The sequence below is a fragment of the Psittacula echo genome (genome assembly GCF_963264785.1).
Source record: "Psittacula echo genome assembly, chromosome: 7".
Classification (NCBI taxonomy): Eukaryota; Metazoa; Chordata; class Aves; order Psittaciformes; family Psittacidae; genus Psittacula; species Psittacula echo.
Genome location: NC_137740.1, coordinates 56859469 through 57147826, shown reverse-complemented (window position 1 = coordinate 57147826; position 288358 = coordinate 56859469). Strand labels below are relative to the sequence as shown.

The 288358-nt window shown below is 39.4% G+C and overlaps 4 protein-coding genes across 9 annotated transcripts; 1 reads left to right on the top strand and 3 right to left on the bottom strand.

Moving 5' to 3' along the window:
• Positions 1 to 64050: 64050 nt before the first annotated feature.
• Positions 64051 to 97118, bottom strand: SLC25A36 (solute carrier family 25 member 36). 3 transcript variants are annotated; one of them, XM_080624388.1, is made up of 8 exons: positions 96991 to 97093; positions 88855 to 88943; positions 86460 to 86630; positions 83480 to 83557; positions 80688 to 80788; positions 73054 to 73120; positions 70252 to 70541; positions 64051 to 69553 (listed from the first exon to the last, which is right to left on the bottom strand). In XM_080624388.1, the coding sequence occupies exons 2-8, from the start codon at positions 88938 to 88940 to the stop codon at positions 69360 to 69362; spliced, it is 987 nt and encodes a 328-aa protein (XP_080480514.1). In that variant the 5' UTR covers positions 88941 to 88943; positions 96991 to 97093; the 3' UTR covers positions 64051 to 69359. The 3 variants fall into 3 exon arrangements, with proteins under 3 accessions (XP_080480514.1, XP_080480515.1, XP_080480516.1); XM_080624389.1 differs by lacking the exon at positions 96991 to 97093 and adding an exon at positions 95296 to 95360; XM_080624390.1 differs by lacking the exon at positions 88855 to 88943 and having other exon boundaries at positions 96991 to 97118.
• Positions 97119 to 109730: 12612 nt separating this feature from the next.
• LOC308224332 (protein NYNRIN-like) lies at positions 109731 to 117138 on the bottom strand. Of its 2 annotated transcripts, XR_013957463.1 has the most exons (3): positions 112976 to 117138; positions 110644 to 112617; positions 109731 to 110484 (listed from the first exon to the last, which is right to left on the bottom strand). XR_013957463.1 is itself a non-coding variant. In XM_080624127.1 (2 exons), the coding sequence occupies exons 1-2, from the start codon at positions 113042 to 113044 to the stop codon at positions 111298 to 111300; spliced, it is 1389 nt and encodes a 462-aa protein (XP_080480253.1). In that variant the 5' UTR covers positions 113045 to 117138; the 3' UTR covers positions 109731 to 111297. The 2 variants fall into 2 exon arrangements, 1 of the variants encoding a protein (XP_080480253.1); XM_080624127.1 differs by having other exon boundaries at positions 109731 to 112617.
• Positions 117139 to 144917: 27779 nt separating this feature from the next.
• On the top strand, positions 144918 to 218280 carry BCAR3 (BCAR3 adaptor protein, NSP family member; the record flags this gene model as incomplete). The annotated part of the gene is made up of 13 exons (XM_080622596.1): positions 144918 to 145004; positions 148320 to 148434; positions 166444 to 166771; positions 182498 to 182537; positions 206728 to 206856; positions 207976 to 208418; positions 208979 to 209079; positions 210866 to 211506; positions 214406 to 214521; positions 215346 to 215517; positions 215700 to 215815; positions 216687 to 216889; positions 218093 to 218280. 13 exons carry the CDS (start codon positions 144918 to 144920, stop codon positions 218278 to 218280), a joined length of 2679 nt encoding a protein of 892 aa, XP_080478722.1.
• Positions 218281 to 221594: 3314 nt separating this feature from the next.
• FNBP1L (formin binding protein 1 like) lies at positions 221595 to 279574 on the bottom strand. Of its 3 annotated transcripts, XM_080622567.1 has the most exons (17): positions 279498 to 279574; positions 247685 to 247800; positions 241067 to 241120; positions 238499 to 238646; positions 238055 to 238117; positions 236453 to 236557; positions 235790 to 235918; positions 233582 to 233728; positions 232565 to 232768; positions 230007 to 230165; positions 226887 to 226901; positions 225153 to 225271; positions 224440 to 224572; positions 223881 to 223975; positions 223273 to 223421; positions 222729 to 222887; positions 221595 to 221652 (listed from the first exon to the last, which is right to left on the bottom strand). In XM_080622567.1, the coding sequence occupies exons 1-17, from the start codon at positions 279519 to 279521 to the stop codon at positions 221645 to 221647; spliced, it is 1827 nt and encodes a 608-aa protein (XP_080478693.1). In that variant the 5' UTR covers positions 279522 to 279574; the 3' UTR covers positions 221595 to 221644. The 3 variants fall into 3 exon arrangements, with proteins under 3 accessions (XP_080478693.1, XP_080478692.1, XP_080478694.1); XM_080622566.1 differs by lacking the exon at positions 221595 to 221652 and having other exon boundaries at positions 222620 to 222887; XM_080622568.1 differs by lacking the exons at positions 221595 to 221652; positions 226887 to 226901; positions 230007 to 230165 and having other exon boundaries at positions 222620 to 222887.
• Positions 279575 to 288358: the final 8784 nt, after the last annotated feature.

Sequence of the window (288358 nt, the reverse complement as noted above, 5' to 3'; positions counted from 1 at the left end):
CAGCATGGATTTGTTATTAATCATATTCGTAAGTGACTGCCTTTTCTCTAGACAGGCAAGTTCCCACATGGTTCAGAGCACACCATTTCACTCCTCAGCAGGGTAGCAAAACCAAATAGTACTTGGTAGGTGTTAGTTATAGGTGCTAGGGAGACTCCAAAAAATGTCTTCTAGTCAGAACACACTCATTTGGGAGGTGGAGTGAGGAGAAAGGGGAAAAAGAACCATTTTCTTGGAACATACCCACTGCAAGGAGGTTTTGTGGAGGAGACTTGTCATGACCAGGCTCTATTTTCCTATCATAGTAGCCCATAGGCGAGTGGTTGGAGATTGCAGATGTGAATCAATCAGAAAACCCTAACCAGTGGTTACCATCTATTTTGGACCATGCAATTTCTTTGCTGGCGAGTTGGTTTTCAAGTGCCTGAAAGGTCTGTTTCACTTCTGTGGCAGAAAACGCAACATCACATGTGGCAGGAGAGAATCTGGATTTCTAATTAGGCTGTAATTGCATTCTTTCCTTTCCTACCTCACTCAGGCTCTTAGTGGGCTGTTTCACAGACCACCCAACTATGGAACCTCGCAGACTCCAGAGTTCTTCCAACACCTCTCCACAGGCTTTCTGTCAAATAGCTGAGTTAATGCTCAAAGTATCAAAGTGCTCATAGCCTCAGCTCTCTCTCATTTTAAAAGAAGGTAAATACGTTCAGCTCTTCCCTATAGTGAACCAGCTGAAGCACAAGCTGGAAGACAGAAAATTAGTTTGGCTAAAACAGCAACAGGCAACCCAAACATTCTGAGAGTACTAAGGAATCATGAGCTAACCAGAAAAAGATTCATTTTTGTGTGTATCACCTGTAGATCTATAGTGGAAACTAGGTGCCACATGAGTGGTAACAGGGAAGTTACTTAGCAACTTTTTTTCAGTCAGTATAACCCCAAAACTTGCTCTGTGTTATTTATAAAGATAGATAAAGCAATCTCAGCAGAACCAAAGCAGCCACACTGAAGAGCAGGAACAATCCTCAGGGAGAAGCAGACAGACAGAGAACAAGAACTACGAAGATACCAGAAGAAGGTAGAGGGAGCATATTTATGTGTTTTTTCAGAGGAACACAGTGTTTCTTTAATAAAACCAGAACTATAAAGACACAAAAACTATTTCAGCCATGACAAGCACACAGGTAAATGTACAGATAGGCAGAAGTGAAACACAAAGACAGCACTAACCTTCAGGTGATCACTTTACCACAACATGTCTAGACTGCCCAAAATTACTTGAAACATCTGTCATAAAAACTACAGGTTGGTTGGGGGTTTTTGTGAGGTTTTTGTTTGGTTTATTTTTTGTTTTGGTTTGTTTTGGGGTGGTTTTTGTTTCCTTGTTTGTTTTAATTTTTAAATACCAATTTTGCATACAAATTGTCCATGTAAATATTATATTTTTCCTCTGGGCAAAGCAGTCTGTGAAGGATTTATTGCTATCCTAGTAATGAACTCTCCAAGCACAATGATTCTGAAGAACCAAATTCAATCTCCTCTTTAAAAAGCTCTCATCCACACTGCAAAAAAATGAAGTATGATGCTGCAATAAATGAAGGCAGGAAGATGAAAAGAACTTGTCAGCAGTGAGTGAAGTGATTCTTCACAGTTACTAATGCTCCTGCACTCTTGCTGCATTTCCACCCTTGGCAGCTTCCTGCTACAGGGGCACACAGACAGGAGACTGCAATGCAACAGTTGCTCAAATCATTACAACAAAACTACTGATACTACTAACAAGTAACGTTTTCCTACCAGGTACTAACAACAGGCATCATGCCCAAAGAGGTAAATGCCTTCATAAGCCAACACTCCAATTAAATCACTCTCAATCAATAATTTGCCTGCTTCCAGTGACTGCATCTGAGAGGAAAACCTTAACTACCACAGAAAGCAGAACGTGGAATCAATGAGCAACAAACATTCCTGTGAAGATCTACAACAAAGACATTAAGATTGGTCTGAATGCAGCATGAATAGAAATATCTGTGTGTTAAATCACAAGAAACAACAGGATTCAGAATAGTGACACATGGTGATGACCTGATTGACAGCAATCAAACTGGTAAGCATCAGAACATGTTGTTTCCATCAAGATCAGGTGTAATATGTAAGTTTTCTTCATCTCACCCCAACAGAGGGCTATACTGCAGCCATAAAGTTACCACAAACCAGAGAAGCAAGGAAAATGGGCAGCTTAAGATGCATGCAGGAAAAGCAAGCAAGACAGGCAAGTCTCATACTGTAACTGCTGACGCTGAAAGGACATAAGAGACCTGGCCAAAACTCAGCTCATCACCACAATCCAAGTGAAACTCAGAAGATACAGTGAGGATTCACTACCCAGCACCCTTGTCCTGTGGGCTGCCCACAGGGATCATGGCCAGTTCTCTTGGGCTCACATGGTTTGGTGCTGGGGTTCTCTCAATATCCTACAAAGGCTGCAAAAGGACCGGTTTTCCCACACACCATGAGAAGTGCTGTGTGGTTGTTTCCTGAGCTCATGAACTAGCTTCTCTCTGCGTATATTTCACCACAGGAGCTGAACTTCCTCTGCCCGCCCTTTCCTTAGAAAATCCCTCTAAAAGTACTAGCAGGTCACCACAAAGCAGTATTTGGTTTCCTGAAGGGTGTTTACTGTCTCCAGGTTCAAGCCCTATGCTTGATCCCCAGCACACATCAGTGGGTTTTATGAAGGAAGTGAATGCTGCTTATTTTGTTCTGTAGCTATATTTCTGCATGCTTTCCAACAGGTAGGAATAAAGAGCTTTTTATCTCCTAGCAGTTCAGATCACAAATACAAATTCATGTCAGTCATACACACCAGTTTGGTGTTTCCTTGTCAGCAGTTAAAATCCAAATAGAACAAACCAAAACCCCCTTCTTGATAGAGGAAGAAAATGAAGGAAAATACGAGAATTAACACTCACACCGTAAAATAAAAATGCCCCTAAACACTCAGTTAATAGTTCTGTACTCTTCTGACTCAGTCACAGTTACTGGGTCACCATTCTCATTAAAGAGAACCAGTAAGTGACGACCCGATGCAAGTTAAAGACAACTTATCCTTCACTTCTCTGGAGCCAAAGCAAAACTATTCGTCTCCTCTCTGTTAATACTGGGGGTTTATTCTATAGCAATTGAAGAAGTTTTGGGACATTTTCTCTAAATTATTCACCAAAACCAGTCTTTTATATTCCAGCCAGGATCCTTCATATTTTAACCAGGATTAACCAGAGAATAATGCACTTTTATCCCTTTCCTCAAAAAACACTTGTGCCCCAGGAAATTTAACTGCCTCTATCTAATCCCATGAAAGTCCTTCCTGAATCACTTGGGGATTGACCTCATGAATTTTTCATTGTTGTTTCTTGGTGGGACTGTCAATCAGAGATGAAAAAGAGGAAAACAAAACACAGAGTAAAGTGGTTCGCTAGAAACATCACCTCAACTAGCACTAAAATTACATCAGATGGCATAAAGAGGAATCACTTTGAAGAAGCTGCATGGAAAAAAAGGATCTGTTTTGTGTCCTTCCTCCCCATTTTCCAGATTTAATAGTTTATTTCCTGTCTCTGGGGGTTTTTTCACACACACTCAGTGTTGCATTCTGTTTGCTGAAAAGCATCACGGGCACTTCACAGAAGTTAACAACAAAACCCCAGCATCAGTTGTGTTTTAATCAGTTTTCATGAAGTCATCCTCAAAATCAACCACCACAAGATTGTATCTTTTTCCCTTCACACTTCCATGTAGTTACATTCACAGTAGTGACAGCAGAATGGAAGGCATGGCTCAGATCCCACAAGACGTATGATCACTTCTGACAAGTTAAACGTGAGCACAAAGAATGTTCTCCTACAAGCAGTCAAAGCACACACATTGTACATCAATCCCCCGGCTAGGCACAGAAGCTTGCTATACGCAGCCTAAACCCAGCATTATTTAGGAGACCCAGCCACACACTGAGACCCCACGGGTGCTTTGCAATGCTGATTTCTTCCTAAAGGCTAAACTGTAATCATGTATAAAAAAAGGCAAATGTGATGCAGCAGTCGTATGACTTTTGTAGATCTTTCCAGCTGGCCTTAAAATAACTTATTCTCTATGAAGGACACTCTTTTAAGATAAAGGCTTTAAAAAAAAAAAAAAAGAAAGCTTTTAGGAAAGAAAGGCAAAAAAGAAGGGTCACAAAAGAAAAGAATCAAGAGAAGTGCTCACAACTGAGAAACAGAAGGCACAGCACAATTCTCACCGCGGAAAGCTACAACCAAGCAAAGGATCTGACATGCTCAGGTAAACACAGGCAACAACATTACTTTGAACAACTGGATCTATTCTTTCAGAGATAGTTTAGATTCAGCTGCTTTCTGTATTTCTATTACTACAATTCTGTACTAGTGAGGCCTTCATGTCTTTGCAGTACAAGAATCAACCCTATCCAAGATGCAAAGATGTCAAATACAGCTATATCTGAGTAATAACTTGTGTATTTTTAAATATACAGGGATCTGAACTCTCTTTTATCCAATGTATACATTCCCTTTCCATACTTTTTTGATATTGCATTATTTCAAATTCATTTAAGGTGTGTTAGGTTAATGTTTTCCATAGAGCTCCAAGACCTTTGAATACCTGCTTTCTTCAAAGCTAATTCCCTAAACTCACAGGTTGGAGCTCTTTATGTACAGTGTTAGTAATCTGCTGTAGCTGCATGGACTTGGGGGCTGCTACAGAACCAGCATACAGAAAGGACCTATGTATGCTGGTGATTGCCTCTTCCAATATAGTTCAGCAGACAGGGGACAGCCTCCATCCCCAAAACATTCTTGTGAGCACTTTGTTTTGGGGAAAGGCACTTTATTCTGGGAAAAAAAGGAAATTTTCATTTGGGAATAATTACACTACTGCGAGAGCGGAGAGATCAACTAGTGCAGAATAAAGGGTCAACATGGAAATCATAGAATGGTTCAGGTCGGAAGGGACCTTAGATTATCTAGTCTCAACCCCCTGCTACAGTCAGGGACACCTTCCACTAGACCAGGGTGCTCTAAGCCCCTGTGTCCAACCTGGCCTTGAACACTGCCAGGGACGGGGCAGCCACAGCTTCTCTGGGCACCCTGTGCCAGCGCCTCACCACCCTTACAGGGAAGAACTTCTTACATCTAACCTAAATCTCCCCTGTTCAATAGGGGAATGGGCCAAAACATTTTGTGTCACACCAGTTGTGCTGGTCTGCCCCCCTAAGAAAAGAAAAAAAAAAAAAGAAAAGAAAAAAAGCCAATCCAAAACACTTTAATGCAACTGCATTTCCTTTTGCTGGCTAACAAGGTTTTTGTATACTGATTCTGAGCAACATGACTGACACTGAACCATGTGGGTCTAAGTATGCTCAGCCATTACAGAGAATTCACAATATTCTTACACGTGCATGAGAGGAGGATTTTCTTAAATCAATCTAAATCAAAGATTTATTTCATATACAAATAAATAACACAAAGCATATATAGCTCACACAAAGGGGGTCCGCCTGGGAATCCCAACACTGTTTGGGGTTACTCATGGAGCAACATGAAATTCGATTTCTTTTGGGGGGGATGAACTTTGAGTTTGAGATTACGTATCTCTAAATAAGTAACTCTAGCATGAAGTTAAACAAGATATTTCTGAGATGGAAAGCAGGACTGGCTTCCTCCAATATTACTCCCTGTGCAGCATGACATCCACGCAAGTCAGAGGCTAATCCTTCCCAGAGCCCTCCCATTACTACTGCAGCTGCCCGGGGTCAAACGAGCACTAAGAAATGTGGGTTTGTTCTCAACTGGTCATTTTTTGTTCGGATACTGTCCCTTTTCTACTACCAAATGCACTGGTTTTCCCTACAGGAAAGTTTAAACTAGGATTTCTCAACTCTCCTCAGCTTAACTCTCCCAGTAGCAGCAGAATCAAGGCAACTAAACAAAAGGTGAGTAGAAACTTCATGTTAAATAATGGTCAGACACATGTTATGCCTAAAATAACACCAGCCAACTGAAGCTCTTCAAACAAACCTTACTGATAAGTAAACTGCAATTTATTTTAGTTCTTCCCTTTGATAAGTGAAAGCAATAACAATAAGGTAAAGAAGTTAAAGTTAAAAGCTCAGTGAAATCTCTCTGAACTTTCTTTGTGCAACTTAATCACATGGCAGACTTCAAAATGAAGTAATCCAGCAATTACACTAAAAAGCAAAATAATTAGGGGAAGGAAAAATAATCGGCCTAACAGGTGAAGGATTGAATGGCACTCTAGTTAAGAGGGGGGAAAAAAGCCTGTGTGAATAAAGCAGGATTCTTTCTCAAGCGAGCCAAGAAGTTCTAAGCTTTGAGAGCTAGACCTACACCTTTCTCTACTAGTAAGACCACATCCTTCCTAGTGAAGAAGCTCTTTCTTCAGTTTCTCTTTGCTTTCTTTCCTGTTCTGTAATCACCCTATCAGGCAATTCTGTCCTTCACCTTTCTCTTTGGGATTGGAAATTCTTTCCTTACTGGTTGCACAGTTCACTACTGGAGTCAGAACAGGGCACTGGTTTGCTATCAGCTGGCCTATACAGAAAGTAAAATGTGTCCAAAGGATAAAAACTTGGAATGCTGTCTCCATGTGCATTTAAACTGACAAGAGATTACATGCAGCTAGGAAAATAATAAGACATTTTACCAGGAATAGTTCCTGTTTCCCCCCCTTTTAACATTTTGGTGCATATAAATGTATGCCATGCCTCCATCCATAAATGGCGCAGTGCATTCTACAAACAGCTGTCAAATCCCCTTCTATTAAAATTCTGAGTTCTTGTTTACCTTGAACAGGCCTCTACAGACATTCACAGACAAGAAATAGAAACAGCTTCAATGCCAAAATGTAATTTCTCAGGCATAGCTCAGTATATTTTAACATATTCATACAGTGACAAAAGGAGCCTCAAGCTGCAGTGTGCTGTCAAATAGCAACTGATTCTGAGACAGGTGCTTCCACATCTGATTGAGCAAGCAAAAGCGGATGAAGACAACTGCTCTTGAAGGCAGGAAGAAGCAGAAAAGATCCCAAGAATGGACAGAAGTAGAGGGAAGAAAGTGCCTGTTAGATGTATATTTAAAATAGGTACAGTTTTAGCTGCTCATTTTACTGAAGTGTCTCAGGCACAGCCTAGTTTCAAGAGATTTTGATTGTCCGACTAAGTGTTTCACACCTAACATATTCCTTGCCTATAAAAAGGCTGGGTTTGCATGTTTGTCAGAGCAAATGGGTAACTTGACAAAATAACCACTTTGAAAGAGACTGGAAGGACCTCAGGAAGTCTCTAGTCCAAACTCCTACCCAAAGGAGGGTCAGCTCCAAGGTCAGATCAGGTTGCTCAAGGTTTATATAGTCACATCTCAAAAGCCAATCTGAACTTGTTCTGTTTCAATTTATGTCTGCTGTCTCTCATCCTTCCACAGTGAAAAGCCTGGTGCCTCACACAGGAAAACCAGTATGCCATTCCTTAAGTTTGTGACTGCTTAGTAAAACACATGAGAGATTTCCAGGAAAGTTCTTCAAATGAGAAGATGAACCTACACCATTTCTAAAAATATCTCAAAGACTTCAATGCAAACTACATTTGCTTTACAGAAGGGCCAATTCCTCAGTACTTCATGGTAAGTACAAACATTTTGGAAGAGTGGAACATATTAATTAGCAGAGTAAAGAGGTTTCAATTTCCAGGACAAAACAAAGCAGAGTATGTTGATCATGGAAATTTCAAGATCAAAATTAGGCAGCCTAGCTGGTTGGTTGTGACATAAACCACAATTTTCCAATCACTGCCTAAGGCAAAAATGTCAGAGCTGAAGTAAATTGCCTAGATTAGGATGTTTAACTTGACATGTTTATTCTAGCTGAAAGCCAAACAGATCTTTCCAACTTCCTACAGCATTCCTCATCCATTTTTGTTTTTAAAAAAGCTAATCAACTATTTCTCTAGCAAGTCTACAATAAGAAGCAAAACCAAAAATGCACACATGTAAATATACTCATATACATGTACATAAAATACAATGATTATATACTACTTTTTACATATACAAAACCTATCAGGTTTCATAGAATCACAGAGTAGTTTGGGTTGGAAGGGACCTTAAAGCTCACCCAGTTCCAACCCCCTGCCACGGGCATGGACACCTTCCATTAGACCAGGTTGCTCCAAGCCCCGTCCAACCTGGCCTTGAACACTGCCAGGGATGGGGCAGCCACAGCTTCTCTGGGCAACCTGTGCCAGGGCCTCACCACTCTCACAGGAAAGACTTACTTCCCAATGTCTTATCTAAATCTCCCCTCTGTCAGCTGAAAGCCATTCCCTGTGTCCTGTCACTACATGCCCTGTCAGAATTTGCTCTCCAGATTTCTTGTAAGTGCCCTTTAGGTACTGGCCTGAGTTAGCAAAAGGTTTCATATTTATATGTAGATAATTTATACTAGTCACTTTAATAGTCATAGATAAAGATACTTTGGATAATTAGAGATGTTCCTGAATTCCTCATACAGCTTAGCTTAAGTCAGTCCACCATGGTGTCAATGAATTTAGCTTCTGGGGATCAGCAGCCCTTTGTGCTGCTGTCACAGCTAGAAAAGGATCAGACTAGTGGGAGAAGAAACCAGAGAGAAATGCGCTTTCAGAAGGCTGAACCTGGCACAGTGAATAAATGCTGGGTATGTCACCCTTTCAACCCAAGGACATGTGGCCACAGTACAGTGTACAAATGCCTCGTTAGAGGAGGAAGAGCAAATACCTGTGCAAATGCAATTAAGCTCCATCCAGTACCTATGTAGGCAGCTTAGGACTATTGTGATCACCCCTGATTTACACTGCAACACCGATACATCTGAAAACCAGTCTGTATCTTACCTCATACTCAGGGCAGAAGAAACTGGTTTTGCCTTCAAAATTTGCCTCATTTCAGTATAAGGAAAGAGTCAGCAGGTACCTGGAAGGAAACTGAGGAAAAATAAAAAATTAGAAAAGGAGCCATTATAAAAAATCCCATGTGCATTACACAACCACATGATGCATTCTAATACATATACATGGGTGAAATCAAAGTGAGGCGGCTTCTGAGAGAAAAGATACTAAAGTCTTCTCAGGCAACTTGGGCACTACTGCAAACTTTTCTCTCCAGTTCATCCACAGCAGGCGTGCAGCGCAGTGGAGGCTCCATTACTGGGGCTCAATTTTTGTGGCTGTCTAGCAGTAAAATGCCCCATCCAGGATATAAGAATGCACCTCTGTGAGGAGGACAGAAGGGGAATTGAATGAGAAGAGCTGTCTTCATGTGTGAATGAGCAAAACAATGAGTATTCTCCATCTCTTCTCACATGTTTGATTGATTGAGAGTAACTGGATCCAGGCACTATGTTCTCTACTGTCTCCTCTACAATGAGATCCCTTAAGTGCAGGTGCTGCTGAGAAAACAGCTAAGAATGGAGCAGAGCAGCCAGAATCTGATGAAGGCCTAGAGGAGTCACACACAGATGCTTTGCTTTAGAAAAACACGTCCCACCATGCCACTAGGATTTACTATTTGGGGATTAGAAAGTGGTTTGGCAATAAGTACAATCAGAAACCAGGATTCTGCTTCCCTCATCTCATCCTAAAGACATTTTTACTCAAAGGGACAACTTGTTTCCACCAAAGTCTTTGGACCACCCCCCCCCCCCAAATATATAGATTCCTTTCCATATTTAGCAAGCAGAGCTTTGCATTATTTATCCTCTGTATCAAACTGTATCCTTTACATTAAACAATGAATTCAGTCATGAAACTCCTCTTTCTATTAATATTTGAAATCCTAACCAACAAATGTCCATTGCTCAGTGTCCTAGACCTGCTACAGTAAGGAAGACTAAGTGCATCAAATTGGACAGTAAATTATGTGAGTTCTATTTTGAGCTTGACATCATTCATCCTGTTGTTTCAATTTAATTATACTCAGCCTTCAATCCATCCACAGAAGCCCTAATATATCACATTTTGTTAGTTTGTCAGCTTCGCCCTGATTAGTGACTTGCAAAAACAGCTACACTTCAAAACACAGCCTCAGAAAATGAAGCCTAAAGTGGCATTCACAGCCCATCAACACTTCTGCACATAAGTGAAAATATCAGCAGTAACAGTAGTTGCTGAAAGCAATAACGGGGGAAAAAAGTGAAAACTCAGAGAAACACAGATTTCTGTTCTGAGCTGTGTAATAGCCTAGAATATGAATTTGACAGAAAATACTGTAGTTACTTTATTATAAGCGTAAAGCTTTCTACAAAAAAAACTCTTTTCAGCTAATATTTCCTCTGCCAGATTTTAGGTAAAAGATGATGCTTTTCCTTCAGTAGTTTCAGCAAAATCAGTTCGCAAAATCAGGAAGTAAATGAATTTTACAGATATTTTTATTGTCAAGAAAATGTTTTAAAGACATTAAAAGGCATTATATTATCCTCACTGAATTATAATCTTTTCTCACTTCTTTAGACTTTAAGAGTTAAATTATAAAACCTCCCCAAATTAATTTGCAATCTGAAGGGAGAAACTTAAAATCTAAAGTTTAAATTCTAAAATTGCACTGATTCCCCTCGGATCATGGAAAAATGCATTAAGCTTATGTGTTTTGTGCAGGTAGCTTAAAGATGATTGCGTCTCTGCCTCAAACAATCTGTTTCATATCTGTACTTCCGCAAAATCTAGTTTCTGCAAGCATTCACTAACCTAACTTATTTTCTATGTAGAAATACAACTTTTCATTGGATACACCTAGCTCTTCTAAGCACTAATGCCTAAAAAGTTTAATACTAACAATTTATATACAAGCAATTGTGCCAGGAGTGGACACCATACCCTCAGAAGACTCTAGCAATTATAAACATCTCCAAAATCTCCTTTTGCAACTGACCAGTCTTGGCTCTACTTCACAAGCCTTGGCAGAACTTCCCTTCCCTAAAGCAAGGCTGAGTCCCAATTGCACCACACCTCTTAGGACAGGAATTGTAATTCCTGTTGGGAAAAAATGATGCTTCAACATTCCTTACTGGAATGCAGTATTTATTTGGCAAATAGGGATCCTACAGCTCAGGAGAGAGTCTGGATATGCATTCTTTCCTGGATTCAAATGATCAGCCCAAACATAAAGTATAAAGTTCAATACTCCAACCAGCAAAAATCACTGATGCTTTTTTACTGTTGCTTTCAAACAAGCCAGAAAACTCTTATTCCTTCCCAAACCTACCAACAAATACAAAAGGATGCCACTATACATTGTAAAGGACTCGACATAACACTAGTGGAAGTGACATTTCTGTTTTGTTTTCCCAGTCTAACATGAAAATCCTTTTCATCCACCTCCTCTAACGTGATGCTTAGCAGCATTAGGATCATAGGATGGAAAGTCTCACTTCGAGTCCTACTTTCACATAAGACCTAGTGTCTTATGGTCACTGTTTCTTCTAAATATTTATTTGAGAGAGACACAGCTGGTTTTGATGACTGATCAGAATCATCTTTCACACAAAAGCTAGTCCAGCTTAAAGCACCAACAGAAAAGACTTCATGTGAATAAACATATTTCAAAGGTAAACAGTAGAAAACAGCATCTGAAGATTATATTTTGGAGGTGTAAAAAATGAAACTTAACAAATTAAGAGTGCAGCCGAGATCCAACCTGCTATATTTCACAAATCTTGATTTATCATTGTCTCCTGTTGCTGATTTTGGCTCAGCATCAGTGTTGAATGGCACCCTCAGGGTCCTGCTGGAAAAGAATAAAAGCTTTTTCTCTCAGCTATCCAATAAAGAACAAGTCAACAGCACTCCAGGTACACCTACTAAAGCCTACCAGAGCCTAATAAAAACAGTTACTTAAATATGAAAGCCATTTCAGAGCTAGTGCTGGAACATGAGAAAGCAGCATTTCCACTGGTTCAAGCCCTTACCAAAAGTGTAAAGAGAAAACTTGTGCTATTTATAGGCACAAGCATAGAAGCACTGTGTTTCCCAGCCTATTTTATTACTGATGTCTGAGAAAAATCATCTTTAAACCAACTATGTCTTAAATCCTGCAACGGGAACTAGCGTCTCAGCCCCCCTGCATCAGTGTCACTGTAACCAGGCACTCAAAAGACAGGCAGCTAGAAACAAACCACGGTGAGTTAGAACCATTAGTATCAACTATGGGGCCAGAGTTTATAAATTCTTCCAGGGTGTTAAAAACATCAGAAATACCATTTGTGTTCAGACAGAAGTGAAGGCACACCAGATTATGAATTTACAAGGCTTATCGGAAACAAAGCATGCAAAGGGAAGCAAAGGGAAATGGGTAAAAATAAGTGACCTCAAAACTTTTCACAACTGAATTCAAGATGAGAATAAAACCATTCTTAAAATAAATCTGTCCTAAGTCCATAATTACACCAAAACGCTGTTTACTTTCCTTTAACCTGAATTCTAACATTGAGCACTAAAGTCAAGGTTCATTTAATCCTGTCCTCCCCTCCTGCTGATCACCATTTCCATCCTAAAAACAAGGAGCAGGTATTGTTTCAGTTCAGAGGCAGTTTTTGTTGTGAAAGGCTCAGCTTCACTGTAACAGCCCTGGGCTGGAGAAGAAAAAATCCTCATTATTCTGGGAATTTTGGCAGCTCTGAGGTAGAAACCTGCCGCATAGAACGTCATTTTGGACTGTCTGTGGATGTCCTCACTACCTGATCTCTTCCCTTTCTCTGCCCACCTGTCTCACAAGCATTCCACACTTGATCAAGGACTGCAAGTTGATCTTCACGTTTCGATGAAGTGTGTAGTCAAAACCATTCAAGTACAGGTTCTGGTTTATTTCACTCCAGTCTGGGAGATTATTGCTTTTTATTTCAAAGAAGATTACATCTTACATTTACACTTGCTCATCTAGTTCCTTAAGCCATTTGTGGATGTGCCGAATTATACTCTTGCCAAGCAAGTCACTTAAAAGTGGGGTTTTTTTAGCTGCTAGGAAGCAGTGCTGCTTAACAGTCTTAATCTCCTTCAATGAAATCTTTTCCATAATATCACATTAAAGGGAATTATTAATACCCATGAGTATTTTCAAATGTAACTTAACAGGTCTATGATTGAGCATCATAATCCTGCAGTAATCTCTTGACTCCCCCAAATAACATTCTCCTACAGCCATATCACATCAACATTTAGGTTCAACACACTTCCATGGCCAATTCATCCTTTTCTGTTCAATATACAGTGGGTTTATAGCATAACACTATACAGGACAAGTACATTGGTAGCACTGCAGTGCTACCTCTTAAGAGGCAGATGCTGGCATTGATGCTACTGGGAGAAATTCAGTATGAGTATGTTCACACAGATGGGAATGCTCCATCCTCTTTCCAATAACCAGGTTAAGGCATGCATAACTGAGAAGCAAGGGTTACTAGGATGTAGTGCCTGTTAAAAGACAGGGTCTGAGTACAACCCCAGGAGTGGCTAACCTCATTTAAAAAACAGCTAAGTGTTGACCAAATGGTAAAAATTTTCAGTATAGCTTTAAAATGGTTTGATACATCACAAACAATTGAGACTCGCAGTATTCTAAGAATCTTACTTTGCAAACACAGACAAGTAAGAAACATGCAAACGAAAGCCCACCAGTATGACAGCAATGCCCATCTGTCAAAGGCACAGCACACATCATGGATCATCCAGTTCTCTTCTGCAGGCAAACCACAATGAGGAGGCCAAAGAAAGAGAACAGAACAAAAGGAGTTATGACACAGTACTGAGAAACAGCAGCTTTTCCCTTTCAGCATCCTGCATGGTAATTCACTGTAGCTCAGCTAAGGAATCCCAAAATACAGCCATTCATCTCATTTACTGTCTTATACCAAACTGAGATCAACTACATAATTTCTCTTACATTTTCCTCTTGATGATTTTTAGGAACACTTCTGAAATACTGCAGTAAGCTAATAATAAACTGTAGGGTTTTACTATGAAATAAAAGATGGTAGAATATTTCTCCTAAAAAGCAAAAAGATCACCTTGGTAGCGTAACTGGATTCCATGCAGAGTTTAAGCTCTCACCATTAGTTTATCTTTCTCCTTAAAGAATTCTCCCTGATAAATTTATTTTGAAGAACTTATCTTAAAAGTGTATTACCATCCAAAACTCTCAATAAATGTAGCCTTACTGCTTCTTCCAAACTGGTTTAGCCTCTTTGGTTTCCTAATTAGGACCAGTCAAGAAGTAATTATGACTAAAATAAACACTTGTGTGTGATTTTGCCATCCTTAAACCTTAAAAAAAACCTGTAAGAACAAACAGTATATTTCACTAAGGAACAAAAAGGAAATTTGGCCCATTACTTCTTGATATTACACAAGTAGAGTGATTTTGGGAATAAAGCTACCAAGCTCATCATCTTGACCTATTCCTTCTGCTGGAGGAAGAAGGTAGCCTACTTCTAGAGCAGTCTGAAGTTTTTCTAAGACTGCTTCACACTGCATCATCATGGATTTAGAGCACAGCTCCTGTCAGCACTATCTGTTAACAGATACACAGCACAGTGCCTTGATCACGCTACCAATCTGCCTGCTCACCATATATGGGTTGGGTTCTACAGCTACATTAAAGCTGTAGAACTGTGTAGAGAAAGAAATTATTCTTTAGCTTGTGGGGTACAGCCTTTAAGAGTTCAAAGTAGGCATCAGTTTCTTCATCTCCTTCTAAGCAGGTACCAAAAAGCAGGTACCCACAGGAAGTTTAGCCCAGACTTTTCCTCTCCACCTGGAAAAAAGTGTTGCCAACACATTGCAAGCTCCCAGTAACCAGAGGGGTCTCAGAAGATTAGGTGCCTTTCTTGATGGGTGTGCTGCAGAGTGAAGCCATTTACATGACAATCCCAGCCTTTAAAGTAGGGCCTTTGCCTCTCCTGACTGCCAACATACGCTTTAAAAGTCATAATGGCTAGCAAAATAGAGGACAACTAAAAATAAGTTTCTCATCTCATGATTTTTAAGTGAGTTTCATATTCTTTGGGTACTTGGTGATTTCAGTAGTCACAGTGTCAAGTTTATCAGACTCCAAGTGTGCAAATCACCTTCCTCTGCATATCTAGTCTATAAATGCTTTAAGATACTTGTAATTCTTTTAATGGTAGGATACACAGAGCACAAAGAATCACTTCAGAATTACTACTTTGCAGCAGAGCTGGAAGAAAAATAGATCTGAGCATGCCGTCCACTCAAAATATGCCGTTCACAGCTCAACCTGCCAGCTGCTTTCTCCTGAGTCAGCAGGGAACTGCAGGAGACAAAACAGCTTCCCCCTAAAACACGTCAAGAGGTTAATTCGATATCCTACCAGTTCATAAGAATTGAGCAGAGAAAGTAGAGGGCTGGCAGGAGACCAACACTTTGAAATCTCAATGCTAACATTGCCAGGCCTTTTCACCCTCATTTTACCAAGCCAATGGATTTGTTTGTTCCTTTTCACTCTGTAGGTGGATCCTTTTGAGAGCGATCCCATTTGATGCTGGGCTAAAGGTGAGCAGCTTGAACGTGTTGCTTAAGAAACAGAAAACCAAACCCAAAACAACTCAAGAAAGATCTAGAAAAGAAACTTAGGAAAAAAAGCATGTGGTGTATCTTAAGACAAGTGCTTTGCTGTAAAGGGGAATGCCGTATTTGAACTGTACAAAGAAAGGTCTGTTTTGTACAGTACTTATTTTTATACAGAGAAAAAAAAGCTCCAGAAAAATAAATCCACATTTTATGAACTGCCATGCTTTTCTGATCATGTAAAAGGTTACATGCAAATAGGTCTACTCATTAACTGTTAATCTAGAACAGATCTGAATGTGATAAACCATTAGATTTAGTTACTAATTACAAGGGGCCATCACATAGTTTTCGCACTAAAGGTATTCACATAAACATTTAATTCATTTAAGACACCAACGGCAAAAAGCTTTAAAAGTGTTTCATTTGCATGAGAAAAGCCAGTTAACTACCTATCCAGTTTAGACTGGGTGCTTTTCATTCTATTAACCATTATTTTGCCATTTGTTTCCTAATAGCCTTTCCTTAAATTCACTCAAAGTGACTGGAAGTTTCAACAAGCAAAGGAACCAGAATGGAACAAGCTTGGATGACAGCCAGATGAAGAAACACTGCTGCCGTATGTTAAATGCATAGGAACGTGTCACTTCAGAATTGACTTCAGACTTCTTCAATGTCTGCAATTTCACTTTAAAAAGTGAGAGATGACACAAAAAGACATTTTAATATCAGTTTCAGGAATTTTATAATATTATCCAAACTGTAATTTTACAGCAAACAAATGACTCCAGTTACAACTGGCTTATATAAAAGAGCAAGATCATCAGAAGCTTGTCATAGAATCATAGAATCATAGAATAGTTAGGGTTGGAAAGGACCTTAAGATCATCTAGTTCCAACCCCCCTGCCATGGGCAGGGACACCCCACACTAAACCATGCCACCCAAGGCCTCATCCGACCTGGCCTTGAACACTGCCAAGGATGGAGCATTCACAACCTCCCTGGGCAACCCATTCCAGTGCCTCACCACCCTCTCAGTAAAGAATTTCTTCCTTATATCCAATCTAAACTTCCCCTGTTTCAGTTTGAACCCGTTACCCCTTGTCCTGTCACTACAGTCCCTGATGAAGAGTCCATCCCCAGCATTCTTGTAGGCCCCCTTCAGATACTGGAAGACTGCTATGAGGTCTCCACGCAGCCTTCTCTTCTCCAGGCTGAACAGCCCCAACTTTCTCAGCCTGTCTTCATAGGGGAGGTGCTCCAGTCCCCTGATCATCCACATGGCCCTCCTCTGGACTTGTTCCAACAGTTCCATGTCCTTTTTATGTTGAGGACACCAGAATTGCACACAATGCTCCAAGGGAGGTCTCACGAGAGCAGAGTAGAGGGGCAGGATCACCTCCTTCGACCTGCTGGTCACGCTCCTCTTGATGCAGCCCAGGATACGGTTGGCTTTCTGGGCTGCGAGCACACACTGAAGCCGGCTCGTGTTCATTTTTTCATCGACCAACACCCCCAAGTTCTTCTCTGCAGGGCTGCTCTGAATCTCTTCTCTGCCCAACCTGTAGCCGTGTCTGGGATTGCTCCGACGCAGGTGTAGGACCTTGCACTTGGCATGGTGAAACTTCATCAGGTTGGCATCAGCCCACCTCACAAGCCTGTCGAGGTCCCTCTGGATGGCATCCCTTCCCTCCTGTGCATCAACCGAACCACACAGCTTGGTGTCATCGGCAAACTTGCTGAGGGCGCACTCAATCCCACTGTCCGTGTCACCGACAAAGATGTTGAACAAGACCGGTCCCAACACCGATCCCTGAGGGACACCACTTGTTACCGGTCTCCAGCCGGACATCAAGCTATTGACCACAACTCTTTGCGTGCGGCCATCCAGCCAGTTCTTGTCAATATATGCTCAAACATAAAAACAACATTCTGCTATAGGATAAAAAAAGGAGGGGAGGAAAGCACAGAGAACAAACAAGAGGAAAGCAAAACAAAAGGGTGTTAAATTAAAAGTCACTGCAGGAGTCAGCAAAAAACACCAAGTCTCCAGACGTCAGGAAGAAAAAGGCAAGAGTGCGAGAAGCTTCACATGATATTCTGAAACCCTTTGATGACAATTTACAGAAGGAACTTCAAAGGGTTAAATCATGGTTTATCAATGGGAAAAAGAGGTGTGGGAGTGTACTGGTCTGGTAACTGACATAAAAGATCTCTAGCTATTCCGTGGCTATTTGGACAGCATATAATCATGCCACTTTCCATCAACCTGGAAGGGGAAAAAGCCATGTCAGGGAAAACAAAAAAAACCCCAAACATATGCTTGCTAGCTACTGTGCTAAACTCCAAATAATGCCACTCTAATCCTTTCCCTAAAAGCAAATTAAGAAGTACAGTAGGCACTTGGTTACTTAAGAAAGTACCTGTTCCAGTAACTGTTGAATAAGGGCTTAGTTCCTCCCACTCAAAGAAAAGCCCAATGAAAAAGAAATCCTGAAGATTTAATGAGGACATACATTATTGTTCATCTCCTGTTCTGCTGCCATACAAATCCTTTACAAAGTCTCATATCATTAACAAATAGGAAAGCAAATGACAAGAAGTTCGCTCAAAGGCCAGCTGTCTGCACACAGCCAAAGATGCAGAGCCAGTAAGAAAGCCTTCAGTGGAACTATGTTCTGTGAAAGGATGCTGGCTGGCTCAGTACAGACACAGGAAGAGCACACCAGGTATAAAACCCAAAGGACAAAACTTGTGAGAACATTAAAATATTTCAGCCTTCCATGATGGAGATGTGTCAATGTTTCATTTTAAGTAATCCACTATTAAGTTTCTATTCTATTATGGCAGCAATCTAACTTGACAGAAGAATGTGGATATGCCTTATTATGGAATAACAAAGATCTTACTTCTCCACAGCAAGACTCTGACCTGAATGTTTCTTACTTCAATCATGCCTCTCCATCACCTTTTTTTCCTCTATTCAACTTACTTGTCCTAGCTTTTTCCAACCATTACTCATCTCCCCCTTTCTCATGCTGTTCTTAAATAGTCCACTTATTTCACACAGTCCCACAGAAGAAAAAGTTCAGTATGAAACAAGAATAGACTTGCAGACAACTAATGGAGAATGCTGATGGGAAGAGAACTGAATTACTGTCATTTTCAGAGATCCTCAAGACGGGCAGTATTCCTAGGAGGAGTAGTGTGTCCATATAGTCTAGGTAATTTCCTAATATACCAAAATCCCCTGTCCTAGAGGAAGGAAAAGGATCCCATCTGTGTTTGACATCACTTCTCATAGCAGACTATCATAGCTATTCTCTGGATTAGCAAATACAATGTAGTGCTTTGCAGCTATATACATCACCCCTTCTTGTGCGTCAGACTTTCCACTGCAAAAGTAAAGCAGAAACCCCTTCATGGAGACTTAGACAGAGCAATGATGGTGTCAACATAACTAGAAAGCAGTTTTCACATTCCGTTTTCATTGGTTATAGCCTCTTACTGTATCTCTGCCCAGCTGCCCAACAAAAGTCATCTTTATAGAGCAATGGTATAATCAGGGTTTACATTGCAGCATGAAGGCATAAAAGAATGTGGAATGCCATATTTTGTAGTATCTATGGAATAAAGAGGTACTTTATTTATTTGTAAGACTATATTCTACTGAGCCATTTTCTGCATCCTAACTCTCCCAGAGTGGTACTTCACCATTAGTTAGAATTAATTCAACAGCAAAGCTTACTAAAGGAGAAGTTGCATGACAGCATGCTAGCCCTTGCAGCCATCACTTCAATTGTTCATTTTGTTACCTAGCAGAACACACCTGGCATGTATGAGTAGGAGCAATGTACTGCCGTTGCAAATAGGCTCCTACTAGTGACCAAACACTGTGACTTTCTATGCAGTTTGCAAATGGAAAGAAGAACATTCATGTTATCCAAGACTTTGCAATACCTGAAACCATAAAGGTTCATCTGCAAGAAAAAAAAAAAAAGACAAAATCGTAAATGATGCATCAAATACTCAACTACAAGTTCTCTTACTAGTGACCAGCAATCAGAATCCCAAAAAAATCAACTCCATGCAGCACTGGAGCACCTTACACCAAGAAAAACAATATGAAACACCAGAAGTTATAGAAATTCCATTGACTGGGACACAAGAGTTTTGTTCCATATCAGATTCAGTTCTATCAGCCTCTGAACTATCTTTTTTAGGTGTAAAGATCAGAACTGAAAGTTGTTTTCAGTTAATTTTGTACAGCTGCTCATAGACAAGTACATGAATTCTGGAATTGCTGGGAAAGAAACCTGATTGGCTGCTTTGTGCCTCTGGTGAGAGCACTACAATGTGACTCAAGACTGAAAACAGAAGGAAGTGGTGTTTTGTTTCCTAGAATGAATCACTGTAGATTGCCTGACAAAATTCCCTGGCACTGGAACAGAAGCCAATAAAACAGACCTATTAAAAAGCCTGGGAAGCACAGCTGGGGTACAGCATTTTCTTCATGGAGGGAAAAGCTCTCCAAATCTTTTCCCTATAAGGTGTGAGAGGTTCTCAGCACATCACAGAGCTTAAAAAAATAGTAAGAAAGCAAGCAAACAGAATACAGAAAAAAAAAAGACTCTGAGAACTGCTGTCAATTTGTAGGAAGGGAAAAATAAAGACCTCATATGCTGAACTGCCAACAGAAACAGACAAAACCAATACACTTGAAATAATGATATTATAGCTTTTGTGGTGAATTACAAAGCTTTTCTTTCATTTAGGTAACATGTCAGTAAAAAAGGGAGTTTAAATTGTAATAGAAGAAACAGCTGCAAAGATGCACCTGGACCAGCCAGGAGACAGAGGACAGAAGCACCTCTAGTTGTGCTAGTGTGGTCTAGTGGATCTTTCCCATTCATCTCCATAAGAAGCAACATGAGAGCACAGCAGGCACTCACAATGCTGTTCTCTCGTTCTCTCTGTTGCAGGCAATGTACCCTGAGCTACATGCTACAGGAATGCTGTCTGGGCTGCTATTCCCCACCAGCTTGGGGTGAGCACACTTTGCAAGGCTACCTAAATGAATCAGTAAGAGATGGAAGTTAGAGCTACCTTTCCCAGAGAAGGCTGATGTGGAAAGTAAAGTCAAGTGGAATTTTCTGAGCTTAATGTTCAGCTAGCAACAAAATTCAGCTGAATAAATTTCCCACTTTATCTGTTGCCTCCTGGTTATTTAACTGCAAGACTGAGTTCTGCACTGAAGAGAGAAAAGAAGTTCATTGTGCATAATTAAGACTGTCTTCTGAAAAGAAGATGGGAGAATAAAACACCTTCAAGAACCTGACAAGAGTATGGGAAAAGTCTCAGAAAGTGATTCACTAGGTAGGTATAAGAAAACATTAAAAGTCAGCTGAAATGGTAAGCAGATGACCCATTTACCACTCCTTAATAGGTTATCAAGCACCACTGACTGCACAGACATTCTTAGCTCATGGGAAATGTAAAATAAAAACACATTGGCTTCAATACCATGAGAAAAGCATTGCCTCATGTTTTCCTCTGTCAGCTCTGCTGCTTCCCAAATGACTATGCCCTTTCATTATCAACCTCTTAACCAAAAGGCCCTATGGACTGTTTGCCATTGAAGACCATTTACCACTCTGGTAAACCAAAATTTCTTAACTCTGGGCCTAGAAACAGCATGAAATGAGTGAAATCAGCTCAAGTAATTTCAAAAAGCCACACGGTGAAAACCAACATCAAAACATTAAATCCCTTCTAGCTGAAAACTTAAAGTATCTTAAAAAACTGATCACCTAGTTAAGAGTTAATATAGAATCATAGAATAGTTTGGGTTGGAAAGGACCTTAAGATCATCCAGCTCCAACACTCCTGCCATGGGCAGGGATGCCTCAAACTAGACCATGTCACCAAAGGCACTGTCCAGCCTGGCCTTGAACACTGCCAGGGATGGGGCAGCCACAGCTTCTCTGGGCAACCTGTGCCAGTGCCTCATCACCTTCACAGTAAAGAACTTCTTCCTTATATCTAACCTGAACTTCCTCTGTTTTAGTTTAAACCCATTACCCCTTAGGATCTAACGCTTTGGAAAACTCCATTGAAACCTGAATTTCCCCTGTTTTAGTTTAAACCCATTACCCCTTAGATCTACTGCTTTGGAAAACTTCATTGAAAACTACAAAACTAGACTGAGGCGAGATACATAAAGAACAGAAAAAGGAGTTACCTATAAAAGAATCTTTACTAACACACATTGACAGCATTCAAAATTAGTGGCAAACCTGTGATGTTAAGCCAGTTTCTTTTTCGAAGATATTGAAGACTTACAAATTAGAGACATGTACAAATGTGCAGACACACAAAATACTACATAAAGGCATAAAATTATTGTTAACCAGCTAGGAAGGTGTGCATTACATTAAACGTTTATCGTCCTGTATGCATTCACTAGGTTCCCATTATCCTGTAGGCACTGAAATGCACAATTACATAAATCTTCAATGGTGTAATTATTCCTGGTTGTCATTAGTAACAGCTGTAGCATTCAGACGGGAGATCTATCAGCAATAAACTCGCAGAGTTTAATAAGCAAAGGTTTTTTGTAGTTTTTATGTTGTGTTCCTGAAACTCCTAAGGAAACTTCGCGTTAGAATATAATCTCCATCTTCTTTCTATAAAATTAAGGCCCCAGTACCTCTGTTTACAGAATGTTTTATGACTGCTCTTTCTGTGCAGTTTCAGTTTTCTCCCTCTTACTAAAGTAAGCTTCTCTATAGCTGCGGTGAGCAGCCTGGAAGTAGTAAATCACAAAATCCAAGTCTGCTCTCACAGCCCTGAAACTATATAGGTAGTTATACAAAATATAACTATAAATATCCATAAAGAAACCATTTATTTAAATTCAAGTGTTGGTTTTGAAGCTCAGATAACAATTGTTTGAATGCAACATGAGTGATTTTGTAATTATATAGCATAAGCAAAACCATTCAATTTAACTAGACTATTCCAGAGTCCCAACTATCTTTTGTGTGACAACAGATCCACTGAACTCTATTCTACTGCCAAAACACCTTTTCTTCCCATTCCCATTCTTTTTCAGTATCTAGATGCAGCTAATTTGTGAAGTAAAGTGCCAGTAATAACCAGATAATGCTACTTATGCTTCATGATACATTCATCTACCAGTAAGTTTGTACCGATAACAAAAATACACACTGAGCTCTCATGGTGGTTGGGAAGAAGAGCATGAGCTTAGTAAATGCAAGTTTAAAAAAGAAAAAAGAATGTCAAAACTCATTGTTTAAGATAATGTGATTTTCAGGCTAATATTACAATGGTTAAAATACTTGGATTTGAAGATACTGATGCTGAAAAGTCAATTGCCACTGCAATAAGTGGCAAAACAGAAATTACACATCATGTTACTGATGACATAGCTTAACATCACAGAACATTAGATGCCCTGGGTTCAGATTCTTCTTTTTATTTAATGTTCTTTCCGTGCTTGCACAGCCAAAGAACTTGTTGAAAACTGCTTTAATATGATTACCCAGATACAGACTCAGCCTGTACCATAAATCTCTGAAAACAAAAAGCAATAATGGGAACACTGGCAGAAACTGAACTGTCTGTCTTAACCAGTGGTGTAATTACTCTGTATACGTAGCAGAAATGCATTTAACTGACTTGCATGCTGCAGATCCACATAATTGCAATTAACACTTTGGGATACACATTTCACACCCCAGTATCACTTCCTTAGCTCTTTGCCCTCCACTGCTTTTCCCATCTTTCCTTTTTACCCGACAAAAGACAAACACCACGGCAAAACCAACATCACCAAGCAAATAAACTCCACACAGCACTCAAGCCACAGATCTGCAGTCTATTTGCAAGGATGTATTTATCCATCAAAAAGCAGATCCAAACCAGAGACACTCAATTTACATGACCACCTCAGAGCTTGGATAAACTAAATACAGATTCCCTTCTCTTTCCCTTCTGCTCCAAAAACCCCACAGTCCACTGAACTCTGGTAGCTCTGAATGCATCCGTGATCAGACCCTCGATAACTCTAACACAAAGGAAGACAGAAAAATCACAAACTTTTCATTTGATACATTTTTCTAGGTATTTACAAATTATTTTAGAGCTGACAGGTGGGAAAATTAATTCTGGTTTTACGCCTCTGTGCCAAAACCTTTTTGAAGATAATACAAGCACATTCAGAAGTCTGCATTCCAGATGTTACAAGTGCCATTTTATCAAGTAACCTCAGTACTTTACCCCTAAGTCCTCCTGATTTTCAGAAGCCTTTTGAGGTATTTTTGCAAGCACTTCAAATTAACCACAGATAATTACTGCTGCAGTTACTGCCTCTTCACTTTTCCTCCTTGTTCGAAAGAAGACCTTGAGCAAGGAACTGGCTCTTGGACTGGACTGTGCAATCAATACTACAAGATGTGAACAGAAGAATTTTTAAGTATATTCATTTGAACATTAGCTGTACTGCAATTTCCTTTGGAGTAGTTAAATAAATGTTTCTTAGACCATTTCTGTTTCAGTATAGTTTTGCCAATCTAGATTATATGTGAGGCAAAAAAAATGACATCACTAAACAACCATGCTTCCCCACCTGAAGTGATACAACATTCTAGGCTACCATACACTGAATTGAATTTCGAAGAAGTGGAGATAAGACAGCTCTGATATGAATCAACCTCATCTCTAAAATGAAATAGGTTTCTGCAGCAGTAAGAAGAGGTCAGGAACTCTGTTGAGAGCAGGTGCAAACATGCCCCTCTATTCCACACAACTAAGAAGCATTTTCTTTGACACTGACAACCTGTAATTGAGCTGACAGAGAAAGGAAGTCAGGTAAGACTAACGGCTCTATTTAACAGCAGTCTAGAGTAGCAGTTAAATCTTAAGTTGGGCACTCTTTCCAGACTAAAAATAAAGACAACTATTTGTTTTTTAAACATGAGAATTAATCTTATTAAAAGGTTTTAAAGAGTGCTGGTAAGAAACAGAGTCAAACTCAGGGCAGGACAGCAAGCATTTTCAGAGTATTTAAAGTAGCAAATGTTTCTTGTGATGAAAATATCTGTAAAAGAAATGAAATGGTAACGTGCTTTTCCAACTCTCATTCCAGGCTACCAGCCTAGGGTCTCACCAGAGACCACACAGGACACCGGCAGGACATCCTCATCTTTGATGAAAAGGTTATTTCAGTCAAAACCTTACAGATCTGCTATCCCAAAGAATGATGTCATCTGATTATGTCAGGTAATTACATTCCAAAGTTAATCAGCAGACATCAAGCTGCAAAGTCTGCAACAAAATATTTTATTCCTCTCCTCAAACTATATCCTATCTGTAGAACCATGAATATTTAATGATGTAGTTTTCAGAAGTGAATGTTTTATTTTCATTAACTTTTTCTATATTCTAGTTTCCAAATACCTTTTAAATCTGAATGCTCAGGTATTCCTGGAGTAAATAAATGCATTGTAAACAACTAAATGCACCAGTAGGTAATCTGTTTGAACCCCAAAACCTTCATATATTTTGATCTGTGAAAATTAACTCATAATTCTTTCATCTCTTGCACTTAACAGACAAGATTTCAGTAGCATTATTCACATAGACTAATACCTTGGTGTACAAATAACTTATGGTGCAGGAAGTCCCCCTGACATTAATGGATACACTATGTTACTACTGTCTTCATTACTACAAAATTTATACGTGCTTAACTCCATATCCGCATGCTGTGAGCAATTACTTCTGGATAAAGACACCAGAGCCAGTAAGGCCATCTCAATGTGCGTAACTACAAGCACAGATAGTTTTTGAGGAATCTAACTTTTAAGAGGAGTGAGGGTATTGGAATGGCCCAAGAAATGACCCTATTTCACAAAAGCACATGCTTTGCAGACATACCCTAGAAGGACAACAGACAAATTTTGAAAGCTTCTATAACTAACATGACATACATGTTCTATGTACACACCAAAAATGTCTGCATCTAAATAAAGGATACACAGATGGATATTTTCAGGTCTAATTAAAATGCCCAATCACAGAACACTGTGGTAACAAAGTATAGCATCAATATTGAAGTTACAGGTTGAAAGTTGCACATGTAGTGCACTTGACAGCACAATTAGCCATGGAGGGAAATGACACTTCCTCACATAATCATCAACAGCCAGCACTGTATGGGAGAAAAGCACCTGGAGGCTCAACAGTTCCCAGGCAGGTTGTTTCCTTCCAGTTTTTATCTAAACAGAGAAACCTGCATCAAGGACTTGATATTAAAAAAGCTAGTACACTTACATGCATAAAATGTCAGTATGGTATTGCTCTGTGTTGAGAGCCAATTTTCTTCCACAAGTATCACCTCTGCTTTGAATGGAACAAATAACTAGATAAAGTGTCAAATCTGTTTCAGCTGTCCGGGTGAGATATGGGGAAGGAATTAAAAACTGTGAAATTACCCAGGAAGAGTCAATACCGTGTTATTTGACTTTATAGGCAGAAGGTAAACATAATTCAAGCTGTAATTGAATTAATGCAGCATTTTGGATAAACCAAATTTGCACAGGATTTGCTGTCACGGGAGCCTCCACCCCACAATGTTAAACCCAGTCTCCCTTGACTGTATGTTTGAACTGGTGAGCAATCTCCCTGCATGAACAGACAACAGACCCATTCCTTATCCCACCAACTTCCGTCACATTCTCTGGGCACGAAGCAAACACATAGGTATGCACACAACAAAAATAGCTCTTAAAGGAAGAAATGTTATCCATGCTATTTACGCAAAAGAGAGAAGAAACAAGCATTGACTAAACTAAGCTGAGTTAAGTAGCAGAAAGACTTGTTAACAGTCATCAGAACTCTGCAGTCATCAGGAAGCATTCAGATATTTCTAAAATGGATATTAATCTCAATTAACAAAAGGAAAGGTATTCATTAAGCATTGCTCTAGTCCACCTTCAGGCTGCAAGTTATCATCTTTCTGCAGGGCCTCAATCCCTTGGGAATGCTTTACAGCCTCTTGGCTACCCAAGGATCATCACTTTAGCATCTAATTATCATTGTAAGAAGCCACTGTAAACATCAGCAAACTCCAACAGAGCTTCTAAAGTGCAATACGCAACACAGCACAGTCAGTTTATATTAAGGTTAACTGGTCTTCCAGGAACTCATATTATTTGCCAAGATAAAATGCAACTGTAGTCCAATAAGGCATCTGAAACAGGCATTCAAAACTATATGCAAAGTTTGCCTGTTGAGATTAAGAAACTGTATCGGTCTGTAGTCAGGGATTATGTATCTCTAAGGCTGAAAAAGTCCCAAAGGTAGACAGATGTAGCACTGGTATTGTAGAGTTGATAACTCAAGAATGTTCAAAGCCAGAATAAAATACTTCATTCTGATGGAAATTTGAAATACTTTGCTTTACACTGGTTTAATGTGTCAGTTTAATTTATTTTAACAGGAGTTGGTAAACTCCTACAATGAACCAAGCCTATATAATAAACCTAACCTTGTAAACCAAAGCAAAGGTCACAGCACAAGCAAAACCAAAATGGTAACTGAAATAAAGAGAGCTTTATGGTCTGATGCCATCTAACCTGCCGCTTTGATCAGTTGGCTCAAATTCTTCTAGGACCAGTAAACAGTTAGAAAACATCTGTCCCAGGCTTGTATCTGGAAAATAAGTTAGCCTTGGTTCCAGAGATTCACTACCTACCCTTATGAAACTAAGGCAGCAAGAAAGTAGAATCTGCAGCCTCACATGCTGAAAAGAGCTAGAAACTAGAGCTGCAAAACCAGCACTGTTCAGGGCTTTTTAATGTACTGCACAACAACAAACCCCTCACATTGAAACCACTGTGAAATAACAGCACAGCAACAGAACTCCTGTCTGCTTCTCTATTGCCTTTTTTCTTTTCAAACAATAATCACTGTGTAAATAATCACTGTGTCATAATGGATATAGGTCATAATCAATAAGAACATCCTTGTAAAGCACATGGTAAGTCCAGCTCTCTCCTCTTTAGGTTCATTCCTGCTCCCGTATAAAGCCTGATAAAACTCACTTTTCATTTGACAAACTCAGAATCAAAACACAAGTGTGACCTAAACACTGAGCTTCTCTACAAGTTCTTCTATGACAGCACTTTACTTCTAAAGCCTTCGAGAATTAAGTAAGGATTGAACACTACTAATGTCAAATGCAGATGTAAGTCTTCAGTGACACCAGCCTCTTGGTCTTAATTGGCACAAAGGCATCTAAACTACTACAAGGCATCATTTAAGGAAGACCCTAATTGTGATTTTTCAAAAGAGGTCCTTACTGAAATACACATTTTTCACTCTTCCACAGGGTAGTTAATTGTATGCAGGTTTTAATACACTCACTTTAAAATACACATTAGAATCTCTCCACACAGGACCCAATTTTGACACACCTGGTGTCACCGTTAACCATTCACTGCAACAGGCATATGGACCTTTACCCATGGGGAAGCAGAAAGGCAGAAAACTAAAGGATTTCTTTCTTTGTACCACAAAAACCTTTTCCAGAGAGGGGAAAGGGTTCAACAGTTCAAGAGTCGTCTGGGCTCTAAGGGTAATTAACCTAAGATCAGGCAACTCCACATGGAGGTCTCTGCTTCTTCCAGATCCTCTGAGATCTCTTAGGTATCATATTTGTGACAAAAGGAATATGAAAACCAGGATCATTCATTAAGATGCATCTGCAACACACTGGGAACAAACATTTACTTTTATCCCCAGAACTCTCTCTAAAGCCCTTTGTGTTCTGTTTCTTGAATAACAACATAGAAGCACAAAATTTGAGATACCTTAATATCCTTGTCCAGCACTCAGGGAAAGCTGAGGAGATGACAGATTGAAGAGAATTATGACTTGTAAATCTCTCCAGCTTGCTAAAGGAAGTGCCAAGCTGCACTGCATGACAACAGTGGGTACACCTAATGCTATGTGAGGACTGGGGTGGCAGAAGCACCCTTCACAAGCCACAAGTGTGAACGAACTTTAAAACAGCATGCCAGAGAGATGCTGTCGCTGACAGCATTTTAAAGGTCACCTGTGGCACCCTAAGGTAATTGCCACACAACTCCTCATTAGTGTTAATGAGACCATTCACTGCAGCAGTTATTACTTCCTCGGGCAATCCTGTGCTTGCTGAAGGATGCTTCCACATTACTCCAGCTTTACCACTTCCAGACCTGATAACCATCAGGACATAAAACTAGTGACCCTCCACAGCCGCTATGGATATTGTAGACGTTGCAATTTAGTATGTGAAAGATAACAAATACCAGCAATAACAGCAGGGCAGAAAAAAACAGATCAGATAATGTCGACAAAGTGCAGTTTAAAAACAAAGGCAGTTAAACAGGCAGCATCAGATGTGTTAACCCCCGATTTTGAAGGCACTTCGCACACAATCGTCAAGGCTCCAGAACACACACACATTTCTATTGTGACAGAAGGGCGAAAGCCGCAGTCCCAGCCCGAGGAACGAGTAACTCCGGGGCATTACCTCTGGTAAAGCAGTCGGAGAACTGCTTAACTCCCGCCCCTTCCCTCACGGCGCGGAGGGGCCGCGGCAGAGGAAGCCCCCGAGGCACAGCGACCCTGCGGGGGGCCGCCCGTGAGGGGCGGCTGGAGGCGGGAAACGCGCTGAGGGGCGGACGGGCCCTTCCCCTTCAGCGGTACGGACCAACCCGACCGCCGCCGCCGCCTGAAGCGAGGGAGACGCGGAGCCCTCGCCCCGCCGCCGCAGCCTCCCGGGACGGGAACGCCCGCAGGCCGCGGCAAGGGCCCGCCGGCGGTCCCCGCGGTTTACGCCCCTTGCAGACGGGGAGGAGTTCCTGACAGGCCGCGGCCGCATGGCTCGAGGCCCGGCTCCCCTCAGGTGCCGCTGCCCCGGGTCCTACCGCCGCCCGCAGAGCCAGGGGAGCCACCGGGGCACGGCCCAGCCCGAGGAAACAGGGGCGCCTGCTGGTGAGGGCGGCTGCTGTGGAGCTTAAGGCACAGAGACAGAAACCGTTTAATCCCAAATAATCATTGTTCTCTGTGACAATGAATATTTATTTCAGCGTCTCTGAATTTCCCCTTCCTGCTAAAGTTTCCAGTTTTATGAAACAGGGAATAGCATAAGGTGGCATTTAAAACTTTCACAAACTTCTTTAAAAGCCTTGTGAAGTTCTTCATTATGAGAGAGTTTTACTGAATAAGCTGTTGTAGATGAAGATAAACAGGCGTTCCTTCCATACATAGAAGCAGAAAAGGCACAGGAGCCGTGCCATGCTATCTCAGAGTATGATATGACGTGATATCTAGGAGTATAGAATAGCTCAGCCTCTTGTAGGAAGTGTTTCAGCTTGTAAATCTGAGCTATGAACATCTGCCTGCCTCATAACTTACCCCTCAGGTGTAAGGAAAAACAATCAAGTAATATACAAATCAAAAAGTTACCCAAACTTTATCAAGGAAATGCAGTACACCCTGAAGGGAAGAAGATGTGGTTTACAGGCTTTTTATTTGCTCCTGTTATGAACCTGTCTAAGATATTCCTTGAAATTAATCCATTGTCTATGCGCTGAAGCATGGAGATACACAGGTAACACATCAGAACCACTTCATGCCAGCTCTGTAGTGACATCTGATCCTTGAGGTTTGGGTTTTGATTTCACTTCTGCACAATGAATTGTGTGAAGACGCAAGTGGCCATTGTGCATTCCAAATTAGGCACAATAAAACTGCTGCATATTTACCATGGAAGTTATCTGGTTTACACATAAACTGCTTTGTTGATTTACAATTTTTGAGATTTTTAGTGTTTCTGTATCATACCACAGTAAATCCTAGCCCATTTGTCATTATAATCCAACAATACTGTACTGGACAGTGGGAATGAGTTATATCAAATCAGTTTTATTAGAACATTATAAAAATAACCTCAGGTAGCTTTTATATGTTCACATAAGGATGTGCTTTTAATTTTGAAAATACTGTGATACTTTATGCCAGGACTAAAGGGGGGAGGAAGGGGATATTTGGTGTTTGGGAAATGGGAATAAATCTCTTTCTTCAAATGGTAATCAATTATCCTAATGTGAATGTGTCAGAATACCAGAACCCAAGACCCTCACTAATCAAAGGCTGAATATTCACGTCCTGAACTTCCACCACCTAAAGAAGAAACTCTGTGTTTGAAATACAAAAAAGAAAATTAAAAAATTTAGTTTTTTTAAACACCACGTTGGCTATAAACCTTCATTAGTTTGAAATGCTAATGAAGTGCATGAGATGAGCGCTATAAGTGCACTTGAAAATGAGCACTGTAAGTGGTCCAGAGGGCAGTAAATTGCATAAGTGGCAAAGTATTCGCAACAAAAGGCAAATAATATTGACCTTTTGCCATTATTAATTTTTTAAAATATCTTCTTAGCATTAAAAAGAACCAAATATTCTGAGTCTTGATGAATTTTGCACAGTTCAATTTAGCAAACAAGATACGTCTGTTAAGACGAAATTGCTCATTTCATGTTAAGAAATATCGTGGTGATGGCATGAATGTAAAGCCAAGCACTGCATATCCAAATCAGATTAGTGCACAATACATGTGTGATTACAGAATTCAAAAGGTTACAGTTCTATATTAAAGTCGATCACTTTTAAGATGCGTTTTAGTTGCCACTCATGACATGATAATGTATTTCAAACAGAATTCAGCTTTGTTAGCAGAGCCTTGTCTAGCCTAGAGATTCATTTAAAGAGCTAACTCACAGGTAATAGCTATTAAAATTCCCTTTCATTAGCAGCTGTAGAGAAGTATCCTCTCAAAAATTAGTTTCATAGTGTTATGAAATCCACACCAAATCAGCACTCCTCCAGGCTGATTTATTACATGGTTCACAGTGGCAGAAATCAGCAGAACACCTGTGATCCCCTGTCCCAAAACCTGGCACTGGGGAATCTCCCACTGTAACATGTATTATGGTACTAATGGGTAAGTTACACACAGAGAACAATCTGAAAGCCCTATGTACATATCTGTGTGTATGTATACACATTTGCACTTCATGTGAGCCTACAGAGTAAGGTCTGTAGAACTGTTCATAAGCACAGTTGCAGGTTGCTCAATGTGGCCTATGTGCTCAGAAGGAGATAGACACACATGGTGTATGAACAAAGCCACACAAGGCACTGCATGCAGGCAGAGCTCTATTTACTGGCTAGATTTGATAAATAATAGAGGAAAACAATGGGAAGAGAGTCTACTTGGCTTACCAGTTCTAGTCTCTGCATTCAGCAGCAGCCACGGAGCAGAGGTGGAGTCAGAGGGAACTCCAAAACTGTTCTGGAGGGACATGCACTATGCCTCCTAACTCTGTGTAACAGCTAATCGTTCATAAGAAATACTGTGTGTAAACACCAGCCCAAAAAGATGAAAAGCCTCCAAATGCAACAACCAAGAGCAGCTCACTGGTTAAAGGAAAATAGCCAGGTGATCTTAGGACAACAGAGAACAGAAATGAAACCAGTAATAATTGGTTTATTTTATATTTTTTTTCATTTATAATTTTTAAATGAAACCCCATTATCAAGGATGCATGCCAGTTTATTTGCCATGTGTTATTGGAGTAAATTAGCATTCTTTGTTCTTCAGCACAGAATTGCAGAATAGCGATAAGCAGAGGAGGCTTACCTGCAGGGAAGTCTTGTTACAGCTGGGCCTTTTTGCCTATCATTTAATAATATGATGCCATTCATTGACAAAAATAGAAGTTTATAAAAATATTATAAAAACCAACCATGTATACCTGTGTTAGGAAACAGAAGCCTTCAAATATAATGAATAAACGTATGCAAAGAATAATTAGGTATAATAGCATAAAAGTAATTACCAAAAAGAATACAGTTAGCACATCAGAAAGGTAATAAAGGCTCTTTGTAATTAACAGCATAATCCATATGCTTTGTTAAGAACATTTATTTTTGACAATAAAAAGAGAACTGTGAATTTTGTACATAGGCAAAATGCATTTGGCCCTTCATTAACCTTACCTTAGCAGAGACACAAAAGATTTGAGGGTGGGGAAGATGAGTAACAAAACCTTGAAAAAACAATTTGTTGCACTGAAAATGAATAGAAATAATAGCCTTGCCATCACCATAACAATTGTCTCCAGAGACAGTAATAACCTGTTTAACTTCTCAGTTCTAGAAAACGTTCATGTTGTAATCTCTACATATCATGAAAAAACACAGTTGTAAGTTTAGCTTACAGTATTATGTTGCCACATTAAAGACACAATTGTTACTGATTTTGCATAGTAAATCTATAACAGTTTCTCCATTACTCACATAAACAGGAAAGATATTAGGAGACCAGATAATCCCCAGTAGCAGATGCTTTTTGTCCAAGTCATTAAAAGCTATAGAAAGCCTTCTGAAGTCAACTTTGATGTTATTACTGATCAATTTGTCATGATCTATATTTACATGATCATCAGCAAAAATCAAGTTTATGCATACAACTAATGTAAGAGATAAGAACCTGAGATCTGCTTCCAACCAAAGTAACGTTACTGCAAAGGACATTGCAATATTTTAATGTATCATTCTTAGAAAAGCTCAATATTTATTTCGCAGCACTGGGAACTACTTTTGGCAACATTTCTTCGAAGTGTTTTAACAAAATCAGAGATGTGTCAAGAAAGCAGGAAAAAAGCCTCTGAGGAAACGCTGGAGTTTTACAAATCTCCGGCAGTTTAAGTTTTTGCACATTTTAGCTGAGGAAGGAAATATTTCACATTCCTACAGCTTTCATCTGTGCTTTCGAGCTTGGCCATATATATTTACAGTCAGTAAATCCCACTGGAAGAAGCTGCGTGCAGTTTTTCCACAATAAGCCTGTCTTCTGCTTATGACTTGTAAACGTACAATGACACATTTCTACTGGCATCTATTTTATTACTACTATTAAGAGCAGAACAGGTAGAGCTGTTTTTTTTATTTAAAGTTTTCAAATACTTCTGTTATAACATACTATTTTTTCATTGGAGTATAACTTACCGAATTTCTCAGACATGGGGGCAGAGATGTAAATCCTATGGGGACTTAGGAACCCGGTGAATTTACAGGAATAACTCCTTTAATTTTCAACTGCATACTCCAACCTCATTCTCTGTGTCCCATCTAAACTTGAAGAGGTAAGTTCTGTTTAGTGCCAATTTTCATGCTGCCAAACAAATTCTAATTTACTGCAAAATCATATGAAAAGCAATTGGCTTTTTCACAGCATGTGTGTCAAGCTGAAATGAGAAAATTAACAATAGTCAATGAACATTTGAGTGAGCAAATGAGGTCTTTTGATTTAGCAACTACCTTGTGATTACACAAATCTCACCTTGCAGTGCTTGACTTGCACACAATCCATGTGTATTTCTACATAACATCCAATAAAAGGCAGTCTTTCACATAGTTTGCCAAACCTAATGAACTTTTAGTGTTAGTTCTATAGTGGGGAGAATCTATGCTTTGTTGTTTGAATGGATTCATCTTCCAGCTATCACAGATGTCCTTCAAAATCCAGGATTGTGTAATATAATCCAGTGTATTCAAGAGGGATATGTTTTATAAAATGCTGACTTCAGCAGTTGGGTTTAAGTCAAATTTTGAAGAGACAGGCAATCAACCAGTTTCTATTCTTGTTATTATTTGACTTTATTTTGTACAAATTACCTACTCAAGCAGTCTTTAAATACAAATACAACATAAACCATAATGTCCAAACCATGAATGCATACCAGAATATGAAATGCGAGGACCTCTAAGTGTTCCTATTACGCTTGTATGCTTGTGGAGATAGTTTTTGTTCTGCTGACCACGCAAATACTGTAAAGAAATTTGAAAATGAGGGAGACAAATAGCAATGGGAAACTGCCTATTAAAATTCAGCCTCTGACACTGCTCCATTTTACCAATGAGTAGGAATGATTGTGCCACTTCAAGTCAGCCATGGCTCAGCTTTGCCAATTCAGATGGCCATGAGATACGTACATTCTGAGTTGTCAGTGAGCAAACGTTAAAACCACTGTGAAATAATTTAATGAACTGTTTAATGAATATGCAAATGTCAGCCAGGAAGAAAACTTGTATTTTCATTTAAGTAAAAGAATAAATTACTGAAAATAGAGACAGGAGTCAGCCACCTGTAAATTCACTTAGAAAGGAGAGAGGAAATGAAGATGTTCTGTTTGCTACCTCATTATAGGACATAATGTCCAGGGTACCTTTATCTACAAGATGAGACAACCTTTATAAGTTAGCTGTGCATGGAAAACACTACAGCTCTTTCTGTGTTCAGAGAGAACATTTTGCAGGTTCATAGATCTCCCAGGAGTGAAGCTGTAAGATATGTAGGCTAGGGAGTGGGGAGGCTGAGGGCTCAACAAAGGCATGCCTTAAACCGACTCTGCAGGACTATTTCAGGGTTGGCTGCATTTCTGTCAAGAAAGAGGTTTCTAACGAGAGTTTGAATGTCCTTAAACCACAGCACAAGTGAAGTGACAGTGAGCATCAGTAAAGCCATGCTGAGCTTAACTACACTGGCCTAGCACAAACTACAGCGCTATGCACACCTATGAATGCCATCTCAGATGACAATGCACTGAAGCCTGGACCACTGTTGGCTAACTTAATTAAACCCTTCACTGGCTTATTTGCTGTATGGATTCTTCCTCTATCTGTCTGAGGGCCGAGGTGACTTTGGGGCTGTTGACAGAGATAGGACCAGTGAGTTCACCCACTCCAACCCTCAGAGAAATAAGAGAACGCAAGATGAGTAATTTGTTCCTTTTCACATTATGTGGTCTTCAATAGGCAGAGGGCTCATGTTAACGTGTTTCACAAGGAAATTTGAAACAGATCCTGTCATGAGGAGTCATTTACTGACCTTGATGTCAATATGTGACACAATCATAAATGAAGCCAAATCTGAAAATAGCAAAGTAATATTATTGCAGCCATTCAGTACTTAGAGAGGGCCTGTAAGAAAGACGGGGAATGATTTTTGTTATGGCCTGTTACAATAGGAGGAGGGGTGATGATTTTAAAGTAAAAAAGGGAAGAATCAGGCTGGATGTGAAGAAAATATTCCATACACTGAGGGTGGTAAAACACTGGCACAGGTTGCCCAGAGAGGTGGTGGATGGACTATCCCTGTAGACATTCAAGGCGAGGCTGGATGTGCTTCTGGGCAACCTGATCAAGTTGAAGATGTCCCAGCTCATTGCAGGAGTTTGGACTGGATGAGCTTTGAAGGTCCCTTCCAACCCAAGCTATTTTGTGATTCTATGAATATGATTCAAATATGAACAATCAGATATAAATTGAAGATTAGTTTCCAAACAGCTTGTAAACTAGATTATCTGAGTGGAAAGTAAAGTCTGTGTGATAACCATCACTAGATTATGATAAAATGGCCTAAATCCTGAGAATATATTTCACCTGTTAATAGCTTTTCCCACTGAGTGGTTCATGTCTCATTGGAGTAAACTGGACATTAATATTGATGGATAGCACTTAGGTGACTATCTAACACCTCACAACTTTTCCATTCACCTTGGAAACAACTGAGTCCTCTAATTCAACAGGTATGTTTTCTTCTTTCTCTCATTTCTTGACCTATACTTCTTTTTGCCCTCCCATATAAATAGTCAGAGGTAAATATGACAACATGAATTTTAGAGCAGCCTGAATGAGGCTAATAGCTGTAGTTGGCATTAGATAGGCTTCAACCGCTGAGGAAGAGATGGATTATTGCCATGAAAAAACAAACTCCCAACACAACATCCCACTATTAATGTAATAAGCAGGAATTTAGCTTGTCACACTCTTATTGGTTATACTCTCCATTTCTATAGTAGTAAGCCCAGCTTTCAAGGAAAAAGCAAACCCAGCTGAAATTTATTAGCTGTCTTTTGTACAACTAAGAAAAGCAGAACTACTCATTAAAGCTGAAACATGTAACTTTGAACTGGCTTTGTGTCATGAAATAATACTGGCAATCAGAACCCACAAATAAGTTATTGAACAAATGTTCCTTCAAATTATGAAAATATATTGTTTGTAAGGGATGGAAGTCATGGAAAGAATAATAGATAGCATAATTAGAAAAAACAGTGGAGCAGAACAGAATGGCCTACTGGCAAATCTGTAGTACACACCAGAGAAACATTTGGATTATAGAGCAATAACACCAGTGCTGCTGGATTTCTGCAGCACAATTGCCCATTTGCAAGAAAGAAGATTAGGAATATTAATTTGCCCAAGTGGATAGTTAATAAAATACCTGATGCCTCCAGTGAAATATTCCTGGTCTATTCTTCACAGAGTAACATAATCTGATAACTTCTGTTTGCCTCTGGTGAGGAGAATCATTCAGATAATAAACATTAACTTGCAGTTCAGCTAAAATAAGTAAGGTAACAAACCATATTTTGGATAGCTTGTAAATGACTCAGTGTTTAGCATGAATATTAAAACCATCCTACACAATTTTAACAGCTTGGACCAGTACAGGTAGCTACGTGCAACAGGGAGCACACATGATCAGTGCTTCACGGTGAGATGTCACATTCAAATTAAGTTTATTTGTAGAAGATTCGATTCCAGTTATAAAATCTCATCTGAAGCTTGGCTTGTGAAGTCTTGTAACAGAGGTGAAATATTGTAATAGTTCTAAAAAACACCTCCTGTGAAAAGTGCCAGATTTTAAACACAATGGAGGGGATTTACTGGACTCCAACGCCTCCCAAAACTTTTTACTTCAGTTATTGCAAAATACGGTTTAAATATCCAGTTATTTTTCAAGTGAAATCCATTCCTGGATCATTGCCAATATAGCAAGCTAAATCCACAAAAAAAGATGAGGATGTAAGGAATATCTTAACTCTTAACTAAACATATTAACATTAGCAATTTGTGGCAAACTTTTGAAAAGAGCATAGATGTTCATGGCGGAGGGACAGGCAGTCCAAGTGTATTGATGAATCAGTATACATCACACCCTCCTCTCTGACCTGAAAAGAATTTTCCCTTTTTTCTCTTTTTTTTTTTTCCTATTTTTTTCCTTTTTCAATGGAGAGAACAGAAAAGCTCAGAATTAATCATTTCTCTCCTACTGTGTAGAGTGCTAAGTTAGGAAGTACACAGCATCCTGAGGAGCAGAGGAGCAGAATTTAATGATGATTCCTAGAAAAAAAGTTTAATGAGGAAGTGAGCACAGAAACTGAGCTGCTGCTCAAATTATAAATGAAATTATAGAAAAATAAAGTCTAGTATTTAATTCACATCACTTTATATCATCTTAAGCAATGGGTATCGACAATCAGGTGCTGACTTCAACTTCTAATCTCATCACAGCAGGAGAACGTAATCACAAACTAACCCTTTTTTATTCAGCAGTCATGGAAAAAAAAGTCATTCAGTCTCTTCAGTGAAGCTAACAAAATAGACATTTCTCCTTTCTCAGGCAGTATAGATGATCAGAAAGGGACCAACAATAGAGAAGGTGCCCTCAGCAAAATGGGGGTGGAGAAATTCTATTCCCAATTGCTAACAAACTACACAAAATTTGTCATTCCATTCCAAAACCCCCCAGTCAAAGTATTTTTCAGTACTTTATTTGAAAACTGTTTAAAAAGAAAAAAGGTTAAATGGACAAAGCATATGGAATGATATAGAATTCACGCTGATTTTTAAATAAGGTTCCATTAATCTCAAATTTTTCTGAATGACTGGAATTTATTCCATTTTGTGGGCTTTTTTCTGGATTTTTTTTTATCCCTAAGCTGATCTTTTGCAAGCAACCAAATGTGAGATGTTACCAGTGACACTTGGTTGCTCTCACAGCTTTCAGCACAGTGCAAGCTTAATGCACTGTAGGTTCCACATTACTAGATAGTCTAACAATTCTCCTTTTGCAAGTCTTCCCCTCTTGAGTTCTGGGGCCAGTCCAGGCTGAACTTCCCAACAGGCACAGGCCACAAAGCAACTGACTCACCTCATTAAATTCCATAAGTTAGCTGATGTCAGTCTGAAAAAGAAGCTACCTGTGAAAGCAGGCAGCCACACTAAACATATTATTTCTTCGATTCTGCAGCCTACCAAGCACCTCTGGGGATCAGATCCTTCACAAGGGATTTGACCACATATTACAGTGGATAACAAACACTCAATACAGGTAATTATGTCTGCTGTGCTTTCAGAGGGTAACAACAGGTTCTTCAGCAGTGCTTTCCCAAGTTATTAATATGAGCAAGATAAATATGATTATATCTCTCTTTTCATGCTGAACTCCCTGATTCATCTGTTTTGTTGAATACAGCATTTGATTGCAGAGAAAAGTAATTATCAAAAGTGTCACAGGCATGCTAAAGATAATTTCTCAGCACACAATAGATGGGTAGGTGGGTTAATTCACCTAGTCAAGATCTCACCTGCTTTTCATCTCAAGTGCAGAGCTACTTAATGTGAAGTGCATGTTTCCTTCCCTTCTAGTGTGGGTTTCACCTGAAGGATTGTCACAGTGGCATTGATAATAAAGGCAGGCAAAAAATTTTGTGCATCTTTAATTAGCTCTGCTTCCAAATTCAGTTGGTTAAAGAGCACGTGGAAAACCTGAGCATGTCCCAGTGTGACTTTGGCTGAGCAGTATCAGGGCTTTTAGAGAGACAGAACTTCCAGCCCTCTGAGAGTGGCAGCTCAGCTAAGCTCATACAATCACACTTTGTACATCTATAATGATTCCCACTAATGCTCTGCAAACAGCCAGATGAAGCACAGCATTTCTTTTGCTGTTTTCCAATACAAACACTCACTGCTAACTTCATGGTGCATTTCAGACATTCACCAACCAGGAAAATGACAGAAGTTCATTAAATCCCTACATTACCACAACTGCATGATGTGTTTACTTGAGCTCCAATAAACCAAAGCAAGCAACATAGAGCATGTCCAACTACAATTCCTGGCAAAAATATCTGGGGTGCAGGGATATAATGCTGTTAATTCAGTTGAGAGACAAGGACAAAACATGACTGTGCAGGGCTGGAAAATGAGAATCACAAAGACCTTTGTTTCTGGCTTTGTTTGAGAAAAAGAGGTTAAGAAGACATATTTGCTCTACTAGATTGCCAAGGTAATTTCCTTTATCCAATCCCATGCTAGAAATTTATGCAAAAATTTAAGAGTTACTAATTATAAACCCCAGAATAGATTGAAGAAAATTAAATGAGTGATGCTTCACTAGGTTTAACAGGTGGAGTGGACATTCTGAATCATTTGGCTGATTAACAATGCATCCGAAAAAGAATAAACCTCAGCTCTAAATTCTCAGTGAGCTACAATCAAATTGATGGCCTGGTTTATGGTGGAGGACACAGGCTAAACTAACAGCAGCATGGTTAGCCAAATACAGTTATGGGGCTTTTTTTTCTTCTACTTCCTATAATTTCTTTACCCTGTTGTGAGCCAGCTGTAATATTGTAGAACTTGGACCAAGAAACCCCAACATTGAGCTACATATAGTAATGACATGGAAGTCTTGTGCAGAAGGGATAAATACATAGTGCCAAGACAAGATGGCAAAGGTTGCAGAGACACAGTACACATCTAAGGGAGCAGAAAACCATATAGGTAGGTTTAATTATCTCAAGAAGTAACTGTTGTTTCAGAATAACTCCAAATTTACTATCATATTTGCAAATAAGTCACAAAGCTTATGGCAGACTTCAGGCCCTTACATTTTCCTAAGTGCATGGCACACTGCCATGTTCAAACCTATCTGTCTAAACATGGTTTCTACATGTAAAACACCTAAATGTGTGTAACGTTGGTGACAAAGTGCTTTGAAAATGTCATCCTTGGTGAATCCCGTAGTGAATACTAAGTGTCTTTATAGTTATTTTAGTAGTTACAAATTTTCTATACATCATTAAAAAAAAAATCTTCACAGAAGCCAAAGAAACATGGTTTTCTTAAGAAATTAATAAAAGAGAAACTAAGGCTATACCTCTGTAGTATCCACCTGACACTCAGACCTGAGATGAAGCAATTGCCGGAAGTATTCCCTGCCTACAAGTTGTGAGCAATCACTTCACTAGGAATCTCTCCTTTGGCTAACTACATATCCTAGCATTACCTACAGACAAGCCTGTCCCAGGAGAGGCTCAGTGCCACCTTCGCAGACCTCAGCAGCAATGTGATGCCACTAGAAGACACTGCAAGTTATACAATGGACTTAAATGGGCAGCAAGGCTGTGGTTTACCCAATCTACTCACAAAGGAGATTAACAGAAAGAATAGCACGCACACGTAATATCTATTTTACAAGTACCAAACCTAAGCTACCATGTGTGTCTGTGTCAGCATCTAAACCACATGGATGTGAAGCAAGCTGGGAAAAGGCATACACTGTCTTTAGAGATAGGGACATATTAAATGCACTTGATCTTCCAGCTTTAAGTACCATTTCAAACAACTGGGCAGTGTTCTGAGGGTGTCACAAAGGAAAGCCCGTAGAGTGAAGTAGCTGCTGCGGAAGAGCTTCCAGAACAAGAATGATTCGCTGCTGGCTTTGTGTGATTCTCAGCACGCAGCACACTGCTGTAGTTCTTAAATGTCAACAAGAGGAAACCCACAATTATTATATAAAAGCCTGCAGAGCAGACACACAGGATCATTAAAGTGTTGAGTTTTTCCAAAGTGGCACTTTTTAAAGATGCCAGTTTAAGAAACTGAATTCTGTAACCTGTTATATAGAGCACTAAAACAGAACAGGGAGAAACCAGGGCATGAAAAGGGAGGCAGCTGATGGTGACCTTAAGGAAAACTGGAAAGGACTGAATTGCTAGGCAGGAAACCCCGTTAAGAGTGCATTTCTCTATGCTGCACAAGGTGTATTTTCAACAGCCTACTGAATGAACAGGACCACCACAGAAAATTATGGTAGAGAAACACAATTAACTGGGAAATAACAACATTTTCTAAGTAATAACATGCCAGTGGCAATACCATGAAAGTAGCTGGCTCCTTCCAGCCTGCTGCAAGCAACTGAGCTATTTATTGCTTAAAGGGAAATAAGAAATGGAAACACCTTGGTTTGATGCAGAGGCAAAGTCACTTTCTAAAACAAGGGGAAAAGTAACAGCAACATCATGTAACAGAATTATTTTCTATGTTAGTTCTGCTTTTCGATCTGTCAACTGACAGCACTCATGCAAGGCAGAACTCCCAAAAATGAAACACGAATTCTGAGGTGCATCAGACCAGTTTGTGGATGTTACATTGGTTGCCAAACATCTCTCTGATATCTGCAATATACCCCAGATTTCAGCTTCTAATTTATTCCATCACTAACACTGGAACTTTTAAAAGAGCAAGCACTTCTCTTGCTGTACACTTGCAGTTTTTTTCTCTAGTTGGGATTCTCACATGCAACAGTGATACTGTAAAGGACTGTGAAGATATAAAGATGCCTTTCAGTTCAAAGATGTCAATTTAGATTTCCTTTTCTATCATAAAAAAGGAATAAAGTCAGTCAGTGTTAATATTTCCCACATTAAGAACATGTTTCATCTGTGCGACAAAGTCTCTCGTTACCATTTGACAAACTTTAAAAACTATTTAAAGGAGGCAGTGGGAAGAGGGTTTCAAAGCCCCAGAAAGGAGGTCTGCAAGAGACAGGCTTTCTGTTTATTCATTCAGTGACCAACTAAATGGGATCACAAACACTGCCCCAGTACAAATTATAACACAAGTTGAGAAAGATCATATAGTACTTATTCCCTGATTTGAGTCCTATCTTACTACATATTGTTAGAAATGCCTGTTCACTAGGGATGTTTTAATATTTACTTTTTCCTCCTGTCATCTCAATATAAAACTAGAGAGCTGAGCCCACATCTCATATGACGGGTGTATATAAACTTACTCTGACTTGTACATGTATGGAATACATTCTTACCTTTGTTTTAGCATAATTCCCGTAAGGTTATAAGAACCTGCACACAAGCTGCATCAGGAATCAGAGAGGAGAAATCAGGACCCCTCTTATTAGAACAATAGCCATGATGGACTTGTTCTTGCAATACTGTTTGTATGTTCATTATGTGCTACTGATCTCCATTAATATGTACCTTTCTGTGGTATAAAAGGACTAACAGGAGACTATATTGAAAGTTTGCCTAATGCTTTGATCAATCTGGCTGGAAACCTTGATACCTAATTAAGCCATCCATAATGTGCTGTCATTAAGGAAATCAGAGAGCAAATTTGTCTGTCCCTCATGCAACTGAGAGGAGAATTCTTGGAGATTAACTAGTCAACCAGACTCAAAAGAACCACAGTAAAAAGGATTGCCGTGGTACTTTCTATACACTGTGATTTTCTTAATAGCAAGCCTGATTCTTCAAATGCATAAAAACATGCAGAGAAATGCATCTGAACGCCTCTCAAATGACAGTGTAGCTGCCTTTCAGAAAGTAAGGGGGACCATTTTTGGTGGAACATTAGCTCATCGGTGAGTCTTAAGGAAAGAGGTGCAGAAGTGCTAAATATGTACTCATAGACTGACACATGACAGATTCATTCATTCACAGGCATCAGGTTACTTTTTCTCTCCTTTTCTCCTTGAAAACAGATGCAGGGCTGCTGTTTTCAGATGAGCGCAGCTATTTTGTTTCCATGACTTTGCAAAAGCTTTCTCATTTTCAACTGTGGGAACCCAAGCAGAGAGCTTTATTAGCCATTTGTTTGCAGATTTTTGCATAACAAGTGCTTTCTGCATTATTTCAGCTGTTATTTGAGATGAATCATTGTTAATCCTGAATAAACGTTAACGAAAACGGGCAGAAATATGCGATGGGGGGGTGAGATAAGCAAAATTATAGCAACTCCTTAACAGTCTCAAGAGTCTCAATGCACTGCTTTTCTGACTAAGTGCTCAAAAAGCACTTAGGGAATCAAGATACTATTAAAGCCAGTAAACTACAAACTTGGAAAACAGTTTTTCCTGGTGAAAGAGATTTGTTATCATGCCAATAGCACCAAGTTACTTCTGCATTTAATTACTCTAACATTCAGCTCCTTGGGATAGCTACTGGAGAAGTAAGATTTACAGCTCTAAGTAACATATAGAGACATCTAAACATCCAGTGTTATCTGACTGCAATTCACACTGATGCAAATTTTCTTAGTGGGCAGCAGAGCTAATGAAGTTTGCTATCCTATACATGCATCTGCCATGACTGAGAGCTTTAAGTGAAGCTTTGGCTGAGATCTTGCTCCCTGGTGGATTCACTGATGCCTGGTGGATTCACTGAACTCCAACTCAAGATGCAGCATTCCCGTTTATAAGGGCACCTAACTGGTATTCTTTATCTAAATACTATCTCTTTTGGAGAAACTTGTTTGACCATAATTGCTACTGTTCCTGCAGACAACTTGGACTGAAATAAGCCAACAGGGAGAGAAACAGATTGGTAGAGGTAATTTGAGAGATGCAGGACAGTTTCTGTCAAGGATAATGGGAATTCATTAGTCTCTTTTTCCCTCAGAAGCCAGGCTAAAGCCAGCCGAAAGCAGGGCAATTTCTCTGGCATAATGGACAAGAGCCAACATGCACCATTTCATTATCTCTTGATATGCTCTCAGCAAAACACCATCACAGCTCAACTGCTGACGTCAGCAGGGAGAGCTCAAAGGCAGCGGACTTAAGCTTATTTATGGAATAGAGGGGTTGGCTTGAAGGCTGCACGGAGACCTCAGAGCAGCCTTCCAGTATCTGAAGGGGGTCTGCAAGGATACCAGAGGGACTCTTCATCAAGGACTGTAGTGATAGGACAAGGGGCAATGGGTTCAAACTGAAACTGGGGAGATTTAGGTTAGATTTAAAGAAGAAATTCTTCCCTGTGAGAGGGTGGTGAGGCACTGCCACAAGTTGCCCAGAGAAGCTGTGGCTGCCCCATCCTAGTGCAGAACTCTATACACATCTAGCCAGAACTGTGCCATGTGTCTCCTTGCTGTGAAACTGCAACCATGACAATAAAAAGCCAGCTAATACCAGCAGTAAAGTTAAATGTAAGTTATAGGTGCACCCTGGGACAGACAAGGTAAAAAATATTTTTGAGATACACAGAGTACAACACAAACTACACATTTTCAGTCCTTTTCTCAAAGTCCATTCTAATCTCCAGCTTTAAGCCTAAGCAAAAATATTATCCAAGATACATTTACACAAAAGAATGCACACAGAAATGAAACATTCTGACATCTTCCCTGCAAAAATGCTCTATGTGATGCACCGCCATTCCAAAGACAAAACTCCCATTCAGTTCAGAAGGAGTTCTCAATCTGTACAAATGTGTTTTTCTTGGCTAAGACAATGCACAAGCTTCCTATGTGAAAATGAATGTGGACGATTCTGAAGAATAAGATAGCTACGGTTAATTTAACATAAAAAGAACTTGAAAATGGTGCCAAGCTCCTCAATCACTGGAAATCCAGAGAATAAAATATATATGTATTATGTTAATTAGATAACATATGCCCTTGGTTTTAGCATAATCCTCTTTCATCACCATCCACTGCAGTACCGTCAAACACAATAGTTTTAAAGTAGCACCATCTGTGTTATCAGCAGGGAAAATGCCATTTCCAAGTTTTCACAGCCCCTTAATGACCCACTCTGATCTGACCTTGACAGTTCAGTCTATGTCACCAACCTAAAGCTGGCAAAACTGACATCCTAAATGTCAGTTTTGGATTATACTTCAGATTACATAAAGTTAAATAAAACCTCAAGTGTGTTATGTTTCAATTTTAAGTGATTGTGCTTCAGTGCATCAATGTATGTCAAATCTTCCACAAAAACCTCTGCTTGGCACAAGCAAACACTTCCCAGAAAGGAAAGCTGCCTGAAGAAGGTACTAATTAAGAGTAGTATTTTCACACACTTCTCAAGTGTGAGAAAACAAACTATTTCCAGTGGCCAAAAGAGTCTGAGCCTTACCTGGAAGATGGATTTGTGCTGTACATGTCCAAATTTGATGTTGGCTGTCTTTAACGGTGTGACTTTTTGCACTTAAGAATTAGCATGCATGGAAACATTTTAGGGACTGTGCTGGCCTTGCAGTTGGGAAGCAGGAAGATCGAACACAGTTCTGTAGTTAAATGAATGGAAGACAGTCATTCTTCATTACAGATTTAGGTGCCTCTGTCAGTTTAAATCACAGCTCAATGGCGAGTATGTTCATAGCAGCTTATCAGGGTTACAGTTACATGAGCACTACTCACACTGATGGAAAATGCCTTATTATATTCATAGCTACTTTTGAAGAGTCACTGACCCAGATGATGGGTTGCAGCACAAAGGCAGCATCACTGAGCCTTAATGGTGATTCTGTTTACAGTTTCATTAATCACTACACAGGAATGAGCACCAGCTAAGGGAAACAGATGCTACAAGCTGGAGTAGCAGTGAGAAAACAATGCCAGGCACTGTGTAGGTCACGAGAAGTCACATTATCTCATAGGTACATTTCTGCATCTTTATCTTGGCTCCTTGACTGTCCTCACTCTTATTTCTTCCTAGAGCAAGTAGAGTACCTGAGCTGCAGCAGGAGAACCCCGGGACAACAAACAGAATAGTTCTGACTTGGGAAAGATTTTCCTGCAGCTCTTGTAAAAATGATTTTTAGACTGAAGAGTGATTAAGGCAGCAGTTACCACCCGGTGCATAGACTGTATAGTATCTGCTATACAGAGACACTTTGATTCATTCACCAGCTTGTTAGATAGTGACAGGACCTCTGCAAGGGAAAGGTTGTCATGGAGATACAGACAGCTTCTGCTTTCAGATCCTTTAAACTACACTGAAAACCCAAACTCTCCCTTCTCCAAGTTACATTTTCCAAGATGGCTTTCAAGGTATTTATTGCCATAGCCTTTCTTCTTTTGCAGTTCCATGCACCCAGACTGTCAGAATCACTATGGAGACACAAGCAAGAGCTCTGTCAACAATCTGACAGATTGATTATTTGCACATTTTTAGATACATGTCGTTATGAAGCCTCAGCTTGAAGATAGCAAACCTCAACTCTTAAGCCCGAAGGGGCCTCCTGCTGGCTTTACTTCTCCCCAGAGTAAATACAAATGCTTTGTATGTGTGGAAACAACTCTATTTCAATGAATTCAGGTTTGTTTTAGCTGAGCTGCAGCATTACTTTGAAATGGTAATTGCAACTGTCTCTGCACTAAGCATATATAAGAGATCACTCCCTGTTTTGATGAGAATTGAAATTGCTCCTCTCTTCCCCCAGGTGATCTGCCCTTGGTTACAACCATTGCACTGTTGTGCCCTGTTGCCACTTCAATACCCCACAAGAAGCCTGTAAACACATATGCCTTACAGATGTACTCTTCTCACCTGTGATCTCCAGAGAACCCATAAGCTAACACAGGCTACTCAGCAGAGGACAAATCCAGTGTGCAACGATAATTAAAACTGAGAATTTGGTCAGCAAAGATTTCTTGAACTCTTGCACTGAACAGCTTGGCTGGCAAGCTTCACTACAGTGCCTCATGGGGTACCTGTCATTCACGCACCCCATCAAGATCTCAGCACAAGTGGTTGCAAGGGAATACACACCATCAGGAAACCAAGTTTCTAATGGTGTTTAGTGCAATAAATATTCTGTCCATTTTGAGGGAAGCATAGCTTAACACCATTCACTAAATCAAAACACTGACATGCTGGGGTTTCCTTCTCAGCCTCTGAACCAGACTGGAATATGCTTTGTGTACAAGAGCTGATGACATTGCAGCTCCAAATGGGTTAGTTACAAGCTGCTCTGTCTGAAATAGAAACTTGTACCAAAAAAAAAAAAAAAAAAAGCTAATTTTTTAATAATGCACGAAGGAGACAAATCTTTTGTGATTTTACATTACGATCAAACCAAAGAATTACCCAGGCATCTTACCTACACTCACATCAACAGCAAGTTTCACACTGTCTGAAATGGACAGGATAATAGAATCACAGAATGGTTTGGGTTGGAAAGGACCTTAAGATCACCCAACTCCAATCCCCTGCCATGGGCAGGGTCACCTAACCCTAAACCATGTCACCCCAGGGCTCTGTCCAACCTGGCCTTGAACACTGCCAGGGATGTAAATCTTCATTTGGAAATAGTACACAGGAACACAGCACTGAGTTGGGGGTAGGTTTGTGGGGTGCTCTCTGCTAGGTTTTCAAACTACCTGCTTTACCCTGATACCTGAACACCTTTGAACTGCACTTGAATTCCAGTGTGTCTGTTCTATTGACACTCAAGTTAAGAAAAGCCTTCTCACAGATGCTGGTCAAAGGTAAAACTACCTGCCAACAATCCTACAGGACCTGTAATGGTTTACAACAGTGAACTGAGAGCAACTCAAATCTTTGGCAAGCAACCTTAGCATCTTATTTGGTACCACTATATTCAGAGCCTTGCAGAGACAAGGACTCACACATTCATTTTGGTTTCTAGATTCTCATATATTAATTTAATATCTTCTGTTTGAAAATTGTGATAAAACCCAATTAAAAGTCTATTTACCTCTAGATGCTGTAAAGAGATGAGGGGCTATTTTTCCAAACTTGCTGATGTAAAGAGGGAACAGACATTGTTTCACAAAAGAAAACTGAAGTGCAAAGCAGCCAACTCGAGCAGAAAAAGAATTTATCAGCTTATCCTCTTAATAAGAAAAGAGACGTGGGAGCGCACATTTTTGGTAGCATAACCACATTAGCTAGAAACAAATGACAATTGATAGAAATAAACTGCCAAATGAGTAGTTGGCAGTGGTGTGTGGAGCAGTGGTTAGCCGAACGTGGACATGAGGAATATCAGAGACTGAACAATATAGGCCTTGTGTCTTATGAAGGGCTGCACAACCCAGGACTGGAGATGGCTGAACGACCGTGAACTATCCCTGATGCAGCATAAAATGAGGAACTTTGCAACAAAAAGCGTGAAGTAGAAGAAACTGCTTACCACAAGGAATGTGCCCTGCTAATGCAGAGACTTGCCAGAAGATACTAGCTTAGCCAATGGTAGTGTATAGATAGGCGTGTGAACAGATCTATGTAACCAATGAAGACAGCTAAGTGCACGTGGACCGTAGCTATCTATATAAATATAGGTGCTTCGAGCAATAAAGCAAGCAAGATATGTAACTCATATTGAGTGTTTTCTTGACTTCGGCTGATCTTCTTCAACAGTGGTGAGCCTTTGATTCAACTTCTTCGCTATGAACGAGCATCGCACTGAATGGCAGGTTTGTAAAACTTAAGGGTGTTGTCACACCACAGATTTTTTCCTGATGTTAAGCATCTGAAAAGTAGCTGGGCTTTAATGCTGTTACACACTGGCAAAATAAAAGGGGAGATTTTTCAAAGACACAAATGGAAGTTAAACATCCCTTTTCTGAATTTCAGAATGATTTTCAATGAGAACCAAGTATTTAACTACTAGGAAAATGTATCATGTACAGTAAAGCAGAGCTAAAAGCTACCCTCCTGCAGGTGTGGTTCCTCTTGCTACACCTCAGGAGGTGAGCAGACTGTTCTGTCTGGACCACCAAAACACATTATTACTCTAAATCCCTTCTCAGCTGCTTGCCCCATCCCTTGCTTTTGCTACAGCACAACACTACGTATAACCATACTGAAATACTTTATCACATTTTCCTGACAAAACAAATCCCACTATACTAAAAACATGGTTCATATAAATCTGAAAGATTTGCGTTCAGAAACAGCTTCACCTAGATGCATACGCTAGCATATCTAAGAGAAGAATTGCCTCCAACAGGGAACGGTAACAAGCAGATGGACCAGGCTGGAAAATAATCTCTTCAAGCTGGCCCAAGAACCAGCACACACAAATACAGCTTAATGTCTGTGCAGCTGCTTCCAGGCCAGGGGAACAAACAGCTCCAGAAACATCTCTTCCAGTACAGAGCTGTGTGAAGAATGATCAAACACAGCCTCCAAGTCTGAAAACAAGAGAGCTGAGGAAGTCGAGACACTCGTGCAAGGAAAAAAAAAACAAAATCACTGTTCCCTTCACTCTACAGTTCAGGCCCCTTTATTACTGTGAAGGACATGACAACTCCTATGGCAAGTCGATATTCAAAGCTGAAATCACAACTCCCCTTTTCAGAAGAGCATGCTTTGATGCAACAAAACTTATGCTTTCTTTGTACTTTTTATCTGAGTCTACTTCTATTTTCATTTCAGATTTGAGATTTGATTTTCCTGTGGCGATTTTAAAGCCTGCTTTTAATTTCACATTGTGGTGACTGTTATTTATGTTTTGACACAACAAACCCAAAAGTCTTTCCAAAAGCTCCATTAATAAAACCCCTTACAAGTAATACACATGGTCAGATAGCTTTGCTAAGATTTAGGCAGAAAGCCACCCTTCCAACTGAGATTTGGAAGCAAGCCTAGAAATGGTCTAAACACTAATAAACTCAGCTATCCCCCCTATCCCTGGAAGTCCATCCCATGAAGCTGCCAAGTTGTCCTATCTCAAGACCAGGCATGATGTCTTTCAAACATTACTGATAGCTTCTCGCTCTCAAATTCCTCAATCGCATGCCAATTCATCTTCCTGCACAGCACATGTCCCTAAAACAGTGCCTGACCTAGAGAAACAATGGAGAAGCGTGCTGAGAGCTGATGACATGCATTGCCTGAGACAAAAGCCAGTCCTATTCTGAAATGTACTAGATTAAAAAACAAAGATTATGATGCATTTCCATTGTACTCACTTATCACAGACCCTGAAGCAATTCTTGGTTATATCAAAATGTCTTTGTCTCAGAATAGGAGCAGAAATGCAGCAGGTTTTCATCTGCAAAACCTCAACTGAATTCTAAGAAAGAAAAATCCTTAGTGAAAGTAGTCCAGAACCTGTCGTTTGGGTTTAGTACTCTTGCAATGATAAAGTAACTTCATATCATGAACATAAAACCATGGAGTATGGCAATTAGATTTCACAATGAAAGTGTTCACAAACTGTTAAACATCAAATGATTTACCTCAGTTTCATGGGGTTCCCCAAATCCCAAAGATAAGCTGAACAAAATTATAATAGTAAAAAGGAAAATTAACTATGATTTGGCTCATTTAGGTCTATAATTGGACTCCTCTGCATCTGTAATATTTTTCCTATTGGATCATGTTAGTTTAATGGTTTTACTTACACAAGATAGAAGAGATGCAAGTTAGTTTGCACACAACACTTGGAGATTTCAGAGGTCATACACTGGGTTTCTGCATCCTTTACGCCTATTCTGTTTTGTCAAGGCAGCATGTCGTCCCTAATAAAATGTTAAAAACTAGCATGAAAAGTACTGGAATAAGCAGCTTATCCTGAAAAGGCTTAAGAGTGTCTAAAACGGTTCTACAAAGTCAAGTGTGTGATGAAAAGAGAGGAAGAGATCTGTTCTGTCATAGCATAATAGCCTGAGGGAGAGAGGAAGCTGGCATAAATTAAGTTATACTTTTAACTTAAGTTATTCTACAATTTAAAGTCTTTGTGAGCCCAAGACATAAAATCCCTTTTGAGCGTAACAGATTCCCATCTAGGTGAACCCAGTAAACCAGCCTAAGTTTAGAAACAGAAGTATGGTGTCTTCAGAATGTTCTTCTGAAATTAGTGGAAAGCTATTCCTGTCAAAGGGAAAAGAGGCAGTTTTCACATAGTTCACTGAAAGATCTATAAATCTATTTCTCTTCAGCATCACAGGTAGAGCAAAGACAGACAGGTGGTGCATCTATTAAAAGAAATCAGTAACTTAACTCCACAGGATATGCTTTATCTTTCCCTCCTCCAAGAGTCTTTTTCTACTGGCATTAATCTCAATCAATACAGTGCAGTCACCCGCTTTATGAATCATGTAGTTTCCCACAGCAAATAATGGGAAAAGGAAAACTTCCTCAGAAAAAAAAAATGGGAGGATAAAAGCTAGTTTTTACAGTAGTAGTGATGAGATTTGTAATAAAGACTGTCAGCTACTGAACTCTTTCATTATCAGATAGATAGGTTGAATCCACCTTACATTACACATGTATTGTTATTGACCTCTGCTGCCTGTTGGGATATGGCTAATTTCTACAGAGATGGCACTGTGATTTACTGGGCATGCTGATGTGTGTGCCACAGCTGCTCAGGCAGCAGCAAAAGTGCTGACTCATACTGAAGTACTTCACAGTACTGAAGGTCAGACAGACACTATGCAATAACATTAGGACAACAGTTTTCCTCACCATTACAGGAGCAGTTGCAAGCAATTTTCTTACGCAAGTTGGGATAGAAGGATCACAAGGATGCAAGTAAAATTATTATAAGGTTGTATTTCAATGGTATTATGATTTCCTGTATAACCAAAAAGAAAATGTAGTGTCTGTATAGTAATAGACAAACTTCCTGTTGCAAACCAGCAATTTAGGCAGAAGATACAACAAAACCAATCCAAGACAGCCAGTGCGAACTAATTGCTGTGGATGCATAAAAGCTGAGCCAGCTGTGCTATTTGGTAACTGCAATAGCTAACTGATTATTCAGAGTGTTTGTAGAAATATGGACTATTTTAAAACAATAATAAAACAAAACAGCATTATTACTGTTCAGATCAAAGAACAAGGCAACCTAAGTCACTTTTTCCATATATAAGAGACTTCTCAACACCAAAATGAATCCCAGTAAAAAAGGGAAATGAAGGAAACTGTCTCAAATATAAACAACATATGACAACACTGACTCTTCAGAGGGCTGTTTGCTCTCACCGGTTACATCAATTTCTATGGACTGTTACTAGCACAGTAGATGTGCACACAGTTTCAGCACTAAGGTTGAGGCAACATCGCAGTAGAACAAGAAAGCTAATTAGTTTCAAGACTAAGCACAGTAGATTTATAAATGGTATAGGCCATAAGTTCCCATAACAACGACCTGGATTTAATCACACAAGAATTCCCTCTTGGTCTTGAACTGCTAAGCATAGGGTAACTAATTTCTTCTTACGTGCCTGTGAAGTGCCATGACTGCTACTCAGCCCTTCCACAAGTCACAGAAACAGTACTAATGCAGCCTCACACCAGGCTAGCAGAGCAGCAAGTCCCTCCTGGAGAGCAGGGGAAGGATATTTCTGGACTGCACAAGTTATTTACCTTTTCAATGTTCTTCTCTCAGTAGTTTGCTCTTACCACTCCCAGGCCGCTTTTAAACCACAGAGAAACTGCAAATCACAGTGTTTCTTGGTACTAATACTACACCTATAAGGTCCCATTTCTGAAAGTTTTATAAATCCTTGAGAGATACATTACCTATATAAACAGCAGTGCCATAGGACAGTGTGACATGGTGGTAGATGGTTTCACCTGATAAGCAGCTTACTGACTTTCTGGAACCTACTAGGTTTACCTACAGAAACAATTCTCCTTAATATCAACCTGTAGCAGAATATCAACAATGAAACTTTAGTAAAGTGAGACAAGGAATGCAAATTCTTCTCTTACACACCTATATCAAAGTTCCTACTAGGGAATTTCTCTTTCAACTCACAGATACACTTACAAATGTTTATCAGTCATAGGAAAAAAAGCACCAACATCTTTACACACTGATGTATTCAAGCCAGTGCATAACACTGTACTGTGTTGATACCTCAGCTCTACTGGCCCCTGGGTCTTGGCTTTATTGCCCTTTGTTAGAATTCGTAGTCTGATTCATGCTCACATATTGAACATCTATATTAAAGAACTTCACCCCTTTCTAGAGTCTTATGCCCCCATCTCTGGAGAGGGGGCACATTTCAGGCAGCTCTGCAAACTGATTCATCAGAGAGTAGATAGCTCACTTGATTTTGTTCATTCTAACACTGTGGGTTTAGTGCTAAATACCTACAACGTTTTTTTGCTTTCTAAAGCAGCGTGGGTCAAGCTTTTTTTAAAATATATCAACGTAATTAGCAATCAAAAACTATGAACACAGAGTGAACCCTCTATCATAAAAGGTCACTTAAAATCCAAAGCTGAGAACTTGGAACTTAGCAACGTACATCTCTTGACACTCAGTCACCGTAAATAAGTAACTCCCATAATGTTTCATATACTGAGTGAAAAGATGAGAAAGCTCAAGTCTACTTCTTTCAGTTCTGTGGGACAGGAAAGATGGTATTTATGAAAGATAGCGTTTATGTGGTACTTCTCTTGTACTGTCTTGTGACACATTCATGATTTACTGTTCGGTGACCCTTCCTGTGCTGCACATAATTTTGACTGTAGGATGATATTACCATTTGTCTTTCACCTTCAAAATGCTTTCTTAGACAGTCTTGGGCTTTTCATCCTGTTACATACCTTATATTCATGTTAGCACGTATTTATTGATAGGATATATTAATGCTCAGAGATTATTTGATTCTAGTGGAAGGTGTCCCTACCCATGGTAGGAGGTTGGAACTAGGTCATCTTTAAGGTCCCTTCCAACCCCAACTATTCCATATAAAGAAATAATCAAACTAAATTATTCTTTTAGGCATTCATGCAATTTTGCCTCCATTAATTCCACCTTACTGGCTTACTAACCTGGAAAAGTTTAAGTGGAAGTGCATGGAGGGGTGGAAATATTGCTTAGAGAACAATGACTGGAATTGCTTTAGCTGGTATGCAATTCCCATAAGATCATACCACTGTTTCTGTGCAGAAATGTCTAATGACTAGAAAAACAGTGGGAAAACCATGTTTCTGTATAAAAAGCTGCTTTTGATAGAAGGGGGATAAAATTTCATCATGGAAAGACATTTTTGCGCCTGAACAAATTCACCATTTTGCCCAGAGGGAGAAGTTAAGTCATTTACACCATGAATGGGAATGTTGGCTGGCAGAAAAAACAAACAGTACACTGGATCAAATATCCAGATACTTGCAAAGCTATCAGTTTTCATATTAACTGAAAATTGGTAGTTTTCTATAGCCGTTTTCAGTATTGTCAATCACATCAGTCCAGGGACCAGCAATACCAAGGTCAAGAACAAGACCCCACTTTCAGAGTTCAAGGTTCAGAATAACCTTCTAAAGAAAATAGTCATTTTTCACTAGACTCTTTAGGTCTCTGGAGTTACACTGCTTTTTCACAGTGAAGCACTTTGTAACACCTCAAATTAACAGGCTAAATAACAGCTCTGTTAAACAAAACCAAATATTACAGGTGGAAATGCTTTCATTCCCCCTACGACTCCTAAAATTTTGCAAACTAAGAGGAAGCTAAATCAAGAATTAGTTAGACTATGCCATTTACCTGACAGTTTGCAGAAAATCAATTTGCATCTATTAGTAATAACCTAACATAGCCTGCATTAATTTGGGCCTGCTTAGAAGGCAATTGACACTCCTTTCAAAAGGTGTGCATCTTGCTTACACGAAGAGGTCCCAGTCCATGACTAACACACCTCAATGTTAGGTTAATAGTATCCATCATAATCCAAATTCCCTCAACACAATTCAGTGAGAGACTTTACCTGACATAGTGAGTTTTTAAATTGCCTCACACGATGGTCACCTCTTGAACCCTTTTGTACTATGGGGCTGAAGCCCCAGTGCTGACTCCAGCAGGCCTCCTCAGTAAGGCTCTCATGGATTGCCAAACACCTCAGTGGGTTGGACTGTATTCTGGGGTTTTTAAATTGGATTTGCACTCATCTCAAAGGGTTAACTATTAGATTAATAGTTGTGTTCTTTGACTACAGCAATAACAGTGTTTTTTGACCAGAGGCAGTTCGGGGCTTTTCAGTTTTGGGATAGCAAGTAATTATTTCTTCATAGAGGCTAATAGAGATGCACCCTTGCATGCTGCAGCAACTTTTACCTACAGATTCAATCAATAATGCAAGGAAGAAAGTAAATGAAAGTTTGTAGAAGGTAAAAAACATATGTAGCTTTCCTACCATATCATCCCTGCCCTTACTTGCTTCCTTCTGCTGTTTACTAGCTTTAAGACCTTCAGCACAATCTTAATGTACGCTGACAGAGCACTCTGGCAGAATAGAGCTGAAGTAGGCGCTGGTCATCTCCCACTGCAATATAGTATTTTCTGTATGTGGAGTTCCCTTTCAACACTAGTTGAAGTTTATCACATCCTACACCTGCAAAAGTAATTAAGACCACAGTATAAGAAATTAGACAAAACCTAACAGCATCTAAAACTGAGATCTTGAACTATGTTTGACAGAAAACTGAAATTGGCCAAAGTTAACAGAAGGACAAACTACTTGTATCAAGCACGGTAAAGGACTTGAGTGCCCATAAGTTAGTTTGCTGCTTTCCTGGTTTTCCGTCCTGAGAAATGACTGTATTCAAAGTGAAGTTCCTGAGGGCCCATGTAGTCAGTGCACAGGTGTAGACAGTGCAAGATCTCACAATCCAAATGCAGACTAAAGCCATCAAATTTCTGATTATTCATATCTATCTGTACAGAGCAAAGGAAGAGTAAATACTGAGGCAAGGCCTTAGCCTCCAAACCTTGGGACACCATTGATACAGACAGCACTATCTGTCAAGACAAAAAGCCAAGAACTCACCTGGGAGATTTGCAGAGTTTTTGTCACTAACTTGAGAAAAAGAGACCAGAATCAGGTAGCAAAAGACCTGTCTCACATATCTTTTCTCCAAGTTTCCAGAATTCTTTATGGTTGTGATGCCAACTGCAAAGAGAAGCAGTAAAGGTTCCTCTCAACCAGGAACAGCCTGTCACACTTTTGAAAGGCAGCAATCTTCTGGCCAGGGAAGGAATTTGAGCCTGAGCCTCCTCTGTCCTTCCTCAGCACAAAAAAAAAACCAAACCCAATCAAGTAGAACAACAGCAGCCATACCAGTAAGGAAAGCAGCAGTCATTCCTCGCATTTTATTTCATGCTTATTTCCAGGCCAAGCTCCTTGCGGAACTTGAGAAAAGGAATGCTAAGTTTCAGGATCTCAGCTGAGCTTGGGGCTGAGCTGCAATGCTCCTGTCCCACTGAGGTAGCTGTGGATTCGAGCAGAGAATAACTTCCAGATGTTTGGCAAAATAAAATGGTTGAGAATTTCTGCAGTTCACCTACCTCCAAGATGAAGCAGCAAGGGGTCTTTGGCAAGCAAAACAGAAGCGCTCAAGTCGCATTTTATACACTCAATTACTTTTTAGTCTACAGCATCACACAACCAGATAGGTCCTCTGCAATCCCCAAGTTTCAAGATTAAGTAGGAGAGGTTTACTGTAGATTTTACCTCTCTGCATCAGAAGGAATTATCCCTAGTTTTGTGCAACTACCCTGTTATGGTGCTTTCTACTCACACTGAATGATGTGCTCATAGCAACAACTCGTGAAGTTTCAGCTTTGGTTACAGCACTGGGCATTTAGCCTTCTAAAATCCATCACTGGCAAAGGCTTATGCTTTTGTATAACTGTCTTATCTTTGGTCACTAACATCTGGAAATATCTCAGCTTCAATGCTTATGCTACAAAGGAAGTTCCGCAGCTTCCAAGTGACTTAGGGTCAAATTGCTCCTTTGAAAACAAGCTCTTTACAAAGCTATCAGAATAACAAAGTTAATCTCTTCCATCTTCTGCACCTTGCTCCATCAAGTACAAGTGAATCTGGGCATGTACATTACAAAAAATTAACCAAACTCTTCATTTTTATATCAAATGAAAAAAGCTAGGGATTCTTCTTAAACCAACCATCAGAAGCTGCACTTTAAACTAGCATTTTGATATACTGCAGGCAGCTTCAGACATGGGGAGAAGAAGAGTGTGAGTGAAGTTTCTCATTTGCAGTCTTCCAGGAAAGAGATGCTCTCTCATGAGGACTTAATGCTGTATCATCAAGTTATGCTACAGTATCACCAAGTCAGTAACATAACTGCAAGTCTGGTACATGGGGAAGCCTGAATGCAATCTTCCATCACAGCTCCAGAAAACGTGTAACATTAATCCATCTATTCAGGGGTGCCTTTATCCAAACACTCTAGCAGACTGCCAATATTGACATACTGCAGGTGAAAAAGCTGCTCTACATGCTAGCATCTTCTGCATGTAGCAATATTCTCATTTCAGTGCAAATTTGCTCTTTGACTTCCAAATATACAACACACAATAAGCCTAAACTTTTTTAGGCATAAGAAGCCATTTTGAGGACATTAGTGTTAAACTATTCCCTGCTCTGGTGTGAGCCAAGAGATAGCTCATTATTCCTTAGGCTAGACCTCACTAATAACCTCAAATGGTTTTCCTTTTGCCTTGACCTTAATTCAAGGGAGCAATTTAGCCAGGTTCAGTCTGAAAGTCATTCATACCTCTTTTTTCAGGGTGACTCTGCTGACATTCCACTCTTACTCTGCCTTTAGCAGTGACTACCAGGCTTTTTGCTCTGTCACAAGAATGCTGTTTACTCTGTCAACTCAGGACGGCTGTAGGTCTTATTGTTCAAAGCTTTTTTCACAATACTGATTTCAGTGGTCTTGTAGAAAGCCTGACGTAGTAGGTAATCTTGCTTTCTCCATCCATTACCACCTCTAACACCAGAAGTCTGCAGCTGAAAGAAAAACTGTACAACCACACATGAGGAAATAAGCATCTAGTAAATAGATGCAGAGTCAAATCAGTAGGAGAGCTAGGCGCTGTCTTCGTTCCTTTTTAACAGTTTAAGCCCACCCCCTTCTCCAACTTACTTTTATACCTAGCTTGAGCAAAGAGGAGCAACAGTGAGTGCACAAACAGGCCTAGGAGTTGCAGCAGCTTTATTACATCTCCCTTCAAAGTTGCATTTGGAGACAAAGCTGAGGAGAAACCAGAAACTCGGAAAGTTCCTCTACTCATTCCCCAGAACATACAAACTAGAAAGACAGGATATAATGAAGATGCATACAGTTTGTGACTCTGAACAGATTTCAGTTCAGAGCATCATTCATCCCATGGTCTCAAATAAGCAGTTCCAAACCATAGCAACTCCCTGCTTTCTGCAGATTCTGTTTCTTCGCCTATATCCTTCTTTAGGAAGGGATTTACAGCCACGAAGCACAGTATTATTTCATCTTTAGGAAGAAACATGATCATGATGAATACCACAACATGTTGCCAACTCTTTACTTGAATAATGAGAAGTATTTTTTCATACCTAGGGAAGAATAAAGCTCTAAGCTTCTTGAAGATTTGCTTTTCTTAAGATCCTTGGGAAGGGTGGGTGGTTGTGTCTTTTGGTCTTTTCCAATAAACCAAACCTCTCATAGTTTAACTTTTAGTGTCTTGACATGTCTGCCATGTATAAAAACCCCATCCCTCCCAAATTAATTCTGCACCCCTTTTCAGGGAGGGTGGAAAGGGTGAGCAAAGCCCACGTAAAATCTCAGACCCTGAGATTTATCAGAATGCTGTCCCACAGAAATACCCCATCATGCCCTAGGACCACTCCAGAGTCCCTGCCCTGCCACAAGGAAACAATCTTGTACCCTGAGAAAGATGGTGGGAAGGAAGTATAGCTCTGGCTCAAATGAGCTACAGGGAACTGCAAGCTCAAACTGGCTCACCCCTGTGTGGTTAAGGCATTTCAGTGTGTGTGGTTTTAACAGCCCTAAGCTGCTGTTGCTCAAGAGGTAATATTCCATTTATATCCAACCTATAAAGTTTTGGCAACATTCCTCTTGGTTTATAACAGTTAGGGACTAGGGCAGATATTCCTCTAACAGGGAAAGGTCAATATTTCTTATACTGGTTTTGCAATTTTATTTTCTTTTTAGTATTGCAAATAAAGCACTTAAAATCTCCATCTATTGCCTGAAAGAATTAGGGAGTAATATTGGACCACCCTATAAGCGTAGCTGGATGCTTGTCATTTTTCAGTGTTTTCCCTCAACTAGTCTCTAAGGAAAAAGCTTGAATGATAATAGATCATTCTTGTTTCACGTAATTCAAACCAGATTCCCAAGTCTCTAAACATACTCAGCACAAACTCAGTTGGAGCACCCCAAAGCAACTTACAAAGCAATTTGTAAGTCATTCAATTGCTGCAAAGGCCAGGAAAGATTTGAAGTGGCAGAGCAAGATAATGCAAACTGCAAGCTGTTACCAATAGCTGCATTTCAGATGAGGGAAAAACAAATAACCTCAAAGTATGACAGAATGAAAGCACCTGAAAACTACTTTGAGAACTTAACAGCTTAGATACAAATTCTGCCTTTAGCAGCCAGAGGGAAAAAGTTACTTGCACATCAATAAGAATTTTCTGCACAAGACAGTACTTGTGGACAGTGAAAGGAGTAACAGAAAGTATGTCTGCAGCTGTTTGCAGAGGATGAGGAATGAAACCCCAATTTCTTCCCCAGAAGACCTTGCTCATGGATAAGATTTGGCTGAAAACAGGGGATGCCTAGGGAAATCCATTGTGAATTCCCAGAGTTCCTTTTAGAATGTCCCACCTCTGGGAAAAGATTCACACTCACTGAGTTTCCTGGCTAAGAATGGAATTATTTATTCAATATATAATTCCTTTTTCTATCCAAAGGATAAACTATAGAAACTGGAAAGATTTCTCTCTCCCTTCAGTATCTGTGTCCAGAAGGCTCTCACTGATACTAATTTCAGCCCAAGTCTACCCTGAGTGAACACTCGCAGTAACAGAAAACTGGTCTTCTCTTTAGAGGGGGGTAAACTGATCCCACAGAGATGTTTCTATTGGATGGTCTCCTGGAGATGTTGCGGAGCTGGAGACAGCACAAACTTAGATGTGTCCCTGAAAAGTATTTATACTATTGCCTTCTCAATGGGACAGTCTGAGATAGCTAAATTGGGATGAAAACTCTGCAAAACTGCACTTGGAGAGCTTTAATCATTTAAGTGGGAATTGCTGGCCAAGGGGACTGCTTTTTCCACCATTTAAAATAAAAAACCCTGTTATGCATCTAACCCCAGATCATGAAAACAATAAAAATAAAACCAATCACAATACCTTCTCATTCCTTACAGCCTGTTTTCACGTGCTGCTGCTTGTTACTGCAAGGACACTACTTACTCTCATTCTAACTCAGATGTGTCAAAGTAACTCCCAGGTTTGTATGCTTTCCAGAGAAATTCTTAACCTGTAACTTGAAAAGGACAGCTTCTCACCATCAAGTACCCTCAAAACCCTTGTAACACCCCCACTCACACCCACCCCCCCCCGCTTCAAGATTCCCTAATTCTTGGTTAATGAAGAAACTCACCCTCACTACCTATGCAAGTTGCATGCAGGCTGAATTAGAGGTCACCTTAAAAGTGCTGGATTTGCCTTCTGCACCTGCACTGGAACACTCCCCCGCTTCATCTTTAGCCAAAACCTGACCTGAGTGAACACAGAATGATTACACAGACCTCATGGACGTGGGATGGCTGTTTCTAAAGAGGACACAGCATCTTGATTGTTGCAATCCATTTTAGGCCTAAACAATCCTTTCCCTGGGAAATCAAAGAAAACCAACTATATGCAACAGGAATGCACTATGTTAACCATTCATCCTAGAGTTAAAACAGTAATCAACAATATTAAGAAAAATGAGAGTTAGCATACTGAGAGGTGATTTATATTTGACTGATTAGTTTGGAATCTACTGTATGAACTCAAACTGCAGAATGGACCAGGAACCAATAAAACTAGACATAGTAGGAAAAAAGTAACAAACAAGGATGAAATTATTCATAATTTCATAATATTCATAATTTTTCTTTCATGCAAAGAGTCGTGGTCAATGGCTCGATGTCCAGCTGGAGACCGGTAACGAGTGGTGTCCCTCAGGGATCGGTGTTGGGACCGGTCTTGTTCAACATCTTTGTCGGTGACATGAACAGTGGGATTGAGTGCGCCCTCAGCAAGTTTGCCGATGACACCAAGCTGTGTGGTTCGGTTGATACCCTGGAGGGAAGGGATGCCATCCAGAGGGACCTCGACACGCTTGTGAGGTGGGCTGATGCCAACCTGATGAAGTTTAACCATGCCACGTACAAGGTCCTACATCTGGGTCGGAGCAATCCCAGACACGGCTACAGGTTGGGCAGAGAAGAGATTCAGAGCAGCCCTGCAGAGAAGGACTTGGGGGTGTTGGTCAATGAGAAAATGAACACGAGCCGGCTTCAGTGTGTGCTCGCAGCCCAGAAAGCCAACCGTATCCTGGGCTGCACCAAAAGGAGCGTGACCAGCAGGTCAAAGGAGGTGATCCTGCCCCTCTACTCTGCTCTCGTGAGACCTCCCTTGGAGCATTGTGTGCAATTCTGGTGTCCTCAACATAAAAAGGACATGGAACTGTTGGAACAAGTCCAGAGGAGGGCCACGAGGATGATCAGGGGACTGGAGCACCTCCCGTATGGAGACAGGCTGAGAAAGTTGGGGCTGTTCAGCCTGGAGAAGAGAAGGCTGTGTGGAGACCTCATAGCAGTCTTCCAGTATCTGAAGGGGGCCTACAAGGATGCTGGGGAGGGACTCTTCATCAGGGACTGTAGTGACAGGACAAGGGGTAACGGGTTCAAACTGAAACAGGGGAAGTTTAGATTGGATATAAGGAAGAAATTCTTTACTGTGAGGGTGGTGAGGCACTGGAATGGGTTGCCCAGGGAGGTTGTGAATGCTCCATCCTTGGTGGTGTTCAAGGCCAGGTCGGATGAGGCCTTGGGTGGCATGGTTTAGTGTGGGGTGTCCCTGCCCATGGCAGGGGGGTTGGAACTAGATGATCTCAAGGTCCTTTCCAACCCTAACTATTCTATGATTCTATAATAGTAGAAGAATTGACATATTTCATTCCCAGTTTAAGTCAACTGAAGTAGACAAACACCAGGAACCTTTACTCCTTGCATACTCTGTGAGAAAGCAACAACTCTTTTGTAGCAGCATCTTGGCACTCAATTGAGTCATTCCTTAGTGACCGACAAAAACATAACACTGACAGAAAAGCAACATGTGGCATAAGACCAGGAAAAAATCAGATCAGCAACAAAATACATTATATTGTTCAGTTGTGATAAACTACTTAAAGATAGATGTATGAAAGGGGATGTTGGGAAGTTCTTGGGGTTGGCTGATTCTAAGGGAGAAGCTGAACTTCATCTTTTCTGTAAATCCCCCTGAAACAAGCCACATGCACCTCAAGCTCAGGGTTAACTCTGTCCTAAACAGAGTGCCTAATTCCTATTAAACACACAGCAGAGATCATTTAGGCCTGTGCTATCACAGGTCACCCTTTTACACACTATTCAGGCACCTTTAAGTCCCTTCTTTCCTGCTTTCTCTACCTAAAACTCTTTTGCATTATCATTAAAATCTTTCTTATATTCAAGCCAGATATGGCAACAGCCAGCAAACATGTCTCCATTTTGCAGCATCAGGTCTTGTACTTCAAGTACTTGTGCTCTTCACCACCAATACAACAGCTCCTGTTACTAAACACTTGCTCTTTAGCCAAGATTTCACCCATGCTGGAATAATCAAGAGACTTCTTTTGTGGCTCCACATGTAGTTCCACAAAAGAAAACCCATACGGATTCATTCTCCTGCACTTACTTCATCTGAAATACAGAGGATCACAAGTAATCATCAGCTTACTTGAACATAAATTCTTGCGTATCATAGCTACTTTTATGTCTATAGCATACTTTGCAGAAGCAATGTACTTAGAACTCTGCCTGCTACAGACACATAACCCTGCAGTTTCCTCATTGAATTTTTTTCCCTTTTAAGCACTGGATCTCTATTATCTAGTCTCTAATTATAGTAAGTCCTAACTTAACAGAATGCAAAATACTGTGTCACACTTGCACACTGCATACTTGTTTTCAGAATTCTAAATGGATTATCAAGTGTCAGGACAAACTGCTTCGAATTCCTTTTACACTCCAGATGATTTGAGCATTTACATCCTCAGGCCCATCACAAGTGTCTGCTGCAGGAGCAGGATTAGGAAACGAAACCAGTTTCTAAATAGTCACTACTGAGGGAGGCACCACTCCCTCATGCAGAAATCTATCCAGGAAGTTTCACCACTTGGAGCTTGTCTTTGAAAGCATGTAGTTACTTTCACACAACTTGATCATTAACAAGTATCTCTGCATTAGTGAAACCAGTCTTAAGAGCACATCCCTTGAAATATTCTATCTACAAAACCAGAAGCTCCTCCTCTCCAATATAGGTTATACACTTCAATACACAATTTTGTTTGCATCGATTTGCTCTAGAGAGCTGGACTCCTATCCTGATATTTCCTGCCTTTGACAGAAGCTTGTGCAGGAAGATTATGATGTTCAGAGTCAGCACAAAGCACGCTGGCTGGCAACAGCACACAGAAGACGAGAGGAGCATTTGTCTCCTGAAGTGCTTTTTTATTTTAGTGTTAAGTGCATTATCAAAATCAAGGGCTTTGTTTTGTCAAAGAGATAATAGTTAAGCCTCACATGCTTTGAGGTTGCATCTATGCCAGGCTACACTGCTGCATTAATGTCAAGCCATAACTCAATTAGAACTTGAAACATACCTTCATTTTATACACATGCTTTTTATCCAGGGCAAGTTTAATACAAGCCCTCCAGCAGAAGGGGTTGCAAGGCAGCATGAATGCCAAAACATCAAAATGCTCAAAACTTACCCTGAGCTCTGCCTTGCCAACCTGACTCTTTCAGAGGGTTAAAGTGAAAGATCAATTACAGGCAATTACAATTACACCAGCTAGAGACAGTTTCAGATATGTCAGGGATAAGCACGCTTGTTGCCTGCACTGATTGCAGAAGACTGATCACCTCTAAGTCTGGCAGACCTGGAAGCTAGAAGGCCTCAGAAGCACAGCAAGGCAGGTTAATTCACACTTATACTTCCTGAAAGAGAAGAAACATTTAATCATAGATGTGTTGGTTTAATGAAAGTTTTGGAGTAGTTCTGCACAGCTGAAATAATCAAATCAGAGACCTCAAGCCTGGCTCCATATTCAAGGCTGCAAAGGATCCAGTTCCAGGACACACACCAAGGGGAAAAAAAACCAGCATTCCATCACCAAATAAATCCTATGAATGCATTTGCAGAATGATTTCTGAGGAAGTTCTGAGGACAGACTTCAAATCAAACACTCTTAAAAGAAACAATACCCTAAAATGTTACAGGTTCAAGGACTTTGTTATAACTGCACACACAGTTAAGTAAATACTTCCCTTCATTTCTGTCAGCACTGGTTGGTACTAGCTGGCACTTTAAATGGACACAAGTTTGCTGATCACGTTACTGAATTTCAGATGACAGACAGTAAGTAACACTTCATTCTGCAGAGGTAACAGTGTTCAAATCCAACTGCAAGAACACATCCAGTTTAAGCCATCAATGAACCTCTCCAAAAAGAGCACATTACAGGTATAATACAGACACATTTTCAGCTACTATAAAATGGCAGAAGGTAAGATGATTTATTCCATCTCCCAATGAATTGCTCATTTTTAATCACAACTGTTCAGGCACTGATGATAGATGAATAATAGGAAAAACAAAAGGTTAAAAATAGTGTACAGTTTAGCACAGAAGGCAACATTTGAACAGAAACACATCATTTTAATTTGCTTTGAGTTTTAAAGCAATCTGAACAAACAAAAAGTTAACCATATAAATACAGAGTAAATGCACATAATTTACAGCCAACTACATGGATAGAGTAATAGCAAACCTCACATGAGCACTGAAGTACTCAAAACTGTAATTTGTGAGAGTTTAGCTATGACTCTAAGGGCATAGTTATGTTCACATATGCAGGGTAGGCAGACTTAAATAAAGGAGCTGAAAACTCACGTTAACTGAATTTTAACAGACAAGGTTGGAAGAAGCAACACATTTACCTAAGCACGCTTAAGCATTCAGCTCGGTTTCCAAACTTAAACAGTTTAAACAGGAAGCAACACTTAAAAAGGCTCTCCAATCTTTTGTCTCTGGAAGCATCCTTTTATAATGCTACATTCTGAGGAATGTTGCAAATGTCATTATGAGAACAAAAACAGAATAGCAGAAACTGTCATTAACAAACACCACAATCAGAAAGGAAATATATGGAGTGCATTATGTAAACAGGGAACAACATAGGTGCAATGTCAATATACAAGCTCACAGCTTGACATTTCAGTTACAATTAAAACAACCTAAAAACTCCCTAAACCCCAAGTGTAAAACAATATAGGCTAGCAGATCAGGAGCTCAGACAGAAACAGCAGACCTGTTAGTTTAAAGGCTGGGCTCAGCCTCTGCAACACAATCCATTTTCACCCAGCTCTACAGGGACCAAATAGATAATAGTGGGGCTGAGAAGTGTGTCTGCATTCACTGAAATGTCTTGGGTTTTTTTGATGGCTTTCCAAATTCGGGCCACGTTGCCATGTCCCCCCGATATGGCACTATGGGAGACAACCAAGGCACTGTAACCAAGCCCAGGTAGACAAATGCATGCTCTAGTGCCATCTTCTGGCTGAAACGGGAAACTGCAATCGCAGTTGTGCAGCCGAGTCAAAATTAACAGCCTGCATTAATATTTACATTTCATCTAGGCAAGGGAAATAGGAGGAAACTAATTCAATTACTGAGATTTTCCATAAATCCAAGACCTCTGCTGCTAGCACAGCAAAGTGTGACATAAATACACTACATTCAAATATAAATCAAGATGGCCATCTAAGTGACAAGGAAGTTTTAAATGCACTCCTTTAGTTCTGTAGTTAAAAGGTTATGTGGCATCATCTTATTCCCTTTCAGTTTTTAATATAAAGAAAAACTATATAAACACTTAAAATCTTTGGGAAATATTTCAGGGATAACTTTGCCTGTACTGGTACTTTAAAACTACCAAAACACATCCTGTGAATCTTTAAGTTTTGTTATGTAAAGCAAGCCTAAAAGATCACTCCAGAAGTTTAAAACTGCTTAAACACCCATTAAAAAGGCAGAAGAAGCAGCTGATTGTCTGTTTTTAGCTGTCACCTCCCATATTCAATTGTCTTTGTTAACATTTTCTATTTACCAACTCCAGAGGGTCTTCCTCACCCAGGCAAGGCACATACAGAGTACCCAGTGAATAAACGGGAGACAAACATGTAACCAAGGGACAAGGTATTCAATAAAACAGGAGAGTAACTCCATGAAGCGTAGGCTAATCCGAGTGTTAACTGTATTCATGACCTCCAAAGTTGTCTTTGCCAATTTAGATTTTGGCTATGACTGAGTAGTCTGGACTGCCTGAAGAGTAATTCACTTCCTACAAAACAAGAATTATCTGAACAATGGCATCACAGCAAGACTTGGGGCAAGTCATGAATACTCCGGATTTATCCTAGAAAGCTCACTGGAAAAAACCCACTTCAGAACACATTTAAGCACTCCCCTCACTTTGAAATAATCAAGTTCATCTTTGGTCTCATGACAGACCACACTATCTGCTTTTAAAAAGGTTAGGGAACATTTTTTAAGGAGAAGGAAGTCAATATAGCTAAGCCTCCACTGTAATACTTTAGGTGGCTTTCAGAAGAAAAAACAATTAGTACAGAGAATTACCTTAACTACTCAAACATTTTGACACTGTGGAGAACATGACAAGGGTCAAAATAAACAAAAGCAAATTACAAAGACCCAGACAAACTATTCTGTAAGCTTTGAGCTTTTACGTACAGCCTACAGAACTACTGCAACAGAGATGATATGCATCTACAGTATAACATGTTTTATCCTGCACAGCTTACACAGAAATCTAACTATATACTTTGTTTAAAGCCAAACTGTGTATTTTGAACACAGTTTGACTACAGGTATCCCAAAAGAGGAAGAAAAGTCATAATCCATAAGAAGGCCACAAAGTGCATAAGGAGTCATTCATAAAATAAAGCCATTGCACACAACGCACAGTTTAGATGTACTGAAGTACCACACTGGAAGAGCTGATAGCACAGTTCTGTCCACACGAGTATAGCAGCATTTATATGCAGAAAGCTATTGCCCCCAATGTATAATGATAACCCTTCCTTATAAGGATCATGGATGCGGACTGAGAAGGTGCAGATAAAAGGTATCTATTTGAAACACTGTAGAAGTTCTTGTAACATTAAATTTCTGATTTTGTCACTCCAGCTGTACGGTTTTGGAAAACCCTGGAAGTTATGACAGAAATAACTAGCTAAGCATCACTGCTGAATGTGACATTGTTCTGCAACTGTCTTCCTGAGCAAGACCAATGCCTTTATATTCAGACAATTTGGAGGACAAGGTTATACTGCTGTTCAGTATATAGGCTCAAGTTGGAAGAAGTGATATAGCAGTTATCTAGCAGAATACTTCCAAGAATCTTAATTACAATTTTCTCCATTGCTCTGCACAGAGGATGCACTGAAAAAGATCTATCCCACCTTCAACTGTTTTCTGCTTTCTGGTCACCTTAGCCAAAGTGATATGTGTTCTGCCCCAGTACTCCCATATAAATACTGGTAATGCAAGTCAGGATTTGCCAAACATTTTAGGGTAATATCACTTGTTCTTACGTAGCATGAAACTATCTGGGTGAATCCTGTCTTCAGAAATGGTAGGCTGGACTGCCTGAGATTCCTCATCACATCACAAATCCTTAAAAAGGCTCTAAAGTAGCATTCAGCAAGTTCCTACTTAGCCATGTGAGTGACCTGACAGGTTGGCAAGGAAAACACTTCATATGTCTCTCTTATTTAAGGAAGGCAAGTTACAGAAGAGAAAGGGTGATGTAGTAGAACTAGGAACCTACAAACACCAGTATCAACAGCTTGATAACCTGAGGAGATAAATGATAGAATCCTCTCTCAGTAACTTACAACACTGCTCAAACTTAAAACACACCAAAAATTAAAACCCCTGAAAAACAAAAACCAAGACCAAACAAAAAGCCAAACCCCAAACAAACCACTGAGTACCACTTCTAATAGTGAAGAAATGACTGTTCTGTGTCCCTGCGCAATATTTTGTCTTGAGATAGCAACATGGAAAACTTACACTCACTACTATCTCACTCTACAAATCTTCAGAGCAACTGAATAGCAGTTGTGGGTACAGAAAGGTATGAAAGCACTGTCTTGCCCATTCTTCCCACAGGTTACTGTGCAGTAAAACAGAATAAAAAGGGCAGTTGAAAGCAATCACTAAGGGAAGTGAATAAGGCTGCCCAATATCATATTTTACACTCCCTCCCTCACCCATTAGGTGTCTGAAGATGACTTTACAGCCTTGCCTGGATTAACAGGTGAAAACAAAGTAACAACGTTGAATTAGCAATGCATAAAGGTATTCCCTAAGGAGCAGCTCCCATTTATCACACTGTCAAGAGGCCATACAATAAGGCAGCAAGATTATTCAGATTTGCCCACAACCAGCCTTCTGTTTTGTCCATAGCTGCATGTTCCTGATACATCTTCACTTAGCCCACCACATCGGCATTGACATTCAGTGGTCCACTCCAGCCTTTCCATCTTCCACCTTCTTCTAGGAAGCCTTGTCACATTGCTATCCATCGAGCAAGTAGACTACCACTTCATAGGTTGACATCATGATAGCCGTGTTTGGAATCTGTCTGATCAGATGTGTAGTTAAGCCTCTGTAGAGGGAGCCATACCCTTCTTCTCGCACAAGCAAAGATAGTGTCTGGAAGAAAGATCTATATTTTGTTCCCTCTTCTCTTAGTCTTGTTCGTACAACCTCTGCACAAAGAAAACCACATGTCATTATCACTCAACACTGTTAATTATCTTCCCCCTAAACCAATTAGTGATTTTCACTTTAAAATCCCCCTCCTTGAGTTCAGACTTAGAAGAACTCTTTAAAAATGGAGGAGGAAGACAGAAGCAAGCCCAGCATGTGTAAGAGGAAAACAAGTTAAAGTTTTGGCAGTATTATAAAATTAAGCAAGGAAAATTCATTTGCTTAGTTAAAATCCAGAAGAGGACTTCTGTTTGGGCTTATGTTTCAGCTTAAAAGCCACCACTAATTATGTACTCAATCCATAGACAACTACTTTGCAGGAAAACTAAGTGCAACTGGAAACCCAACTAGACAACCTATTTTCCTAGAAGGAGGACAAGAACTTGCTGGCAAATTTTGTGAAATTGCTGAGTATACAGAGAGATTCCAAGCGCAAAACGACCTTCTCCTTAAGCACTTTAGGGTATACCCTAGCAAACCCTTCGGAAAAGATAAACATAGCCTAAGTAGAGACCATGCTAGATATCCACTTAAAAATACTTCAATTTCCACACACTATGCTCATGCTGACTCAATCTGACATGACAAGCTTTGTACTAAGAAATAGCTCTTGAACAAGTGATCCAAAGTCTGCTACAAATACCACTGAAGAGACTTCTTTTGACCCATTTGACTCATCTGTACATGCCCAACTTACCATGAGGATATGCTATTGATGTTGCACAAGTTTTGGAAGTGGCAGCAGCCATCATCATGCCAACAAAGTCCGAAGCCTCTTTTGCTGATTCATCCTCACTGTCCATGGCAGAGGCAGTCTTATACTCCAGTAGTTTTCTCTTAATACTCTCATAAATAACAAAATGAATAACAGTCTCAGATATGCCTGCGTAGGACGCTGACATTCCTCTATAAAAGCCTTTAATACCATCTGAGCGATAAACTTTTTGGACACATTCAAAAGCATTCATTCGCTTTTCTCCACGATTCCTAAAAAGGAGAGAACAAGAGAGACATCAAGCTGCAGCAACTTGAGGAAGGAAAACAAACAGTTTTGCTAGAGTGACAAGAGGACTTTGGAAATATCTCACACTGATGATGGGGGGGGGCTCCAATTCAGATACATTTAAGAACACACAGAACTTGAAGTGAAAGCCTAAGGCCTTTAGCACGAAACACAGGTGAAACACTATACTGAATCCAAGCCAAATTTCACATGGTGACTAAGTGTCACATAAAGTTGAACAGCTCTAGGCCTCCACAAGTCTTACAGAATAAAGGACTAAATTGCTTGAAGAAGACTCCCAAATGGACTTTCACTGGGAGTGACTCGTGGAAAAAATGACCATTTTATTCTGTGTAATGAAAAAGAATTTCCCCTAAATTCTGCCTTAAAAAAGCAGCTCCATAGCATGGCAATTACAGTGGCTCAGAGTTCAAACAGCAGGCCTCACAGCATCAATAACAAGCATATCAGCAATAACAAGCATATCTAGAAGGAGCATAGCAACTGATACAACACAGGTAACTATTATTTGAATCAACTAAGCTACTGCTGATATAAAGAAGAATACTCATTAGGCATGACTGTATCAAGAAATATTTGGTAAATAAAATCTTATTCTCATTTTAAGCTTGCTTAGTGAACTGAGTTCTGCCTACTGAAACACTCAGCATACTGTACACAGCAAAACCCTTACAAGACTTCAGAAGGTATGCTTCATTATAGCCACAAGTGACAGAACCAGCAGAGGTGAGTCACAGAATAAAACTGTGACTTGCTTTAAATTCTTATAAAGCAAGTAAGCTTTATAAGAACTTAGGTAGCTCTTACAGATACTGACAAAACCAGACAGACAGTGGCAGCAGCTATAGTGTAAGGCACATGAGGCACCACTTGATGGCAGAATTAGGCCAAAAGGTCTGAACCTGCAGCGTCAGACAGCAGTCAAACAAGGTAGAGCGGGCACACATAGCTGCAGACAGATCTTGTATAAACTAGGTGGCAGATGCTGCAGAGAACTGGGGGACTGGCACTGATTTTCTGACAGACAAGAGAAAAGAGTCAGAGAACAACAGGTAAGAAGAGAGGCTGTACCTACAGCTACAGCCCCAGGGGCACCTCCATCCCCATGTGTCCCTGGTAAGGACAGAGTGCTATAAGAACTTTTTCTTCTGATGTGCAAGATGCACAGCACTGTTTTGAAGGCCACAGCAATTTCAGTTTGTAAACAAGAGACATGGCTTCTTAAGCACTTACTGAGATCAGAGGGGTTTTTAAGAACTTTAACAGAAACAAGGATCAGGCCAGTGTAATCCCACTTTTACTCCTGCAGTAACAACTGAGTTAGAAGACCTGAGAACACAGTTTGTGCTAGATTAGCCCACATAATTGCAGTGTCCTACACAAACTTAGACCTTTTTGTCAGGTCTCCCACATGAGCCGTGTGCTTGATATAATGCACAGAAATAACACGCACAAAATAAACATCATTTTCCCTAATTGCCTTGAAGCCCTATAGTTCAAGCAATTTAACTGATAAATCGGTGAAAAACAAGCAGAGGCACAAGATGCCATCAGGATGCATACAGCATCAAAACTTCCTTGTAATTAGTCTTGCAAATATCACCCCCAATCATACAATGGCATCACAAACAACCTCAAAGTAAAATTAGTTCTGGGATATATTTACTATGGTCAACTTGAAGCTGACACCATGACTGCTAGGAGGAAAAACACTAGTATGTGCTTAATACAGGAAGCCCAGCAGACCTCCAAAATAGCAATATATGGCTAAATATATTTAGAATGGCTGAAAATTTTTATATTGCATACTAAGTTTCCAGTCAGAAAAATCTGTACAATGAACAAGACAGCTGCATTGAGACACTTGCACCATACCAGTGTCTCTCTACAGTTTTACATAGATAGGAATAAATATAAAGGTCTTTCTTCCCCCCTATTTGCATAAAATTCTACTTCAATACAAATTTCATTATAAAATATTTCCTGAAAGCGATGATGTAATAAGTTCAAACAACTTCTATAGTCTATCCTGCATTAGAACAATGCCTGTGTTTTGATCCATGAAAGCAGTCTTTTTATGGACTAGAGCTTATTGCATATAAAAAAAAAAATGAAAACAAGTCACTTCAGGCATTTCCCTAAACTTTTGCTAAAACACTTAAAATCCTTATATGAAGGAGTGCTTAGCTCAAAGCTAAAAACAAACACAATGTATTACTGTAGGAAAATGAATGCAGAGACTTCATAATCAATTTCAAGTTGGTCTACCAGTCTACTCTAGTGCCTCTGGCATGCTGCAGGAGAGAGATTACAATAGAGAAAAATGACAATGAACTTGTAGATAGATCAGCATCAACTTATGGAATTCCAAATGTTGGATATTTAACAAATCACTCCATTTGGGGATGCTGAACAGATTCACAACAGTTAAGCGAAATCTTATCACAGCAGTGAGAGTTCCCATTGTCACTATACCTTGCATCAAGCTGTAATCGTGTCTTTACTAGCCAAATGGGATTAGTTGTTGTGATCGCAGTAAAACCTAAAATATTTGAAAAGAAAAGTTAGATGTGATAGTATCACAACAGCAACTGCATCTAAGTTTGAAACGCACACAGTAAGGTACAGTGGATGCAAAAACTCGGACTATACTGAGTTTTAGGAAGTACTCATAGTAGCCCTTTACTGGTATCTTATGAATCCATACAGCCAATAAACATTAAGGTTACTTTTTAATTTTACATTACTATTAAGTAAGTTTGATTCTTAGCAAGAGATGCCCCATGTAAATTAAGCCCAATTGTGTACATTTCTCTGCCTTTTTAATCATATCATCCCTGTTCTGACACCAGAGAACAGCACAGCTAGCTAGACTAATACTAGCCAATTCAGCAAACATGTCAATAAGAATGCGTTGCAGATACAGCTCTAGCAATTTGAGATGGTATAAAGCATTGTGTCAACTTAATTTGCTACCTGAAATACAATCCGAGTTTAAAAGCATGCAGACTGAATAACTACTACTTTTGGTGCAGTTAAAAGGCATGTATTACTGTAACTTAAGAGACCTTTTAATACTGAACAAAAAAGAGCAGTTAAATTTAAGTGCTAATGGTTTATTTAGTTTTTAAAGCAGAGATTGTTGGTTGGCCTAGGACTACTTTTGCAAGCACATGAGTGTTTAAATTGTTCAAGTAAATAGTATAACTTCTAACTATCCAGACAGACAGCAACTATTCAGGCTTGCATAAGGGCAAAGGGTTAAAGCTTTGATTTTCAGTCCATTAAAGAAAAAGGAAAGGAAGAAAAAGAGAAAAGGCAACAAATTAAAAACAAAAAAAGAGAGAAGTAAGAATCATTCTTACTTCTGCAGAACCGTGGAGAGAAAAAAGAGCAGAGTGAAAGGCAGCTCTGAAAAAACAGAAGTAAAACAAAAAACCATCTAGAGTTGTAATACCATACATGCACCATTCATGAGGTGTCATGTCTGCAGGAGAGAAGAGGAAAAGGGAAGAGCTGGAACATGGCCAGGCAAGAGATGATCAATTTAGACACTTGCTTTCTTGCGTGACACACATCACTTGCAGATCACTACAAAGACATGCTGCCCTCCTGCAAGGGAATAGACTGGGGCTGGGGGAAAGCAACAACAGGTTACCGTGTTCAGTGCATATCTGGTGCACAACATTTACACAACAAACAGGCTATTGATAAGCTTGTTTATGGAGATAATTAATAGCTTATATATATTTAGCAGAACTGCTTGCATACAGGTTACTTTCTGTTCAATCACAATCTAGGTTTACATAGCACACAAATGACTGCAATACTCAAGAGAAATGCCAGGGGATCTTAACTGTTTTGAGGTTTCTTCTACCCCATCCCAAGTCTTAAGTTATTATGATTTTCAGGTAGAGTTCTAAAGACAAACTACAAGATTTAGCAGCTACTAAGATTTAGCTCTTTTTCTGTGCCAAAACAGCAAAAACACGTTAGAGATTTCAGTTTAATCTTTTGTTTAGGCAGATTTTTTTTTTTTTTTAAACTGGCTCAAAACTCCTAACTAAATAACTTTCTGTGGTAGATAAAAAACTTCTGGGGTTGGTTTGGGGTATTTTTGATACACTGCTCTTTAATATGTTTAAGAAAATATGGAGCCCTTCATATAATTGTATGAAAATGTGTTTCATATCTGCATTTCATATAGGTAAGTAACTACCTAAAACCTCAATGCATCAGGTAACTACTCTTCCATAAGAAGGCATGGGATGCTTCTAAAACATACCACATCTGCAAAAAAGGTTCTGTAGTTCAACTAGCCAGAGACTTAATGCCACAGAAACTTCCCTGCTTCCTACAGCACTTGACCCTGGGGTGAACCAAGCTTAAAGGAAACACTGGGTTTGCATTTTTTTATTGGTTTTATACTAGCACTAAGAATAAAGCTTTAGCTTTCTTTTAGTTCAAATGAGACTCTTTCCATACCTATAGTGGAGTGAAGGGCACTAGAAATACACAGGACTGCAACAATGGCTTTGAATAAGGTGAGAGGAAATTACTAGTTTTCTAATAGGAATTAGTAATTCCTTTCCCTACCAACACATTTTCAAGGAAAGATTTCCCTCTTAAAAAAAACCAAACAAACAAACAAAAAAAAAAAACCAAAAAAACCCAACTTAGTTCTTAAGTCTCCCCTAGATCTGAATTATAAATCAGGAAGACCAAAACATCTTTGGCATTCCTATTTAAGTTGCATGCTTTAGAATATTGTTACTGCTAAACTGTATGTTATAGCACTACTTGCTCAGCCCTTTCTCCTTCCTGTTTATCCCAAGGTGTTCTCCGTAAATCCTAAGTCTGGAACAGGGAATGCACAGGTGAGATCAGAGGCAGTATCTGAGTGGCAGCAGTGACTGCATTCACCCACAGCACCAGGCTGATACTCCTAGACAAGGAGGAGGAATTCCTGATATAGTCCTAGAAGAGTATATTGGGAATTGCCAGTAAGGAGTGGTTGGCACAGGACACAGCCTACTCTGTGTTGTGCTGAGCATAATTGAAGCATAGCACCTCTAACAGTAGGATCAGACACTTACCTACATACCCAATTTTTTTCCCTCGGGATATCATAAGCCTAAATTAACAGGTCAAACCAAAGCTTTCAAATCAAAGAGCCTTCAGTAACTCAGGTTTCAAGAGGAAACAACTACAGCTCAATTCTTACAGGTAATGTAGTAAATACAGTTATTGGAAGAGGAAATATAAATTAAGAGTTGAGTCATGCTGACGCCAAGGAAAGCACTCAAAAACATGCAAGATACTATGTGGGATCTCTGATAAGATAAGCTATTCTTTCTAAATATAGCAAATATGTAGCAGAAGTACTTGTTAAAAAAGTACAAGGGGGGGAGGGGAGAGGAAGCTTTCAACAACTGCTATGAAGGTCTATCAATTGCTTCCTTTCTCTTTTTAGAAGTCTGAGTGAACTTTATAAGGCTTTACAATGCTTATCAACATGTTGTATCCTCAAGACATTCTAGACTCATTAGAAGTGTAGATCAATTCATTAATACCAGAAAATCCTGTACTCTGCTATGTTTTATTTTCTTCTACATAATCGTATCCCTGTTTCAGATGGAAAGAATTATCTCAGTCTACTTTTACAGCTATAGCTCAATCTACTCAATTATACAGCTACTGACAGGTAAGATCCCAGGTATTCCTATTATGCATCAGATTTCAAAGGTTAGGGTTATTCTTTCTTTTAATCTACAAGCCAACGTAATACAGACACATGTGAATATGGAATGTTTAATAAAAATCCAAAGTAGTAAAATAAAAACAAACCAAAAGAGAGCACAGAGAAAGACAGAAAGGAGATTGTATACATATTAAAAAAGAAAAGGAAAAGAGGTCTTTGAAATAATGTAACAACACAGAGTATCAGCTGCAGCATTTTAAAGGCAGCTCTGGGACACTAAGGAAAAAAGAAAACCAAAAGGCCTTTTTTAACCCAGCAGGGACTTTCAATTAGCCAGATGTAAGTAAAGTAGCAGCTATCAGTGAAAGGCATTTTCTACCTTCCCCTGAACTGCACAGAAAAAAACCCTCCAGCTCCGAAAAGAGTTAAGGAGGAGTGATGTCTTTGCACAATGCACATCATCCAAGTTCAAGATAATCAAAGTGAATTCCCCTTATTTTGTTTATTCAATAGATATGACAAACCCAATGTGTGGTTCTTACACTAGAGGCTGCAAGAGATGCTCAGTTCAGTACTCACGAGATTTAAGTTAGTCCATATTGCTGCAGGAAGTGACCTGCGGATGGGGAGCATGAGATGACACGATCTCACTCTTTTCACGGGAGAAATGTACAGTAATTGCCTAAAATAGACACAGGCTTTTCTGTATCATAACAACAAGCAGTGACCTCATCAGACACATGTGTACAAATTGAATCCCATTGGAAGGATATGTGAATTATTGTGAGATCTAACTGTTTTCAGGTAAAAGTTTAGGAAAAAAACAAAAAGAAAGAAAAATAATCAGAACAGGCCACAGATATTGAAATAAATAATGCAAAATGCACTGAGTACTGAAATTCCTGCTCATTTGCAGCAGTTCCATTTTATATCTCCAAATACTTACCTATGTAACAAATTTGTGTGAACTCTTCCTTTCCCTCTCCCTCCCAAATAAAATTAAAAAAAACCCTAGTTTTGTGACTGAAAAAGCAAGACAGATGCCTTATGAAATCAACCTTTCTATTACCAGTTACCAATGAACTAAATATGCATTTTATTTGGTATTAAGTAACTGTGTACAACTAAAAAGTTACAAGTGTATATAACAACTGGTCCCATTTTTTTAATACATAAAAATAAAACCCCCTACATTTTGGTTGGTTTGCCAGTAGAGTTCTAGAAAGAACAGCAATAGCATACAAGGCAAACTACTTTTGCAGCAGATTTGCAATCATGTTGTCTGAATGAGGCTATGAATCATCAAAAGGGCAAACAAGAAAGCCATACAGGAATCGAGTATCTCATTCAGTTCCCCACAGTTTTTATTCTGTGTGGCAAAAAAGGTTGAATAAGTGCATTGAAAAGGCGGAGTTGATAATGAATCTAAGAATTTAGACTATCTTTGAAGTGTACTGAGATTACACTTTCCTCACACAAGGAAATGCTCTCATTCTTGTAGTATACTTCAGATATACTCACTGTTCAAGTTACCAAAAAGAGAACCATGTGATATTCCAAGTAATAAGCAAAAAAGATTGCTTCATGTTAAAACACAGATACTTTAGGTATGAAGGTGATATGAAATGTATCCTGGAAGCTAGCACACAGCAAGAGAAAAGCATTTCTAATTGCATAAGGCATCAGTTACTAATGTGCAGCACAACTCATCCTCCTTGGGATAAAACAAACTTACTAAAAAAATATCAATAAACCCAATAATATGTTTCATCTTGAGAAGGAAAAATCAAGCCTAAACCCAGACAAAAATGGTTGAAATACCATACCTCAGCTTTTCACTCCCAAAACTGCCATGTGCATAAAATTATCCTTATTTACCAAGGACATGAGTCCAGCCTGAGATACTTAAGTATTAACATATAATACAAATAGTATCTAAAGTTTACTAAAGTTCACTACTTATAGTAGTTACTGGTTTATGCAAGTTACAGATTTTTACTTGTATTTTTGCATCATGATTGTATTTTGCAACCTACAGGAAAAGCTTTTTAAGTGCAAACCCCACCTGATGATCAATGGGTATTAGAAGCCTGTATGTAATAGAAAGGTCATATGTAAACCAAAAAAACCCACCACCCTCATTTAAGACTGAATTACTCAACTCCTTACTGAAACCAATGGCAGCTGCAAAAGGAAACCAGTACTGATTATTTTCACCTCATTATTAGAGTTGTTTATCCACCTTGCCACTTTTGAAATCTGAAGTTCCAAAGCAAATATTGCAGTGATATTCATCTTAACCTGTTTAAGTCAACCAGTTCAGAGATAACATACAACCTTGTCCCTGTTATTTTGCCATTTCCTTAAGCTGATTTGCATCGTATAGAAATACAAACCTTGCAGGTAAAACTGTTAAAAGCTGGTTTAAGGGCATTTTCTGAAATACATCAGAATTACAAAAACAAAGTTAGCATGTTCTCAATGAAAGTACTGTTAATTTTATCTACAGTCACTTTTCACATAAATAGTAATACTGCCAACACTGAGTACTGAGAAATTATTTGTCAAATAATTTGATCTAAAGGTCTTCCAGAGAACGTCTGTAGCACACAGTGCCTGGACGTCACAAGATCAAAAATAGTGACTTGTTGCGTGAACCCGCACTGGGCATTCAGTTTCACCGCTGATGCGGTTTGAAATACAACTGCAGAACTAGGTAAGTTTGAGAAAGATAACAGCCACAGAAGTTATTCACTATTAAAACTTGTTTCCAAATGGAAAAAAGGCAAAAACCAGCAACTAAGGCTGAAATACATTCACCCCATATTCACACCATAGTCATAACTACAAGTGTGCAATACCAACCTTAACCTTCTGGAAGGAAAACAAGTTAAAAAGATACAGAACTCCTTGATAAACTAGAGTCTGCATCTCCAAGAACTTAGGAGAAGTCACTACAGCACATCTCCATACATGTTCTTTTAATTACAGAAAAAGCTTCGAAAGATAATGAATACTCTGAACATTCATCTGAAGCACTGCATGAGTTACTACACAACTTGTCTCCAACTGAGGATAGACCTGTTTTTCTTACCCATACTTCCCCTCACCCCCCTGAATGTTTTATCCCCTTGAGGAACTGAAGACAATTCAGTTTTCTTGGCACAACTGACTGATTAGGATGAACTTTTCATTAAATACCCTTCCATCCCATTTCCCATGTTGTTCACCTACAAAAAAAAAAGGACATATTTCCAGGTGACAAGAAAAACACTGCCATCATCTGGGCACTTCATTTTCCATTTAAGACAAAACTGCTCTCTTCATCTTTAAGAAGAATCAAAACTGCCACTTCATTTGTCATGTGCTATAGATCAGCTTTATAATTAAACAACACACTAATGCTCATGTCACTTGATTTTTCTACCTATGTAACTTTTTCTTGTACTAGATTATTAGCAATTATTAAATAGAAATCCAACCCTATTAATTATTCTGACATCACCTTTGGCAGTCCATTCCAGATTGCTAATACTCATTGGTTGTAAAATTTGACAGCCATTAGAAACTTGAACAGGCTACCATAAAACTGTCAGAATTCATCTGTGAAGTGTCTATGGCCTATTCAGAATAAAACCACTTCTGAACATTTGGTTTTGGGTAGGAAAGACCCAGGCAACAATAGGTAAAGTGTTGCCAGTCCAAGTTTCCATTACCCCTGCACAAGTCTGATCACAGCTCAGCTCAGTTGCCTTTAACTCCCCTTCTAATGACCTCAAAGCACAGAACATACAAATCGAACAACAAATATTGGTAGCTGCTAAAATATACCAAAGTTACATTGTGGATATAAAATTTCATTTCCAGAGATGAAAATATATGAAAACTACACAAATCTGCTCTTATATGTCACTTCAGTGGCAGAGCAAACTTCACACAGACTTGTATTTGAACAAAGGCTGAGGGGGCAAAGAGTTACACATCATTTATACAAATACCTGCTGGCACATTTCAGAAGAGCAAAAATAAGTCAGATATACATAGCTGTAACCAAGTGGTGGTAAAAGAAACAGATCACGAAGCATTAAACTCAAGTTCACTGCAATGTTTTCAGCTTGCAGAGCAAAAAGTTACTGTTTAGAAAACTCATTTTACATGTCAGAAAGTTATTACTGAAAAAGCAGGCATGCAGGCTTTCCTACGAAAGACCATTCACACAGTTAAAGATCTGCATTAGCACTAACGGCTAACTTCCATGCACATACTCCTCAGAGGCCAAAGAAAGTATCCACTACACAAACAGATCATTCCCTCACTGATCATTTTTGGTTGTTTTTTCCACTTTCATTACCATCTGTAATTTGTAGATATGGCTCTAAAATGAAGCTAAAAAATTACAGATCCTTACCTGCCACACCAGCTGAAATCATGTGTACCTGGGTAGAATCTGGATTGAAAACACTGTTCAACTTTTCCTTGCAGTTTGAGTAGGCAGCAAAATATATAGCTCTGAAATCAGAACAAAATCCAAGTTAAGTTCATTTTATGCATCAATGCCCTTACAAGCAGCACCATTAACTTCACCAACTCAAGATGATGGTTGTCCAAGTCTCAATTCCTCAGTAAAAAGCTACTCAAGAAACAGATGTTGCAGAGCAGTGGGACTATTCTAGGAAAGGGCAAAAACAAACCCAAACATCATACTTGAGAACTGTTTCTTCCACAACAGCTCCATTTAACAGTTAGTGAGGGGAAGGCTACATGATCAGAAATGTGGCTATGATGGTTGTGGCACTAGGAAGTTCAGCTACACAGGCAAAACACTGCTGAACTGAGAACTGAAGTTCCATTATTCTGCATTTCTTTAGTAACAGATAACATTTGTTCTAATGCACCTAAGCTCATTTCAATAGCATTACAATTCCACAAGAATTACCATGCAGCTATTTTTTTTATAAACCAAAAAGCACACTTAAATATTTATAATATTATTCTAGCATGTAAGATGTAAATATGGATAAATTTGTGGTTATACTTTATAACTTAGGGTTATAAATATTTATATTTTAAATGCTCCTTAGTTCTGTACTTAGAATAGACAATTTTTTTCTGATTACACTACAAAATATCTGCAAGCTTGTACTTTGTTCAAGTGTCAAGTGGTATCAAAGCAAAGCTACACATCCGAGTCAGCACGCTAATGCAATGTATTACGAAAAAAGCCTATTTTCATTCATTAAAGCTAAAAAAAACCAAACCAAACCAAACCAAAAAAACCAACCTTACTTTAAGCACATTTAAACCTCATATTTAAACTTGTTTTAACTTAAACACCCTTCTACAAGAAAAGAAAAACATGCCAGTTTTCAGGAACAGAACATTAACCTCATTAGCTGTGTAAACATGTTTTTCTTCATTATAAAAAAAGATGAAGTGCTTACTTCATGGGTGTAATTTCCAAAATGGAATCTGAACTCAGTTAAGCATACTGGATGTGTTATGAAACATGGTTCTCTGTGGCTTATTTAAACAAAGAGCTGCTGTTAAATCCATTTAGCTTATGCTTAATTGAAATGAAGTACTGGATGAAGACTGAGTCAGCCAGAGGGGCATGAGGATCTGCTTATTTATAAGACATCACATAGTAAATCAAGTTGACATTTTTAGTATGGCAGGGGGGATGGAATAGGACAGGATCAACAAGTTAAGTATTTCACCTGGGGGAAGAAGGAAAGGGAAATAGAAGATTTAACATAAAGTACAGTAAAAAGAAACAGGTTTTTTTTCCAATTGAGGATATTTTTCACTGAGGACAGTTACTTATAACATTGAATCTATTGCTGTATTGAAGTAGCTTGTAAAGTCATATCAAAGCTGAACATTCTGACCAAATTGGACTACCAAACAAGAGTACAGGCTTTTCAGATTAGGAACTGCTGATACCCCACAGGTGTCAGTGTCATGGTTTAAACCCAGCCACACAGCTTGTTCACTCACTCTCCCCCTTCCTCCCCCCCCTCCCGGAGAGACGGGGAGGAGAATAAAAAGAATATAACTCCAACGGTTTGAGATAAGAACAGTTTAGTAACTAAAGTATAACACAAAACACTACTGCTACCACCAATAATAATAATGATGAAGGAAATAACAAGGGAAGAGAATACAACACCTCACAACCCATCAACTGACACCTCACCCCCACCCAGCAGTGAACCAACCCTTCTGGGTAACTCCCAGTTACATCCCCAGGCATGACGTGCTGTGGTATGGAATACCTCTTCGGCTAGTTTGGGCCAGGTGTCCTGTCCCTGCTTCCTTCCAGCTTCCCCTCCTCCCTGACAGAGCATGAGGTTCAGAAAGTCCTTGGTCAGACTAAACATTTGAGCAGTAACTAAAAACCATCAGTGTTACCAGCGCTGTCCCCAGGCTGAAAGTCAAAAACACAGCACTGCACCAGCTACTAAGAAGGAGAAAAAATGACTGCTACTGCTGAACCCAGAACAGTCGGGAACAAAGAAAGCTCCTGGAATTACTTCATCAACTCCAAATAGCAGTGTTAAATTAATGACTGAAAAATACCCTAGGTATTCCTAATTCCTTAAAAAAAAAAAAAATATATATATATGCTGAAAGTATTCCAGTTCCTGATTTATGTTTTCCTCTTACTCATGTGTAGGATCTACAGAACAACACCTCATTTCTCAGATTCAAGTAGAAGAGAGATCAATGCTGAATGCTCAGTCCACTTAAATGAAGTTTTCCAGAAGCATCCAAAGACCTTAAACCAGAAAGGTTAAGATACTCTGTGTGTGCACAAGACAGGAAAGTCTTCTGTTCAGACAAAAAAAGCAGGTCACTAAGTCAACTGAAGAACAAAACCTTGTGCAACTCCTTAAGCACTCCCTTCCTTAACTGGACAAAGCTCTACATATGGGGTAGTACGCAACAGTAAATATTATACTAGCACATAGGATAGTAAATGCAGAGACAGTTGGAGCATGCATGTGGGACTGGAGCTGCAGAATATAAGTGGCTCCATTTCTCAGACAACAAAAACACTCCAGCAACCAAAGGTTATTTGCTCTTCATTTTTTACAACTGCAGATGCAAAACTTGCTTCAAATTAACCTTAAATCCCTTAATATACAGCAACCTAAATTTCATCAATGTTATTTTATTACTCTACACATTTGCACTTACCTGGAAGGAGCAACGCCTACTAGATTAGGACCCAGCCCTCTGAACAGGGAACGAGGACCTTCCTTTTGCAAGATCATCCTGGAAAACAAAAGAGTGACAATATCATTCACATCAAAATTAAGGGATGCACTGACCACCAGAACTACCATCATTTGAGCTCTACTCTGTATAAAGATTCCACAATAGCTGACAGTGCAGTGCTGGCCACAAAAATTAGTCATTTCCTACAACTGCCATAAAATAAAATTCCTTTATTGCTTGATATACCATAGAAATCAAGGAACCAAATGCAGAAGTACAGCCTTATGTTAATACCTCAAAAACAGGAACACAAAAGTACATGGTTAGCTTATCTGTTACTAGGAAGCTAAAGAAAGTGTCCTTTTATCAGGGAAAAATCCTAAGCACAGCAATGTGCACATTCCTGTAGGTTGTAGATAGCTCAGGAGAAAAATATTTGATTCTACCTACATTGCCTGCATCACCTCTTAGCTCCCAACACTTACGAACTTTTTTGGGAGGGATGGGGTAAACAGCAAGATAGGAGGAGAGAACAACTTAAGAAGGTTAAGTTACAGCAAGTCAACATGCCTTCTGAGAGCAGCTCAGGAAGATGTCAGCTCTATGCTTACCATGCAAAAGATGACACTGGCTAGGCAACCTATTCTCTACTTTTCTCAGTAAGACAGAAACCTCAACATGGCTTTGCATGTGCTACCCTGATTTGATTCTACAAGACTCCTAACACTAAGTTACATGTCAGAGGAAAGCAGTCTTTCAGATACGAAGTCCTGTGTTCCCTATCCCCATGAATGATTTAAATCCACTAAGCATTCAACTACGAGCTCATTCCTAGCTTTGTTTCTGTAAGTTACAGTGATTATTTTGACTACAGTAAAAGGAAACAGGAAGCTCCCATGCGAGAAGTAACCCTTCCTTAAGGCTTGCAGAGTTTTCCTCCCTATCAGTTCTGAACCACCGCTGCCTGTGAGCTCCTACTCAAGCACTGTTGCTGGGCTGTGCAGCCTGTGGATTTTCCTTTGACTCATTCCAGGAAAAACAATCCTCACCTCCTCAGGCAAGGCAGCTCACTTAAGTTTGAGAGTAACAGAAAAAGGACCTGTAACCCATGTGAAGACTTGGGGCTACACTGTGGCTGTGACATCTCATGGTACCAGGTCCACTATAAACACAGCTCTGGAAAGACTGGAAAGCATCTACAGAGAAACAGGGTTATGAGCAGTGAATTGAGACCTCAAATGAGGCATTACTAGTACTTACGTGTTTGGAATATCCTCCCCATATAACTGGTTTTTAAAGTTGAAAACCATTATACAGGTAGGTAAACTGGCACTATAAGAGGATAACCATTAATAGCCAGTTTTAGTGAAACCAATCTATCCAACAATCTAGATGCTAACCAGATAGGGTATTTTAAGAAGAATGGCAGGATATTGGAGGAGAAACAAGGACTATCTGCATCCCATTATTGCTATAGCAATTGCTTAAGAACCAGATTTAAAGTTAATTCGTAACTACTTCTGTAGATGTTGCCAAACAGAACTCCATGCTTATTTAGAAACAGAGGCTAATACACACAAATAATGATCCCGTATATTTCTTCTTCAAAATGACATGCCAGTTAACTGCAAGTCAATAACTCTATGAAGCAAACTGCATTTGTGTACATGGCTATTTTGTTTGGAATTTACTATGAGAACAAACAGGTGAAAGCCATCTATAGCACTGAAGGAGATACCAAACCTATTCCCATTTCCAACAACTGGACCACCACAGCTTTACTGCTAAATTCAACTGAAATTTTACATTTGTTTTCAGTAAGCAAAAATAAAGTGGTGGCTGTGTAAAGTTACCATCACTACTTAGGAATGCTAGCACGTAATGTGTCCAACAACATCTTATATTTGTATCCTTAACAATCAGATACAATTTGTCACACCTAATTGTTGGTGGCATTGCTCTGCAACCATAATTGGAACACTGAACACATCCTCAAAAGCACTTTGTAATGACAAATTTGACATGCCCATCATCTTGAAAGCATTTATAACACTTACAGAAGGAACTGTTATAAGAAATCTTAACATATACCAGAGATCAGCAAGGGCACAGCACCAGATTATATCAAATTCCACTTAAACACACTACTTAAAAATCACTACCACCACGATATCATGTGTTACACTTACGTATATATGCACATACAACACATGCATGTGCACAAAACAGCTAGAACCTCAGTTTCTTAAGAGAAACTCAGGAGTACAGTGTACCACTGTTTCTTCTGGATCTACAGTGTCCTGGACAGGTACCAGACACCTGCCTGTGGCCTGTACAAGCAGTTTAACTGTAGCCATACAACTTGCCTTCTGGCTACTGAACATCAGAAGCATTGGTGAGAGGAAGGGCAGTCCCATTCAGTGAGCTGCTATGCGAACAAAGCATTCCAGATCATGGCAAAAATCTGGCCTAACTCTTACTAGCCACATATCCACCAGAAGGTACTGAAAGGAAGGAACAGTGTGGAGTGGTGAAAGCTGAGGGAGATTAAGAAGCTCAGTTAATTTCCATAGGACTTCTTGCCCCCATATTCAGCAATATCTACAATTTGGACACAAGACAGTTTTAAAAGTCTTATGCTAACATTTTTTCAGGATGAAAACAGTCTGGCACTTAAATATAACAGTATTGCCAGTGAGTTTTAGAGACATAGTTTGGAGCTGTGATTTGTACAGGGTACACATGCTTTGGCTAATTCCAAGTACAAACTCAAGCATGAAGGACATTCTGAAGAGCAGAATGTGGAACTTAATTGCAGTTAAAAAGTAAATAAAGGAAAGTCATCTCAGTAGCATCACGATAGATGCAAGAGTCTGAATCTTCCATAGGGATTTGCCCAACACACCTCTTTACTCCTCACTCCCCAATGTAACCAAAACCTAGTAACAGGTACACTCACTTCAAGCAATGGAGAGGCCCAGGAGAAACTCTCGTTACTCGATTGACAGTAGCACCATTCACAGTGTTGAGATGGACTTCAGAGACATAGAGAGTCACAGAGGAGGACTGCAATCGTGTTTTCACAACTTCCAGTGGACATGTCAGAATTGCACCAACAGTACCTCCACATCTGCAGAGCAAATAAGATCATCACATTAACTGCAAAGACACTGAAGGATACATTCACATATAATTAACATTATACCCAACACAGTCAAATTCCAAGAAGTGAAGTAACAATGGATCATGCATGACAAAGCTGCAGTTATTTACCCTTGAAGGCAAATAAACTGTTCAGTCAGTTTGTCAACTCCACAACTTGGAGTGGAAATTTAAACAGACAAAGATACTTCAGAGTAGTTCAGATGCATAGTCTTCAGTACATACTGTTCAAATCAGTTCTGGAAAGAAGCTCAGCATCTGAAATGTTTAACTCCTTATGGTAATTTTTAACTCTTTTTTTTTGACTGTTTAGTGTGCTCCTGACTACCAAAATAAGGTGCCAAAAATCCTTAAGGCTAGGAAAAAAAAAAAGTATTATCTGCACTATGCACACAGGACTCCATGTAAAACCTAGTAAAAACTGGCAATTTTACAAAATTAAGACACTTATGAAAACACCTTCAAAACGCCATTTGTACTTCGGCCATTCTACTGTGAAAGCAATGATTCCGAGTGTTTCCTGAGTTCTGCTCATTACAGCAAAACAGACTAGATAGAGTAGAACCTAGAAAGGCAGAAGAGCTTTAGTGGCTGAGCACGTCAAGACTTGCAGATCTTGTTTCAGTTCACCACTCACTCCTGTGAGCAAGCCAAGGCAAACCACGCATGACTTGTGCTGTCACTGGAGTTACTCCTGTTGTGCTGGAGCAGAACACAGCCAGGAACCTGCTGCCTCAGCAGCTCTGCTCAGAGGATTCTTCTGGTGCTTGTTCATAACTGACTTAATATCTGTATTCTTATCTCCTTACCTACAATCACATACAGAGGGAAAAACATCAAAATTATGAATTGTGTTTCCAAACGACAATCCCAAACCCCTTCACTTTAGCATTACAAAAAAAAAAAAGGGCTCCCTCCAAATATTTTTATGTATTCTTAACTTTGCCAAATACCTTCTTAAAACCATGACCAGAACACTATAAGCATCCTTAAAAGAAAAAAGGTTGAACGAAAACAACAAAAAATAACCAAGAAAGAGCCCCACCAAACCCAGGCTTACATTCAGGTATTAATGCTACTAACAGCTCAGCCTGAAATCCACTAACACAAAAATACAGTTTGTACTAGATTCAAAGGGCCCAACTTTCACTTCTCTGATGCAGTAACAAGAGCTGATGTTTGATTCTGACATGATAGTTATCAGCTATTTTGCTGTAACATGAAAGGCTCAAGCACCCACCCACACTGCACCCTAACAAATCTATTTGTATGAACTCAACTGACAATGCCAAACAGCTGCAATGTAGGATAATGGCTGATGTTCACTTAATGCTCTATTTAAATCCAGTGACCTAGACGTACCCTATTACTGAGCCTAAAGGCATCATGTCCCACCCCTAACTCCAACATTAAACTGAACATTATACTCCTTTCCAAGTTTGAATTGATGAAAGAAATTAAGTTTGTCAGTCTGGAAAAAGGTGTTTTCACAGGACGATGGAGGACAGTGTTCCAGTGTGTGCTACTGACACAGCTTTTAGAGGAGCATGTTTAAATACCTCTGAATGAACCATCTGTCTGTTTACTCTACTGATGCTCAGCCACAAATAGACTTCTTAAAATAACAGTTGCAGGAAGAGACATCTACACATGCTAATATTTATTTAGCAAGCGTAGGAAGCAGTAGGAGCCTGTAACATGTTGTGGTTCATTACATTAACACTACCATGAGAAGCACAGGTAGGTCAGCCCTCAAAAACACCTGACATGGAGCTTTAGAGCTTGAGCATCTTCAACACAGACAGCAAGATATTGCATCTCCTGCAGTTCAAAGCAGACACTTCTGTACGGTAACATGCCTGGACAGGCCACATAGGAAGCTGGCTTTAGAGTTCACTTCCTTTCTTGTAACCCTCTGTTTCTGATCCTCAAGTCTATTTAAAGATCTTTCTACATTTGATTTTGGACAGGTTACATGAGGACTTGTTTTCAAGCAAAGTAACAGCAGGAGAAAGCACACGGTATGGTTAATATGAATGAGATAAACATTATAGAAGGGAGAACAACGAAGGAGAAAAAAAAACTTGGCCTACATTATTCAAGAGGGCTTGGAATTTGGAGCCTTTATTGCTACTGGCTCCACAGCTACGTCACACTGTAAAAACTTTCCAGAGTTGAAGATTAACACTGACCTTGAGCTTGTATCCTGCATGTTCTTCTGCATCATATCCGAGCGACCACAAGGGATGCCCGACTGTAACAGCACTCTGTCAGACATTCACTGTGGAGGGGTTAAACACTGCATTCAGCTCAATTACTGGGGAAGAGGGCAGACACACAGCCACTCAGTGCTTGCTGTTTTTAAACAAGCCTACAGCAAGTAGTTGTTCAGTGTTAACCAGCCGATGTAGCAGCTGCCAGCACTATTTTTATATGCATCAGAAGGAAGCAGCAGATCACCTGCCTCCCTTTGAGACTTGTGCACCCTTCACCTGCACCACAATCTGTCAGTCAAGTAACTTCTAATAATCAGCACCCTTGGCAGTTTACCTGTAGTGTTGTTGAGTGGTTTGTTTGGCTGTTTTTCTTTTTTAATTTAAGCAGTTTAAGATGTCTCACCTGAACCCAAGAATACTTCGAATGTTTTCCACTAAGTAGTGATAGATAGGATTAAAATTCTCCCCTATCTTCAACGCATAACATTGCTATTTAAAAATCGAGAGAAGTTTCATAGCGCTATATGGTTCTAAGCTGCCCACAAGTCTTTGCAAAATTGCCCATTTCTGTCAAAATGTAATACCCCATTCTCCCAGCCCTCAAAAAGCCCCATATAATAGAGAAAGCACAGAATCATTTAGGTTGGTAAACACCTTTAGGACCATTGAGTCCAACTGTAAACCCAAGCACCGCCAAGTCCACCACTAAACCATGTCCTTAAGTGCCACATCTAAGCATCTCTTAAATACCTCCAGGGGTGGTGACTCCACCACTTCCCTGGGCAGCCTGTTCCAATGCTTGGCAACCCTTTCCATGAATAAATTTATCCTAAGATGCAACCGACTCCTCCCCTGGTGCAACTTGAGGCCCCTTCCTCTTGTCCTTGTGAGAAGAGGCTGACACTCACCTTGCTCCACCCTCTTGTCAGGCAGCTGTAGAGAGCAATAAGGTTCCCTGAGCCTTCTCTTCTCCAGACTAAACCCCCCCAGGTCCCTCAGCCATTCCCCATCACACTTGTGCTCCAGACCCTGCACCAGCTCCATTGCCCTTCGCTTGACCTGGTCCAGCACCCCTATAGCTTTCTTGTAAGAAGGAGCTCAAAACTGAACACAGTATTGGAAGTGTGCCCTCACCAGACCAAAACAAGTTCCATAGTGTGGAGGAACCAGACCTTGCTCAGCAGTCACAACATCCACTGAGTGTGAGCTCTATCACTGAGTGAAAGCATAATCGAGGAACTACACTGATTTATCTAGTTCACTTGAACTTTAAAATAAACACTGCAAGGCTCAACAAAAATCTGTTTATGAGAAACTGTCAATAAACATAGCTTGTAGGAAAACAAAGAAGAGGGAGCATTCAATAACTATGCACCCTGAACAAATAAGCAACTTCTAAGCAGCATGCCCACAGCTCTGTCACCAGCATCAATGACAGTGTATTTTACTTAGAAATACATTTCCGGCCCTGCTTATTTAAGAGACTACTAGAAATACTGAGAGAGATAGACGGCTGCTACTTTGTGCTCAGAGTCCTGGCTGGCCACTTACACCCACCCACCAGCTCGAGTTTAGAAAGTGTTCTATAGCTTGCCAGCAGACTACTGCCACCACTCGTGCCATCCTCCTCACCAGCTCAAATTAAGGGGTTTATCTTATAAATTGTGGTTTAATGCAAATTAGGAAGTAACACAGTTCAGAAAAACATCTCCAATGAATTATAAAACTGTTACATTTCTTCTCAATAACACAAGTGGGATTTTTGTTAATTGCTCACAAAACTCTTACTACCTAAACCACTCTGGGCTTCAGCATCTCCAGTCATGTGCTAGGCCCCAACAAACTGGGACTTGGGAGAGCACTTGGTAATGCGCAACTTTTTCTCCAGGATTGGCAAGTTTCACCTGTTAGAATAAGTAGGTAAGGAATACACTGTTGCTGACAGAGTATGAACTGAAGAAGGGCAAAACCTAAGGCAGTCCTGTGTCTGAATGCTTACACCAGTTTCCACTGAATGCTATTCAAATGATGACTTGCTCTTCTTACCTATCCTAAATGGCACATTTGGCTCTAAACAATGTTTACTACAAGCCTTCTTCAGCTTTGCCAAGTGTATAAAAACCTTACAAGGATGACTTTCATCAGAAACACCTCATCATAGAGGGGCACAAGAACCCACTTCTAAGTCCCAAGTAATTTGAAGGGCAGAAGAGCACAGATCAATAGGTAAATCCACAAAAATAAGCACACTGGTAAAAAGATTAAAAACCCACTATTGCCACAGTCAAGTTAGAGATCTCAATCTGCATCTTAACCTGTAAGAGAAGGCAAAAGACACATTGTGGTCAGAGAAACAAATACAAAAACATGTATCATCTGAATCATCTAATCTGCAGGACTGCAACAAATTTAACACTAAAACTAGGCAGAGATGTCTACTTGACACCTCTGGGACAGAAGAACCTGGGGAAAAAAAAGCCAACAAACGAAATATAAAACCCCAATCAAGCAAAACCATTGATTTGATATCTGATGTGCATTTAGTAGTCCATCACCTCACTGGATTAACAAAACCAAACTTGGAACTATTTGGGCTTTAAACGCCTTAGCAATGCAACACAGATGCAGCACTGACAACCATTTTCTCCCAGATAATCATGTATTATTTGTGAGACACTGCAAAGAAATAAAGACATGCTTAAAAACCTAATCCAGTTCGGTATTCTAATCCCAGGCTCTATTTCCAAAGATGACTGCACAAGAACGCTTTTCATTCTAACAAGTGTAGGGTATCTACCAAGGAATCCCTGCCTCTGTCCCGAATAGTTGAGTACCTTCTACTATTACCTTACACCCTGCAATTAACAACAGAGGCACCTCTAACACAGATGAGGGTCTCAACTTCAGCCACTGGACTGTCTATGAATGCTCCAAAGCAGATGAATATTCCCTGTAGCAGCTGAGCTAGAACTGAAACTGTCACTGCCAAGACCTTGATTCCTTCAAAACAATATGTATTACATAAAAATTAAAAGACAAAGCTGCATAGTACTAGCCTCAGACTCACCTTTCACAGGATTTGCAACCAGTCTTAAAGACTCAAAGATAACCCTTGACCCTGTTATCTTTGGTCTACATTCATTCGTGTATTTTACCAGCTGTTTCTCTTTCCTGTATGAAAAAGAAAGTCCCATGCAAATACTGGCTGCCAAAAAAACCAGCAAGAGAACTGAGCTCAAAACTCTGTCAAAAGGAACAAAACGCAAACAGAAGTCCTTCCAATCTCTTCACCACTTAACTCCAAACTCAGGTCCCAAATCTATCAGCAACTTCATAGAGTTGTCTCAAAACACGAGTTAACTTTCACATCAACAGATACAGCATCATTCTTCTGAGAGATTTTAAGGGCTTTAGCTAGTACATTCTTACTGTTTCTGGAAGTTGTATCTCTTTAATCCTGAATTTTCAGGGGATTCCTGTTATTATACTGTCAAACTTGTATATTATACACCTTTCCATCTTTAATATTAATATAACTACTAGAAGTACTGGCAGAAACTCCTAACCCCCTTATTCACCATTATGTTTCTTCCCTGAAACTCAGTAAGTTTAAGTTAAGCTTAATCCTTAAACTAAAAATACTAATTAAACTTGCTATTTCTACTTATCAGTGTGAAAATAAAATTCCCCTGATGTGCTGACATGTGTTTTTCCTCTTTTTACATCTGGGTTTCTACAAGGGGAACAAGCATCACTGGGTTCCATTATCCAAAACAAACATCAACATGTGCAGCAGCTTCTATTAGGAACTAGGGTAAATAAACTTTTACTATGACATTTGTATCAGGTAAAAACAGCTGAAAGCATCAGTCGTCTAGCAGGAAAGACAAGAAATGCCAACTTCACAGTTTCCTGAGTATCAACAACAATTTCTTCACAATTGGGTAACTTCATGGAGCAAACCCCAAGCTGCCCAGCACCTGAAACAAACACTGGCTTATTCCACACAGAAAAGTATCTGAACACAAAAATAACCTGAAGCTTCTACAGGAAGGTAGTAACCTCATTATGCCTTGTAACAGGAAGAACGCATTCTGAAAGACATCCATGCTTGTGCCAGGAACCTATTTTAGGGTCAAGGGTTTTCTAAGGTCCAAGTGTTTGGCAAATCAGCTATAGACCAACTGGCTGTTTTCTGAAAGGGAGTAAAAAAAGTCCATATCATCACACTACCTGCCACATTCTTAACTAGTATCACCTTAGATCTAAAAAACACCAAACAACCCCAAGGGTTCACTTGATACATTTCAACCATGTCTGATCTTTCTGAAGAACTCAAACATTTACTTTAAATCTATTTTTAGAGCCTTTGCTATTTTAGCCACTAGACAGATTTGCTAAGAACCTCTGTCAGAAAAATCAGTGTTTGGCATTACAGATCAATTTTAGACAGTTCTATAATCAGGATAATTAATAATTAATAATTCCCTATACTCTCTCACTTATTAAAATACTAAACAGCCAAATTTCTGCAAGAAACACCAGAAGTAAAGAAAGAATTAGGAAGTAAACCTGAGACTGTCCAACCCTGAACTCAGAAAAGCAGCTGGCCGCTTCCTAACCCAAACCAATCCCTCCTTCTGCTGAGGAAACAGGTAAGTTCTCATGCCCTGGTGGAAGTTTGTATGATACAAACTTACTGTCATAAGCTTTCTGAAAATGAAGAACAAATCATGAAAACCTGGAAATTATTTCTGTAGCCAACACACAAATTTTTATTTGATGGACCAATTACAATTGCAAGTAGATTAATCCAAAACACATTAATCTTCTCTATAAGAGAAAACATTAAGGTCTTCCTGCTCCTTTTTTTGTTGCTTAAGTAGTCTAATAACAAAAAAACCCAACTAATATACTTGAACTAAAATGTTGATCTAAAGCCTATATTTCAGTCACAAGACTTTGTAATTTTAAGGATGCAGCACATTCAATGTATTGTTTGGTTTGGAATAACAGCACCTGAGTTTATATGACTAACATGCTGCCTGCAGTGACAAGAGTTGCTATTTGACTAGGAGATGGAAAACCAGATAATAGGCCAAAAATTCTGCAGTTCAACTCATGAAATGAGTTCTGTGCAATGCAAACAAGTAGTTTAGAAGGAATAAAAGTAAAATCAAGAGTTTCACCTGAAGTATCATTTTCTATCATGATCCAGCTAGTAACAGTTCCCACAACAGCAAGATACTATTAGCAAATGCAAATGTGGTAACTATGTAGTTTGTGGAAACAGATCCTGACAAATAGGGCTACCACAACAAAACATGACTCAAATGATTTCAAACATGTCACAGCACGAGCCTGAACTGCAGGTACACTATTGATCCAGTCAGGTATGTTGTACTCTTCAGTACAGACTGCACCATGGCAGTTTTGCACAGTCTAGAAAACTATGCATTAAGATGACAGCAAAGTTATTCCAGGGAACCAACTGCTTACACATTCTATCAGTTAAAATTGCCTTAACAAATGTGTTCTTAAAAGTCAGTAACCATTTTTTTATTAAAATTATTGTTTTTTCCTATCTTCTTTCCTGCACATGTGATGCTCTTCTCATGCTACGCATTTTCTAGTTCTAAATGTAATGGCTGTTATTTTTACATATAGAATATCTTATTTTCACAAAGCCAGGAAGGTCTAAGTAGTGCATGGGAGAAGGGTTACATGTAAATGAAGTAGTACTTCCTTGTTGCAGTGGCTAATGCATGAACTAGTCCAGCAAAACCTTTCAGATGAGTTTTCCCCTCTACTAAAAAACAAGGGGAAAGCACCAGTTCACTGATGGTGCTAGAAACTATATTTAAACCATTTCAAAAATCAATGCTTATTTTTTTCTTTTTAAACTTCATAGTTAGTATTTCTACCACAAAATACTGGTTGTACTCACAATTAATAGGCAGTTATGAAACAGAGATGGGATTCTTAAAAATGAAGCTACCTGAGTATGAATTACTTTAAAAAACAAAGCACTTAGTGCTGAGTAACTCCCTCACCATCACTGCCCCCACAGCCAGCACTGGTAAAAGAGTCTGTCAGACCTGTCGGAAAGGGGTAAGGACACAGAGATAGGAAAAAAGGAATCAGGAGAAAAAAATTATTAGGCATATGACACTAACTCCCAACATAAGCTTGTAATGGCCCAAAGTATTGCAGGCTGTCAGTTGTTGAATGGGTCATAAAACAACCTAGGCAGCTTTAGAAAAACCCCATAGTGGCCCACCCCACCTGCATTACTAAAACAGCAGTGTCATTAGTTACAGCCTCATTACAGAAAGCAGGAACTGAAGTCTGAACTTAGACATTATAAAAAACAAACAAACAAACCAGCAGATTGAGATAATAATGTTGTTCCCATACCGTCTCCAGCAAAACCTAAAGGAAAACAAAGCGTCCTTCCTTTCCCTTAGATGCACTGAAGACTCAAGATCACTCAGGTGACCTGTACTCCACCATGCCTGTGAAGAAATCATGAGATGACCCTGAGTAACTTTTCTACTGCTAAACTCAACTAAATACACACAGATAGCCTTGCTGAACTAAGGGCACAGGAAACATGTGGTTGGCACAGCAGGACACGGCTTTCAGCCTTTTCCTCACAGCATAACCCTTTACCCAACTGGACAGCAGCTAAGCACAGACCAGACTCCTATGCAAAAAAGAGCTATAAATGAGTTGCGCTGAGCAATCTTCATCAGGACTTAAGTTTCAGGTTTATAAACCTATCTCTATCATTACATATGATTCTGCCTAGTTATCTCTGCTGTGCAGAGCTATCAAGTTCAAGTGCTACAATAAATAAGGCAGCACTCCAGTTTTTCTGATTGTTTACAGGGATGTGAAGGCTGAAGATAAAACACGCACTAGTTCATCTCGGGCTTCCTGATGCACAATCCCTCCCCTCTTAAACAGAGTGTCAGAAGTTCAGGGGGTGGAAAAAGCACCTACATAAACCTGCATCAGGCGTAACACTGGAAACCTGCAAACGTGCTGGAAGCTAAGGAACTGTTAATCTGTATCCAACTCACCCAGACGTGCTCAGAGTAAAACACTGTGTGATCCTTCCCTGCGAAACACTCCAGCCCAGAGGGAGTCAGTTCACTTTGTCAAGGAGGAGCACAAATGGAAATCCAAACTCTCATTGGATGCAGTCTTGTCCCTTTTCCCACTTCCCCACAGCCACGCTCATTACCCAAATACACTTCTATAATTAAGCCAAACAGGATCCCCAGCTTTCTCTTTTAAGCTAAATGCCTCTGCAGGGACCACATGCTGTGTGACTGCACACATCCCAAGCATTACAAAGCCTAATGAGATGAAGACAGACTAACATCTGCAAAAATACCAGTTACCTCGAACTTGACCAAAGCTACAAAGGCCACATATTCTAACTAGATTCTTCTCTCCGATTTCTTCCTCCTTCATAGGCAGAAAGCTCCATGACCGCACCAAGCCCCACACCTACAAGCAACAGGCACCAGAGACGATCCGCATTCAAGTAACACAGCGGCCCTTTGATACCAGCTCTACCCTCTTGTCACTCCTGGGCTGTTGAGGGGACTGGCGCCCTTCGGCAGCCTCCCCGATGGGTTTGAGAAGGGCTCAATATGTTTCTCCACAGAAACGCCAGATAACGGTGGAATTCCTGGCGTGGTATCAAAGAAAACAAGCTATTTATAAGTGAAACCTCCACTCCCTTTCCTCAAGGACCCACGTTCCCCTTGCGTGGTGCCCGTAACAGAAAGCCACACACGGGGCCGGGCCTGGCAGGCACCGCCTCAGGCTCGCAGCGAGGCCCAGGGCAGCCGAAGCACCCCCGGGCCTGGGCCGCAAGGCGCACAACCAGCCTGGAAGGGCTGATCCAGGCCGCGGCCGCCACCAGCAGCGGGCAGGACCCGCACAACCCAGGGAAGTGGGTAAAACCCACCGGCGCCGCTTCCGTGTATAGCGGTAAGGCCGTGGGGGAGCTGCAGGACGGCACGCACCGCGCGTCCCGCTCCGCGAAGCCCGTGAGGGAAGAAGAAGGGCGGGAGGGCCGAGGCCGGTGTCACCTACCCGCCAGCGAAGAGGTGCACCAGGGTGTCTCTCTGGCTCATCCTCGCCGCCTGCACCCGGCGGGAGGAAGGGCTCAGCCGGCTTGCAGCTACCGGCGCTCAGCATTAATGCGCCCAGCGGCGGCGGCTGCGGGGGAAGGCGGAGGGGTAGAGGGCGGGGCTTACCCTGGCTCCGCCCCCCGCTCGGAGCCGCTGCGGCAGGCGTGGGGCCCCCCTCATGAATATGCAATGAGTCCCCGGTAAACAGAGGACGCCATTGGCTGGAGGGTGTGACGTCACCGCCTGAGGCGCGGGCTGCCCCTGAGGGAAGGTCGTAAGCCCCGCCAAAACCATGGGGAAAGGGGTAATGGGGTAACGCTGTTGTGCCTTCAGCGTCCCAAACTGCGTGGTTAGCACGGCGTGCGGTGGGCTGAGGGGTTTTGGGGGTTGGTTGGTTGCATTATAGATCATATCTATGATGTAAATATCTAATTGCTTCAATAGCAATTCGTGGAAACCTCATAGCAGCCTTCCAGTGTCTGAAGGGGGCCTACAAGGATATTGGAGAGAGGCTCTTCACCAGGGAGTGTAGTGTAGCAGTAGGGCAAGGGGGAATGGCTTTAAACTGACAGAGGGGAGATTTATGTTAGATGTTAGGAAGAAATTCCTCCCCGTGAGGGTGCTGAGGCACTGGCACAGGTTGCCCAGAGAAGCTGTGGCTGCCCCATCCCTGGCAGTGTTCAAGGCCAGGTTGGACAGGGCTTGGACCAACCTGGGTTAGTGGAAGGTGTCCCTGCCTGTGGCAGGGGTAGGAACTGAGTGAGCTTTAAGGTCCCTTCCAACCCAAACCACTCTGTCTCCCCTAAAAGGCACCTCTGCTCTCCAATGACTGTTTCTGAAGTGAGCATCACAACTCATTGGATGACTTTTGTCTTTGTTTGTCTTCAAAAAATATATGGGTAATGTAAAATGAATAATGCTGCACAGGAAAACTCCCAGGATTGTGTATAAAGTTGTCTGAGTCAATGCTTTGAAACTCCAAGCCCCCAAAAGCAAATAGATGATTGGCTACAGTCTTTGTGAATATCCATGAAATAAATGCAGAATTATTTCAAAAATATAAGGAACTATTTCGTAATAGCACAAGAACCTTGAATCTCTACATTAATAAAACAAGCACACACTTTGAAGCAGTCCTTTCCTATAAAATACCTCTAGAAAAGCGAGGTGCGTGGAAGACACAAGCTACAAATGTAATGTGGAATTGTGCAAGTGTGATGGGAGTTGAGGAGGAGGTTGGATGGGTGGCAGAAAGCTTGGAGAAATGTGGGATGTGGAGATGGTGGAGTAAAGAGAAGTTACATCGAACTGAGTCAAGTAAAAGTAGGATGTATATTACGATTGTATATTCCAATATATGGAATATATTCCAATTTTGCAGTTGGAATTCTGCATTCCTGCTATATACAACACATTGAAACTAGTGAAAAACTGAGTGAGAATTGTTCCAAAATAAAATAAGAAAGACTTGCAGAAGCCTATAGTATATATACATGAGACATGTTAAACTCAGCTTTCAGAAACTGAGAAGGGATCGTGCAGCTTGGCACAGGATGTCACACAGAAAAGAGTAAATATATTCAGGTTAATTACAACAGACACATTGTTTTGAGAGTACTGGAAAACTATACCAGTGATTTAATTAAACACTGCATGAAAGATGAAGGGTTGTATGCCACCTACTTAGTTTTAGGTCATGAGTCCAATTTCTTTCCCATTTCCCTCAGTTGCTCAAGACAGAACAAAGGATTGCTTTTCTGTAGGCCGTGTGATGCCACCCAGTGAGCACATGTCCTTGTAAACTCAAAAGAAGATTAAATAACAGACAAAGACTGGTTTATTCTTTCTCTGTATAGGTGAACTCCTACCCTGGGAGCTATTAACTTCATTTGGCACTTATGTCTTGCACTGTGACAAATGTAATGGGATTATTTTTATGAATGCATATTGAATAGTAAGAATAAGTACAACTGTTGAACCATTTTGTTTACATAGAATCACAGAGTGGGTTGAGTTGGAAGATACCTTAACGCTCATCTGGTTCCAATCCCCTGCCACAGGCAGGAACACCTTCCACTAGACCAGGTTGCTCAAAGCCTGTTCTGTTGGGTTTTGGACTTACTCTTCCTATTAGCTTGGTGTAACTAAGGCATGTAATGGGATTTTCCTAAGTTGCAATAAAGAGAAAAATGTGTGACTAAAAGTGAAGCCCCTGTTTGTACAATTTCTAGCTCTCAATTCTTCTCAGGATACCACCCCCATAGCATGTGCTGCACTTTTCCTTGTGCAGTCTTTGAACAGAAAACATTCCCTCTTAAATTTCATCAATGGCTTTCCATGTAAAAAGGAGCAACAGAAAAACTTAACCACCCTTCCTGATACAACTGCTTTTTCCTGCTCTTTTATGGCAGATTAAGGTGGGATGGTATAATTTCTGCTGCTATTTTTCAGTCAGGCTTATAAAAATTACATTTGTCTTTCCATGTGGAACTACTGCATTGGATTCTTGCTCTTATTATTATGGTTGTAGTGACCCTCTCTTTTTCAAATATTTATATGACGACATTACACAAGTTTTCGATATACAGGCAATGAGACCATAACTCCACATTGGAAACACAGATGTAGGTTTCATGGCTTGGTTTACCCTATAGTGTTCTTTAAACAAGCAGTTGCTATCTTTTGCTAGTGCCAAGGTTAGCCCTTATAAAACAATAGCAAACAATTCGCCTGTGAAATAACATTTGTACTAACCAACCTATTATGAAATAGTTACCATTCTCAGATGCTCTGTTTATCTCAGTGATACATTATTCCCTTTCCCAGACAAGCTTACAGAAATGTATTTTATCCCATCAAGCAACATGAAAACAAGGCTTCTTCAGTTGGGAACTCTGATTCTGAACCATTTTAATCCACTTCTTTCTCCTTCTATGAAATTCTCCTGCTGTGGGGTAAAATTATTAACTGATAACTTGCTGTGATGGATGGACGTATTACATGCTCATGGGGAGAGAGGGACATTTGTATCCTTGGAAGACTCAAAAAGTAGCAGGTAGGATCCTTCAGTCTGACAAATTCCTCAAGTTGTGTGAATGGAAAAAAAAACAAACCCCAAATAAAAAAAACACCCACACAAAACAAACAAACAAACCAATCCATAAAAATAAAAAAAAAGAAAAAGTAAAGTTAAAAAAAAACTAAAAAACCCAAACCATAACAAAAAAAAAAAACCACACACAAAACCCCAAACAACCCCCAAACAAATACGCCCCCCAAAACAACCCGCCCTTCATGTTGTTGAATGGAGAACTGAGATTGAGAAACAGAAGACAGTGGCACAGAGCTCACCTAAGGCCCTGGCTCAGGGAATACCACGTGAATAAAGCATGCTGTGTATGCCCTGTGGTGCTGCTGAGAGCTGGATGCAGAGGCCAGCCTCACGTTCAAGGACTCATGAAGCACAACGTGTTATCAGCTGGCTGTCTCTGAGATGCTGAATAGTGAGACAGAAGGAATCAAGATCCCTTGATCAAGGCCATCTACAGAAGTTGCTCAAAACACATTAAGAAACACAATTGCAGTATGCTGCTTTGCTTCTTTCTACAAACTACTCTTCCTCATAATCTCTTTTATGCATTCTTCAAATGACTGTCTCATCACCGTGCTCTGTTTCTCTCCAACCAACATGAAAAGTTAGAGGGGCTGTCTTAAGGTATTTCATAAATTCTACACATCTTATCATTCCTAAAAACCTTGTATAGGCCTTCTTTTTCTTGATAATGGAGCAGGCTTTGCTCCTTGAGAATACATACATTTGTATGTCTGTTGCTCAAAGGCTTATCAGAAGTTTGTAGCTTACAGAATCTCTTGGGAAATATCCAAGATAAAGCAGAAGAGGACAGGGAAAAGGGATAATAAGTAGGGAAAGAAGAAGAGAGGAGCAGCTGATTTCCTTTAAAAAAAAAAAAAAAGGTGGGAAGAGCAAAAGCACGAAATCGAGGTTTGGGAGAGCGGTGTATATGTAAGACTGAGAAAGAGCAGAAAGCAGGATGATCTGCAAACAAAGAGTGAAGACAGGACAGGTCATATCAATACCTGGAGGTTCTTGTTAGGAAGGATATAAGCCCTGTGTTGAAAACTGGATTTCAGATTTGCAAACATCCACATACGTACTGGAGAGACAACAAAGCAGTTAATTCTGTTGTGCTTCGTCCTTGTGAAAGCTGTGGAGAACACTTTGCGTGACTTAATCCTGTCAGTTTTCAAGGCAAGTGTATTCAAATTGAATCAGGTGTACAGAAGAAACATTCCAGTCATCTGGAAAATGGATGGCTTATCATATCAGAGAACACTTAAAAGATTTGGTTTGTTTAGATTAGATAAATGAAGGCTGAGACAAGATACGATTACTGCCTTTAATTATGTCATGGGATTAAGCTACAGGAACCAGAAAAGAGAAATAGCACATAAGCTAAAGGTCAATATTAGCAGCGTTATCAGAGCTCATGAATAAATTCAGGTTGAGAAAAAGAAGATGCTGTGATGTGGTTTTTTACAGCACCTGTAGTCTCAAATGGGAGATTTAAGGTACTGTATGCACCTTACGCTCATATGAGTCTCAAACTGAGAAGGTAGATAGGCTACCCTGCCTTCTGAAAGATGCAACTCCAATATGCAATTCTGTTTAAGCTCATCCGTAAAAACATGGGCTTCTGTCCTTAGCTTACTTTCAGAGTGGTGGGCAAACAGTGTCACACGGATCCAAAATCAGTTTTCGCATGTGAAATTCTTCACATCATTTTGAGAAATTTACTCCTAAATAGAATGAAGCAGAACTTCTACAGTTTTGCAGAGTGACCCATTTAGAATGGGTGAATGTGTGACCGCGTATGTTTTACATAGCTGGAGTGAGCAAATCAGGGAGCTTAGTAGTCATGTGGTTAGAAGAGCAACTGACTGTTGTTTATTGGAAGAGGCTGAGTGTAAGTGTGGAGGAGGGATCACAGCAGTGCGTGTTGGTCTCCGTGGTGTGTTGGCCTTTAGGGTTTAATGTAAGCAGCCCAATTTAGACAACTGAGCAAATCCAACCATCTTAACTGTGCATGAAAGCTATAGAAGTGTTTTCAGGCCACTAGCACTAGCAGTTGCCACAGGAGTCAGCCACCTTGCTGCTCTCACTTGATAAATGTGGCTTAATGATTAATTTCCATCTGGAGGAGATGTTACTTCTCTAGCTTACTTAAGCCTGCAGAAGGAATCTGCTGACTCAGGTGTACATTAGGGAGCTAGGCTTCATTACTGCTAAAAAACCGATTGAGGAAGCATTGCCAGGAGGCTTTGCTTGTTTCAAGCGATAATGCATGTGAAGTCTTGGTATGTAGCTGTAGAGTATAGTATTTGTTTCCTGGATTGTACCCTGGATATTATGCATATAACACAAAGCTTAGTTAGAGCCTCAATTTTTAAGGTAAAGACCGTAACTAAAAGGAAAACTCTTAAATCCTCGCTACAAAGGGAGGATCTTGAGCATCGTTCATAGGTTGTTTATCCTGACAAGGCAAATGTTGTTTCAGATTTTATTTTCAGTAATCAAACACAATTCAAACACAACACAATTCACACACAAATCAAACACAACACAATTCAAACACAATTCTAGTGCTTTGAAAATACTCTGGAAAATCTTCTGCTCATTTTCTGTGCAAGTTTAGACACAAGGAACCTCAAGTAGTTGCATTCATATCATGCTGTAAGTACCTTGGCCTTGCTGCAATTACAGCTTGGATGAACTTAGTCTTACCACTCTTGTGGAAACAGGAGTGGTTTTTGTGATGTGATACCAGTGAGAGCTGATGGAGATGGTTTTGACACATTAATTTTCCAACTCTTGACTGGATTTGGAGTTAGGTTGTTAGTAACTATAGTGAGAAGAACAACATTTCATTTTATCGATGATAAAGTGATGACAAAATTTCATTGATTAGGTTGATTTCATGAAGAAACAGATGTTTAATAGGATGTGTTTCTCCCCAAAAATGAAACAGAAATTCTGTATAACCCAACATGATTGCTGATCTATATTTCAAACACCCTATTTTTAATCATGCTATTAATTTGTCCATCTCTCCTTCTAAAAAGAATCTTTTCAATTTCCATCTCTCAAAAGACAAGAATTTCTGGCTAAGAATAAACTCCTTACTCCTTCCCACAATGTTCTTCCAGTTACATTGGAATCTTATCTTAATTTTAGTTTGCCATGTGAGCAAAGCAGTCTACTATGTGCTCACAAAGCCAAGTCTGTGTGTGATTATCTAACACACATGTGCTTCAAGTATATCCGAGCAGAATTCAAATGTTCCTAAATCCAGCTTAGTACAGTATCAACTTTGTTTCCTGTTGTCCTTCAGGTTCTGCGGATAGATTAGTTACAGATAAGGAATCAAACAGAAGTTTGTCTGATACTGTTTTATCCAGACTACAGCACAAGGTTCATATTTTGAGATATTTAGCCACATTTTTTCATTAGTGGAATCTGCTGTGGGTAGCTTGAGGCTTATGTCTTTCAAATGGATATGACCCGTTCTGATATGTAAAGAAGGATGGAGGGGGAAAGCATGCAACTTGCTCAAGTAACTGTTAAATTTATATGTAGACCCTCCATCTGTTGGTTCATGGTGGACGTATTAACAGTGGATTCTCATTTCGACTTTGTTCTGACATAAATATGAATAATAAAATGGCAGTTAATATTTAACAATGTGTAATGATCTTTCTTCGAATGGCTTTACCTTCCAATGTTTTTGTTTTTAAGGAGCAAGCACTGAATGACAGTACTCGAGTACTGGCTTTCTTCTTACATAACCAAATTCATAATGTTCAGAGGAGAAGTTATTATCCATTCTGCAACAGTTATTTCCAGAATGGGAAGCTAATAGTGAATTTGACCTAAGATTATGACATCTGCTACTTCGTTAAGGTGAACATACACTTAATTTAAGAATGTGTCCTTCTCAGAGCTTGGAAAGTAATTAACAAGCTTTGTCACAGTCAGACCAAGGATTGCCTGTTGTTGAACAATGAAACTAGCCCTCTAGGTTATAATCCAACCCACCCGTGAGTATCAGACTGAGACCTTATAAAAGAGTTACTGATGTAACCCTCATAAAGAGTATGTTGAAACCACATTTGAAATATGCGTGAAAACCAGTTCAAAATGTACTGCATTACAAGAAAAAGGGTATGTGGCATTTACAGGAAACCATCATTCCGTATTATGCAAGAGAAACCAATTCCAGTGATATATTTAAATTGTTTGGGGGAGTGGAGGGTGGGAATCCTAGGATCTGAACATATGCTAAATGTTAGAAGAGAGAGTTTGGATTTCATCTAACATATTTAGTGGGACAGATGGGATTTTTGTTTCCCAGTTCTGGGAGTTGCCTTTAAGAATTCCATCCTGGAGTGAGTCCAGGATACTTTCTTTTCTGCTACTTAGTCACATATTAGAAAGGACTCGAGATGTGAGGATATGCCAATACTTTTCCTTTAAGAGTTTCATAGAACAGCAAATAGAGTGTGCTATGTCTGTGCAACTTTCCCCTATAAACATGACAAGCTGTAGAAAATAAATCATGAAAACTGCTGGATTGCCAGTGAATGAAGATGACAGATGTGACTTTTTATGTTTCTTTTAGAAGACAGCATAAAAAGGAACTAACAAAGGGTTATTGATACATCATGGCATATGCTAACATATACTCACTGTTCTCTCTGCCCTTTTTGCATTCTCCTGCTTGTAGTTATTAGCAAGACTTTCTAAAAGAAGGAACTGGGTTTTCAGAATCACATGGCAAATATGGATATATGAAGCCTTTATATATGAAGAATTTTTCCAGCGCTGCCAGCTGCTGATGTAATTTCAGAAACACAGCTAATTTTGCTTGTGATATCAGAATCTGTGGATTGCTGTGGAAGTTAATTTTCAGCTGGCTAGTTCTGGGAACAAATATGTAGAAGAATAACTTGGAAATACAGATCCAATGTTTTCTTCATGTTTACAACTGCTTAGAGGAAGAAAAATTATTGCTTAAGCAGTATGCTGCTTATATATATTTCAACAACACACTGGTGTATAATGCTGCAAAGGAACATCATATTATGCACCACAATGTCAACATTATGCGATTAGGCAGCAGTCTGTAGAAAAAACCTGTTAGGTGATCAGAAGACAGACTTGTTTCACCAGGCCAGAGAAGCGTACATGCTATTTTTACTTCAGTTTCTGAGAACTTCAATAGCTGGAATTTGGGTTGCAATGTCAATAGAAGCACTGAACGCCACAGTTTGGCTATACTAAGTGATTTCTCACACTGGAGTGGTGCATGCGCGTGTGTGTGTAGGAAACACTTCAGTTTGAATAAAACTGAGCAGTCCTCAAACAATGTGACAGTTTGAGTTCCTCAGACTCTAAACTGAACCTAATTCACACTGAATGTAATTGGTTATAGTTCAGCATTGATTAATCTTCAACTGAAATAAATACCTCGGTCTGCACAAGGGGAGATTAGGCTAGTCAAAAGCGTACTGTGATGTTTGCTTTTGTATTCTATTTGAGAGGTCAGATAATGGAGACGTCAATTAAAAGCAGGATAAACATCAGGCTTCTTCCAGTGGAATAGCCTTTTCCTTTCTCAAATGGGAGTGTGAATTTATCTTCAGAGCAAGCTGCCAAATCACTGGTTATGTTTATATTCAGTATATCCCAAACATGACCAGTGAAAATTTCAGGGTTCAAACTCGTTTTGTAGAAAGCAGACACCAGATTTTTGAGTGAAAACATCAGTGTTAAAACTTGGTTTTCAGAAAGCAGTGGGATTTTTAACCTCATTCACTTTTCAGTGTTTGTTCCAATTATATCAGCATGACTTCAACATGCAGAATGAAGTTGGCTGTAATGCATGTATGTTTGAAGAAAATACTTCAATTTGAATGAAACTGGGTAAACGTCAAACAGTGTGCCACTTCCAGTTCTTCAGGCTCCAAATGGAACCTAACCATGCTATCTCCTGTGTGTCTTTATTGGCAATGTTTCATCTGTGGGATAAAACTATAGTACTTATCCATTGACCTTTACCATCAGGCTGTAAATATCCTGTTTTCCTCCAACAGACTTGGTAAATACCATGGTTTCATCCTCCTCAGATGTGGTTTTGTTCTATGCATCTTTTTTTCAGGGAAAAGGGGAGAGTTTGGCTCCCAGCCTTGTTTTACAGGCCCCAAGTAACGATGCCTCCAGTAGTCGGAGGTGCTATCACCGAGGCTGTTGTTTAATGTGTAGTCTTAACCACTGAATCAGAACATCTGTTGAGAAGTAGTTTGTCCTCACAACTAGGAAGTATGTTGACTGGTCTGATTCTAAGGGCCTCTGGCCTTGGACTTATAGAGGAAAGAGAAGTATGTGAGGGGCTTTATGGGGTTGTATTCTGCTCCACAACAGATGTGGTCATTTGGCTATATATTTACAGGTATCTTCTATTAGAAAAGTAAGCCAAAGTGCAAGCCTCTCTAGTGTTCATGGTGAGTTCTTACATTTGTTTTCTGATTCTGCACAATTATTATGCAAGAAGGCACAGCCAGCTGTGAGACAGATGGAGCCGCGTATGTTTCCACACCCAAGAGGGAGGTTTGTGTACAGAGCTACATTCAGAAATAAGGCCAAATGAATGATACCAAAGGTTATTCACAGAGACATGCCTGGATTTGTAGATAGATTCACTTGGATTGTATGGGTGATTGGTTGGTTTTGTGTTAACTTTCTGGCTGTAATAGAATTCTTCTTGCACTGAAGTCTATAAAGCAGTAAATAGTGAAGCAGTACTTGGAGAGTATTCCAGTCAGTAATCTAAATTCAAGATTATTGCATAACTTGTGCATGTGGTCTCTTTCCCAAACTAGGGGTGGTTGTGCACCTTCCTCTTCCACAAAAATCATGGCACCTTGCCACCACCACCTAGGAAAGTCTAGTGTGAAAAGAGATGCCACATTCTTTTCCTCTCTCATTTGCTGCAGCACTGAAAAGCTCTGCAAAACGAGATAAAAGCTGCTGCCTACTGAGCCTTCAGGACTGGCTCAATGTGAGGATGATTTCACTGTTTATCTGTAGGGCTGCCTTTTCTCACCTAGATCAGTCAGAGCACAGAAGAGTTGCAGTCAGGAAAATAGAGAACAGTCACCAGATAGGCTCCTGTTTACTTACCACAGCTTCAAGCAGAGGGAAGAAAGCTTATTCAACAGTGCTCTGATTCCAGTCAGCAGTACCATGGGCATTGGTGAGGGCTATAAGCAGGCAGATCAAGGAGTGCCAGTATCATGCAGGACAGGTAGAGTACGTGCCATCTCATAGCCAACACATATAAGAAGAGAGCTGCCTTTAGTGTGAGTTAGATAAAGTAGATTTTCTTTAGGTAAGCGTAAGATTATTATTCTCTGTTATAGCTTTTTTCTTTAATCTTTTGCCTTTTTGGAGATGATGGGACTAAAAAGATTTGTCCATATTTCCGCCTTATTTACAGCTACCCTTATGCCAACCTGAAAACAGAACAGTGCTGTGGAGAACTGAGCTCCCAGAGTGCATACAGCTAACCATTGTAGAGGGTCAAGTGAATGCACCAAAGGTGATTTACAGATGGATATATGGATTTTCCTAACAAACCCCCTTCCCCTGTTACAGTCTCACATACCAGACTAATGTTTCTTCCTTTTGTAAGAAAAAAGTCACTGCTGGGATTAAGGCAGGCACGGAGCATTTCAGATGAGGGAGAAGACAGTAAAGTTTACAAAGCCAAATGTTGTCTGTAATCGTAATTGTAAAGCTTCCATTTCCAGGCTATGCAGTCATTTCCAAAGTGACTTTTAAAGAATACAGCATTTGAGGACAGATGTTTTATATAATTTCTAATCTACCCTAGAACAAATCACACACATATGATCTGTAATTTGGTTTCATTTCTCTATTATGTGGCAAACACACTTCCTTGAAGAGATGTGAGTCTGTAGAAATGGCAAACACATCCTCAGTTCAAGCTGAAATGGAAAAGCTGCAGGTAACTGGCACTGCTGAAATGCAGGCCATATTGTCTTGGCTAACACTAGTCTGCAAGCGATAGATATTAAGGCTACCAACAAAACAAGTTATTGAAGGTGGGGATCCTATAGGCTAAGGGACTCTGCTTGTATAGTAAAACATCTTCAATAAAGCCTACTGACTAGGGAAGCGCTAGAAAATGCCTTGAGGTGGGCTATAAGTATCAGCATACCCAGCCTATTACTGAGTGACTGTTGTGAAGTAGAGGCACAATTCAGGAAGAGGAGTTAGGTAATGGTGTCCCAGTGCAGCTGAGCACTTCCTCCCAGCCACAGCCCAAGTAGAAACAACCCCCAATGAACAAATAGGAGACTACAGATCCTGCTTGCTCATACTACGTTCCTTGTGTTAGCTGATTTGAGATATGGAGGGGTCCTTCCTTCTATTGCAGTGTCTTGCAGAAGCAGGCCGCTAGAGGGCGTCTTGGTTCGGTCTCTGCATAAAGCCACCGCCCTCGTTCAGCGATCTCGGTCTGTGCCCGGAGCCCCGGCAGAACAGCTCCGGCCCGGCGCAAGCAGCGGCCACGGGCAGCGCGGAACTTGGACACCGCTACCCGTTACCGGCCGTGCCCCGGGAACAGCTCCGCCGCGAAGCCCCCGGGAAGCGCAGGACGCCGGCACAGCCGCTGCACAGCTAGGTCCGCGGGGAGCGGCGAACACTGACACTAAACACTCCAGCCCGGCCCGGGGCGACTATAGGGCCGAGGGGCGGGGCTCCGCGAGCATCCGCGGGGCGGAGGAGATTTGAGCCCCGGCGGCTGCCGTTGGCTCCCATTCACCTATCTCGCTCCGCACCGGGGCCGCAGCTGCGGGTCCGGGCCCCCCCAGCAGGGTGCAGGGGAGGCGCAGGGGGTTCAGGACCCGACTGGGAACGCACGGAGGACCGGCGGGGCTCAGGGAATAAAGCCCTGAGGTCAAGAGCCGGTGACCCCCGTCCTCGCTCGAGGCGTTTGCGACCACCCGGGCAGGGCTCGCCCCGCGGGTCCCCCCAGCCAGTTCCCAAGCACCGCCCCGCCAGGCCAGGGATCTCGGGGCCGTTCCACGGCACATGGGGTTTCGGGGCTCAACTAGGGCCGGTCTGCGGCTCAGTCAGGGTCAGTTCGGGTCTCAGGAGGGTGTTCTGGTGCTCGCGATCCGGGGCCGGGGCCGTACCCAGCCAGGCATTTCCCGGCCTTAGAACAGATCCCCGGTCCCGTGCCTGGGCCAGAGCCCAAGTCCTGCACCTCTGGGGGCTCAGAAGCGAACCGCCATTAGGTGTTTCTGGGGTCAGGACTGGGAAGGGGGATGTCGGGCTGTGGGAGAGGGGTGGAGGGGTGCAGTCACGTTGGTACCCAAATGATGGGATGCCGGGATGCACCAGGCTGCATTAAACATCTGAGATAGGCGAAAGGTGTTTTTCACACTTTGTTTGGGCTTCAACTTTTTATTTACTCAAACCACAGGAGTCCTGGGCGCTCGTTAGCCCAGAGCTGGACCGTGAGCAATTATGACAGGTGACATTCATCTACATGTCGTGACAGTGATTGATTTATGACCTGGCCATGATACGCGGAGAGACTCCACAACTCGTAAAAGTTGTAAAGTAGGTATGCTTTTATTCAGCGCTGAGGTGCATCGGGATCGCTCCTTCAAAGTATGCACACCTCAGTGTCGTTTTCCCGCTACATTTATCCTCCAAAGTTACACGCCTATACATATTCATGATCTATCCCCGCTTCGTATTATAATGAGCTAAAAGGTCCTTTGCACATGCGCAGTGCCTCCCCGAGGTCATGGGTGAGGGTCTCAGGATGAAGTAAATGAGTCTTCCTCTTGTGGGCAGGGGTCTTCAAGACGAAGTAAACGAGTCTTCCTCTTCTTAAACTTTTCACCTTTGTCACATCTGGATGCCCCAGTGATTACACAAGTAGCTGAAACCAGCCATATCTGTCTGTCTTTGGATTAACTGATAAGTAGAGAAGAATGAGAAGGAACAGTAGAATGGGCCAACTGATATGTAGATGTGGTGAGGAGAAGGAGAAGAATGGTAAGGAGGATGGGTCAACTGATAAGGAGGATGGGCAGAAGAATGGTATGTAGAAGGCAATTTATGTTTAGTGGGGCCCCTAAATTCCACAGCCTTCCAGGCGCTAGCGTTTCTTATATCAAGCCCCCTTGTATCAGTCCCCCCTTTTCTATAAAGTGAGTAAATTCTTTTACTATTTTATGATTATTATTTACGACAGAGCTATCCATGTTCCTTCTATTGATTTATGGAATAGCTTCAATATATATTGTATTACACACGGTACAATCATTAAAATGAATAATACTATCACTAAGATTAGAAGACCTTGTTTAAGTATGTCCTTGAACCATCCAGTAATTCCTAGGCTATTTAGCCATTTATCCAGTCCGCCTCCAACAATTCTAAGCTTCTACGGAGGCTGCTTCTTGGACTAAATGTCTTTTGGAGGCTGCAAACAGGGACAATTTACCTAGATAACATGGTCCCCCAAAAGGTTTGGAAGGAATTCCTGGCCATGCATGGTCTCCACATATCAAGAAATATCCTGGGGGTAGAGCTTTGGGTATTTTGTCATTGTATTGTAACTCGTTTGACCATGTACTAAAAGTTATGCAGCGCTGATTGGTTCTGTCAGATCCCAGGAGTTGGAATTCTTGCATCGGGATTGGGCTGATGCAATTATCCAACTGGTTCCTCGAGCCCTTTTGACCATTTCGGTTACTGTGGTAAAATTTAGAATCGAGTCATCCCTTTCCTTTACCCATCCCCGAAAATCAAAGGGGCTCAAGTATGGTACACCAATTAAGCATGTTTGAAAAGGATTTCCCACCCGTGCCAAGGTCAAAACAGAAATCAGTAGCCCCAGTCTTGTTTGTCCATGTGAGCCAGATATTAGTGTTTCCATGGAACACTCTATCTTTCGTGAGTTAGTTTTAATTTCACGGCCCTTTCCACCTTGGTTCGAGATCTTCTTCTTTTCCTGTGGGTCTGAAAGATTTTATATACACATAATCTCCAGGTTGTGTATTATGTACAGGACTATCCAGTCCTCTGCTTCGAGTTCCAGCCACATGTTTTTCAATTTTTCTGAGTTGTTTTCCTCACTCTATTATATAGTTATTCATAGTTTCTTCTCCCACTTGGGGAGACGGTCCTTGTTGGACCCCATGTGGTCTTCCATAACCCTTCTCGAGTTCTTGGTTTAGCTCGAATTCTCAACAGAGTTAATGGAAGTGCCTGGGGCCAAGGTAGGCTGGCCTCCTGACCCAATTTCACAATTTGTTGTTTAATTAAATGGTTCATTTTCTCCACCTGACCACTTGACTGAGGGTGGTAGGGAGTATGAAGTTGCCAATCGATACCTAAATATTTGCTAATTTGTTGTACCACATTTGAAATAAAATGTGGTCCTCTGTCTGAAGATGCAGTGGCTGGAACTCCGTATCGTGGTATTATCTCCTGTAACAATATCTTAGTTACCTCCCGGGTCTTTGCACTTCTTGTTGGAAAGGCTTCTGGCCAACCTGAAAAGGTGTCTGTTAGGACTAACAAATGTCTATACCCCCCTTTTCGTGGCAGTTCTGTGAAGTCAATCTGCCATTGTTGACCTGGTCCATTACCTCTTCCAATTTGACCTATTTTAAGTTTGGGGGCATTTTTGGGGTTTGTTTGAAGGCAAAGGTCACATTGTTGAGTTACTTGTTGAATGGTAGCATACAAATTTCTAGCCATGATTTTGTTTAGTAAATACTTATGTAAGGCATCCACTCCCCAGTGTGTTTTCTGATGCTCATTTCTTACTAATGCCCATAACAAAGAAGAGGGGACAACTATTTTCCCTTCCGGTGTGTGAGCCCACCCCTCCTTATTTAGTATTCCATCCTGATCTGTAATTAGTTTTTGATCTTCCTTACTGTAATTTGGCTTACCTTCCAAAGAAATTTCCCCATCAGAAATTAGGGCTCCTTCAATAATTACCTCTCCTTTTGCTGCTTCTTTTGCCTCTCTGTCCGCCAGCTCATTTCCTTCTTTCTGCTTCGAACTCACTCTCTGGTGTGCCTTAATGTGCATAATTGCTACCTTCTCAGGTAGTTGGACTGCTTCCAACAATCTCACTACCTCTTGTGCATGTTTGATGTTTTTTCCGTGCGAATTCAACAGTCCTCTTTCTTTCCAGATGGCTCCATGTGCATGCACAACTCCAAACGCGTATCTTGAGTCTGTATAGATGTTTATCGCATATCCAGCGTGTCGTTTCCCACTGATGACATAGCTGCTTCCATCAGTAAACCAGGTTTCTGCGTTGTCCAAAGAGGTATCTTTCAGGTCTGGACGGCTGGAGTATGTGTCCTCAATGGTTTTCATACAGTCATGATGTATAGGTTGTCCTTCGTTTAGCCTCTTTTGTCCATTGAAGATCTCCGCTGAGAAAAGAAGCTGGATTGACAATGTTAGTTGTTAGTATTTCTATATCATCCTGTTCCACCATGATGGCTTGATATCTCAGGAACCTCTAATGGGAGAGCCAATGTCCGCCTTTTACTTCCGGTACTGCAGACACTGTATGGGACACTAGCACTGTTATTTTCTGGCCCAGGGTGAATTTGTGTGCTTCTTGGACATTCAGCACAACTGCTGCCACTGCTCTAAGGCACCCAGGCCACCCTTTAGCTGTAGAGTCCAATTGCTTAGAAAAATAAGCAACTGCTCACCGATATGGGCCCAAGTCCTGAGCTAGTGTTCCCAAGGCAATCCCCTGTCTCTCGTGAGAAAACAAAAAGAATGGTTTACTCACGTCTGGAAGTCCTAGGGCTGGAGCTGACATGAGAGCATTCTTTAGTTGGTCCATCAGCAATGAGTGCATATAGAGGCTTTACATGCAACCCATAGTTGTCTGAGGCTTTGGGGTCTGGCATATTGCCTCTTTACGGCTCCGTCCCAAAGTTCGCTGTCCGGCACTTATCTCATAGCCCAAGTAAATTACCTTTTGTTTCACTATTTGGGCCTTTTTCTTGGATACTCTGCATCCCTGAAGTCTCAAAAGTTTAATAGGCTTACCATCCAGGCCACACAAGCTTTCTCTGTCTGGGTAGCGATTCAGATGTCATCTACATACTGCAATAGTTTTCCTTCTTCAGGTGGGGCCTCCCAGGATTCTAGATCTTTTGCCAGTTGTTCTCCAAACAGGATGGGGCTGTTTTTGAATACTTGAGGCAGCACCGTCCATGTGAGGTGAGTTCTGCATCCACTCCTAGGGTTTTCCCATTCAAATGCAAAGATTTTCTGGCTGGCTTCGTGGAGAGGGAGGCAAAAGAAGGCATCTTTCAAATCTAAAACAGTAAACCAAGTTAGCTCTGGTGCTAGGCATGTTAACAGGGTATATGGATTTGCTACCACAGGGTAAAGATCTTCGGTTACTTTGTTGACAGCTCGTAAGTCCTGTACTATCCGATGTGTCCCGTCAGGTTTACGGACTGGTAAAATAGGGTGTTAAAATCAGACTGGTACTCCTTTAATAGCCCTATCTGCAAGAAGTTTTCAATTATTGGGCAGATTCCTTCCCTGTCTTCCTTTTTCAAAGGGTATTGTTTGACCCTGACTGCCTGTTTCCCTTCCTTGAGCTTGACCTGTATCAGGGGTGCATTTTTGGCTTTTCCGGGTATATCCGTAGCCCATGCTCCTGGAAATTTTTGGTCTAATACATCCTCTCTAATCTTTTTCCCCTGTTTGGTGTGTAATTAAAATTAAACTTAGCACTTCTATGTCCTTAAGGTGATCTCGCCTTCATTGAAGGTGATGACTCCCCAATTGTTCTAATAAATCCCTTCCCAAGAGGGCCTTTGGGGAGTTAGGCATATATAAAAATTTGTGAATGCCCCCTTGTTAATGGTCTATAAAAATACACCTTTTCACTTTGGCCAGTTGCTCCTTTTACAGTAATATATTCATCCCCTAAAGGTATCAGGGCTTTAGTTAAAACTGAATATGTTGCACCCTTATCAACTAAAAATTCCACTTCCTCTTTATCCCCTAGCTTCACTATAACCAGTGGATCTGCTAGGGAAGATTCCCCCGGTCCCCATCAGTCTAGTTCCAATTCAGTCACCGTCACCGGAGCCACCCCCATGGCACTCCCCCCAGGGCAGTCTCACTTCCAACGTCCGAACTCCCCATAGCACGCACACCGATCCGGTTCCACACAAAAGAGCCCGCTCCCCCACCTCCGCCTGACCCGGCACTCATCCTAGGCTTAAACACAGGAGCTACCCGAGCTCCCCTCCTTTCCCCCTTTGTTTTCCTTTATTTTTTTTTTTTTTTTTTTTTTTTTTTTTTCTCACAGTTGCTCACCCTGCTCTGCAGGCGCTCCAGATGCCTGCCTCTGCAGCAGCACTTCTGGTTTAACCCCTTCTTAACTCTGAATGTGAATCTGCTGCTTGTTGCCAGTGACAGCAATCTCTTCCTCCTTATCAATATCTGATAGGACAGATATAGAGGCTGCTCCTCTTGGAGGTACTTGTGATACATAATTTTCCTATCTATCTACCTGATTACTGATTTTTAACTTTAAACATCATTTCCCCAGTATCACAACCTGAACAACATCTCTCCATCTTAACTTTCCGTTTCTCCCTGTCCTTTTCCAAAGCCCAATTTAAGGGATCTGGCGGAGCTATATTAATTTTGCATTGCATCTGTCACTCCGGGTGGTTTCTTAAAGCGAAAAACGTATCTGCATACTTCATATTTCATCTCACTTCCCTTCCCTTCTTAAAAAATAACATTAGTTGTAACATAATATTATAATCCAATGTCCCATTAAGTGGCCACTTCGCCCCATCTTCTAATTTATAGAGAGGCCACCATTGATTACAGTACTTAATTAGGGTTCTCTTGTAATATTTCCTTACTTTGGTTTGTTCCCATTTTATCTTCTTCTTTTTAACCACGCCTCCTCAAATTCCTCTGATACTCTTTTTTACAAATCCTTTCCCAGTTTTCCCTTTCTAACTTCCCGGAGGTCCTCCGGGACTTTGTGGCTTACTCCACAAAGTAATCGTTTTATTTCTGGTCCCAAAGAATAACCGATTGGGAGACTATAATTTCCCCCCCCCCGCCAGAGTTTCGTAAGACACCCCGAGCAATATCCGCCCCCCCACTGGTACCCTGAGTGGCTGTAAAAGTGGAATTTACACCGAGAGCACTGCCACAATATCCACGTGAAATACCACCTGTAATATACAGTTACACTCCCACAGGGCACACAGGGAAACCCCTCGTTCTTGTATCTAGATGCACATTCTGCATATCTTATTAGAGGCTCGAGTTCTGCTATTTGGCGTAAAGCTATCCACTGCGGGAGGGGTAGCCGGACCCTCCCCCACTTTCTATGCCGCTTAATGGTTACACACAGACAAGACACACAGGACGGCTCCGGCAGCTCCGGCTGCTATGTTGCTGACGGAACTGACGCACGACACACAGGGCAGCTCCGGCTGCTCCGGTTGCTATGTTACACACAAACAAAACACACAGGGCACTTCCGGCAACTCCGGCTGCTACACACACAGAAAAAACCACACAGGACAGTTTTGGGCAGCTCCGGCTTATGCTGACACCCAGGGCAGCTCCGGCTGCTTTGCTGCTTACAGGACTGACACAGACAAGACACACAGGGCAGACAAACATAGACGCTTCGTCCACCTCCGGCCGCTCTCCTCGCGGAGACACGGAACCGCGGATTAGGACTCCACACTCGCTTCGTAGCTATGCTACGTCTCAATCACACACAAACACTTACACACGGGATCCCACACACTCACACTGTGGTTCCGCTTACCCTTCTCCTGCTTCTATGGTAGCAGGTCCGTCCTGGCTCCCAAAACTTGAGATGCAGCGGAGACCTGGTGGGTTCGCCTACCCTTCACCTGCTTCCCTTAGCAGGTCCGTCCTGGCTCCCAAAACTTGGGATGCAGCGAAAACCCGGACTCGCCCGATCCGCTCTCAGGATCGCTAGCAGCCGCTCTATCGGTCGACGAGCCCCTTGCTTGCAAGCCCTACCTACCAAGGGGAACTTCGCTGTGCGCCAGACGTCTCTGCACGCCTTACCAGCAGCCCCGGGCCACGCGTACGACTTATAGGCCCCCAAATTACGACCTATAGGCCCCAAAAATTACAGATTCTAAGCATACCGTTTTCCGCAGCCTGCACAGGTTGTTGTCTGTTCCTGCAGTGAGCGGGCAAGAAGCGGAGCTCCTCCAGGCAAGTGGCCTGGGGCGCCTAGGATATCCGCCCCTCAGCCGATCCTGCAGTCGAACAGACGATCTCCTGCCTGGCTCGCCAAATTGATACGCGGAGAGACTCCACAACTCGTAAAAGTTGTAAAGTAGGTATGCTTTTATTCAGCGCTGAGGTGCATCGGGATCGCTCCTTCAAAGTATGCACACCTCAGTGTCGTTTTCCCGCTACATTTATCCTCCAAAGTTACACGCCTATACATATTCATGATCTATCCCCGCTTCGTATTATAATGAGCTAAAAGGTCCTTTGCACATGCGCAGTGCCTCCCCGAGGTCATGGGTGAGGGTCTCAGGATGAAGTAAATGAGTCTTCCTCTTGTGGGCAGGGGTCTTCAAGACGAAGTAAACGAGTCTTCCTCTTCTTAAACTTTTCACCTTTGTCACATCTGGATGCCCCAGTGATTACACAAGTAGCTGAAACCAGCCATATCTGTCTGTCTTTGGATTAACTGATAAGTAGAGAAGAATGAGAAGGAACAGTAGAATGGGCCAACTGATATGTAGATGTGGTGAGGAGAAGGAGAAGAATGGTAAGGAGGATGGGTCAACTGATAAGGAGGATGGGCAGAAGAATGGTATGTAGAAGGCAATTTATGTTTAGTGGGGCCCCTAAATTCCACAGCCTTCCAGGCGCTAGCGTTTCTTATATCAAGCCCCCTTGTATCAGCCACAGGCCAGCCTCAGTTCAACAAGCACAAGCTGTAACTGACTGGGGCTGCGGCTGAAGCAGCAAACAGGGCTAGAAATGGACAATGAGCTGCAGCCACAATGGAACTGGAGCCATCCAGGGGCTGGGCCTGAAAAAAAAGAGGGCAGAAACAGAGATCTGAGGCTGCAGTTGAGTCTGAGCTGTAAATGAGGCGGAGCTGCAAAAAATTGAGCTGTTGTGGGGGCAAACCACTGACCTGAAGCTGCAAATGAGCTGGAGCCGTCTGCAAGATGGACCTGAACCCAGAGCAGAAAGCAAAAGGAACTGAAGCCAAAATTGAACTGGAGATGTCCAGGAGCTGTGGCTAAAAGAAAAGGGGACCTGAACCAACACACAAAACAACCAAACCCTAAATCAAAACCCAAACTCAAACTCAATCAAACCAAATCCAAACCTGAAACCAAATGATATACCCAAACACAACTTCAAAACAACCCTACCACCAAGAAGAAAGGGAGGCCCAAACCTGGAGCTGTGTCCAAGCTGGAGCTGTACAGTCCTTGGAGCACTATACACAGGCGCAGGCAGGGCAGCAGCAGTGGCAAGGCGGCAGCCCGGCTGCTTCTTGGGGCTCCACACACCACATGCTGTGGCTGGGGCTCCTCTGTCCATTCCTGTGAAGGGACAGATGTGGCACAGTCAGCTCCTGGGAGCTCAAACTGGTCAGAGCTGTCTGTGAGCTGGAGCTGAACCAAAACCAGCAGGAGCTGCAAATGAACAGGAGCTGGGCCTGAAAGAAATGGAAGCCTGAACCAACACACAAACCAACCCAAACCCAAATCAAAACCCAAACCCAAGTCAAACAAGCAACATCAAAACAAGTAAAACACAACCCAAAAACGAATCCAAAAGCAAAATAGGGCCCAAATCCCCAACCTGTGGCCATGTCCGTCCTGGAGCCGTGCACTCCTCGCACTGTCACAGGGCAGGTGGAAGTGTTGGCCTCAGCACAGGCAGCCCTGCTTCTTCTGGGGCTCTACACAGCCCAGCATGGCTGGGGCTCCTCTGCCCATCCATGTGTCCATCCCTGTGCAGGGACAGACATAGCTCATCCAGGCCAGGGGTTCTGGTGTCAAGGTCATGTCCAGGAATGTCCAGCCTTCACAGCCCAAAGCCTCCTGGCCTGTCCAGGGCTGGAAATACTCCGGGTGCAGCCCAGAGAACGTGTCTCATTCCGGGATGTGGCCAATCCAGCAGCACTCGCGTCACAAGGGGACCTTAAAACACACACAAAAAAAGCATTAACTGCACCACAGGGGATCCCGGACACGGCTCCCGCCCTGCCAGTCCCGAAGGCACGGTATCGACCCCAAGCACACCTTGTGGGACAGGCGTAGTGTCCCCGTGTGCAGCTCAGGGACCCCCCCCAGAACACAGACCCCGCCAACGGGCGCCTGCAGCGGACCGGGGGTCCCGCCAGCCCTTACCCCAGCGCTACCGGGACTGCACCCGCCCCCAGGGGTTCGCCAGGGGCACGGCGGGACCCGCAGATCGCCTGGAGCCGGACTCCGGTCGCGACAGAACTCCCCTTTCGGCCAGGGACCCCGGGAGCATTCGGTATCTGCTGCTGCCGCCGCCCCCCGCACCCCATGGCGGCTGCTAGTGGTACCGCACACATGGGCCAGCGGTCGTCTCGGGGGGGCACCCGGTACGGACCCGACTGACCAATCAGCGGCTGCCGGCGCCCGCGGTGAGGGGAGGGGGGAGGAACTGCCAATGGCGAGGAGTGGCGGGCCGGGAGCGGTGCGGTGCCGCCCCCTAGCGGAGGAGCGGCGCCAGCTGCTGTGAGGTGAAATGAAAGGCAAGGTGCAGGGAAAACAAGAACTGTGGGAGCAGGGAGGTGCTGCGGGCACATCACAGCATTCCAGGCTGTTCAGAGCACAGGGACATGGAATAGCGGTTGTATGGAATAGGGGAGAGCAAGGTACATGTTTCTTGGGGGGAAGGACACATCCCATCAATAAGGGTCTCTGTGTGCAAGGGTCTTGTATCTCACAGGGGTGATTTTTACTATTATGATGAACCAAGTTCCTGTAGGAACACAGTTGTCTCCTGTTTTGCTGCTCTTGTCAAAATCACACCTGCCTTCCTCCTCTTTCTGAAGCTAGTTGTTACCCTTCCTCTTATGCAGAAGGGTCATTGATCAGTCTGCTACCTCTCCTCGAGCTCTGGGAGCTTGACGGAATTTCTTGCTCCATGGAATTCTAAACTCCAGTTCTACAAAATCATCACTTCCTCATTGCCTCAGCAGTGTTGTACATAGTTGTTCCCTTCCCAGCCACGGTCAGTCAGTAAAGCATCTTGAGACATAGAGTGAGAAATTAAGGCAAGAATGAATGCACCCTCCAAACCCCCTCCAGATGGATTTCCAGCAGCTGGAAACTAACCCTCATTCTCACCCCAACCAGACCTAACCCCAGCCCTTCAGAGCCACAGGAGCTGTTCCTGCTGGAAATCTGCGTGGAGTGGGATTTGGGCCCCTGTCCTGCCTGCCCAGACTGGATCCTGGCTGCTTTTGTAATGCAGGATCTTTAGAGATGAGCTTAAGAGTTCTTCAGGACTCACCTTGCACCTCTGCTGCAGCCTCCCTGCAGCCCTATGATTGCAACATGGTGTAATATTTGAGCATGCTGAACTGAAATGCCAAAGGTCTTGGCGTCTCAGATCAAACTCCTCTGCACTCACACTGCATCTTCCATCCCAACCTGTGCTGCTCAGCCCCCAAGCTCCTGTACTTGGGTTCTAGAAGTAATGCTGCCCTTGTTTCTCTGCCCTGAGAATGGTCCCTGCCCCACAGACACCAGCAAAGTCAGCCCAGGCCCATTTTCCTCCTGCATGACTCAGTTTCCAGCTACCATCCATCCAGTTGCCACTGGCTACAGAAAATCACCGTGGCCAAAACCCATTTCCTGTTACCTTCTCATCTAATAAAAGACAGAGAAAGGCAGTTAAGCCACACAGGAAAAAGGAGAGCACAAAGTGCCCCCCCTTATACCCACCTAGGTGCCCTTTCATTACTGCTCTGGAGCTAAACATGTTGGTTTTGTGTCCTGGTATTTACTTCTGAGATTTAAGAACAGTGACAAATGAGATCCCAAAACCAGATCCTGCCTCATGGGCTACACAGTGGGGAGCTCTTTGCAGCTTCTCTCCTCCAAAGGGCACATTCTGCCAACCCTTCAGCAACATCTCTGTGAACTCCTTTTAAATTGGCCCTTCCTGAACATGTGGGCTGTGACTGACGCAGACTACTCCAGGGTGAAGGCTTTCTAGTGTTTATAAACCCACCACCTCCATCAGAAACACTTCATGTTGTGCTGTCCTAAGTTCCCGAGTTACTCACTTGCCCTTACTTTCCTTGAGGGAATAAACCCTGAGCTTCCTTCTTCCCTGGTATTTCTGATGGATGAGCTCCCAGAATTTAGAGCCAGAAACCCTTGCTGCAACATAAATCCTGGCCTTATGCTCAGGATGGAGTTTGATACCAGTTTCACTCTCTGACCTGGGCAGGTCAGAGTCTACACCCTGACACTGTGCTGAAGTGCAGAGAGCAGGCAAGCTGCAACTCACGCACACATATACATGTTATTGAAGAGAAACCCAGAAGCACTCACCCTTAGTTGGATCTATTTTAGGAAGGATTGCTCCAGGATACAAAGCAGAGGGGATCAATGTCCTCTGAGGGATTGCAAGCTCTACAGTAACATCCCACGTGACAGCAATGTCACAGGCCCTGCAAGAACAATACCAAGCCTGTAACTGCAAGCATAACTCACCTCCTGCACAGAAACTTCCCCTCTAACCAATACAGGACTTTCAAATTAGGAGAAGAAATCCGAGCACAAGACATCCCTGCAATGCATCAACACTTTGTGAGCCGTTCTGAGGGGAAAAAAGCAAATATTCACCCCATCACACCCACAAGTAACTCACCGGGGACAAAAATCTGCATCCTGCTCTGCTGGCTGAACCCACAGCAGCGGCACATCACACACAAACAGCACTTCCAGCTCCACAGGGACATTCCCATTCTCTCTCAGCAGAAAAGGCAGCTTTTGAAGGAGGTATTTTGCTTTCCAGACGATTCTTTGTCTTGATCAGGATGGCATATGTGGCCCACTGTTCCCCTTAGTGTGGAGTTACCAATCACCACCACTCTTCTGTTTTTATAGTACAGCTAGTCTTAAAATTAGGTGTTCTCTCACTTTTCTGTGGGAACTCTTCTAACCTGGATGATCCTTTATCATCATAGCAGCCTCATAGCAGCCTTCCAATATCTGAAGGGGGCCTACAAGGATGCTGGAAAGGGACTCTTCGTCAGGGCCTGTAGCAATAGGACAAGGGGTGATGGGTTTAAACTTAAACAGGGGAAGTTCAGGTTAGATATAAGGAAGAAATTCTTTACTGTGAGGGTACTGAGGCGCTGGAACAGGTTGCCCAAAAAAGTGGTGAATGCTCCATCCTTGGCAGTGTTCAAGGCCAGGTTGGACAGAGCCTTGGGTAACCTGGCCCAGTGTGAAGTGTCCCTGCCCATGGCAAGGAGTTGGAACAGGATGATCTAAAGGTCTTTTCCAACCGAAAGCGTTCTATGATCATCTTCTTCACTTTCCTGATGCGCAAGTACCAGGGTCTCCTATCTATTGTAAAGGGGTGCTTGGGAAGGTCATGCAGCTGGAGGAGGGAGAAGAAATCCATTTCCAACCTCCCCTGTCTCCTAGGTTCCTTCCATCTGCCTAATGGCAAGAAGGCAAGGGATCCTAAAGTTCAGTTGTTTTGGGTGGCTGGCTTGCTACTCTCAAGAATGGTAAGAGTGCAGGTCCACCAGTCAACCTCCTCCTCAGATTCCCTTATGCCCCTTAGCTGTTCCACCTTCTCCTACAGCTCCGCCACCACAGAGCAAATCATCAACCTGCTGCCATCTTACACAGCCGCCATCTTACACATCCACCATCTAACATGGCCGACAGGCTCTGGCACTCAGTGCAGCCAGATGCTTCCCAGCTGTATGTTTATGAGGGACCTCTCCCTGGGTCACTCTGTCTTTTCTGGCCAGCAAAAAGTTTTCTTCACTTTATGTGGAGAAAATGCCGTTCCAGAGCACTGTCCCTATGGCAGAAAGCTGAGCTGCCCTCAACACCCTACTTTCCTATAGGACCCTTTCTACTCACCAGCCCACGAAAACATCCTCACCCTACCCTGCTAGCCACGCCCCCAGGGTGGTGTTTTACCCGCTCAGGGCCACCCCTCCTAGCACCGCCCCCTATAAATCAGCTGATGCCCCTCAAGGGTACGGTTACTTCTTGAGCAAGGTCTGGTGAGGGCATGGAGCTGCTTTGGTGGCTTTGGCTGCTCAGGGTTGAGACTCTTGGGTGTTGTGTTTCCCTCATGCTCCGGTAATGAAAGCATTTTCTCTGGAGCTGCTCACCTCAGCAGATGCGGTAGGGTCAAAGGTTTGTGCTTTCAAATTTGGTTTCTGGAATGTCTCAGAGCACCACTATTTCAAGCTATACACAAATGGAGTTTTAAGTGGCAAAGCAAGGGTGGGTTGTCATGTTGGTGGCATTGTTCTGGGAAGAAGCAATGTGTAGGTGATGCCCAGCACAAGGTTTCTGTGCTGGCACCTGAGGTTTAGGAGTAGGGCCTGGATGTTTGTGCTTAATGAGCTGAGTTGTGGCCCACCTGTTGCTGCCCTGAGCACAGCACACGTATGGAGTTTCAGGTGGCAAAGCGAAGCTGGACTGCCATCTTGAAATCTGGCTAATTTATGTTACAGTTGCAAGTCTTAATTTTTCATGTAATTAAGATGATAGATGTAATGTGAGGACAGTGAAAACAGCAAAGTCCCCTGTACACCATGAAATTAAAATTTGCTTTCAAGAATCTTTGTTGGAATACCTATGTAAATAGGCAGCTGTCTTGTATACTAATGTATCATGGTATAGAATATTCCAGTTTGGTCAATGCTTCAAAACTTACAAATGTTAAAAAAAAAAAAATACCCTTTGTATTCTGAAACCACAGAAAGTTTGATTTGGAGCTCGTTTAGGTATTGTTTAAGTGTGTGCCATGTTGCAATTTTGCAGTTAGGTTAAAAGCAGAACACAACTCAGATTCTGCACTTCTGTGACCTATCAGGAAAATATTTTTATCTCTTTATAGCCACAGTGGAGGAGCATTGAACTAGCAAGTGATTTTTATAACTGATCCTTGCTTCATCATTGTCCTGTATTCTTCCTTCCAATTTTGTCTCATCAAACCAATCATTGAAGTTAATGCAACTTATCACCCTGCAGAAGTTACAGTATGAAGAAATGAAAAGCTGCACATCAAAGACTCTTCTGTGCAGGCAGTACCAACACAGAGGCTTCATTGTGATGAATGCACAGAGTTAGCTCTGCCGCTCTAAATCAGCAGTGAATTTTCCTCAGTTCTCACACTGAATCATGTCCTTTGTTCTTTTGGGGGTTACTCTTATTTCCAAAATGCTGGCAGGCAGTAAGCATTGACTTAATCCAAAAAATTCATTTCCTGTATTCAGAACTGATATACATTTATAAAATTTTATCCTAATTAATTATAGGTACCAGTCATTTCTGCAGGAAAGCAAAACAAGCAGAGAAATTTGGGTAGATGTTTACACCCAGGCTCAGGGACATTTCAAATCACAGTTTGTTACAAGTGGCTTTTATTCAAGAACCTTGTTACTAAACTATCACTTGCTTTTGTTAGTGTTGTGATAACATATGCTATTATGTATAAAGTATGGATAAAAGTGGGAATATGGCTTAGTAGTTTACCTTCAAACACTATTCATGGCTAGTTTGGAAGGGAAATTGACATGTTTTGTATTTGGTATTAGTTGCTATATAATTGGTATTAGTTTCATAGAGGCCTTATGTGGTAGAGGGGTTACTTTAGAATCCTTGGAAGATGTCAGAGTACAGTGGGAGGGCCAGGTGAACAAAAGAAGCAGTGAAAGAGAAACTAAGACGTGGGATATGGAGAGCAATGTTGATGGTGCTAATATTTTATTTACAACTGCAAGCTATTTGCATCTTAGCTTTAATATACTTACATAAATTATAGAATCATTACTTTTCAATTAATAGACTTTAACATTCCAGACATCATACCTCTCTTCCTTGGGGTTATACCTAAAAGCAATCTAGTGACCTGTTGTTTTGTGCCAGGAGATACTGGTTTGTTATGATCTCAGTAAGGAAAACACTCAGATTTGAGCATTGTAAAATACCATTTATTGGAGCTAATGCTGTAAAGAAAAAGGATGGTGTAGACAATTTTATGTCCTTCCAGATGCTGAGTTGTGTGGAATCGAACATGTCTCAAATCAGAGTTCAGCACACAGGGAGATCCTGTCCATGGAAAGGTCATCTGATTTTTTAGTCTTTTGAGCTCTTACAGGATGTTTTAAAACTAATTCTAGTTCTTGTATCTACTGTCGAGCAGAGAGTTGATTCACTTGAGAACTGTTTGCTGCACTTTTAGATAAAAACAAGGACACACAGGTGGTGTGATGGCCAGTACTGAGTGGGAGCTGACTGTAGGCTCCTCTGTTACAGCCAGCTGGATGAGTTTATCCAGCAGCCAAGGGGAATGCACTGCACAGCACAGGTCTGACAACCAAGCTGTACATGCAGCACAGAACTGGCCTGCGCCTGCTATACAGATCCCTAACCCCTCAATACAGTGGTCTTCTGATCAGGGTGAGTACACCTATGACTAAAGAAAAAAATCACTTTGATAAATTACTGGAAAGTGATGCAATTGCACATCTAGGTTTTGGGTGCATCGGTGTTTTCAGGGCAGATATACAATCCAGGTGAGTGAGGAATGATCCTAACTGAAACTCCTGAGCGGCTCCCATAATCAAATAATAATAATATGTAATAGAATATAGCGTGATGCCTGAAGTAGATAAATTGACCTGTTCCTATTAATCTGTTGAGCTCTGGACTGTTGGAGGCTGTTTTGAGGTTGTGCATAGTTTCACATTGATGTAAGCATGTCAGTTTTGTTGTTGTTTGTTGGTTGGTTTTTTGGGGAGTGGTTGGGTTTGTTGTTTGTGGGTTTTGGTGGTTTGTGGGTTTATTTGTTGGGGTTTTTTTTTTTTTACATTTTTCTTCCAATTATAGGTAAACTTTTTTGAATAAGTTTTTTGTAAGAAATATTTTTTAAGAAATATCCTGTGAAACTCTGAGCCAAAAGCAGGAACTTCTGTATTTCATAATGGCTTGTTGGCAAGTTTTTCACTTAGTAGAAAAATAATAATAATAGTTAAAAATAAGGCGTGAAAAAACTCACTCCACACATTAAAAAACTGTGATTTAGGGGAGAAGAAACTCACTGCTCAGTTATGTTCCCTGTGATTCAGCTGCTGTCTCCTAGGCAAGTCTGACTGCTGATTGGGCACAGGAATTCTCAAGGTGTGTCTTTTGCCAAGAAGCTTCTGCATTTTAAGGGAATGTAGTAGACCATGATAACCTGCTTCTCTGGTAAGAGCTATTGTTTGTGTATTTATTCGTCAGTACCATCTTTCTTGTTATGCACGGTACTCGCTCGTTAATAACAAGCATTAGGTGTGCTCACAGATGTTTCCGAAACAAATATTTGTGGGCTTAAAATTTAGAAAGATCTTAATCTTGGATCTTAATTGTAGCAGTTATTCCTCAGTAGATTAATAATGGGTTTTAAAATTCAGAATTAAAAGGAATGTGATTATATAATAGGGGTAATCTCAAATCCACAGAGAATGAGATAAAAATCTTCTTTGTAATAATATAATATTTTGAGATAAAATTATTTATAACAAGATTTTACATGGTCTGCATTTTTCCCCAAAACTGTATGTGTTTTCTGTTTGCAAGTTAATTAATGCAGGAATCTTCTCATGCTGTATAATTTTCAGGGTTATTTTATGTTTTTCAGGCATTAGAATCCATTTGGAGTTTTTTGGTCACTCAGTTTAAATTATTTAGAAAATAAAATTAATCTTATTGTAACATATATTTTCAGATGCCTTTGAAGAAATAAGGGATAATCTTGAGGGGAAAATACAGAAATATGTTGAATAGGTTTTTGATTTGTAATTGATAGTTTTATGTCAACTTTACTATCAAATGAAAAGATGCAGTGATTGCTTTGAGAGAGAAAAAGAGGGATTGAAAAGATTTGAAACATGCTAAGTGGACAAGTTCGAATGTAGACATCTGTGATCTAATACCTTTGGAGTATAGTAGAAAAGGCTTAGGAAAACAGTAGTGGTAATATCCAGTTGGTGTAATGTCTGCTTTCCCGCTTCTACAGCAGGAGTGCTTAGAGCTCATTTCACATGACTGTGCTTGTTTCTGCTCTTGGAAAAATGTTGCAGTCATGACACAAGCATCAACTTCTTTGTGAGTGATGATAGAGTGAGCCATACTAAAAAGAGGTTTTCATTTTAATGTTGCAATAGTAATCTTATTTTTAGCAAATATATTACTGAAAACAAAGAACCTTTTAATGGTAAATAACTCATTTTAAGCAAAGAGGAGTAAATCTTCAGGAAACTGTGTAAAAAATATAAGGGTTTTCTTAGATATTCAGACAAACCTCTTGCTATAAAGTTACATGCATTGAGTTCTAATGCTTCTGCATATTTCTTATTTTTAGATCACCAATTTTGTGCTTTTGAATACTGAGTCCTGTTCTTTGCATACATCAGGAGCATTTCCACAATTAGTAACATTACAAGAAAGATGGGGAGAGACTTCTTTGCAGGATTTGTTGCTACAGGACAAGGGGTGATGGTTTTAAATTAAAAGAAGGAAGATTCAGGCTGGGTGTGGTAAAGAAATTCTTTACAATGAAGGTGGTAAAATCCTGGCACAGGTTTCCTAGAGGGGTGGTGTGTGCACCATCTCTGGAGACATTCGGGGCCAGGCTGGATGTGATTCTGAGCAACCTGATCTAGTTGAAGATATCCCTGTTCATTGCAGGGGGTTTGGACTAGATGAACCTTCCAACTCAAAATGTTCTATGCATCTGTGATTCTATGGATTGGATTTTTTTTCTCAGAATTTTAACTATCAGCACGAGTCAACACTAGAGGGTGCAGAAATGCAATGTAATATTCACAGATTCCTAGTAACATATTTACACACATACCTTTTCTAAATGTTGATGTTTTCATGTCTCTCAGCCTTGTCTTGTTTGTATGTTTGATATTGTAATACTGGAATGCCCCTGATTCAAGTTTTCCTTATGATGACAGCAATACATTCCTCTCACCAGGGCCTGGCACTGTCATAAGGAAGCTTTTCAAGTATGCAGATGAACTTTACTTAGCTACAGCAGCAATTAATGTCGTGTCCTTGTTTTGGTTGTCTTGGTTTTAGTTGTATGTGCAGGGGTCAGAGGCTGTGATTTATATTTCTATATGCCATTCTCTCAGCAAAGGAGGAAGTTAGTAAGAACTTCAAAATGTATTAATCATCCTTAGGTAAGAGCTCATGGTGCAATTAATTTTACAAGTTCTCTTATGTGATGTTTTTGCCTGGACTTAACAGTCCTGTGTTCCTGTCTTGAGGCTTAATAATCCTCAAAGTCTTGCAGCTAGTGTGCTTCAACACAAGGGGAACCAAAATGCAGATACTAGTGATAGAGGAAGTTATATGAGCTTAGAAATTTACTTCAAGAAATGAGATGTTGTGCCTTTGTTCCTTGGATGGCGAAAATTACAAGATACATACGAATGACATGTTTTTAGGTTGTTTTTACTTTCAATTGATAAAGAATGCCATACCTCATAGTCGCTACTGCTGGAGAACTGTATTTCTACAGTTGGTTTTAGTTCATCAACCAGCCAGGGAAAAATACATGTATGTGGCTAAAGAATACTCTGAGACAGTATTTGTCAAACTTGAGTTGAGGAAGATCCTTCAGCAGTTTGCAATCATTATAATGGTGGACCAGACCAGGGAATGTCCTCTGTGTGTGCAAGCATTTGATCAAGTGCTCATGAAAATGCAAATGCTTCTTTGTGTCTTCCCCTTTGGTCACACTCGGTAATAAACTGAGTTCAACAGCTAAGTCTAAAATTCTTGAAAGTAGCCATTAATTTCATGCCCATAATTCTTTTTTTCCTGCCCCAGCAGCTGATTGGAGTCTTCAGTGCCAATGTTTAGACACTCATCTATCTGATTTGTTGCACTGAAGATACGTATCTAAGTGCATTGTTGGTTTCTGCAGTAAATTACACCTCTAAATTGTGCAAGGATTGCATAATCCTTTGCAGTGGATTATATGTTTGGTATTATAATTAGGTGCCAGGCTAAGAACTCTTTTTGTCATATAAAAGGATTTCTGGAAAGAAGGAAAATAACCTAGTCACTGTTGGAGTCTTTTCTCTATATTTTTAATGAAAGGCCTGTCACTTTGTCTGTTGGAGTAGTGTCATTGTATTAGTGCTGCTTTCTTAACTGTGTCTAATCTCATTTGATTCAAGCATCATGGAATAAAACAGAAAATCAATGTATCTTAGGTTTGTTTTGAAATAAAGGTGGAGGAAGCAAATCAGTAAACATCAGTTCATGTTTAATTAACTGACAGGGATTTTCTGAAGCTGTTAAGCAGTATCTGAACTAACAAGTTGGATGTAGGTTTATTATTTTATAGGGAAGTTATGATATGGAAACTGGAAACTTTAAATCTGACTCTGTTTTCCTTTATACAGATACTTTCTTGTTTAATTTAACAGAAATGAGAAAAAAGTTTGTCTATATATTTTCAGTAGCTCCTTCAGTAATGTGAAGAATTTCTTTTTAGTTGCCTTACATCAAGATATGAAATCAAAGAGATTAATATTTGCCTCCATCTTTGGATCATTTGCAAGAAATCAAAGATCCCAAACAACTCAGAAATTCCTTTACATATCAATATATCAAATGCAAATCAAGTGAACTTTGCACTGTTAGAGCAGTGACCTTCCACCAGACTCTGAGTCAAGAATTTGTGTTTCCAAGGCCACTAATTCTTGCCGAGTATTTTTCTGGCATAATGTATGGATCTTTTGTGGTGTGTTGTTTGATGGAGAATGAATGAAAGCCCCTTGGCTCATTTATCCTACTGTCTGGCTTGGGATTTGAACTATGATGTCAGAAAAGAAAGTCCAGTGCTCTCGCTTTTAATTCTAATCCCCTCATCATTAGGCTTGCTACACCAGTTCCATGTTGCATGAATATTTTTTCAGCTATAGAACCTAGCAGTAGTTTTGGAGAGTCAATACATGTTGGCTGGTTTTGAACAATAGCTAACAGTTACTGAATTCCATATGGTTGTGCTTTTGAAGTTCTCCATTGTCATCAACATTTTCTATCTTAGATTGAGGAAAAAGCTCTGTGTTTTTAATAAATGCCTTTCATTTCCTCCATACATTGTCCTTTTTTCAGTTTGGTTGGTTTCTTTTTGTATTGTTCTTCTCTCAAACACTTGAAATGAGGGCTCTTATATGCTATTGTAACACTAATATAAAATGTATTGCAGACTGAAAAGCACTGTGGGTTGTCTTGGGGGTTTTTTTGGGCATTGGGTGTTTGTAAGTTGGTTTTGGTTTTTAAAAAAGGACTCGCTTTGTATGCAGGCAAATACCGTTTAAGAAGAAAAATAGAGCTGTTTTGATTTCTAAATCAAGAAAATAGGGATTTCCTTTGAATAGATCATGGCTTTTTTGTTCACTGCGTAAGACATTGATAACAGTTTCTAAGTAATTATTTAAAAGCTTTCCTTTAAAAATATTAAATTGAGTTTATAATTAGACCAAAGAGTGGATAATTTCAGTATGACTGTTGAAATTGTCCACAGGTTCTGGTTTAAATTGTAGGTAAAGTTCATTTTGCAGATCCAGAAATATGGGTGAACACCTAATCTGCACACATTTTGTTAATGGAACAAACTCCATGTCAAGTATTCCTTAGTGGGAATATATGAGACGTTATTTGTTGTAGAGAATGATCTTTTGTGCAGTTATCTTTAACTGGATTATGTCACAGAATTACCCTGTATTTATTAACTTCCTATTAGGTCTGGATAGCTTTCTAAGAAAATAATATACCCTGTTGTGATGGAATGCACTTTCTAGACCAGGTTTTTGGGAGAACAGAATGAATTATTTTCAATTTTTTTCTTGACTTAATTATCCAGGAAATGGAAAGGCTATGATCTGTATAGTATGTAACCGCATCAGTTGATGTTCTTAGAGTAGATTGTTATTAGTAACTTTAAAGAAAACTTATAATTACTTACCATAATGTTTTGGACCTTTTTCTTTTCATTGTTTATTTTCTTTTAATTTCATTTTTGGACCTTTTTCTTTTCATTTCTTTGCATTCTTTTCATTCTTGAAAGTATCACTCATATTCTACTGAATGTATGAGCTGGTTGGGGCATTTCTATTCTTTATATCACTGAAGTAGTGGTCTCAATCTGAGAAGAAGAGTTAAGGAGCAGTCATGAAGTTGCCCAGCCATTAGAACTGAGAGCAGAAATTTTCCTTATAGTGTTAAGTATCTTATGGAAATACTTCTTTATATTTTAGCTTAATGTACTTGGGAGACTTTAGTATGGTCCTCTTGCAACTACACAGGACAACGATTACAGTGTTAGGGACTTGTGCACTACTTTGGTCAGATTTCTGGATGTTTTGGTTAATGTTAGTGTAACTTTTAAGCTTAACATGGATGCTTGTGCTAATAAACTTCAGGTTTTACAATGCAGTTCTGTCAGTCTTGAAGCTTGCATACCCTCTTGTTCCAGCAGAGAACAGTTCCTCCCCCACAGCCAGCCTAACCTAGGCTCCCTTCAAAAGCCTGTCTATTTAACAAGCCCCTCAGGACAGGACATGAGCTAGATTCTGGTTTAGTTTCCTTTTGTGGAATACTACTACTGATGTAGAAGTCTGTGTTACTTTTGCGTGGAGATTTACTATTGTACTGTAAACACGGAATGTCTTTGAAATAGGTGGAGTATAAATGAAGAAAAATATGTCAAAGGAGAGCTGCTGTTACTACTGCACAGAGCTGTTTCTGTCTTCTCTTGCTCTTCTACTGAGAATACCTAAAGCTTCAGACAGAGGAAAATTTTCAAGAGTTAAATTCAGAGCTTAAAAGCACTGAAGCACTTCTTTTAGTTTGTACTTAATAAAGCATAACATTTGTGATGAGGAGTGTATCTGGTACTTCCAAGATTACAGACCTACTGGATTCAAAGGCAAAGTAGACCTACAAGTGCTTCACCTGCAGTGCATTGGGCTTTAATGCTATCTAAGCCACACTTGTGTCACTCAGGTTTTCTGAATTAGTGCAAATCTGGGGCTTGGCTGATGCAATAACCTTTACTCTGAATCACAGCTGAGTCCTGTAAATTAATCTGGAGAGCCAGAGTTATACTTGGTCGTGTCCTTTACTGCAGCAGTATGGATTTTGCTATTTCTGCATGTATGCTGTTATTGCAGCAGATTGCTATGCAATATGGTGAGGCAAGGCTGGAAAGTTTTCTGATGAAGAGGCTCAGCACGCACCACAGTGTCAATGGAAGCTTGTTATGAGGAATTCTGCAGTACAGAAATCAGCAGGTAAGGAGGAAGCTCAGTGGTAATGACTGAGAAATCAGTAAAATCTAGCCTTCATTTAATGGTGGTGCATGGCTTGAATGCAGCAACACTCTATTGGGGAGTAGGTGGGGAGTAAGAAGTAAACAGGAATAGGCTGAGAAGAAATCATTTGGGCTGTCTGCAGAAAGAACAATAAAACTGGTATGCAGCCTTAAAGAATGGAGTTTGATACCACAAAATTAATCAAAAATACTTTGAACAAATTTGAATTGGCATCGCAAGTTTAGACTGCATCAGGATTTTGTGTTATCTACCTGTGGTGGTTTTTATCTGGCACTAAGAATCCTGGCACTGCTTTTCTGCATCTTCAGAGGGAAAGGAAATAGTTCTTTGTTTATCAGACTTGCCTTCTGTTCACAAAAATACAACTGGTAGCATTTTTGCAGGTTAACTTAGTTGATTCAGAGACTCCTGACTTGCCACTGATGTTTTCTCCAGCTGGAACCCAAGTATCTTCACATTTCAGCTGGCCAGCTCTTTGGGTCCGAAGTTGTAGTATAAAAATACTCTATTTTTTTCTGCACATACGATCAGATTCTAGAATTTCGTAAGTAAAGGATCTCTAAGACTCTTAGAGGTAGATTGACTTACTAAGAAAGCTGATGAGATTATGACTCCTACTGCTGTTTATGGCTGAACTCCCCATAGAGGAGCTTCTGGACTGTTGCAATTTTTAGCCCAAGTTTTAATGATAATCAGATATGTTTTTTTATTGTTAGCTGTCTTAATGCAGATTGCCTGGTCTTGTGAGTTGTTGCCCTAAATATCATGTAGGCAAGAACATTAAGTCTAGAAGAGGGAGAGAACATCAATCTAAAATTAAAATACTAATTTCGGTTAAAATTACATTTGTTCCAGCTTTGTACCCTGTGCTGTATACACCATCCTCACTGAATATAATAGTTTATTGTAATAAACCTGCTTTTTTGGACTTGATGATCTTAAAGCCCTTTTCCAACAAAAATGATTCTATGCAGAAACTGGGGTTGTTTAGTTTGAGAAGAGAAGGCTCAGTAGAGACCTTATAGCTCCCTACAGCTACCTGAAAGGAGGTTGTAGTGAGGTGGGGGTTCATCTCTTCTCCCAAGTAACAAGGGATAGGACAAGAGAAAACAGCCTCAAGCTGCACCAGGGAAGGTTTAGACTGGATATTATGACCAGTTTCTTACCCAAAGGCAGTGGTGGAATCACTATCCCTGGAAGTGTTCACAAACTTTGTAGATGAGGCCCTCAGTGATATGGTTTATTACTGGACTTGGCAGTGCTGGGGGAAAAGTTGGACTTGATGATCTTAAAGGTCTTTTCCAACCTGGTTGATTCTATGATTATTGATCATCTTCAGGAAATTCACTCTTTTTCTTTTCCTGTGAAATTATAAGTTGTGTAAAAAGAAACAAATCAGTGAGCCATTTTACTTCCTGAGGGAACTGAATTTACAACAAAATTTTACATTTCACACAAACTTTATTACTTGTGTTATTTGTATTGTTATTTTGTGTTGTTATTGTTTTTGTTGTGTTGTTAATGTGGCTTTATGAAGGATATCTGGAGATAGCAGCTAATATGTTACGTTCTGCTGTTAATCCCTAAGCAGTTCTTATCACTTATTTTGCTAGGTAATCAGACATCTTAAGCAGGTTTTGCCATTCATTTGCTTTAGAAATAATACCAGGAACTTTTCTAACAAAATGTAATTTGCTATGATTTTAAAGGAAGATATATTTTTATTTCTGTGTAATTTAATTTACTGTAAAAAAAAAAGCTACAAAATAACCTTTAATGTTAAATGAAAGCACCATGGCCTAGCAGGAATTGTAGTCTTCCTGTTCTCTTTGATCTTACTAAGTATATTTTGTCACTTTTGTTGGTTTTGTGAGATTCAGTACATAACTGGAGCAGTTATAAGCTGAGTAGTCAACATGAAATATTTTGTCTCATGTCTTTTCCTCTTTACATAAATAGAATTCCATTAGGGGTTGTGCTTGAAATTGTAAAAGAAAAGTCAACAAAAATGAGTGCAAAGATGGCTAGGGAAATGTACCAGGTTGCCATTGCAGCTTGGGGTAGCAGACTAATGAGGAGGAGTAAGTGGAAGAGAGAAGGAAGGAAGAGGCAATTCCTTTTGTTAACTACACAATTCAGAAGCTTAGAGAAGTGAAGCAGTAAGAACACATATATGTGAGAGCAAAGGCAGGTTTTGCAGAGCAGAGGGGTTCAAGCTGTTGCAGAAAAGGAGAAACCAAACTCAGAAAAATTGAGGTTTCTGTTCTAATCCATTTCAGTGCAAAATCAGCTGGTTTGCTGATTTGCTCAAACCACCTTTATCACTGTCTTAAGCTAAAAAGATTTGATTTAGTGCTGGTGTACATGAGGAGTGTCAAAGTAGTCCTTTCTTTTGTTGACGCTGCAATAAACAGCAATATAGGGGCATAGTGAACACAGCTTGAAAAAAGAATGTGTTTGTCTGTTGGTCATAATTCAGCAAACACACTCCTGTGCTCTGCTTTGGTTATTTATTATTATTACTGCTGCCAGTTTGATTCTTAGCACAAGTGTAATTTGGTAGATTAGATAGCACCTGGCAACTAGAGTTAACTGTTCATGTGAATGCCTCAGCCTTTTAAAAGAAGTTACATTATCTGTAGAACAACTTGGAAGAAAGACCTAAATCACCATAAAAATTCAAGCCGAAAGGAAACAAAAAACAGTGGGGCTTGATTCAAGAGCTCTGTGTACATGTTCTGAGCAGCCTTATTAAAAAACCACAGCAGAACTACTGGCCATTCTCAGGGCAGAAGAGGTGAAGATGAATCTTCCATGATAAAATTTTGCAGAAACCTACTGAAGTAGGTAAAGGACTTGAGACAGGCTCTTTGAGTGTTTCCAGATCAGCGCATCTAAAAAATGCCATCTTAGCAGGGGGGCATTTGTTATTTGTTTTGTAGAAGAGGACCATTTCACATATCCAGTTTAGTATTTGACCATGCAAACATCAGACCTGGTGTGATGGAGGTGAATAACTCCTGGGTTGATCTGGCTATGGAACTGAAAAGAGTAGGATTAGGGTTTTTTTTTAATTGGATTAATCTACAGTGAAATTTTAGCTTGGAATCACAGCTGTAACTTCATTTTCTCTTGATCCCCTCTCCCTGAAGAGAGTTTAGCATGCTAGCTTTAACTAGATTTCTGATTATGTGGGATGCACATTTACAATCTGTTCCTGTTGGTGCATTTTAGGCTCTGACTGTTCAAGATGAGAAGCAGCTGTGGAGTCTTTCCAACAGTGCATACTGGCTCAAGTTCAGCATTGCACTAACACTTAGTCTGCTTGTGACTAGCTTCAGGTGCAGGTAAAATGAATTCCTGCCTAGCTTCAAAAGACCACATAGGCGTACAGAAAGAGAAAAGACTTACTGGACTGTAGTGATCAACACTTCCTGTTGAAGTGTAAGATGATCTTACTCTATTTATTTTTTTATCTAGAGTCTGCATTGCATAAATACACTTACAATTTGCAAGAACGTCTGTGGGGATGTTGAATCAAACCAAAAAGCATATCAGTCATTTTCTAGGACAAACTTATGCTTATAAAAATCTTGTAAGAACATAACTATACGGGGTTATTTATTACCCTTGTTTATTGGGTAAGGATTTTTAGAGATTTTGGTTGCCTCAATGTCTTTGTTTTAAGTAAGTTTTGATTTTTTGTTTTCTTTGCACATGCTGTCTCTTAATTTCATTTATATTTTTGCTATTAAGGACATCTGTGACACTATGTTCCCCTTGAATAAGATTGTATGAAAACCTGCTGCTTCTCTTCTAGAGCTTCTGGTTAGCTTAATAATTAAAAATATGTTGATGCTATGAAGTGGAGAAAGTTATACTTCTATTATATGGAAGGGAAATGAAGGGTGGTTAGTCTACGCCTTCCATAAGCAGTCCATAATGATGAACCGCTATCTTAATTCTTTCGTGTAAGCTACTAATGATGGGTATTGGCTATGTACCAGCTGAAAATACTTGGTTTGAAGTCTGATGTAAGGGTAGAGTAACTCCATGTTTGTGGTATTATATGTGAAATGTATGGAAAATGGAACTGTAACACAAGGAGAAAACCCAATAGACATATTCCATTTAACTGAATTAGTCTGACATGATAGCCTGAGTAGATGTTAAGGCAGACACTTTAATTAACTGTGAACGGTAATCTGGTGTGTGGTTGCTGAGTCAGTATGTGTTTAAATCCAGATTAGTATTTTGTAGACTCTTTATCTTTACATAAACGTTGGCCAGAACAGCATATACAAGTTGAGTAATGCTTTTTTCTTTTTTGCTGTAGTCTGTAGATTTGCTAAATGTGGGACTGACCTAAGAAGTCTGGGTTAGATGTGTCACTTCACTGCCTAGCATGCTGAAAGTATTTATGCTCATGTTTCTCTTCAAAAAATTTGGTATCCTTAAGTCCTTTACAACAATTTGTCTAAATTTTACCAAAATATTGTGATTATTATAGCTTAAAGCAGAGATTTGCACAGGGAAACATGAAGCAAATTGGGGATTAAAATAAATGAGAGTCTTGACAGTCTGCTCAGTGTATTGTATAATACTGCTTATTCCTACTAGTTCTGTCTGCTCTGAGCTGTTCTTGTAAAACCCACTCCTCTAGCTTCTGGCTGAGCAGCATGTGTAATGTCTGTGACAGTCTGAGCCCTTGGAGATGGAATGGGTTGAACAGAGTAGTCTATTCAGATAAATGTAGGGGGTTCATTCACATGGAAATGGCTCCTGGCACAGCTGATACAAAGTATGAGTAAAAGAGGAAACAAAAGGAGCCACAGAGAACTACACTCCCAGCACCAGTAAATCATCAAAGCTTTGTTGTTCAGTATACATTAAGTTACTCTACATCATAGCAGCACCACCCAAAGTTATAAGAGGTAGTGGTGAGACATAGTGTTATAGAAAGAGATTGCTTTAATTTGAAACCTGATTCTCACTTATGTGTATAAATAAACCATGTCATGCAATTAGAGCAGCAGACTTTGAAGTGTTTTTCATCTTCCTTAAAAGCCCATAGATATTTTTCTATAGTACTGAAAAGCTTGGAGGAGTCTAGTTTAAATTTGGTAGAGAGTGGGGAAAAAATGTAGCTAGCCAGTATCAGCAAAAGCCTAGGAAATCTGGGGTTTTCTGAATTTTGCTGCATCAGATGTGCTTCCAGTAGGAGGAGTTTTCATCATATACTTGCACTGTAAGAGTTATCACACTTGTGCTTTAATTATTTAACTCATGAAATGCAATTACTAGTAGTTACAATGTGAAATATCTGTAAAGTTTGCCTATATCTTACTGCCTTGTTGTACTTACTGCTAATTGGTATCAATATAAATATGAAAGGAAGTTTGCAGCTTCTAGTGCCTTACAAGCATACTTATGTTTGTCCTTGCATTTAGGGCAAAAATTGAGTGCATTTCCTGGACATTACAATTTATTTTCCATTTTTGTGTTTTGCATAGAATATTGTGATAACTTGAAAACTTTGGAATTTTGACTTATGTTTTAATAGTCGCAGTTAGGGGAAAAGCTTGAAATGAACTGCCAGGATGTCTTGAAAGCCCAAGAAAGACACGAGAGAGGGAAAAGCTAAGTCTCATATATGCATAGTCTTAAGATTTTTTGTTTACTTGTTTTATGCTGCAATACTGATAACGACTTAAAAATATGGTGTTTTGGAAGTCCTAGTGGGACATACTTTCATTTGTATTTTAAATTCAATGTAACACACTGCTTGGATTGAACTGCTGCTTTTGATCTATTTGCTGCTCAAGTGTTGCAAGGCAGTGGTATACTTGGTATAGTATAGTGGTGTATATATAATATATATAGTGGTATATATAATATATATATTGGTATATATAATATATAGACCAAGTATACTTGGTGGTACAATTTTGCTTTGTCTCTCATACTGTTTTCCAGTACTTATCTCTTTTCATTAAATCATGAAATAGGATTGAAGTAAAATGTATGTTTTGGTAGTTTCTCAGTAATACAGCTTCTGCTTAGGCTCCTGTGGGATAAAGAGATAGAGACCTTAATCAAGCCTGTCCTTTCATTAAGAGAAGAGAACTGCTTTAGATGTATATCAACATGGAATGTTCAAAAGACTTTCAGATCGCTCTAGAGCAAAAGAAAACAGATTTTTAAACCTCTTGGGTATCACAAACTAGTACTGAAACTTTTCGTGAAGCTTTGTTATTTCTCTTGTCTAAGGGCCTTGATTCTTGGACTGAATCAAACAGCTGCAGTGACTTACAGTGCTGGCACTCCCCTGCTGCCTTTCCCATCCTTTAGCTGTAGTTGTTTCCACAACACAGTTGGCAGAAATAAGAAAGCCAGTGCCTCACTTGCTTTATTTCACAGTCCAAGGTGGAATAAAAGGATGTATGTTTACATGCAGTCTGTGATCTGAATGGCAGAGGAGTCCCTAACCTGTAGCAGAATTTAAGAGATTTTATGTCTTGGATTTGCACTTCTGCTGTTCGACCGCTTCACCCTCATTGCTTCTTCTGTGCTAGCACAAGGTTTTCTGTGGCTGTACAGTGAAAGAAATAAGAGACCTGATTTGACTTGAGATAACAGCCGCTTCCTATGGACAATTTTCTCTGGCAGATCAAGGCTCTGATCCCCTTCACGGCACAGTTAAGTGAATGCTAGAGCTGGCACAGCAAAGAAATCAGTGCAAGGAAGGAACAAGCACTTAACTTAAGCAATACCTGTCTTAATCACTTGAGTTGGAGGCTAGTAATAGATAGTAGCTATGTAAACTGGCTTCAGCAGTGCTGCCACCAGACATGTAACCATTGCTGAAAGCAACTGAAGACTAATGGTTGTAGTCAAATGAATCTGAGAGAAAAGCAAAGCTCTGTTTAGATAGTCTATTGAAATATGAATACATTTGTTCTCTATTACAGCTTTTTTTTTCACATCTCTTCAAAGTATAATAGCTAAAGGCTCATAGAACTGTAAGAAAATAGTTCCTTTGCAATATTTTAAGTGGGCATTTGGTACAGACAAAGTTTGCTTTGTACAGCACAAATATTGCCATGTTTGTGAACAATAAATCTCCAGTGTTGTGCGGGACAGTGCCAAGCCATCATGGTAACATTAGCCTTTTTTGTGTCATGCTCTTATGCTTTCTTTTTCCCTTTCCACCCCTGATGCCTTCTGCATGTGGTTTGTACAAAGGTCATATATCCATCTATGACATTTTTTGAGGTAATTCTTCTACTATAAGATGTTTTTTGATGGAAGTCTGGAGATGGAATCTGACTGTAGTAATTATTACATGATGAGTAGTTGCTGTCCATTATTTCTTTTCATGCAGAGTTAACCAAAACTTCAAGGCTTCGCATATTGTTCCTATCTGAAGAAAAAAAAAAAATGGTGGTAGCTTACCTCTGATGTCTTCCAGTCCATATGCAATGTAGCAAGCTCTGTTTGTGTGACTAGAAAAGGATTGACACAGCAGGGGAAACAGGTTTTTCAGTCATAGTTTCCCACTCCTTTCAGCCACAGTCCTTGGCCCAAGAAGTGCTTTCTCTGGACTATCTAGTGCACGGTGCCAGTGTTTGTTTGATCAGTGTCTGATGCTTTGGTTCTGCTGATGGATTGCTTTTCCAGGTATTTTTGCTACTTCTGCCCCTGACCTATCTTGCAGATGCCCTTCCCTTTTGCTATAATTAAAGATGGAAATGGCTTTATAATACACTGGTTTTGATCAGTGCATTACCAGCTTATAGCCTGACTAGATTAGGAGAACCATGCCAACTAGAAAATTTCTCTTTAGTTTAATGCAGTAGACTAGGTCAAATTTCACAGTAACTGTGGCAGTTTACCATTACTATATTAATAAATCTCGGAGAAGGTTACTTTTCTCACTAAGATGTTGTCACTGCCACAGAAGTGAAATCAACTTTGGGTCATTGAGAAGTGTCTCTGACTTTCCAACTCTGCATTTAGTATTCCTTTTACAGAACAAGTGCTGAGATTTTTCCAAAATACACAATTTACTGTCTTAAACTATATCACTGACAATGTGCTTTACAGAAACTGGCAAATTGTTTAAAGAAGGGAGAGGAGAAATAGAAGCATGACCTGGGGTGTAAAAGAATAGATGTATTCAGATGGTAAAATCTGAGATGTGGCATCACAAGCATCATGACCACTATCAGCTTTTTTAGTTTTTCATTCTATCTACTGCATTCAGAAACTGCCATTCTGCCATTCAAATATGCATTATAATTGAACATTCAAGAAATACCTGTCTAACTGCTTAGTTAAGCAAGAATAGTTGTGATCAGCAAGGAGAGCAGACCTTTGGCCAGTGTCATTAGTTTGTGCTGCTGTACAGGACCTGAGGTGTATAGAATGTTGTATGAGAAGATTAGCTTTATTGAGGCTGTAATTTAGAGAGTTTGTTGATTTCAGTGATGCCAGAGGAAAATCAATGTACATATGAAAATGAAAGTACATCTGAGTTCATCTGAAAACAAAACTGATGGGGCCTTGATTCAAGGAGCTAGTTAGGAAGGTATGCAAAGGTCAAGTGATAAAAATCCTTAAGAAAACTGTTACTCATGCAGGTGTCCAATAAATAATTTTTCCCTAAGAAATGGATGTGTCACAGCAGGAGGCTAGTCTTTATTTGGAAGTACAATACAAGCCAATTTGCTGAAGTAGAAAAGGCGCTACAAGAGAAATGACTTAGCAGATGAGATGAAATAGCTGGTTCACCTGAGTAACTGGCTAGAACAGGACTACACCGTGATACATGGCTTGCTCCTTGTCATTTATCCCCCTTCAGATGTAGGAACTAAATTTCCATTCCCAGGGAAGCCTGAAAAAACAGCATTAATGGTTATCCCTGGAATACTTTCTATTTCCATACAGTAATTTGGAGTTACTCAACCTTGGTGTCCTTGCAATACATACATATGCGATTTTCAGAAATGACACTGAAGCTAATTTGGCAAAACTATAGCTGAGTTAAAAGTCCAGCTTGTGTCTGGAGTATGAGAAGCCAACATCAGCAGCAGAATCTTTTGATAGTTCTGGGATATTGTGATAAAAGAAAGAAGAAAACCAGTGAATTATCAGTAAAGCATTGCAGTGTCAACACTGGATTAAAAAGGTACATATTGAAAAACCTTTGTCTATGATTTCCCTTCAAATATTCCCCAATATGTATGAGTGCAACTGTGAGCATGTTTTTAAGATAGTACAGAAAGCCAAGTTCAGCTCACTAGCTCAGAAGTGCCACTGTAGGAACTTCCCATTATTATCCATTTGCTAACTTTCTGGGAGTTATTTCATTTCAGAGCCTCTGAACAGCTGGTGCTCAGAAACAGAACTGTACAAAACCAAGATTGGGTTTAGATGGTCTATTTTGGTGTAAAAAAACCCTGAAACTGTATAAATAAGTGGAAAGTACTGCAAGACCTTCTGCATAAGGATTTCAGAAAACCATAACTTCACTCTTCAGTTTTTTAAGTAGTCACTGAAGAAAAAGTCTTACAGAATGAATAGAAGCAAGTCATGAAGCAACCCTGGGTTTATCCCTGACTAACACTATCATGGTCTGTATTGCAGGAAACCTGAGGTGTACAGGAAGTGAGTCTTTAGAATGAGTGAATAGAATGTAGGTCTTGTATTGCCATCCAATACATCTGCTATCTTATATGATTGTTTCTGTCATTCTTCTGGAAAGAAAATATCCTCTTTTCTTAGTGGGTGAAAAAAATATATGCCCAGCATCTGCCACACACTTTACTGGTGTGTTTGTAATTGTGTTTTGGATGCTAAAAAATGTTGGCATTACATCCCCTAAGCAACAGTTGATCCTATTTTCAGAAAAAAAAGTAAGTAGTGTGAAAGTAGAAGAATAATAGGAAATTCCTTCTGCCTAAACCTAGCTGTCATAATTTTGTGTATATATATATATATATATGTATAGGATGAGTCTTCTACAACTTATTTTGTAATTCCACTTTACTTTAAACCTTGATCAGGCTTTCAATATATCTTATGTCCTGACCACTAGTTTGTACCGTACCCTGCATCTAATTAACAATGTAATACTGGTTAAATAAGAGATGCTTGAGTTAATGTTTCTGTTATCTTTCTTCAGGAAAACTACCATTATCAGAAGGGTCAGAAAGGCAATTAGTTATTTTGTGTGAGAAAGGAGGTTATTTTTCATCTGCCTTCACATGTAGGAACAAATTTTTCATTCAAATGGTAGTGAAAAATCTAGACAAGCATCAACAAAGACCTAATAGCACATAAAAGTATGCCAGAAAATAATCCCGTTCAGAGGTGTAAGTGCAGTATATTTGAAAACACTGCATCTTGTATCTCTTAGTATCCTGTCATGTAAGGTTAACTAATTTTCTGCTTTCACATGAATTTTTGAGGTTTTGGAGGTGGTGTTCATTTGGTGTAAATTAATAACAGAACAAATGCAGCTGGCCAAGTAAGACAAGTAAGATTAGATAGCTACTGTTTATCACTATTGCTTAAAGAGAATGTTGCTCTGTGGAAATTCTGGGATTCCTTTCATGCTTAGTGCAGAATTTATCTTTGTTCTGGAATGGTAATTATGGTGACTCTCTACCAATTCTTGTAGATGTTGTTTAATTGTCATCTACTAGCATAGAAGCCAAGTATTCAACCTGAAATGTCAAATTTATACTCTTAAAAATAATAATCCTTTGGAAGTTGTTAAACAGTTTTAAAAACAAGTTCTTTTTTGACAACAAAACTGAAGTCTGTGACTAAATTAAAAGAGTATTAACCAAAGAGAGCTATCTGTCCATGGTTTTACTAACATCCTAACCAACTAACTGTGTTTTCCTTTTATCTCTCTGAAAATCATATGCCTTTCATGCTGACCAACTTGCAATCTGAAAGTACCTGTTTAAAACAAGCCAGTAAAGGAAAGATTTCAGTGGTTGAGCTTGTCCTCACCTCACATAAGAATGTTCTCTGTGGTTTTAACATTCCTCAGAGAAATTCTTTTGCGGTGTGTCCACTTAATGTTGAAATTTTCTGGTCAATGTAACTTCACAAGATGTTCTTAGTTACTATACTACCAGTGTTCTTTAGATGTATGCTTGTCATCCCCAGCCTGCAATATTTTCACAATGATAAAAACACTGTATTGAAGCAAGTAATATAGCAGGGTATTCCAGTGGATGATAGAGGGATTTCATCATGTGATTTGTGAACTAGCAGGTTTGTTCTTTAATAGCTCATTAAATGATGAATTCGAGGATCACATCTTACGCAATATAGTGTTGTATGAGTATCTGAAGTGCAGCTATTTTGACTTGCTTCCGAGGTCAAACATTGAAGTTCATAGTAGCTGCTAGAAAGATGTCTGGTACAAAACATTGTGTGTCTTTGAGTACTTGTTCTAATTTAAATGCTTTTAAATTTTATCTAGGAATGTATCATATTTCAATACAGTACTGCTACTGTGGCCTGCCTTTCTGCAGGACAGTATTTTGGGGGTTGCAATGTGTAGAGTAAAAAAAAGAAAAAAAGGAGTGTCAGCACTTATTAATAGTGTTCCAAGAACTCCAAAAATGCTAAACAGCTTTCTCTGTCTGACATAAAGCAACACTGGCTCTTTGCAGACCGTAACATGTCAGCCTTTGGGCAGCTTCTTGTCACGTGCTCAGAGTAGACAGATGTGTTGGAACAAGTGATCTGTGGCTGGAAAGTCATCATTCCAGTTGGTTTATAGAAAGCTAATGAGTAAGTACTTTTCCTGAAGCATAGAGGAGAGGAAAATCTTAAAAAAAAAAACCAAAACACAAAACCAAAACTCAAAAATGAAAAATGTACGATTAAAGACACTACATGCCTGAACATGAGCATTTCCTTCTTCTGGCATCAGTGCTCTGATAGGAAATGTTTAGCTCATAACGTACATGTTTAGAATTGGGCATCCTTGAATTTATTTAGGATATGTTCAAACTTGCAGATAGACATCTTGAGCTCAGCTCTTCTTTGGAAGCTTAAATATTTTTTATGTAGATCTTGCATAACTGCTTACATAAGGCAGTGATGATTGGAGAATATTTTACAGATCTATTTTTTATCTTCCTGTGTCTATCATATCCATCTTAATGTATATCTTTTATTTCATTTTAGCACTGGAAAAACATTACTACGAGTATTTTTATTTACATGTAACTCAAATTTGGATGACATCATAGAATCAACGAGTAATTTGGGTTGGAAGGAACTTTCAAAGCTCGTCTAATCCACCCCCCTGAAATGAGCAGGGACATCTTTAACTAGAACAGGTTGCCCACATAAACCTGGCCTTAGGGAAGCAATGAGGATGTACAAACTGCATCATGATGGAGACCAAACTGTAAATATCCTGCAGTTGTTTTTTGTGTAGAAATACTTCATGACAGGTTGACTTGAGTTAGGGTCATACCTTGGACAAATACCCACCACAGAATCTTTTGCATTTTGATTGTCATACAGAATATGCAGTTTCATTTACTTCCTTCCTGTTCCTACAGATAACACTGCTCCTTTTGCTATTCCTCTTCATTTTATACATGGTCATGTGTTACATAGGTAAGAAGAATGGCATTATCACTGAATTAGCATATTGAGGAACTTTCTCTTGGAATACAAAGGCTGAGTATTTTAAAATTATTACAACTCTATTGAGTGATTAATCTTCTGAAAGATTAGTTCAACTGTGACAGCTAAACAAAATGTAGTCTTCACCATTCCCTGTTTGTGTGAGGATCACAATGAAACAATGAGCTAAATGCAGGAGCCTTAATGAATGGATAACTGCCTGTTGCCAAGCAGCCAAGAAAGTATTAATCTCTTTAGTCATAATGGTAGAACTTCTATACTATTAACTACTTTATGAGTTGTTCTGTCATTTATCATTCCTAAGCAATAGTATTAGTAATGATGTTTTATTTTTGTTTTTCAGAGTCAAAGGCATTGTGCAGTGAGGGAATAGATAATGAAGTACCTACCCATTACCAACTGGCTGAGCCAGCTTGGTCTTGCAGAATATTGCATGCTTTTTGAACAATATGATGCCATAGAGGTAGGAACTAGCTTTTTCAATAAAACTCTTAAGGAAATGTCAAGCAAAATGATTTAATGAAAGTGATTAATGTTCCATACTATGATGTTGGAGCAAAAAATGTAAAGGCTGATAGTTTGTGTTTGTCTTAGGAAAGGAGGAAATAAAACCAATGCCTTTTTAACTGTGTACTAAAACTTCCAGAGAAATGGACCTTTATTGGAGAGCTAGGCAAAATGAACATTGAACTGTTTCTAGTGCTGCTTGCCCTATGTTAGTTGTGGCTGTTTCAGATATGGTAACAAATAATATGTTAACAAAAATCAGAACATATAAATAACTTTTGTTCTGTAAAAGTTAACTAAGAACTTTCTTGCGTAAACTACAGTGTTAGATAAAACATACACTTTTGTGCCAATTGTTATATGACGTAGTTTCTAGATAAATGAGTACCATGTGGCTTAAGAATAATCTCTATTGAGCAAATACGATGTTACATAAGGGCCTTGCATCAGTCATCTTGAAGATCCCTAGAAATTTATATAGAAATTCTTAGGAAGCCCTTTTCCCACAGGTCTTTCTTGATCAAAATTTCCTTTTATTGTCCATTTTGTCTTTTCAGTTCTTATCATCCATATACAAAATTATTGAACTTACATACTATATTATCAATTAAATGCTGCTTTGACATATTTTAGTTTGGTCTCACTGTATTTCCAATTCAGAACATTTGTGTACAAAAAAATAACCCACAACAAACCCACAACTGAACATTCTTATCAAGTCAAAATATCTTTGGATTCACTTTTAAACAATTTTTTTGCAGATTTGTCCTTGTCAGTAATCCAAGTTTTATGAAGTAGCACTGAAGTGTATTTAAGATCAATTTCAGTGTCACATCTGTGCTGCTGGTGTACCAGAGTTATTAGTGTCATGGTCATCTTGTAATCCAAGCAAAATAAAAATTTGTCACAACTAGGAAAAGGACAACATTTTCTACTTTGCCAAATGGACTCAGTCAGTAAGACTGAAGCATGTTGGAAAATGTTTTTTTATCATTCACACTCATTGTAAGACAGAAGACACAGAATAGACAGTAATACAGAACCCTGGGATAGCTGTTTTGACAATCAACAAACACCAAAAAGCCTGCAGCAAAGACAGCTAACAGTTTACAAAGCCTGAATGCTGCCTGAAATAGTTTTTGCTGAAGTGCAAAACTTAAAAATAGGCTTAGTGCATCACTCTGGATACAATGGACTTTTTTAAAGTTCAAGGCCATTAGTCAGACTTTCATTTCTGCAATATCTGTAGATTACAAGCATTATATCATTCCATAGTTCCTCAGCCAAACAGAATACTTTCCTAACCCAAAACTTTAATTTGAGAAAACATCTAACTTAACCTGATTTCACATACTTACTATCCTGCTTAATACAAGGACATATGCTGAAGAACCAAGCTTCTAAGGTCTTGAAAGTCTGAGTAGTTTTCTTTGATGTCTTCTACTTTTAAAAATAATTACTAATAACTATTTACACTGGGGTTTTTATCTCTGCACTAGCAGGTATGATTATATCAATTTTTTTGAGGACAGTGATGTACAGTCTCTTGAGTTAAATTGTTCTTAGCTAAGTAGTAAATACATGGCAGTAGAAGACAAGAGTTCTTGGGTTTCAGTCAACTGCTCTAGCCAGTTCTAAAGCCAGACCAGAAGATGCTTATGATCTTGATCGAAGAAAAAAAATTTCATGGCAGGAAGCTTCTCCCTGACAAAACTTCCACACACTAGTGTTGTCTGCTGCAAAATGCAGCAGGCTCTTTAAGGCTACTAAAAGAGCCCCAACCCAAATATGTCTATAAAAGCTCTCACTCTCTTACCCTGAGCATATGCTGTTCAGTACTAGGGTTAACACCAACCCTTCTTGTGTTCCTCCTTACAAGCTTTTTTCTAAAGTTTGAAGAAGACGCAGACTGCATTTCTCTTCTTTGTATGTGTACCCCTTTTTCTTAGAGGATGATTTTGTGGTTTTGGAGGGGAGACTGTTGATGTTTTTTGGGGGAATCAGAGGAAGCCTCTGTCACTCTGGAAAAGCTGAGAAGTCCTTTCTACTCAAATGTGAATGCATCTTTAGAACCAATTTTTGCGTTTGGGTAAACCTTAAAAGAGATAAAGTAAGAATAATAATTAATAAACCTCTTTCTTTCATCTCATTAGATACATATGAGGTATCTTTTGAGGAAAAACTTAATAGGGTATTTTCAGGCACAGCTGTATTTCCCTAACAGCTTTTGAAACAGTTATACCAAGTGACATAATAAAATAGAGGCTTTCAGCAATTGGAGGTCTACTCAGTCTAAATCAAAGAATTACAGGCTTTTGCAGTGGTTTTAGTTTGAAAGAGAGAATCAAAAATTACCATTTCAAAAACAGTGGCTCACTTACAGTAGGAATTCTGTGTCAATTGTCTTATTTACACAGTGAAACAGTGTGATTTTTGGTTTTTAGGATCCTAGGCCTTACTTATCAAGTCTCTATTAAGAAAAGGTCAGTTTTAGTAATATAACTTGCCAGTAACAAAAGGGAGTACATCCTATGGGTTTATCCCTATCTGATTCATAGTGAAAATGCAGAACCATAGAAATGACAAGAAATGCATTTGATCATAAATTTTCTGCTTTGCATGTGTTTTCTTTTGCTCTAAAAGGTGTCATTCTCAAATAAAATGTTGTACTTACTTACAAATCAACAAATTGAAGTTTTGTACTGATTTGTAAATAATGCATTGCGCTTATTTTGAAAATCAAATAGTAATAATGTTGTGGTATGAAACAAGGATAAAAAGAGAACAGTTAGATTTGATTACCCAAATTCATTATCTGGAAATTCATGTTCTTCCAGTGTCACAAACCATTTTATCTATTAATTACAGTGAATATCCTCTTCATGATATAAACCTTTCCTTTCCAATATTATTATGCCACTCAGCTCACTCTGAGATTTCTCTTTCTTCATTAGCTTAAGTGCAATTGCCATATTAGCACTTTTTTACAAATTATTATGCAAAGTAATAATAACTTTTAGAAACTCTCCATCTATCTTGACCACTTTTGAGAGAAGAAACAGACAATGAATTAATGCTTTAAAAGACAAGTTCTTTGTCACTTCAATGACAAGGCTTTTCACGACAAAAGGGCTTCATATAGCGCATAAATATACTTAAATTTGCTATTACATAGCTTACAGTACCAGGAACAACAAACCTGTCTGAAAGAAATCAGAATTATCCTGGACTAGTAAATATAGTATGTTCCTTACTCTGGCATTTGCTACAGGACTTACTCCATCTTACTGAAGTTAATCTTAGAAAAATGGGAGTTGAGAACCAAGTCCACCTAACACACATCATTTCCAATATCCTACTTATTCAGGATGTAGAAAAAAAGGTAGGTAAGATTTCCATGTTGCCTCTTAAAGACTGAGAGAATGACTTAAGGCAAATATTCCTGTCACAAAGAGGTAATAAACAAATACTCTGATTCAGCCTAAGATACTGTCTAAGATTCCTCACTGGAGTAAGGAATATAGATCACAGGGTACTTTATGCAGCCAATAAGGGGAATAGCTAAACACTAAACTGCTGTCAGGATTCTAAAAAATCTTATAACCTGTATGCTTAAAAAGATACAACGATGTTATCAGACCAAGTGATGGAAGACTGTGTCACAAATGTCTTCATCACTTGGCCAGATCATATCAAAAGGGCTAAACCAAGCTATTTTGCGTACATGCCACCTTATCGCTAGGTGATGAGGTATGGAGAGAGGAAGAGTGCTTACACAAGTAGTCCTGGCCCTCTTTTTCCATCTGGGATTTTGCTATGAATTAACACTTGATCACTAAATCTTTTGTTGCTTTTATGATGCTTTTATCAGTTCAGTATCACAATTCAACTCAAGTGCGTAAGAGTTGGAAGAAGGTGTGTAAGACAGTCTACTCTGAGTGGAAGGATATAGCGAGACATTATTCAACTATGACTTACTGTACAGGATATTTTGAGAATAGATAACAAGATAGGAGTATTATGCAGCCTGCCCAGTAATACTAAAGGCTTTTAAAAGTTTTATGTGAAGCAGTGATTTACTTGGCTAACGTTCCTGCTTTTGTCCTCTCTCGGTCAAGCTAAAAAGACTCCTGGAGCATATGTAAAAATCCAATATTCATAAAATCTGTTTAGATACTTGTCACTTTACAGAAGAAACTAGAACTGTTTGCGTACAAGTGGATTGGTGTATTGTCTCAATGTTTTCTTAGGAGTTCAAAATTGGTTTAATAATTACATAACTTCTACAATTCATTGGTTTAACTCTTAAAATATGAATATTAAATATGACAGGTTTTGTCACTGCTTCTGTGAACAGCTTATGAAGTTATTCAAGTTGATTACTGCAGTGAAACTACAGGTACTGCAATTAGATTAGATTTTCATGTGGCTTTAAGACTGCATTTTGTAACCTTTTCAGGTACTGGACTGAGGAACATAATACAGTTCCCAATGTAATGTTGTTTTCAGAGGAAAGGACTGTTCACTATGATGATTTAGAGAGCTGTGTGACATTTGAATCAACTCACTGGAATGTTCCTAATGCTGTTAATATAGCTACAACTTGTGATTGTTCAACTTCAGTTATATTGAGATAAACCTAATCTTGCTGTGCTGTTGATTTCAGTGAATTTGAATTGGGCATTTTATCTCCAAACTGTGTATGGTTTTAACCTCTGGACGTGTGTCTTGCATGGTGACAGGATGATACTATTTGGCTTTCGGGGTTTGGGTTTTTTTTGTCAGGTAGAATTCCTCAAGCTAAGTTTTACTAACAGTAGTGCTGGTTCATAATTTAATGGGCGTTATCTTGGTAAGCAACATTTTTATTCACTCTGGTTTTGGCTAATGAAAATAATTAAGTGTGTATTTGAATTATGTGCTTGGAAAAATAGAGCTAAATTGATCTTTGAGTTTTTCTGTTTACACCATGATATTTACATCCTAGATAGCTTTGCCTATTGTATTAAAGAATTTGTGAGAACGTTGCAAAACAGATCAATTCAGTCAGCCATACATGAGTGCAGACTGCTTTGTTTTCATAGCAGGGGCTAATGGTTGTTATCTAGTCTCCAGCCTATTATGACATGGTTTTGTTTTCTGTCTGTCTTTAACAGAGTGCTGTGTCTAGGGGCAAAGTGCCTAACCAGTTATGCTGAAATGCTTTTTTTCCAGCACTAAACCTTACTGAAGTCAGATATTAGAAAAAAATATTTTTTTAATAATCTTCTATTACATTAATACTAATGTCCTACTAATGTACTTAGCAGCACAGAGCAAAGGTTATGCTATCAGTTTACAGTTATCTTGAACTTCAAACAGCAGCATCACATTTGTTGCTGGTTCAACAGTTTCCAGACAGTGCCTGGTGTGATAAGTCACTTTAATACGTAAGCATTTTCACAAGGTTAATTTCATAGGACTGAGCATTTCAGTTGAACAGTGAAGGTAAGTTTTGGGGAATTTTGTCAAAACATTTTCTGTTTTCTGAAATGTTGTCTGGTTCTGCAACTGCTTGAACAGAATGTGTCTTGGTACACTAAGATTTGGATTCACCCCATCTAACTCTAGCTACTCAGGCTGTGTTTCCACAGTAATTAGTATCAAGATCTGTGCATTGACATAATGCCCAGCAACGCATTTGACCTGGATCAAATATGTGCACATGATTGCCTATCTGTTGAATTAGGCAGAGTACACAATACAAAGTTCACTACTTTTATGCTTTTACGCTTTGTGACAGCCAATGGTAGGGAAGTTATTAGAATAACTGGTTTGACATAAGCAGCCTTAGCTAATAGGTGGAAAAATAACCATTCAAGATCATTAAAACACTTCACTCCACCAGAAATTATTTTATAGTGCATCAGTGCTTTGAATAATGGGGATCTGAATTTTCTGATCAGTATCAGAAAACTGAAAGGCTGCTGTGCCACTGAATCTTAATCTTAGTTGAAGCTGGGGTTCCAAAATGCCAGCCTAAGCAGCCTGTGCCCTCTTCAACTTTCCTTTAGCTGCTTTTGCCCCATCTCTGTATTTTCCCTTTTGTTGTCAGTAAAGCTATCCTGCAGTTGCATGGTGAGCTTACTGGGAAATTTATCTGTCTGAAAAACATTTTTTTTTTTTCCCCTTCACATTCATCCAGATCAAGTCCTTATGCCAGTTCATTGTTCTACAATTTGTTCTAAATTTTAAAAGCTAAAAAATTAAATTTTAAAAGCTACACAAACAGTTGTACAAGTATGAGTGGCCCAGGAAGAGACAGCAGAGGTTAGGCCTGGTGGCTGAAACAGCACCGCTGCCGAAAGTGAAACTACAGCTAAAGGTATTCTATGAAGAGGCAAGTCACTCTCTGCTCCCCTCCAGATATTAGAAAGAGACAGATGAATTCAGCAGATAATTCAGTCCACTTTCAGTATGAATTACCTTATGTAGGTGCTTATATTTTTTTGTTGATTATAGAGATACGCCCAGATGGCTGACTTCCTGGCACATCACTCAGGAATGCTGACAGCTGGTGGAATGAAATTAGACCTAAAAGCTACATCTGCATTGGCTTGGAACACTTCATCTCTTATTTTGAGTGCAGTCTTTGAATTTCAAGAAAGCATTTGTTTCCTTTCCTCTAAATCCTGATCTTAAAATTTTCTTAGGGCTTTATCACTCTTTTTCATTTCCTTTCAAATCAAAGTACACAAGTGGAAAAATGTTTACAAATTCTGCAGACTTTCTTCAAAAGTACAAAATTGTTACCAGTTCTGAACACCTACCACTGTTTCATGAACCGAAGACAACATGGCTGTGTACTCAGTCAAACTGATAGCTGCTCAGATCTTGGATCAGGTAATGGCAGAGTAGATGTAAAACATGTAAGAGCACAGCAACCCGTAGTGATGCTTTACCAGAATGCTTTCTCAGTCTCTAAGCATTTAATCTGACAAAAATGAAGTTTCAAAAAGGTATGAATGTGAAGAGCCATAAATACTCTTTCCACAGTCCTTTTGCCTGTAACTTGACTTACCTTTAGGTGTGTACTACAGCACATTTTCAATCTTGATGTCCTGCCATCTAGGCCAGTATCCATTCATAGCATGCTGTGACTCCTTTAAGATGTCCTTTTTGTCTTGTGTTCCAGAGAAATTGTAGAGTCAGAGGGTGGGGCCTGCATCTTGCATGGGTTTGTTCCAATATGGAATGAAGATGCATCCAAAATTTGGGTACTAAACCACTCTTAAGTAAAGCAAAATAAGGGCTGTGTTCTGTCTGTGTATATAGGAATGTTCACAGCAGCTATCTAGTGCCTTTTTATGGTCTTAGAAATGTTTGTTTGGCATGACAAAGAAGCCAGGAAATAACATATCCTCTTCTAGAAGTGACTTCTTCTGGTATGAGAGAAACTGATGACAAATCAGGTGTAATCTGACTCCTATATTCCCAGAGCATGAGGCATAGCTCTCTACCTGTACAATCAGTAGTTCAAGACAGACATCCTGAAAGTATAACCCAGCACTTAAAGTATAGCTCCAGGAAGGAACCATAGTTTTCTCAGTATCCTCTAACACAACTAAAGCAGGGTTTGAAGCTGTGAGAGATGGAAACAGAGTAATGTTTAATCATGCTACCATATTGTGCTGCAATCTTTAGGAGTGTGGTTTTATTGTTACTACTTATGACCTATAATGAAAGAATAAATTGTGCTTCAGTTATGTTTAGGAATCCCACCTTAATACGACCAGCTCCTTCAGTACAGTAGAAAAGTTACCCATACAGAGGGTAATGTAAATATATAAATGCAAATATCTATTTTGAGATTATAAAAAACCCCGACACCTTGGATATTGGCAGACATGGAAGGTATTTCTTGGTTCCTTTATAACAATGAATTTAAATATAAAATTATTTTGGAAAGCTTTGTATCATTTGACTGCTACAATGTTTGTGTACATTAAGTATTGGTGATGTGCTTTTCTGTACATCATTGGTTGAGTTATGAATGGAAAGATGTATAGGAAGCTAAGTGAGAAGAAAGATTTCTCTTTTTTTTTTTTTTTTTAATGGAATGTTCTACAAGTTAGAAACTTGTTTTTCCAGCACCTTATTTTACTGAGCTGAATACTGATTAATAGCATTTTTATGGCTTAATTAATTTCATTAACATTTTAAAGTGTTTTCCTTTGAGAGGCTACAGGTAGAAAAACTCTTTCCTTTTTGTCTTGTATGAGTTTTCTTGTGCAGAAGATTGAAGTTTTAATAGGATAGTTATTCAAATATTTTATAATTTTATTTGGCATACAAAGACAACAGCCTTAATGGATTTAAATAAAACATATGCACTGGCATAATATGATAATTGATATAACATAATAGCATAATTGGCATTGATATAATTCCAAGGCCAGGTTGAACAGAGCCTTGGGCAACATGGTCTAGTGTGAGGAGTCCCTGTCCATGGCAGGGGGTTGGAACTAGATGATCTTAAGTTTCTTTCCAACCCAAGGCATTCTATGATTCTATTGTGGGTGAATATAAAATAATATGCAAAACTTGAATTAGATTAAATGTAGTTAATATTCCATAACTTCTTGCTTTTGGTGGGGAAAAGATTTTGCTTTTCAGTTCTTAAATAACTGTTTCTGATATGCTGTAATCTCTTGCCCTGATGCAGTAAATATGAAATGCTTTCTTGCCATATTGGTTTTCTTATCATTCATTATATAGAAGACCTAAGATGTGTGCTATTAAGAAGGAAGATGACCAAGCAGTGCAGATCCTTGCTTGTGCTTAGGATATATAAATAGAAAATTGGGGTTATACAGAGGTAACTGTATATTCAAAGAAGGTGTAAAATAACCAAGGGCTTCGTACATGGGTTTTCATTACATGCTCAAAATAATTAGCATAAAGCCATAACTGGTTTTGCCTTGTCAACCCCAAATATCTTGTCTTTGATTTTGTTCTCAGATTTTTACTCATTCTGGGTTGTGATGCTTCCCTTTGAAACATTACAAACACAACCGAAGTGCTTTGCAGCAGTGGTATGTAGTGACAACCTGGCAAATTCCAGACTCATGCTAAAGTATTCTGGTAGCTTTGCCAATAAATGAAGAGGAGGCTGCTTTGAACATTTCATTTGCATAATAGAGGTGGTATTGCTACCTGTGTGGTTTGTTTTGCTTTTACTGAGATACACAAGGATATAAAGTTTTTTGCCATTTCTCTTTGAGGAATTCACAAATGTAGATGCTGTTACAAACATAAACCTCTCTACCATTTAACTTGTTGATAGTTCCAACTTCATTTATTGCTGCTTTCTGGCCTTCTGTTTATCCTTGTTTCTACATCAGGTATGTTCTAAATGAGAAACTCCTCAACACCTGTCACATACAAAGAGAGGCTGTTTTTTCTCTTGTGTTAGAGACTTTTTACAGAAACACAGGAAAACAAGATCACAAGGAAATCTTAGCTCCATAATACTAGTTCTTCCAGTGCTAGAAGTAAAGAGAGGAAAGTAGAACCCCTGGTAAAAAGGAAACCATAAAACCTTTTCAAGCTTCGTTCTGGTGTTGTGTTCCAGTGTAATTTGTCATTCATCAAAACTAGTCAATAAAGAAAACTGGTTTTAGTGAAGTTTTCCCCATGTCTTTCAAACTTCTGAAACAGATCTGTCTTATCTATGCCAGCACAAGTTGCTTGACATGATTTTCAATACCAAATTGAGAAGGGGGGAGGAACTAATACCTCCTGACTCAAAACTACATGAGTTTCTGTGTTCTGAGAACTCCAGATAGCTACAATGAGATTCTTGGGTTTGTTGTTTTTTCCCCTAATCCTCCCAAAACTTTTGGCTTCTTTCTGACTGCAGATTTACAATAATGAGCTGCATATTAGAGGAGTTTAACAGTGAGCGAATTCCTATTGGAAAATACTGATTTGTCAGAACTGTAGTTTTTTTGCCAGTAGTGATTGAATATGAGACACCTGGTATTAGATATACCCATTTTGTACTCTCCTAGGTCTGCAAAACATTTAAAGTGCTGTAGCAAGAACTCCATCAAGCCAGAGTATGTTAATGCACCAGTTTGTCAGTCAATGAGCTAAAGTAATTTAACTCATCAAACTCTTCTGCTTTGCTACAACATTATTTCCAGGGTGATCAGCTGTGGGACATTTCTGCATGTGAATGTTTCTGAGGCAAGCAATCACAAGGCCTCTTGACTGACTCATAACAGATAGCTCTTTGGGAGTTTCTTCAAGACCTTGTGCCTCCAGACCTAAGACAGACCAAATAGCAAGGCTGGATGTTGGTAGATTTATTATAGAGTCTTGACAGCTGCTGACTAAACTTGTCTCTTTCACTTGGCAGTTGGGAAGGACCTTAGAAAGCACAGTTGCAGTAGCTCGTAGTTTTCAACCTAAATATTGTCAGATTTAAAGTACTGGATGGAGCATTTTTCAATTCTCATTGTCATACTAATTTGGCCTATCTGTCTTCAATTAATTGAAAATTACCAGTGAATAAACTTGATTCCCTAACCAACAGTTAGGGTGATCATTATTTTTGCTATGTGGCATCTGTGGGAGTTGAGGGAATGTAGCATTTTGTTTGTTCCAGTCCTTTCTCTTCTAAGACAAGTCTATAGTAGAAACTTGCTTTGACTTTTGTTTATCTGGGAATCTGCAAGAAGTGCTGTGTGAGCAACCCAAGCATACCATTTCCTCATCTTGTGTAGTTACTTCTGCATTTGATCATTACAGCTGCACAGCAGTGTTTTTAGAGTAGATGTATTTTTCTCCAAATTATTATTTAGAAAGAGTATAATCCTGATGTTTAAGGTCAAACTGAAAAGTTGCAATGAATCCTCCTGTTTTGTCCCATCATATCTTTTGCTACTGTAAGCCAAGTACAAAAACTGGCAAGTAGCCAACTCTTGGCACGATTAAGATATGTAAGCTTACAGTGTCACAGGTCTTGGAACCTAGGTAACAGTGCTGTTCCTCATCACTCATCTCTTTAAATAGCTGCTTCTATATGTGTCTTTGCACTAGGTGGTAAGATGCACCTGTATGTACTCCCTTCAGAAAGCAGAAGTAAAGGGTGGCCCTAGAAGGCCACAGCAGTGATGTCTGGCCAGCAATGCCAGCACACTGCTGGTTTCTCAGCCTCCCCTGGGTTCATGTGACAAAGGACAGTACTTCACCATTAACATTTCTGTGGCAAGGTTATAGGCAGCAAATGTGATGCCATGTAATAGCTAAGGGGCATGTCAGGTCAATATGGAATGCTGGTTACTGTGCTTGTTTCAGGACAGTGGAGCTTCCAGAGTTCATCCCACATCTCAGTAAACCCATTTCCTAAGTGGATATAAAGTCTGAAAACAACAAAATTTTGCAGTGAGGAATCTAATCTACCTTAATTAATGGTAACTCATAAATAATGTAGCTAATTACTCACAAGTAATGTAGCTATAGTTCTGGGCAGTCCTGCAGATTCTTCATTCTTGCAGCTTGCAAGCCCTTTCTCTTTAACAGGTTTGCACCAAGTATGTACAAGGATGGGTTGTCTAAATTGTCATACATAAGACAAAGACCAATTTTCATTTTAATCTGAATACAGAAGAAAACTCCTAGGAAAAGGATGTAATGACTCTTGCATGAGTAATCACAGTTTATGCACAGCTGCTCATCTACCCATCTCATTACTTAACACCCAATCATGTTACTAAGGAAATTACTCCTTTTCTGGTTCTTACTCATAAAAAATGACAATGAAGCATTACTTCCTATGTAATTACAGTGCCTGAAAACCTCCCAAGTTTTAGAGTAAGCCAATAGACACCATCTTATATGCTAACTGGCCAGAGTTTTTGGCATGATTTTATGTTTTTTACCTGAACTGTGAAAGTATGGTTTAAATAGAAAAGCAAGATGTTGTTCTTTATGAAATGAGGAAAACAATAGTGTGCACTTCCGTAGCATCTTCCACTTGATAAGCTGATAAAGTACTGTTTTTTCCTGTGAAAAATATTTATTACACTGACATATGTTACAAAAATATAATTATAGGTCATACAGAGAATTAGTGTGTCAGAATACTAGAACTGAAATTTTAATCCAGGTATCTCTACTCCTCTTTCTGTATTCTCACCATGATTCCATTTTTCTTGCACAGAATGTATTACTGAAGCATTTTGGTATCCAAAATTGGTCACAGTATGTTGGGTTTTGATTCCTTTCTCTTCCCCCTGCTCCTCACCTCCATTTTCCAGGTATATTTTGAAGAAAGGCTGCCTGAAATATCTTACAGGAAATCTCCAGAGATAGTTACTTGTGTCAGTGAAGTTCTGGAATCCATCACTGTGAAACATTCATAGTACCTCTGTCCTCTATACTTACCTGGTTTTGCACAACTGGCAATGATGAAAGCAGGGAGCTTTTTTGGCTCATCAGTGGCTCCAATGTTGTTGCATTTGGGGAAAAAATTGGAAAAAAAAAAAAAAAAATTGGAGTAATTTTTTTGGTTGTGTGCTTAAGACTCAATTTATGTGGAATTGGTTTGAATTGAAATCTTCAAGGTGACACTTCAAGGTGTCACAAATTCAGTGTCACTATGATATTCTAATCTTCTGTAATGTTGGGGGATAAAGTTATTTAAGTGTAGAAGACTGTGTCCATTAGTATGCCACAGTGGTGATTTATGTCCTAGCACCAGTGAATGAATCCTTTTGGGAAACTGTTGTCTTTCACATTTGCCTCAGCTTTTCTGTTTTGGAAGTGGTTACTGTAATAGGTGCATGGTAATACCAGCAGTGATAATGCTTTCCTACTGCACATGCCTGACTTAAGAAACCAAAGTGGGGTTGCTGCGGAAGGGGAATGCCAGTCAGAAATGCCGCTGTGAGCTTCCTTTACCTTGGTATGTTAGATAAATTCAATTTTTTTAATCTTCTGTCTCTTTTTCATCCCTTACTGCATATTTGAGCATGCTCTGATTTTCTTTTTTTTTTTCCTCTTACTTTATACTGCACTTCATCTTACTTCAGCTTTTTAATGCAAAGATTCTACTCATATCTATGAACATTTCCAGAGTTTTCCAATCATTTTCCTCTCTCAATACCTACCTCTGCAACATAGATGATGACTGAAGAATCTTGGCCTGATGAGCTAAATTTTTCTGAAGCTCTAGCTACACTTCAAAGGAAGGTACAGCTGCTTTGTCTTGAATTGCTTTGTTTTTAAAACAAACAGTTTTGCTGCAAGTTATTTTAAATAGCTCAGACTGCAAAAGTCAGTGCTCTGGACAATACATAAACCACAGACTAGAGAGAGGTAGATGTTGTGTTTCTACACAGTACCCAGACATGTCACTGTGGTAAGTCACCATATGGAATTTTAATCCTGCTGTTGTCACCACTGGATGTAGTTTAACTTATTTAGAGTGAGAATACCATAGTTTCATTTCCTTTTGATGACTGGCTTGATAATACTTAAAGGTCTTTGAAGATGAATAATCTGCTCCTCAATGACACTATTTAGATAGTTTAGGACCAAAACTTCAGCAACATCATGTAGTCAGGCTCTGAATTAGATACATCAGAAGAAGCATATTAAAGCTACTCCTGGGGGAAAATGGAGAAAGAGGGTCAAAGGATTGAACATTATAGTGAAATTAAAATAGTGCATTAATAGGATCTCCCAAAAACAAAACCAGCATAAAACCTAGTAGGGAACAAATATTTAGTGTCAAAATCAATTAAATGTTTGGCTGGACAAAGAAATGCTTGCTTCTTTAAAGCTAATTCCAATAGGATGGCTGTGAAGTGGTTTGCGGAATGTTGGCTTATTAATTCTGGGAAGACACAAAGAACAGCATTATCAAAATTGCTTTTGATAACTGGAATAACTGCAGCAAAATCAGAGCAATGTTGGCCAGGCAGCCTTGAAAGACTGAGCCAACAGGAAAGAGACAAATATAATGTTAAAGAAAAAAATGAGCTAGACAGGGCTTTAAGAGTCAACCGAGTGTGCCTTGATTTCTATTTAATCATAAGCTCTTTGGCTGAGTCAGTGGTACAGCTGAAGACGCTGGAGGTGATCTGTTAGAAATGGATGTTCTGTCTGTAACTGATTGTTTTGGAGGGTATGCTTTACAAACGCAGGTTAACTAGCCATCTGTTCTGTCAGTTGCTCTCGATCCTTTACAGCTGTTTGACTCTTTGTTTTAGAAAACGTGTTTTATCCCGCCAACCTGTTGCACAGATAAATTCATGTAACATGGTGGGATGGGGGGACAAATCTGCTAATGCAAGTAGATTGTGTAAAGTATACCACAGGCTCTCAATTGTCCACAAACAGGCTGGGTTTAAGGAACTTAGTCTTTGCCGTAGTGCTTATCTGGGAGACGAAATTCTGGCAATGAAGCTGTTGAATCCGTGGAAGAGGGCAACGGCTGGTCACGGCATGCGAGCGGCGTGCGGCGGGGTCTCGGCATGACCCAGCCCAAGCAGCCCGTCGAGGGTGTGGTTGCGGGACTGTAAATCCCGTCAGAGCGCTGGCTCGGCGCACAGCTCTTGCAGCCGCGCCGCTGCACGGCCGCGGGGGGCCCGGCCGCACCGCACTCACGGTGAGTGCCTCCCGCTGGTCGGTCTCGTTTGCTGGCTGAGAACGGGAGAACCGCGGAACTAGGTCCCTACTTCCGCGGCCCGGGCGAGGGAGCGATAAGGCGCTCCCGGGAGGCTTGGTTGAGTCACCCTTATTTTAGTTATCGTGAACTGCTCTTCCTTAGGGCAGGCTGGTGCAAGTGTACGCGCCGGCTCCTACTGCGGCGCGGCCATACCTTGGGCTTTCCCAACAGCGTCCCAGTTCCTTTATTGAAGCGCTCCGGGACGCTGGTGTTCCGGGTCCGGCCTCCGGCCCCCCTCTCCTCCTCTTGACTGTCTCCGCAGCCCCAAGGGACCTGGACGGGACCCGGTGCCGGGAGATCGTTTGGCCGGGACAAAACCTGCAACTAATCCCCAGAAAGCTGGGAAAGAAGCAGCAGTGATCAGACTGGTAATTGCGGGGACAGTGTTATCCTCTAGGGCAGAGAATGAGAAGCTGGTGCTTGAGTGTGTGTGAGCGTCCCTCGGGCTCTGTTGGGGCAGAGAGATGTGGAGCTGGGCGAGCCGTGACCCTGGCAGCGGTTGACTTTGTGGACTGATAAAGTACTGTAGCTGTGGCAGTAATCAGGTTTTGTAGGAATGGATCCCGTGCAAATCTTAAGTATAAAATACTGCAAAACTCGAGATACCGAGGTGTTTCACCAAGGAGAGAGAAAAGGAATGCTGTGTCTTTCTTTTGTCAGTTAAAGACGAACGCATAGAAAAGTACTTTTTTGTCTGTCGAAGTCTGTAATTTCTGTCGGCCGGTTGTTAGCTCAGCATAATGAAGCACATACTTGTTGCTGAAATTTTTTTTAAGTACTTCGTTTTCAGTTGGAATGAGTTGTTCTGTGGTTTGGGTGTTCTTTCTTTTCAGTAACATCGTGGGAACAGAGGAGCAGGCAAAATAAATGATTTTCTATACTAGAGGAGAAACAAAAGCTTGTGTTGTGAAGCATTAGCTGAAAAATGCCTAGATTCGACTGTAACCTTGGGGAAGTCCTCGATTTCTGCCAGAAAAACCGGGGAGAGAATGTTTATTTCAAGTCAAGGTTTCATACTGTTCAGAATTACTGAGCTGACTGATTGAGCACTGAAGTTCGAGTTAATTTCATAATATTGGCCAGATGAGGAGGTCTCTACTTGTTATTGAGTCTTCTTCAATGATTACTTTTTCATGTCATTTTGTATAGATACCAAGGCATTCTACGTGTGAAAACTCACAAAGAAATGTGGAGTTTATCTGTTTCTCTCATCTTGAAACAGAGAGATTTTAAAGATAACTTATACTGGCCTGTATGCTCTCTGTTGCCTGAGAAGAGTAGTTAAAAATAACATTTTAAGTAGATTGTCTGATTACAGTGCAGGGATGTATGTGGGGTGTAAATTGTATGGCATACATAAGGAAAGAGAGAGCATAAACACTGTGGTAGCATTTCAGGATCCTTTGGAAGCACTAACCTGGCTGTAACCTTGTGAGGAGTTTTTGATGTTTGACAGACTCGTGTTTTTTCCTGATAGTAGCTGAGGGCCTTTGAACTATTGCGTATGCTCTCTCAATCTTTTTCTCCGTATCATAACAGGCTGTAGGTTCTCAAATCTAGTATTCTTCTCAAAGTCTTGTGACCTTTTTGCTGTGTCACAGCCACTGCATCAGTTTATCTTGTTTCTGAAAAAAAGGGGGGGGGGGGGCAACAGAAAATACAGGTTGTGAAAGCTGCTTCTAAGACGTTTTGGGAGAAGCTGGCCTCTTTTGTTATACTAATGAAGATGACTACATTGCTTCTAGGGAGACAACATGAATTCAATCGTAAGTTTATAGAGGCTATAGTTTTAGCTGTATATTTCTTCCTATGATGAACTAATTTGAGTGGTTTTTTTCAGTTATGCTTTTTCTTTTTCACTAACTTGCTCTCTTACTACACACACACACACACACACACACACACATATACATTAAAAAAATCTGAGGAAACTGACTTGGTTTTTGTCCTGAACTTTACTTCACCATTAAGGTTCATCACTTTCATTATTTCCCGTGTGCATATGTATAGTGCATGCAAATGTGCCAGAGTAACTTAGCAGGAAGAAAAAAGTCCTGTATCTCCCACTCATCATAATTTATTGCTACTGGTTTTGAGGCAGGGAGGGCAGGTGGGTGGGAGGAGGTTGTGAGGATATTTGCTGTGTCAGAAGTAAGTAGGATTTTCACAGAAGTTGACTCCATCTTGTAAAAACGTGAGAAGATAAGGCAGTTGTTCTTCAGCTGGCTTTATTAAACCTTGCTCAATTCCTGTTATCTTCGTAGTGTAGATAATAAAGACATGCTAAGACTTTGAGTGAAGTATTGTACCATTGGTGCTATGATAACACCAGGTATAGGCTTCAGAGACTTTGATCTAACAGGGAGAATCCTCTGGTTTGCAGATCAGGAAGACTGAGAGAAGTGTGAATCTTTTAACATAAAGCTGGTTTAGGTGTAACTCAGCTTGAGTCTGATTTGGAAATCCAAAATTGCTTTTCTGTTTCCTTTGATGAGGTTTCCGTTAGCACATATACAGTGTTGGGCTGTTTGTTAAGCCATTCATGTATCTCTGAGGCTGAAATTAACATTTCCCTTTCCCTCATTTCCCTGCTGATGTACTGAAACAACAAAGTAGCAGCCATTGCTACTAATTATGTTGTGATATGGAAGGGGCATGTTCCTGTATGGGTGGAATCAGAACTTCTGCAGACTGTGCACATCCAAGTTTTTGTGAGGACAAGCTGAGCCAGAAAGTTTGTATTTGCATCCTAAAGCCAAGAGTGCACCAGTAGTAGGATATTTTATATGTTGGTTTGGGGATGCAAAGGTTATTTGTTTGATTGTTCATACGGCTGGGATGTTTTTGAGCAATGATGTGAAGAGATGCATACCCGATTGGATTAGAGTTTGGTGCACGTTTTGTCTTGCCCACCAGATAGGTATTTTATTCTAGGTCCAATCTTGTAATTTTTTCCTAAATGCCATGTTGATTTTAAAGACCTTTTTTCTTTTTTTTTTTTTTTTTTTGATTCCCTCACCTTCATTCATAACAAAAACCTAGAATATGTCTGAAGTCACCTGGATATCTGTCATGCCCTCCAGTTCTCTGAATTCACAATCTGACTCCTGCTGATTCCATTCCCATATAGTTGCCCAAATTACAGGCTGAAGAAAGAGACATGTCATTCTATACATAAATACCAATTCACTTAGCTTTTTTAACATTATATTGGCATGAATCAGTCTTGTTTGTATCTAGTTAGAGAAAACTCGAATGACTTGCAAAGGACTCCGTTTTGTGAGATGCTCCATTTTGACAAATAGGAATGTGTACAATTAAACTTCAGTTCTATTCTGTTATAATTTCTACCATTTCTACTGATGATTGAATGATGGCAGTTGTTCAAAGCACACTGTCTCTTAGGGACTGAAGTTTTCAGGGGTTCTATATCTAATAAAGTCAAACATTCTTTGAATCATATGCTGAAATATTTGAGGCATTCCAGAGTCTTCAGCTGAAGAGGCTCCCTCCTTTCAGTGTTTATGTTCAATAAGATGAAGAACGTATGGATCATTTGGCAGGACTCTTGTTACTGAGATAACTGTTGTAGCTCTCAGTTTACATTTATAAGGACTACATAGTACAGCAGCACATAGCCAAGCAGATAGATTTAAGGGTAGAAGTTAGCAGGCCTGTTGTTTGGGGGTTTTTGGGGTTGTGGTTTGGGTTTTTTTGTTGTTGTTGGATTTTGGTTGGGTGGGGTTGGTTTGGGTTTGGTTTTACTAGGGGTTTTGCAGGGAGGATTGCTCAGAATATTATCAGAGCTTCTGTACACATGCAATTGTGGCCAAGTGTCTTGCAAGTTCTTGGATTTAGGTATTTCATATTGACTTTGGAAGTCTAACTTGATTCCTCAAAACAAAATTCAGGTGTGAATTTGAGGGTTGTGTATTGAGTTTGTAAATCATGGAGAGATACTGAATGACTTAAAGGTTCAGTGAGTAGGGTATAAGTGAGAGTGGTTTTCTTTCTTAGAAAGGCAGGTTAAATGCAAAATCCTCTACTTCAGAGGGTCATTGTTTATTTGCTGAAATATCTCAGATTGTTGGATTGGAAACCTACTGGATTTCTATAATAATTATCCCACCATTGGCTAGGAGAGGGAATTCTCAGGGGTTTTTATGTATCCTCAGACATGTGGTGGTCGACAGCTTACTGTCATTATAAGCCTACTGTGGACTCATCTGGTATCAACTACTAAACTCAGACTTTCATTGGTTGTATTTATACCCGCTTGGCATTGCGTGAAATACCACTTGTTCTATTTCAGCATAGTGGTGGTAATCTTGTAGGAAAGCCTAAGAAAAATCCTTCTGACTGGATAACCTGCACTTACTAGACAGAGTTCAGAGGTTTGAGGGTGATTTTTATAAACCAGTAAGAAGGCAAGATTATTACATTCAGAATCTCAGCAGCCCCCAAAAGGAGAGTAACAACATGTTTGTACAGTATTAGCAAGCTATCCTCCAATTTCAGACTCTGTAAGTGGTGTTTGTTGCCTTACTACAAAATTGAATTTTCAGATGACTGTGAATTCTAAGACGCTTCCCCCTCACCTCCCAGCTGTTGTTTGAGGTAATTTTTATCATACCTCTCTAATAAGAAAGCTGAATTTACTGGAAACAAGCTCTGTCTGTCAGTTTGCTTTTAACTATAGCATGTTGCAGCTTTGTGGTAAGCATTTGCATTTTAGATATTCCTGTCTCTGGACCAGTTGCTTTGCTTAGAACAATTGTAAGGCAAAACTGACTTTACAGCACTCTGGTATTATTTTGAACATAATTACGTGATATGTTTAATACTAGCCAGCAGAAACTATGTCCTCAAAACGCACAATAAATGGAGGGGTGATTTAGTATTTCACATCAAGGCCCATATGATAATTTATGGCATATTTTTTTGTGAGAGTGTAGATTTGTTTCTTTAGTATTTTGAAATCTGTTTGGATCTGTGTAACTAAAAATGTCAGTCCTTATTAACTTCTGAACTCTTTTCTACTTTTTTCAACAAGAAACCTGACCTAAGTCAAACAGATTCTGTGGACAGAGGTGCTATTTCCAGAGGCTTTTTTACTATAGTACATAGTAGCGGTGCTCAGACAGAGCCTTGGCAAATGGAAGACTAAAAAAAATAAATTTAAATATTATTTATCATCATATTTAAATAGAATATCTAAATATTATTTATAATATATTTATAATTTAATGAATATTTATTGTAGGACCTTCAATAAAGGAGAATTGGAAAGGCATTTGTTGTTCAAGTCTGAAGCTTTATCCAGTCTGTGAATATCTGCAATGCAGCTGACAGGAAATAGCAGAATACTTTCATAAATTTCAGATGAGCTTTAGTGTTACTCTAAAACTAAATCTGCTGTGATAACCTCTGGGTATAGAAGTACAGTAGATTCAGTGCAGCAACACTTTGAAAGCACCTGTGATGATGAGGTTGGAGAATAGAACAGCAGGACTATAGATGCAGCTGTGTTCCTTGTAACACCTATACATTCCCCAAACCCAAGAGTTCTTGTGCAGCTCTAACGAGCTGACTTCCAGGTTGCTGGGCCTTCAGGGTGCTGTTCTTATTTTCCAGCATGAAACCTGATCAAGGTCAGAGCAGAGTCTCCCTGTCCATAAGTGTTATTGCCAAAAGCTCTTCTGCTTGCTGATTTCACATCTGTCTCTGCTGCACCTGGTTGAGTACCACATAGGTTAATAACATAGAACTGATTGACTTTTAGATCTGTGGGTATGTTCCATAGAGTAGCTTTTGCATGCTTATATGACTAGATAGGATAAGGCAGCCTGTCTTCTATAATATAACACTATAAACTGAGCACAAGGCAGCGTTTTTTGAGGAGCAGCACAGCAATTTGTTAATGTGCCTGAAGTGTTTGTGTCATGAAGCTTTTTTGCTCACGATAACAGAAAAACCTGTACTGTATGGCAGGCTGTAATTGATTATACAAGAGACTGACAGCTATGCAAATCCCTAATGTCAACAACAATTTAAGCCAGCAGGCTGTGCATGCTGAGGAAGAGAATTCCGGTCATCTGCTCCTGCCGTTATCTCTGGGTAGAACCCTTTAGTTTACAGCCTGTTAGAAATGTGACTAGTTCTTTGCTAGACTTATCACTTGAGTAAGGCTCTTCAGAAACAGTTTTTTCCCCTCACAGTGTGACAGCTACTGGATTTAGAAACACATTCTCTCAAATCAAGCTGTAGTGTCCTCTATTTTTTTTTTGTCAAAATGTTCTTAACACTTTCCTTTTTGATAGTGATTCTAAACTGACACCCGAGTCTTCAGAGGTTGCGAAGGAGCAGAAAAAGTACAACTTCATGGATGAAAATGGAGAATTGTTCAGGGCCTGCCTGCCCTTGCATGTGTTTCTGGATTGGTTGTTTTTTGTTGTGACTTTTCACGTGTCTAAAAGTTAATATACACAAGTGCTTGATGTGTAGTTGGAGCAATGTGACTGGGTTATAATACAGGCTACATCTTAAGGTATCTGTCCCAAAGCAAAGCAGAAGTTAAAATTTAGATGCCTTTGTTAGTCATGCTGTTGAACTTCTGTTAAAGCAAGGGCTTTGTTGACTGATGTACTATGATAAATCTTGTTTTTGTTTTTTTCAGAACCAAAAATGATAGCTGCAGGAAAATTTTCAAGTCTTCCCAGAGATGGTCCAGTGAACCACCAGTTCTCATTAGCTTCTTCCATGGACCTTTTGAGCACTAAACCTTTGCCAACTGAGCATTGCTCAGGCTCCTTTCAAGATGTCTCCATCCATGGCACTCTTCCCAGGAAGAAGAAGGGGACAGTTCCCACTAGGTCTTGTGAGATGTTTAGCCACATGGGAACACTGCCACACACCAGGCCATACTGGCAGCAGCCACCTCTTGTGCAGGGTGTTATTGAAGAGTACCCTCTGCAAAATGGCAAGAGCAACAAACTCCATGTCAGGTACCTTGTAAAACCTTAATTTACATGTGTTTGCATAGGAATTGTTTTGTATTTTTCTAGACTGCTAAATGTCCGGTTATAGGTGTAGCTGTTTATTATAACTGCATTTAACTGAGGTTGATTTTTCTGCCTAGTGCTCAATTTAGGTCTTGATGGAAGAAGCCAAACAAAAAATAGTGTGAAACATGCTAGGGGTGGGGAGGATGAGGAGTGAGTCTGATGCATAGATTTCAGGAAATCTGAGAAATTCTTAATAGCTCAGGTTTCAAAATAGTTTTCCTTTTGCAGCAAGATTAGGCAGTATATGGGCTTCTAAATACTCATGCATTTTTAAGGCATGTGGAATCCCACTTCTGTGGGATCTAGTGATTTCAGTGGAACCCAGTGTACACAATGAGTTAATGGCAAATTACCCCTGTTTATTATTCTTTCCTGACTTCCTGGTTATAATATCTGTGACTCTTGAGAAAGAATTGCACTCTCATAGCTAGCATTTCTTTTATGAATTTAGTATCATCACTGATATTTCATTACTTACACAAAAGGACTTAATTTTGTAAATGTCCTTTTTTGTTGTTCTGATATTGAGGTCTATAAAATGGGAAAAATCCCAGGCAACACACGAAAAATTCCGTGTAATCAGTGGATCAGATAAAGGCACAAAGGTGAAGACTGTTTGGTTGCTTGGCTGACAGCATTAAAGGTTGAGAAAAGATAACCAAATTACAGCTTCTGAATAAGGATTTACAATTTTGCTGTGCCCATCACTATATAACACTCTTGATCTCAAATCTTGTGATGGAAGGACAGTTCTATTTATGTGGGGTCGTGTGTAGAGGAGTTTTGTATGCTTTTTGCTTGTGGCATACAGGATCAGGCTTCTCATTTGAAAATAAATCTTTCTTCTCTATACTGTATTCACTCTGAAGGAAGAAAGGGCCTCAGTGCCTTTAGTATTCCTCTGTCACTGATCTTTAAAATGGATCTGCTTATGTGAACTGGCTTTTTAATGTAATTTGCTTCTTTGACTTGCATGCTTTTAGAGAGTACAAGCAGCCACGGCTGCTGCTATGGAAAGAATATGGAAGTATACACTGAAGTTTTATCTTATGTCTTGCTTCTGAAGAGGAGTTACTGAACATGATTTGCAAGGAATGTTTTTCTTCAGAGACCAAATGCTCCCTGTTAAATATATTTAAAATTTTAACTGGTAACTTTCCTTGTCCTGTAAAGAACACTTTTGCACAAGCAGTAAGTGTTAGAACAGGATGCTTGAGAGGAAAATGTAGGGAAATTCTGCCTGATCAGAATTAAAATATGATGCTTTTGAAATAATAGGAGATTAAAAGTGTTGTTAGTGCAGCTGTTAATAGAATTTGTGTCTTTTGAGTCATAGCAGCAAGCGCTGTTCCAATTGGATTGATCTTCTGATTTCTTTGCAAAGTCATTCATGGAATGCTGTGGTAGCAACTTCTAACTTTTGCTTTCTTTAATTTTTGCAATGAATCTTTATGCATTCTGCTGCATGACCTCACAGCCCAGACACTACCAATATGACAGTCAGCAAATACATTACTTTTTGAATAGTTTGGGGATGACTGTGCACTTTTTATTAGTACACTTTAAAAGAAAATCAGGAGAGCATGTCTGATTTTCTTGTGGTAAGCACTTTGCCATATATGCTAAGGTATATATTCTAATGCTCAGACATGTTGAAATTAGCTGCGAATAATTGTATAGGGAAGTCTATGTTCCCTTACCAGAATTATATCAAAAAAGCCTCATAATATTTTTATTTCAGTGTAGGAACTTGTGAAATAGTATAATGTTACATGGATATTCTTATTCAGGAGTAAATCAGTTTCATTACTATAAACTTAGTGTGAACACGCATCATAATCAAACTTTTCCATGATGGATTGTTCAACCCAAGTGTTTCATGTCAGTGAGCCAGATCTAAGAGTCATTGGGATTACAGTGTTCATGTGCACATGGATCCTATTACACTGAACTGTGACTCAGGCATGTCATAGTTTAAGTTTGATCAATTTAGAAAACATAACTGTGATACATTTTCAGTAGTTCAAAATGAGTAATATAATCTCAAAATACACAATTTTGTGAACAAAAAATAAGCCAAGGCAAGAATAGGAAAGTGATAATGAATTATGTCATTTCCTAATGGAACTCTTTTGGTTTTCAGAAACTTCTATCCTGTCTTACAGCTACCTGATTACATTACTATGTAGCCAAGATGAAGTGTATGTATAATAATTTAGTTATAGGATTATTTTGTCTCAGGAGTTTTACATCTAAATGACCAAAAATAATATGACTTTATGGAATTTCTTGTGGATTTTCCATGTTTATCTTCTGGAGTAGCATGGAAAAATAAAATTCTGATGTACAAAAGCACTCTTAATGTTGCAGACTTACAAGGCATAATTAATTACAAATAAATAAATATAACAAATGTCCAACTCACCTCAGTTTTTGTGTGACCAAGCACATTATGAGGCTGCAGTCCTTATTAGGAAGATTTATCATACCTACATTAGGGCAAAAATCAGGTAGATCATGAGTCATAGCCTCAAGTTGTTAAAATCACAGACTTGAACTTACATTGGTTTAACAGAAGAAGTGGTGTTATTTGGAAGTACCTGCGCCCTTGAATGATTATGGTTCTCCTTGGCTGTCATTCCAGTGTAACAGACTTGTGGCATTTTCATGCTTTTTCATTAATGCAGTCCAATATCCAATAAACAAGATCTAAAAGCAATGCAGAACTACCACTATCACAGCAAGTCTGACTGTAGTGATGAAGCTAGCTGTCAAAAGCCAATTTTGACATTGTACACTATTTCAGTTGTATGTCAATAGTACCCGCGTAGTCTTGGGTTAAGGTAGTAGTTGCCTCTGTAGGTCTGGTACTGGCTCAGATATGATCTTACTTAAATGCTACCTCAGTGTAGAGATGCAAGCAATTTCTGAGCGTTGTTAAGAAAATGAATGGAGCAAAGGATCTGTTGCTAATATTCCAAAGCACAACTAGATTCTGCTCTGTTGATACTGTGCTCTTTGTTTCATTCCAAGAGGTAGCAGAACAAGTAATTGCTGCTTGGATTGTCTGGCAGCTGACAGCTATAGTATTGTGTTCCTAAATTTTATAATAAAGGAAAACTAACAGGTTCATAAAAACTAACAGAATCTGATTCCAAAAGACATGTTTGTCATATAAGCTTTCTCAAAAGCTAATATTTTGTTTGAATTTCAATAAAGCTGTGTATATACTATTCATTATTAGTAAGCCAGTCCACAAACCAGGAAAAGAAGAAGAAAGATGAAGCATAAGACACATTTTGGAGGCTTTTCCTTGAGTTGGGATTTTGAGTTGAAATTAGTACTTTTACAAGACAACACAAATCCATTCCATAGTCATGGGTGCTGCTGCATGTATTCTTCAGTACTTAGTATAGAATAAACTTCAACAAAGACTATTTCCATGGTTAGGCTATTCATAGTGTTTCTTCTTATGTGGATTCTGACTAATAAGTATTGAACCTGTTGCTCCAATCTTCCTCTCAGCAAGTTGTCCTGGAGGAATTGGTTCCTTCTGCTGCCTGTAGCCACTTTTCCTGTTTTTTTAAAATATGAGAAATATATTTTTGATACCCCACTGTCAAACAGGTCATTAGTTCCAAAGTGGCTTTGTGGGGAGAGAAATAATGCGGATGGTATGATAGTTTCAACATTTTGTCCCTAGAGAATCAGGCTATTAAAGATGTGCTTGTCACAATCTGATTAAAGCATGCTGAAGAAAAGAAAAAAGATACTCCTTTCTCAATACCAGTAGTTCCTCTATTGCCTCCAAAGTAATAGGGGAAAAATCCAGCCTGTATTCTTGTTGAAACAGACAGGCTTTGGAAAAAAAAATGAAGTGAAATTGAGTTAAATAACAGCTCTGGTGTGAAATTGTAAACTGTCAAGAGGCCAGAAAGAGGATCCAAATTTGCACAAAGTTGGCCTTGTGTTTTTTGTTTGTTTGTGTTCTCTTCATGATGCTTTGGAGGAACTTAATACAAATTTCAGGATGAATAATCTCACACAGTAGTAAAATCAAAGCTAGACACAATTTCTTACAAATAAGGTTATTGGTTTTTATGCAGTTTGTAGAGTAAAATGCTTATTTAAAGCCCTTTGTGTTTCATGTGTGTCCAACTCAGACTTTTTAGGAAATACACTTGACTGATAGAAGTCTGTGTATGAGAAATTTAGCATTTAACAGACAGAGATGAGTTAATTTTGTCTTTGCCCTGTATGTGAGGTACGAACTCCTCTGTGAGTAGAGCTTTGGATATTTTGGGAGAAGCTGTGTGGTCACACATTTGCATTAAATCACTATCTTCTCTCTGCTGAGCCTTCCTCTAGGAAGTGTTGAAGCACACCATCTGCCAGAAATGATCACTCTTAAGTTTTCATGCTAATTAAAGCCTTCAAATGAAGCTGACACTAATTTAGACTGGCTGTTTCCCATTATATGAGATGTTTGTGAATATGTGCTGATTTAATTCCTGTTTACTGTCCGTCTTTCCAATAGCCATTTCATCTGTTCACACTTGCAAAGACTGTTTTTTGTTCAAATTCTGTTCTTTGCCTATACTGATGTTTCAAAAATAGTGATAAACAGTAGGGCTGCACTGTTCAAACTGGCTTGGAATCAAAATATTTCATGCCTTTCTCTAAATTACATGTAATGCTCTGGATGCTTTGTTCTATCACTGTTCATGAGAGGTTCTGACCAACCAGCTGGACAGAATTAGATTTCCCCCTCCCTGTTTTTAAAGCTTTACTTTTAACTGCCTGTATATTTAGAAACACAGAGTTGTAACTACTGAGCTGTAATTTTAACCTTTTCTCCTTTTTTTCTGTCTTGATTTTCTGTTTGCAAGCTGTATAAATTCTTGGCTATGCTGAAAGTCCCGAGTGTAATAGTAGCTACAAGACTACTTCTGCTTTTATTGATGTGGCTACAGACTATTCCTTTTTGTAGGTAGATCAGGCGTAACAGCTTCTTTTTAGCCTACCAAAATCTCAGACTTGAACTGTTCATATCTAGTGTTGGATTGTGGGTTTTTTGGTTGTTTGGTTGTTTTTGGGTTTTTTTTGACATGGTTCAATGATGTTAATTAAGAAGAATTGAATCTGGTTGGGGAGCAGGTTGTGGATAGTTGATTCTTTCACTGTGGAAGTGGGCAAAGCAGTAGTTGTAATGTCTTCCAATGCTCACTGAACCCTGCTGCAGGAGATGAAAATGTGGCAAATAACCTATAAACTAAAATGAATTTTGTAGACTAACCCTATCTACATATAGACACTAAGAATACACTGAAGTTCTGTAGTTTTGAAAGTATGATAGCTGTGTTCAACTGTGTGTTTAGCTAGACTTCAGACTTAGTTTTCATACTGGTCAGCCAATTCTTTTTCCTCTTGTTTTTCTACATAGGCTGTTTCCCCCATTATTTCAGATAAAGTGCCATCATTTAACGTTGGACTTTCTATTGCTGCAGCAGAGTTATTCTGGAGTAGATGAGTTTATCTCATAATTTATGATGTTCTGTTCTCTTCAAAATTTTTGGTCTTCAAGGCTCTGCGCATTTAGCTGGATGACACTTGCATGCTTGTCTCATATTCTGTAACTGTCCAGAAAAAAATTGAAAACCTGATCAGTTTTAAACTTTACTAGTACCACTGACATCAATAGGGTAACTTCATCAGCATATTGAGGTATAAAGTCATCTAAAAGCTGGATTCTGGGTTCCTGAAACTTTTCCTTTCTTCTTAGTGGTACTACTGCAATAGATGCTGCCTGCTGAAGGCCTTGAATTGACAGTTGATTTATAAGGGGAAAGAGCTGACAGAGCATTACTTGGTGAGGAGCATACTATGCAGGGATTTGCTCCAGAATTTGCAGCCTGTTTTGCTTCTCCACCTGCTGCAAATTCTGTTCTTTGGGTTCTGAGAATGGTGTGGGTTATATATATAGCATTTATTTTGTTCTAACTAGTCATTTTGAAAGTGTTATTTTTTGGATAATTTTAGTTGGAATAATTTAATTAATAATATTAATTAAATATTAAAAAATTTAATATTTACATTAAATATAATAATATAATATAATATATAATTAAATTAATATAGTTAATTATAATTATAATAATAAATATAATAATATTATATTATTTAATAAATATTAATAAAAATATAAATTTAATAATTTAGATAATTTAGTTTATAATTTTATATTATAAATAAAGTTGTGTTACTTGTTTATGACTACGCTGTGTGCACTTATGGCACAGAGTACTTAGGTGCATTTTGAAAATCAAAAAGTGAAATTTTATCAAGTCAAGATTTAATATATTAAATAAAATAAGTATTGTATGTGTTTTCTGTATGAAGAAGAGTAAATGATGCTGTGTGGGTTCATAGATTGCAGTGATTCAGATATAAAAATAGTTGTGAAATTAACAGGAAGATGATCTTTATTATTCCCTTTAAATTTTTGGGTAAGGTGGGGGGGAAATGTTTATAAACCCCCAGAATTTTAAAAGTAAAAATACGTATGGGTTTGATCTAATGCCTGAACCTTCCCTCTAGTAAGAATTTTGTTTTCCAAGAGCCCTGAACCAGGCAGTTTGTGAGTTTGTAGCAGGAGTAAGATGAGTGTGATGAATTTAGGCCTATGGAATATCTCATTGACTTCTTCAATACCCACATAGATGGTTTTCAAAAGGAAGGATTCCTTCATGCTATTTGTCCCAGAATTTCCTATTCTTTCTTTTGATGTGTCCTGTTCACATGCACCTGCAAATCTGACCTCTGCTGTCTCTGAGGTGGAGCAGACCTGTCCGTTAAAGCTGGCAAATGTTTGTGGTAGAAAGAATGCTCTGTTGTATAACCAGAGAATAGCTAGTGTTCTCTGCTTATATTCAGTACCAAATCCTCTTATCCTTTAACTTTTGGGGGTCACTTCTGTTTTGGCTTGTCTGCCTTTCCAGTCCTTCTGTCCATTCTTGGAATCAGATTCTTCTGTTGCTCTCCTCAACACTTCACCCCTTTGTTCCCATTTGATGCTCACATCTGCTGCTTGACATAGACATGCAGAATAAAAACCTCACTTCTTGCTTTTTATGGGGATTTTTGAAACCTGCCTACAGGTAACAGTAATCAAAAGCCTGCCCATATGGGATCTTGGGGAAGGGAGATGAGGAGAACAGAACAAAATGTCTCAAAAAGTGAGACCTCTGTAGTTAATTGGACATTAACTAAACCACAGTCCTTTAGCTTCTGAGCAGAGACCTGAAGTGCTGTGTGGGCTGAGCACAGTTGTATCACTGTTTGAAATTGGTTGTGGGATCAGGACCTTATTGTCCATGGATGACTTGGCAGGTGAATGCAGCCTGAATTCCTCAAAGCCCCAACCAAAAATGAGTGTATGTTGTTTTTTAAAAAAATCTATCTTTTCAGGCCATTACTTCTTTGGGCAAAGGGTGCTGTATGTAATGGAAAGTTTCTTGAATTACTCCTTACATAACATCCAAAGCTTTTCCTCAAACTTGGTTGTTTCCTGGTCTCTTGTAAAGATTCTGGAGTGTCCTCTTCACTTGTACTAAGTACTGTATTGCTTCCTCAGGTTGCCTCTTGTCCACATGTGACCATGTATTTTCCTTTCCATCCCTTTTATGCTTTAAATAAAGATACCAGCTGGAGGTCACTTGGTTTGATCAGCTTGGAGAAGAGTTAAGGGGTCTCCTCATGGCAGTCTACAGCTTCCTATAAGGGGGTCTATAAGGATGCTGGGGAGAGACTCTTCATTAGGGACTGTAGTGATAAGACATGGGGTAACGGGTTAAAATTTAAACAGGGGGGTAAGTTTAAATTGGATATAAGGAGGAAATTCTTTACTGTGAGGGTGGTGAGGCACTGAAATGGGTTGCCCAAGGGAGTTGTGAACGCTCCATCCCTGGTGGTGTTCAAGGCCAGGTTGGACAGAGCCTTGGGTGACATGGTTTAGTGTGAGGTGAACCTGCCCATGGCAGGCGGGTTGGAACTAGATGATCTTAAGGTCCTTTCCAACCCTAACTATTCTATGATTCTATGTATGCTTCATCATCTTCTCGATGAAACTACGATTTGTAGCTGTACTGCTTCCTTTCAGCAAGAAGTGTTTGTTAGGAAAAGCTAATATACTGCATTGCAGTTTCTCTTATGCTATAGTCTGACACCTGTTTTTATTATTAGGTTGTGAGATACCTGGTGGTCTCTGAAAGTATTATAGAATCTACAGTAAGTTCTTTGCAACTCCTCTTCTTACATACCTTTGCTGTGCTTCTTAATACCTTAGAACTGCTTTGTTGCACTTAACAATTTGTTTTCCTTTAAAGGTGTTTTCATTCTTTCTGTTCTGTAGCTGAAAAAAGTTCAGAGCCAGTGAATTTTTCTTGTCTGTTCTGGTAATAAGATTATTCGACATACATTTAAAGAATTTCAGCTACTACTGCACAAACCAGTTCAGTTGGCACAGAATCATACAGACACATGAAATTAAAATCAAGTGTCCCTAACATTCGCTAGCCTGCTCCAATGACAGAACAGTCCTTTCATGTTCCTGGAGTTGTTCTGAGCTTGCTGCAACTCATTGGTACAAACCTGTCAAAATACAATCTATTTTGATGATGGGAGGTGGGGGAGGGAGATGGGTGATCAGTTGTAATATATACAGGATTATAAATTTCTGTTAGTTAGCAGGATATCAGTGGAATTGAGTAGAATATCCCCAGAGTAGTTAAATGTCACACAGGAGAAAGAGTTCCTAATGCTCACTCTCAGTATTCAATGTAGAGAAACTTCTGATGCAATGAATTTTTTAAACCGGGGTAAGGGAGTAGACAAGGAGAAGAGTTATTCCTCCACAAGTATCTTATTCAGTACTAAAGGAAAGGAATTAATTTTCCTATGCTTCAGTCCAAATACACATTCCTGAAGGATGTACCAGCTGGGTGGCAACTATGCTTTGTGAATAAACTGTTCCTAGATTTAAGTGCATTTCGGATGAATTGATGGAGCCTGTGATTCTACTGAGTGTTTGTCAGTCTTTTGGGAATGTGCATGTTCATTTTGGAAGGTTCAACTATTTTTGAGTTGCCTTCTCAATAACTGCAACAACTAAAGCATTGACTGTAAAGAGTTGTCAGCTGAAGTGCAAGTTGACAGCAACACACACATAAGGAAGTTTGTAGGAACAGTGATTGCTTTGGATAAGTGACTGTCTGCCCAACGAATACTTTCACAACATAGTAACTGCCTGGGAATAGAAGATTTTAAGAAGGGCTTTGAAGAACAGAGTTTTGGCTCTGGGACTCCTAAATGTTATGGAAAATAAAGGAAAAAGAATGAGGGTCCCTAGACTGAGCTTTTGAACAGGTTGTAAAGACCAGTACTGTATCTGGTGCTGAAGCAGAAATTGATTTGGGAAAGGTAGAAAAAATGGGATAGATTTTTCTGCTGTGATAGGTAAAATGGAGCAAACTGGGGAGATGCAGAAGATTGAAGTGGTAAATGGCTGTAGTAGTATCTCTGAAGAGGCGTTCTGAACAAATACGAATGAGTTGAGATTTCATTTAATTCAGAGAAAAGTACATTGTTTCTTTTCTTGAGTTTTAATTACTGAAGAGTCCCTACTGCTCTTGTGTGAACTGTGGGTCATTATGCAGTTAGTCATAGCAGTTTGCACTTGTTTCCACTGGTGTTTGAATGAGTCATGTCCGTGATGTGCAGCTGTAGACAGAAGGGTGGAATGGCCTTAGGTATGTAGTAGGAGTGTGTGTGTGAAGCAGAAGTTGCTGGAGGATAAAATCACTGGATCTTTTACTCTAGTTTACAGTACAAATAACATCAGTCTGCAGTGCATAAGCACAGTGTTTAGCATGCTCATACTTGCACCTTCATACTTAAGTAGTGATGTATTTTTTAAATCTACATAGATGGAGAGATTTCAAAGATACAAATTGAAGAAGTTATTTGATCCCATCTGGTCTGTTTATAGCACTTCTATCTGTGTAAGCAGCCATACAACAGCTCAGTAGATTTTCAGTTTCTCAGGCTCCCTTGGAGCCTGTATTGCCTTCACTCTGATCTGGTGTTGGTACTGTTGAGAAGATTGATCTTCTCAGGATCACTCTTTCATTGTAGTAGGAAGGAGATGCTTTTGAAAGTCCCCAGCAAAGGTCACTTTAAAACAATCAACCCAATGTACTTTCACATGCCAAGTACTGCAAAATGTCCTAATGCTTTTCCCACAAGTACGTTTTTTAAAGTATGAAGTAGTTCAAAGCTGCTTCAGGGCCATTCAGCAGTTTCCATTACTGTAAGAGTGTCTATGTGATAGTTGAATGATGTTGAAGATTTGGGCACTTCTGATAATACAGTTGTGTCTAGGCTTCAATTTTGTGAAAGTTATTGTAGGTAACTTATAATTGTGGGTGATACATCTGTGAGGATGCCAAAGGCCTGGAAAAGGCAGATACTTAATATGGCTTAGTCTATCGGGGTCTGTGTGTTGTAGGATTCTTTACAGTAGCAGTGATGAAAGTAATGTAGAATTGTTAGCAGAAAGGTGGAGTTTTTCCTAGAATTAACAGCTAAAGACTGCAGGATACCTGTTTCAAGGTTCTTTATTGAAGCAGAGCTGTAGTGAACTATTGGACAAACCTCAGACACTGGAAAAAAAAGACTGACTGTTTCCAAGTTACTCTTCTGCACTCACTGAACTGAATAATGTGCGTTGGGGATGAATTCCAAGATTCAACTTTTCAACTGTAGCACTGATTTTAAGTATGTAATAGTTTTATCAAATATTTTAAAAGAGTAAGTAGTTACTCAGACTTCAATGTTTTCTTTACCAGATTTTCATGTTTGGTTGCTCATTGTCTTCAAATCTATGCAGGATTTGAACCTGGCTGTATGGCAGTATTTAGTTTGTCATACCAGAAACGTGATCCAAGTTCTTTCCTTTCAGCTGATGACTACTGATGTTGTCAACTTCAAAAACATCTGAATTCCATTCCCTTTTCTCATTACTGTCAGCTTTAGCTGTATCTTGAAGGAGGCTACATGTAACATTAATTCCTCTTCTCACAGTGTTCAAATGTATCAGTACTTTGTCATAATCACTTCCAACCAGTAACACTCCAAGCTGTTCATTGCTGCAACAGATTTTGGGTTGGGGAAAGAAGGAAGAAGCAAGAGAGCTCTGTTTTCTGTTGTTGTCTTCATCTTTATGTAGGGTTGCTCAAGCTCCATGTCTCACGTTCAAGCTGTGTGTTCTTTTCTTGGCAATATCAGTAAAAAACCCATAATTGCAAAAGAAAAAAAAACCAATAATTCTAATAATCTTTCAGCTGGATTGAAAAGAAATTGTTTCCAAGGATTGGTACAGAGAGATTAAAAGGTTGTATATTTGCGAGATCAGCCAAAAGAGAGAAAGATATTGTCAGATGTCAGTAGGGATACTCTAGAGAGTTTCTGGCTAGGGCAGCCTTAGAGTCATGAAGTTTAGGATTGTGATGACTAATGGTTTTTTTTGGTGATGAATTATTACTGGAGGAGTATGTGTGCTACTGCAGTTTCCACACAGACTTTGTGCATGTGAGGAGGGTCAGGAGAGGACTTGGACTACTCAGAAGAATGACATATAGCAAGTCAGATGTCTTTTTTTACTTGTCTTTTTTTTTGTTTTGTTTTTTTCCACCCCTTTTAACAAAAAAATGTTGTAAAGGGATTTAGTTTTTGTCATGAAACGAGGTGATCTAACAGCAGTGTAAATACCTAAAATGGACATGCAAGTGTGTTTGCATATTTTTCTTAACTTCCCAAATTCCCTTCTGTGACAGAATGAATATGAAAAGAATTTGAAGTCAGTACTGTATGTCTTTCTGCAGACCTTACCCAACATCTTACCTTGAGGTGTTCTGAGAACTTCTGTGTTGCAGGTGACACCTTTCTGCATTAAATGTGTTTTTAATCTGAACGGAAATACAGTTTATCTGATTATTAGGAAGCCAAAATATGTAATAAAATCCAATCTATGAACCCACAATTTACACAGTAAATGTGCAGACTCTAATACATACGTGTTGTAGGTAAACAGATGCAAATCAATACTGGTGTGAAGACAAGCTTATTTGAAGATAAACATTAGCATTTCTTGAAAAGTAATAGAATCTGATGAAAGATGAAGAACTTAGTATTATTGAAACAGACCTTTAGTTTAATTGGTTTGAGAGGTGGCAGAGCCTGCAAATAACTTTCATCTGATTTGTGAGTTATTGGACAGTGTTAATATTTTTTCTGCAGATCATCCAATACAAGAAGTGAGAATGTGGTTCACCATTTTTAAGATTCCTTGAGAGGGAAAATGAAAGAGAAACAAAGTGATTTATATTTTTTAGATTCCTGACATTATAGTTTTCCTTTGCTGGAATTATATGGCCTAAAGGAGCATATCATCATTGCTGACAGAGAGCTGAGATTCAGGAGTTAGTTTTGTGATCAAGTAATTTGGTTAGTAGTTAATTGAGCTGCTTAATCTGTTTTTCTGCACATAATGTGGCAGTATTATGGTGGAACTGAGCAACAGGAAAATGCAGTAGTTAATCTTTACTATTATTTAATGCATGTCAATTACCATTCCTTGAAAATAACTTCCAAAAAATTGCATGAAGGTTAAGACTTGAACAGCAAAGGAAGACGGGAAGAGAGAGAGGGTAGATCTGGTAGGAGAAAGGTGTCTGGGGTGAACAGGGCTACAACATAAACATCTTTATGTATAACCTGTGCTTGTGGTGAGTAACAGGGTTTCCTATGTTTTGTTGTGGAACAGTCTACTATATCAAATGTTACAGTACTTCTGAAAAGATTTGTTACACCTTCCATTTCCTAAAGCAGAAATTCTCAAAGCGTGTGGGTGGTGAAGGAAATGAAGGTCACTTCTTTATCTCTCTCTTCTGGTTTTCCTGCTTTATATAGCAGTAAATAGACTGTTTCATTTCTAAAGCTTTTCTACATCCTTCATTTTGCTTTGGCTTGATCTATCCTGAAGTTTTTTTGTCTTGTACCTTGGGTGGGAACAGTGGAGTCTGTAGCAAGGCCAGCCTGCAGGAATGGAGTTTGTAAATGCAGTCCATGACAAAACATGCTTACTGCTGAAATAAGCAAGTAACCTAGCTGTTTGCGTTATTGTTGACGTTTCTTTTTCCTTTTTTTTTTTTTTGAAGCGTGTTGCATATGCAGTGTTGGTAAATGCTTTGTCCTGAAAGATTCCACGGGCAAGTGAAGAACTAAACTGCAAAGTGTTTCAGAAGCATTTGGTACTGGCATAACTTCCCACAGATCATTTGAATGTGAAAGGAGTTCAGCCATGCTTAATGACTTTCCTGAATTGATTAAGAAGGGGAATTCCCCCCCCCCCCCCCCCCCCCCCCCCCCCGTCAAATTGCAAAGCATTGAGAAAGAAAGCTTTTTTCTGTTTAGAAATGTCGTGGTTTAAGCCCAGGCCGTAAATCAGAACCACACAGTCCACAGCCTGGGCTTAAACCACGACAAGAAACTTTTTCTTTTTCCTCCGTGCTTTACCCATGGTGTTTTTTTTTTCTGGTATGTTTGCATGTAGTTTATGTGCGTACAAACACCAAGCTAGCCCTACTTTGTATATTGGGTGGGAAAAGTTTTAAATAGTGCAAATTCTATTTCTGTAGAATTTAGCAGCTTTGTTGTTGCCTTTTTTTTTTTTTTTTTTTTTATTCTAAGTTGGGAATGGAACTTGACCCTGGATAAATATTGGGATAATGTGAAACAGTAACCCATGAACAGCCTGAACAGCCGAGCAGCATTATTTATGGGCAGGGCTAAGGAGTGGGAGGGCTCTGTTTTGTCTATGTGTAGGTATTCTGGGTTAAAAACTCTTAGGGAACCTGACTGAAAACTGAGTATAAAATTATAACTTAGTTTCAGGTAATACAGAGTTACATTCAAAACCATGTTACATCATTTTAACTATTTCCACCAAATGTTTATGGGGTATGTTATTGACGAGTGAGCCAATCTCGTTTTAAAATATAAATTTATTCATTTAAGCAAGCGATAGCAGATAAAAAAACAGCGCTGGGTGCACCGGGAGGCTCCGCTCCGCCCCCCTCAAAACGCACACCGGGTCTTTTTGGAGGCTGTCCCTTATACCTTTTCGGCTCGGGACTTCAGCCAATCATGTGGTCCCCCCCACCCGGACACCCTGACGTGGCTCTTTTCCACTGGTTCTCCCCACCGCTGGGGTCTCATCGTCGAGAAACTTCGAGATGTTTCCAGAAGCCTCGGGAAGCTCCCAGAAGTTTCGAGAAGTTTCCTGGAAGTTTCAAGGCGCTCCCGCCCCCAGCTCAGTCGTCATAGCAACCTCCATCCCTCATATGCTGTAACAAGACACTACCTCAAACTACTCAACCCTCCCCTTTTTCCCTCTCACAATCCCCTGCAGTAACACAACTGACTTCTCCCTCCCAATACAGAAGTCGTAATGCAGAAATACAACAGCTACAAAACAAAAGAAAACATGTTTCTACACAAAGTGACAGTCACAGAGAGCTTCCCAAAATGTAACAAACAATATCCTCCTTTAAACCTTTTGATGAACAAACTCTACACATTACAGGGTAGATGTTTTCTGTGTGGCAAATGTGATTGCTGTAACAAGCTCCTGATCTGTCTGTAAGTTTGCAGAGTTTTCATTGTGCCTCTTAATTGTTTGTATTGAAGGCCAGCACCATGTGTGTCATCCCAGGTTCTGTAGAAAGCATCCAGTCCTGTGCTGCAAACTCTGTTAACTTGCTAGTTCTCAAGCAAAAACAAATACACAAAACCCTTTGAAGAAATATGTTTCTTTTTACCTTTTTTTATGGCTTCTGGTCCTTTTCCCATTGTATGTATAGAAAACTTGCAGAAAAGATCTTTTTTTTTTTTTTTTTTAGATAGAGTGATGACTTGATTATCTGGCTTTCAGATAATTGTCATGTTGAAATTGTGATAATGCTGAGAACTTTTTAAAAGACTGCAAGAAGTGTTTTTATTTTTCCAAATGTAAAAATAAAACACTCTACCATTGCAAGCCTATGAATTCTTTGTTTTATTTATATAAAAAGTGAAAGCTTTACTTTCTATTTTTTTGTGTTAGCAATGCCCTCTCAATGCTATCAGTAGGAGTAGCTTAAATAGGAAAACATGCAGATAAATAAAATTAGGACCTATTGGAAAAGCTCTCCTAAATTTATTTCAAATTGTTTAGGTAGTATTTCACATAATTTTAGGTAAGAATTTTCAGGCATCTTTTGAAATTTCAAGGTTGTTTTTGCTCTGCTTAAGACTGTATAATTAGCTTTATTTCACAGATTAATTTCTAGTGACTCTACTACCTGACCTCTTAGAAGAAATCAGTGTTTTATATTGTGAAAAGTTAGGTAGCATAGGTGATCTAGCTATAACACGCAGTTTTTAACAAGGGTTTTAACGTGACCTAGTAGCCTATTGCTTGTATGAATGCATCTCTTCAGTATGACGTTATATTTGCACTTACCATGTGGTTTTTTTTATTTCCTCTCTCCTTGCTTCATTTTCTCACAGAGATCAGAACATTCTGGATCCTACTTTGGAATATGTTAAGGTAAGGTACCATTTCTTATACTCAGAATATTTAATTTGGTGTATAATCAGCACTGCCAGAGCATTTCCATTCATTTGTAGTTAAATACTGCTTTCGTCTATCTTTTGCTACAGAAAAAATAATTATACATGTCAGATTACTTTCTGTCTGATTCAGTGAAATCTTTGTGGACATTTTACTTTGGGGGGTAGGTTGCATTTTTATACTGGGGCATCTTCAGTTCTGTGGTGACTACCTATGATCTTGCCTTTGTTAGTAGATTAAAAGAATCCATATTGCTTATGGATTTCAGGGAAAGTGAAGGAACACATCTGAAAAGATCATAAAAATGTCAGATCTAGGTTTATGGTTTTAGCGATATACTTACTACCATTGCAGCTGGAAATTCACTTCTGGTCCAAAAAGTAACTGGAATCCTGGCAAAATTGTAAATTCTGTTTTCCTTTTGTACAAGATCTAAGTGCTGAAAAAATAAATATAATAAATGTGTATTTTGTTAGAATAAATAAAACCTATTCTGGAGCGTTCATGAATTTTATTGAAAAATCAGTCTTCAATTGGCAATATATAAAATTTGGAAGGCGCCTTAGGTATGTGATTCTGCATTGAGAGTCTCTTGCAGTGCTGCAATTTCCACTGAATTAGTACCTTTCAACATGTTTCATTTAAGTGAATATTATTTCTGAGAACCTTGAAAAGATCTGGCTTCTATGTTATGTCTCTCTACAATGGGCTTCTTTAATTGTTGGGCTTTGTTCCCTGTCTTTTTGAAGACATTAATCTTCTGAACGGTGTCCGATAAAAAAGGTTAACCTTTCATGTAGAGTATTTCTTTACCTATTCATGTGCACAGCCTGAATTTCTCAGACACCTGAATTTCTACTTCAGGTTAGAGTTTTGGTCAGGAAGGAACTCGAGAGACAGTCAGCTGGGTTCTGTTGCTAGAATTCCCTCTGTGGGTGTTCATAGTTGATGGAAATTAAGAGTGTCCACGTTAAGGTTCATTCAGGTTGATCACAGAAGTAAGCTAGGAATATGTAATGCAGTGTTGAGAGGGCACTGCCAAAGGCAAGTGCAAAGAATTAATTTGCCTGAAATTGTGGAGGAGTCCTCTGCTGGCTTTTATGACTAGAGTTGGAGTGGAGGTAGGAATTAGGGTTTCAAAGAAGAGAACAGGAAGAACAGAACACAAAGGTCTGTGGAAAAGGGACTGCCAGAGGACTCTCAGGACTGCTGCTGGAATTCTGCTCTAAAAAGCTCAGTGTCGCAAGGTCCCTGGCTTCAGTTCCAGCCTAAAGTTGGGATATGGTAAAGTAGCAGAGACAGAGGAGGCCAGGAGCCTTCTGAAGAATACTGTAGAAGAGGGGATGTCAAAAGCAACTAGGTGGTGGACATGTTAATTGCCCTATTTAATTTACTGTCTATCTTGCATTATGCTATATAGAGTATGTTGTTACAGTTTGAATAATATGGCCAAGTAGAAGGCAGAGATTTCATGTGCCAATTCATCAATATGTGTGTCTTGTCTTGTTGCAGCAAGTTCTATAATACAAATGTGGTTTCTGATCTTTTCAACTTTTCTAGTAGAAGCTTGTCTTGGACTCTTGTCAATAGCACTGGTGCTAAGCTTAGTTATTAAAACTTTGATGTCGGGGCAGAAAGCCTGGGGAAAAGAGTCTTGTGAGGGAGAATACAAGGGTTATGTCGCCTTCTTTTCTCCTTCCTCTTTCATTTTTTCCTGTGTGTGCCCTCGCTCTAGGGAACTATGAGTTTTGTCCCCAGTTCAGTGACATTGCTAGCCCCCCCAACATTTTTTGGCTGTAAAAGTCCAGGTTAGTAACAAAATTGCTTTCAGAAATGTATTCTTACTCAAAAAATTACCATTAATGCCAAATAAAGGAGGCCTTTCACCAATAATTTGTTACCAGTTTACTATGACTGTAAAAGATGTGCCTGAATTCATAACAGGATCTTGGAACCCCCTTTGCTGACTGAAGTTTCAGTAAGTACGTGTTCATTGTCTTCTATAACTCACCTTGTAGTAATTATTACATTAATGTTTATAAATTTTCCAGCTTCTTGAATAAATTCTGATGGCAGTGTTAAATCCAGTGTGAACTGCAGAACACTAACCTACTCAAGTTACAAAGCTGAAAAATAGATTTCTAGCATTTTGCTATGTTGCTTGCACCAACATTGCCATTTGCATAAGTTTGCCATATAATGTGTACATATTTAGCTTGAGCAAGAGGGTTGGTGCCAGTTAACAGCTTTGGTTGGTGGCTTTGATGGTGATGCTTAAGTGGTGAAACAAGCACCTTTAAATGAAGTGATAGTATGAGAAGAGGGAGAAAATGAGAACTTTTGGGAGTCTGATTTTGCTGATTCAGGATATTGAAGTTCTGAGAAACAGATTCATATTTCTGATGCCCAGGAAAATATAGCTAGTAATGTCTCTAGGCAGAGAAGTGTTGATTGACTGACTGAAAACACAAACTTGAGTGTTCTGTATGATGTACCAAGCATACTTCAAAACTAGAACAAGCTAATTGTATGGAAAGTCTCGATAGCAATTAGTGTTTCATCTTATTCTAAAGAGGTTTTGGCTTAATGCAGTTTTTTACAAGGCAGATTTTCTTTCTAGTGGTACGTGGCACAAGTTTAAGTTTTATTAGGGTGGTCTGGCTGCTGATGATTCTACCCAAGAATCTACCCGAAGTCCCAAGCAAATTGTACTGTCAGGGCCCTGAGGGCACTCATTTGCCTTAGGTGTCCTGACCAGCCTCACTTAGGACTTGCACCCACACCCACAGAGCAAGGGCTCCATTTAAGCTCAGACTGGGGCCTTCGGGCCCTGCTTGAGCTGTGTCCTAGTTGTGCCCGCCTTTAGCCATGCTGATCCTGCAGCATGCTATTTGAGTTTCTTGTGAGTCCCGTAAGAGAGATAATACTTGTTGAGAATGTGCTCCTGATGGGGAACTGGACTCTGCTGTAAATAAAATGCAGAAAATCCATTCAGGTTTGTGAAAAAATAACACGGTTTTGGTTTTCGTTTGTCTTTTTTGAATCCAATGTGCTGTGTTTCTCAGTGAAAAGAACATGATAGTGTTTGTTGTGGCGGTAGTGAATACAAGCAGGCATTGCTGTATAAGTCACAGAGAGTGATGGCAAACTTTAAAAGCTGAGTGTATCAATTTGCTTGTTATACAAACCTTTACTTGCTACAATCTGGTGACTAAAAGTAACATAAATAATTCCTTGTATTTCAAAATGCTCTAGACAGAGGAAAGGCAAAATAAATTGTTTTTTCTCCTGGTCTGTTCTGTTCAAGATACAAGACAGAAAGTGCTGATTATTATATTAATCCTCTGAAGGCTTTTTAATAGAGAATGCTCTCTATAGGTGCATTATGGTTTCTAAAACTTTAATATAAATTACAAGTAACAAATAGCAGTTTCTTGCACCTTGAATATTGATGTATTAGTTCATTCAGTACGTAGAGAGCTAATTATGCAAAAGCAAGTTCTAAGGAAAAAAGTACTGATTTGCTGAAGCGTGAGTACTGAAGTGTCCATATGGTTTCAACCCTTCCTTTGTCTTCACAGTCCTGCTGAAACCATGGTCACAGTTAAATGGCTCTTTCAAAAAACCCTTTTATGATAGAAGTGAAAACAGGCCAGACTGCTTTGAGACGGGCTGCTAACCAAGTCATGAAAGAGATTTACAGACACAATAGCACGTTGTACATTCTGTGAGATTTTTACAAGTTTTATGAGCCAAATAGTAGATCCATTGGTAGTCTCAGCAGGTTGTTCCCACACCCTGAGTCTGCACATCCACAGATCAGACTCCTGCAGGGGGGAAAGGATCAAGTGCTGGCAGATTTCAGTGTGTCAGAGAAGTTCTTGTGAGTAATTTTCATCAAGTTCATGTGAACTAAAGATAGCTTTCTATCCCATTCCTATTCACTATAAATACTTTAGGATCTTTTAATAGAAGTCTGTGCTGTAGTCATTAAGGCTGTTATCAGGGTGGAAGAAAGAAAAACAGATTTCCCTCCTCCTGTCACATTTCCTGTGGGATTAGTGCTAAAGACTACAGAAATACGTATCACTGAGTTGATGAGTATTATTATGGCCTGAGGTTTTGGAGTTTGATCTATAAGTGGAGAAAACCCAAAATTTATGACTGATTATCTGCTCAGCATGATCACAAGGGAAGTTTATATTTAGGTTCAGGCTTTAAAAAAAGCTGTCACTGGTCTAAGGAAGTTACAGCTGCAGAAAAAAATTATTCCCTTCTGAGTTCTACTGAAAGATTCTTGTTTGTCTCTGCGCCACAGTGTTCATTTTTTTCCCCCTGTTTTTACTCCTCCTTGATTTTGTTAGAAGCAAACTGGCATAGAAATTATTGTAATTTTGTGAACTCAACTCCAAATCCATTTTTTTATGGCATTCTGATCTATTGGTCATTATTTGTAGCTTTGCAAGGTAGAACAGTATTTTGTGAATTTTGTTCAGCTTCAGAGGACTTTGATCAGGTGATGAGGTTTATTGATGCAGTTTATGCAGTTGATTACACAAATTAATAATATTGTGGACATCAGTAAAATATATGTGTGAATATTTGACTGTCATATTCTAATACATTTTAATGGCTGTGCCAAGAAGATAATATGGTACTATTAAACATGGAGTTTGTGTGTGTGTGTGTGTGTATGGATGGTTGGGAAAGTTTAGGGGGGAAAAAAAATCTGTGTCAGCATGATAAGTAGTTACAGTTTTGGAAAAAATTCTTCCTGATGACATTGGAATTCCATTGCAAGGAGTCTTTTTTAGACATGGAAATATATATTAGAGAAATCCCCACTCCACCGGAAAAGTTGCCAAGTACAGTGTATACCTGTTCATGATCTGCTGCGTATCACTCTCCTGTGGAGACTTGCCTCTTGAGATGCAAGCTGTGACTTGTGAGCAGTAAGTTTGCTGGGTTTGTGCATTGTTTGACAGTGTTATACATGAAGTATCTGAGCTTTGAGGAATGCCTGACACTAAGGCACCAAATGATCAGGAGGTTCTTTTTAAATCCTTGTGTGCATATGTGTTGTTTTGGTTTGGGTTTTTTTTTTTTTCCTTCTTGTTTCAACTGCAGCAAGGGCAACAGCATGACACAAGGTGGAATTATCAGATGGAATGTATTTAGTTGAGGAGAAAAGGAGTATACCCATACAGCTGACTGTCTTTACACATCTCTCTCTGTCATTCTGGATTTGTCATCCAACTCAAATAATCGTTACCAGTGTCAGCGATGTTCAGTCAGAGATATTTAACTTTTTCCGCATGTTTCTCTATTTAGTAGGAACAGAAGCTTAAGAAACATCACTAAACAGAAGTTGCCTCTTGTATATAAGCTGTATAGATCAGAAATCTAAGATCCTGTTAGAGCTAATGTAATGTTGAATACCTAAATTGATGTGTCTCACAATGAACACTTTCAGGTTTGATGCTTGATCGGTAGTTGTAGTTATACACTGCCCTCTGGAGGAAAACCCCTCTCAGGGTGTATTTTTGTAATCGGGTCGTGGCTAGTAAAATCCATTTTTCATAATAATTCCATTGTAACCTTTGTAGTAATAAAAAACCTCTAGTCTGACTGTTGGGAGTTAGCTGCTTTTTTCTGCAGAGACACAGAAGGGGGGGGGAAGATTTCCCTACCTTGATTTAATTTTCTAGTGGAATAAGTTTTGGCTGTTGCAGTAACTTAAATCATCTTGTCTTGTACTTTTCATCCTGTTTTTGTAGTAATAAAGCTGCTTATAAGATATGTCTTTTCTCTGCTTATAAGGTGCAACTGTTTCTTTAAGTATTTATGATAGTTATTCTTAAAAGCTTTCAGCAGCCCAGGAAGATTTCAGAAAAGTTTTAAGGCGGTACATATGTAGTTGAAATTCCGCAGCTCTCAAGTAGTCATTTACCCTAAAATCATTATGAGAATCTTGCCCTACTTCTTTGGAGTTACTGAAAACTTGTATTATTTATTAGAATGTAGTTTTCCATAATTAATGATGGACTCTTACATCCAAGTTTCAGTATTTTCTCATGTTGGATTTTGTTTGACCAAAAGGCTAATCTCTGAAAAAATGGCTGAGTCAGCAGTTCTGTAATGATTTGGGTGCAAAGTGATAACTAAAATCCAAGCTGCTGTTTGCAGTAAATATGCAGGAAGTCTGAGTCTACAGCTCTGCAAGACAGTGCACTTTTCTGTCCGCTGTCCTAGATTATGTTTTCCGAGTAGAGACATTCCCAAGTTAGCCTGTTGCTGTTTGGGGCTTTTTATTCTTTCCCAGCCCCCAATTCCTGAATGCCCTGTTTAGCTCAAAGATCGGGGGGGTGTGTGGGGTGTGGGGAGGTGTCTTGTGTTTTCTGGAGGACTTTTTTGTTGGTGTGGGTTTTTTCCCTTTTTTAATGTATATTTGATTGTTGGTTTTTTTTGTTTGGTTTGGGTTTTGTCAAGTTGTGTTTGTTATGGGAGGTGTGTTTTGGTTTTGGGTTTTTCTTACCGTACTGTGGGGAGGGCTTTTTTCTCTCTGTGAATCCTCATATGACTTCAGTCAATTGAATAGTGGCTCTATAATTATTCTGGCCTTTATTGTGAAGTCTTTCAGCAGTGGCTCTTGCATTCGTTTCTCTTGATGTTGAAATGGAATTTAGGGTATTTTTTGCTTGTGGAGCATGTTCTGTAATGCTGAATATGCTTTGGTAAATCTTAAGTGTTGCTAATTCTTACTGCAGCATGCACTGTTTCTATTTGCATGTTAAGGGTTAATCTTACATCTATCCTATAATGAATTTGACCCTGTTAATGTATTCTGCTTCTTGTATTATTCCTCGTTAACTCTTATGTCTGATCTGGAGTCATCAAAAGAGCCACTACATGTACTGAGATTGCACTGAGCTTTGAGGTGAAAAGTGTCTATAAAATTACCTTGCATTGATTTCCTTGGCACCACTAGTAATACTAGTGGCAGTGGATACTTAGTCAATCTTTTCAGTATCTTTGTTAGCCTTATTCGCAGATGTGAAACATAAGCTACAAAGGTCTGAATCTGAAACATGGGTAGAAGTTTTGAGATGCAAAGTAATATTTTCGTCTCTAGTGATCTTGTGGAACTTGGATTTAAATTAATTACCCTTTTTCACCAAAATATCAATGCCTGTGCTTCTCAAATGCTGGCAGTTGTACACTTCTATTGGTAATATCTCCAAATCAAAATGACAGTGTTGGTGAAAGGAAATACTACAAAATGGTGGCATGCATTTGCACTTTAAAAGATAAAAAACTAAGGGTGGTTTTTACTTTTAAGACATTGAGACATTGTCTGCTTCGCCTTGATTTGTGATCCTCTTTTGTTGCAAACAGAGTTGTTTTCTCTTCTGTCAGATACTGTGATTGTTGAAGTGACTAATCATTTCTGACAAACCATGCTTTCCTGCACCGAATTCAGCCAAGGTGTAATCCTGAACCCAATCCATTGCATTGCAGTAGGCACTGGATTACCTCATTTGACAGAAAAGAGCATGCAGTTTCCCACAAAAGTGATACCTGTGAGGAAGAAAGAAAGGTGATGAATTATAGTATTGCCATACTATAGTAGTGAATATTTTCTCTACCTTGGTAAGAGCAATCCCAGCTGTAATGAAAGGGATCTGAAGATTTGAGTGTGAACTGAGAGGTAAAGGGCATAAAACTTAATTTACTTGTACAATCAGTTTGATTTTCTTTCAATTTCTGTGCAAATACTTGTCAGTTGACACTAGAAGAAAAAGCTGTCTTTGTGTGATAGTATCAGCTGGAGTTCTTGCAGCTTACCATAGGCTTTCATATACATATATGAATAGGTGTGTATATATATATCTCTATATCTAAAAAAGGTATGAATACCACACAGAATTTTACTCCTTTTCATGTGAGATATTTAAACTGTTAACAACAGCAAAGATCTGACTGTAGTCTAACAAATTCTGTGCTGATTTTTTCTTAGCTGTTGCTGAGCTGTGTCTCCTGTGTGGAATATTTACTTTTGTTTTCTTTTGGGGCTTTTTTTTCTGGATATTGTTCCACAGGCATTATGCCTTAAAGGTGACAATTACTGATGTGGTTGGTTCCTTTTTGTAATGCTGAAGATGGACTAATACCAAAAGCTGACTTGACATGAAAATATTTATTTTTAGCTCCTTCACAGCAATGCCCTACTGCAGCTGGTTTTTAAATGCCTATAAGCTTGTGAACCACAAGGGGGAGTGAGTATATAGTTTGTGGAAGGCAGATTATTAATAACCATTCCAGGTACGCTTTACTGATAAAACCTATAGAGGTAAAGTTCCTAATCTCTTAGTTTATAGGTAGGAGCTATGCTTATAGATAGTAGTTAGAGCAACACTTGTACACTCTGTTTGTCTGTACATCTTGCTTCTTTTTGGAGACATTCTATTGACATAGTTTGGCCTGTGGGGAGGGCAGGAGGAGGAGTATTAGTACATTTCAGTTGGGATGCCATCAATAGAGATGTGTGGCAAAGGAGTAGCTTTGAGTTTTTGTATGTTAGATACTATTAGGAACTAAGCACCTGCACAAATGAGGGAGTATAATGCTATGTTGGCTATGTAGAATATCTCTATGCCTTCAAATCCTTCTGTTAATTACCTGCTGAAAAGGAGGTATATGAGCTGAGGTGAGCTTGTTGCTTTTGCTTCATCAGAGTGTATTGCACAAAAATGTGGGAGGGAGACAGGCCCCTTATAAAGACTTGAAAAACTGAGCTCTGACAGAGCCCAAGTGAGTTGTGAGTTTTATTTTTGAGTGCTAAACATCCAGAATCTCCCTTTGTATAAAAAGGAAGTATTTTCGGGTTTTCAGGAGTTTTAGATAAATAGCTGATTTTGAAATGTGTCCACCTAACCCTAGTGAAGTTATGGAATTTGTTCATCTTTGAATTATATTTGGAATTGATATAAATCTCAGACAAACGCTTTATTTTGACAGGACTGGAGAAGCTTTCAAAAGCAGAACTCTGAAGTTAGCAGTTGTGTTAATGGCATCTTTTTATACGCAGGAATAGCTCATTTATGATCTCCAGCAAAGCTAAAGTTAGACTAACGGCATCTTAGCCAGCAGGAAGATAAGAAAATATAACCATAAATTGTGAATTAATTCTGAACAAAAGGAAGTTCATGCCTTTTCATATTTTCTTTCTTCCCTTCGCCCATTTCCTCAATCCAAGGAATAAATTTAAGGAAAGACAGGTGAAACATTACAAAATTCCTTTGTTTGTACATGGGTTGGCAGACAGTAGATGGAGCTCAAGAATATGTATGCCAGTTTTTGGTGGGATCAGTTATACCTGATGGTCGCTTCTTAACAGGTAGATAACTGGTAGGAAAACTGTGCCTATTGCCAGATGACTTTAAAGGTTGTATGTCTAGTTATAAAAAATCAGATTTTTCCAAAGCTAGTTGGATGTCTTAAAGTGCAAATTAGGACCTAGTAGACAGTTTGTAAACTGGTTGGCCACTTTATTCTTATACCTGCCAATCTGGGTTTTATATGAGTCAGATTTTCAAAGGTATTTATTCAAGCAGCATTGAAAGCTAAATAGATGCAATTTTCTGGTTTCTCACTATTCCTGTACAACTGCAGCATATTTCTGACTTTGCCTCATGGAACTGCGATAGAGAGGAGGAAGAAATTATGCTGACCTCTCCCATACCACGCCTGTGCACTGCAAACAAGTGTAATTAAAGTTGCTGCTGTATCTATTGATTTATGCTTAGAAGCTGCAGCAACAGCATGCAGGAAGTGAGATTATAGAAGAGAATATGAAAGAGTCAGTTCTGTTAAGAGTTCACACAGGTACGGTAGAACATGAGCCAGGTGGTGAGACTTTAGACAGTTGAGTTAGGGACAGATGAAAGTAAGCTACACTTGCTGACAATATTGTCATCCCCTTCCTTTCACTTTTTCTACACTTTAAAAAGTGTTCAGCTGTAAATAAACAGTTGGCTTGTTTGTAGTGCCCAACAAGCAGTTAGGCACTGCTTGTACTTGGAGGTATCCCCCACAGAACTTTGTTAGAGATTATGGACCGTGTCTGAAGGGCTTGAATACTAAAACTTAATGGGCATTGTGAAGATGTTGTTTCCATGGACAAATTATATAGCAGTTGTCCCCTGTGTCTGGACTTTTTCTTGTATTAAAAAGAAGAAATACCTGATTATAGAGAAAAGCCTTATGTATTAAATGAAGAATGTTTCAATCTGAAGATTTAAATGCTTTGATTTTCTTTAGGTTATTTTTTCTTTCAAATTTTATTCATATTATACTTTGTTGCAACCTTACATGTACCATTTTATAGCCATAGGCACTCACAACATGTCTATGCATATGCACTGTGTAATAAGGACTTATCTGTATTCTGTATGATATCATCAGTCCACAGTGAGCTGTGTGCTCTGGCTTGGCTGCATGCTGTATCGTATCAGATGTATGTGGTTGACCCTTGTACAGTACACCATGCCTTCTGCATTTACAGCTGGCTTTCTGGTTACTTTCACTGAGTGGAGAGCAATCTAAAGCATTACATGTATTTCACTGAATATTGTTAGGCTGATTTAAATCCTTAATGATTTGTAGCAGTGGCAAGCCACCAATTCCCTCATCTAATTTAGTCTCAAGTTATTTCTCCGTAACATGAAATCACAAATCCTGTGTGTGAATTATAAGCACTTCCATGAACATGGGTGGTATTTGGTTCAAAATAGTTTCTGGTGGATCCAAATGCTTGTGAGTTTTCAAGTGTCTATATTTTTATGATATTCGATTGCTTTACTAAAGGCACCTAAAACTTTGAAGCCATATTCTTTTGATGAGAGAAAAGAAACCAAACTGTCTTAGAGAAATTATCTCTACATTGTGTTTTATTTAACCTGTACAATTATAGCAGCCTAAGAGGATTCCCCTAGGGCAGGTTCACGCTAGCCACTATGAAGGCTTGAGACTCCTGCCTATACAGCATGCTGTGAGTGGAGCTGGACAGAGTTTAGCTGTGTCAGGGAAACAGTTCCAGTGTGCAGTGCTGGGTGAGTGTAATTTACACCAGACCGTGAAAACACCCTAAATAAATCTAGAGGCTTTGTAATAACATGAAGAGGGTCAGCAGAGACACCTTAGTTTCTCTTCCTAATGGACTATTAGGAGCTCAACATAGAATATACAATCAAGCTTCCTTAAACTCAAGGGGCCTTGAATTCTATGAACTTAGAAATCCTTTCAGAATAAACATACTTATAAAAACTCCTATAGCCAGCTCTTCTTAGAAGCAGATGAAGGGCTTATCAGTATTTTAAGGTTCTTGGCAAGAATCTTTGAAAACAAAGAAATGAAGCTGATGGTTGAGCTGTTGGTGCTGAAGGGCATTATAAATACATCAATAGCTTGATTTAGCAGAAAGATTGTATGTTCTAAGGTACAAGAAACAGATGGTTTATTTTTCATGTGTAGAGTCTAAGAAAACAAAGTACCAGCAAATTGTTGCAGGACAGGTGAGGGAAAATATGGCTAAACCCTCCTTTGTTTCTCTGAGTCAAAATTTACAAGTGTAAATCTTATCTACATATGAAGTGTAATTTGGAGCAGCCTGAAGGCTGTTCTCAGTCACGCTGGCTGAAAGCAGCAGTGCAGGAACTAGCATACTATCACCGGAGGCTTCTCATGTACTCTTTGAGATTCAGTAGTCTTAATTTTCATATTGCTGTGTCACAGTCATGCAAAGCCTCTGCTTCGGACTTCTAAGAATGTCATCCCTTCATTGAACTGTATGTGCAGAAGTCGTGTTAACCTTAAATAAAACAAAAATCCCATTAGCTTTGTTTAAAAAAAAAAAAAAAAAAGAGATTCACTATCTGAATAAAGCACCCTCTTTTCTGCCAGTTAATACTGTTGATAAAAGGTGTCAGCAACTGCTGTATGAAATCATACAGTATTATTTTTTAAGGTTGATTATTTGTCATTCTCACAGAGTACGTAATTTTTGATTCTTTACTTACTCCATTGCAGACAGGAAATAAGGAACAGGCAATTACCATTTGTAATTTATGCCCTGCTGTTCATGTAGCTGTGGATGTAGCACTTAAACTCTTTTTCAGTGCTGCTTAGTAACAAACCTTTTAGATGAAAAATAGACATGCCCACGTTGAATACATATTAGGCCAAATTTCCTTTCTAGATTGAGCAGTGCTACTCCCATTGAAGGGGGAGATTGTGCCTAGAACCCAGGGAATCTGTTGAAGATATGTTGCTTATGTCCCTTTGCTCTCAGTGGGGAAAAGACTAAAGGGGGAGTGTAAGCCCTGTTGAAAAGCTTTGGGAAGGTACATATGTATCATACATATGTACATATGCAAAAACTTCACTCTTTGTCTCCCCTGTGTTTTTACTACTTGTTTTGGGGGAAGGAACTATATTAAGTATTATATAGTTCAAGCTAGACCTAGAGAACTATCTCAGTTCTAATTCCAGTGTATCCCTGGGTAAAGGAGTCATACAAAAAGTTGCAAAACTAATAGGTCTTTCTGTAAGACATGAAAGTACACGTAAAGCTATTGAGACTGGGGGAAATATGCATGTGTTAACTAGTGAACTACAATAGTGGTTGGATTTGCAATCTAGAACTTGACAAATTAGGAAAGAGATAAAGAGTACTGCATCTTCTCTATTGTCACAAGTACCGCATCATGCTACTGTGAAGTGCTTCATGTTGAGCTCCTCAGGACAGCCACTCCAACCGTCAGTTTTTAGGAAAGTTGTGGGGGTTTATGATGATTGAGAATCTTTGTGTAAATTCCAGTGCTACTTCTTGGTTTATGTGCCAATCTCATTGCTTGATGCAAGCACTGAGGGCACTCACATTGTTCAGTCAATGTAGGAAGGAAGTGATCTATTAGGTGAGAAGTATTGTCTTGCAAGTAAGACATCAATAAGTATTTAATATATGTGCGCTACTAATTATAGAATATACGTTACTGATGAAAAAGGCAAGTAACTCTTCCTTTTAACCACTCCCTGAGACTAATTTATTCCTAATCTGAGATCTGAAATATCTGTGACTTCTGGACTTTTTGGTACCATTCCAGTTATAAATGGCTGATCTCTTCAAATTTTCTCTTTTTTAAGTGTTACAGGCTTTCTTGTAGCCAGCAATCTAGTACATTTTGTTTCCTTTCACCAATGTTGTTAACTGAGGTGTTAGGGAGGTGAGGTTTTGTCTTTAACAGCTGTTGTAATTAACAGGGTTTTTTGCCTTTTGCATTTGTTATTGAGACTGCCTTGAGGTATGTAGGATGGATTCTTCAAGTGATTTAATGGTTAGTGAGCTATGGATTACACTGTGCAAGAGAATAGAATCATAAATAAAAATGTTGCTTTTTATTTTTAGTGTTTACTTTGCCAAATCAGAGGTGTTCCTGAATTCAGTTCTTTTTCCTCTAGCATTTCGCGCAATCCCATGGGACTATCACCAAGCCGAAGCTGCCCATTGCTAGCTTTAAATACTAAAGGTACCTTGGTTGCACCACTAATAATGCTCATGCTGACAGTGTTGATTTTGTGCTATTTTTTTTCCAAGGACTGCTTGCCAGAGGGTTTCTAATTAAAAATAAACATATTTATCATTTTCCTTGGTAACCTAAGCTCTAAAGGTGTAATTCTTACCTGAGCATGAAGAGGAACAGTTATCAAACAGTAATCAACTGTTTTTCCTCTCCGTTTTTTACCTTTTATGTGTTGTGTGTATATATTGTTGATGCAGGTAGAGATGTTGTGTGTTTGAGCTGGAGCAACTGATTAAGCCTTTATCAGCACAGGGAGACAGTCAGTTATTGTATCTCATCAAGAAGAGAAATTTGGCTTGAGCTGGTGGCTTAAATACATCTCTGAGGCAGAGGATACCAAGATAGAAGAGCTAGGATTTCACTGGTGAGTGAAAGGGATCACATGGGGCTTCTGGCACTCTCTATATGGCATGCTGAAAGCAAGCCTGCCAGCGGCCACTGAGTTGATAGTATCAGCTTTGGCTGTGGAAAGTGTTGCAGACTGATACATGAGTAGGGGGTGAGCAGCCCTAGCAGGCAGTGGTGGTGATAGTAAAAAGCTTGCTAAACCTCTGAAAACTACTACTAGTGGCTGTTTATCTTCAGCCTTGAGGAACCACAAGCAGCAGAACTGAAAATGCCGAAGGATTATAATGTTTTTCAAATGCTGATTGCAGCAATTTGCTGCTTTTATCATCGTAAGTCTGTTATCAGAGTCAAGGTAGGTGCCCTTTTTGATAGCACTAAATACACAGTGTGCTTGTCAGTAATGCTTTTAGGTTTTGTTCAGAAGTGTTTGTTTTTATATGATGGTTGGGTACAGTGTGTTTCTGTTCTAAAGAATGTCTTTAGAATTCACCCTTGTCTCAGGCTGAAGCTTAAACAACTTTCAGTTTTATGAACCTGAAGCTGACTGTCTTTATGTTTAGGCACTGAGTGCAAAATGCCCTGTTCAAGACTTGCTGGAGAGCATTTTAGCAAAGCTTCCAAGTTTTTAGAATAAAACTGATCAGACCATTTGGTTTCCTAACTTTTTCATCTACTTACTGAAAACATAGTGAACTGTGCTCAGAAGCTCAGGGGTTTTAAGCACTTAAGACAATTTTAGACTTATATTTTTGAAATTACATAATTACAAAATACTCATAGAATGGTTTAGGTTTGAAGGAACCTTTAAAGATCCTCTAGTCCAGCCTTTGTGCCATAGGCAGGGGCATCTTTTGCTTTATGCAGAAATGCACTGTATGTACTAAATACAAAGAAAAAGCCTTTATAAACATTTTGAGCCACACTTACAGAATTATCTAAGTGACTTGGGAATTGAATTGTACTCAGCTGGGGTACCTAACTACTTCTGAGGATCTGTGAGCTACACCTAAGCTTTGCTATCTTTTTATTTAAGATTTATGCTTGAATCAATCTTTGAATAACATAGCGTCAGCTCTGTAAATCACTGTGTAATGTGTATAGATTTTTGTGGAGCACTTCCAGTGAGGAAGGATGTGAAGGTTGCTATCTTCTGGCCTGTCAGCTTTTAACTTTGATGGAGGCACTTAAAAGTGGGGAAGAGCTGCCCCTCTTCTCCCTCCTCTGGTGATTCACCTTTTAACTGTCCATTTCTGAAAGTGGGATGTGGGGCTCAGTCATTTGGGCACACTGACTCTGATCAGACTATTTTTTTTTCTCACTGGGACAAATGTCAGAAGCTATCATCAGAATAGAGCTAAAACTGCTCTCTTGTTACTGTAACTAATTTTCATTTTCGTTGTGATTTTAAGGATAAGGCTTAATTCTTCTGTTCTAAAACTTTGGAAATTGCATTGGGTTTTATTGTTGGCTGTCAGAACAGTTCTAAAACTGTTGTTCTTGACCACGCATGCCCTTTGTTTGACTTGGCATGTATTTCTAATACTTAAAATAACAGTGGTGTTGTCATGGCAACTTTCCATTTAGTCTAATCCATACAGTCTCTAGAGAAACTGAAACATTAATAGTGTTTGATGTATGGAAGGTAAAAAATAAATCCTTTTATGTAGAAACAAATTACAGCTGTGCTCTTTCAAAAATAAGGTTCTATTTAAAGAGATTTGCAGCATTTAAAATAGATTTGAATGCATGCTTTCCAGCATGCAGATTTAGCATTAGTTGACTCTGATGAACTGCTATTTTAAGACATTCTGATGGTAGGAAGTGGGGGTGCATTTGCTTAAGAGAAAGTGGCTCTAGGTATACAAACAGTTAGTGGCCAAATCAAGTAAGGTCTGCACCTTGGGGCCAAATGATGTATGTTCTATATATGCCAAAGTGCCTAGGATGGTCTGAACACCTGAGTTAAGACAGCTTCTTACTTAATTAATGAAAACATAGCACCTCAAGCAAAATGAGATGAATTTTTAGTTTTTATAGTAATTATAATTGTAATGAAATACCAAATTGATCCATAACTGAGCATGCTGAAGTCTGCAGCTACCCCTGAGAGATTCAAATTTCTTGCTGGATTCAGTTATAATTATGTTGTCTGATTTAATGGGAAACAGTATGTGGCCAAGCTCAGAGATGCCTTCCTGTGTCCTGTCAAAACACAGGAAGCAGTACAGCACTTGAATACTTGCATTTTGCTGTACTTAATTTTAGTGTGTGAAATCAGGATCCCAATAACAGATGTTTTGTTTTTCTCATATGTTAATAGAAAATATAAAGATGGGTGCAGAATATCCGAACATGGATCTGCTCATTCTTCAGGCATGATGTGTCAGTACTTTTGACAATCCCATTTGGTATTAATAGCTGCTTAAAGCTAAGGTCAGCTTCTACCTTTGAGGGAAATGAAGGGAAACTTCAAGACAAGGGGTTCCTATTTGATTCAAAAGGAAAAAAAGTTGAGAGAATTCCGAGTTGTGACTTAATGCCACGTCCAAGACAAAATATTGTTCTTCAATTTTTGCATTTTTGGGAAGAATTAAGACAAAATCAGTGATAAATGATGACTTAAAAAATGAAGAGGTCTAAATTTATTAAGTGAACTTTGCCACAAGACAGGGTCTTTTAGTTGTGACTAGTATAGTTGTCATGATTGGAGGGAAGACCTTGAAGTTCAAGTATTTGCATTCTTAGCTCTCTGCCATGATTCATCCTCAGATGAAGCTGTGCAAAAGGGGAAAGCCACTCAAATTATCAGGTCTGTCAAGTTTCAAAACTTCCAGCACGTTGATCTAGCTCATTACTGGGTAATGTACTAATGCTATGAATGTGGCATGCGTAAGAAGCCTTTTATAAGTAGCTACTTATTCACGTGCCATCTCTTATCTTGGATGAATAGCAAATACTTTTTATAGATAGTAGATCTTAATTAATATTTCTTCAGTATGTGATGATCTAAATCTGTTTTGCTGGCATCTTCAGGCTTCATGTATCCAGTTGCAGCATGTACGTGGAGGCAGTTGGATTTGATAACATGAGTATAAGTCATCAGCACCCAGAATTATGGGTCTGCGTTTTTGATGTTAGATGTGGTGGTGCTGGGGAGGGCCAAAATGATGGGCAGAGAGTGACTTATCAAAATGATGTAAAATTTTGTCTGGCTCCCTGAACTTTGATCCCCTGTTGCCTTCCTGCTGAGTTTGGGGTTTAATGAGTCTGATATTATGTAATTGTTTTTCACTTTCCCATGGTAATTTTAGACAGTTTATTAAACTTTCATCCCAGTGTAGTGTCTATCTTAAATATATAGATAGCCCAGGGACCACTGGCACTCTGTAAGTGATTCGTGTTCTATGGGAATGGGAACATTCCCCAGTAGATAATTATGCATTTAACTTCTTGGTAATAACTTTCATTTAGGTAATTCTCAGATTAAAACAAAAAACCTACACAGCTTGTAAAATCCTTTTGATTTGGTAGTCAAAATCCCCAAAGTCACTGAGTGAGGAGATTAGGATTTGGCTAACTCAAGCTCAGGATTTCTCAGGATCCATAATCTAGAAATGAGGCTGTCCTCCTAGCTCTAGATGTGGTCCTCTAGAAAGTTAAGGATTTGGTATCAATGTAGTGTTGTAGTGGAAGGTGGATGCAGAGTGCACTAGAATTAAGTCTTCCCATTACCTTCAGCTAACATTAGGCTGAAGTTGGTATTAGAAGCCTTTATTTTCCTCCTCCCAAACATTTCGCTAGTTAAAAAAAAAAAAGGCAGATTTTCTGTGAATGTCAGGCAGACTGAGAACATGCCCATGATGGAGTGTATTTGATTTGAAAGAGCTGTCACAGTCATGATGGAAGTTTTCATGGTGATTTGTTATCTTTTCATCAGTAACCTCAGAAGTTGTCACCTGTTGTCTAAACAAGCACACAGAAATCTTGTGGCTTCAAAATTACCATCCTCCTATGTCAGTTAATCTCTCTGAGTGGGTCAAGATTTCTCTCCAGTATCTTGGGCATGGTGAAAGCTTTTGTAGATGTTCTATGTCTCAAAAAACAATTAGTGATAAATAAAACGAAAATCCCATAGAAGTTGGCTGTCATCTATGCAAAGAGACTTTTAACACCCATTTTGTACCTCCCATTACTTAATATAGCACTTGTTACAGTACTGCGTGAACTTTGTGTGCCCTGGAAGATGAAGAAAAACTGCCCCGTGAAGAACGTTGCCACAGTTGTTCAAAATTTCCAAGGTGGTTAGAAATTGGTTTCCTAAATTTAGAAACTCCCTTTTCCCCCTTAGTTCCTTCTAAAAAAAATAAATCAAAAATAACTTTGTCCATGTGCTCTTGGTCAATGATACTACTTTCTTGTACAGGAGAAAGTAAAGGCCAACAAGAATGTTCTCTGCTTGCTCATGGGTATTATTTAAATGTCTGGTGCAAGTCTGTTGGTCTTGGTGGCTGATGAGTGGAGTTATAAGTGAAATTAAATATGTTGTACTCATTATAATTAAAATTAAAATGTATTATGAATTGATGTGTCTATATTTAAAAAAATACATTCATAGTGCCAGTCAGTTATTCTGATCAGGATCACAAGAGAGCAGGGTTAGAGACTTAAGGGATCTGTGCAGCCAGTGAAGTGTATCTTGATCCAGAACTGGAACTTTGACAAGAGATTGTTCATTTTCTGCGTGAACAAGTTGATCGCTCTCTAGTGGTTAGGAAATAGAAAAATTTAATTCCTTTTTTACTTTTCCAGATGTTTTTAGTGTCCAGTGTCTGTGCATCCATCCCTTTCTTCCTTGTTTCACATCTTTGTGTTCCCTCTTGGTATTTCCTGTTCCTGCCTCAGCACCCCCTTCATATTGTTCTGTTGATTGGTCTTGCTGTTAAATTACCCACTTGACTAAAAGCTATGCAAAGCTTGCAAAATTTAAGGTTTTGATGAATCTCAAGCTATTTCCCGTCTCTCTTCATTTATTTGGAGATTCTGTAAGACCTAGTGATTTTACGAGTTCAGGAAGTTGTACTTCAGAGTTTGTGCTGTATTTAATCAAACATAGCAGGCCTCTAGTTTTAGGGAAAAGATAGATTTGGGAGAAAGGTGTAATAGATTTGGTTGAGGTAGATAAAGTGCATTTATTGAAAGTTTAAGAAAGGCACTGGCTTATTTCCTCAATCAGATCATGCTTCAGTTTTCATAGAGCTGTTCTTATCTATCCCTAATAATTACCTCCTTTTTCTTTTTTTCTTGAATTCTTCAAGGCAACATGAGCTCAGGTGGTTTCCAGGGCTGCCTGTTGGGCTAATTTAAATACCAGCTGGCAGAGCTGTGCAAAGTACCAGGGAATAATCGAGATTGGATGGAAATGGTGGCCACCTTTAGTTGTGTGCCTGTAACAGTCCTTGGCTGCCCTTTAAGTACATAGTACTTTGCCAGAAGGATAGGAAGAGATGTGATGGGAAATTCCACATTATCAGAACTGAAGGAGCTGATCTAACATGACAGATTTTGGACCACTTCCAAGCTGTGTCCATAAAGTAAAAGTCTCTTCCTCATAAATCAAGCTGTTTAAAAAAAAACCAGCCAACCAACCAACAACAAGAAAATTCAACCAAACAAAACCACCACTTAATCACCTTAGAGAGGAATTAATAACAGTGGAAGTAAGCCTCTGTAGAAACCTGTGTGATTCTCATCTCCACTATTTTGATACTCTATTGGTACCTGTAATTCACTGGAGTTGTTGGAGATATGAACTGAGAAAAGAATCTACTGCCAACAGGCAACAAAAATAACTGAGGGGCTTTTATTTTGCTTATCACCAACCTCAAACAGTAGATTATTCAGCACAATTAAAAATTACTCTAATGTGAGCAATTCAGCCAGGATGGTTGACACAAAAGCTTGCTACAGTGAGTTTCCTTTGAAGGGTGCCAATCAAGTGAAAGTAACCCCTTGGATGCACAAACAACAGATTATTGTGAGAAATTACAATTAACATGTGTTCACAAGTTTCACAACAACAGCATATTGTGTTAGATCAATTCCTTTTTAAGTTCACCTAACTAAGATCATATTTTGATGGTAGATTTACTTAAACTTTGATATTTTCTATTTTTTTGTATGCTAGATTAACATTTGCCTGGGAAAAAAAATAAGTAAAATAGTACATGACATCAAGGGTAGTTTGTTACATCTGTAAGGAAAATCTGCTTTTAGTTTAATGCCCTGAAGTAGAAATCCTTTGGGAAATATAATAAACCTGCATGACGTTTATTGAAAACACTAAATTTACTGACTGGAAATCCTTCTCCTCCCCGCACCCCCCAAACTCTTGGCTTTCTGTTCTCCATTGGGTGTGTAGGTAAGTTTTAAGGGCTTCTGCTGGAGGTTGATAATACTTCGTTGCTCAATAGTTTTGTATTTTTCTTTTAAAGACCTGTTCACAAAAAGCTCAGCATGGCAGGAATATCTTAAAATAGCACCAGGACTGGAAACAATGCCCTAAAATGTGAACAAACAGTTCTGGAAAGCACATAGTTAGGGAGAGTTCTTTGTAAGTCAGGAAAAGCATCTGTATTGGAAAAGAGTTCTGTTGACTTGATTTGCTTTTATATTCCAGGGATCTCTCACAGGGTTGCTACTATTTAGAAATCTAAAGAGTTTAAACTGGAAGCATTCCTGTGTTGTTTCCACCATGTTTTGTTGCAGAATATACTGAAGTCTTTTAATTTTTGCCATAGACTTTTTATTTACTTTCATTTTTTACCATCCACTTCACAATCTGGCTGTAAATTCAGGTTTCTTTCTGTCATTAGATAGGAGCCAAGATGGCATCTTAAAAAAAAATAAATGAGGACTTACTAGTAAATGAAGGTTTGTCACTGTAAAGTTAGTGCAAATTTACAGCCCGTTAGCTTTTGGGTGCTCTTTGGAAATGAGGCTGAAGTATCTGCATCATGTTGTGTAGAATAGCTCACCTTTTCTATTAAAAGAAAGCCCGTTGCCATAGTTAATGTTGTAAGTTTACACTCTTCCTTATTTACAGACTAACATGCTTGTGTAGTCTGTACCAGGAGTGATTTTTGAGAGCTCACTTGCATGACGTGGATCTGAGCATACGCAGAGATTCTTGCAGGGCTGGGGGCCTGGGGTACAGTGTTTAGCATAGAAAGGGGCTGATACGATTACAGTCAGATCATTGGTCACACTTATCCTTTAATGGACAGGGTTTGTATAAGCAACTGGCCTCAACCAACAAAAAATTGTCCAGAAAGACATGCTATTACTAAACTTGCTTACCTAGGCAGTTTCCCCCCCATGTATTTTAGGATTTGTGCTAGCCTCAGGAGTTCTTCCACTAAGTTCAGAGTTGCATAAGGGTTATTTAAGCATGTTTGCTTCATCTCAGGAGATGTCTGACCTTTGGCAATCAGAATATGCTCAGTGTGGTAGACCATGGTGGAGAGGGTTTTTAACACAGCAATAATCATGAATGTTAACCATTTGGTTGGTTTGGATTCCTTAAATGTTTTTCTTGTTGTGTGCTAGATGTACTTCAAATGCAATATGTGTCTCATTATGTTATTTAAGTAGTGAAAAATCTATTGAACAACCAGAAGAAGTTCTAGATTTCTCTGCTGTATTTGTAATTCATGTGCATCTGTAACTTGATCATCCTGGGGTTGTAAGATAATCTGTGTCAGTACAATGGATGAAATTAGCCTGTGCAAAACGATGTATAGCTCTTTTTGTTGGCTAAGAATCTAGCTCTCCTAAGCAAATTCAGTTATTGCATTTGTGTACTGTGGTCTGTTCCATTTGCAGTAGCTTTGCCAGCACTGAGGTGCAGTGGAATGCTTTTGAAATGATGGTAACAACCTTTACAGTAGTTTTCTGTGTTTCAAGATCTCTATTCAGTCAAAAGAATCTTTCAAAAATGTAAGTACAATTCATTACAATCAAAGTAGCAGTTCCTTTCAGAAGATCAGCAAAATACACAGCTATGAATGTTAGAGATTTGTATGCCGTTAAAACCTAATGCTGTGATTTAGATTGGAGGGGGTATTATAAAATTTCTGCAGCCACCTACTTCCTTGTGTGGTCAGGGTAAAGGTGCTCTTGAAAAATCTATTCTCAGTGTGTGTGTTCTTCACTCTACGTACTGTTTATGCAAATGCTGTAATACTTGTTACCATCCTGTAAGTGAAATGGATAACTGTTAATCCTGGAATCAGTGTCAGTCAGCTTTAACTGGGTACCCAGCAATTGGAGTTGGGAAATGAAGGCAGCAGGTATGTGCTGCTAGTCCTTTAGCTATGTTAATGTGATGGGTCACAGAGGTGTGGGGTGGAGGGGGATATCAGGGTTAGGGTTAGGATTGGGGAAGTTGGTGGAGGACCTTGACTGTACAAAAGCACAAAGGATTTACTCCTTGTTGAAAATGCTTGTCTGTTTTGAACTACATTTGTATGGATATGTACCACCCTGTTATGGTTCACAGAAGCAGAGCTGAGGTGACAAGTGATTCTTTACCAGGTGTTTTTTATCTTTTGCCTTCCTCTGTAAGCTACTATGCTAATTTTTGTTTGTCTAAGAAAAACCTTAGTTTTCTCTGAGAAAAGTGGAGAGGAGAATTTATCTCAGAATTTCTCTGGGCTCCCAGCATGTTTAAATAGTCTTGGCAGCAGAATGCCTCTTCTGGCATTATTCCACCAAAAATCTGCTGTCTAGTAATCTGTTGTAATTCAGTCTGCTTGAAATCACAGGCAGGATTGTTGAAACAAGTGCTAAATGCTAAGTGCTAAATGCACCTGCTCCCACTGTTAGGTGCTGTGAATGCTCAGTATCAAAAAGGAAAGGCTACAGAGAGCAGGGTTCATAGACAGAATGAGATTGGTGGGCGAGTGTTCCCAGTTCTTGTTTGAATAATGCAGAGGTTGCATATTTACATCAGTGTGTCAGTGAAGAGAACCTGTGGGGTTTGGCTCATGTTCAGAGCTAAAGGAAAAATAAAATCCATAACACACTGGAGCAAGATCTTGCATTTTAGTCTGTACTCCAACTGGAGGCCTCTCTCTCACACATCTCACTCCTTCCCTGTACCTTCTTTTAAGAGAGGGTATACTTTGATTCTTTCATCAGTGTAGAATATTCTAAATTGAATACATAGAATTCAGTACTGTACAATACATAGAATATTCTGCAATGAGTCTCTTGGGTATTTTAGGCTTTGGAAACTCTTCAGCAACAGTAAGAATGCACTGGAGTCCCCAGGCCTTGGGGGATGTATGGAAATCCAAAGAACTTCCCTCCACTGAGGGAAGCTTATGAAAGTACATGACAACTCTCTAGAGAAGATTCTGCACTTTACTTGGTTGGCCACACTGCATCCACAAGAAGGACTTAGGAGCCAGGGTGCTCCAGGGTGAAAGCTGTACCCTAAGAAGAAGCAAAGCTGGGAACTGTTCAGATAATTTTATAGTAGTTGTGCAGTGGTGATGGAGATACCTCTAAGAAGTTCTCATGTGTTTTGTGCTATGGGGCAACAGGACCTTTTCCCCTTAAGAAGGGAACATCATGGACATGCAGATTTAATGACCGTTAAAAGTAAGACCTTTAAGGCTGAAAATTTACTTTGGCAAACGGAATTTAGTGCAACAGAAATATTTATGTCCAGCCTGTCTCAGTGCATTTGAAATGTTCTTAATTGGATCGGTTCCAGGGGGGTGGGGGAGAAAGAATCTGAATTGAAAATTGAAGTTTAAGTAGGAGGGAAGAGTATTGGAGCAGAGCATTTGGGTTCAGCTCCGTTTTTGTGGGTATAGTTAGAATTATTGTTGGGAAGAGGAAGTAAGAGAAGTGCCTTTGTAGGTGTGTCCCTGTTAGTTTGGTGTACGGACAGAACTCTGTGCTCTGTTCTGTGTATTATACACTATAATAATCACATGTTATCTCACCAAATGCTGGATTTTACAAATGCAGAGGGTAAAGCCAAGCCAGGCTGCTGAAAGCAGCACCTGCATTCCAGTGGCTGGTGCAGATCATGTGATGGAAGTCAGAACCCAGGTAAAATGTTAATCACTAAACCTGGCACAGCTGAAGCTTTTAATCTTTTATTACAGTTTTCTAGGGAGAGGCAGGTTATGGACAACAGCCCAGAAAAGCTGAAGAAGGAGTTAGAGGAAGAACTGCAGCTGAGTAGTGAAGACTTGCGTAGCCATGCTTGGTACCATGGACGTATTCCTTGGCAGGTACGTGGTCATTGCATTGCCAAACATGCTTTGAGCTTTTGTAGACAAGCAGAATTGTACTTAAGTACTATACACATTTCTGATATCTTCATTCATTTAGTAGAAACATAATGCTTATTTGTGTGAAAGCTATGGTATTTATCACAGCTTGGTATGAAATGAGGCTGGGAAAAGATTCAGGTAGACAACAATGGAAAACAAAGGTATTTCATGATTTGTGTGAATAAAGGTAGAAATGGAATTAAGCTTTATATGAGAATACTATTCCCACATATTGTTCAGGCACACGGACATTAATTTGGTTCAGTATTCTTAACCAAAGCTAAGATGTTCTTGTGTATTTTCTTTCTTGCACTTGGAATTTGGGGGAGGGGAAAAATGTCCCACAACAAAATCTGTGCAATAACTTGATGTTAATCCTTACAAACATCTTTGAAACGTGTTAAAGCTGTGGGTGGGTTGGAGTTTCGGTTCCCAGAGCGCCTGGAGCTCCCCCTGCGGGGCTCCCGACTCCGGCCGGAGCTGCAGGCTGCCTTTCCCCTCGGTAAGCAGAGCCCGCACTGCACCTACGTACACTGCACCCAAGATTAACTGTTAGATGCAGAGTTTATCACATGAAAGGACTAACTCAGAACAGGAAAAACAGGATTGCGCTGACTCTTCCTAGTACTATGCAGTATTCACAAAGAATAAAAAATGAAAGCTTCTGTCACTGAAGGTAATAATAAAAGACAATTCTGGTGTCCTCTAGTAAGTAGGCTTCTAAACCTCAGTGTGACTGTCTGTTCAGATGTTTTGAAGTCTAAAATCCTGAGTCATTGCTTTCCCTTCATGCCTTATTTTTTATTAGCAAACTATAAGAAATATATAGGTGTGAGTCGTTCAAAGAAACCCCCCCAGATCTCTGCCTTGGGATGGGTTCTTAAGGTTGGAATTGGAGACATGATTCTTCTACTGCACTTCATGCTTTTCTTTATATTTCTGGCTTTATCTGTCCTTCCAGAACAGCCAAATGAATGTTTAAGCCTATGTTTAAGAATACTTTGTTGTGGTGCGTTGTTTGACTGCTTGTTTTCTAATTCTAAAAGTCTTTTTTTGCATAATCCTTTTTCCTCAAAGGTGGCAGAAGGCCTGGTTCAGAGAGATGGAGACTTTCTGATCAGGGATTCTCTTTCCAGTCCTGGGAACTATGTTCTTACCTGTCAGTGGAAAAATACCTCCCAGCATTTTAAGATCAACAGAACAGTTCTAAGACTCAATGAAGCCTACTGCCGTGTTCAGTATCAGCTTGAACTGGAAAGCTTCGACAGCATTCCCGGCTTGGTTAGATACTATGTTGGGAATCGCACACCCATATCAAAGCAGAGTGGAGCAATTATTTTTCAGCCTATCAACAGGACTGTGCCTCTCAGGTGTCTAGAGGAAAAGTATGGTGTAACTCCAGTCCGACAAAAAGAGCCAAGTATCCCTGAAGGAAAACCAGAAACTGCAAAAAGGCTGAGTCTTGGTATATCCAGCATGCAATCCCCAGAGCAGAGCATACCCAGGGGCAATCTTTTAAGGTACTTTAATTTTGCTGTCCTTATGGAGGGAAATGAGGTAACTCTATCAGCTCTGGTTGTAGGTGATGTGAATTTTCACTCTGATTTTAAATGGGAAACTAGGGAAGAGGGTTTGCTGACTTGTAGCAAATGAGTGAGAACAAATGTGGGCTCTGGAAGCACAACAGCAATGCAGCTTGTTCTTGGCAAATCTCGACTAGAATAAAACAAAGAATTAGAATAAAATCTTCTTGCTGCTCCAGAGAAGCCTTTCTTTCCATGTTTGACTTCTGCAATAAAATGCCAAGTGTGGGATAATGGATCCTAATTTCAGTGTCCAAATCAAATGTTTCATTAAAAAATCTCAACACCAAGAAACATCCTCATGAATGTTGCAGGGGTCACACATGTTATATAGCCCGTTCATTTCTGCCACAACAGCATGAAATACCTTTTATTCTTATAAGCTGCCCAAGCTAATGATCCTTGCACTGTTTTTGATATATTCTGGCAATTAGGTATGTGTGTTAAGAGTGTTGGATATATTGATATGGTTTTATTTGCATTTTTGTTTACCCTAGAAACAAAGAGAAAAGTGGTAGTCAGCCAGCTTGTTTGGATCATGTTCTGGAAAAAAGATTCCCTTTGAAGGCTCACCAGTCAGAGAGCTATCTTCTAATAGGTATGTTCTATAATTAAATGTTTCACACTTAGAATTTGTGTGTGTCCAGGTGATCCATTATGCTTCATACCAAAGTGAGATTGTTGAGTGTTCTCAGTCCTGTACATACAGATATATTTAATGGCCAGTGTAAGCTGTCTTAGCGTATTGCTTGCTCCTTAAGTCACTGGAACAGGGTTTTCACTTACAGTGCACCAGCTTGCTGAGTATCTTGGCACACAGCTCAGTAGGCTTCCACAGGAAAAAAACAACAGCTACAGTTGGCATTAATATCTTTTTGACAGTATGACCTTTCCCTTGCTTGTGCCTTACAAGAACTGACTTGTCTCACTCATGCCATTTTGACAAGTCTATTAAGTAGAAGCCCTGTCTCATGGAAGTCTGTCTGGTAACTGCTTCCACAAGTATGCAGATGTGCTAGTGTTCCTCCCCAGGAAAAAACCACTGCTTTGGCTTTTGTATTCAGCCTTCCCCCCCCTCCCATCCCTTTTGCTTTTTGTTCCTTTTGCTGCTGTCTGGTTTCATGGCAACTGTCATTGTCTTCGTCCAGTGATACAAGGTGTACCAACACCTGACCACTTGTTGATGGTGGCTTTTTCTTTCTCATACTCTTCAGAGATGTAAGCAATTGTATCCATACTAATATACTGGCTAAGGAAGTTTCAAGGATTTATCTGTTGCCTATGGACAAATTCTAGTGTTTCACTTCTGAGGCTGCTAGTCATTTTGAATGCTGAAATTTGTGGTGCCTATTGTGGAAAGAATTCTTGAGACAAAAGTAATATTGAGTGTTTGTAAAGTGAAACTATATCTTGATAGAAAGGGTGTGCTCCTGTGTTCAGCAATCGGATGGACAGATATTCATAAAACAAGTTTCTGTCCATCTGTACTCGAATCGATCATCTTATTCCAGTCCATGGCTGCAAAAAGTTTTCTTTTGGTACTACACCAGTTAATCTGAAGAGTACTGCTGTGTATTTCATCACGGGGTCCTTCAAGCAGGTTCTGGTATCATACTGCTTGTGAGTGGTGACAGGCTGTGCTTTGCAGATTTTGTCTGCAGAAATTGAGAGCCAGCTGAAAGCGAGCAGCAAAGCCCATGTGCTGCAACTGGCCATTTTGCTGGGGATACCAGCATATGCACGGAGAACTGCAGACTGGGAATGTCTGATACACAGGCTTCAGTCCTAGATTGGATGCTGAGGTTTGAGTCCAGATTGAGGTATAAATACACAGAAGCATGTGGATGTGTTTCTCCAGCTCTTGCCATCAGCTACCATTTAGGGAAAAGGTTAGCAGCCCTGAAATTCATTCCTTCCATACCTCATGTCAGGTTCAGGCTTGACTGTGGGAAGCTTTTCTTTCATCTCAAACTTGTCATTCTCAGAAATGACTCATCTTTTATGTGGTATGGCTGGAAGTTTCTGCTTTTATGGCCTAGATCAGGTTACAAAGAAGCCTCCTATTCCAAGCCATGGAGACTGTCCAGCTCTGACAGTATAGCCTATGTATGCAGCAGGGACTGGAATTATTGTCAGCGTTACCACAGAATAATATTATGGTGCAGCTGTTCCGTGTATTTGGGATTTGGGGAAGATCAGCAAGAGAATGGAATTTACTGGCTAGCTCATTCCTCAAAATACAATTTCATGTGCATTTTGTCACAGAGTAACTGACATGAACTGTCAGTATTTTCCTCCGGAATCAGCATTAAGACATGAACCTTGGGACAGGCATCAGGAGTGATACGTGTTTTGGCCTTCTAAAATTCCGTTTTCCCTTGCAGGTTCAAGACATCCATCTCGATTACCTGAAGCAGATGCAGACCCATATCCAAGCTCTCCTGCATTTAGAACAGGCAGTGAGCCTTCTCTAAGCCCCACAGTTGTTCAGAAAGTCACTTCTGAGTTACAAGTAGGAGAAGCTCTTAGAGGATCAGACAGTCAGCTCTGCCCAAAGCCTCCACCTAAACCCAGCAAAGCACCCCTGATAAAGCCCCCAGATTCTCCCTTAGCTTCCCACAGTTCAGAAGGACACTACTGTGAACTAAGCCCTGCCAGAGATCCTGCAGCAACAAAGCAGCAGTTATGTCAGAAAACCAGCTATGTGGAACATCTGATACGAAAGGAGAGGGGAACACACTCATTCAGGAACTCTGAAACAAACTATTTGATCTTGGAAGATGACCCTACAATGAACTCTGCAGATCCTTTAGAAGCTTCAACTCATATGGCTGAAGATGACAGCATCTTTTCTGCACCTGTGTTTGAGACCGTGTCTAGTTTTAAACCGAATGATTTTGAATCCAAACTACTTCCTCCTGAAAACAAGCCATTGGAAACATCAATGTTAAGAAGAATTAAGGAGCTTTTCACCAACAACAGTGCAAAGGTTATTGCACAGCATATTCTTAGAATGGACTGCAAGGTAAGAAAACTCTTGCATTTTATTTTGTACTGTGCAAGTTCATACTTTTTACATAACCTATTTGAAAAGATTAATGGGTAGATTTGCAGCTAATACAACAAATGTGTTGCATTGATTATAGGAATTTTTATGGTGTTGGAGTGGTTTTTTTCCCACATTGGGAAAGTTTGGGTGATTCAGCCTGGAGAAGAGAAGCTGTGTGGCGACCTTTTAGCACCTTCTAGTATCTGAAGGGGGCCTACAAGAATGCTGGAGAGGGACTGTGCATCAGGGACTGTAATGGTAGGACAAGGGGTATTAGGTTTAAATAGGAGAGATTTAGGTTGGATATAAGAAAGGAATTTTTTTACTCTGCTGGTGGTGAGGCCCTGGCACAGGTTGCCCAAGGAAGCTGTGAATGCTCCATTCCTGTCAGTGTTCAAGGCCAGGTTGGACAGGCCTTGAGCAACCAGGTTTAGTGGAAGGTGTCCCTGCCTGTGGCAGGGGCTTGGAACTAGATGGTCTTTAAGGTCCCTTCCAACACAAACCATTCTGTGATTCTATTTGAAGAACAAGAATGTTAACCAACCCTTTGGACTAAAGGTTTCCCACTGTCCTTGCCTTAAGACTCAAATTCTCAGCATATCATACATCTTGTTAATCTCCTATCAGTTGCTGTGTATCTGTGATTCAGCCTTTCTTCTATACCGGAGGGTGAGCTGTCTGTGCTGTAAACCATTGTGGAAAGTACCACTTGTGACAGGAAATAGCCAGTTAGCTCACAAGGGCAAACAGTAGACAGACATTACCTGGTTGCCATACCCTGGCTGGTATGACATTCAATGGAACTAAATGTATTTAAACTAGATGCTCTTTTTATCTGAGTTTCTGTCTTATGGCTGGACAGGTGGTGGGGGAAAATAGCTATCAGGCCTTGTGCATTTTTCTCCTATGAGAACTGTATTGCTAGGAAAGTCTTCAGAAAGATGTAAAACCACAAAGCATTACTTTTCTACAATGTAGACTTTGTTTAGCTGACAGAGCTTTGGATGGGCTGTTGGTTCAGAAATTTGGCAGTCATTTCCTTGTGAGCTGTTGACTTTCTGTAATTCATGAAATGCAACTGCAGTTGAATCTGCACCACTTTGCTGGGCTGCCAAGTGCTGCACTTGCCACAGAGCAGCTACAGGAACTGAGTGATGGGGCTTTGTGTTTAACTGCAGCTTGAGAAGCAACACGCATGGCTACTTACTGGGCAGCTCCACTGCAGACGAGAAAGGAAGTGGCAGTGCTCCAGAATAAATAGGTCTAGTGCTCAGCTTAGCACTGCTGCACTGATTCACACCTCAGGTCTGGGAAGGGGGTATTTCACCAGAGCAACAGTGGGATGAGTGTGCCACTCCCTGCCAGCTGCTGGGTTCTTGCCAACATCAAATGCAGCTTCTCTCCTCAGTAGCAGTGTTGGCTGCTGCTGAGTGAGGCTTTACACAGACATGGTGACTCAGAAAAACTCAGCTCTACAACTGTTTGGTCTTTTCAGAAGTGATAGACTGTGGCTTCTTTACTATGGTTCCAAGAGTAGCAAGAGCATTCTCTGACATTTTAGCTCTGAAATTCACCTTTTCCTCCTTGAACCTCATAATAAAAACCAGAACGTCTTTTAATATATTGTTAAAGTGTATGTTGCTTGAAGGCACAGGATATGCATGCCTTGGAGAATTAGTAAAGGAGTTTTATATATACTATATTCAATTAGGTTGTTATTAGTCTCCTTATTTTAAATTCTATGAGCTCTGGAATGGGGCCAAGGAAAATGCCTCTTGGAAGTGTGGGAGCCTGCACAATTCATTAGAAGTCACTGGAGCATTTTACAGAAACAGATTTTTGGGGTTTGGAGCAGGAACAGTAACTGGCTGGGACACGTAGAGAAGTCTATTTTATCTTTATCTTGCAGTGCTGAGAGCCAATGCCTGTCATTTGTTGGTAACTTGCTGCATACTACCACACTGATAAGAACTGCATGATGCAACAGGATTGGCATGTGAACTTGGCCAGAATAAATGCTTTGTACTAAGATCTGTGATAAGGCTGAAGTTCATAGCTTGTCTCGAGTGGCAGCAGTGGCTGTTTGCCTTTTAAATAGTGAGATGTCTAATAATGAGAGGAGCACCCATATGGTGATGGAGTATCTGCCACTTGCAGGCCTAAGAGGACTTCTTGTGACAAAGAAGTAGCAGTCAGTGTGTCTCTAGGGACTTCAGAGCACTCCCACATCTCCAGAAGTGAAACAGGTTTCTCGACAGTGCTAGATTCTGTACCAGGGAGGCTTGTTGTGTTGCCCAGATTGCTTTCATCTTTTCATAACCAAGAAAGCCTGCTGACATGTCAGTAAATAGCAGGCAGATCAGTTTGTGCATGTGTCATCATACAGGCCTTAAACCAGCAGATAATCTCACATTAGTATGTTAATGTGGTTTTGCCTATAATTAGCAAATTAGCATGTATAATTGCTATTGCTATAACCAGTAGCTAATATTGTGTGTTTAAAAAGCAAAGACAAATTGGTGAGGGTGTCAGCTTTCACATGCTGACTTCATTAGGCCCTCAACATTCAGTGTCCTCCTTAAAGGCCTTTTACTAGTTAATCTTTATGAGGAGCCTCTGATTTAATCCAAAAGCATTCAGAGCAATCATCTTTTTAGAAATGAAGGTGGCCAAGCAAATGTTGGTCTTTTTGTGTAAGACACTGAAAGTGCATTCAAGTTAATCAAGTTTTTCTTAGATGACTGTATTCTACTGTTGCATGCTGTGCGCTTAGCTCTGTATGCCCTGCACTAACCTGGAGGACTTCTATGTGGTTGCAGGGGGAGTTTGAAGTAAATGAGTTTCAAATCACATGCAGGTCTTTTGCCCTTGGCAGGTGGCGAGGATACTGGAAGTGTCTGAGGAGATGAGGAGGCTTATGGGAGTGAACTCTGGGCTGGAACTGATCACCTTGCCTTATGGACATCAACTGCGCCTTGACCTCATTGAAAGGTAAGTGTTCCTGTTACTCATTTCCAGGGCAGCTGGCCAGAAGATCAGAGCATTGCTACATTGTACTCTGCCTCCTCAAGAGTGCTAGCCTACACCTTGTCTGAATTCATGTGTACAGAGGGCAAGGTAGAGAGATATGACATAGAACTGCTTTTTGCATAGGAAACATTCCGTAATGTCCTGGGGCAAATCCACGCATGTAACACAGGGAAAGAGGACCTGTCCTTAGAGCTCAACACCCTCATCTCCTTTAAGAGCTCAGCCAAACCAAAATTTAGGGGGGACCTAGAATATAGCTGAATGTGTGTTTCTGGAAGAAATTGAAGGCAATAGCCTTCTGCAGCTGGGGAAGAAGGTAGAAGTGCTACTAAAGTAAAAAATGATCAGCAAATCTTATTCTGAAACCTCTGCACAAGTTAAGGGGGAACAATTAGGGGTCTTCTATCCCTGATCTAGCTTTTCTGCTCCTCTGAATCAGATTTCAGTAGTTCAGTTGCTGAAAGCTTGGGGAAAGATCCCAGGATTTGAGTGCAGAGGACAAAATGGAATTAGGGCAATTATCCCAGAAGTGTTCATTCATTCATTGCTTAAGCAGAATTTTGTATACTAATGATATTTCAGGAAATCTTACTAAATTTATTTTAAAAGCCAACATGTCTATGTTCTGTATAATGGCGTTACTGTTCTTGATACTAAGATGTTGGCAAGAGTAAGTTTACTGGGGCACACCAAGCTATTGGAATAAACCTTTGAACAGATTTTCCTGAACACATGTACAGCATAATGTATTATTTGGTAATCAGCATAAATTGTTTCATTTACAGGCACAATACCATGGCTATAGGAATAGCTGTGGATGTCCTGGGTTGCACAGGAACAGTAGAAGATAGAGCAGCAACATTAAACAGGATTATCCAAGTTGCAGTGGAGCTGAAGGACTCACTGGGGGATTTGTATGGATTTTCTGCCATTATGAAAGCACTGGAAATGCCACAGGTAAGAATCTGTTTCTCTTTATGTTCCAAACCATGGAATTGTTTGGTAGTTTGTTTATTTTCATTTATGCAACTTCATTGAGACTAGAGAGCTCATCAGAACAAACTTCATCACTAGCAGGGTGCTGTTCCTGTGATTGCCGTGGCATCACTAACAGGTATTCTGTCATTGTCTATGAACAGGTCACTAGGTTAGAACAAACCTGGACCTCTCTGAGACATCGTTATACCCAGACTGCCATTATGTATGAAAAACAGCTGAAGCCATTTAGCAAAGCTTTGCATGAAGGACAAGATGAGTGGAACAGTGAGTATGAGTGATGCTGGTTTCTGTCTGGCCTTTTAACTTCTCACTGCTCATTTCCTGTGGAGGGAGATGAGGCAGCTGCTGTTTGGATAGCTGTGTATCACATGTTAAAAGGACTGTGAACTTGTAGAATGCACTATAAGACAATGCAATAGAAGGAAACAGTCTGCCAGACAAATGTGCTTGTGTGCATGTACCCATGCAGAATCTAACATCCTTCTCAAACTTATACTCCCTCTTTGTGGAGCAGAAACTGAAACACTTTCTTGCCTTGCCTCAAAGACAGAAAAAAAAAAAAAACTCCTTCCTTCCTCAGAAGAGAGTTACTTGTGGCAAACTTAGATTTTTATTTGCTTTGCCTACTGGATCAGAGGATGAATCCTTAAATACAAAGAACAGGTTAGTAAGAGAATTCCTCTGATCACACCAGGTGCTCCTACATCCATTCTTTGCAGCTCTCATCTCCAAAGCAGTGCGAGGCAGAGAATAACATCTGAACACTTCTCCAAGACAATGGATAGAGAAAGAAAATGTAAGCCTCACAGAATTTATTGGAATTATGCAGATTTTAAATGTGTTTTAAGTCTCTGTGCCACTGTTTAGTAATTCAGCAGAGCCCCCTCCTGTAACAGGTAAGAGGAGCTTTCCGACACTGACTTGTCTTGGCCTTCTCCCCCAGCCAGTGCCCTGGAAACCGGTAGGACTGATGTATCTGAGGTAATGTGTTAGTTAGTTAGGAAGATGGAAGAAAAAGAATAGTTTCCAACTTTGAAGAGAATGCTGCAGTTATAATAGTTTCTTCAATTAGCAATTCCATAATGTCTGATAGGATGTTTGTTGTTCTCTATTCCAGAGACCACCAGTACTCCACAGAACCATGTGACTGTGCCACTGCTGATGCCTCTCATTACCTTGATGGAGCGGCAAGCTGTCATTTTTGAAGGGATGGACCTGTGGGAAAGCAGTGACCAGAGCTGTGAGATAATGCTCAAGCACTTGGCCATGGCTCGTCAGATAGCACAGAATGCAGAAAAGTACAGCCTGACTGCAGAGCGGATGCTGGAAGGTAGGGAGCAGCGTAGGAGAAACTGCTGCACCTTGACACAAAGCAGGGGTTATGTCTGAAGAATAAGGTCTCTGCCTAAGTGCCACCAATAGTGCAAGGAATTCTTCTCCTCCTTCATGGGAGCTGAGATAGTAGCAAATGTCCTGCAGGAAACTCAGTGGGAGGACAACATCAATATAGCTTAAAGGAAGACAGTTAATTATTAATCACTGTAGCTCTCCAGTAATCAACAGAGCATATGTGTTTACTAAACAAAAGTCAAAGTTCTCATGACTTAATGTGCTTGACCCTTCTAGCAGCTGAGCAGAAGTACAGTAAGACTGAGGATAGCTTCTTCTCTTCTGTACAGATTCAAATTCCTACTCTGTTTGTTGCAGAAATACCACCATTTGTCATAATGAGGTTTTCTTACAGCAGTGCAAAATGCAGCACTACGATCTTGACTGCTTGGAGCCAGAAAGCAGCAATGTGTTCAAAATGTGACTGTATTTTAAACTTTTGAGTGAAACAGTGAGGGGAGATAGATGACTTCTGATTCCTAAACAGATTATTTATTTACTGTGTCATCAAGTCAGTGAACGATCCCTTTAAACAGTTAAATTATCCCTGTAAGGTAATCTTACAGCTTTTTGTACTTCCCAGTTGGAATATGTTGAGAATGCACGGGATCCCTTTAAACAGTTAGATTATCCCTGTAAGGTAATCTTACAGCTTTTTGTACTTCCCAGTTGGAATGTGTTGAGAATGCACAGGATTTAAGGGCATTGGCTTCTTAAAATTAAACAGTGTAAAACCAAGTATTGATTAAGTATGTGACATTGCAGAAAATCTGTTGTATGATATTCCTTTAATGAATATAAATGAATGTACATAGAATTGTGAATTAAAGTGTATCTTGATGCAGGTAGCATGTATACAGCAATAATTGTATTTAAGGTCAGGCTTGTAATGACAATTCCAGATCATTAAAATTGAGCAAGGGGACAGCCTGTCCTAGTGTCCCTAAAGCATTTGTATGCTATAGAATGTCAGTAATGGGAAGGACTGTCACTTGTTAAAAATAACTTGTTAAAATCACAGTGCAGAAGGAATCCAGCACACTAAGGCTTATCTTATTTGGAGGGAATAGATTTTAAAATCCATTTCTTCTGAATAAAAAAATTTGATTGATAGTAATACTGTGGGCTACTTTCTCTTTACTAGGTTTTCAGCCAGATGAAGAAATGAGTGAAATCTTCAAGACAGAATTTCAAATGAGATTGCTCTGGGGCAGCAAAGGAGCCCAAGTTAATCAGAATGAAAGATATGAGAAATTCAGCCAGATTTTAACTGCACTTTCCCGAAAACTGGAACCTCCCCCAGTGAAGCAGGTGGAACAATTAAGTATATAAGGTTCTGTAAACACTATTTAAATGATATACTTGAAATAACCTTGGTTTTCTTTTGGTAATTTGATACAGCACAAACTTCTTCCATTTCACAAGATGTTTAGAACTTTTAACTGCACAATGCACACTTGTTTTAAAACTACTGATTTCTAAACAGATTATTTATTTACTGTGTCACTAAGTCAGTTAGTGATCCCTTTAAAACAGGCAGGTTAGCCCTGTAAGTTAATCTTACAGCTTTTTGTATTTCCCAGTTAGAATGTTTTAATAATGCCTAAAATTTAAGGGCATTGGCTTCTTAATACTAAAATTAAGCAAACAGTGTAAATACAAGAATTGATTAAGTATGTGACATTGCAGAAAATTTGTTGTATAGTATTCTTTTAATGAATATAAATCACTGTACATAGAATTGTGAATTAAACTGTATCTTTATGCAAAATAATTTGCAGGTTGCAGAAATTATCTTATATCTGTGATCACAACAGAAAGCTCAACTATGATTGCTCCTGTGAAGGAACAAAATGAGTTGTATATGTGTTGGGACAACTTACTTTTTGTTTAAGACAGCAGCTGTAGTGCTTTTGCTGGAGCCTAAACAAGAGCTATGCTGCCAGGAATGAATGATGAAATAGCAAGAACAAACAATCCAGATAATTAAAATGCTTTCAGATATGAGTAAATGTGGGTGTATGAATACATTAAACTTGCTTCCTTTACTGAGGTGAATCATTTTGGTAAGTAATATTTTTTTCTTAGATGAAGGCAAAGCATAAGCTGTTAGCACTTTTCACAGGAAATCAGCATGCATGGTGTTTATAGAAAGAGTGCTCCAGCAGCAACTTCCACTGTGTCACATATAAAACTGGTGTATAAGCATGATAACCTGGATAAATGTTTAAGCAAGAACTAAGGTTAGAGATTCATGTGCTCCTTATTATTAAGTGAAATGTTACTTTTACAGCATTTGAAATTACTTGAGCAGGCTCACAACACAGCCAACACCGAAATGGTATCATCTGTTCCTCCCACCTCCAATCACGAAAGGTTCTACCACTGTAACAAGAAGTTACAGTGCTCATGCTGGAAATTTTTAACAGAAGACAAGTGGGGAAGGTAAATTCCATAGACCATGAAAAGATTTTTTTTTATTCCATGAAAATATTCTCAACAGAGAACACTATTTTTAAACAAAGCATTTAACATTTAGGAAATCAACATGTGCACAAAAAATGATTAAAAATTACTGGAAAATGTAAGATTCTTTAAGACAACTCACGTTCAGAATTTCAGAAGTGATTTATAACTAGCTGTGCAAGTACAAATGTTTTTTTCCTATGTTTAATAACCCTCACACAAGTTGCACTATCCCTCATGAAAGCAACCTGCCTCCAAAGGAAGCAAATCCTGGTTTTAGAAAAAACAAACAGTAGCTCTAAAAGAACATTTAGTCCTTTACCAGGAAGTGTTATTACTGACCTGCAAGGCTGTTAGCCAGGCAAACCACAGGCCCTTTAGCAGAAAATACACAGATCACATTTCCTCCTTTTCTCTAAAATAAAAAAAAAGCACTAGATTTTAAAAGAAAACAAAAACAAAAAACCCAGAACAAAACCAAAAAATCCCATCCCAACAAACCCCCCCCAAGCCCCCCAGAAAAACTACCCAAGTAGTTTTGTCAGTATTGAGTAATGTCACATTATTATATAAATAACCCTGTATACAAGCTCCAGAAATCTAAACTTTAGAGTTTAATAGCCCCCCTAATACACTAGGTCAAGCTGTGTAAGTGGTATACATAACAAAAGAAATAAACCTCTACACAAGTCACTCCAATTCAGTCTTACTCATAGTACAGTTCCTACTAACACTGAAATTAAAAAGAATCCAGCACTACTGCATCTAACTATTGCTTCAGACCCCAGGAAAGCCAGATGTGTTTTGATCCTGATTTCATTTCCCCAAACAAACAGCAGGTGGCTGGGTTGACAAGCTTGCTTCGATACAAGTATCCCTCCCCCCAACATCACTAGTCTAATTCTTACCACCCTAGTAAATCAGATATGGTGTATTTATTAGTAAAACCACAAATGGGAGGCTAGACAACAGAAGCAATAGGGGCACTGCAGACAACTATATTTACACGTATAAACATATCCAAATTTCAATTGTTTACAAGTAAAAGTGCACATAGATCATTAACGAAGTATCACTCAAATTTCAACTGGTCCATACAATGAAGCATCACCTGGAAATGGACTAGCACTGCAGTAATTAAAATTGGAACTTCATAGTGAAAAACTAAAAGATAGTTTCCATAAAAATATTCTAAAAAAATATTAAAAGTCAAATGAAGAGCTACACATTTCAATGTGTCAAATTCATGATGCACCATGTATCCAGTAAAGTAGAGCTCTAGAAAATGCCTACCGTGGCTACCTCAGCAGCTGCAGCACTGTGAGAAGAGCTGAGACACAAAGCCCTTTGTGGGATACTGTAAGTGGTAGTGTTGGCAAACAACAGATTTAGGCACTCTAGTTTAAGGCAGCATTTGAATGGCAAGTGGTTGATTTCTGAAAACAGTCGTTAGCTCGCAGTGGTGAATCTCTCTGGACGCGTTCCAGATTTTCAGTGCTCACAACAGGTTACTGAAGTGCTGAAGATGGACCACAGTTCTAGGAGTTTCTCTTGATTGCATTGTAGGCTAGAGCATAGATGTAGCATTTCCCCAAATCAACACAAATACATACGGTCTCTTATCAGTTATGCCAAAAACTGGAATGTAATGATGGTTGCAGTGGTATAGTTATAGCAGCATACATGGATACTGGGATGGAACTCTAGTGCTGAAGATAGTTCAAGAAAATGATTTGTTACAAAATAAGACAAGCAATGATGGCAAAGTGTTACGCAGACATGCCCGACTGTCCTAGGCATGCAGGAGGAGGTTAATGGCGAGCATGGAGGTGGCACAGGCAGACTGATAACTGACTTACTTACGGTTCTAAATGATTGCCAATTGAGTTGAGAAGAACGTAACAGATATAACAAAACATAGCACAAGCTGAAATACAGTTTGTGCGTTTGGGACAACTTAGACAATGAAAATAAAGCAATTTTAGGAGCAGTAGCCTTGTTACTCTGGTAATGGAACTCTCTTTTCCTCCACAGATTGAAGAATTTGTATTACCATCCTTACCTATGTATGGAGATGCTAAGATGTTAGTGACTAAATGTATGTCTGCATGCATTCATGCAACTAGCTTTTCCCCTTGGGCCTCCCAGTCTAGAACCCCACCCCCCCCCACCCCCCAGCAGCTGCATGTAACCTCCTTCAAGATCTCGCCCATTTTCTCAGAAACCCGCTTCAGGAACCTGCAGTCCAAGAGGAAAAAGAAAAGAACACAGTTACTGAAGGCCTTTAGAAGACAGAGAAGCGTGCCTGGTTCTAACAGGCCATTCTCAGTGGCTACACATCAGCCTTGTACTTAATTCCACAGACTCTTATTAGAAACACAAGCCACAGCTTTTAGATTAGCTTTTTTCTTTCACCCTAGTAATGAAGTAGAGCAATGTCATTTCCAATCCTCAGAGAGGGGAACTGCTGTACATTTAAGACTTTGATTTCAAACTAAACATGATGCAATTCAAACACTTATCTTACAGGCACAGATTAAGAATATAACATCATTCTATTTCAGGAGCAGAGAGAGGTTTCAGTAAGATATCAACCATTACATATGGTCTCTTTCTTTCTTTGCTTCAAGGTATCTAGAGTTAAAACAATTTAGTTGTGTCCAATACACAACAATCTACATTACAAGCTCTGAAAAGGAAGGAGAGGCAGGTCAGTGGACTTTCTGTCCTCCTTAATCATAATGTTTTTTCCTGAGTATTGTTGTTGAGCTTTCAGAATCAGAAAACATTTTCCTGTTTAAGAAGTGAAAACTGCCAAGAATTTGTTAAGGAAGGAAATTAATAATTTTCAGTAACTGAGTTCAGTTAGTTCTTAGAGGAAAAAAACCCTCTATTTTAAATATTTAGTCTACGTCATAAAAATGGCTATGGTAAATCTTGAGATAAATATCTTTAAACCTAAGCCATTTTTCAGCTCTCTATAAAAACAAAGTATTCTACAGAACAAGCAGAATCTGGTCTTTTGCAGTATGATAGCTGAATTGGATCTAGTAGTTTGTAAAGCAGGAACTGTAGTAGATCAGTTAAAGCAGAAGACATTGGTCAGAATTACTGACCAGCATTAAGACAGATATGTAATTTAGTGTGATCATCTCTGAAAAAAACTACAGCAAACTCACATTGCAAACAACACACCACTGCTGCTATCATAATGCTTTCCATGAACCTGTGCAACTTATTATTTTTACACTATTTTCCCTGGGGAATGTACAACTGAAAGCTGCCAGTTTATCATTAGATATATGTTACTGCACCTTTGCTGTTTTTCTCTAGTGTTACATCTATATATGATGTTGGCACATAGCCTTCCTCTCCATTATGTCTTCGAGCTCTTGTCCACCCATCTCCTTTGTCCTCTTCAATAATGTACAGAATCTCCCCTTCTTTCATTGCCAGAGTGCCTTCATTATGACCTGGGAAAAACACGAGGCAAATAAGTTTCAATGTTCAGACAGAATTTCAAGTCATCTTTTTCCCAGGGCACAGTTTCCAGATTATATATGAACAGGAAGAACCAAAAATCTGTGCAAGATAACATACGTTCAAACAGGCTTACAGACAAAAACCTACTCTGACTGTAAAGCTGAATATTTGCCAATGCTGTGCTAATGTTTATCTTAAAACAGCACAAGAGCACTGCTCACGCATTCAAATGATTTGTAAAGTATTTCCACAAGTCTCATAAGCAGCTCATTGCTCATGCAGTTGATTTACTTTAAATCATTTTACCTGTCTTTTCCATAAAATATAATCCATGCCCTGTAGTCAAGGAATGACTGTGCATGCTGTGAACCTTACCATCAAAGGGATATATTGCCTTGCAATGTCCTATAGCTGGTAATGGATCATCATCTTCAAACTCATCATCAAACTCACTGGGTTGCACATGTTGCTGTGGTGGGCCTCGAACCTCCTGACTGGCATCATCCGTGTAACTGCCTTCAGGGCTATAATGCAACGATTGGAGTGTGAGAACTCTGAGCAGTTCTTAGCTCTAAAACTTGGAACATACATGTATCACAAGCAAGGGAAAAATCACTCTGGGAAGGCCCTTTAGTCTTTTCTGTATGTACTGTAGGAGGTGATTTTCTGAAAACACTGACCTAGGAAAGGCTTGGACTGAATTGTGCTACAAAAACAAATGTAAATTCAACAATAAGCAACTGAATCTTAAGCAACAGAATCAGACAGTTTTAAAAGGCTATTTCTTGAGTGCGTTTCGATTACACTCACTTTGTCAATGTTACTATAATGACATGAAATGACCTCTAGACTTCACAACCATTAAGATCTTCCTTTAAAAGGATATAAACTTTCAGGGGATAAGTAACAACCTACTGTTAACTATCAAAGAGATGTACTCATTCTAGCATAAGAGATAAAAGTAGTAGAGACAGAATAATGACCTCTCTCTGCCCTGTGTTACAAGGTGGTTGATATCACTGCTGTGCCTCCTGTCACTTCTGGCTGCTACTTTACCTTCAACTTCAGACAGCCAGGCCTTAGGGGAAAAAAAGACAAATATTGGTGTCAAAGAGAATTTGATTCTAAACCAGCAAAGACCATTTAATACACACACGTAACTGCGTACAGTCACACACACACACTGCATTGACAGGGAAAGTCTCACCATCACTTCACCTATCCCTCATGCTTAGCCCATACTCCACAGTCTTCAGGAGAAGAATTATCTTTAATCACATAAAAATTTCAGATTAAGTGAGTATTAAGAAATTCTTCTGTAAAGTAAAACTTCTGTATCCTTCTGAACAGTGTACATCTTTAATAACGTAAATCCTTAGCTAGATGTATATACTTCAAAATATGGCACCCTACAAACAATCACATCAAAAGCACTTTCTTAAATCAGGTAGTTTCTCCAGGTGCTGCATTTACAAACCTATAAAGCAAACTACAACTTTACCATTCATTTACATTTTCCAAGGAATTGTTTTAGAGTCTCACCTCATTCTTATGTATTTCCATCCGCAGACGATCCATGTTGCTCATAGTCTCAGTTAATTTTGGTTGCAAACTGCTTGGATCACCCATCTGGGGATTTTTTTCATAAACATCCTTCATCTTGATGAGAGCATCTCTAAAAAGGTACAAAACCAAATAATACTTATTACACACATCAGTACCAGTTCATTAAAGTTAAAATAACGCTTATGTGTATGAGCTCCTGATCCGTGATCAGATACTAAGCATGGACATGATGAACTACTGCTCCCATACCACAACCAGGTCCTTTTCCCATTCTGTTGCCTTAGCACTGCCTGCCTCTTAAGTCATGCACAAGCACACAAGGACCCCAACTATAACTTCTTCTCTATCCAGTCTCGTTACTGTTTCCCATATTGTTTGTTATACACATTTTCCTAAGTATGAATAACATTCTGTTCTTAATGCACTAAGTTACAGCTCAGTTGCTCAACAACCTTGATTTTTCTATGCATTATTTTAGATACAGAGTTCCCTATGCAACATCAGGATCAAAATGTGTATTATAGCAAAGCAGAAGGAAGCAATGCTAACTGAACTTACGTACAATAAACCATGAACCAAAAAATGCTTTCTAATAGTGTGGGCTAGTATATTCTCTCTTAGCTTCTGAGCACTGTTGGCTTAGGTAAGGGACTTGAAAAGAAACAGAGAGAAACAAAGCTCAAAAAAACTGCACTCGCTTTTGGTCTGTTTCCTTCTGTAGTTCTCTGTTAAGTTCATCGATTCTCTGTTGCAGTTTCTTGCGTCTTTGTTCTGGTGGGAGATGGCTGAAGTCTTCTAATGCAGGGCCCTGCAAATAAAAATACTATTAAACAAGTGACACCTACACATCTGGAGAGCTGAACTGACATACCCAAACACGGACAGCATTCACTGGAAGCAGGATGGACCTTCTGAAAACCTCTACTTAACACACAGCTCTAAACCAGACCCAAACAGAAGAAATGCACGTTCTTGCTGCCAGGTCGTAGTCATTCATTCAGGGTTCTCAATGCCTTCTGTAACAGTTGGCTTGCAGATGTAGTTCAAAATTTGGAGACAGTTATTTTTCTGAAAAGCTAAGCCATGTGCCTCCTATTACATCCACTGCACTTAAAGCAGATTTAGAAAGGACACAGTTACCTACTAGAGAGTAATTTTAGTCTGAACAAAAATCTAAGATGGGTATGTAATAATACTAATGATAATATGTATATAATTGAATCTTTCTCTGGAGTGCATCTTCTATGGCGATTTGGATGTTATGAAAAATACTGGATATTCATTCCAAACTACTACTCTAGTCCTCTTCTGGAAGTTCAGCAATCTGGCTAAGAAAACACATTAGATGTATTTTATCTTGAGTCAAACTACTTCATAGAAAAGGCCTTTGTAACAGCAAAATTTTGGCTTAAACTTATTAAATTTACTAATCTGATTCAAAACTTGGTCAAGTATTCAAAGCCACTTTTTTTCAGTTTCCTGAAATAATTATAAAAAATGTTTCAGGGACGGATAAAACCTCTTACTTTCTAAACTTATTTGTTTACTTGCCCAACCAAACTGGTCAAGAAGAAACTTGACAGAAACATGGCTGTTGAGATTTGACACAGAGAGTCTTAGGCTCAGGTGCCAAGTTTCCACCACCCCTTCTTAACATCCTCTTGCCCCTCAGCTTCTTGATTCTTTTGCACTTGTAAAAATCACAATCTCACTGCTTCTTAAGAAGGGACAAGACACCACAAAAGGAGGGAAATCAAGACACGTTGAGTCCAAAATAAAGCAGAAGTGTTTCTTTCTGGAGGAAAAAAAGAATAAAATCTTTTCAGGTGCTTTTGCACACTGTGAAGGAACAAGACAACCACCACATCCTTATCATTCTTCCTCACAGGTCAGTTAAAACTACAGCAACAATCAGAAGGACAGAGGTCTTTTTGTGAAGTTTTACTGATCTACTCAGCAAAATAATAATATTAAGGTGTGGTTTTCATTTCATAGCACAGCTTTCTAGGATTTCTAACAGTAAAGGAACATCTCTTCCCTGCAATTTTTTTGTTAAATCCCAAGGAATGAGTTTTGCAGTATTCAATATTTCTCCTTTAAGCCAGCTTGTAATCTTTTCATATATCTATTTGATGCTGCTTTAATAATTTTCCTGACAAAGCAAAATCACCCAGTATTTCCCATCATGACCAACTGATCAACCCTAGAATTCCAAAATGACAGATTTAGTTGCAGCCAGATGACAAGTCTAGTTGTCTTACATTAAGCATGGATGATTGAGAAGACTGCATGTATAAGTGGGACATCTGAAGATGTATATCAGCACCTGACTTAAAGCAGTTATGATATGGAAACACTTTCAAAAGGTTACTTTCATGCTATCTTAGCAGAAGTACAGCAGACAGATCAGCACACGGGCTTACCATCTTCACCGACCACTGCACAGTTCATTTGAAAACAGAAAGAAACGGGAAATTATTCACATGCAACAACCAGATCCTAAAAATGTATCTTTATAATATTACTTAAGATTTATAATTTCATAAAAACCACACTTCACTATAAGCACAAGCAAAATACAATGATCAGAAATGCACTTCTGCTTTAATTACTAGGTGATAATGGGTAGTTTAACTTAAAAAATTCCAAACACAACTTCATTAAACTACTTTTCAATTTCAGTGTTCTGAATAATAAATATGTTAAAGAAATTCTATTGTAGGAGAAGAAACAAACACACAGCAAACAGTGCACAAAATAGCAGAATTTGATGATGATGAAGGACTGATCAGCCATATGCAGGTAATTTGTTAATTATAAGTAACAATCCACTACCATCACTTTTACAAACCTAATTTCTACAATGTATTTATTATCACTGTAGAACTACAACAAAGATACTTTTCAAGTTTAGAAGTTAGTAACTTGACTTCTTGAAAACAGCATCTGGGTCATGGCCGCTCTCCTGGAAAGGCTCTAGTCCAGATAAAATAAAAACCTTTAAAGAGTAAAGGCTTTATCCTTACAGGAAGCAACAAAAACAGGGGATGCCAGAAGTCATATCTTGAGTCAAGCATTCACAGCATTTTGAAGACCTGCAATGCCTTCAGATAATCCTTTCCAGAGATACACCAGGCAACTGAGCAGATATGTATCTGACATAATTTCTGATCCTCAGCCATTGTTAATGCTGTTGGTAGGGGCACACACACACTAAATCAGGAAAGTAAAGCACCTTTGAATGATACTTTGGTAAGAAACCTCAGTAAAGTCCAAAGATGTAAAATAATAGAATAAACTTCCTGTTCCCTTTATAAAAGGTCTTCCATGAAAACATAAGTGAGGTTTATATATCACTGTTGACAATGCATCTATTCACATATTGGGTGGCACTGAGCACAGACCTCTCAGCAGCGCTAATGCTATCTGGAAATGTTAGTTTCAAGGGATAGCAAGCAAGAGTGTAACACCAGCCCTAATAAAGCCAGCTACATTTGCTTACACTAACCTGTCCTACAGCTACTGTTGCTGCTTTCGCTGTACATCAGAATAGGAAAATCTGCGGGTGAAGCACAGAATGAGGGCAGTCTGGCTTGTGATCAACATTGCCTTGAAGTGGAATCTTGTACTGGGCGTGTTCAACAGAACAGCCAGCACACTCACACATCAGCCTGACACATGCCGATGTTAGCTCTGCATGTCAATACCTCAAATGACAATACCTCAAATGACATTTTCCAGGGACAAAGTGTGGAAAACGGCATCATATACTAGCCACTAGGAAGTACTGAATCAAGATATATTGTAAAAATAAGACTGATCAATGATATAAAAAGAACTATTAGGATTACAGTATCAATTTCAGTTCAAAAGACACTCAGTATGGTGAAGTGCTTGCAAGGAGATTCAAAATAGATAAATATGCATCTTGAAGATTTACAGATATTAGCTATTAGCTATTGAACCCTGTGGGATATTTGAGTTTATCCAGATTTGTAGAATACTACTGACTCAAATACTATTTTATGGAGATCTATTCTGTATTACATTAATTCATTTTTACAACATGAACAGTAATTAAAAGGAATTTAAGACTGAAAAAAAATTAAAAATATGGTTTAATTTTCCATTAGCATTCTGTAGTTGTTGGAAGATGATCTTTTGCTTCAGTAGGAGGTTTAAGAACTGCTGTATTACAGGTGTTGATTTGTGAACCAGGAGTCAATACATTTAGTGATCAGCAAAAGGAAGTATAGTCAAGACCTGAGCCATTTCAACAACTGTCTAACCCCTCAGTGAGAACTAAAGGAGGAATGTTCTCTTAGTGACCATCAGAAATTATGAGATAAATGACTCAGAAGGGGAAAGGAGAGACTGTCCTCCATAAATGCATGAAGGAACACAAGAACCTTCTAGAAAATCGTGGTTATAGAAAGGTTATTTCCAAGGTATGTGGGGACCTGAAATAAGATGCCACAACATGATTTAAAGAAAGTTCTAAGTGTAACTCATTACACTTCAGAACAGTAGCAAAGTAGCCTCTAAATCATGACTTTACTGCAACATAACACTGCTGTACTTTGATCTTCACGTTATGTCAGCAGTAGTCAACCACTCTTGCACATGAGACAGCAAGTCGATATTGTTCTCAAATATGAATTATATATAATTCAAAGGCATCCAACAATTTGGATCAATAAATATAATAGAACATACAGAAACTGGGCAGCCTATACTGACTGCACTGCATAACAGCAGAGTGCCAGCACATTTATCACCAGTACTATAAATGTTGCTAGGCAACCACTTAGCATTTCCCTTTGTATTGTCTCTGAATTGCTATTTGCAGAACATGCCACTATAAATTAGTAAATGAATCGATAGATCTCAGAAGGTGGCATTTGGCACTAACTTGTCAATAATTTTACCCCAAAGAACCTTGAATAAAAACCAAGGTATTCACCAGAAAATGCATTAAAAGTGTAATGTTTCAAAAAAAAAAAAATAAAAAAAAAATCAGTATTGCAAAATCTGAAGAGCACTGTGTGCTACAGCATTTGATGTATAAAAGAAGTGAAATTCCTCCCTTCTCAGTTCAGTGTCTCATCATCAACTCCTATTATTGCAATTAAAAGCCAGCAAGTAAGACATCTGCTTTGTCAGATGGTCTTTGTGGTGAGACTGTATACTCAATGATAAATTACTGCAAAAAACACATTACATGATGGAAGGAAAACATTTGTGAATGTGAACAACAATGAAGAAAGGTATCAAACACATGCTGAGCACCCTCTTTATAACACCTTTCTTTAAGGTTCAAGTATCTGGAATGCCACAGAGACTATTTCTAGTTTGTTTTTGTATTTAACCTGTTGGTAACTTCAGTGTAACATGAAACAAAGAATCCCAAAAGTGACCTGACAGGCACAGTGTTACTTTTACCAAAGCAAGCCTTATAAGGAGGGTGAAGAGCATGAGAAAAGCCACATCACAAACACACAGCTCAAAGCCCATCATGCATTTCAACTTGTTATCAAACTTACCCCTCTTTTGAGGCTTCTGAAAGAAGGAATTCTGGGCTTCCCTGTTTTTATGTCACTCATGCAATAATGCACTGGTTCAATGGAGAATATGGGATACTGGGACCCATTAGGAGTACTGGATGTGTATAAACTAGTAGGGGTTAGTGGTGGGGATTGTGGCTAATGTGGAAATAAAGAAAGCAATAAATAAGCCAAATGTTCATAGTGATTTTAAAATGAAAAATCTGTCTTACAGACATAAAATTCCCATCTAACACAGAAACTGCTCATAATGTTCCAGACACATTTACGCTGTAACTGCACTGGTTTTTTAAAGGGTTTCTGTCATGAAGTAATATTCAGAGTTACAGGTTGGTGAAGAGAATGAAGGCATACTCAAGAAAGCTTTGGAATCAACATTTCCAAGAGAACCTGACAAGATCCCCACACCGCCTTTCTCTTAAACCAGGAAGTTTTGCTTTTCCCACCTTTAGTTACAGCCATTCTGGAAGCCTGTGTGCTCCTCCTCACTGTTTCTCCCTACATTTCTATGTACCCTACCAGGTAACCTGAAATAGAACTATTAGGTACCTCTATGAGGATGACTTCCAACAACGAGTCTATTCCATGTCTGTAGTCAAGCTGGACTGACACATGGCTGCATGGAGTTCTTAACAGATACCATTACCAGAACTTTCTCCCCTTTCTTCCCCCCACCCTTTTTCAGATTGCTTCTCTCTTTTTGTATTGTCTCACACCTCTGCTGCTTTTTCCCAGTTCCATTTTTCCCATTCTATTTCCTCTGTTGCACAAACTGTTCCCTTTCCAAAAGACTTGTGTCTTTGACAACATCAAAAATAGGTAAACATGTATCTCTAAGTCAAAACCAGCCATAGTTTCAGCTAAATGAAGGCCCAAAGGCCACCATGAGTACAACAGCTACAATAAAACCCATTTTTCTATTAGCTAGCCTAAGAATGTATTATAAAACCTTTAACTAGCATCTAGAATTAAATATGTATCTCCCAATCAGTATTTGCTCCCAGCTGCTGTTCAGTAGAGCACTTCTCCATTCTCCCCCAAAACAGGTGAAAAAAAATGGGACAGAATATTCCATTTCCTCCAGGTCCTTAAGGAAGAGATGCATATCATACGTATAAAGACATGTACATCTGTGATTCCATACAGTAAACATGAAGGCTCTCTGAATGCTACATACAAAGGGAATAAACTGCAGAGAAGAAAGAGTAAGGACAGCCCTGCCAGCTTTCTTCAGCTGTCATCAGACATGGGGATTTTTTACAACTACAGTAAAAGCCAAGGCCCAGACTGAAAACCAGTGTGTATTTTCATAGCTTCCCTATCCCAGATTCTCAGAGAGATGTATTGTTGTCAAATTGAACAGGCTGATCTCACCCCTTCTGCAGCCAGATGCAATAAGTATGCTAATGCACTGATACATCAGTTGTTAATTAAACTGCATGGAAAGTAAAGAGTTTTCACTTTAAGACACAGCTGCAGTTGCATAATACACTGAGGAGGGAACAAGGATTCGGCAATATCCTGTCAGTGAAAATCTGCTTTCTTGGAATACTATCAAGTGGAAAGTAAGTCCTACCACTAACAAGCTCTAAGAAAAGTTTCCTAAAATAAATGGCAGAAACTGACTAGGAGCATTAAAATAACCCCATATAAATTTGTGGGAATCATTAAAGTGACTCACTGATACGCTCCAATACTAAACAGAGACCTAGGAGAAGATTTTAATATGTAGATGCTTCATTAATCGTTTATATAGCTAATGCATGTATTGTTAATCTCTTTTGTTATTCCATGAATGCATCTTGCACAGAAAGTGTTAACCAAAACTCACAGAGCAATACAAGAAAGGCATAAGGTCTCTGCTTTGCATTTTTTCTTGAGCATGCTATGTAGTGTTACCTATTAACTATTAATACCTATTGAGTATTGTTACCTATTCCCTAGAATATTTCTTCTGGGACTTTTACCTGTACAGAACATGACCAGTCAGTTTTATCAATGAGGCACTGTAAATTTTAGTGTTTTCAGACAAACCTCAACCTTTTATAAGTAGCAGCAGGTATAATAAAAATCTGTATGACACTCCTATATATAAGCATCTACAAAACATGACATTTAGAAAGGGGTTGCTTTCTGTAGTGTAACAGAGATCTGAAGTCTGCCCAATTTCAAAGCACAACCCCCCCCCCCCTTATTTTCACATTCACAATTAACAGCTTTCCTATGCAACTGCAGGAAGTCTTTCCAGAATCTCAGAAACGTTTCAGAAAGAGGAAGCCACCTCTATCAAATAACCATTAAAAACATTCCCAGGCACAAAGGACTGGAAGAAAAATCAGAAAACCTCCCCCAGTGACAACTTGTTATGTAATGTGGCAGGTGTCCAACCCCAGTCACACCTTCAGATCTCCCTACATGTGTTTTAGAAGGCAGTGGCAGGCAAGGGGAAGGTTACTTAAAAAAAGATAAATTGCTGCTTCCATGCACTCTAGATCCTCACATTTTAGTATTTCAAATAATAATTTCTTAATTGTTACCTTTGGCTTCTTTCCAAATAGCCACAGCTTTCCTTTCGATTTGCCCACTGTAGTTTTTGTGTCAATTCTCATTCCCTCCTGCTTTGGCGTACTGATGGTTCCATCAGAGATAGTTCTGTAAATATTCTGACTGTAATCTTCAAATGGGAAATCTCCAGGAGGTTCAAAACCGGATTTGAAGCAGTCTATCACTAGTTGAGAGTCCTAAACACAGGACATTGAGGAGATTAAAAAGCAGAACAAGCAAACCCATCAACAACCGGAGAGAAAAAAAAACCAAACCATGGAGAAATAACTTTCCCTTTAATTGCAGAGCTGCACAGATGGGAAGGTGAAAGAGAGCTCAGAATGCATGCTTCTGGAGAGATCAAGTTAAGATAATGTACATTTCTTCTCTCAGCAGTGCTACCATGAGCGTAAGATCAAAGCATACCCTGCTCTTCAGAATCTAGCAAATACTCCCCAAAGATGAACTTCAAGGGTTATCCCAAATTTCAAACAGGACATGCTCTAGGGCCACACTACTAATCTACCTTCTAAGCTTTCACATTAGCACTGAAATGAAGAGAACACTAAGAAGCTAGATGTACAGTATGATACAATAGGGAATAACTCATATTAGAAAGAAGAAGTAGTAAGTTCCAATAGCAGCAATCAATCAGGACACCGAATGCTATTTTGTTAACTGAACACCCTTTTTTATGGTTGAATGCTACATGCTGGAGAAAACACCAACCATGCTGGTATTCCAGGATGTTTCAGGATAATCTAGTAATGTGTCTAAAATCACATACAGGAAGTGTCAAAAGATCTTCAGATCACAAGAAAGCAACAGCACAAGAAGAACAGACATGGAAAGTCAAAGTGACCATTTGGACTAAAACCGAAGTCACAACACTTTTAAAGGAGGCAAATATTTGACGACAGAAAGATAAAAGTGGAGACCAAGTCAATCTTTCCCCTCTCTGCAGCTTACATTGCTCATGCACATTTACAATGTTGCTCAATTCTACTTACTCTGTGTTCATCAACTGATTTGGCTGCAAGGATCATCCCTTCTAAACATTTAGAGATAATGGGAATAACCTTGCGCTCAGAGTCAGCAAAGCCTTTGTAGCATTCACTGAGTTTGATGGTCCTTCTTTCATCCATTTCTTGAAGTTGCTGCAAGCACAAAGTGAGATAAAAGGAAGTTTTTGTTTGCAGATTTCCCTCCCTGATCCTGATGTATGCAGTCACTGTGGTCACCAGTGCAGTATAGGATCTCTGCCTTTTCAGTGTTTTTATTTGCTTAACAAAACCAAACTTAATTAAGTTTAAAAACCAGTCCCTTCAGACAGACTTAAAATGCACAGAACAGTAATTACAAAGACCTGATATTATCTGATTTATTCTTTGTTAAACAACGTGCAGTGTCTGCGGCCACCTGTTTAGTTCAGAGCATTTGTTTAATGAAAAACTTAAAACTACAGTAAAGAAATTCTACTAATTTCTATATCTCCTTACTCTTATTCGAGTTCCAAATAAATTCTGTCTGGTGATAACACCTCTATCTTGCTTTTTATTTTTATGCTTCCCAGTATGTACTAACAATTAGAAAATCAGGACAAATCAGACACATTAAAATTACGTGATTTAGACATGCTCTTTGATTTGAAATACAAACCATTGCCTTTAGTAGTGTGCAAGAAAATAAAGAAAAATACCATTACGTAAGATTCGTAATAAAAGTCTACAGGAACAGAACAAAAAAGAACAAATGGAAGAGAAACACAATGTTGAGTATTTCTTATCATAAAAGCCCTGGACCCTTCCCCTAGTAAAAGGTGGGAAAAAAAACCAAAACAAAGCAATAGCACACATATCAATAGGTTATAAAAAAATGGGATAACAAGTTGGATCTTTCCTGTATCTGCTCTAGCAATGGCAGATGTCTCAAACAGCATCCAATTTCAGCTCTCCAAAACAAAGCAACAACCCAGTCATACTAAATCCATCTCCTAGGGTTCTCCCATAGAATGTTATCTGCAAATATCTGCAAGGAAATAATAAAGATGTAGTCCCAAGAGAGAGCAGGACTAGGCCTTTCTGCTTGTACTGGAGGTTTAAAAAGCCCTAAGTAATATCTTACAACAATAATGGCTTTTAACCCTGGAGAAATAAAGGCAATAAACCAAAACCCTGGTCCAAGCTACAAATGAAGATGATCACACTGTTCAGTCTGGGAGCTGACTGCAATTCCTCCCTCAGCATGCTAATGCTACATCTACTGCAGTGCTGCCTAACAGTTAAAATACTAGAAAATTCTTTCGTAAGCCAAGACCATTTTCTCCTGTGAATCCTAGACCTTCTAGTAAGTGTTTTTCAAAACTATGAACTCCCTTCTGCTTCTGGAACATATCAAGCACTGTTAACTTGGTGCACCCTTGAATAAAGTCAGTATTTTCACTTTACTTTTCCTCACTCTATGTCTTAGAGTCAGTTTCTACAGCCACAGTATCTCCCAAATGGCTGAATGTCAATGCCAACACACTTCTGAACTCTCCTTCACCTGACACCCTGAAGTGCTTTACTTTAAATGAGTTTTGCAAGGTCTCTGACTTTGAAAGAATCTTAAAAGAAACAACAGTTACAAGAAGCACCTTAAGAACCCCCTTTTTAGGTACAAAGTATCGAGCCAATTCCAGCTTTGAGGGGTTTTTTTATTATTTAGAGAGTTCTGTCGATTGCTGGTAACACGGATGAAGCAGTGACAGGGGGAGTACTTCTGCCTCTGATCCACTCATTTTATACCTGCATATGACATATATTAAACCACACAGTCACCATTACCTATATGCTTTCCTCTATCTCTGCCAGAGTCAAGTCATTCACAAACACACACACAAATATCAAGAGAACTAATGATCAGGTCTTACTGGCATGACAATTTTCAATGTTTGCTCTCACCCAGATGTCTCAAATATTTATTTTGCCATACCTCTTCAGCAATATTTAAATAAAAAGGCTATAAAATAGAAAGACTTCATAGAAAATGCAACAGTATTTTCATTAGAAGTCTTAGCATAATTACTGTAAGCAGTGTTGCATGATAAAACACAGGTTGCATCAAGGTTCTGCTCATTTCTTGATGAAGCGATCCACTAAAACTCCCCAAATAAAGTTCCAGATATTAAAATCTACTTCTCCTTTAAAAGACCAGACCTACTTCCTCTATTTTCTTACCTTATAAATCTGAGGAATGACAATGTAGTAGTGTTTGTGCTGTTCTCCATTAAAATTCTGTAGTTGTGCAGCATACTCATTTTTGTTTTCATCAGCCATATGTGTGCGCAGGTTTAACTGTTGCTTAGCCTGGGATGAAAGTGTTATCAGTTCAAACGTGTCTTGTGTTTTTCAGTTACCTACAGCATTATTTTATTTTACTAACTATGCAAAAGCACTAATCAGAAGTCATCAAAACTGACATCCTTATAATTGAAACAGAAAACACATGAAATTTCATCTATACTGACAGTCTACAGATCTAATTGCTATATATGATACATAGCAATGATCATTTCATCTCCCTTAGCCAGATTGCTTAAACATGTATCCTAAAAACCATAGAAGTGTCTGAACATACCTATCACAAGATACCAAATACCACTAAGCTTCTGGTATGTGTTGAGATTACATCATCTCAAGAGCCTCACCTTGAGACTAATGAAACATACTCCCTCTCTGTGCTCTTTCATTTTACTGAAATGTTGATTTTGCACATAATATGCAAGCACATTGTATACACAATTCTATACTCAAGTCAAAAAATGTTGTTCCACTTCCGACGATAAACAGGCGAATAAAGTATTTTTATAATAAAGAGTAAAGAAACAGCACTGCTCTCACCTTCTCAACATCAGCTTTTGTCGCATTAGTGTCGTTGTCCAGTCTTTCGTAGCTTTGTTGTGCCTTCTCTGCCTCCCTGCATTCTCTCTCAAACTTCTTTTTGCTCTACAAAAGCCACAGATTTATTGCTTCAACAGCCACTGTCCACCCCCTTTTGGTTTTGTACAGTAATTCTGGATTCTAAATAACAAACCTTCCAAATAAATACCTTAAATCCACTAAGTACCTTTAAGTAAATACATACCTCTCACATCACACATCTCAAACCTTCTCAAGTTTTCTATTTAAAACTTATTTCCTTGAATACCAGCAAGGAAAGAAGTGCAATTATGCTACAAAATATCAAATAATCAAAATACAAAACAATTTTTTATAGCCTGACTTCAATAATCTAAATAAAGGGGGGGGAAGGAGCAAAAAAATTTTAAACCTGGGCTTGCCTGAGTAAAATTTTCAAGTTCCCTTCTTCAGTGATCAATTTTACTTGAATTAAACTAAATTATTTTTAATGTAGCCTGAAGGATTCATGTACATCACAAGTTCTTAGCATATCCATCATCATCAGTATTCATATCAAGTGGCATAGCTGTAAGCAGCACAGATAACAGCATTCGAGGAACCTGATGTTCAACATATTCGGCTGTTGTCAACACAACTGCTGTAGGAAAAACTACTGCAGTTCAAGAAGTTGGTATCTCTAGAGACAAACCAGCAACAGAACCTGTGTGAGCGCTGCTCTCCTGCTTCAGGGCCAAGTCAGGCAGCAGAGGTTAATGTGTCCCTTAAAGGCTGTATGCATTTAAAAGACTGATTTTGCACTCAAGTAAATACATTGCACACAACACAACTGATAGATTGAGGTGAAAACTCCCACATCTGCTTCTACTCTGATCCTCTGACCATGAATTAAACTCTGGCATGACACTGAAGCAAGACATTGCCTATCTGGGTCCACAACAACAAAACAGAAATACAACTCTCCGGTATTGCTTCACAATCTGGATTAAAGAGAGAAGAAATTTCTAAGACACAGAACCAGCAGAACATCAGAAGGCAACTTGAAAACACTTGGTTGAATTTTTTATTTCCAGATCTTTAAAAGAATACCTCTCAAAAAAAAGGAGCTGACAATCTGTTCTAGAGCTGTTCCCTTCCTGTTTGTCTCTGTTAAAAAGTAATTCTCCCTCCTGAGGGTATGGTAGTCAATAGCAATATTCTTGATTAGACCTCATGGAACATGCCCATACAGTGATTTAAGGTTTTATTTTAATATAAATACATTGTCATTACTAATGTCTCTCTAAAAAAAGAAGTAGCGTGTGAAGAAGCAACCAAAGTCATGTGTGCCCATGTTAAAACCAGATTCCTTTAGGCTGGATAAAAGCCAAGGCTTCACTCAAACATATGCAGCAGAAGCTGTTTATAGATCTTTTTTAAACAGGGAACTACAAATATATTGAACTGTATTTTAGATGTTACTAAGTCTGATTTGGACATTGAAGCATTGAAGTCTAAGCAAGACAGATGACAACAGTCCATTAACAGACTGTATATTATTAACTTGAACAGGAAAAAAAACCACACAACAAAACGCAAACTCACATTATCCATCTGTTTCCAGCACATGTCCAAATACTGCTGAGCCTTTCGCCCTTCCTGAAGATGCTAAAAATACCACAAATAAGTTTACTTTACATATCTTTTTTATAGTATTACCATTAGTTAGCCTCTGCTCTAGTTGACACACTATGACATGCAGCATCTTACACAAGTTACCAATACTCTGTGGAAGACATCACGTAATAACAGTATCACAAGTGAAAATTACACTGGCATAAACACTGCTAATAAGCACTGTCTCTCAAGATCTTAATTTTTGAGTTTGTAAATGTAGTAAACCAGTACATAAAAATACTGAGTGACTTCACGTGTGTGTTTAATAAATTAAAAAAACCTACTTATTGCCAAATTCATTAACTTGGGTAAACAAACACCCCAATTCAATAAAAGACATTCAGTTTGATTGATTAAAAATACAGAAATTACCATTTTCCTCTCAGTTTTTAGATCATGAGAGTATCTCATCAATTCTCCATACACTCTGTGTCCCATTTCTTCTGCAACTACTTCTCGTTGTCCAGCATAGTCATTCAACTCATTAAGGATGTTAAAAAATGCAATGCATGATGTAAACCTGATGGCAAGCACACACACACAAACACACATTTACAGAAAGTGAGACAGTTTGTTTAAATGAAATTCTTTTAGTACAGTCTGTACTCCTGATTAAATAAATTAAAAGAAACCCCCATACATATTTTACAATAAACCTCATCTTAATGGTAACAGAATTACAGCATAAATGTAAGTTGGGAAAGCCTATGTTAAGCCTAGCATGTACTGTATGTTGCAGTACCTCTTCAAATACATTTTATAAGAGTATGGGTTATTGTGGATGGAAAAGAAAGAAGAAGAATACTACCTGGAAAGCCCTGTAGTATAGTGTAGTATCTCCTAAGCTGCCAACAGAGGCCTGAGCCTGGGAACGGATACATACGTCCCTAGGCTCGGAGGCTGAACTTGCAGCAGAGATGATGTGCTTGGTAGTCTTGAGGGTGGAACATGCCAATCATACCACTCATATGCATCCCGATGGATGATCTACAGAACAAGCTTTGCTATCAGCTCTGGAGACAGCTGCCTGTTTGCCTGCCCACCTCTTGGCTGGAAGTAAGGTGCCACTATGGCTGGCACTGAAAAGGGGGGGGAAGAGGAGGGGCAAAGGGTAGAAAGTGTGTGTGGAAGGGAAGAAAGAAAAACAAACACAGGCACCACATTAAAATATACATCTTTTTCTCTTTTAACTGTGGAATACTGCCATATCCATAGGCTTGGCTCTGGGGAATTCAAATGCCACCCTAGCACTAGAAATCCTATGCCCTATGGTCCAGGATCTTTAAATAGTCAAAAAAGGAAACCCAAGTGTGAATTCTCAGGCACTCTGCACAGCATGTGCTCTGGCTGCAACCTGAAACTTGCCCATTTCTTTACTTCATAAGAGTTATCTCTAATGAAAAAAAGGTATTGTGTACTTTCTAAATGAATAAAAAAACGTCTCCTGGCATGAAGAGCACAACAAGCACATCCCTGATAAATAATCAAAAGTAGTTTAGCACAAATCACTTACAAAGCAAGCCAGCAGTTTAAGGACTCTGGTCAAAAACATGCCAATTTTGTGTACACTCAAGTCTCAACATGCAAACGCACAGCTACATTTGTATTGCCATACAAATGAACTGAAAACCTCTACCAAACTGAGCAAAAACCACAGCCTAATGAACACATCGTTGGGTTTGTATTAAAAAAATACTTAATTGCTTTTCTATAAAAACAATACCAGACTGTCCATAGCACACTGAGCTACTGCCTTCACACCTCCAGCTAGCTTAAGATCCATTTGGAACAGAGCAAGCACAACCTGCCATGTTTACTGCTTTAAAATATGAACATAAGTAAACTCAGGTCATGCTTAAGGATTACCAAAGAACTGTAAGAAGCCAAGCACAAGTCTTCATTTGCCTCAGTCAATTAAATGCTTTGTCTTAAAAAACAAACCCACAAAACCACAATTCCTCCCCCCCCCAAAACCAATAAATAAATAAATAAATCCACAACGAAAACCCCCACAAAACAGAAACAAACAAACAAACAAAAAAATAAAAGCACACACCAGGGAAGGGAAAAAACCCCCCAAAACAAAAAAAGCCCCCCCGCAAACCAACGGAACAATAAAAATCTGAGACAAAACCAAAGAAACAAACAGAAAAGAAACAAAAAGACCCTCAACAAACCCCGCACCCTGACACAAACCAACCAACCACAACAAAAAACCTGAAACAAACAAAAACCTCAGTGGGGAAAAAAAACCCAAAACAAAAAAACCCAACAAACCACAAATCAAACAGCCAAAAAATAAACAAAAAAAGCCCATAAAAACAAACAAGAAATTAAAAAAAAAAAACAAATCCAACCCCCTGAAGCAAATAAAACAACAACAAAACTAGAAAAAATAATTCACACACACAAAACCCCCAACCAACAAACCAAAAAAAACCCCACACCAAAGCAAATCAAACACCAGAAAAAAACCTCTTGAAACAAAACAAAACAACCCCGAATAAAAACAAAAAAAGGCAACAAAAAACAAACAAAAAAAGCAACAACAAAACCCAGAACAATACAAAAAACCCCAAACAACCCCCCCTCCCCCAAAAAAAAACCAACCCAAGAAAACCAACCACCTCCCCCTGAAACAAACAAATGAAAAAAACCCAAACCCCCACACACACCATGGGTAGGGGGAGAAGGAAACACCCAAGCCAAACAAAACCAAAACCCCCCACCAAAAACCCCAACAAACCAACTAAAGCCCCCAAACCCCAAACCTTTCCCCTGAAACAGAAAAACACAAAAACAAAGCACACACACGAAAACCACACCACAAAAACAAACAAAAAGAAGCCCAACACCCCCCCAGCCTCCCTTCCCAACCAACCCAGAAAAGAGCAGAGAACACTCATTCTTACACATAGACCTTGCAATGCACATTTTTACCTGGGTTCCTCATCTTTGGGTGAGCGTTTAGGGCAGTACTTCTTAACCAGATTTCTGTAAGGAAGAACAAACCAAAGACGCAATTTCAGGGTCTCTCTTGAGCAAGACGCACACACAGACATTGAAAACTGCACGAACAGATCATTTATTTTCCATGACTTCAAGGAACAAATCTATTCCCTCTGTCATGTTACAAGGGTCCTTTAGATAATACAAGGCAAGAATTTGGCACTGTAAACACTTTAAATCACTGACCCAAAACAATACATTTATAAGTATTTTGAAACCTCTACTGCAGGGTGACAAGACATAAAATTATAAGTGCTTTATTTACCATCCTCTTCTCACACACCAAAACAAGCTAGCAAGCTAGCAGACAGGAAAAACCCAAATACACGATCACTGTGTAACACACAGAGAGCACACACTGTATGCTTACACCCACGAGCACAGAACTCCATGCCTGAATTAAGTTTTACGTGTACATTGAGGACAAAGGTTTTAACCACAGTGTCTGCACATCTTCAAGTAGGCTATTTCCAGAACAGAAAAGGCAACATCTATTTTCAGGAATAATTGGAAAATACCACATTTTCAGAAACGAAGCAGATCTCTAGAAGATGCTCCACAGAACTAGCATCTACACAGGGTCACAGTCCGAGAACACCGACAGGAACTCATCCACTTATACAAAATGCAGAAAAGGCACCTGAAGAAATACACGAACCACATCACCTGCTCTACCCTAAAGCATAAATAACACAGGTACGTATAACACTGCCTACACAAACAACTGCAAACTACTTGCAGTTACAGAGACTGTTACAAATATCCCAAATCCTGTGAACAGGAATAGCAGCAGCACAATTTTACAAATCAGAACTCTACTACCATTCCTTTTCTTTCCCTGTGAGAGTCTGTCATATTACAACAAATAAAGAATCTGGTTTTGTACAAAAGAAAAACAGGTAGGAGACACAGGGGTCTTCTCCAAAGACTATGTTCAGTCCTGAAGTATGTACCAAAACACGAGCAGGGAATCAGTGTGGAAAGAGCAAGTTGAGACCCTTTGTGTCTTTTCATGCCCTTAAAATCACAACCAGAAAGTACAACCATTATAAGACAGTCGAGTCCTTTTATATCAATGTGTATTAGCAGACAGAATAACTAACTTCTTAAAAATTCTCTGCAAATTAAAAACTTTCTCACTGGAGACACTTTTCACTATCACCAGAATCCACGGCCCCTTGTAACGTTCTAATTGGTAGAGATTAAACAGACATCTTGATTGGAAAACACCTAAACCCAAGGAGAAAAAAGAATCATCTTCTTTGCTAGTATCAGTCCCGTGTTTTCTTTTCCCTTGCATTTCCACTTTACCCCTCAGTGCTTATTTACGAATGGGAAACTCCTAATATTTATCTTATTATTCTTCAGAAGGTGAAATGCATAATAAGCACACAATGCTGTAAGCAAAGCAACCACACACGAGCCTTTTCAAGAGAAGATTTTCAGAGGTGTTGAAAAGGGGAGAATTGGAGAGGATTTACTGGCATGCAGATTTCTGTAAGGAGTTTCATTTTATAACGTTACTTTTTATTATTTCTAGGAAGACAAAATACTTTATAATCCTTTCTCCAACTAAAAGTCAGTTTCATTAGTCATCTTAGTCTAATCATCAACCTTAGGATCACATGAACATAGTGTTGAGGCACTGCGTGAGCAAGACTCAATAACAGCACATGATGCAACAATCAAAGTCAACATGAAACGACAAGCAACTGCAGAATTTAAAGCTCAAAGAGAAAAACATTGTTCACATGAACAATGAAGCATAAAAGGCTTTCCAAGAAGTGAACAACAACACTTGGAAAAACCAAAGAAATCAGATTTAATCTTTGAAAGAACACAGGCTGGATCACAGCAGGTATGACTGTGGATCTGAAGAGTAAAACATCATTTCAAAGAGGAGCCAGTTGACATTTCAAGGGGGCATAATGTTCTTAAACATTTTTATCTAAATGTGTGCCTAATCCTTAAGATCCAAATATGGATCTGGTCTAGTTTAGAAGGAAACTGCAGCAGTAATTGCAGATCATCAGAACTAAATCAAATCCAAGAGCTAAACTGCTCTATATTTACTTAGAAAAGTCAATCGATGACACTTTAATCCTCTCTGGAAGTTACAATTTAAACTTCTACCATACTTTGTCTTACAGATATCTGGAAGCAGCTTTCATACAGGACTAACTACACGCAATTGTGCTGCTCCTGGAATTTTACCAACCTCTTTTCTCTGTATAAATTCGTCTCAGATCAAGACCAGTGAGACAGCAGCCTGGACAATATTACTTTCTGGACGATATGACTATCAAGAGAAGCAGAACCTCAGTCATGTAGACAGAAGTTCCAAAAAGCACCCTAGTTAATAAACTAAAATTATAGTCATGTACATAAAACTTCTACATAAAATTTTAGCCATTTGTACAAAATTGTGTTTATCGGCTCAAAACTAAGTTTTCTTCAGTCAATTAATATGAAAATAAAGAACGGAAGCAGCAGCATCAATATGGTACAATTTGTATTAAGGTAGCAGCTCAGGTACTGTGGCATCTGCTCAAATTAAACTTCTACAGCCTCTGCATTACATTATAAATGAGCCTGGGAACAAACTGTGAAGTCTGCTTGCATAAGTTACTAAAACAATGCACTAGTACTTAAAGGCATTTCATAGTAATACATAAATAAATACTTTTATTAGGGTTCTGATGGCTTCAGAGATTGCAGATCAGTATTATGGACTGTGTGAAAACAACGTCATCAGAAAATGTTGTAACTGAAGAGATGAATCTTTGAGTTCACAAAGCAGAATATCCTTGGAGCCATTAAGAATTTGTGTGTTTCGACTCGCAGAAACATCACTATAAGAACCTGCCACATCCATACCTGGATAATATCCAACAGTGTAAATTTTAAGCGCCAATCAAAGGAAGAGAGATTTGCTAAATGAACACACATGGTGGTAATTTGTGTCCCCAGCTTCACATCTGAGCTTACATCCATTTTCAATTACATTTCCAAGACTGCATAGAAAAATATGGTCACTATGTCTCAATGTGGCCAGATAGATGCACAGACTAGTGTATTTAGAAAAACACACTTGTACACAATAGTGTGCAGAAGGAACATGAAAAATACATTTGCTCAGATTAATCAGACATCTCCAGAGACCACTACATACAATTTTAAAGGGAAACACTCAAACAGTTCAGGAACAATCATTGCTGTTTTATTTAAACTGACAACAGAGAAGATGACTAAATTCAGAAGTCATATTCTGCATGGTAGTTTCATCTGTAACTGCAGGTCTAACTTGTATTACTGCCTAGCATCACAGAAAGTGGAATTCCTCTGTCTTCTCAAGTGTCCTCATGCTTCAGACAGCACAAAAAGGGAGTCAACCTCTAGAATTAATTTGTGTGTGATGATGTGGAAATAAAGAAAACAGACCTTCACCTCACCCCTTTTAGCAAAAATGCTCATCAAGAACAGCATCTGATCATTCAGTCACAAAATTCAGACGAGAACCCAGCAATTTGGCACATAAAACCATATTTTTTCCAATTATAAAATAACAAATTAAACAGTCATATAGTTAAAATGAAATCTGTTCATCTACAATGTATACTGCAACATCTTCATCCTGATTCACATCTCCATAACTCTGTAATAGCAGCGCTTGCAACCCTTAGGGTATCCCAACACATTAGTTGAGACCCAAGCTATGCAAAAGTTAAGATTCACCTTAAGTTAGCTCAAAAAATGGAATCACAGTCGCTTTTTCTCAGACCAAAGCATACTGCAGGCAAAGCCAGGACAAGCTCTCCAGACAGTTCTTTTTCTCCTCTGTAGACATTTAAGCAGTCCTCAGCGGTTTCAATTTTTCTTGTAGTTCTTTTCAGTATCAAAAACTGTCTATCAAACAGCAGCAAGGGATCACTTGCATCCCAAAACCAGGATTTAGACAGGATTCTCAAGTTATCATTTCTGGAATTACTCTGCAACCCTAAACTATAATAACTGCATATAATAAGAATATAGTGAGTTCACCCAAGCAGTTCCTCATACGCTGTACATGCATCACTTGTTACCTGCAGGAGTCCTGGAACAGATATTGCACCTGGGAAAGTCTTATCACTAAGTTGTGACAATATACAAAACCAGCAGTTATCAAAATGCAAGGGTATATATACACCAAGTGAATGTGAATTTCTGCCAGGACACAGATTCTGATTTGTGGTAAGCTGTTATGAACAATTCACTCAAGTTTTCATCCTTATGTCTATGAGAATAAAATCCATAAACAATCTCAACAGAATGATCATGGCCCACGACCGAGACCAAGACAGAAGAAAAAGTACCACACCATACAGCACTAGCACTACCTCCCTCATTAAACTTGTCTTTTTTGGCCTCCCATCCAAGTGCTAAGAGAGCTGCAGAACCACCAAAAGATAACCACCCATTGTACTGTTCATACATCTACTAAACAAGGGTATAATACATCTCAGTTATAAAGGTAATTATGAAGATATCCTCAACACTATTTTTCGGATTGCATTTCATTTCAAAAGGAAAGAAAATCATGATAAACTAGAAATCCCTATCAGAGATATTAGTATCTATCTCACTTTAATGCTGCCAGCATTAAAGTTCATCAGAACCATAGTCCATCCAAAAGATCTTCTGCCTCAGAACTTCTCAGGAGCAAGCTGCAGGACAGCTAACTCTTCTACAGGTGAAGAATTTTGCTTGATCTCAGTGTCCACCTGGGGCCTCAAAACTGTTTTACATGGTTGAAAACAGTGAGTGTCCTCCAGAGCAATGATGGCTGAAATCAAGTTATCACAAGACAGTTCACTACTAACAAGAAATACACAGGCTAGAATATCAAAGAGTAGTTTTATGAACTGGTCTACTGGCAGAAAATCAGTCACCCACTGGTGTGTGTGCTGTCCAGATCCTTGTTGGCAGCAGGCAGGAAGTGCATTCATGCACTGTACAACATGTGTGCAGCAAGGCCTGTGCTTCCCAAAAAGTCATACTTACTGCACATGGACAGTCAGTCCAGTCATCTCACAGAAGGGGAATTCGATAGAACTCTTGGTTTTGAAAGACACTTTTCTCAAAGTCAATAGTTTTACCCAGAAGAGTAAAATGCTGAACAGAAAAGACTTCCTATTTTTAGTCAAATCCCAAAGGAATAATGTGGTGTTTCATCTTGAGAGCTGTGGAATGAACCTTTAAATATAATTAAGAAAAAAGGCATTTGTTCATGATAGTTAAGGACAAGATCTGGGTAGGCCCATACAAATTCCATTTCTAAACAGACAACTGAAAACAAGTCAAAATTGGGCTGTTCACTGGTGCTGTGCATGTTTCAAGCTTTCCTTTACATCCTGGAGTTCTTCTATGCCAGAGTTGGAAAACTGGTATTTATTTCCTTCCTTTTAAGAACAAAGCTCCTTCAGCAAAGTAACAGGTTATTATGTTGCGTGATTATACACAACCATATCAAAGGAAACTAATAAAGAAATCAAAAAGGAAATAAGCAGCCTAATAGAGACCATCCGCACTGTTAACCATGAGCCTCATTACTGCGTTCATGAGGAGGATTCCTCAACTCTGTATCCGGTGACAACCTAGTCTGCCAATGATGAGATGATGGAAAACACCACAGGAGGGAAGATGCTATCAGTTTCAGTGTCGCAAGGGCTAGGTAGCAGTTTCAGCTGAATCCCCAAAGGAATTCAAGACAGCAAAGGTTACAGTGAAGGCCAAGTTCACAAGAGTGTCTTATTTAAATCTTGTTCTTTGCACTATGTGCACTTTTTGGTAAAAATAAATCCTATTTTATTCTGAAGAATGTTCTTCTCTGCCATTTCACTGCTGCTGCTCTTCTTGTATGATCCTTTTGTGATCCCTGAGGGGAAATTCCTACTGGACCTAAAAGATGTTTCACTTGGCACTAACAGAAAACAAACTGGAGAGACAAGATAAAGGGTGGTTGGGTTACAGTCTCACCCAAAGGGACAAGACCAGCTACGGAAAGGGTGTGCTTTCAGGACAGGAAGATCTGCTGCTTTCTCAAGTTCTACTCCAGGATTTCAACCAGATTTCATAACACAATGTAGCGGGGCTCTTGCCAGCTCAACATGAGAAATTAATTAGCAGCAGAGGCTTGAAGCTGGTTGAACACACACACACACACACACAAATGCAGATATGGGTAATGCACTTTGCAGCAAATATGCCAATAGTGGAAAAATAATACTATGGTATTGAATATTAAAATTTAAGTCTTAAACCTTGGCTGTTCAAAGATACGAAAGGTGAGTGGGAAGAAGACAAAAAGCAAGCAAATAAGTGCACACCCAAAGAGAACTTTCTGTTTTGGCCTGGTAGAGAAAAACTTGTCTGTCATGAAAAGAACAAGAGAGCTAATTCACTCTGTAGATTAAAAATGGTCATTAATCACAACATTTCATATTTGCCCATCATCAGATACAGTCATTTTAAGTAACAGCTAAGGCTCTTTAAAAAGAAAAAAATCCTTACCTCAGTTGTTTTGCATAGTTTTGCTCAATTTCTATCCTTTCTTTTACAAATTTTGCATATTTCTCCAAGAAGTCAATGCCCCATTGTGTGTGCTTGTCCAAGTTATCGAACTGATCCTTTAAAACCAAAGAAACAGAATTAGCCAAAGTTAGTTAAGAATCACAGTAGCACCAGAAAGGACACATAATTTATTTATGTGCTGTGAGGAAACGCTTGCTACCCAGATAGAAGTTATTCAAGTTATAAATCAGTCGTATAACAGAATATTCAGCTGTATCTGCAGGCTTTCTACACCTCTTTGTATCTACATCTTTCTGTAAAAACAGCTCTAAATACCTGCATTTTAAATTGTATACAGTCTTTGATCACTTTCACAATGCAAAAGTGGTTTTTTCTCCCTAAAAGTCTTTTTATTCAAAAGTGGATTTCTACCTCCAAGATAACAAAGACAAAACCAAAGATTAGTATTAGGTAAGTAAAAGATACTTCCACAAAAGTGTGGCAGCTCTAAAACACAAGAAATAGTGATTTCATTGGATACAAAATATTACTTTCATTCTTATGATTTCCCACTGAAAAATATCAGCATTATAGCTGCATGGTTGAGTTGGGTGTAGTCTGCATCTGAAAAACATTCATTAAATCAATTCTATCTGCACAGTCCGTGATCAGCTCTAACAAGAGATTCCAAAGAAAGCAAACCTGTCCTTAGCCATTAAGAAAGTTATAGTAAAGCAAAGGCACAAAACAAAACAGGGAAACAGACAAAAAGAAACCATGCTACCAAACAGTCTGGGGATTTTTAGCACATTAAATCATTTTCAAAACCAATCTTTCACTATATTCTATACTGAACAACAGGTGAAAGGCACACTAATTAGCATAAGCTGAACATTCAAAAAGCAAGTAGAAACATGGGGGCTAGAGACCAGGCAGGAATGAATATAGGTATAAAATGCTGCCTAAGAAACACTTTTAGCCTAGCACATATTTGTATTTTATGCTAAAAAAACTGCCACAATGGAAAAAAAAAAAAAAAATCAAGTATTTTCAGCCTGCCACTGTATTTACAGAACTTTTTCTCAACAGTTACTTACTAATCCAAAATGACAAGCAACTGCAACAAAGTCTGTCCTGTCTGTGCTGTAATCCAAATACAGCTTCTTAGTGAATGTAAAAATCAAAATGAGAAAAAGGAAACAAAAAAGCTAAAGAAAGCATTTAAAGGCAAAGTTTAACTTACACAAAAGACATGAGGCTTCTTTATCAGAAACTCTCTTGCAGATTCAGTAACTTGACTGAACCTAATGAACTATGCTGACCTTCAGTATATCAATTTAAGTTCAATTTCAAAATGCAGCAGAATGATCTGAAGTCAAATTAAAAAGTATGTCATAAAATGCTGCAGGGCTTAAGACCCAAGGACAATGTATCCAACTAAAAGAGATACCAACACAGCTATATACAACCAACAGGACTACCTGAAAAGAACATAACGAGATTAAAGTTGCTTTTAAGTCTTGCCTTGTGACTCTTACTGTCCTACACCACAGGCTAACAACCATGGCCACTGGTGCCTTTAACACTTCAATTCAATAGCATACAAGTACTGCCCACCAAAAGTGCCCATCCTGTTACACTACCAACCATGTGCTCCTGCCTCTGCCATCACTCTCTCCAAACCCACAACTGCTTTCCTTGACTCATTTCCTCAAAAACAGCCAAGAGACAAGGAGAAGGACTAAAGACAAGATTTGAATGAATTTCAGAAACCATAGCCTGTATCTCATGTTGTTCTGATGTGCCCACTTTGCACACTTCCACTCTAAATATCACTGATAAAACTGACATCCCTATTGTTTTTAGAAGTTGCATATACATTATTTGCATATGTTCAACATCTTGTTAAACATCTCTGTCACTGACACGGACAGTGGGATTGAGTGCACCCTCAGCAAGTTTGCTGATGACACCATGGTTCAGTTGATACACTGAAGGGAAAGAATGCCATCCAGAGGGACCTTGACACGCTTGTGAGGTGGGCTGATGTCAACCTGATGAAGTTTAACCATGCCAAGTGCAAGGTCCTACACCTGGGCCGGAGCAATCCCAGGCACAGCTACAGGTTGGGCAGAGAAGAGATTCAGAGCAGCCCTGAGGAGAAGGACTTGGGGGTGTTGGTCGATGGGAAACTTAACATGAGCCGGCTTCAGTGTGCACTCGCAGTCCAGAAAGCCAACCTTATCCTGGGCTGCATCAAGAGGAGTGTGACCAGCAGGTCGAAGGAGGTGATCCTGCCCCTCTACTTGCAGGGAGTGAAGGCGATAAGACTTGCATAAAAAAGAGTTCGGGAATGAGCTCTGAAGCCTTGGTGATTGACAAGCCCACGGGCAATGAGTTGGGGTGTGTAAGGCCAGAGGATGTGGGGGTTGTGAGAGGGTCTGCAACATTGTGATTGGACTATTTACCTGGAGAGTTTCACAGTGGCCAATGAGATTGGACGTTGCATGTATGTGCAGGTTGGGAAAGTACTGAACAAGGGGATAGAAAGGGCTTGGTGGTAATAAACGAGGATTTGAGTCTCTGCATCAGCTTGAGTCGGTGTTGTGAAATGCCGCATCTACTCTGCTCTCGTGAGAACTCACTTGGAGTATTGTGTGCAGTTCAGGCGTCCTCAACATAAAAAGGACATGGAATTGTTGGAACAAGTCCAGAGGAGGGCCACGAGGATGGCAGGGGGGTTGGAACTAGATGATCTTAAGCTCCTTTCAAACCCTTTCTATTCTATTCTATATGGGAAGAGGGAGACTGTTGTGCTGTAGTGTCAAACTGCTGTTGCATATATGCATTAGAATACATCATCAACCTCCAGAAGTCTTTTTTTATATTCCACTCACTTTTGTAACTACTCTGGCAACATTAACCTGGCAGCCAAAGGAAGTTGTCAAAAGGTGCTTTTGGCACAAAGTCAACATCTAATACCATTAGGAAGAACTGACTTCCTCCAGTGCATAGCAGAACAAAGCTTTGCTGTCCTACTTAGGCTCTTTAGTCCACAAAGCCTTCATTTGCTGCTAAGGTTTCATTAGCATTAAGGAACACCACATTACTTATGTTTCCAAACATGTAACCAGAGAGGACGGTTTTCCAAATATTTTCTTCCAACAAAAAAGGACTCTAGCAGTCAAAATTAATTCTCTGCTACTAATGTGAAACTAGAATGGAACAAAGTGAGTACATTTGCCATGCTGGTCTCCCCTCATGCTTTCCTAGAAGTATTTAATCATTGACTGAGTGCCAAAACCTCTTCCTTTCCTCAATTCCTCCTCTTCATCTGATTCTAGAAACAGTATGCTCCGTGCGAAGTCAGCTTTGTAGGATTATCCCATCACTCCTCAAGGGAAAGAAAGAATTTGTTCCCTCGCTGTATGAGGGACATACACAGAACAATCTGAATGGAGTAAATCCCGTGTGAGAAAAAAAAACTAAAACCCATTACCTATCCTCCCCATTCTGCAGACCTTTACATTAGGCCAGCTCCTCCACCATCACTGACATCTGTGAACCTACTCATGCATGCATTAATGATCTCATAGATGAAGAATGAACATCCTAATTGAGTGGGCCATTAGTCCACATTTACTGGAATTAAAACAAGAGGAATAGCATGTTCTCTTTTAAAGAGTGAAACAGCTTCACAACATCAGTTTGTCCACTGACTTTCTCAATCAGTAAACATATTATGCACTTCTTAGAATGAAGCAGTCAGTATGAACTATAATAAAAATGATTTCAAGAAGTATCAAAACATTTTCTGAAAACTGTCTTATGGATGCCTAAAAAAAAAAAAATATATAAAAATCTACAGATTTATATTCCAAACAAAACCACTCTAATAGACCCTGGCATAAACATTGACTCCTTGGATTAAATTTGACATACTGATGATGTCTCTTAAGTTCTCCAAGTCATGTATGTACTGTAAAACAGAGCTCTCAATTAACACACGAAGAAAATATAAGCCAACACATCAGCTTCACAATTTTTCAAACTCTCTACAGCCAACAAACCAGTGAATCAAAGTCTGCAGTCACAAAAATCACCTTAGCTGCCCAATACTGACACTGAGATAAACAAGCAAAGGATAAAAGCAACACCAATAAATAAGCAGAAAGGAATGGCCTTTTCACAAAGGCTTCCAGAAGTGAGTCACCAATTTACTTGTGGTCCTTTGAACTTCTCCCCAGAAGCATCCATGTCGGAGCTCTGGGCCTTGATTAAGCAGAAAGTTTCCCTTTCATCCAGGAAAACAAGCAGAAAAATCTTCCACATTGCTACAAATGAAATCAAATTAATGCACTGAGATACAAGCCAAGCAGTATCTTGAATGGAAAAAGCAGTGCAAAAAGATCAGGCAATACTGTACAGAGCAGAAAATGAACCAGATAGTTGCAATAAAATTTAAGCTTGGAATTTCAAAATAAATTTATCAGAGTATTAATTAGGCTGGCTCCTTTATAAGGAAAGTAAAAACTGCATTAACCTAAGGTCAACAAAAGGCAATTAAAAAAAGAAGAACACATCCTACAGCATCTGGCAATGTACTACCTTGATAGTAAACCATGTTCTCAATATTCCAAAGCAAATATATATTGCTATTTATCTAGTAACTCCCCACACCCCACAGCAGCTGAGCAGGCCAGTTTTTGTAAAAAGTTTTATTAAAACTGCAGCTGTCTATTATTAAACTGGTTAATGTCAGCTAATGGATGGTGGCCTTAAGTAGACACTGCCCACTCAAAAGCTGGAATGAAGTCCAAAGTCTCCACATCATAAACAAACAAATTTGACACTTCATGGAATGTTTGTACTAGGTCAGTATGGACTATTCCAAAATAAGTATTACCTCCCTAAATTCTACTTCCAGATTATTTACTGGAACCACAGATCAATGTTACAAATACTTCAGATACGTAGTTTTAAGCTTATCAGGTTTTTGCAGATACCAGGAAGCTATACAGTAACGGCAACTGAACATCAAAGCAAGGAGTCAAGTCGAATCAAATCTGCAACAAAGACAAAACAGTCTTTCCTGGGTTAAACTCTTATGGACACTCTTTTTTCACCCAAACAAACTTCAAGAACCAATAAAAACATAGACGGATGCTACAGCATAAATACCCTACCTTTAGTCTACCTAAAGCTATCAGCAGCTACTTCTGACATTTGTATATACGGGACTTTCAAATAAAAGGCATTAAACCAGACTGAGATTTTTAAAGGGTTAGTTCTTCCCAGTTTTTACACCTTTGGAAAGCCTTTTTGCATTAAAAGCTAGGATTGTGGTATCACCTCCTTCTAAAAAAGAAATCCACTTTAGTAAATAGTTCCTTTACAATAAACACCAGTTTACCAAATCAACATCAAACTGCTAATTAGCCTGTATTTCACTGACCCCCATTTTGATGATCTCCAGACAACCCAGTTGAAAGCCTTAAGAACCATATTAAGCATAGAACTACATCAACCTACAAGTTTAAGCAACCCATCTTGCTTAATATAATTAATTACATCTGCTGTATCTTTAAGACACATCATTAACTAAAATATTTTATTTGAAATCACAACACTTAACATTATGATCCATCATTTTTTTCTCTTTTGCATCAACTGTACATCACAGTTTCCACACATTTACCTGACAACAATTTTAGTCTGCAGTTACCCAAGTGATCTCATTTGCAGTTCTGAAGCATGGGCACAAGATTAGGGTATTTTACAAATTCTTTGTTCTCCAGGCTGCACAGCTTCTCCAGTGTAAACTTCCGATTCAGTGATCACCTGATTCAGAAAAAAAGCACAATTCCATATTTTGCTCCCTAAATCCTGAACACTTATGTAGTCCAGGATAAGGAAATATATACCAGGCCCTAATGAGAGTCCACAAAGAATGTGTTCACAGCACAGGAAAACAGGAATCAGGTGTTGTTAAAGGAAAAAACCCAGAACACTTGGCATCAAAAAAGCCCCAATGCCTTTGTGGATAGAAATGTTGTATTTTACTATTGTTTATGGAAAAACAACAAATTACTTAACCAGAAACTCTAAGTCTACAGTAATCTAACTGAGAAAGTGTGGCTGATAATACAACTCAACATTGATCATAGTTCTTATTTTCTCCATTAAAGCCCATGAGGGTTTCTCAAATGAATCTGAATTATGGATATACTTAAATGATAGGGTGAATTCCACATAATGTCTTAGCTTCCTGTATCAGCAGTACTGCAGAAGAAAAAAAGACCCAGTGCTATTCACAAGGTTAAATATTTTAACTTAAAATTTAGTGTAAAGCGACTACTTCACATATTTTTATCAAACTCTTCTCCAGAAATATCTGAATTGTTTCTATAAAATATCATTCAGCTTGCCTTTTTTTGTTTGAGGTTTGGGGTTTTTTTGTTACTGTTAAACAGGCCTTGAATTCAGGTCAAATTATTCAAGATCTTCATAGAATCATGGAATGGTTTGGGATGGAAGGGATCTTAAATCTCATCCAGTTCCAACCCCCTGCCATGGGCAGGGACACCTTCAGCTGGATCAGGTAGCTCAAAGCCTGGCCCAATCTGGATTACTCCAAGTATTCATTTATTAAAAAATAAATGAATACGCCACCCCACCCCCCAAAAGAACACCCCAGAAAACCCTGCACAACACAAAAAAACCCAACAAAACAAAGAATACCCCAAAAACAACCCACTCCCCCCAAAAAAAATTTAAAAAACCACAAAAAACAAACCAACAACCAAAACCTGACAGTGTTTTGCAAAAACCTATTTGATATGCTGCATTAAAAATCAAGGCAACCATAATCAGACAAGTATGTTAATGAGAAGCTACCAGTATAGAATACTTCTCCCTTTAGGAAAAATTAGGTTATAAAATTGTATTTTAATTAGAATATATGCTAAGCTGATCCACTTCTGACAGTACATTTCAGTTTCTCTGACCTCTGAAACCTCTTCAGTGCCTAATTGGTTTTGATCTGTACCTTTGTCTCTGTTTGCATTCCAGCTTCCTTTTCTATCCTAGGATAATAGCTCTTCTATTTTACTGTCTGAACTTATCACTTCTCTCTCTCCCAGCCTGTCTTTATAATTATCAATTTGGTCTTCTGATCTTTCTGCTTTCCTTGCAACTGCAATGTGCTTCTTCCTAACAGGCAGACAAGAACTGCTTCCAGATAAGCAGTAGTTTAATTTTTTTTAAACATCCTGTTAGTTTTACGTCTAACAACTAACAAAGAGCTTATTCTATATCAACAGCAAAACAGAAAGCGTCTTCACTTTCTGATTTCTACGAGTTCTGGAACACAGCTTGCAGACTAATCTGCAAATTATACCTCACTTCCTTTAAAAACTATCTCTGAATTAAAGTGAAGAGCGGGGGAAAAATGTGGCTGTGAGCAAACTTAACAGGCTAAGCAGTTATTGGACCACAAGATTAATAGCCATGAGAGAGTTCAGAGCAGCAGCATCAAAAGCCATAGCTGTGCTGGAAATAAAGCAGAGACACTCAGATTAAGATAAAAAAAGTTACAAGTTCATATACATAAACTGAACAGCACTTTGCATTTTAATTTCATATTAAAAGCTCAGTATAGATTTTACAGGCAGGATAGCATGAAGAAAATGTTCTACTCTTCTTGAGACATTAATTTCTAAATAGAACTTCTGAAAACTATCTTTGGGCTGACCTTCAGGACATGGAAACATTTTGCTAGCAAAAACTAAGACACTGGTGTTAACAATAAACTGTATGTTGCAGTTTGACAATATTTAAGTGAGAAACTATTAGAAACACAGACCTGAAGTGCTTAATGTGCAAAAGAAAAACAAAGGTAAATAAAATTAAATAAAAGTAATTTACTTTTAGCCAGATGACTGTTTTGCTCTACGGAATGAATAAATTCATAGCATGAATGCAGTATGAAAAATCTATTTGCCTGTTAAACATTTATATACATTCTTAAATACCACTGTCAACTTAGATTTTTAAAAGTCCGTTTCCATGATTAGAGAAATGCTTGCCTGATAAAGTCAGCAAAAAACTCAACAGTACTGAACCACTGGAGATCTAGCCATGCTGTGAGATACGGTATACAGCAAGTCAGGTTTCTAAAATGAAGCTAAAAACGGAAAGCCACAATTGAGAAAGAGAAATACAAAGTCTGTGCTTTTCCCTTTTAAAGATCTCCTCGGACCAGCAGCAAAGGAACTGCTTTGGAAACTTTTGATGGAAAGTCAGGTCTGGCAGGAGAGGATGTCTTGTTTGGCAGCTAACAACTTCATAGGTGTGACAGACACATTCATTTTCCAGGAAAGGACAAGCATCTGCCACTGACAGAACAGGAATAGAAACATTTGTGACTGCTTTTGGCATGAGCAGCCAGAACCAGAATAGAATCAAGTTCCGCATCTGGAGATTAGCACATCAACCAAAAGACATCAGAGATAGATATTAGCAATTACAGCGATGCCTTCCAGCTCACTCATGCCACTGAATATAGCAGTTGGTGTAAGGACTAGGTTTCAATAGCATTAGTTTTCTACCAGCAGAGCAAGTTGACCAAAACCATTCACAGCTGGGACAATGAACACCAGCAGAAAGACAATAGAGGAAATCAATGTGCTGTCAACAGAGGGCATCTCAACAACTCCTGTTTGGCCAGTTTATGAATCACTCTCATAATTCTTCAGTTAATAGATGGGTATGTTCATATGAACTCAGTGTATTCACCTCACTGTATCAGGATGCATTCAGTAAAGAGAAATTCAATTCTGTGCAACTTTACCTATGGGTCTGCTTTCTGTTTTTCTCAGGGGGCTCCTGCTCTGCCTTCCCGTGGCAGGCTGTCCTGGGTTCAGCAGAAGCAGTCACTTTTTCTCCTTCTTAGTAGCTGGTGCAGCGCTGTGTTTTTGATTTTCGGCCTGGGGACAGTACTGATAAAACCAGTTTTCAGTTGCTGGTCAGAATGTTTACTCTGACCAAGGACTTTTTGAGTCTCACGCTCTGCCAGGGAGGAGGGGAAGCCGGGAGGAAGCAGGGATAGGACACCTGACCCAAACTAGCCAAAGAGGTATTCCATACCACAGCATGTCATGCCCAGGGATGTAACTGGGAGTTACCCGGAAGGGCATCCTCTCCTCAGTCAGGCTCGTTCGGTGGGTGGTATCCTATTCTCTTCCCTTGTTATTTCTCTTCTCATTATTATTATTGGTGGTAGCAGCAGTGATTTGTGTTATACCTTAGTTACTGGACTGTTCTTATCTCAACCCGTGGGAGTTAAATTCTTTCGATTCTCCTCCCCATCCCTCCAGGAGAGGGGGGAATACAAACTGCATGGTTGACTTGCCGACTGGCTTAAACCACGACACAGGCTCAGCCCTGCCTCACCCCACAGGGAAGGCTGTTTTCTAAATGCACCATCTCCTCCTCCTCAGGAAGTTCTACCAGCACAGTGCATAGTAGCCAGAACACAGTTACAGGCATCCTTCCTCTATGTTACCCATCACAGGCTTTTCATGTTGTGCTTGTCAATGAACAGGGTTGTTCACTGTAAGTACATACCATCTTTAGCATCTTTACTTACAAGTTAGAATGAAGGTAAGATACTCTGTTCCAAGCAAACAGAAGAGTTTTCTGTACCACAGCTATTTGAGAAAAACATTAACATACACACACATATAAAGCAGGTATCATGAACCGTACACCCATTTGTAAAACACAAGCATACATAAAACATAAACCAGGAAATCCGACTTTGAAAACTGGATCAGAATCCACTCACTCAACTTCCAAAGAGCCCCTTAGTCTCATTAAACTTTTAATGGAGAGCAAAACAGAAAAAAAAAAAGTAGCCGTATTTTTCTACATACGCTTTTTATAGAGATATTTAAAATATTTGAGTCTTCTGTGCATTTGAACCAAAGCTTAATTCTGAAACAGTAATTCTTCACTTAGTTCTACTTTAATTCCCACTTTAACACACATCAAGCTGTTTTCAAACAGCTCCGTCCAGACAACAGCAGAACACAAATCAATGTTTTCAAGTATTACTGGATTAAAATAGCTGCCACTTTAACACAGAGACAGCACTACACTTGCCTTCTTAATACAAAGGACATAATTGTGTCCATTCTCCTAAACACCAAGAAATCTTACTTTCACCATAGCCAAGCCAGAAATCAGGCACTTCCTGAGACTTCTGGGAGTGACTGTGTGGTGTTAATAAACAGACAGAAACATAAGTAGATTTTAACCTTACTTATGTCACCTGCAAGAGAAGCTAGGAAAAACTTAAGTGTAACCATAAACAACACTCAGTCTGATAAGCATCACAGTAAAAAAGTATCAATGCTTGTACATTGCATAGATGCTGTTGCTCATTATAAGAAATACCCGGGAAAATTCCCACCTTCAGAGAACACTTTATACACAGAGTATAAATCAGTGGGGTTACACGCCAGTGAAACAGCAGAACACTGAATTCACTGTATGACCTTGTGAGGCTTTCACGTGAAGCAGTCCTGTGTAAAACCAGCGCATTAGCTGCATGACTAACATCAGCATGCAGAAAATCTGCAACAAAGTATCTGGCAAGGTTTTGATTTCTGAAAAATTGTGTAAAGAATCATTTTGTTCCTCAGAAAAGACCATTACATGGTTTGACACTCAACGGACAACATGAATATTTTACTGTATAACTAAACAATCCACCACTGAAACTACCGAAGACTTTAAAGACTTCTTAATGCCTCTCTACAGGTACTTCCAAAGTACTATTAAAAATGTATCCACAGGAGACTGAATGAGCAAACTGCTCTGCCACTTGCCAGTCCTTGCATATGTAACAATCTCTTTTCCAATTCTAAAGGATCTGTTTTCTAAAAACAGAAGGAGATCTTACCTACTGCCAACTTCTTCAGAGAGGGGTTAAGTTTCTGTTCTGGCCAGTCTGGCATTGCATTTAACAAGCACAGTATGCACTGCTTTTTTTCCTCTCCAAACACTAAGGGAATGAACTTGGAACAGCATGCTCAAGAAAAGAAGGGAATGGTATTGATGTTACAAAGCAAAATGGTTCCCTGAGAACAGGAGATTATTAATCTGGAGGTAACATAACAAGGGCAAGGTACAGAGGAGATGATGGGGGAGAGTTAAACGTTTTGCAAATGGAATATTATTACAGAACACCTAGATGCCCTACATCACAAATTCAGAAGAAAACAAGTTCCACCAGCTTTGCTGCTCATTCTGGTGCAATAAGCCTGCATTCACTGCTTTGCAGGACACAGTCATTTCTTACCAAGTTACATCTCAATCCCTTACATGTAAATGCACATCTCTATACAAACTGTGTCTGTACAAGCACATCCAGTTGCACTACCATGAAAACTAGCTTACAATGCGCTTATTCAGTGAGTTTTACAGACTTGAAATGTGACATTAGTTTGCATATAACTACACTATATACTGTAGTTCAGAACTGTAACAATCACAGCTCTGAAGCCATCAAAAAGAGTGTGGTAGCAAGCGATACGAATTTAAAATAAGGAAGTACCTTCTGCCAGCTGGGGGAGGTGAAAAATAAGGGAGTATCAACTTGCTTGTCATCCAAATATCACTTCCTTGTACTTGTCTGCTCAGCTATAAAGTAGACTGTTCTGAGGATACCCTTTTTAACTGACTTAAAAAACAGTGAAGTGGTTAACAACAGGGGTGTACAAATCCCATGCAGACAGGTCACTTTGGTGTGTTTCATATTTAAAGATGCATATTTAATTTTTCTCCCAGTGGAATAAGTAGAAAGAAAAAACCTGTTTGGTATAGGTTGAATTGTACTGTTTGTAATTCTAACAATTAGGACAAGCATCACATAAAAACATCCATACAGAATCCAAAAATATTAAGCTCAAACAAAATACATTTCAGAGCACTATTTCTAAACAGTTAACAGGAGTAAACTACAAAATCATAAAATAAAACCTATAGCTCAGGAATAAAACAAACACAGCCTGGCATTAGGAATAAAACAAACATAGCCTGGTGTTAACTTTTAGCTCACTTCTCATAATAGGTGCAACTGCAATATGCAGTAAACCTACAAGAACTTGCTGGTGAAGTAGCACATATTGGATCCTCTGATAATCATCAAACTTCTACCTTTAGACATAGATGCAGATATCCAGACAGAAACTCCTTATTTTGCATAGCTCTGATAAACAGTTTCAACTCCTCTCTCTATTCCTCATGTAGGGGCACACCACGAATGCAACTGGAACATGAGAAGGAATTTCCAGGTGCTATTACCAGTTCTTTTTGCTCTTCTAAATCACTCAGAGCAAGGTACCTGTACACAAGTATTCTGATCAGCTCTTCAATTTTACTGAACTAAAGCATTAGCCTTTTTTGTTTAGGAAAGGCTGCAAATATGAATAGAATTCATACCATAGTTCTGAGCACACTCACTTCCCTTCAAATGAGAGCAGACACTGCTCAATACTTCAGAGGATCAGAGGTCACAGGGGTAAACAGTTGGGTAAACAGTTACAGAACTGGAAGGCTCATCCGTTAACTGATTCAACATATGTTGTTTGTTTTCATCCCCTCAATAGATGATGGGATTTTCCTGTAAAAAGTCCTACTTCCCTTTCACTATCAATTGTGAATATTTTAGTGTTCAAGAGAAAAAACATTCAATCCACGTCTTTTTCCCATCAGAAATATCCTGTGAAGAAACAGTAAATACTTTTCTAACTTGATTATAAAACCAGATCCATATACTTAGCAGGAAATTAGCATGGCAGTAAATTAGGGATTTCTTTGGAATGTTATTTCAGATAAAGGTAACACATGGGGGTAGGGGATGGGATGGACAATGGGATCAAGAAAGCCCCAGACCCACAAACAAAAAAAAAGCCCAACAACCAAACACACAAAAATCACTCTGTTCGCAACAGTATCTACTGCACTCATTGTTTTTAAAGCAAAATTCATAGTAACTAACATCAATGAATAAAAAAAATTTAAACTGAAACCAGATGTTACTACTGGCATCTTCAAAAAAATGGAATTTTTCAAGGTTTTGTGATTCAGCTAACATTAGAATGTAACACAATTCTGTAGCGTTATCAGTTTATCTCAGAGTTTTTAAGGTATGAGCCCAGAAATATACAGTAAAGTCCTCATATTTCACAAGAGAATTCAGAATCATAACCTGTAGTGTAAGAATAGCATTAACATTCTTCATAAATCTTTTTTAATTCTAGTAGAAATGTACTTTCTTTGCAAGATCAAATAATACAAACACATACTGTTCCCCTTCCAGGTTAACAAGGCTCCCAAATACCTTAAATTACAAGGGAAACAATCAGAATAATGTAATCTAATCATAAGCATATGCACTCCCATTAGAAAAGTTAAATTTTTAAAATGGTCAAAAATCCCTATTAGAGCATATTTGGACATTGAAGTCCCATATACAAAAGTTGAGTACAAACCTCAGTGTACTGAAAAATACATGCACCACACTTTTAAATTGTCATACCTACATTTCACATTCTTTACAAAACATATACAAAGGCCAAACACAAATCAGCTCAATTTCATACTGTTTCTGTAACCCAGCATAGCAATTACATCAGCATTAAAAAGACAATGGGCTCCATAAATATATTCCACACCACTGTAGGAGCTCAATAGCAAAAGCAAGCAAATCTATAGCATAATCAGTGCAAGTATTTCTGAAGACAAATAGTACTCACATTCAGGACAGAGGTAATCATGGAATGGCAGTCTCACATCTGGCAAGGCTGACACCAGACTGCATCTGTTTCTTTTTGAAGAGATGCATTTCTTTTTGAGAGCCAAACAGCCAGTGTAGAAATTAAAAGGTACTTCAGCAACAGTCTACCTTTTACAACTACTTCCTTCCTAACTAAACTAACAAAAATACACGGGTATTCACACTTAAATACCAGAAATAATAAAGAGCAAGAGAAAAAAACCCCACTCAACATTATACTGGAGATGTAGTTTAAAATTAAATTGCAGATCAACATAGCAACTCACTACAAATCACAGTACTTCTCTTCCAAAATCCAGTTCTAACCAAAGAACCCTTTAAAACTAACACTCCTCACTACACATTGCCCTGTAAATAGAAGAAAGCAGAGCAGTATTTTTCACACGTAAATACATGGAACCTCTCCTGCATCTTATGTCATTCCACATCACATTCTTTATGTCCTATATGAAAAACGTAACTATTTGTAATTTCCTTCTTCAACATGAAGTGCTACTCATGTCTTTACTAAGTACTCATTTCACTAAGTCCTCAGGGAATTAAACCAGTAAAATATTAAACAATAAGTGATAAAGCTCAGTAAATAATCAATATTCTAGGAATTGTCATAAAATGCTAAATAAATTCTGATAAACAGCCTCAAATATTGAATAGAACATTAAATAATCACAAAAACATTTCTCTTACACTGAATAAAACTGTTCTGTCTTGTCTTATGTTGATGTCGTGGTTTAAGCCCAGGCCGTAAATCAGAACCACGCAGTCCACTTCCCCCCCCCACCTTTCTTCCCTCCACTTCTGGAGGGACAGGGAGGAGAATCAAAAGAATGCAACTCCCACGGGTTGAGATAAGAACAGTTTAATAACTAAGGTGTAACACAAATCACTACTGCTACCACTAATAGTAATAATGATAAAGGAAATAACAAGGAAGAGAATACAACCGCTCACCAACCGGTACCTCGCCCCCACCCCGCAGTATCTAGCCCATCCGGGAACTCTCAGTTCTACATTCTGGGCATGACATGCTGTGGTATGGAATACCTCTTTGGCTAGTTTGGGTCAGGTGTCCTGTCCCTGCTTCCTCCCAGCTTCCCCTCCTCCCTGGCAGAGCATGAGACTCAAAGTCCTTGGTCAGTCTAAACATCGGTGTTATCAGCTCTGTTCCCAGGCCAAAAGTCAAAAACACAGTGCTGCAACAGCTACTAAGAAGGAGAAAAACTGACTGCTACTGCTGAACCCAGGACAGTTGACTACAAATCTGAAACAACCTTATTGTATAAGGGAGTTCCAACTTTGTTTTTAACATTATGAACTTGATAAAAACAACACTGAAATTCAATGTTTCGTATCTGGGGAGCCTTCACAGTTTTAACCTAGCAAAACCATTTTCAAGTTACTGATTAACAAATGCCAATTTGAAATAAAAACCAGGACCGATTTTGAAATTAAAAAAAAAAAAAAAAAAAATTAAGATTTTGTAGTAGAAAAAATAACCCAAGTGCCTTTTCTCTAAGTATCTCTTTTTATTTCACATCAATATGTAAAACCATGCCTAGCTTCTAGAAAGAAAATAAAGAAAACCAAAATAAAATTTAATTCGTCATTTTCTTATCTGCGCCAGTACCTGAATGCAATGCATCTTTAGCATACAACGGGAAATTAAAGACACTCCACAGCCACCCATTTTTTCTGAAGCAATAGGACAAGGGGCAATGGCTTTAAACTGAAACAGGGGAAGTTTGGGTTAGATATAAGGAAGAAGTTCTTCCCTGTGAAAGTGGTGAGGCCCTGGAACAGGTTGCACAAAGAAGTGGCAAATGCTCCATCTCTGGCAGTGTTCAAGGACAGGATGGACAGAGCCTTGGGCAACATGCTCTAGTGTGAGGCATCTCAGCCCATGGTAGTGGGGTTGGAACTGGATAATCTTAAGGTACCTTTCCAAACCAAACCAGTCTGTGATTCTATGATTTGGGAAGGAAGCAAGAAAATCTCAAGAAAAGAGTTCAAAGACAACTACAGATCATCCCTGCAATGGATGGAGGAGAACACTGTCTTAAGTAATTTTTATTTGTAATTTTTGTCCCCATAACTCAGACAAATACTAAATACTTCAAAACATTCAAAAGCTCACTATAAAAATGTATTTTGACTTTAGCCCAAGTCATTTAAATGAATGTGACTAATACATAGCATTTCTTAAAGTGCAAAGACTATACTGTAAGAAATTTTATTCTCAAGTCTGAAAGTTATGTTGGACTTCTTTTTACTGCATTTGTTAAAAACTCAGCTCCCAAATTATTTTATATATATATTTTTATATCTATATATATGCAGGAACGAACTCATGTGAGATGCACCCAGCATTAATACTTGCACATTTTTTACTAGCCCATGAAGCTGGAAATATTGATTTGATATCAACCTGCTACAATTAAAAATACGCACCAGATTGTAAAACTGAAGTTTTTTTCTTGTTGTTACATACAAGCAATCTAACATATTTATGCCTCTCAAGATTACATAACAGCACAAACCCATAATAAATACTTTCATCTCTAGCACTCCACCAACCAGATCGCTCACTCAGTCCAATGTATCATCCAGTTCATATGGGCAATCACTGGTATCAAGAGAGCAATTTTACAATAATTTAACACTCTAAACTGCTATGGCTCTCAGCATCCATCTTTATGGTTGTCACAATCATCAGTTTCATTTGTTCTACTTGCAGCTTAAAATCATGCTGTGATACAATGTACTAATATCTTAATAACTGTACTTTTAACTATGCCTTCATGAAATGTTTTGATTGATACAGAACTTTGCTGTTCGTGAGTATTGCAAACATCTCACATCAGGGATTCCAAACCCATCTATAAACTAAAATGTTAATTAAAATGTTTTCCACCATACTGTAAAACATTTTTCCCCATTTCAACAACTGGAGAGAAAACATAATACACCACATGTGTGTAGTCATCTGATTTCTGAATCCATCTTAGAAACAACTCTATCAATCTTTACAACTGTCAATTGTAACATGTAAACTAATAATAGCACTTTCTTTGCAATAGAACAGATGTAAGAGGTAAAGAACTCAAATGGAAACAAGCAGACTCACAGTAACTACAGCAGAACACTGAATATTTAATGATGTTGTGATGGGCTGCAACATCAATAAACACACAACTGGCACAAAAATACTGAGGCAAAATCAGGCAAACAAAATCATGGATAAAATACTGAATAAAGGTATTTTTCTCAAGATGTGACTTAGGATTCCCAATATTCATGTAGCATAACACCATTCCAAATGTAATTCAGATCAACTACACCCAGCTGAAACAGTAAATTGTCTCCCACCAGATGAATGTAACTGGATGAGCTGCACCACCTTCTATATGAGCTAATATTAGAAATGGAAATGTCTTTTTATATACCATCCTTAGGGTTTATAGCCAGAAGGTAAACTCATGAATTGTGCATTTAAGCACTATATAAAACATACTATCATTGTTTCCACCCAAAAAACCTAAAGCAATGACAGCTACTGAAAAGTGTTCTTCATATGGTTAACACTCATTATGAAGGCCTGATGAAATATTACCATGAAAGCCTTTGGTAACATCTTTTTAAGGTGCTGGAGACATTTTATACCATATAGTAGAGATGATAAACCACAGCTCATACAAAGCCAAGAAGAAAAATGCACACATCAGAAAGAATACTGTACACCTCCAAAAGACCTCCTTACAAATAACTTTAGATAACTAGTTAGTTTCACTGTTCGTTTGCTATGCTCTTGATTCTTCTACTTTCTTCATAAAATTGAAGTTCATATTAAGCAGAAGATAGAAACAAATTATGTTGAAGCAACTGAATAAATTGTAACTACAAAGAGATAGAAGATTATGAATAAAAATAACACAATAAGATAGTCTAAACAAACTAAAAATGGAGCAAGTCAATTGTTAGGCATTTCTAGCAAATGAAGATAAAAAACTGTTTTCAGGAAAAAGAAAAGCAGAATCTCACAGCAAAAAAATGAATGTTAGGGTGCTGTTCCCTGATGTAAACTTACTATTGCATTAGCTTTTTGAGTGGCAGAGAACATTGAAAGATAAAGGATGCAACTTCAAGCAAAGCCTCAAACCCTTTACTTATAACAGAAATATACATTTTTATTTACATTTTTCAAGACCCCTCATCAGCTTTCTACCAAATACAGTAACATCTCAAAAAAACACATTTTTTGCTATGAAGTTAAAGTACACACTGTGCTACTTCCACATCACTGACATCAACTGGAAATATATGAAAAATCTGTGAAGTGCTCTTGAAGAAATGCTTTAAAACTCACCACCTTAATGAACAACCAATCCTTTACACCATATGAAGCATAGCTTTACATAGATTGCTTTAGAACAGATGAAGCCTGCAAGTGTTTGGTCTTTCCTTTGTATTTCATCATGACCCACACCAAGACAAAAATTTACAGAACTTTGAAAATAACACATCACTCATTCCTCAGTGTTTACCAAACAAAACATATAACCAGAACAAAGAGAAAGTATTCCACAACAGACATACAGTGAAGTCAATGACCAAAATGTCACTTTTACATGCAATGAAATCATTAACAACTTCAAGGGTACATTGTATTAATTAAGAGGAATAAACAACCTAAGAAAGGATAGGAAAAAACATCATTTTGAAGAGTAATGCTGTCTTCGTAACAGTAACTGGTACCAGCCCTAGAAGTATCACAGGCAACATCCTAACTGTCAGTTTAACAGGGATATAGCAACATGATCTTCTTCCCACATATGAACACTAGTCAGCAAAAACATAAGCCTCTTTTCCAATGACCTAACAAAGAAAGTCATGAAAGCCACGAGCTTCAGTTTTGACTTTGTGAAGACATCTGATGATACACTTACAATAAGTTTGAAATGCTAAGTAAAAAGCACTACAGTCTATCAATATGAGAAACACTTACATGTAAGGTCTGTGTTAGAAATTCACTGTTTCCCAGCATCCAGAACAGATAAATTAAAAGCAGTTTTCCCACCAAAGGCCTACATAAAGATGAAACAACAGCTTTATTCCATTGTAACTCATTACTGAAAAAAGCATGAATGCTGGTCATTCAGTACTATCACCTTCAGCTGACTGCACAGTTTCTTAAAAACTGCAAGGCATTTTACACAAATTATGTCAAGCCCACAATTACAGCCTTGCAATATAAACCAGAGAGAACAGGGAGAAATGTAAAAATCACTAAGCATATAAATACCACTGGCATCTCATCTTTAAGACTTGGTTTTAAACCTCTAGAGAAAATTACTTCACTTCAACTATTGAAATGTCAGTGAAACTGAAGGACATCCCCTCAGAACCAAATCAACTCAAAGTCACTGAGTGCTAAGCCATCCAAGCACAAAAGCCACCAGCACACTTAAGCCTGTCACTGGTTTTATCTGCATCTACTGAAGTTTTAACAATCAGAGACAGTTCCTGGGTTTGTAAGAGTCCGATTCCAATCCACTGATGGGATGTTTCTTCCAGTAAAAACTTACTAGTTACACACTACTTCTAGTTTACTATTTCCCTCTCAGGAATGCAGAAGATAAAGCTGAAACTAAGGGAACCATACTGGTATCTCTCAAGTGCTAAGCTAGAACCCACAGAACAGCAACAGTGGTCCTGGAAAGAGATAATCATTACACTCCCTAGCACCAGTGTTAAAGTAAAAATGTTTCTCAAAAAGCCATTTTAGAAAGAATTTTCTCTTGTTATTAGAGAAAGATCAACCAGGAAAAAAACCCACGAAAATCTAATATTAACAAGGCCTCAAACTCAGGGAGATAGGTTGAAAAAAATCTAAGTCCTATGAATGCAATACTTCAGCAGGAATGAGAAAAGGCCTCACAGCTTCTACAAAACAAAGGAGCAATCAAACTAAACCAAAACAAACAACCCACAGCCCCTATTTCCTTAGTCTCAACCTAAAGACTTAATCAGACCACCACACCTCTTGCTACAGGAGTAAATATTTGAGTATCATGCAGAGTCAGGACACTTGACAAAACTGCCTGGCTTGCCTCACATGGCAACATTTCTATTGAAATTTCATGGAACTGTAAAGTCTACATTCCCCTCCCGTTACTTACGAAGTACAAAAATCCCAGGCATTTGGACTTTCTTGATAAATTACTATTTACTTTCAAGAAACTAATTTTTCCTCTTTTAAACATGCTCTCTTCTAGATATGAGGCCTAACCAGATACTCCAGTCTGGTTTTTCCCATTTTATTACAACATGCTGAAGAACCTTTTAACTCAAGTTCATCCTTTTCTTCCCCACATCCAAACAAATTTCTAACTCCTTCCTGACCACATTGCACAGATCTCAAATGTCATCATCTACTATTTAGCAAATTTCCCAGATAATAAAGCCCAGTTACGATAAAAATTTTAACTGAGATAAATTTTAATGCACTTTAGTGAAATTTGCACCATCCATAGATCCAAGTACTAATCTAAATCCCCTGTTCCATTAAATCCTGCTTTATAGCAAAGCTCATAAACTTGAAAAATACCATTAAATAATTAAAGAAAATAGTATTTTCTTTCAAAAATTACATCAGTAATTTTTCTGATTTAAATAATGCAGGGCAGCAACTACCATCTACAGGTAGAACCAGGAACCTTAGATGCAAAGTGGGAGCTCTGCATATACTGCACATTTTACCACAGAAACACACTGGAGAGGCTAGGCAGAGTGACAAGTAACAGGCTGTCCTGTAAGATTACCTTGAAGAACACATTAGTACCTGCACACAGCTTTGCAACTGCCCCCTCTCTTAAAAAAACCTGATCTGAAAAGTAGCTGGCATGCAGTACTTACACCCAAGCACATAAATTAGTTTAGCTGATCCTGTTAGACCTCTGTTCATAAAATGAACAAATATTGGTACATTTAAATATATAAATAAGTATCTGCACTATTAGGTTCTAAATAAAAGTAGAACTAAGGGGGATGAGGGAACCTATACTTGACACTTCAGAACAAATTTTTTGATGGACCTTCATACAGTTTTCCATTTAATAATCACAAATTTGAACCCGTTTTCAGATAAAAGATACGATAAAACATGTTTCATTAAAATGCAGACAAATGTGCATCACCTCTTGTCAGCTACTACACTTCATTGATTTGTATCTTTATAAACTAGGGTCTTAACCTTTAACTTTTCCTTTACAGGAGCATTTGACTTGTTTCCCATATCTCAAATCCATGTTCTGTATTAAGACTTCTTAACAGTTCCTACATAAGGTTTTTTGAAATGCAAGCTCTTTCTAACCATTCCAGTAGCTGCAATATTTATCCATTCCCATCTCATTTCTCAATTACAGCAACATCCTTTTCTCTGGTATTGAGAGATTATTTCACCTGCATACATCTCTTGGGTGTTATCTCGGCCTGTCTCTTTGCATCCTTCTCTCTCGCATCAAACATTAGCTTCTTAATCTCACTTTCAAGGGCACTGCTGGCTGATTACAGCTCTATTACCTCATTATACCAAAGGATTACTGTTTGCTCTTTCTGAGACTCCAACATTCCCTCATACATTTCAACAACGATTTTCTTCATTCTCTTAGGATGCTCATGTACTGATCCCCTGCAAACACAATAAAGGTCTACCCCATTGCTACCCCTGACTTGCAAGGTTACCAAAGTAAACAGGTAAGATGCTGCAGTGGAGATCCCTGCCTGTCATGTTGAACAATACTGCAGTTTGCACAACTCTTGCATTTCACATGATCAGTAAATGACCCATCACCTGCTGGAACTGAAAATTATCCGAACTAGGGATGGTCTCTATACTCTGTGATCATGTAGAAAGCAGCACAACACAAGCCCACTATGTAACTAATGGTTCTAGGCACTAAAACGCAGACATAAAATACATTCCAACTATTGATTACAGATGTCAAATACCCTAAATATCCCTCTAATTGTGACTGACTTCATATAAATAGGGTGGAAAACAGCAGGGCAATTAGAAGTCATAACAGATAGCAAAACCAGGAACAACTTACCACTGGGGGAGGGGGAAGGGGAAAAAAGAAAAAGAGAAGTGTTGGGCCTTTGAAACATTACAATTTCCCTTACCAGAACATTCCTCTGCTGCAGAGAAAGCCAACTGTGTCATAGCACAGATACTGGTTTCACACGTATCAATTGTGCTCATACTCACAGCCACAAGAAAACCCTATGTTACCTACAGCAAACGCTTATTTGAAAACATTATTAGAAAAGTAAAATATTATTTAACTTCTTTGAAAGGAATCAAGCATTTTGGGTGAAAACAGTGTACAAGCAGCACAAAGAAACCTCCCTCTCTCTGCACATCAGAATTTACAAAGTGAGGCTTTCACATGCACTCAGGGTGGGCAGCCATCAGGAGATCCGGCAATCAAATGTTGTCCTTCCGAAGTATATACTAAGCTAATAAAGATCCAGAAGGCACACCCATGTTCATCACCTTCACTCACATCTGGTTCCCCAAGCATGCCAGAAGTAAGGCTGCCTCTCAACTCCCCAGTGCAATTGCTGTCATATTTGAGAATTTTTTCAGTGCTTAAGTAACACTTCCAACTCAGATCAAGTGGGTGCCATTTCATTACACAATGCTGAAAATACACTGTTTACTTAATAAGGAACTACAAAAAAGTATGTTGTAGGGTATTTCTTGCGTACCAGCCGATGAGAAGTGATTTGTACAGTACCTGCCTCCTGAACAAATACTTGCTAAGCATAAGCATTACAAATAGATACCATGATAAAACAGCAAACATTCTTGTGAATACACAGCAAATTTTAAACTTCACTTGAATGGGTTCTCAATAGTTATTTCAAGCAGACAGTCTGATCAAAGAGATTCAGGACAAGTTACTAGAATTTGTTGCTTTTTGTGTTTTGCTTCTAACATTATATTGCTTTCTACTTACACATTAAAGAATGTTGAAGTATGCTGAAAATGCAGGTATTATTACAATATTGATTTGATCTAAAAAAAAGCCACAAACCTTAATCCAATTTTACAAGTCAACTAAGAGATAAGAATTAAATTTACTTGCACAAGACCACACAAGAGGTCAACAGTAAAGGCCAAGAAAAATTCAGGTCTTGCAATGTTACCTTTTTAGCTTACTCTAAGACTGCACTTCTCCTTTGAAAGATGTAAAAAGTAACAAAACTATGTATGAACACACAAACCACGATGTCAGAAAGCACTTCAAGCAGCCTAACGCCCTCTTTTTTTTTCTAAATGACAAAGCAGAAGCAGAGTCCTGACTAAAGGAAAACAAAACAAACAAACAAACAAAAAAAAAAATCAAGAAAAAGGTGTTAATCTCACATGTAGCTATTTCAAATTCCAATATGATCAAACTTAACAGAAAAGTAAGAACACTTGAAACCAAGCCTTTTCTTGTTCTTGTCACCTATCAGGAAATACAATACTGCTGCCCATCTCCTCTTAGAATAGAACTTGTAATGGAGAAAAACCAGCAACTCAGACTAACAAAGTTACTGCAGAGAATTCCATAAACAAAGTCAGTGTAGAGGGTCCACATTCTAATGAAAACCAGAAGGTTTTCATTAGTATAATACTTTTTTTCCCCTTCTCCTCACATCCAGCTGAAGCACTGACATGCATCTGAAGACAAACCTCCTAACTCTGCCAAGAGAGCAGAAGGGACTGGGGTACGTAAATTCACTAGAGGCAAAATGAAACAAACTGATTGGAATTTCAGCTTCCACTGAACAATTTGTTCACCAACACAAGGAAAAAGCTGAACATATCAGGACTTTGGGGAATTTTTTCTACCAAAAAGAATTCAAGTTGCTGAAAAAGTATGCACACATATGAGATGAACAACAAAAATCACATTTCAAATGTGTTAGAGAATTTCCCTTCCTTTGCAAAAAAACAAAGTCCCAAACCTCTGTATTAGTCAATTACTGGTTTTACCAAGCATGCTAAGAAACTGCTTTGCAAATGTAAGGACTTAGGTATTTAAATACTGTATTAATAATAGAGGGTCTCATCTAGATCAACCCAGTATAAGAACTAATCTAACTACACAAATTAACTTTTGGACAGTTTCAGACATATTTGAGCAGGTCTGCAGCATTAGTGACAACTCTGCATGAGCATTAACACAAACCTTTTGTCTTCCAGCATTTACTTGCAGACTGTTGAAAGCACAAATCATACTCACTTGGATCCCCTTTGCCAAGAACAGAAACCTGAACACATTGGCAACAGACTTTTCTCTACTCATGCTTTTCTCCATCACAACTTCTGATGGATTTGCCAATTCAAAAGATCATTATTTTGACAGATACACTCTTTAAAGAAATCTCTGCTTGGTTGAGCTAAGAGATCTCACAATCTCAAACAGCCTCCTGCTATTCTCACCCAGGAAATCAAACTGCCATCTGTAGCATTTAGAATCTGGATGTAGGCAACTCTCAGATTTTGGATTAAAAGTAAGGATAGTACATATATTTTTAAAATAACATACATATTTTTCCAGTGTTCAACATTTCCAGATTAGCAAAGTCCCACGAACGTACAAATTCTCCTGAAGAGCATATACATTTCCAAGTACATACATGTGTGGGGCCATAAATAAAAACAGATACCATTTTCATTGATATCAGGTGATAAAGTTTTCAAAACTGAATAAATGCTTTCTAAACAGATACTCAAGGGCACAAACATGTGTGCATTCTTAAATTATGTTCAACATCAAACCCACGCTGATAAAAGTCTCAAGACAATGACTCACCCCTTCCTGGAAATATCAGTAAAAAGGTCAGATGTTTATGAACTAGACAATTGCTGGAAAAATACAGACAAACACAATTTCTAACTAAAAACTCAACACAATTGTTTTCATTCTGGAGCCTGAAGTAACTACACATCCAATAAGCGAGAATTTGATCCTTACGTAACTCTCTATTTGGAAATCTCAAAGGTCTTCAGAAGGATGAGATAAGCAGCACAATGCTCCTTGTAAAAGACTGCAACCTCACAGAGGTTAAGCATTTTACCCAGTATCTACCCATGACAGAGAAAATGTGTGGCTACCCCATGCATCTGGAAAGGCTGTGATTTCATCCTGCAGCCACAAGACACATTCCTTGCACACATCTGCAGACCACAACAGCAATACAAATGAATAAAAAGAGAATCCATATAGAGTACCACTTACAATCTTCAGGTTAAGCTGAAGGACAAATCTGGGGAAAAAATCATCCAGGTTTCATCTCACAAACATCTATATATTTGATGGGTGGACCACTCAGTGGATAAAGAAATAGCTGGATGGTCACATGCAAAGAGTTGTGGTCAATGGCTCAGTGTCTGGCTGGAGACCGGTAACAAGTGGTGTCCCTCAGGGATCGGTGTTGGGACCAGTCTTGTTCAACATCTTTGTCGGTGACATGGACAGTGGGATTGAGTGCACCCTCAGCAAGTTTGCCGATGACACCAAGCTATGTGGTTCGGTTGATACGCCGGAGGGAAGGGATTCCATCCAGAGGGACCTCGACACGCTTGTGAGGTGGGCTGATGCCAACCTGATGAAGTTTAACCATGCCAAGTACAAGGTCCTACACCTGGGCCGGAGCAATCCCAGGCACGGCTACAGGTTGGGCAGAGAAGAGATTCAGAGCAGCCCTGCAGAGAAGGACTTGGGGGTGTTGGTTGATGAGAAAATGAACATGAGCCAGCTTCAGTGTGCGCTCGCAGCCCAGAAAGCCAACCGTATCCTGGGCTGCATCAAGAGAAGCGTGACCAGCAGGTCGAAGGAGGTGATCCTGCCCCTCTATTCTGCTCTCAAAAGACCTCACTTGGAGTATTGTGTGCAGTTCTGGTGTCCTCAACATAAAAAGGACATGGAACTGTTGGAACAAGTCCAGAGGAGGGCCACGAGGATGATCAGGGGACTGGAGCACCTCCCATATGGAGACAGGCTGAGAAAGTTGGGGCTGTTCAGCCTGGAGAAGAGAAGGCTGCGTGGAGACCTCATAGCTGCCTTCCAGTATCCGAAGGGGGGCTACAAGGATGCTAGGGAGGGACTCTTCATCAGGGACTGTAGTGACAGGACAAGGGGTAACGGGTTCAAACTTAAACAGGGGAAGTTTAGATTGGATATAAGGAAGAAATTCTTTACTGTGAGGGTGGTGAGGCACTGGAATGGGTTGCCCAGGGAGGCTGTGAGTGCTCCATCCCTGGCGGTGTTCAAGGCCAGGTTGGACAGAGCCTTGGGGGACATGGTCTAGTGAGAGTCATCCCCGGCCTGTGGCTAGCCACTGGAACTAGATGATCTTAAGGTCCTTTCCAACCCAAACTATTCTATGATTCTATATTAAACAGAATACCACCTTTAACACAATATATGTCAGCACACTGGAAGTTTATGAAGATTAAGATTCAAAAGCAGAGAACTTCCACATAGAATATGGTTTGATATTTCAAACAACTTTCAATTATTTTTTAACTGTTATAAACCAAAACCAATTTACTAGCATTAATAATGCTAAAGGCAGTATTCTGTTTAAGATGTAGAAACCTTGTTTTCAAACTGCTTTGAAAAAACACCTTAATTTAGCTGAAAAAGAAAACCAAATTTTCTCCTCTGGTGAGCAAAAATACAAGAAATCATTAAAAGAGAAATATGCTACATATTACTTAAGTACTTTTTGAAGTCACCTTTTTCATATTAACATTCTGTGGATGTTTTCCATATAATTAAACTTGGCAACTTTAAAGATTAGACTTCACCACCACACAATTTACCTTCTTCCACAGAAAGAAGGTATCTGATTTTAAACCAAGAAGGAAACAATGTCTGAAACAGGCATTGAAAGCATAAAAGAATTCTTAACAGCTTTTGGAAAAACTACTGATGCAACTGAAAATTATTTCATATTTTTGAAAATGAAACTTGGGTTTAGGCACAGAATGAAATTTGTTTAAGCGAAGATTAAAAAGAGCACATCACCACATGCACTTTGATCTTTCTCTAGTCCATTTCTAAAATAGTATTCTACAGTGCCAGCGGTTTCTTAATTATAAAAGATGGCGTGCTTTGGCCCCAAGGATCTCACAACAATAGTATCGTTAAATCTTCCGTAGCCTTTCTTTCTTTAATCATAAAATCTTAGCACAAAAGCCCTCAGCAAAATTTCTGCTTTAAATATTTATCAAGAGGTGAGGAACAGATGGCTAGACTGGTTCTACAGACTGAAACTGTTCTGACACAGTACTCAAACTCTCTTTCTGCCAACTACTATTAAGGGGTTCACACAGGTTTGAAAGACACAACAAGCATCAAAAGTTGAAGAACACCCTTCCTGATTTTTTTAGAGACAGCACAAACTCTTTCATCAATTTCCAAGGAAGCTACTTCAGAGTGCCAATCACATGGACTTTTACTTCTCTCCACTCATTAAGCCAAGAACTTCATTATCGACCATCCGCCAGTATCCAGAGCTCAGTGAGCCTTTAGCATCAAAGCAAAAGCACTACATATTTGATTTAACTGCACAAAACCCCAAGACAACAATAACCAGACACATTCCATTAAATATTCTATGCTAATGTTATTTGTACACTCTACACCCCTCACAGAAAGAACTCCAGATGTACAGAAACATACACACTGAACAGATGTTCACACTGAGTAATTCTTTATCATATCATAATCCATCATTTTTCTTTCTAAATATTTACATTTACTAAAAAAACCCCAATTTTAGTTCCATTCATTTATTCTTGCCTCAGATATTGCTGCATAGTTTGACATAAGTCAGATGGGGCACCTTATAAAGCAAATATGCAAGTCTGCCCAGGACTCCAATGTGTAGACTCTTACTGCTCATGAGGTGAACACAAGCATGCTGCACTCGAAAAAAAAAGTATTAAAAAAGGCAAAAACTCTGAGAAGTGTATCTAAATAAACAATCTTCCTATTACCGATGAAATGCAGCCATGCAACTTTGTGCTTATGTGCCCCCTTTCACCAGATTTCCTTTACAAATATTGCCTAGGAAAAAGCTAAATATTACAGGTAAGATTCAGCACTCAACATCAAATTCTCAGAAAATACGATTTCAATTACAGAAGATTAAACTTCCCAGTTCTCACTACTCTGTTCTAACCACTATGAGAATACCACCATGCAAGGCAGTTAACTGAAGCATCTTCGGTTTTCGGCGGACATACCATAAGGAATATGCTCCAGAGCAAGCACAAAGATAAATGCACTGATGAGCATAAAACTGTTTGTGGAATAATACTTTCAAAATTGATCAACATTTTTTGTTGAGATAAAAAAAGGCATAAAAGAGGAACACGTTTCACACAGCATAGAAAACACCGTAGAAAGAAACATTTTAAATGTGACAAAATGTCTTAAATGAATCAGCAATTAATTTACTATTACTAATTCACATTGTTTCATATACTGTTATCCAAGGAAACACAACAGGGAGCATGCTGCTTAGTCAAGACACACTGCTGGAAAGCACAAAGCCCCTCCATCTCCTTCAGCCTACTCAAAACATACATGTTTTGGCCAATGCACACCCACTTCACAGAATAATGGTGTACTTATAGAAATAGTTGCTTGAAAAAAACAAAAAACACATCTTCCACAGAAATAACCAGAAATAGCAGCTCCAGAATCTGAAGAAGTAGCAAGTATTGGCCCATCAAAGAAAACCTTTCCCTTGTCATATCCCTGATCACAGAACCAACCAGGTTGGAAAAGACCTTCAAGATCATCAAGTCCAACCATTACCCAGCAATGCCAAGACCACCACTAAACCACGTCACTAAGGGCATCATCTATACAGTTTTTGAACACTGATATAACCACTTAATTAGCACATGCATCATCACAATACCAGAACAGACACATTAATTAAGTACCACATAAGTACCAGACATGAGCTGCTTTCCCAATCTCCTGATTTTTCTTATGCCTCCTTATTTGTATCTAAATTCATCCACACACACTTTCTACTTATCAGAAACTACAAAATGCGTAAGACTTGAGGAGCAAAAAAGAAGTCAGAACTGCCAATCAGCATGAAATACCAATAATCAGCATGAAAAGATAAAATCTGATCAGGCAGGGTTAACCCCGATACAAAATCATCGAATTTGTCTCAGTCAATCAGCAAAACCTACACACATATTTGCAAATGTTCTGAAAAGCTTATCATCTACATACCAACCTTAGTCCTGAAAAAATCCACTTCGTGACCACAGCTGCAAACACTAATGAGGGAGAGCTTTAGGCTCAACAAGGTCTCCAGAAAACCTGTGGAGAACAGGTCTCTGCAGCTGGAGACTCTTAACATCATAAGTTGCTTGTGCCCACCTGCCATTAGCAAACCCACAGCAGCTGCCATCTAAAGCTGCACTGATGTTGGCAAAAGGGAACCACGAAGGAAAAACTGCAGTAGAACACAAACCCATCTACGAGTTTATTTATTCCTTCAGAGCCCTTCCTTTAAGCTCCACAAATAGTGGTTTTCCTTGTGTTTTTAACCTAGATTTAGGCCACTTATTAATTTCATTTTGCACCAGGTTTAAAAAAAGAATAATCTTTAACTGACCAACACAAGCTGTTAATTAAACAGTCAATACTTTTTTCAATAGCTAAGAGAAGCACTAAATATTTTTGCAACTAAAGTTGCTTTATACCCCTAGTATTTTTTGAAAGTGTGATTAGATTCAACAGACTAAAAATAATCCACTTAAAGGGTGCACATTTATGTAAAAACCTGTATTGCCAAAATCTAGTTGTATAGCTTAAAACGGAACATTTTCTGTATTAAGGTACCTTACTAGTGTAGAGTTACAGATACCACCTGATATCAAAACAAATTTTGCTGAAATAAGAATGTTGCAGCAAAACTTTTAGCTTAAAATTCTGGCATTATTTCTTCAAACCAACACATAATAATTAGGGACTTAATGGGAAAAACCCCACAAGCATATAGTAGGTCTAGATAAAATTCAGCTAGTTCCGTGACACTGTAAATGAAATGCCTGTCATTAAAAGCAAGCCTGAGGTCAAAATCCACCTTTTCCTATCTATTTCTTAAGCACATAAGGAAGATAAACCCTTTTTTTCTTGAAAAACCGAACACAGTAGACTACAAAACCTTGACTGCTATTTACAAGCTAAACAAAGAAAAGAAAATTAAGAGGCTGCCAAAAATGCAGAGATGAGTAAGATAAAACTGTTTTCTAAAGTGATACATATTTAAGTACTTAGAGAAGGAATTTCAGTGCTCCCCCAAAACGTAAAACCCCACTCTTCCAAACCACTGACCTACTACCTCTCATCTGAAGTATATACAAGCATGAAGTACAAAGACATACTTGGGCTGCAAAGATAAATCATGGCTTTTACTTACTCCTCACTGTTAATGTTACCAGGGTCCTATGTTGCAGTTTCGTTACACCGGTGCTGTCAGTAATTCACGAGTGTGTATTACCTGAATTCCAATCATGCCTGCAAATCCTACGAGGCACTGCACAAAACTCTAAAGAAACCCTTAAATACCTTTAAATCGGGCTTCTCCACACCTTCTGCAATGCTATTGCACCTTCATTTTGCATACCCAGCCACGACTTATTCAGATGGCTTCAGGAGCTTCACTGCCTCAACCAACCCCATACACCTCACCTACAACGTCCGATTGCAATGCCTCAGCCTGCCTTTGACTCCCCAGCTCACTCAGGCTGTCTCGGTGCTGAACAGATCTTTGCTCCTCTGGAAACTAAGAGCCCTGTACCAGAAAATCCTGATAAAGGAATTTAATTCAACTTCAAAACAAAGTATAACGCTAGGTCCCAGCCAGGAGCTCCTGAACAGACTTCAAGCTACAATGTTTAGCTTCCTGTAGTTTATTCGTTTCTTGAGCACAAGTGTCTGAGCTTCACAGTCCTTAAAAGCATATAAACGAAGGACGTTATATCCTGCTCGGTGCTATTACTTTTTTCACTTCAGCTTTCCCACGACCAGCGTCAGCTTCAGTTACAGCAGCACCAATAGGAAATCTGATAGAAAAAACGAAGCATCCCACCACAGACACCGCTGTGCTTCCTCTGGGAGATTCCCCCCGAGAGAAGCCCCTTCTGTACGGCCCTCAGCAAAGCCGAAAAGCCCGAGGAGACGGAGCTGAGGCTTAAGAAAAGACCCAAGGCCACTCGGACAGAGACGCACAGACACTGCCTGCCTCCTTGCTGCCAAGTCTCCGTACTAACACCACAATACCACACAGGATTAGCCGATGTTCTGGAGTGCTGTTACAGACAAAGCTATACAATGGCTGCTTCCAGTTAGGGGGCACGGTTCCAAACGCTTCACTCGCCCGAGCAGTCCCGAGGAGCAGCGCTACGACCGCCCGGCCCCTGCCCGAGCCAGGACCCCGCCCCACGCCACCCCCCGGCCCCGTCCGCCTCACACCGAGCGCGTCCCCTTCTCCTCCTTTCTCCTCAGAAGCGGGCGGGGGGCGCACACAAAGGAGCCCGACCCGTTGCGACCGTTACCGGGCGGAGGACGAGGCGGCGCGTACCCCTCCCCACAGCCCCACCACGGTGAGCGCCATGGCGGCGCGCGCGTACCCGCACCCTGGACCAGGCGCTCCCCGTCCCAGGCGCTCCCCGTCCCAACGCGCTCGCCACCTCCCTCCGCTGCGTTCGAACGACCCCAGCCCGGCCCAACACACACACCCCACCCCCCTCCGCCCGGTAGCCGCCGCCGAACAAAGCGCCTCGGCTTCCTCCGCCCCGCGCCTCCCCCGGCGAATCCCAGACACAATGAGAGGCAAGCCGGGACTCACCCACAGCTCCGTGCCCCAGCTCATGGCTGCTCCGTGGCCAGCGCCGGCTCCAGCAGAGGCGACAGCGGGAATGAGGCGTCGGGCGTCGTCCGGAGAAAGGGGGTCCCGCCGGGCAGCGCCGGTGTCCTCGGTCACTGGGGAGAGGCGGCGGCGACGAACGGCACCGCTCCCAACTCCAGCTCCGCCTCGCGCGGGGAGGGGGGGAGCCGCGGAGGAGGCTGGGAGAGGGGCGGGGCCGGCTGAGGGGAGGGGGAGAGGCCGCGGCGCCACGCGCAGCCCCCACGGACGCGGAGGAGGGGCAGCGCGTCCAGGGCGGCCGCGCAGTTACCCGTTACCGAGGGGGGAAGGCAGCTGCGGAGTCACGGGTCTCTGTATCCCGCCCGGCGGCGAGACCTCCCCAGGGAAACGCTGACTCACAGCCGGGAGAGAGGCGGGAGGCCCCCACCCTGCACACCTGGCACGGTGGCAGGAGGAGAAACAAACCCGGAAGCGTTTGTGTTTTAATGCCACAGGTGTGTTCGTAAATCACAGCTGAGAAGTTGGGAGGGGACACCCCGCGAAAAATACACTATTTTTGATAGAGCGCTTGTCCGAATCGTACCGTTTAGAACCGGGAGTTTCCTCACCAACTAGAAATGGAGGGGTGTTAAAGCCTCGTAAAATAAGACTTTTTCCACCAAAGTGTCTGTTACGAAGCAAAGCCACCCAAATTTTTCCTCTCACATTTTCCCCCTCATTCCTACTTAAAATACCTTTTTATAGGCTACAATAAAACCTCAGTGAAAACACTGATTTCTTAAGTCTCCATGAAACAAAAATTATTTAAATCCACTAATTTTTTCATTTCCAAGTCACCTTTCAGGTCATGTTCCTTTGCATCACGCTTAATTTAGTCCTATTTTCCATATGAAAGGGAAATGCAAGTTCTTCTAGACAGGTATAGAATTATGGAATTAGAATATATCAAAATAAGCAGATGAGATCACAGATCAGCCATGTAATTTCTGGAGAGAAATGTTTAAACTACATGAGAAATGCACTTGGGTTCTGTGGGGATCCACAAAGTGAATGTGTGCCACATGCTGTGGTAGCCACATGTATGTTTTAGCAAGCCAGTGGTCATAAACCCCTAATTTTTAGAGTTTGAAGATTAAGTTCCATACTTGGCACACTTTATTGACCTCTGACACATCAACTCAGTTTGCAGACTGCCTGCATGACAGAAAGCTTAACATGAGCCAGCTTCAGTGTGCGCTCGCAGCCCAGAAAGCCAACCGTAACCTGGGCTGCATCAAAAGGAGCGTGACCAGCAGGTCGAAGGAGGTGATCCTGCCCCTCTACTCTGCTCTCGTGAGACCTCACTTGGAGTATTGTGTGCAGTTCTGGTGTCCTCAACATAAAAAGGACATGGAACTGTTGGAACAAGTCCAGAGGAGGGCCACGAGGATGATCAGGGGACTGGAGCACCTCCCATATGGAGACAGGCTGAGAAAGTTGGGGCTGTTCAGCCTGGAGAAGAGAAGGCTGCGTGGAGACCTCATAGCAGCCTTCCAGTATCTGAAGGGGGCCTACAAGGATGCTGGGGATGGACTATTCATCAGGGACTGTAGTGACAGGACAAGGGGTAACGGGTTCAAACTTAAACAGGGGAAGTTTAGATTGGATATAAGGAAGAAATTCTTTACTGTGAGGGTGGTGAGGCACTGGAATGGGTTGCCCAGGGAGGTTGTGAATGCTCCATCCCTGGCGGTGTTCAAGGCCAGGTTGGACAGAGCCTTGGGGGACATGGTCTAGTGAGAGTCATCCCTGGCCTGTGGCTGGCCGTTGGAACTAGATGATCTTAAGGTCCTTTCCAACCCAAACCATTCTGTGATTCTATGATAATATTCACCAAGCAGAACACATGTTGAAGATTCAGGTAATGAAGCAGAAATCAATAAATTATAAAAATGATGACTAAACATGTATTTGAATTCACTCGACTGAACATGCCTTTCAGGATTAGGAAAAATAATTTCCATTAAATGCTGTAGGCTGCAGTTGATGTTTTACTTAAGCTACCAGTTCACCACATACCATTATATGATTCTTCAAAAAACATCATCACATCATATAACGAGATAACCTGGTTCAAAACATAATTAGAGGAAAAATTAAAACAATTTTCTCATTTCATATGCTTTTTATATGCATATAAGATTTCTCATTTTATATGCTCTCTTAAATTAATACCTATGCTGTAACTTGCTGCATATCATTTTAGAAACAGGGGTTTCCAAAATCTTTAATCCCACATTAATCTACATTCTACTGGGTCCTAGCAAAGGTTTGCACCAATGATCTGGGCAGCTTTTGGAGGCCTGATTTGTAATTTTATTTTTTATTAAAAGCATAATTTTGAGAAACAGATACACATTGAACCTTTAAACACCAAGGGTGAGAGTCCTGACCATTTAAATGATTTGGCGATTTGCTACTGGCTTCAGGAGAGCCATGATCTTTCAGACTGCTTCAGAAAACCTCATCTTCCCAATTGTTTCATCTTAGATACCTAGAAATGAACCCTAAAAAATAACTTTTGAGTTAGAACTTTCAAACTTAGAAGCCCCAATAGAGCATTGAAAATTAATCTACTGGAAAATTGATTCTAAATTCTAGATCTATGGATCCAGAAGCTTTGAAAGCCAGACACTTGGCACTCAAATTTAAAATACTGGCCTTTCCTTGCATGAAACATACAGCAAGAGAGTTTCAACATGCAATACATATTTATTTGTGGTTGGTTGATTGATACCTGAACCCTCAGGTTCTTTCACTTAACTGTAATTTAAGAATTAACTAATTACTCCAATTTCTGCAATATGTGCAAGGCCAACATTCTCAACATGTCAACATGTCAACATTCTCAACATGTCAGGATTTGTTTTCAGTTCAGAGCAATATAACAAAATTGAATGTTTTATGGTGATCTCTAGCCACTAGCTTCTAGGAGAAGGAAACTGCAGCCTGTATCACAGGTACATAAATACAGTACTTAGCTTCTCAGTAATGCTTAAAAAGCCTAATTCTAGTTAATGAGAGGTCTTCCCAGGACAAACAGGATTTCTTCTTTCCATGCAGCTCTCTTCAGGAAAGATCTTCACAAGCCCTAGGGTAAAGCAAACATCAGGAACTGAACGATGTTGCAGAAGGACTGGGTAACTCCACAACCTCCAGAACAAGTTGAGAGGTTGCTCCAAAATACCATGTAAAACAGGATAGTTGTTAGCAAGCAGCCTCTGGGCTATACCTACCTTTTAATAGCATATGCAGGCTATAAAGAGGAGCAATCAAAAGATATTACTGAACTGGCTTTGAACTAGCTAGCACCGGAATAAGAAACTGTATCATTGCATTAGAGCACTACTGCAGTCTGGCTAATTATTCCTGTTCAGAGGTTAACAATTAGACTTAGGAAATAAGGCTGATTAGGCCAGAAGCTGTACAGATTAGCACAGCATTTCTGGGACCCAGCCTAAGTGTTTCCGCATGGAAGCATGATGAGCCATTTAGCCATATTGGGTCATTCACAACTAGCTCAGATCTTGGACCTTCATTGTACAACACTGCTAGAGAATTAGGACAAATTCTGACTCAGAGGATACAGTTCACAATTATCTGAGATAGCTCTGATAGCCATTATTTCTTCAGGTAAAGTAAATGAAACAGATTTGGAAGAGTTGAACAATGTATATACACGATAAGGAAATGGAGGAATGACTGCTTCCAATATTCCTGGAAAGGCAGTAAGTATTTAATCATCTAATCGGGACATAGTACAACTTTATAAAACCCCTAATGTAAGCTTTTAAAATCTGTGTGATATAGGATAAAAACCTTCATAATGCCTTTTATACAGCTTTCATATTACAGGATTAAAAAAAAAGTCCAGTGCAAATCCTATTTCTTGCCAACAGATTTCAGTGGCATTATTAGCATTTGAATTGAAATGTGGGCATGACTGTTTTCAAGATTGGTTTCTGATTTTTGGTTCGCTTTCAACCTGTACTTCCTCCAAACCCAGAACTGTGTTTATATATATATATATGTATGTATCAGGTACGTACACAGAGATGTGCATTTCACCTTTAAGCTATGAGCCACCTCTTCTTCAGCAGAGAAGATCATAGCTCATTACAACAAGAAACTGCAAAGGTAACTGATAGTTGAAAAGCACTTATCTAAGTTACCACGGAACCTGGAATTCATAAGCAATATATTAAGACCATGTGATCAAATCAAATTTGAACTCATTAAAAATAAAACAGAAGTCTTAGCAGCGTAACACCATTTAGCTTAGCAAGAAGTCTGACATCAGCCACCATTAGGTCCTTTACTTGCTTAAGTACACTCTTGCTTTTGGAGATCCCATGTATATCCTGAGCTACGCTCTCCTCCAGTTTAGCAGTTCAGGATGTGAAATGACCTAGCTGTAAGATGACGGGAAGAGTCTACTGCCTCTCTGCAGGATATTGCTGGAAATGTTATAATTAATCACTTATAAATTTGACATTGCTTCCATTATCAGAGATTGCAACTGGCCTAAAGCCTAGAAGTAATTAAAGTATTACCATTCATGATGGTACAATTTTTATTAAAATATTTATTTTTAAAAATATTAAAAAGATTTTTATTCTTTTAGCCACATCCTTAAAAATGTCAGTCTCAGGGTGGTGGTGCTGGGAATCAAACCAATACAATAAAAAAGGCTCACTAAAGAGACTCAAGAACACATAAAAGACATTTAAGTAATTTTGACACACAGCAAAGGCTTTGTGATAGACTGGATTGTTCCAGTATCCTTGGAAATCATTACCATTTTATGGAAGATGATGACAACTTATTTTTAGCTTAGAAAAGTTACTGTTACATTTAGCTGTTTTCCCCATCACTGACTAATTAAGGCAGGCTTTAAAAAGAAAGCTGCCTGACTTTATTTTTAGACTGAATCCACATCATTGCAGTGATCACAACAGTTATGTACTCTGCTAATTCTGTTCACTTCTCAACAGAATTCGAGTTTACAAGCGTACCTATGAATATTATCTTGGCAGAACAAGTCTGTGTGATTAATGTGGAGTGGCAGAAAAGCCGTCTGGCACTCCCTGTGGGCACACTTTCTAAAGAGCAAAGCAGCTTAGCTTTCCATTGCCACAAAAATCAGCAGGACCTAACAAATTACTTCCAAATATCTCTTTCTCAGCGTGAGGTGCCATTAATCCTTTTCTCCTCTAGCCAGCAGTCTCTCCATCATATTAAAATTGGACTTTTACTCCACAAAGAAAATAAAGCATTCCAAACCCCATAATATTACCTCTTTTTGCTTCAAAACCAAAAGAATTTTGGTCTCTCCCCCCTTTTACACATGTATTTCTCCCATCACCAGCACTTTAACTGCTCTAATTTTAAAAAATACTGATGTTTCTAAGGCTTCCATGTGATGTAATCATTACTTTACAGCTCAGGAAATAGTTTGAGACAGAAGAAAAGGTGTCTTCACACTTCAGATTGTGCCATCTTCTCCACAGACCTCCTCTGTCTCCTAGAGGCTGGCTATTTAACCATCACCAGCACAGCAGGCAAAGGTTTTGTATCAGTGCATCTGACTAGGTGCTTACTTCCACAGGGTTCCTGTTTCAACTGTTAGGCAAAATAAATTCACAGTTTTACTCTGAGTACTGATTTTTTTGGATTTATTTATTTATAAAGCAGGAAACTGCATTAGTTACACCACACCACCTCTGCTTCCAGGCAGAAGGAAAACTGCACATAGCGCAGCCTCTGCCACTGCTTCGTGTGTTCTCATTTTTTCTCCTATCTCTGAATTTTTGTGGTAAGAATGGTACACCCCATCTTTCCAGTCTGTACTGAAACACATTTCATATAGGAAGAGAAAGGTATGTTTCTTCTTTCTCTCTCATCTCAGCAAGCAAAACAGAAAGACATCACCAGTGACTGGATAACAGAACTGAAAGGTTACTTAAACCAGCTTATAGGAGGAAAATGAGAACTTCCATCTGCTTGTATGAAATATCCTGTATTCACTTTTTTTGCCTGTACTATAGCCAACAGCACATCTTTCCATGCCATATGTAGCAGAAGAAATGTGGTGTCAATCAGCATCAACTATCAATATTAGAAATACCAACAAGCTCTTATTTCACAGGAATTTGCAAGACTATCACATGGTAACTCAGCATATCTTTTCTATAATAAACAACTGCATCCCAAGCTGGAGCCTCAACAATTACAAAGGATCAAGGAAGACCCATAAATCATGATATCAAAATATGCTTTTCAACTCTATCTGCTTGAACACTATGAATCCATTTGCTTTCCTTGCACATACTTTCAGAATTCTATCAAAATGTAAAAATAAATGCCAAGGGTTTGCTACTTTAGTTTCTGATATCTCCAGTTCACCTAGCCAGTATTCTCTGTTATCCCACCAAGCCCATCCACGAACATTTCCTTACAGTAAAAGAACACAGAGCTGTACCTAACATGCAGTTATGTACAGCTATAGTGAATTCCAATAGCCACCATTTTAATTAGTGTATTATCTACAGGCATAAAGATTATTAGTTTAAAGATAATAACCAAAGACTTGAATAGTAACTGCTTTCTGCATTGATTAGTTAGCAGCTTTCAAGCAGAGCATATGGATTGACATACTGCATCAATATTGAAAGATAGTCTGTCATGGTATTAATTCAAGCTGTAACAAAATGAATAGTGGATGAATGTGTGGCTAAGGATCAGCACCACTCATTTTCAGACTTGGAAGTATTTCACTATCATCTGACTTTGAATTATGATCAGAAACACAACTGTATATGCAGTTGTGCAAAATCTGCCTTAACACTTGAACGTGATCAGTATCCTGGGTTACTGGCTAATCTCATTGAAGGAGCTGTGGCAATTCATCAACCGGTTTTCCGTTACAACAGACTGTAAGGTTCAGTTAACAGGTATCAGTAGTTAAAACACACCCAGCCGAAACCCGTTTTCTGACCGTGACAGCCGCCTGCTGGCAAGGGAAAGAACAAGCAGTGTAACAATACCAACACGTTTCTGCTGTAATCAATCAGATCTTATTTCAGTGGGTGAGGTATGAGTTACACTAATTTGCAACCGAAGCTGCCAAGGATCCCTCTATTGTCCTACCTTCCATACAACCGCAGGGGCTGACTTCTCTCCTTTAAAGGATTTCACCTCTGTGGTTTAATTTCATGTGTCCCTCCCTTGTTATTTTTACTCCTCATGAGAAAGTGGATATCCACATTGCAGAATACCACACTTAACTTCTGCATGAAAAAGCTGTCAAAGGATCACAGTCTTGAAGGAAACTCAAAAGTAATTCACGTACCCAAGATAAGTCTCTCCATCCCGCTAATCATCACTTTAAAAGAACAGGAATTGCTAAATAAATCAGCAATGGGAATGATAACAATGTCTATAGAACAGATATCCCACTAAGCAAATCAATTACCTGACTGTGTCTCCCTCTCACACTGATAGCTACAACCCCATTTATCATTCTTATTTGTTCCAAGTGAGATTGTGATCAGAGACAAACTGCAGTTTCCAAGTAACCTAAAGGTTAGCAAAACCAAATTTTCAAGTTAATTCCAAAGAAACAAAAATAAAGAAACAACTTGTATAAAAAGCAAGTTTATTTCTGTGATATCGCGTTTTTGGAGACCTATTTAACTACGCTTGAAGACTAGTTCTTTGGGCTTCAAAGGCAGATAAAATCTAGCAAGTAGCCAAGTGAATCCTAGTAAGTCTTTCCCTTTGAGAAAAGGTGAGATGCGAAGGTAAGAATACACATAATTTCTCAAGACTCTTCTTTTCTCCCCCTAACACACTCATCTTGTAGAAGCCAGGGCTTTTTCTCATTGGATTTACCACTACCTATGGTAGTGTTCTCCTTATGTTCAGATCTCCTCAGTTGAAAATGAAATGCACAGAATATGAGGGTTCAGTTGTGCTGCTACTACCTTTTGTCTCCGAAAAGAAGCCAGTCACCATCTCCTATGACCTCTTCTAACACTAAATAATTGCACAATTTTCAGCACCAAGTAAAAATATTGACTGAGTTTGAAGACTCAAGTGTGCCTTGGGGTTGGAACACATATACCACTGAGGCAGGTGGCAAAAATACATCTGAACACAAACTCATTAGGGGGAAAAAAAGAAAATCCTTTTGAGCATTCAGAAGCTTTATTCTGTGTTCATGAAGGAGAAACTTCTAAAATAAGCTATTGTAACACAATCAATACCAGAGATTTCAGTTTAGGGCAGCATCCAATTCTCGTGATTAGAGGAAAATCACAATTAAAGCAATCAATTACATGCCCTCCAAGCTTGTCTGCTACTATAGTCCTTCCTGCAGGACTATGTGATTCATGCTCTAAATTCTTTCCATCTACGAAGTCAGTTCATCATTTTACTGGGAGAAAAGTTTGAGCGGTGAATTTTGCCCCAGAACATCAATTTACGCTTTTTAAATAGGTACAATTACGTTCTTCAACATTTTGGAGAAGATAACTCCCAAAGAGCAGTGACAGTTTAGTCCCATGTTTTCACATTCTGCAGACTGAACAAATACCTTTTTCACATTCATCAAAAATTGCCCCTTTCATTTTAATGATACAAAGCATTAAGATACACTGATTTTGTTTAAATCCTTAGTTTTATATTTTATTTAGAACTATATTCTTAAAACCATTTTGTAAGCATCTCAAACTGTAAGACTTTTGTAGAATTGAAAACATGTTTGTAGCAGGTTCAAGTTTCAAAACATTAGAACATACTGA

Coding starts and splice junctions, on each gene's coding strand:
- FNBP1L (XM_080622566.1), bottom strand. CDS start 279,521: ATGAGCTGGGGCACGGAGCTGTGG. Junction 247,801..279,497: donor GCTGGGGCACGGAGCTGTGG/GTGAGTCCCGGC, acceptor TTGGTTTTAAAG/GATCAGTTCGATAACTTGGA. Junction 224,573..225,152: donor ACAGACCAAAAGCGAGTGCA/GTTTTTTTGAGC, acceptor GTACCTTTTTAG/AGATGCTCTCATCAAGATGA.
- SLC25A36 (XM_080624388.1), bottom strand. CDS start 88,940: ATGTCTGACAGAGTGCTGTTACAGTCGGGCATCCCTTGTGGTCGCTCG. Junction 73,121..80,687: donor GATTTCAGCTGGTGTGGCAG/GTAAGGATCTGT, acceptor CAAATATTTTAG/GTTTTACTGCGATCACAACA. Junction 70,542..73,053: donor CGATTACAGCTTGATGCAAG/GTATAGTGACAA, acceptor TCTCCTTTTTAG/GAATCGTGGAGAAAAGCGAA.
- LOC308224332 (XM_080624127.1), bottom strand. CDS start 113,044: ATGCACTCATTGCTGATGGACCAACTAAAGAATGCTCTCATGTCAGCT. Junction 112,618..112,975: donor CAGCCCTAGGACTTCCAGAC/GTGAGTAAACCA, acceptor TTGTCAATCCAG/CTTCTTTTCTCAGCGGAGAT.